The sequence below is a fragment of the Macaca mulatta genome, chromosome 15 (assembly GCF_049350105.2).
Source record: "Macaca mulatta isolate MMU2019108-1 chromosome 15, T2T-MMU8v2.0, whole genome shotgun sequence".
Lineage (NCBI taxonomy): Eukaryota > Metazoa > Chordata > Mammalia > Primates > Cercopithecidae > Macaca > Macaca mulatta.
In genome coordinates, this window is record NC_133420.1 from 102,831,968 (window position 1) to 103,120,325 (window position 288,358).

Here is a 288,358-nt window from a genome sequence, read left to right on the forward strand (position 1 = left end):
AAAAAAAAAAAAAAAAAAAAAAATATATATATATATATATATATATGTAGCTATGTGCGTGCATGTGTGCGTGCGTGTTTGTGTATTTGGTCCTCTGTATTTAGGAGTTCCACAGATCAAAAATATTCCAAAAAAATCAGTAAAAAATAAAAATAATACAAATTTAAAATACAGTATAACAACTATTTACATCCATTTACATTGTACATAGTATTGTAAATAATCTAGAGATGATTGAAAGTGTCAGGGGCCAGGTGCAGTGGCTCATGCCTAGAATCCCAACACTTTGTGAGGCCAAAGTGGGAGGATCACTTGAACCCGGGAATTTGAGACAAGCCTGGACAACACAGGGAGACCCCACATCTGTTTAAAAAGAAAAAAAGAAAGAAGGGACAAAATAAAGTATAAGGGAGGATAGGTATAGATTATATGAAAGTACTACTCTACTTTATATTAGGGACTTGAGCATCCTTGAATTTTGTTATCCGTGGGGAGTCCTGGAACCAATCCCCTGCAGATAGCAAGGGATGATTATATATGAATCTGTTGGCAATAAACCTAATCCCATACATATATGGTTATCTGCTCTACAATATTTTCATCTGCAAACTGAGTGCAGGATCGTATCATGGTTTTTGGTATAATTAACAGGAAAAAAAAAATCAAATGTGCAAAACTAGCTTAAGTGTGATTGTCTTTATCTGGGAACAAAAGAGACTCTCCGTGACTCTTTATAACCTACTTTGGTTTAAATTAAGAACATTTGGCCAGGCGCAGTGGCTCACGCCTGTAATCCCAGCACTTTGGGAGACCCAGGCTGGTGGATCACCTGAGGTCAGGAGTTTGAGACCAGCCTGGCCAACGTGGTGAAACCCCGTCTCTACTAAAAATACAAAAATTACCTGGGTATGGTGGTGCGCGCCTATAATCCCAGCTACTAGCAGGGGCTGATGCAGGAGAATTGCTTGAATTCTCCGGGAGGCAGAGGTTGCAGTGAGCCAGGATCATACCACTATACTCCAGTCAGGGCAACAGAGCGAGACTCCGTCTCAAAAGAAAATAAGATAAAATAAAATAAACTAAGAACATTTGTGATAAATCACCTACATTTAAGTGTAGAGGTTGAATGCTAACATTTTTCACTTATCACTTTGGCAATGATTTTAAAAGCTAACTCCCCACATTAGTGAGGACACTAGCAAATTTGCCCTCTGATATGCCATTGGTAGGAATATAAATTGGCATAATGCTGGAAGGCAATTTGGCAATGGATACCAAGTAGAAAATAGTCACGACTTTTGACTCAACAATTTTGCTGTTAAGAATTTGCATATAGCTGGGCACGGTGGCTCACTCCCAGAATCCCAGTACTTTGGGAGGCTGAGGTGGGAGGATTGCTTGGGGCCAGGAGTTCAAGACCAGCTTGAGCAACATGTTGAAATCCTGTCTCTACAAAAATAAAAATTAAAAAAAGTATCCGGGCATAGTGTCTTATGCATGTAGTCTCAGCTACTTGAGAGGCTGAGGCAGAGGACTGCTTGAGTCCATGAAGTTAAGGAGGCAGTGAGCTATGATCATGCCACTGCACTCCAGCCTGGGCAATATAGCAAGACCCTCTTTGGGGGGAAAAAAAAGAATTTGCTTATGAAAACAATCAGAGTTAGGGGGAAAGGATTTTGATCACAGCATTCTTTATAATTACAAAAAAAAAACTGAAGAAATTTAAGTACCCAACAATAGGGAACTGGTTAACTGCATTATGGTATAAGCATATGATGGAATACTATAGGCTGCTGAAAATATTGTAAAATAAGATTTAATGGTATAAGAAGATGTTTATGATGTATTTTAAGAAAAAAGAATATCTACACACACACATATACAAACACATAGAATTCATACAAATATCTTTTTTTTTTTTTTTTTTTTTTTTTTGAGACAGTTTCACTCTTGCCCAGGCTGGAATTCAATGACGTGATCTCGGCTCACTGCAACCTCTGCCTCCTGGGTTCAAGCAATTCTCCTGCCTCAGCCTCCTGAGTAGCTGGGATTATAGGCACACACCACCATGCTGGGCCAATTTTTTGTATTTTTAGTAGAAACAAGGTTTCACCATGTTGGCCAGGCTGGTCTCGAACTCCTGACCTCAGGTGATCCACCCGCCTCGGCCTACCAAAGTGCTGGGATTACAGGCAAGAGCCACTGCGCCTAGCCACAAATATCATTTTTAAAACTGTAAAGAGTATGTAACAACAATGTCACAGTGATTCTCCCTGAATGGTAATGTGATGAAGAGTGTTTATTTCCTTCTCTGTATTTTTCTGTACTTCTAAATTTTCTACAATAAATATGTAGTATTTTTTTTTTTTTTTTTTTTTTTTGAGACGGAGTCTCGCTCTGTCACCCAGGCTGGAGTGCAGTGGCTGGATCTCGGCTCACTGCAAGCTCTGCCTCCCGGGTTTACACCATTCTCCTGCCTCAGCCTCCTGAGTAGCTGGGACTACAGGCGCCTGCCACCTCGCCTGGCTAGTTTTTTTGTATTTTTTAGTAGAGACGGGGTTTCACCGTGTTAGCCAGGATGGTCTCAATCTCCTGACCTCGTGATCCGCCCGCCTGGGCCTCCCAAAGTGCTGGGATTACAGGCTTGAGCCACCGCGCCCAGCCTGTAGCATTTTTTTAATTAAGAAAAAGTGATTTCTTTTTCTTAAGCCAGACGCTTCTCAGTTGATTGTCCAAATGTGATAGGGCATATAAGAGAAAGTTCGCATCAGAGCTGCAATGTGTTCAGAGCACGCTTGCCGTTGCAGTTGTGTGCAAACCATTTGTCAAGCCTCAAGCACACCCTTGGCTCTGGAGCTCAGCACAGTTTCCTTTCTGTGAATAACATTCTATCCAAAAAGGAGCGCCTCAGCAGGCTGTTCCTGAGCCACTAAACCTTCCAACACCCTGTGAGCATAGCAGAAAGACCAATTCCCCACTGAACCGGCAGATGGTGAAACATCCCCTTGGCTCTTGTACATCTAGACATATTGGTGCAGACACAGCTGCAAAAAGGCAAGCAAGTTCTCCAAGGCCAGGCAAAATTAGTCCTTTCTCAAGGGAGTGCTCTGCCATGCCAGCTGGCATTTCCTGCCATGCCCCCAGCCTGTTTCAAGAGTGGATAATGGACAAAAATGGAGAGGGCTTAAACTGAAGGACTGAGTATCTCAACCAGTGCAGAGCTGGGCTTTGAACACGGTGAATACACGGTCAGGAAGTAACAGTCTTTCAGGAAGCAAAGAATTCCATATGACAGCAAAGTAGAAAGAGGCCTGGACTGTGAATTAGGAGCCCTGGGTGCTTGTTACATCTCACAGTCTCCCCTCTTTTCAGTTCCTTCTTCTATAAAACATTGGGGGTGGCCTAGGGAGTCGATAGATGAAATGAGCTATAAAAGTTGTTTCCAGCCTTCAAGACCTTTATAATGATTAATAATGAAGTCATGCAGTATAGATTTCAGTCAATAAAAATTTACTCAATACCTATTATATCTGGCAAGAAGGAGCCAGATAAATAAAACACTGTGGCCACCCACAGGACTCACTGTCCAAAGCACTGGAAAATTCCTTGGTTTCAATATGTATAATTATTCACTGTACCATTTATTTAAGATAATGTTTTCCTCAAGATTGAATTTTCTCTGTTGCCAATAAAGCTAATTCCATTTTCGATGAACAATGTGTGTACTGTATAATGGGAGACAGTATAGGTTTGGGTTAAAAGCATGAATTATAGATTCAGAAAGTCCCAGTTAAATCTTAACTCCACTGTTTCTTAACTGAGTGATCTTGAAAAAATTACTGAAATTCTCTTAGCTTCAGTTTCCTTATCTATAAAATGGGAATAATAATGGTACCTACTTCTTGGGACTATTGTAGGGAATGAATGACCTGAGTCATTTACATTAAATAAAGTCTCAGTAAATCACTGTTATCTGTTTTTAATATAGGAAGTTTAAAATAATTTTAATGTCAGGGGGTTTTTTGGGGTTTTTTTGTTTTTTTGGTTTTTTTTTTAGACTGAGTCTCGCTCCGTGGCCCAGGCTGGAGTGCAGTGGCCGGATCTCGGCTCACTGCAAGCTCTGCCTCCCGGGTTTACGCCATTCTCCTGCCTCAGCCTCCCCAGCAGCTGGGACTACAGGCGCCCGCCACCTCGCCCGGCTAGTTTTTTTGTAATTTTTTGTAGTTGAGACGGGGTTTCACCGTGTTAGCCAGGATGGTCTCGATCTCCTGACCTCGTGATCCACCCGTCTCGGCCTCCCAAAGTGCTGGGATTACAGGCTTGAGCCACCGCACCCAGCCAATATCAGTTTTTAAAAAGCACAAAATCTTGGAATGTTAGATTAAACAAGGGACCTTAGAAATAATCAATTCCATTTCAATCCTTCGATCCTCCCATCTTACATAAGAAAGCCATGACTGAAAGAGGCTCACTAAGGTCCCAGGGACCCTTTTGAGTTTTTTTTTTTTTTTTTGGTATATTCTGTTAATTAATTAGGAAATATATTGTGCTTTTCTGAAAAACTAAAAACATATATATTTGCAAGTCATACAGAAATTATTTCAACCATTACTATTATTTTGAATTATCTATCTGCTGCTTACTGAGATTTAACTGTCATTTCAAAGTTTTTCCGACAATCTGGCATTTTGGCTAAGCAGCCCAGTTGACTCTTGCCCCAGCTTCCCAAAATCCATAGTGATTGATCCAAATGGGCTCAGAATTTCCCTCCTTGTGCATAGATGCCACTTAATCTGCTTTTCCATCTTGGTTTTTTTTTTTTCTAGCTACTTTTGGCTATCAGAAAAAAATAATTTTTTTTTTTTTTTTTTTTTTTTTTTTGAGACGGAGTCTCGCTCTGTAGCCCAGGCTGGAGTGCAGTGGCCGGATCTCAGCTCACTGCAAGCTCCGCCTCCCGGGTTCACGCCATTCTCCGGCCTCAGCCTCCCGAGTAGCTGGGACTACAGGCGCTGCCACCTCGCCCGGCTATTTTTTGTATTTCTTAGTAGAGACGGGGTTTCACCGTGTTAGCCAGGATGGTCTCGATCTCCTGACCTCGTGATCCGGCCATCTCGGCCTCCCAAAGTGCTGGGATTACAGGCTTGAGCCACCGCGCCCGGCCAGAAAAAAATAATTTAAAGTTTGTACAAACCAAGTTTGTTTCACTGACTCCAATCAGACAAAGATACCTTTTCCAGAAATCAAGACTGTGGATCTACACCAGTGTCTGGAGGACAATGAGAAGACAGAAGAAAATGGAACTCACGGAGATGAGAGAGAAAGAGAGCTGACACTTACCCTGTGCTTCTGTGTTCCCAAGGATTTACTCGGTCCTCAGGACAACCGTGAATTCGTCATGACTCTCCCCGCTTCAGGTGAAAAAGCTGAGGGTCAGAGAGCAACTTGCCTGATGTAGCACAGCCAGGAAATAGAGAGGGAACTTGAACCCAGGCCAGCCTGTTTCCAAACTCTTTCCAGTAAGTGGGCCACACTCCTCCCATGGTCTTAATGTTATTCAATTGACAGAGAACTGCTTGGTGGAAAAAAATTTAAAAATGAAAACAAATGGTTCCTATAAGATGGTGTAGTCACATATTTGGAGAAGAGAGATCCATTATGCAATTCACTAAAACGTGTTGAATGTCTACTAAGTGTTACCAAAGCACTGACTTTCAATCATTAAAGACTCATCCCAAGTATCGTAAGTCACGTTTCAGTCCTCCCTAATACGGTTTTCCTGTATTATGTATTATGACTCTTGAATGGTCAGAAATGAGAGTGAAACTTAACGGATGACAATGAAGACAGGATTATTATATACATGTTGTTTCTATAAAAACTTTTCTCTAAATCTAATGTCTTTGTAATTGATCGATTCATTGTCCATGGCCTTTTTGAGAGTAAAGGTTTTGTGTTCTCTTCCACCTCCCTACCCTGGCTTTTTTTCAAAGCATTTTTCCAGTCCACTTACAGTTTAGAACAGATGTAGATGCTGGCCTGCTCCCAGAATCTTGCTGCGAAATCATAACTTCACCATTCCCCATGGACTGAGTAGTGCCGAGGTAGAAAATGACTTCAATCCACAGCAGAATCTGTGTTGCTGCCAATCCAATTTAAGCCCAAAGGAGTCACTCCTATTTGTGGCAAGTTTTTTCCTTTCCAGTTTATGCCGAGAATACATAACGCATCATATGTTGATGATTTATAGAGTATATCTGAAGGCCTCTTTCTCCTCCACTGCCCCGACATTGTCATTTGTCAATTTTGCAGACTTAACATGCAGCAAAGGAGCAAAGTTTTCAGAAAATCTGAAGCAAACAATAGATCAAGAATATCAGCCGGGCACAGTGGCTCACGCCTGAAATCTCAGGTGGGCGCCTGTAATCCCAGATACTCAGGAGGCTGAGGCAGAGAATTGCTCGAACCCGGGAAGTGGAGGTTGCAAATCATGACACTGCACCCCAGCCTGGGCAACACAGCAAGACTCTGTCTCAAAAAAAAAAAAAAAAAAAAAAAAGAATATCTAGACGGCCGGCGCAGTGGCTCATGCCTGTAATCCCAGCACTTTGGGAGGCCGAGGTGGGTGGATCACTTGAGGCCAGGGGTTTGAGACTTGCCTGCCCAACATGGTGAAACCCCGTCCCTAGTAAAAATACAAAAATTAGCTGGGCTTGGTGGCAGGTGCCTGTAATCCCAGCTACTTGGGAGGCTGAGGCAGAGAGAATTATTTGAACCTGGGGAGTGGAGGTTGCAATGAGCCAAGATCGCACCACTGCACTCCATCCTGCGCAACAGAGTGAGACCCTGTCTCAAAAAAAAAAAAAAAAAGAAAGAAAGAAAGAAAGAAAAGAAGAAAAGAAAATCTAGACATGGCTGCCAAGAAAAAGAACATGAACTGAAAGAGAAAATAAAACGGGTCTTAAAGAAAATAACTGCAAATTATTTAAAACACGAGTAAAATTAGAGCATATGACCTGGAAGATGAACACAAAATAACTTTGGGTTACTCCTGTGTACTAATGTCAGCTGTATCATTTCCCCATCACTGAGAGGTACAGGAAACTGTGCTGTGTTGATAAAAAGCAGATAAGAAAGGGGATGGCTGTCAGTAACTCAGCCCATTATTACAGTAAAACTACTCCGAAAACCTCTGGCTGAAAATGCTGCAACATACAACAGCCGGAACACAAAGTGACCAAAAAATAGTGTTACAACTGTCCATTCCACAAACATTTAGAGATGATCCACCACGAGATGGCCTTGACCAGGCATGGCTGAACATCTTCATTATAGCTAAAGCAGAGGCATCATGTGGTATTCTCATGACAAATTTCAAGGCCCAAAGAAGCTAGTCAGGGTCCTGTTTTCCACTTGCTTCAATATATTTAAGCTCCTTGAACTATGATATCCTCCCAAACAGGCTCGTTGACTTCATTCACTGAGGCACCTACCAAATATTTGTTGAGCTCTTACCATGGGTCAGGAACTGTTCAAGGCACTGGACATAGGGTGTTGAATAAGAAAGAAAGACATGATCCTTGCTGTCGTGAAGCATTCATTTCAGAGTCACACTTCTTCTGTTCACACACAAGTGAAGCGATCGATACTGGTATTTCAGAGTGAATGTGCTTTATAACCAGTATCGATATTTTTCTTCTCTAGAGGCTCCCTTTATTTCTTAGTCACAAAACAAATATTTTTGAAAGCAATGAAAACTTGGAACTTTTAGAAAAGCTGTTTATTGCTAGAAATGGGCTAAGCTTACCTTTTCCTAAAATATCTGTAGAATGAAAACATAATCCAAAAAGACACACATTCACCAAGAGTGTCGCACGCTGGCCTTTGACTTACATAACTCTAAGGAAATAACTAGTTTCTATTAATGTTTGACGAACTTTGACAAACTAGCACAAAGGATTAGATCAAATGAACTGTATGCACTGTCTGAACAAGAGGACTAAGCGAAAAATAAAATAAAATAAAATAAAAACCCTCTCTTACAAGGAATGTTGGACTCAAGTATACCCTCCTAGAGAAGAAAACGGAGACTCCTCGATGTAGAGCAACTGGCTCTAAAACACAGAATTAGGGTAAAGGGAAGGAGGTCACTGGAGCGGCAAGGGCGGGCCTGAGCCCTTGATGATGATCGCTAGATTTCAGCTCTGTGTCGATACAGGCTCACTTCCTTCATATGGGGAAACAAATAACAATAAAAAAATAGGGAGGGTAGCTAGAAGCCAAGACTCAGCTGGGAACAACAGGAAGCAGCCGCAAGCTGAGTGCCACTGTGGCCACTTCAAATGGCAGAAGGTGAGAAACCAGCACAGCCGGCAAGTAAAAATGAACTTGCAAACACGAGCAGGCAGAAATCAGGATTTCAGCCTCTGGGGATGCAACAGTGAAAAAGACCTGGGGGCCTCTGTTCTGAGAACTCTGAGATTAGAAGAGGAAATAGATGAATTACACGATGTGATAAAAGGGGTGAAGAGTCAAAATGAGGAACACAGTGAACCTGGGGATGGAGGGGGCGGAGGCAGATGATTAATTCAGTCCAGTAACACAGGTATCATAGAGAAGGGATTATGCTCTGGGTATTGAAGTATAAATAGGAGTTTTCCAGGGAGACAACTTGGAAAGACCATAGCATTTCAATTTGGAAAACAGCAAGCTTACAGATAATGAACTAAAATCATGTATTACGGCTGAAGCTTAAACATCAAGGGGGAAAAACAGCAGATAAATCTGGAGAAGTAGGTAAGGACTTTGGATATTATTCTGAGGAAAGCCAGTGAAGCATTTTGTTTTGTTTGTTTAACTTTGTTTTGAAAATAAATATAAGCTTACAGAAAAGTTGCCACAATAAAAAAGATTGTACAACATACCTGCATACCATTTATCTACTGTTAACATGTTGCCGCATTTTTCATTCTCCCTCTCTTTCTTTCAATATATATATATCGTTTTTTGAACCCTTTGAGAGTAAATCGCATACAGCCATTGAAGTGATTTCATTAGTGGGAGAACATGATCAGATTTGTGTTTTAGAACAGTCACTCTCATGGGGGTAGGGAGCTCTTCAGGAATATATACCAGAGGCCTGGAACTAAACTAATGAGAAATCAAATGAGGGGTATGTCTGTGGGAATGGAGAGGAGAGAGTACATTCGAGAGAGAAATAAATTTTGCCAATTGCATATGGTATCTGAGGGACAGGGGTGAAAAGAGTGGAATCTGAGTTTTGGGACTGGGTAACTGAGCGGTGGAGACCCTGTCAAGACAGAGAATAATAAATAGAACATAAGAAAAATATGAATAGTTTATATCTATTGAATGCTAATTATATGCTAGGCACAGTTCCTAACACTTTAGGTATGTTAATCCATTTAATCCTCAAAACAGTCCTAACAGGTTTGTTCTTTTATTAACTTCATTTTACAAATAATTTAAACAAACTTGTTTAGAGAAAAAAAAATTAAAATTAAAAAACGTGTTTTGGCTGGGCGCAGTGCTCACGCCTGTAATCACAGCACTTTGAGAGGCCGAGGCAGGCGGATAGCTTGAGGTCAGGAGTTCAAGACAAGCCTGGCCAACATGGTGAAACCCAGTCTCTACTAAAAATAGAAAAATTAATTGGGTGTGGTGGCATGCACCTGTAATCCCAGCTACTGTGGAGACTGAGGCATGAGAATCACTTGAACTCAGGAGGTGGAGGTTGAAGTGAGTGGAGATCATGCCCCTGCACTTCAGCCTCTGTCTCCTAAAATAAATAAATAAATAAATATACATGTTTTGAGGAGAAAAATGATAGAGTCATTTTTGGGGACAAAAAGTATAACCTACTCTTTCTAGAAGCTCCTCCAAAAAGATCAAGGGAAATGTGGGGCCATGGGTCAAGGAATTGTCTAGGAAAACTTGGAACATTTAAGTTTCATTCACATCAAGATATAGCTTGCCATACTCCAAACCTCCAACCTTAGCTTAAATACTGAAGATTACATTCATTTTGTATGTAATTTTATGTCTATAATGCTGGAGATTATGTACACATTATATTAATATAACTTTAGCTCACCCAGCAAATAATTAAACCTAAAATACCAAAGAGATGCTTTCAATCAGAAATTTCTTTCAAATAATACAAAACAAAATTAGATATGGAAATGGAAAATCAATTTTATTTCTATTTTAATTTTCAAAAGGATTTTTAAAATCACTGAGAAGAACAGCAGCATCTTCTGGGCGCCCCCTTGTGGCTTGGATTAATGATTCCCAAATTTGTATAATGGACAGCATTTACTTGGAGAACTTCATGAAAATAGTTTCCAAGGCTGCATCCACAAATAATCAGAACAGGTAGAAAGAGATCCATACTTTTGAAAGCGCTCCAAAGAGATTTTGATGACCAGCCACTGTGAAAACCTGCAGTTTAAAATTTCTTTTTTTTTTTTTTTTCTGAATCAACTTCAGGGCTGGGCGTGGTGGCTCACACCTGTAATCCCAGCACTTTGGGAGGCCAAGGCAGGCGGATCACAAGGTCAGGAGATAGAGACCATCCTGGCTAACACGGTGAAGCCCCATCTCTACTAAAAATACAAAAAATTAGCCGGGTGTGGTGACACACGCCTATAATCCCAGCTACTTGGGAGGCTGAGGCAGGAGAATTGCTTGAACCGGGAGGTGGAGGTTGCAGTGAGCTGGGATAGCGCCACTGCACACCAGCTTGCACTGAAACAACTTCAGAAACAAAGATTGTAGAATCAGGAGGAAACTTAGAACTCATTTTATCCTGTCGTTGCCCTTTACATGTGAAAAAACTACAACCAAACACATGAAATGACCTGCTCAAGATCATAGAGAATGTAAATGTCAAAACCAAGAGCAGAATCTAATGTCTCCTGGCCCTAAATTCAGCATGATTAATTGGAACAATGCTGTCTAATCCAATCTATCTCAACATGTTTATCCCTTAACTCACTGACAGTTCTACAACGCTCCCTACACCCCACATCGCCTCTGACTGAGGAGAGCACAGGTAAAATTGCCAGTGTCTTCTTCGGAGATAATTTTTTCCTTGTTAATATTTGGCATATCGTAGATTGATTTTAAGGCAGCACAGATAAATAAGCTGGAGAAAGTATTTCCTATAGGATGAGCCACTTCAACAAGCTGAGTTTCTTCTCTTCTCCAATATCCATCTAGAACTGATACTGGAGGAGTGCTGAGCAGGGACCCTTCCCTACAAATATTGAAGTATTGCCTGTCATTCCACATTAAACATTTATTTCTTTGGGTCTTGAAATTTGAAAGTGCATCTGAAAATGCAGCTTCCCAGGGAGGGATGGGGAAGATGTAACAGGAAAAACCACCTTTCTGTCTGCCCACAGGCAAGGATTAGTTAACCAGCTGCAGAAAGACGGGCTAAGGCCCAGGCAAGGTGCTGAGCCAGGAAAGGAATTTGGAAAGTAGAAAAATAGGCCTGATAACATTTGTCTGCCTCATCATTTTGCAAGATCTAGTTTTGTTTATCCCCAATATAATTACATTTCTGAAATTCCTTTGGGTCCTGTCTCAGTGCCCATGTGTACTTGGAGAAGTAGTGAGCACATCAAAAACTCTGATTTCTTTTTTTTCGTTTTTTTGGGTTTTGTTTGTTTGTTTGTTTGTTTTTTTGAGAGGGAGTCTCGCTCTGTCACCCAGGCTGGAGTGCAGTGGTGCGATCTCGGCTCACTGCAAGCTCCACCTGCCAGGTTCACGCCATTCCCCTGCCTCAGCCTCCCAAGTAGCTGGACTGCAGGCGCCCGCCACCATGCCCGGCTACTTTTTGTTAGTAGAGACAGGGTTTCACTGTGTTAGCCAGGATGGTCTCAATCTCCTGACCTCATGGTCCGCCTGCCTCACCCTCCCAAAGTGCTGGGATTACAGGCGTGAGCCACTGTAGAACTCTGATTTCTTAAAAGTCAGTCAGCATCATGGGCATCCCCTGGGAGCTTGTTAAAAAATGCAGAAACTTGGGGCCCCACCCCAGACCTATTGAAGCAGAATTGGCATTTTAACAGGATCTCCAGGTGACGCATATTAAGGTGTTTTGTTGTTGTTGTTTGGAGACGGAGTCTTGCTCTGTTCCCCAGGCCAGAGTGCAGTGGCGCAATCTTGTTCTCGGTTCACTGCAATCTCTGCCTCCCAGATTCAAACGATTCTCCTGCCCCAGCCTCCCAAATAGCTGGGATTACAGGCACCCGCCACCATACCTGGCTAATTTTTGTATTTTTAGTAGAGACAGATTTCGCCATGTCGGCCAGGCTGATCTCAAACTCCTGACCTCAGGTGATCCACTGCCTCAGCCTCCCAAAATGCTGGAATTACAGGTGTGCACCGCTGGGCCCAACCTTGCACATTAAGGCTTGAGAAACGCTGCTCTAAAAGATAAGTTTCAGAATCCCGGGGCAGGGTGAGAAACAAAACGTTACTTGGGCAAGTTCAGAGTTTTTCAACTGTATTGAAATAAAAGATTTCATGGGATGTTTCTATGATTCCAAGAAGCATAATGATATTTTGCTGAAACTGCTGAACGTATAAACACTTTGAAAATTAGATCAGGGCCGGGTGCGGTGGCTCAAGCCTGTAATCCCAGCACTTTGGGAGGCCGAGACGGGCGGATCACGAGGTCAGGAGATTGAGACCATCCTGGCTAACACGGTGAAACCCCGTCTCTACTAAAAAAAATACAAAAAACTAGCCGGGCGCCTGTAGTCCCAGCTACTTGGGAGGCTGAGAGGCAGGAGAATGGCGTAAACCCGGGAGGCGGAGCTTGCAGTGAGTTGAGATCCGGCCACTGCACTCCAGCCTGGGCGACAGAGCAAGACTGTGTCTCAAAAAAAAAAAAAGAAAGAAAGAAAAGAAAATTAGATCAGAACCCAGTTTCTTCCTCTCTTTCTTTAAATCACACAGTTAACTTCACCTATGGGGGCGCATTTGTTTCCAAATGCAGTCAAAGGGAACTAACACCAAACAGCTCAAGCATTGTCATTTGAAGTAGCAAACAAGGCAGCGGCTCTCAGAAATAATGAGATGTGTGGACTTCAGCAAATTACCTGATTTTCTTGAATATTAGTCACTACATCAATAAGATGGAGACAACATTGTCTGCCCTGTGTCTCTTCCAAGATCAACAGAGTTCCCAGTCTCCAGAAATGGTGCTGCTGACTAATAAGTGGCTCAAATCAGTAAAGTGGGGGCTGCCCTTGACTTCCCACAAGCCCATCCCCAATTATTATCAAGCTTATCACTTCTCTCAAGATCTGTGTCAACCTAAAGGAAGAAGCTGAGACACACAATATAATTTTGAAGAGTTTACTTAAGCCAAAGTGAGGACAGCTGCCCAGGACACACTTCCAAGTTGCTTTGGCGAATGCTCCGTTCAGCCTTCGCTACAGCAGGTTTTCAAAGGCAAAAGAAAACAAGGAATGGGCGAATACAAAATTGTTTGACAGGAATTCTCATTGGTTTACAGGAATAACATGGATTAATGACTGGGTATACACTGGCGAACCATAGGGTATGAATTATGTGTCCAGCGTATGACGTTGTTAGGATTTCATGACTACTTGGCGTCAGTCAGTATAGAGCCCACAGAGCAAGTGGCTTCCTTATTTAGCTCAGCGAGGGAATGAGACATGGCTGCTGTCACATTTTATTTTAATAATTTTTTTTTTCTTTTTTGCAGAGATGGGATCTTGCTGTGTTGCCTAGGTTGGTCTCAGACTCCTGGGCTTAAGCGATCATCCTGCATTGGCCTTCCAGGTAGCTAGGACTACAGGTGAGTGCCACTATGCCCAGCTAATGTTTATTTTTGTTTTGTTTTGTTTTGAGACAGGGTCTCACTCTGTCACCCAGGCTGGAGTGCAGTGGTGCAATCTCAGCTCACTGCAGCCTCGACTTCCCAGGCTCAAGTGATCCTCCCACCTCAGCCTCCCCAGAGCTGGGACTATAGGTGTGAGCCACTGCCCCCAACCCAACTAATCTTATTACTTTTAGTAGAGATGGGGTCTCACTATGTTGCCCAGGCTGGTCTCAAATTCCAGGGCTCAAGCAATCTTGTCTCAGCTTCCCAAAGTGTTGAGATTATAGATGTGAGCCATCGTACTTGGCCATGCTGTGACATTTCAAATGCCTCTTTGGACCTGATGTTTTAAAGGGGCTTGAATTCCTCAGATTAAAGGGTTATTTTCTTTCTTGCCCTCCATTTCTTTTATCTTCACTGTCACTACTCTGGATCAAACCACCATCATATTTTGCCAAAACCATGTCCTCCTTTTGGTGATTCCTGCCTCTACTGCCCCTCAAATAATCATTTAGCCTGAAACTAGAAGGATTTTTTAAAAAACACAACTTCGGTCACAAAATTCCCCCATCTCAAACTCTTCAACGGCTTTTTTGTTGTTGTTTGTTTGAGATGGGATCTCACTCTGTTGCCCAGGCTGGAGTGCATTGGTTAATCATAGCTCACTCCAGCTCTAACTCCTGAGCTCAAGTTATCCTCCCACCTCAGCCTTCTGATTAGCTAGGACTAAGGTGTGTGCCACCATGCCTGGCTAATTTTGAAAATTTTTTGAGGAGACGGGGTCTCCTTATGTTGCCCAGGCTGGCCTCAAACTCCTAGCCTCAAGTGACCTTCCTGCTTTGGCCCTCCAAAATGATAGGATTATAGGTGTGAGCCACCATGCCTGGTTTCAAAGGCTTTTTTAAAAAGCCTTTAGGGAAAAGTCTCAAACTCTCATATGACTCATTCTTCCTTCAAATCTGGCCCTTGCCACCTTCTCTACCATATCTTCTCTTGCCACCCTCTAGGTTATATCACTGTTGAAAATCAGGACTCATAGAACATAATCAGGAAACAACAGGAGGACACCAAAATATACCACCCCAAAATATATATATATTTTTTGTATCTTGATATGGCTATTCAGAGGGGCTGCAGACCACAGGAATAGCTCTGCAAAGCTGTGCTTTTGTAGGGGAGATTTACATCTGTAGAGGAAATCTACATTAGTGAGAAACAGCAGACACAAAACAGTCTGCTCTGAGGCCTCCCTTATCTGTCTTATCCAGATCTAGGAAAGATTAACCCACAGGAGAAGCAGACTAAAAGTCAGACACTTTTAAAGGTCTGACGAAGAAACTTTTACCACAGGCTCTCCCATCTAATCTTCTCTCTTTCTCTCTCCTTTCCTCTCCTCCCCTCTCCCCTCCCCTCCCCTCGCCTCCTCTCCCCTCCTCTCCTCTCCTTCTTTCCTCCCTCCCTCCCTCCCATCCCTCTCATCCCTCTCATCCCTCCTCCTTCTTTTCTTTTCTGTTCTGTTCTTTTCTGTTCTTTTCTTTCGTCTGTCTCAGTCTGTTGCCCAAGCTGGAGTACAGTGGTATCATCCTGCTGCACTGCAGGCTTGACATTTGAGTTCAAATAATCTTCCCACCTCAGCATCCCTAGTAGCTGGGACCACAGGCTGCACCACCATGCCCTGCTAATTTTTAAATTGTTTTCTGTACAGAGTCCCACTATGTTGCCCAGCTGGTCTCCAACTTCTAGATTCCTGTGATCTTCCTGCCTCAGCCTCCCAAAGTGCTGGGATTATAGGCAAGAGTCACCACCTGGCCCCATCTAATTATTCCGAGTTCTGCTACCTGAGGGACTTTATCTGCCTAACAAGACAGTCTTTGCCCACCCTGGATTTCCTCCCCACTCCCGCCCATAACCTGTCACTGGGCTCCAAGACTCTATTCTTTTCTGTATAGCATAAAAGCTTCAGTCATCTGGCTCTTCTTTGAGTCTCATATTTGCAGGACACTATGTCCATGTGCACATTATTACATTTGTATCCTTTTTTTTTCTTGTTCTTCTGTCTATTGTCAGTCTGTTTTATAGACTCAAATGATCAAACCTTGAGAAGGCGAAAGGAAGCAAATTCCCTCCACCTCTACACAACTTAAATCTCTCTCCTGCTGTTCCTTTACCCCTTTATCTGACTAATTATTTTCTGACACTTGGATGAAAATGTCAGCAATGTGTTTTTTTTTTTTTGAGACGGAGTTTCACTCTTGTTGCCCAGGCTGGAGTGCAATGGTGCATTCTCGGCTCACCGAAACCTCCACCTCCCAGGTTCAAGCGATTCTCCTGCCTCAGCCTCCCAAGTAGCTGGGATTACAGGCATGCGCCACCAAGTCTGGCTTATTTTATACTTTTAGTAGAGACGGGGTTTCTCTGTGTTGGTCAGGCTGGTCTCGAACTCCCAAACTCAGGTGATATACCTGCCTTGGCCTCCCAAAGTGCTGGGAACACAGGCGTGAGCCACTGCGCCTAGCCAATGTCAGCAATTTTAATGACTTTTTGGTTCTTTTTGGGGAAATAGAAAAAAAAAATATATATATATATATATATATATATATTTTTTTTTTTTTTGAGACAGAGTCTGGCTCTGTCGCCCAGGCTGGAGTGCAGTGGCCAGATCTCAGCTCACTGCAAGCTCCGCCTCCCGGGTTTTCGCCATTCTCCTGCTTCAGCCTCCCGAGTAGCTGGGACTACAGGCGCCCGCCACCACGCCCGGCTAGTTTTTTGTATTTTTTAGTAGAGACGGGGTTTCACCGTGTTAGCCAGGATGGTCTTGATCTCCTGACCTCGTGATCCGCCTGCCTCGGCCTCCCAAAGTGCTGGGATTACAGGCTTGAACCACTGCGCCCGGCCTAGAAAATATTATAGTCACTTTAAGTAGCAAGCATATTTTCAGTCTAATATTTTATTTATTTTTGTTTTTTATCTTTTTGTGAGACAGAGTCTTGATCTGTCTCCCAGGCTGGAGTGCCATGGGCGCGATCTCAGCTCACTGCAACCTCTGCCTCCTGGGTTCAAGCCATTCTCCTGTCTCAGCCTCCTAAGTAGCTGGGATTACAGGCACAAGCCACCATACCCAGCTGATTTTTGTATTTTTAGTAGGGACAGGGTTTCACCATATTGACCAGGCTGGTCTTGAACTCCTGACCTCACGATCCACCCACCTCAGCCTCCCAAAGTGCTGGGATTACAGGCATGAGCCACCACACCCGGCCTCAGTCTAATATTTTAAAATACCTAGTCCTATATAACCATGAAAATACCAAATTTGATCTCAAACTGTGGCCATCTCCACGCTAGGACCGAAGCTGGGGTGGCAGTTTGTGGAGGCAAGGGGTGAGTCGTGATCTCTTCTTTTCTTTTGCTCCCACTTGGTATTCCCAACTTCCTCAACCTCCTTTATCATGCACAATCTGGTTTCTGAGTCCACTAGGATGTTGAAGCAGAGGAAGAGAGTGGAGGTGCTGAAAGAACTAAAGTTCTTTTCTGACTGATATTTTGGTAAGATGCCACACCAGATAACACCAGCCATTTTGCCTGTAAATTTTTCATGTGTAGTATTTTCTGAAAACAAGGACATTCTCTTACATAACCCGAGTACAATGACTAATACTATTATCTTACCTAGGGATTGGCAAACTGTGGTCTGAGACTCAGTCAAATCCAAGCCACCATCTATTTTTGCAGGGCTCACCAGCTAAGAATGCTTTTAGATAGCTAAGCACTTTTTTTTTTTTTTTTTTTTGAGACAGAGTCTCGCTCTGTCACCCAGGCTGGAATACAGTGGTGCGATGTCCGCTCACTGCAAGTTCCGCCTTCCAGGTTCATGCCATTCTCCTGCATCAACCTCCCGAGTACCTTGGGCTACGGGTGCCCGCCACCACGCCCAACTACTTTTTTGCATTTTTAGTAGGGACGGGGTTTCACTGTGTTAGCCAGGATGCTCTCGATCTCCTGACCTCGTGAACTGTCTGCCTCAGCATCCCAAAGTGCTGGGATTACAGGCATGAGTCATGGTGCTCGGCCAGCACTTTTTTTTTTTTTTTTTTTTGGAGACAGAGTCTTGCTCTGTCACCCAGGCTGGAATGCAGTGGCACTATCTCAGCTCACTGCAGTGTCCACCTCCCGCATTCAAGCGATTCTCCTGCTTCAGCCTCCTGGGTAGTTGAGACTACAGGCACGTGCCACCACACATGGCTAATTATTTTTATTTTTTAAGTAGAGACAGGGTTTCACCATGTTGGCCAGGCTGGTCTTGAACTCCTGACCTCAAGTGATCCACACACCTCAGCCTCCCAAAGTGCTGGGATTACAGGTGTGAGCCACCGCACCCGGCCATTAGCTGTTTTATTTCTGTGAATGGAAATGTTTGACAGAGAAACAACTTTGGATGCAAATGCTGAATATCAACCATCTAAGCCCCAATTCAGAGGAGCTATTTTGCCCACATACTGGACAATGGGGGAAAAGTAGGAGGATAAGAACTATGTTCCAATTTTGGCTCTGTCATGATATTTACCAGCTGCTCAATCTTAAGAATCTTGGCCTCAGTTTTCTTACCTACAAAGTGGGAGTAACAACTCCAACTTCACAGGATTGTTCTGAGGATAAAATGAGAAAAATAGGTACCAAGTGCTTGGGACATAGTAAGTATTCAGAACATGTTAATTTCCTTCCCCACCATGAAAGAAATAGGTAAGTTTGTCCAGGTCCGGTGGCTCACACCTGTAATCCCAGCACTTTGGGAGGCCGAGGTGGGTGGATCACCTGAGGTCAGGAGTTCAAGACCAGCCTGGCAAACACGATGAAACCCCGTCTCAACTAAAAATACAACATTAGCCGGGCATGGTAGCAGGCCCCTGTAATCCCAGCTACTAGGGAGACTGAGGCAGGAGAATTGCTTGAACCTGGGAGGCGGAGGTTGCAGTGAGCAGAGATTGTGCTGTTGCACTCCAGCCTGGGTGACAACAGCGAGAATCATCTCAGAAAAAACAAAAAAAGAAATAGGTAAGTTTGTGTTCAAAATGCTGTAGAACTGTCACAGTTACTTACAAACCAAATTTAAGCCTGTGCACTATTTTAGTGAACTCATTATTTCATTTGACAGATATTTGTTGAATACTATGTACTAGATATTTTCATGATAGATCTGTAGCTTCAACCTCCCAAATGAAAAATGGTATCTCTTCTAACCTAATGACAAGATTTCTGACTCAGGTCATGCACTACATAAGAATGTAGTTACCACAACTTAGGCTCTGGGCAAATAAAATGTTTAATAAATAATGACAAAATGACCCTTGGCGCCAGTATGGCATTTAAGGCCATTAATACTCCCTGCTGTCTGCTGAGTCATTGCTAAGCTGGGGAAACATGAGTTCCTAAAGGTACCTGGAAGGCTGGTTATGTCACCTCTGGTTGAAATAGATCCCGATATATATGTCATGTCCAGGATGGGGAGGGAAAGGTTTTAACTCCTGGAAAATGAGATATTACTTTGTTCCAGTTTACAAAAAAGATCTATTGGACTTCATTCCCAGAAACTGTCTCCTGAATGACTTAAGGCAGTGCTAAGGAAACAGCATATTTTAAATTGATTCTTTCTTTGAGCTGTGTTCCAAGTTGCCTAATAAATTTTTAAATTTCCAAAGAGATGCATTCAGAGTGACTCCCAAAAAGATGTTCTAATTTGGGATGTCACCAGCATCAGTGACATAAATCATCACAAACAACATTGTCGCTTTGACTAATTGCGGGCTGTGTGAAAGGATGTCCTTTGTCCTCCTTATCTGCTTTCTCCTTCTTCACCTTATTGGGTATCAGTTCTCAAAGTTAGGGATAAGAATTCAATCTATTCTCCTTTTTTTTTTTTTTTTTCCCAGAAGGAGTCTTGCTCTGTCACCCAGGCTGGAGTGCAGTGGCACGATCTCGACTCACTGCAATCTCCACCTCCCTGTTTCATGCGATTCTCTTGCCTCAGCCTCGCGAGTCACTGGGACTACAGGTGTACGCCACCACACCCAGCTAATTTTTGTACTATTAGTAGAGATGGGGTTTCACTATGTTGGCCAGGCTGGTCTGGAACTCCTGACCTCGTGATCCGCCCACCTTGGCCTCCCAAAGTGCTGGGATTACAGGCGTGAGCCACTGTGCCCGGCTACTCTCCTATTAATAATTCAGATGTTAGGTCATAGAAGTACCATAGCATTTTGGAGCTGGCAACTGGAGCTGGGAGTTGTTGCATGCATTGCTCAAGGCCACATAACTTAGCTCAGTGCTTCTCAAACCGTATCACACATCAGAATCACTTGGAGGACTTGTTAAAACACAGATAGCGGGGCCCCATCTCCAGGGTTTCTGATCCAGTAATGGGTAGTCTGAGAATCTGCATTCCTAACAAATTTCTAGGTATTACTGATGCTTCTGGTCCAGGAACTACACTTTGAGAACCACTGTCTTAGTTAATTGTAGGGACAAGGTATAGAAGGCAACTTTCAGACAGTCCCGTACTGTTTCCAAGTACGGGCTCTTTTTTAGGGTACAGATTTTATGCTAAGGTTATAAAAGCCATACTTGTGCCTTTAAAAATAAGAAGGGTTTCTTCTCTTGACATCCTGAAAGGGCAGAATTTCACTGAAGGTAGAGCTGAAAGGATGAGCTTTGGAATCAGGCAGATCTGGATAAAGAATCAGGCAGTCCACAGATTAGCTTTGTGACCTTGAACAAATTACTTAGTTTATTTGAGTCCCAGTTTCTTAATCTGTATATCAGGAGTTATCAGTTCTGAATATTTGAGATTTCGGAGGAATAGTCTAAGAACTATTTGACATAGAGTTATAAGATTGGAAACATTTAACTAATAGAGCATCTAAATTAGCATTTACTAATCTTCATTTTTCAGGGGTGGAAACAAAGGTCTAGGGAAAGTAAATGTCTCAGTCAGGATCTCATGGCATATGGCAGAATGAGGACCAGAACCTGGTCTTTTAATGGGATTTGTTTTGTTTTACTCCTTCACATTGGATGAATATTTCCAAACTAGACACCACTTCGAAACTAAACATTTTGATAGTGGAAGTTTGTTCACGTGGAAAGGTGGAAATTTAGGGCTTATGGCAAGCATTTTAGAGAGCCATATTAGCTAAATTTTATGATTTAATCCACTTTTCATAACACCATTCCTTATATGATGTTGTACATTTTTTTTTTTTTTTTTTTTTGAGACGGAGTCTCGCTCTGTCACCCAGGCTGGAGTGCTGTGGCCGGATCTCAGCTCACTGCAAGCTCCGCCTCCCGGGTTCACGCCATTCTCCTGCCTCAGCCTCCCGAGTAGCTGGGACTACAGGCACCCGCCACCTCACCCGGCTAGTTTTTTGTATTTTTTAGTAGAGACGGGGTTTCACCGTGTTAGCCAGGATGGTCTCAATCTCCTGACCTCGTGATCCGCCCGTCTCGGCCTCCCAAAGTGCTGGGATTACAGGCTTGAGCCACCGCGCCCGGCTATGTTGTACATTATTAATAGTAAGATAATAAAACATGTATTCTGCTCACACCTAACTACTAAAAGAAAATTTATAGGAAGTAAATTGATTTTTTTTTCTTTAGAGTAGATTTTCAAAGTGGTCTCTTTTTTTTTGGCATAATAGCATATTGCAAAAGGGGTATGGCTATTTATAGAATTGTTGTCTACACTATTACAAATGATTACATTTGAGAAAGAAGAGATTAGTAGATGGGAAAACAATTTCTACATGAAGGGGGAAAAGTTTTAAATGTGTTGGTCAAATGAAAGTAAATGTTTGAAAGGAAAAAAATGCAACTTAAAGGATTCACTCAAGCTGTACTTGTACTTGTTTGGGAAGAATAAAAATTAGAGTGTTTTAAGTCCCTGCTATTCAGGAGGCTGAGATGGGAGGATCCCTTGAGCCCAGGAGTTTGCATCCAGCCTGGGCAACATAGGAAGACCTCATCTCTAAAAAAATAAAATAAAATGAGAGTGTTTTAGAGTCAGGTAAATCTCCTCATCTAGCAGACATAGACTCTGGGATGCAGAGATGTCGAGAGTTATGCTGAATTGAGCAAATGATAATGGCAGAGAGGGGGATGAAGCCCAGGACTTCTCAACTCTAGTTTGGTGCTTTTGGCACTGTGACCAGCTTGTCATCAGCATTGTCATTTTTGAGTTTAATATTTTGGAGAAGCCATGAAATAAAGGGTCATTGTTATATACTAAGAGACTGTGTGGTATGCCTTGATGCTCTATTATTATTTATTTTGAAATGAGCCAACTGTTTTACACCCATTAAAGAAAAAAATTACCCAAGTACTTGTTAAGATGGGAAGGCAGACTAAATTCAAGAGGGGGCCATGGTGATAGATAAAGGGACGATTGAAATGAGGTGTTGCAGCAGGGGAGAGAGATTAGACTCAACTCCAACAAGGACCAGTGGAGATTTACAACCAAGGAGTAGGGTGGCAGTCGGCAGATGGAAAATTACTAAGAGAAAGCATCAAACATAAGGGTACGTGGCTAAACCGACTGGATAGGATTATTGCTGAAGGCAGGTCAGAATGGCGAGATATTGAGGGTGGTCAGACACACTAAGGATGGGACAGTTTTGATAAACTGATTTAGAATAATTCTTGTTCAAATTGGATTCTACAAGGACAGAGAGGGAAGCCCAAGACTGGGCCGAGTCAAACAGAGAACTCAGAAGAGACTGACTAAAGTTTTGGCCGAAGGAGAGAGTCTTTGTCATACGTAAGTCAACACTTGGTTTATACTAAGAGTAGGGCCAATGATGTATTTTGTAAGTTACTTTGATCGAAGGAACATTGCCATTAAGTGGCCACTAGCTGGCTACGTAGACAAGAAAGACACCTCTTCTCACAACTGTTTAGTTACCTGTTTGAAGCTTCAGTATCAAGATTTATTCAGTGATACAGATACTCCCACATGGCAAGAATTTTCAACTGCCTTGGAAGGACATACTGACATGTAACAGATCAGCGGGTGAAAAAGGGGGCATGTTCACAGCTATGGGGCAGCGAATTGTGCATATCAGGGAACCTGTGTTATCTACCCAGCACCTGATAATTAACAGTACTCACTGGTAGAATGGTGTCCTCCCAGGGAGAGAATGGAAAATCTTTTTTAAAAGCCAGTTTGATCCTAGTCAAAATTTACAATGTGTTTGTCCTCAGATGATTTGCAGCTCATCTTCATAGGCCTGAAAATCTGAAAATAAATTATTTTGAAGTGATGATATAAATTATGCATGAGTATCAATTGAATATTCAAGTATAATGAGTTTATAGAATACAAGAGAGTGTTTCTTTTGAGATGTTGCAATACTGCTATTGTTAGATTCAGGGCCCAGCTGATTGCTTATAGAGAGCCTTTGTGCAAATTTGAAAAAGGCACCCCCTCTGGGTGATGCAGCCCTGTGGGTACATGATTTGGCTAGTAGAGCTTGAACTGGGTCTTTGCTCCCTTTTGTTCCACTGGCTGGGTGCCTTTCTGCAATGCACAAACTGTGCTTCCCTCAACAGCAGCCCCAGTTGCTACTGGACATGTGTGCCAGCAGAAAAGATGTAAAGGCTTGAAGTGCTTGCGTTAGTTGTTAGAAAGTATTTGAAATTTGTAGGCTAGGCGCGGTGGCTCATGCCTGTAATCCCAGCACTTTGGGAGGCCATGGCAGGTGGATCATTTGAGGTCAGAAGTTCAAGACCCAGCCTGGCCAACATGGTGAAAACCCATCTCTACTAAAAATACAAAAATTATCCGGGTGTGGAGGCACATGCCTTTAGTCCCAGCTACTCGGGAGGCTGGGGTGGGAGAATCACTTGAACCTGGGAGGCAGAGGTTGCAGTGAGCCGAGATCATGCCACTGCACTCCAGCCTGGGCAACAGAACCAGACACTGTCTCAAAAAAAAAAAGAAAAGAAAAGAAAAAGAAAAGAAAAGTAATATGTAAAAGTAAATGGTTCCTTCTCTTACCCCAACATAGAATATTATTTGCAAGAGATAGTTTCAGTTCAGTTCTAAAATACAATGAAAGCAAGTGGTGCCTTCATGATAGAGAGTTGAGATCTGTCTTGGTGTATATATTTCCTGAAAAAAGCACAGCTGGTGAGGGCACACTTCCCTAGCTAGAGGCAAACAACTCAACATCTGGGAAACTTAGATTTTTGGCACCAGAGCCTCATTTGCTACCTGTTGCAGTGACACAACAGGTCAGAGAAAAGCTGTATTGTGTTGGGTGTGGCTTTAAAACTCTTTACACACACCTAGATGGACTGGAACTTAGGAGTGGTGCGTGTTAGCATTAAAAAGCGTATGGGTTTCAATGTCAATTTTTCCTCCTAGAACCATTATAATGCCACGGCAGTGACAGCAGAACCACAGGAATGAATCAAATTCTGAATTTCTGGTTTCAGGACAGAATGGAGTACACACACATCTTCGTATTTCTCCTGCTAAGTGCAGTTAGAGGCCCTGGATATTGTATATAAAACAAGTACAAGAAGTTTCTAAAAGGGAGAGAGAAGATGGGCTCAGCTAGGGATCATGGATTTTCTTCCTGCTTTATATAGCCCAAACTGGGTGCTAGAGAAACAGGCAATTAGAAAATGCTAACAGGTGCAGACAAAAAAAGGCCTAATAACAGTCTGCTCTCTAACTACAGGACAAGAAAAGGGGCAGCATAAGCAATCAACAGAGCAAAGAAACAATCAACAGAATGGAAGAATATATTTGCAAACTAGACACCTAAGAAGGAGTTAATATCCAAAATATATGATACTCAAACAACTCAAAACAAAACGAAAAAACAAAAACCGAATAACCCAATTTAAAAATAGGCAAAAGACCTGAACAGATATTTATTTCTCAAAAAAAAAGCCCATGCAGATGGCCAACTAATATATGAAATAAATGTTCAACATCACTGATCATCAGGGAAATACAAATAAAAACTACAATGAGATGTGACTTTACTCCAGTTAGAATGGCTACTATCAAAAAACCAAAAGACAGCAAGTGTTGGCAAGGATGTGGAAAAAAGGCAGCCCTTACACACTGCTGGTAGAAACAAAAATTAGTGTACAAAAATTAGCCAGGCATGGTGGCACAGGCCTATAGTCCCAGCTAGTTGGGAGGCTGAGGCAGGATAATCGCTTGAACCCAGGAGGCAGAGGCTGCAGTGAGCCAAGATCACGCTACTGCACTCCAACCTGGGTGACAGAGTGAGACTCTGTCTCAGACAAAAATAAATCAATAAATAATAGAGAGGAAAATTAGTACAGTCCCTATGAAAAACAATATGGAGATCTTCAAAATATTAAAAATAGAATTACCATCTAATTAGCAATCTTACTACTGGGTGATACACCCAAAGGAAATAAAATCAGTATGTCGAATACTGCATATTCAGTAAATTTAAAAAGTAATCTAATTCAGTAAATTTAAAAAGTTGTTAAATTCCGGATTTAACAACTTTTTAAATTTCACATATGTGACTTCTCTCATACATGAAATTTAAAAGGTTGTTTTTTAAAACAACTACCCCAGCCAAATACCATAGAAAAAAATGTGACCCATTCGCAACCTGCACCAAAAGCCAAGAAGGAGCCTAGACTTATGTCTTTGCACCGTTACAACAAAACAACTCCCTTCTCCTCCCCGTTCATGGTGTTAGAGAAGACCAAGTAGGAAGCTGGGACTTTTCTCCCGACCTTAAGTGATGGGAACACTCCCCAACTTCTGCTTGAGGTGTCAGTAAAGACCATGTGGGGTAATAAAAAGCTCCCAGTAGGGAAAAGTGCAGGTCCTGATGGCTTCACTGCTGAATTATACCAAACATTTAAAGAACTATTACCAATACTACTCAAACTATTCTGAAAAATAGAGGAAGAGGGAATACTTCTAAACTCATTTTCCGAGGCCGGTGTTACCTTGATACCAAAACCAGACTAAGACACATCAAAAAAAAAAAAAAAAGAAAAAAGAAAGGAAAGAAAACTATAGGCCGCTATCTCTGATGAATATTGACGCAGAAATCCTTAACAAAATGCTAGCAAACCAAATTTAACAACACATTAAAAACATCATTCATCATGACCAAGTGGGATTTATCCTTGGGATGCAAAGAAGTTTCAACATATGCAAATGAATCAATGTGATACATCACATCAACAGAATGAAGGACAAAAACCATATGACATTTCAGTTGATGCAAAAAAAGCATTTGATTAAATTCAACATATCTTCAAGATAAAACCCTAAAAAACAAGGTATAGAAGGAAAATGCCTCAATATAATAAAAGCCATATATAACTGATGACGGATCCACAGCTAATATCATATTGAATGGGGAAAACCTGAAGGCCTTTCCTCTAAGATCTGGAACACAACAAGTATGTCCATTTTCACCACCATTTTTCAACATAGTACTGGAAGCCCTAGCTAGAGCAATCAGACAAGAGAAAGAAATAAAGAGCGTTCAAATTGGAAAGGAAGAATTCAAATTATCCTTGTTGGCAGATGACATGATTTTATATTTCAAAAAACCTGAAGACTGCACCAAAAACTATTGTAACTGATAAATTTAGTAATATTGCAAGATATAAGATCACTCACAAAAATCAGTAGCATTTCTATACGCCAACAGTGAACAATATGGAAAAGAAATTTTAAAAGGAATCCCATTTACAATAACCACAAATGAAATTAAATACTGAAGAATTGTGAACTGGAAGTATCTGAGACAGGTCTCAATAATTTAGAAAGTTTATTTTGCCAAGGTTAAGAACATGCCTGAGACACAACCTCAGAAGGTCCTGATGACATGCACCTAAGGTGGTCAGGGTACAGCCTGCTTTTATACATTTTAGGAAGACATGAGACATCAATCAATATGTGCAAGACGTACCTTGGTTCAGTCCAGAAAGGTTGGACAACTGGAAGTTCAGTCCAGAAAGGTTGGACAACCTGGCTTCCAGGTTATAGGTGGGTAAGAGACAAATAGTTGCATTCTTTTTAGTCTTTGATAAGCCTTTCACTGAACACACAAGTTACATGTGAGAGGTGCGTAGAGGAATAGTCAATTATGCCTTAGTCTGGCTCAGTGAATCTACATTTTTTACATAAATAATACGGCAGAGGAGGCAATCAGATATGCATTTGTCTCAGCTGAGCAGAGGGCTATTACTTCTGTCCTTTATCCCTCATCTGTGAAGATAAGCTATCAATTTATATTACCACGGTAAAATTCAACAGAACTCTTTTAGGGTCAAGATCTTGAAGCCCACAAGGAATTTCCTTTGTAGCTATCTTTGTAGCTATCTTATTTAGGAATAAAATAGGATATAGGTTTGTCTGACACAGTTCCCGGCTTGGCGCTCCCCTTTGGCTTAGTGATTTTAAGGTCCCAAGACTGATTTTCCTTTCACAGAATTAACCAGAAAAGTGAAGAATCTCTACAATGAAAACTATAAAACACTGACAAAATAAATTGAAAGGAACACACAAAAAATGAAAAGATATTCCATGTTCATGGATTGGAAAAAGGAATATTGTTAAAGTGTCCATACTATCTAAAGCAAATTACAAGCTCAATGCAATCCTTATCAAGATGCCAATGACATTCTTCACAGAAATAGAAAAAACAATTCTAAAATTTATATGGAACCACAAAAGACTCAGAATAGCTAACATTATCCTTAGCAAAAAGAATAAATTGGAGGAATCACATTACCTTACTTCAAAATATACTATAGAGCTATAGTAACCAAAACAACATGGTACCAGCATAAAAACAGACACATAGACCAATGGAACACAATAGAGAACCCAGATACAAATCCATGCATATGCAGTGAATTCATTTTCAAGAAAAGTGCCAAGAACATACATTGGAGAAAGGACAGTTTTTTCAAAAAAATGGTAATGGGAAAATTGGATATCCATATGCAGAAAAATGAAACTTTATCTCTATTTTTCATCATATACAAAAATCAAATCAAAATGGATTAAAGACTTAAATCTCAGACCTCAAACTATGGAACTACTACAAGAAAACATTGGAGAAAAAAAAAAAAAAAAGAAAACATTGGAGAAACTCTCTAGGACATTGGTCTGGGCAAAATTTCTCGAGTAATATCCCACAAGCACAAACTGCCAAAGCAGAAATGGACAAATGGTATCACATCAAGTTAAAAAGTGTATTCACTGCAAAGGAAAAAACAAGGTGAAGGAACAACCCACAGAATGGTAGAAAATACTTATAAACTCACAAAGGGTTAATAAGGAGTTTAAACAACTCTATAGGAGAAAAATCTAATAATCTGATTTTAAAAAGGGCAAATGATCTGCATAGACATTTATCAAGGGAAGATGTACAAATGACAAAAAGACATACGAAAAGGTGCTCAACATCACTGATCATCAGAGAAATGCAAATTAAAACTACAATGAGATATCATATCACCCCAGTTAAAATAGCTTTTATTCAAAAGACAGACAATAACAAATGCTGGCAAGGACGTAGAGAAAAGAGAACCTTCATACACTGTTTGAAGGAATGTAAATTAGTACAACCACCTTGCAGAACAGTTGGGAGGTTCCTCAAAAAACTAAAAGTAGACCCATCTAGGTCCATGACTCATGACTCAACCAGTCCTGTGTCCCCCACTCAAAGGTGGACTCAGCACACAAGGACCATTTTCCATACCTCTATGATTTTTCCCCCAACCAATCAGCAACACCCATTCCCTATCCCCCTGCCCACCAAATCACCCATAAAAACCCTAATCTTTGCGTTCTCAAGGAGTTTGATTTGAGAACTATCCTCCTGCTTACCTTGCTTTGCATTAATCTTCCTTCCTTTCTTTCTTTCTTTCTTTCTTCCTTTCTTCCTTTCTCTTTCTTTTCCTTCTTTCTTTCTCTATCTCTTCTTTCTTTTTCTCTTCTTTGTTTCTTTGTTTCTTTCTTTTTTTCTTTCTTTCTTTCTTTCTCCTTCCTTCCTTCCTTCCTTCTTCTTTATTTCTCTTTCTTTCTTCCTTGACAGGGTTTCACTCTGATACCCAAGCTAGAGCGCAGTGACATGATCATGGCTCACTGCAGCCTTGACCTCCCTAGGCTCAGGTGATCCTCCTACCTCAGCCTTCTGAGTAGCTGGGACTACAGGTGTGTGGCACTACACTCAGCTAACTTTTGTATTTTTTGTAGATACGGGGTTTCATCATGTTGCCCAGGCTGGTCTCAAACTCCTGGGCTCAAGCAATCTGCCCACCTCAGCCTCCCAAAGTGCTGGGATTATAGATGTGAGCCGCCATGCCTGGCTACCTCTTTCTTGACAGCAATACTACTGTTTCAGTGAACTGGCTCTATCTTTGCAGAAGGCAAGGGTAATTACAGGAGTAAAAGCAGAAGGTAAAGGTCAAAGGAAAGAATCAAGGACCATAAAGACAAAACAATAGAAATTACCCAATCTAAACAACAGAATGAAAATAGATGGGAAGAAAATAAACAGAACCTCAGAGACCTGTGGGACTAAATAAGAGATAAAATATTTATGTCATCAGAGTCCCAAAAAAAGAAGAAAAAGAAGATGGTGCTCAAAAAGTATCCAAAGAAATAATGAGCTAGGAGCAGTGGTTCAAGCCTGTAATCCCAGTACTTTGGGAGGATGAGGCAGGTGGATCACTTGAGCCCAGGAGTTTGACCGCAGCCTGGGCAACATGGCAAAGCCCTGTCTCTACAAGAAATACAAAAATTAGCCAGGCGTGGTGGTACACACCTGTAGTCTCAGCTACTTGGGAAGCTGAGGCAGGAAGATTGCTTGAGCCCAGAAGGTGGAGGTTGCAGTAAGCCAAGATTGCATCACGTGGGTAACAAAGTGAGACCCAGGCCGGGTGCAGTGGCTCATGCCTGTAATCCCAGCACTTTAGGAGGCTGAGGCGGGCAGATCATGAGGTCAGGAGATTGAGACCTTCCTAGCTAACATGGTGAAACCCCATCTCTACTAAAAATACAAAAATTTTAGCCGGGTGTGGTGGCGGGCACCTGTAGTCCCAGCTACTCAGGAGGCTGAGGCAGGAGAATGGCATGAACCCGGGAGGCGGAGCTTGCAGTGAGCCAAGATCTCGCCACTGCACTCCAGCCTGGGCGACAGAGCGAGACTCTGTCTCAAAAAAAAAAAAAAAAAAAAAGAAAGAATGAAAAGGAAAGAAAGAAAGAAAAACAAAAGAAATAATTGCTAAAAATGTCATGCATTTGGCAACAGATGTAAACATAAATTTAAGAAAGTGAGCCAACTCCAAATAGGAGAATCTAGCACCGAGCCTTCCCTTTGTAAGGAACTGTAAAACAGATGTCAACTGCACAGTCAAGTAAAACAATTTTTTTTTTTAAGTTGGAGTCTCACCCTGTCACCTAGGCTGGAGTACAGTGGCATGCTTTTAGCTCACTGCAACCTCCACCCACTGGGTTCAAGCAATTCTCCTGCCTCAGCCTCCCGAATAGCTGGGATTACAGGCTACCATGCCAGGCTAATTTTTGTATTTTTAGTAGAGACAGGGGTTTTGCCATGTTGGCCAGGCTGGCCTCGAATTCCTGACCTCAAGTGATCAGCCTGCCTTGGACTCTCAAAGTGTTGGGATTACAGGCATGAGCCACCGCCCCCGGCCAAACACATTTTTTTTAAGGTGATAATATTGCTTTAGAGCATCACTGTCGTAGTGTTAAGCATAGTTAAGCTTTTAAGAAAACCCATGACTTGGCTGGTCACGGTGGCTCACACCTGTAATCCTAGCACTTTGGGAAGCCCAGGCAGGCAGATCACCTGAGGTAAGGAGTTCGACCAGCCTGACCAACATGGTGAAACCCCGTCTCTACTAAAAATACAAAAATTATCTGGGCGTGATGGCATCTGCCTGTAATCCCAGCTACTAGTGAGACTGAGGCAGGAGAATCACTTGAACCCGGGAGGTGGGGGTTGCAGTGAGCCGAGATCGCGCCATTATATTCCAGCCTGGGCAACAAGCAAAACTCCGTTTCAAAACAAAACAAAACAAAACAAAACAAAACAAAACGAAACATAGCTTGGGGATTGCTAGCTTAATTTCAGACAAATTTACATCTGCTAAGCAAACAGCTGAGAATATATATAGTCAATTAGTGAAGCACCAAAGTGATTTGGGAGGTGATTTTTTTGTTTGTTTGTTTGTTTGTTGAGACGGAGTCTCGCTCTGTTGCCCAGGCTGGAGTGCAGTGGCCAGATCTCAGCTCACTGCAAGCTCCGCCTCCCGGGTTTACGCCATTCTCCTGCCTCAGCCTCCTGAGTAGCTGGGACTACAGGCGCCCGCCACCTCGCCCGGCTAATTTTTTTGTATTTTTAGTAGAGACGGGTTTTCACCGTGTTAGCCAGGATTGTCTTGATCTCCTGACCACGTGATCCACCCGCCTCGGCCTCCCAGAGGTGATTTTTAAGGAGAGACTTTGGTTTTCATAACCTACCAGTATAACTCTTCACGGTTTTCAAATTTATTTATTTTTTATCCTCTAATTAGTTTGGCAGCAACATTAGAGTGCAGGTGTTTAAAAATGAACTCATTGTTATTTGTTTAATGTATTTAGCATTTAAAATGGTTTAAATTTAACAACCTAGTGAAAATAAAATTCAGAATTTTTAGTTTCAAGCAAATACAATAACCACATATACCATTAATTTCATCTGGAAATACAACCGGCTTTTTTGTCAGCTTCTAGAATCAAATGGCCCAAACAGATGAGACTGCTCTGACAAACTTGAATATTTGTCAATGTGTATAGCAAAGAATGTTGCTTATTTTCAGGCCAGGCACAGTGACTCACGCCTGTAATCCCAGCACTTTGGGAGGCTGAGGCGGGCGGATCACCTGAGGTCAGGAGTCCGAGACCAGCCTGACAATAGGATGAAACCCCGTCTCTACTAAAAATACAAAAATTAGCCGGCTGTGGTGGCACACACCTGTTATCCCAGCTACTCGGGAGCCTGAGACAGAATTGCTTGAACCCGGGAGGTGGAGGTTGCAGCGAGCCCAGATCGTGCCATTGCACTCCAGCCTGGGCAACAAGAGCGAAACTCCGTCCCCTTCGCCTGCCCCCCCACCAAAAAGAATGTCGCTAATTTTCTTATAAACATGACATGTGAAAAGCGGTTGTTAAAAAAAAAAAAAGAATGAAAGGAGAAAAATGATTATTGGGTTATAAGACTGTTTATTCAAACATTATCTCCTTTAGTTCTTATAAGAACCCAGCAAGAAGACATTAACCTCTTTATAGAGAAGAACAAAGAGATTCAGAAAAATTAAGGTTTGTGCTGGGTCCTTCCTAGCTGAAGCAGTCACACAACTGACACAAAAATCTGATATTCTTTCCACTTAGGCATCTCATAAAGCATAGAAACTTCATTTCGAGGTCTTAGTTGCCAATGTGTAGGGGAAAATATCAACTGACTTTATGTCAATCAAACTAAAATCTTTTGTTAAGTGACATAGAGTATAAATGAGAACATGCAGTGTTCCAGAATACGTTTTTTTGGTTGTTGTTGTTGTTTGTTTGTTTGTTTTTTGAGACGGAGTCTCGCTCTGTCGCCCAGGCTGGAGTGCAGTGGCGCGATCTCGGCTCACTGCAAGCTCCGCCCCCCAGGTTCACGCCATTCTCCTGCCTCAGCCTCCCGAGTAGCTGGGACTACAGGCGCCCGCCACCATGCCTGACTAATTTTTTTTTTTTTTTGTATTTTTAGTAGAGGCAGGGTTTCACTGTGTTAGCCAGAATAGTCTCGATCTCCTGACCTCGTGATCCACCTGCCTCGGCCTCCCAAAGTGCTGGGATTACAGGCATGAGCCACCACACCCGGCCAGAATAAGTATTTTTTATCCCAAAGTTATGTCTTTTTTTTCTTCTTCTTCTTCTTTTTTTTTTTTTGAGATGGAGTCTCACTTGGTCGCCTGGGCTGGAGTGCAGTGGCGCTATCTCGGCTCATTGCAACCTCCGCCTCCCGGGTTCAAGTGATTCTCCTGCCTCAGCCTCCGGAGTACCTGGGATTACAGGCTCCAGCCAATATGCCCAACTAATTTTTTATATTTTTAGTAGAGACAGGGTTTCACCATTTTGGCCAGGCTGGTCTTGAACTCCTGACCTCGTGATTCACCCGCCTCAGTCTCCCAAAGTGCTGGGATTACAGATGTGAGCCACCATGCCCAGTTCACAGTTATGTCTTATTCAATATTTAATAGCTTCAAAGATGGCTCTTCTTGATTATTTTCCCTCATTTTAACATATGCACCAGGCACAAGAATGGTCCCTGCTCTTGAGGAGACTGAAAATTTGGGGGGAATATGGATATGCCATTTGTTATATTTCTGGGCACATTGAGTCTGTTACCAGTTTTACTCTAATCTTCTCAGTAACGAGAAAATTGATGAGGTGTTTCCGAGTCTTTAACTGTTATGTTTTTCTTCCCAAGTCACGAAAATCAACCTCTCACTGTGTGATCCTTACTTTATACCCAGAATACTCCCATACACTTTCAATTAAAAACCTGGCGAACAGTTACTCCAAGTAAGTCTTTGTATACAGCGTGTAAGACCTTCCGGGAAGGTATACATTTCTCTTGCCCTTCTTTCCCTAGCCAGTCAAAAAGGCCGATCTGGAAATTGTCTGAGCAAAAATATATCAATCCATTAACTTTCCTTCCCCCAAGAACAAAAAAAATCAGAACAGCATCCTTTCTATGTCTATGTTTATTCTTCTTTTTTCCTTTTGTCTCAACACTCTTCCCTTATCCAAATAAGTTTTGCCACTTAGTATTTTCCTGGTGTTTTCCTCCCTGCCCCACTCCCAAACCCCATTTGATTACAAGAATTTGAGAATAGTTTATAATTCTCAGGGTATGTGCAAAACACTTTCAGCATGGGTTCAGTTAGTTTTTTATCTTGTTCACAAGAGAAAATCTGGGAAAGCCTTTAGTCCCTTCCAAGACAGTGCAACTTGAATCTGATACGGCTGTGGCAAACAGTTTGATTTGAATTTGATTTTATTTTTTTGGCATCTTCTTCAGAATCTCTTTGTTCTCTGAAGTTGTGTTTAACAATGCTATGCCTTAGGCATGGTCAGGTGTGTTTGAATTAAAAATATGATGTAATTCAATGTCACACTGACATGATAGTGAAAAGGTAACGCCCTTGCATGCTCTCTTACTTTATTCATCCACCAAATTGAAGTCTGGCAATAGAAAAAAAATGTCTTATCTTGGCAATGTACCTAATACATGCTTCTTACAATATGTTTTCTGGGGTACTCCAAATTCTGTCAGTTAATTTAAATAAATAAAATCTGACTAGCCCCACCCTGTCCAACACAGCTGTGTTACAGCAAGTTGGACACTCTTTAACTTCTTGATGAATCCCAGTCAGTTATTTCTTGATAGATTTCACTTCTCAACATGTAATAGTAAGCATGACTTATTTAGCGATTGCTGTTTATTTTTATTTTCCAAGTTAGAATGATATAACAGCTTGGTAAAATTATCTATTGTTGACTTACTAGGGAAAAGTTTGAATGGGATTCACAAGGAGAGGGAAGAAGAGGAAGAATGAGAGAGATGAGGGGTAAAAGTGAGAGGTTAACGATGAAACACATGTTTTTTCATATGTGGAAAGCAGATAAAACAGCTATAGAGACTAGTATAGAACATAAGCAAAAGCTTCCTAATACAAATTAAGTTCCTTCAGCAGCAAAAGTGTTTCCTTTTTCATTCTTATCAAAAAGCATCAGCCAGGCATGGTGGCACACACCTGTAATCCCAGCTACTTGGGAGGCTGAGGTGGGAGGATCACGTGAAGCTGGGAGTCCAAGACCAACGTGGACAACATAGCAAGACCTTGTCTCTAAAAAAAAAAAAAAAAAAAAAAAAAAAAAAAAGACAAAAAACAATTTAAAAAGCACCAATCCTTTCTTAACAGGCAATAGAATAGCTGACTAATCCAAACACAAAATAGATCATTATGGTTGCACATGACATCAAGGTGAAAATATTGAAGAGCCTAACTGCAGAGGCTGGGTGCAATGGCTCACATCTGTAATCCCAGCACTTTAGGAGGCCAAGGTAGGAGGATCAGTTGAGCTCAGGAGTTCAAGACCAGCCTGAGCAACATAGCAAGACCCTGTCTCTAAAAAAAAAGAAAAAAAGAAACAAGGTTTATCTGCAACATTTTTGTATAAATCCCATTCCTCCCCACATCCTGTGATATCATAATGTAAGCAAGGTTCTACAGTCTCTAAAATGGAGTGACTCAGGGCCAAAAAATTTTTTTCAGATCTGCGTTTTCTTTTTAATTTTTTAATTTTTTTTTTTTTTGAGACGAGTCTTGCTCTCTTGCCCAGGCTGGAGTGCAGTGGCATGATCTCAGCTCACTGCAAGCTCCGCCTCCCGGGTTCAAGTGATTCTTCCTGCCTCAACCTCCCAAGTAGCTGGTATTACAGGCATGTGCTGCCATGCCCAGATAATTTTGTATTTTTAGTAGAGACAGGGTTTCACCATGTTGGCTAGGCTGGTCTTGAACTCCAGGTGATCCGCCCACCTCGACCTCCCAAAGTGCTTGAATTACAGGCATGAGCCACTGCGCCCAGCCCAGATCTGCATTTTCTTGAATGATTTATACTAGAGAGTTGACTGTTTTCCTGAGAATGCTTAGATTGAACCTTTTTGGAGAAATTCAATATTTTCTGGGTTACCTCACTTTCTCTATAGATATTCCACGGCAAATGATGTATCAGACCATTTTTTCCTGCCCTCACGTGCTGTTAGATTGTATGTGCTCATGGTACACAATATCATACTTAAATGAAGTGGTAAGGTATATTGAAGTGGAAGGTAAATTGCTTGCCCAATTTATGTCTTTACAGTTTAGATTGTCTTCTCATGTTATTTGTTTTCCCTTAAATTCTTGAACATGTTTATAACTGTTTTCTATCCCTTGCTACCTAATTTCATCATTTCTGTCATTTTTAGTTCTGTTCCTATGATTTTCTCCTGGATATGAGTTGCAATTTGCTGTTTTTTTGTATGTCCACTAATTTTTCATTGGGTGCTGGACATTATGTATGTGACACTGTTTTGTGTTGAGATTTTGTTGTCCTCTTTTAAAAATGTTGAAATTAGTTTTGGCAGGCAGTTGCTACCTTCAGATCACCTTGCTTCTTTTGAAGCCTTGTAAGTTTTATTATATTGAGTTTAGTGTTGCCTTTATCCTAGGACCAATATAGCGTACTTGTAAGGTATAAACTCTCTCAGATCCCCTCTGATGGCCATAAATATTCAGAAAAGTCTTTCTGCCCTGGGTGGACAGAATTCAAATGTCCCCAAGCCCTGTGTGAACTCTTCCTTTACATGCTGGTCTTGTGGAGTTTCACCCTATGCATACAGAGTGGCAGTATGCAGCCAAGAAATCAAGGAGGTCCTTGTGAGATTTTCTGAGTTCTTTCCCTGTGTAGTTTGCTCCCCTACAGTTTTCTGCACTGGAAATGTTACCTGCCTCAGCCTCACCAAACTAGAATTTCTATCTCCTCATCCTAATGAAATGATAGTCCATTTGAGTTTTCTCTCCCTGTGTCACAGTCCAAAAATTGCCTCCAGGTAGCATTGCCGGATTTAACAAAGAAGAATACAACATTGTATTGTGTACATACTCATATGAAAAATTATTCATTATAATCTGAAATGTGTTGTGTATGTGAAATTTAACTAGATGTTCCTGTATTATGTCTCACAACCCCACCTCAAGACCGAAAGCCAGTTCAATTGTAGGGCTCATTTTAATTGTATTGCTTCTCTCAGGAATCAAAATGTTGAACATACTGTGATTCCAATGTCTGAAAACAGTTGTTTCATGTATGTTTTACAGTCTTCTAGTTGTTTACAGTGGGAGGGTATTTCTGTACCAGTCATTCCTTCTTGCCTAGAAATTGAAGTCCGTAGTACATCTTTAAATTTAAAGAAAGCAAGTAAACAAATAGGATAGCTGGAATTATTCAGGGAATCATTGAAGAAAATAATAAATAAACGCGTCATTTCCACTCATCCTGGGGTATGCTACATAGAATTGCCTGTTTGAGAAAGAGCTAAATTATAATTCAGAGCATCTGCCTTTAATTCAATATTCTCATTTGAAATCACCATTTCTCTTCCGCTTTATGGTCTCATCAGGCTTTAAATGTACCTTAGTTTCAGCTGCTCTGAAGAATGTCAACCTCTCTGGGAAGCTACAATTTATGCCTGGTGAATTATGTGCAGGTCACAGATCCAACATTGTTAGAAAGTGCATCCCTGGCTGGGGCACTGTGGCTCACCCCTGTAATCCTAGCACTTTGGGAGGCCACGGAAGGTGGATCACCTGAGGTCAGGAGTTCAAGACTAGCCTGGTCAATATAGTGAAACCCTGTCTCTACTAAAAATACAAAAATTATCTGGGCGTGATGGTGCACACTTGTAATCCCAGCTAGCTGGGAGACTGAGGCAGGAGAATTGCTTGAACCCGAGAGGCGGAGGTTGCAGTGAGCTGAGATTGTGCCACTGCACTCCAACCTGGGTGACAGAGCAAGACTCAGTCTCGGGGGGAAAAAAAAAAAGGAAAGTGCATCACAAATATACCTTGAAAATCTGTGAAATGCAGGCATCTTCATATGAGAGACAGAGTTCATTTTATTTATATGAATAAGTACAATTATGACTCTCATATCTTGAGAAATTCAAATAGTGTTCATCTAACAATAGTTATATAGTGTGGCGGAAAGAACTCAGGCCTGGTGAGGATGAGAAGGCAACTATTATTTATTGAGTATCTGCTATATGTCAAGTGTTACACAATCAGTGGTGTGCTGAAGCTGGCCCGTGCTGGCTCATACAGGATTATGAGAAGCAGTGATTAGGAATTTCACCAGCTGGTTGCTAAACCACTGGTAGCTTGGAACTGGCCACTGGATGAATATTTACACCATAGAAATAACCAAATACTACAAATTAGGGCTTTTCCTTCAACCTCAAGAGTCTATTATTAAATATTTACCAGCTGGGCGAAGTAACTCACACCTGTAATCCCAGCACTTTGGGAAGCCAAGGCGGGCAAATCACCTGAGGTCAGGAGTTCGAGACCAGCCTGGCCAAAATAGCAAAACCCCATCTCTACTAAAAATACAAAAATTAGCCGGCCATGTTGGCACACACCTGTAATCCCAGCTACTTGGGAGGTTGAGGCAGGAGAATCACTTGAACCAGGGAGGCAGAGGTTGCAGTGATCCAAGATCATACCACTGCACTTCAGCCTGTATGACAGAGGGAGACTCTGTCGCAAAATAAATATATATATATATATATATATATATATATATATATATTTTTTTTTTTTTTTTTACCACCACACCACCGTCACCTTTTTCATTATAGTTTATTTTCCAAACAAGTCTACAAGACGCATAATAGAATGCAAAGTCTAAACATAGAAAAAAACTCAGATTACATAAATAACAAGTCCACATTTACCCAGAGAGCAAGTAATGAAACTAATTCTATGTATATCCTTGTCTTTTCTACTTACGTTCTTATACCTTTGACTTACGCTAAGTTTTTGCCTTAATATTGTGTGGTCTTGGACCAAAACCTGACCATTCCCACCCTGCATTGTCCTTTCAGCTGTCAAGTTGGGAACGTGAATTACTTAATCCCAAGGTCTCTTTTGGATATAATAATCTCTGCTGTCCACTACCTGGTGCTTAAAAGTATGATACCGCCAAATTTGCTTTCTTCAAATCTCCACCATCAAGGAAATACAATAAAGAAAACGTGTGTAGTGGATTGACTTATTGGTTTTTTGACAGAGAACAGTAACTTACCATAAAATTACCTGTTTTGTTTTTCTCAGCTTTAGACTCGAGAGTTACCATCACTCTTGTCCCAGAAGGGTAACCAAGTCTTTGTCTCATTGATGGTTTTATCCCTGAGGACTATGTAGATCTTTATTTTCAAGTGATTCATTATGGAGATTAAAAGTGGAAATAGTGAAGGACTACTTCAAAGGTAGAAGAGGGAAATATTCCCATTTTATTTTATTTTTAAAAATTTATTTAGAGATAGGATCTCACTCTGTTGCCCAGGCTGGAGTACAGTGGTGTGATAATGGCTCACTGCAGCTTTGACCTCCTGGGCTCAAGTGGTCCTCCCAGCTCAGCCTCCTGTAGCTGTAACTACGGGTGTACACCACCATGCCTAGCTAATTTTATATATGTATGTGTTTTTTTTAGAGATGGGGGTCTTACTTTGGGTTTTTGTTGTCATTGTTGTTTGGGTTTTTTGGTGGTTGTTTGTTTTGTTTTTGGGAAGATTCTCCCTATCGCTCAGGCTGGAGTGCCATGGTGTGATCTTGGCTCAATGCAATCTTTGCCTCCCTTCTTCAAGCAATTCTCAGGCCTCGGCCTCCCAAGTAGCTGAGATTTCAGGCGCACACCAGCATACCTGGCTAATTTTTGTATTTTTAGTAGAGACAAGGTTTCACCATGTTCGCCAGGCTGGTCTCAAACTCCTGACCTCAAGTGATCTGCCCGCCTCAGTCTCCCAAAATGCTGAGATTACAGGCATGAGCCACCATACCCGGCAATAGGGTCTCATTTGGTAATCCCATTTTAGAGGATGAAAATATTTCTGAAATCTAGGAGAAAAGCTGTAGGCTTATAAGTTTAAGAGGACTGAATTTATGGGTTGTTTATGGGGAAAACTGCAGGGATATTACTGAGACCAGGTACTAAGTGTCTTGGCCTTCAGGGCTCAGCAAAGTTCCTCATAATGGGGCACCAGCAGAATAGAGCCACTAGTACAACCATGAGCCTTTGAGTGGACTGAGAAGTGATTTCTGAGTAACCAGAGACTGAGGACTAAGACTTTCCTATTTTCTTTAAGGAGGAAAGAGGAGTGAGTTCTAAAGACTTTTACATTTAGTCCTACATATTCATGAGTTAGGCATCTATGGATTCATAGACAGACAATTCATAGATAGACAATCTGTATGGATTCATATGGATAGACAATACTCAGAAAAAATTCCAGAGTTAGAAAAAGTAAAATTTGAATATGTTGCAGACCAAGTACCATGTTGAATCGCATGAATGAAAGACACATGAATGAATATACAGGCACTGTAATAGGTATTATAAGTAATTTAGACATGATTTAAAGTATACAGGAGGATATGCATAGGTCATGTGCAATACTACCCTATTTTATATAAGGGACTTGAGCATCTGGGAATTCTGGTATCTGAAGGGGCTCCTGAAACCAATCCCCAGGGATACCAATGGATGAATGTATTTGACAATTGGGCTTCAGACCAAAATCTCATTGTCATGGAGAAATGTATACCCATTATATACAAATAATTAATACTTTCCAATATGATAAGCAAAGAGATTCTGTGATATACCTCTGTGGCAGGGTAGGGAAAAATAATTTTAGAAACTGGCATAGTTCTTAGGAAATGTTCTACATCTTGCCCTCTCCCCGGTAAATCTCTCTCCATGAAGCTAGATGAAATTGTATGTACAAGAGATTTACTGGGAGAGGGTAAGGTGTAAAAAGTAAACAGAGAGGGCAGAGTAGGGAAGAAAAGCCTTCAGATTGTGACGAAGGTATGACATCTCTGAAAGGAGAGCAGAGCTAAATTTGTAGGATGGGCCTCCGACTGCAACACAGTTCTGAGAAAGTCTGACCCGGTCAATGGGGAGTCCCTGGGCAAATTCCCCCTGGGACTTCTGTAGAGAAGCTCCCCGTCAGGCAAGAATGGCTCCCTCGGCCCGGCGCGGTGGCTCAAGCCTGTAATCCCAGCACTTTGGGAGGCCGAGATGGGCAGATCACGAGGTCAGGAGATCGAGACCATCCTGGCTAACACGGTGAAACCCCGACTCTACTAAAAAATACAAAAAAACTAGCCAGGCAAGGTGGCGGGCGCCTGTAGTCCCAGCTACTCGGGAGGCTGAGGCAGGAGAATGGCGTGAACCCGGGAGGCGGAGCTTGCAGTGAGCTGAAATCTGGCCACTGCACTCCAGCCTGGGCAACAGAAGGAGACTCCGTCTCAAAAAAAAAAAAAAAAAAGAATGGCTCCCTCTAGTAGCTTCACTATGTGTAGTTACTGGCTGGGAGCATCCCAGGGGAAGCACAATCTCAATGTGAGAGTCACAGCAGAAACAGAAGTTTGGCAGCCGGAAGCTGTCAGTCAGCTCTGCTCCTGAAGCAAGTGCCCTTCAAGGGACATCCGAGGGGTCCACCTCCATGTCTGCCACTTTTCAGGAAAGTATGTTTTTAGAAAAATACCATGAGGCACTGCTTTGGGGTACCAGGTGGGACCATGAGGCATGATCCCACAAGGGAAAAGGAAGTAAAAAAAAAAAGTGTTCACATTTTCACCTTCATAGAATCAGAAATTTGAGAGCACAATTCAAGAATAAAGGAGACAGGCAAAAAACATGGCAGGAAATGACCAACTGACTTTTTACAATCAGTGGTATCTAATATTCAGAGTTACATTTTTTTGTGTCCCAATAAAATCCTTTGTGTCATTGCAAGCCATCAGTAAAATCTTTTGTGTATACAAACACCTCATGGGAACATGTGTGTGCACATATGTGTTTAAGTCAAGAAAAAAGGCTATGTTCTATTCATAGGTCAATAAGATACAAAGCCAGGTGCAGTGGCTCATGGCTATAATTCCAGCACTTTGGGAGAGGCCGAGGTGGGAGGATCATTTGAGGCAAAGACTTTGAGGCCAGCCTGGGCAACATAGCGAGACTCTGCCTTTACAAGAAATTAAAACATTAGCCAGGCGCAGTGGCACATGCATGTAGTCCCAGCTACTCGGGAGGTTGAGGAAGGAGGATTGTTTGAACCTAGGCTTCAGGGAGCTAAGATGGTGCCATTGCACTCTAGCCTGGGCGCAGAGCAAGATCCTGTTTCAGAAAAAAAGATACTAAATAGGGACATTGTTGCAGGAAAAGAAAGAAAATTCATAAATGAATTAATTCTGTAGAAACAGGAGTTCCGAGCCAGAGGTGGTCACTAGAGAGCACAGTTACCCAGGAATTCACAGAAACCTGGGGGAGGGCATTGGAAATTCCAGACTGTGCAATGAGTGCATTGGATCCATTTTGTCTAGCTTTCCTGGGGTTCACACAGATTGACTTCAACCATGAGGTCTTCATGCTTAACCACTGTCAACCCATAGAGTCATGTATGGAGATGTGAACAGTGGTAAGAATAAAGAAGAGATGCCAAGAAATTACATTGCTTTCCAGGGTTTTCCTCTGTCTTCTATGCAATTTTCTGTGCAATTCTGCTAATATATCTTTTCTCCTTCTCTGTAGCTCCTTTATAGGATATAATGGTTTCCATGGTCTATCACATAGAACGCCACTCTTCAGACTGGGCTGAGAAAGCGTTATACATTATTTTTTCCCATTCTGCAAACAAATCCTTGGTTTTAAACCTAACTGATTAGCATGGCTCTCATAAACAACCACCTGTCTCAGACCTAGAATGCCTTCTCTCTTCACTTATTCCAATTTCAACTGGTGTCTTGCAGCTTTCTTCAATTAATAATAACAATAATAATCTTTGTGTGAATATCTACCTAAATTCTTTCACATGTATGATCTTTAAAAAGACCCAGTAATGCAGGCAGGGCAAATATTAATATTGCAACCACTTATAGATGAGGACATTTAAGTTTTGAGTGATGGTATAAAGTCATGCTGTAAATGGTATAGCCAGAATTTAAATGCAGATATTTAATGTTCAAAAGCCTCCCTTTTCCATTATACTGCTTTTCTAAGGTTCCTTCCATGTAGATCTAAATATTCCATGATTTGGTGACTTTGGGAGTCACAAATAGGTTTTAAGCAATGGCAGAATCTTTCTAGGGACCCTCCCCCAATAAGTAGACCCTGAGACAAGCAAGGATTTGGATACAAATACAGACATACCTTAGAGATATTGCAGGTTCAGTCTCAGAGCATTGCAATAAAGCAAGTCACACATTTTTTTTTCATTTTCCAGTACATATAAAAGTTACGTTTATACTATACCAAAAGCAATTGCAACAAAAGCCAAAATTGACAAATGGGATCTAATTAAACTAAAGAAGCTTCTGCACAGCAAAAGAAACTATCATTAGAGTGAACAGGCAACCTACAGAATGGAAGAAAATTTTTGCAATCTATCCATCTGATGAAGGTCTAATATCCAGAAACAAGGAACTTAAACAAATTTATAAGAAAAAAAAAATCAAAAAATGGTCAAAGGATATGACCAGACATTGCTCAAAAGAAGACATTTATGCAGCCAACAAACATATGAAAAAAAGCTCATCATCACTGGTCATTAGAGAAATGCAAATCAAAGAAACAGTGAGATACCATCTCACACCAGTTAGAATGGTGGTTATTAAAAAAGTCAGGAAACAACAGATGCTGTCAAGGCAGTGGAGAAACAGGAACTCTTTTACACTGTTGGTGGGAGTATAAACTAGTTCAATCATTGTGGAAGACAGTGTGGCAATTACTCAAGGATCTAGAACCAGAAATACCATTTGACCCAGCAATCCCATTAGTGGGTATATACCCAAAGGATTATAAATCATTCTACTATAAAGACACATGCACACGTATGTTTACTGCAGCACTACTTATGATAGCAAAGACTTGGAACCAACCCAAATGTCTATCAGTGATAGACTGGATAAAGAAAATGTGGCACATATACACCATGGAATACTATGCAGCCATTAAAAAGGATGAGTTTGTGTCCTTTGCAGGACATGAATGAATCTGCAAGCCACCATTCTCAGCAAACTAACACAGGAACAGAAAACCTAACACCACATGTTCTCACTCATAAGTGGGAGGTGAACAATGAGAACATATGGACACAGGAAGGAGAATATCACACACTGGGGCCTGTCAGGGAGTGGGGCGCAAGGGGAGGGAGAACATTAAGACAAATACCTAACGCATGTGAGGCTTAAAACCTGGATGACAGGTTGATAGTGCAGCAAACCACCATGGCACATGTGTGCCTATGTAACAAACCTGCACGTTCTGCACATGTATCCCAGAACTTAAAGTAAAATAAAATTTAAAAAATAAATATATTTTTGTCCTCACAGCATGCAGTCTACCCTGAAGTACCTCTAGAATTTTTCTATCAGAAGGGATTAGGACAGCAATCTGGATGGAAATAGGGCTCAGGAAACTTAAGAGATATGTTAAGAGATATGTGTGTATAGAAAGCACATTAAAACAAATGAACAAACAAAAAACATTATGTTTATATTACACTGTATTATATTAAGTATGCAATACCACTATGCCTAAAAAAGCAATGTACATACCTTCATTTTAAAATATCTTGTTGCGGCCGGGCGCGGTGGCTCAAGCCTGTAATCCCAGCACTTTGGGAGGCCGAGATGGGTGGATCACGAGGTCAGGAGATCGAGACCATCCTGGCGAACACAGTGAAACCCCGTCTCTACTAAAAAATACAAAAAACTAGCCGGGCGAGATGGCGGGCGCCTGTAGTCCCAGCTACTCGGGAGGCTGAGGCAGGAGAATGGCGTAAACCCCGGAGGCGGAGCTTGCAGTGAGCTGAGATCTGGCCACTGCACTCCAGCCCGGGCGACAGAGCGAGACTCCGTCTCAAAAAAAAAAAAAAAAAAAAAATCTTGTTGCCAAAAAAAAAAAAAGTCTTGTTGCTAAAAAAGGCTACCAATCATCCAAACCTTCAGCAAGTTGTCATCTTTTTGTTGGTAGAAGGTCTTGCATCAGTGTTGATGGCTGCTAACCAGGATGGTGGCTGCTGAAGGTTGGAATGGCTGTGGCAATTTCTTAAAGTAATAGTGAGGTTTGTTGCATCAATTGACTCTTCCATTCAAGAAAGATTTCTCTGTAGCATAAGATGCTGTCTCATAGCATTTTATCCATAGAACTTCTTTCAAAATTAGAGTAAATGCTCTCAAACCCTGTTGCTGCTTTATTAACTAAGGTTATGTTATATTTAAATCCTTTGTTGTGTCATCTCAATAATGTTCACAGTATCCTCAACAGGAGGAGATTCCATCTCAAGAAACCACTTTCTTTGCTCATCCATAAGAAGCAACACCTGAACTGTTCAAGAATTTTTTTTTTTTTTTTTTTTTTTTTTTTTTTTTTTTTTTTTTGAGATAAGGTCTTGCTCTGTTGCCTAGGCTAGAGTGCAGTAGCATGATCATGACTCACTGCAGCCTTCATCTCCTGGGCTCAAGCAATCCTCCTGCCTCAGCCTTCCAAGTAGCTGGGACTACAAGCACGTACTATCATACCCAACTAATTTAAAAAAATTATTTTAGTAGAGACGAGGTCTCACTATGTTGCCTAGGCATGTCTCAAACTCCTGAGCACAAGCGATCCTCCTGCCTCAGCCTCCTAAAGTGCTGAGATTACAGGCATGATTACCAGGATTACAGGGCCACTTCACCTGGCCCTGTTCAAGTTTTATCATGAGGTTGCAGCAATTCGGTCACATTCAGGCTCCACTTCTAATTCTCCTGCTATTTCCGCTACATCAGTAGTTATTGCCTCCACTGAAGTCTTAAACCCCTCAAAGTCATCCATGAGTGTTGAAATCAACTTCTTCCAAACTCCTGCTAATGTTGCTATTTTGACCTCCTCCCATGAATCACAAATGTTTTTTTTGAGACAGTCTCACTCTGTTGGCCAGCCTGGAATGCAGCTCGCGATCTCGGCTCACTGCAACCTCTGCCTCCCAGGTTCAAGCAATTCTCCTGCCTCAGCCTCCCGAGTAGCTGGGGTTACAGGTGCCTGCCACCATACCTGACGAATTTTTGTATTTTTAGTAGAGACGGGGTTTTGCCATGTTGGCCAGGCTGGTCTTGAACTTCTGACCTCAGGTGATCCACCCACCTCAGCCTCTCAAATGTTGGGATTACAGGCGTGAGCCACCGTGTCTAGCCCACAAATGTTCTTAATGGCATCCAGAATGGTGACTCCTTTCCAGAAGGTTTTCAATTTACTTTGCCCAGATTCATCAGAAGATTTACTATCTATGGCAGCTATAGCCTTATAAAATGTATCTCTTAATAAGACCTGAAAGTCAAAATTATTCCTTGATCCATGGACTGCAGCATGGATGTTGTGTTAGCCACTATAAAAACACTAATCTTATACATCTCTACCAGAGCTCTTAGGGTGCATTGATAATGTGCAGTAATATTTTGAAAGAAATCCTTTTTTCTGAGCAGCAGGTCTCAAAAAATGGACTTAAAATATCCAGTTACCAAGCTGTAAACAGATGTGCTATTATCCAGGCTTTGTTGTTCCATTGATAGAACATAGGCAGAGTAGATTTACCTAATTCTTAAGTGCCCTAAGATTTCCAGAATGGTAAATGAATATTGGCTTCAACTGAAAGTAACAAGCTACATTAGCTTTTTTTTTTTTTTTTTCCGAGACAGCATCATGTTCTGTCACCCAGGCTGGAGTACAGTTGTATAACCATAGCTCACTTCAGCCTTGAAATCCTGGACTCACATCATCCTCTGGCCTCAGCCTCCTGAGTAGCTGGGACTATGGGCACACACCATCATCTTCAACTAATTTTTTCTTTTTCTTTCTTTTTTTTTTTTTGAGACAGAGTTTCACTCTGCTGCCCAGGCTGGAGGCAGTGGCGCGATGTCGGCTCACTGCAACTCCACCTTTAGGTTCAAATGATTCTCCTGCCTCAGCCTCCCAAGTAGCTGGGATTCTAGGCGTGTACCACCATGCCCAGCTAATTTTTATATTTTTGGCAGAGACAGGGTTTCACCACGTTGTCCAGGCTGATCTTGAACTCCTGACCTCAGGTGATCCAACCACCTCGGCCTCCCAAAGTGCTGGGATTACAGGCATGAGCCACCGCGCCTGGCTAATTTTTTCTATCTTTGGTAGAAATAGGGTCTCTAACCTGGATTAGGCTTTGGCCTAAGGGAATGTTGTGGCTGGTTTGATCTTTCCAGATCACTGAAACTTTCTTCCTATGACCAATATGGTTGTTTCACTTTCTTATCCATGTATTTGTTGGAGTATCACTTTCAATTATCTTCAAGAACTTTTGCCTTCCATTCTTAACTTGTTAACTGTTAGGTACAAGCCTAGCTTTTGACCTATCTTAGCCTTACACATACCTTCCTCACTAAGCTTAATGATATCCAGTTTTTGATTTAACATGAGAGACTAATGGCTCGTCCTTTCACTTGAACAGTTAGAGACCATTGCAGGGGTTTTTACATATATATATACACACACAAAATATATTTATATATATTTTTATATATATATAAATATATATATATTTTTATATATATATAAATATATATATATTTTTATATATATATAAATATATATATATTTATATATATAAATATATATATATATAAAAATATATTTTGTGTGTGTATATATATACTTTTTTTTTTTTTGGACAGGGTCTTGCTCTGTTGCCCAGGCTGAAGACAAGATCTTGCTCTGTCACCCAGGCTGGTTGTTGCCAACCTCTGCCGCCCAGGCTTAAGTGATCCTCTCACCTCAGCCTCCCAAGGAGCTGGGACTACAGGTGTGTGTCACCACACCTGGCTGATCTTTGGGTTTTGGGTAGAGACAGTGCTTTGCCACATCGCCCAGGCTGGTCTCAAACTCCCAAGCTCATGTGATTTGCCCGCCTCAGCCTCCCAAAGTGATGGGATTACAGGTGTGAGCCACAGCACCTGGTCATCGCAGTTATTAATTGGCCTAATTTCAATATTGTTATGATTCGGGAAATAGGGAGGCCTGAGGAGAGGGAGAGAGACGAGGGAATGGCTGGTTGGTGGAGCAGTCAGGACACACACATTTATCCATGAAGTTTGCCATCTTAGTCATCTTATATAAGCGTGGTTCATGGCACCCCCCTACAATTACCATAATAACATGAAAGATCACTGATTATAGATCACCATAACAGATATAGTAATCATAGAAAGTTTGACATATTGTGAGAATTACCAAAACGTGACACAGAGACAAAGTGAGCACATGCTGTTGGAAAAAATGACACCGATAGACTTGCTTGACTCAGGGTTGCCACAAACCTTCAATTTGTAAAAAGCAAAAGCAGTATCTGCAAAGCAGAATAAAGCAAAGCAAAATAAAATAAGGTGTCTCATTATGGTTTATTTTAGGAGGTCTACAGTTTCTTTTAAAAGGTGAAGAAGATCCAGGAGAATGGGGAAATGTCAAGGGGGGAAAAGGCAACCAATAAAGTCTGAAATTAAGATAGCTAAGATTCTAAGGGACTGAAGCATAATCTTTGTAATCTCTCTGGGGAAACTCTGGGAGCCTGTGAAGGACACAAAGCTCAGTTATCCCACCTGGAAGGCGAGGGAGCTGGGGTGTGCCTAAACTCCAGCCAGTCTTTGGTTAAGGGCTGCTCCCAGTGAGTATAATTCTGCCAATACTTCCAGCAGACTGGACAGCAAAACTGGCTCAGGTAGTGAGAGAAAGCCCTCAGGGAAGAAATACAAGTGCTGGCAGTTGGCAATTGGGCCCATGTGCACTGAAGTGGTACAGATTAGGGAATATGAGTGAGGCACCAAAGCGTTTTCGTGGAAGTTTCAACGGAACAGCTTATACACAGACATCATGCTCATTTTTCTCTAATAATAAATAATTGGAATAGAATATAGCTTTACAATTTTAAGAGCCCTTTCACATATATTATAGGATTATTAAAAATCCTTTGATATAAGCAGCATCATGAATATGGAAAAATCAGGAATAAAAATAAATTGGTCACTTGCATTGAATGCTCTGTAGAAAGTACAAATTGTATCTCCTCCATGAGGATTATCATAAATTTAAAAGTTCTTGTTTTCTTACACCAAATTAATTATTCTAAATTACAGTCTTATTTTGAGAATTTTCTGACCTTTTCTTTGGTGGAGCAAGCAACGCAGTAGGGAAACAGGAGCTGTGGGTGATGAAGACCATTTCTTTCTTTTTTTTTTTTTTGAGACAGAGGCTTGTTCTGTCGCCCAGGCTGGAGTGCAGTGGCGCAATCTTGGCTCATTGCAACCTCCGCCTCTCAGGTTCAAGTGATTCTCATGCCTCAGCCTCCTGAGTAGCTGGGACTACAGGTGTGTGCCATCACACCCGGCTAATTTTTGTATTTTTAGTAGAGACGGGGTTTCCCCATGCTGGTCAGGCTGATCTCAAACTCCTGACCTCGTGACCCACCTGCCTCGGCCTCCCAAAGTGCTGGAATTACAAGTATGAGCCACTGCACCTGTCCTGATGAAGAGCATTTTAAAACCCCAATTTAAAACTCTTTTTCAGAACTATACAAGTTAGTATAGCACTTTATAACCTAAAATTTAAAAAAGACTAACTGCTGGAATCAGAAAACATAAACAATGTATGGATTAAGTCAAATCAATTCAAATCAATAAGTCAATAGCTATTCAATTGTTCACTTATAAATATTTTACATTACATTATACAGTAGAAGAAATATTTTCTTCATAAAGTAGTTTAAATCAAAGTGTTTTTCCTTCCCCTTCTCCAAGGTCTGGTGAGATGAACTCACTTCAACGCAGCCACCACTGAAAAGTAATGGAAAAGCTCCAGGAAAGTCATAAGTAGGAGATTTTCTGTTTATTAGCTTGTTTTTCAGGGCAGCTAAATGAATGGCAACTCTGGACAACCACTTTAAAGGGATTATCCCAAATGGATTGGATTGTTTTAAAAAACCCTCCTATCTAAATCCATTGATTCCTGGTTAATGCAAAGGAGTGACTCTACTGCCACTACATTTGAATGAGAAAACGAATGACACAGATTATAAGAACTTAGTCAAGGTATAGAGTTTTCTGTACATCATATTTCTGTTATCATAAAGATAAATAAAATATTAAGAAGGCCGGGCGTGGTAGCTCATGAGGTCAGGAGTTTGAGATCAGCCTGGCCAGCATGGTGAAACCCCATCTCTACGAAAAATACAAAAATTAGCCAGGCATGGTGGCACAGGCCTGTAGTCCCAGCTACTTGGGAGGCTGAGGCAGGAGAATCACTTGAACCCAGGAGGCAGAGGTTGCGGTGAGCCGAGATCATGCCATTGCACTACAGCCTGGGCAACAAGAGCGAAAGTCCGTCTTAAAAAAAAAAAAAAGAAATTAAAAGTTTTACATTTAAAAATCTTCTTTAAAAGACATTAAATCTTATTAATGTGCTAGTTATTTATTTATTTATTTTTATTTTTATTTTTTTTGAGAAGGAGTTTTGCTCTTGTTGCCGAGGCTGGAGTGCAATGGCACGATCTCGGCTTACTGCAACCTCCGCCTCCCGGGTTCAAGTGATTCTCCTGCCTCAGCCTCCCAAGTAGCTGGGATTACAGGCATGCACCACTAGGCCCGGCTAATTTTGTATTTTTGGTAGAGATGGAGTTTCTCCATGTTGGTCAGGCTAGTCTTGAACTCCCGACCTCAGGTAATCTGCCCATCTCAACCTCCCAAAGAGCTGGGACTACAGGCGTGAGCCACTGTGTCCAGCCATGTGCTAGTAATTTATTAAGTTTCTTAATTTTTTTTGAGATGGAGTCGCACGCTGATGCCAAGGCTGGAGTGCAGTGGCCCAATCTTGGCTCACTGCAACCTCCGCCTCCCAGGTTCAAGCAATTCTTGTACCTCAGTCTCCTGAGTAGCTGGGACTACAGGTGCATGCCACCATGCCCAGCTAACTTTCTGTATTTTTAGTAGAGACGGGGTTTCACCTAAAGTTAAACAGCAAACCTCTAACAAACTAAATTTGAATAATTAATTCTGATGTAAGTGGAGGAGCATTGTGATTAAAAAATGCAATCAGGTGTTTTTTTTTTTTTTTTTTTTTTTAAGGAAAACTGAGCACCAAGGATTTGCCACTACAGATGAAATCTTTGCTGAAACTATGGGATTTTCCTTTCAGCTGTTCCATTGTTGTTTGTCTTGCCTTCATCCTTTCTAGTTTAAACATCAAAATGAAAACACAAAGGCAGCATGTTTGGAGACAATAGAATACATTTGGACCCAAAGTGTCATGAGAATGAAGCGATATTGGACAGGACAAAAGGTGCACTTGCTCTCATTTGCTGTGGTTCACCAGCTGTGCCAGCTTCCTGAAGAACCATCACTTTAAGGTACTACAGGCCAAAGAAAGAAATGGGCCAACTTTAATCAGAGTTCCACAGACTCAAGTGTTCACTGCTAATTCACTTGTAAATTGGCACATTATCAAAAATAAAAACTCCTCAAAAATTATCTACAAGTCCCAGCTACTTGGGAGGCTAAGGCAGCAGGAAGATCACTTGAGTTCAATTCCAGGCTGGGCAACATAGCAAGACCCTGTCTCTAAAAAAGAGAGGAAATAAAAAAAAGTAATTCATGGCCTGACACTTCATTGCTAGGTGTAGATCCAGCTATAACATAAACAATTCCTTATTTTTATTTTTTTAATTTATTTTTTTGAGACGGAGTCTTGCGCTGTCGCCCAGGCTGGAGTGCAGTGGCCGGATCTCAGCTCACTGCAAGCTCCGCCTCCTGGGTTTGCGCCATTCTCCTGCCTCAGCCTCCCGAGTCGCAGGGACTACAGGCGCCGCCACTTTGCCCGGCTATTTTTTGTATTTTTTAGTAGAGACGGGGTTTCACTGTGTTAGCCAGGATGGTCTCGATCTCCTGACCTCGTGATCTACCCGTCTCGGCCTCCCAAAGTGCTGGGATTACAGGCTTGAGCCACCGTGCCCGGCCTACAATTCCTTATTTAAAAAAAAAATTTCTTTAGGGCACTAAGTATTCCCACTTAGGATTATTATTTAATCTTCATAGTAAATCTCTAAGGTCAACAGAAAGGATAATTATCTACCTTTAACTGGTGATGAAACTGTGGCTCAGGGATTAATGTCTAACATTTCAAAAGCTACCCTTAATACCCCCCTTGTACTATTAATTTTACTAGTTTCTTCTCTAATGTAATAAAGATATTTGAGAAAAATATAAAGTCACAGCTTTGAATTATGAGGCTATCCTATTGACTTAAAGCTTTCAAATAAGGCAACAAAAAGGAAAAGTCTTATTTTTTTGGAACATGTTCTTTCTTCATATTAATTCAATTGTTGGGAAGCTTTCAGTTACCAAGGAAGGGAAGGGTGCAAAGATAAAAATGAAAGACGTATTCTCTGCCCTTCAGAGATGCCCAATCTAACAGATAAGATAGCAGATAGCTTCTTGGAAGGCAGATCTGTAATGCAAAGGGCCTTTGTTTCTGGGGATCTTCTTCCTTTACAACACTCTGCATGGCACTTTGTTGAGAGAACTACCTAGAACTGAGAGGATTAAAAGGGACAGAACACAGTAATATCTCTCATGTCTCACTCCAAGTACTGGAGTGAGGCTTCGAGGGGAAACACTGGGAGAGATCCAAATGACTAGTGCAAACGGCTGTTGTTAGGCTTTCCTTACATTCTTTTATATTCTTTTAATCATTATTATTATTTGCCTTTTTCTCTCGGGCAGACCCTGGCTTCTCTAAGGCACAAGAGTGCTAAGTCCAAATGTGACCAAAATAAGGGCTTAAATAGTGCTAAAGACACCCTAGTCATACTCCCACCAATATAGCCTGTTTCCAGCATTTCAAACAACTGTTCCACACTATTTATTCATATTCAAATTAACAATTAACCCAGAATCTTTATTTATTTATTTTTCTAATGTTATGCTCAGAGTATCTCATGACTTGAAATGTTCCTTAACTGGGTGTTTGGGTGACATTTATATCTACCTTGCCTTTCTTCTAATTATGTATTTGTTTGGAAGGATTTATTAGACCTAAACTATTGCATGTTTCCTCCTATTCTGTTTCTGTTGATTAACCCATTCCTTCATTTTCAAAGTCACTCTAAGTTCTACTCTGTATTTCCCCAATGTTTGCAACTGCTCAACTTTTTGTCTTTGTTTTCAAAGGGAATGCTTCCATATTCATCATCTCAGTCAATGATGGTTATCAAACTACACTAAGCTCAAGGCTGACTGATGCATTCTACCACTTCATATATTACCCCTCAGTTTTTCACATTGCTGATGAGTCATTTAGAAACCATTGACTCAACACTGGCAAAACTTGGGGATGATATATTGCTCTGGTTCTTGAAAATTCATGACTTCTTAAAAAGAAATATAAAAGATAATAGCAGTAACATTCACAAGAAGAGCAGACTCCTAGCAAGCAGCCCAGTATCCTTACCCACTGGACAGAACCAAATCAACTGGGCAGCTAGTAACTACTACTTAACATTTATTTATTTATTTTTTTGATATGGAGTCTCGCTCTGTCACCCTAGCTGGAGTGCAGTGACGCAATCTTGCCTCACTGCAATCTACACCTCCTGGGTTCAAGCGATTCTCATACCTCAGCCTCCCAAACAGCTGGGATTACAGAGCCATGCCACCACACCTGATTAGTTTTTGTATTTTTAGTAGAGATGGGGTTTCCCCATGTTAGCCAGGCTGGTCTCAAACTCCTGACCTCAAGTAATCCGCCTGCCTCAGCCTCCCAAAGTGCTAGGATTACAGGTGTGAGCCACCGCACCTTGCATAACTACTTCTTATTCAGGGTAGGGGCAACTTTAGTCTTGACTATCTGGCTATTGCTCACAGCATAGCCTTTCAGAGATTTCAGTGGAGCTATTTTGCTCTTAATTTAGACATAATGTAATAAGTTTAATTATCTAGTTTCCTAGATCATCTGAGTGGAAATACACAAAAAGCAAGTTGGAACAAAAGAAACAAACTCACAGTAGCAAGTAGCAACAGCTGACAGTATGAAAGAACAACAGAGGAAAGCAGAGAACAAATGTGAGAATCTAAAAAAGCAAAGCAGCCCAAGGTCCATTAACATAAGAGCAGCTGTAATCCTGTAGCCCTTGTGCTGAATACCAGGAGAGAAAAAAAAATATTTGGAGAAATAATGGCAGAAAAGTTTCCAATTTTATTAGAAAGCTATAACTTATACATCCAAGAAGCTTAACGAATGCTTTGGGAAAAAAAAGCAAAGATGCCCACAAACAGATACTTTATAGTATAAATGCTGAAAGTCAAAGGAGAAGTTTTAATCAGCAAGAGAAAAACAATGCATCACTTACAAAGGTACTACAATAAGATTTAAGATTAACACCTTACTTCTCATCAGAAACCATGGAAGCCAGAAAGCAATAGGAAAACATATTCCATATACTCAAAGAAAAAAGTAGGCAACCAAGAATCTTATATAGACTAAAGCTATCTTTCAAAAATGAAGATGAAATAAATACTTTCCCAGATAAGCAAAACTGAGAGAATTTGTTAGCAGACTCATTTTACAATACTAAATGAAGTTCTTCAGGCTGAAATCAAGTGACCCTACAGAAATATGAATCTACAGGAACAAACAACATTGATAATTACGTAATGATAAATGCATATTTTTCCTCCTTAATTGATTTTAAAAAGCAATTTCAAATAATATGTATATAATGGATTGTTGGGCCTATAACATATAGAAATGTAATGTATTTTACTCCCTCTATATTTTTGCCAATAGCACATAGGAAGTAAGTAAAAACAAAGCTGTAATGGGCTAAGGAAATGACTACAGATGGTAAAGTAGTAACTATAACAATGCATTATAGAGTTTTTAACGTTAATATATTATGTAGGCATTGCCTAAAAAGTACTTTAGACCTGGCACTCAGTGAGGATTTCAGATATTATTATCCTATTCATTACATTCCCTGCCAAAACAAAACACAAAATTCAATATCGTTCACCCAAATAAAGGAATCCTCTCCTCCTCCAGCTACTTTTATTTGCTGCTCTGGTAACCAGGCTGAAAACACATTTGAGAATTACTTCTCTTGTATCTGTTCTGGGGTCTTATGATTTTGGAAGTCCAGAAGCCAGTTTCTGACAGTGAAAACCAGGAGACAGTGAAGAAGTAGGTTTCCCCCCTTCTTTTTTATCATAAAAAATAACACACCAACATAAAAGATACCTTTTTAAGTAGGTCAAGGAAAAAAACTCACCCATAATCCTATTGCCTCAACACAATCATTTGTTTCACTGTATTTATTTCCTTTGGCTTTTATTCCATAGACACTCACATTTTATTTTACAGAGGTGTAATCATTTATACTCTCTTTTTCATTTAGGATTACACTGAATACTTTAGCAAGTTTAATTATCATTTTTGACAGCACCAGATATATTTAGGGATATATAAACTATTTTCTTTTGTCTCCTTCCCTTCTGCCCATTCTATTTCCCAGGGATGGGCCTTGAAGGCTTGGAGCCCTAGACTTAAAAGAGCTCAAAAAGTAGCCAATTCTCACTTTGGTGAAGTGATATAGATGGCCTCTGACTTTACCAAAGTTATTAGGTGTTCAAATAGAAACACAAGTTTCATCTAAGATTCATGAGAATGCTAATTATAAGTTTTGATTTATAGCCTATGAATTCACAATACATAGTGTACCTATATTCGTAAACCTACCTGCTACCCTCTCTACTTCTTTTCTTCTTCAAAAACCAGAAGACTGAATCTACTTTAATTCAATACACTGCCTTAAGTAGTTGTTTTAGAGGAAAAAGAAGTCCAAATTTTGAATTAATCAAGTAGTACAGTGGCTGAAACTTGCATTTTATTAGGAGATAAACAAAAATTATCTAAAAATAGCATTTCCCCATTTTTCTAATATAACAATGTCATTTTTTAAAACACACTATTAAAACTTTTTTCTAAAAGTGTCATAATTATATTATGCAAATTTAGTACATGGCCTACACAAGGAAATAGAGGGAGTAAAATAGTTTCATGTCCATCTGGCTTCATATGAAAAAGCCAGTTTAACAGCTTTCAGTTCACTGACATTTGCAAAGACCTTTGTACTTTCCCTAGAAAAAAGAAAGAAAGAAAAACACACAACTCTAATGTCAAGTGGGTCATTTCCAGCATAGAGGTGTTTGTTTCCTTCCTTAGCATTACTCATTCAACTATTCAGTCAGAGGCATAATCCATTTAGAGATACGATAGACAAATGTCTTTTCCATTCTGCAAGTTAAAACTGAAAGCCTCGTTCCAAGTATCGTAAGCATAAACTGTTATTTCTGGTTGCTGGGCGTTTGGGGTGCACATTATCAGAATGCAACATGCTATCATGTTTGAATAAATAGCCTATTTTAAAACAAAGCAACAAGATAAAAGTTAATTCGTAATAACTATATTGATACTTTTTTCAATGTAATTGCTTATTCTGCGTGTTACAATTTGTAGTAAATCAGCTCCTGAAGTAAATACTTGTTTATTCATGTGTCTGTGGCTACCATCCTCACTAGGTTTCAACATAACTAAATAACTGTAACTGTGCCTAGTAAAATGAATTAGTATTAAATTCTTTAAATAATCATTAACATGAGAATTAATTGGCACAATCTACCAATTTACTATTCAATGAATAACTAGTTGACAAGGAGGGCTCTACCCATTAAAAAAAAATTGTGACTAACATTGGAGAGCAAATAAGTTTACGCCACATAATTTGAAAGGCTCATTGGTATATTAATCCAGATAAGTTTGGTAAAGAGAAGATAATGGAATACATAGTACCGTCGTTGACAATTGTAGACCTTGAGAAAATCACTTCCCTTCTTTATGTTTCTGCACCTGTAAAATAAAGGGATTAGGCTATATCATCTCTGAAGTTTTTATAATCTATGAGTTTATGTGGCTTTCCATAACTTTATGAAAAATCACTCTTAAAAGTTTTGTCATATATGTCTAAATGCAAGAATACCACTATTTACATGACAATTGCTGTCAGTCTACAATTTCTAAAATTCATTTTATAATTATTTTTGCAGAGACAGGGTCTCATTCCATTGGTCAGGTTGGAGTGCAGTGGCACTATCAGTTCACTGCAGCCTTCTAGTCTTGGACTCAAGTGGTTCTCCCACCTCAACCTCTTAAGTAGCTGGGATTACAGGCTTGAGCTACCTCGCTCTACTTAAAATTCATTTTCACTTATGAAGCTCTCTTAAAATGAACACTACCTATATATTTATAGAAATCACAAAGAAAAAAAATCTATGATATATATTCATGTAGGATATAGAACTGGTAAATTTGTGTAAAGAAACCTGGAAAAGTGTGAAGATGATAAACTAGTTCATGAAAGTTCTTATCTACCATTCTTTTTTGTACCTGGAGGATATGGCAGGAGCTATGTACCAAGGATTTGTGTTATTATCCAAATTGCACTATGTTAGTATGCACAAAAGCCAAATATCAAAACAAGCTAACTGGCACCACTCTAGCTAAGGCTAAAAACGGATATGAGCCATTACGTGTGAGTAGGGCTGAAATTTTCACATTACATTAGAAATGTAAGGGATATTATTATTCAATTAGTTCCATTTCTTTATTTCTAGTGAGAAAACTGAGGTCCAGAAGTAACTTGCCCAATGTTGCAGATCTAATCACTGTTAGCTGACAAGGGGCCCAGATCTGACTGCCAGTTTAATTGTTCTACATCATACTGTCTTCTCAAAACCATAAGGTAAGCTCTGAGGAGTAAGTAGAAATCAAAATGGAATACAAAGTCTCAAACAACCTTACACACAGTACATCTAGTACAACTTTTCATTTAAATCTGGAATTTCTTCTGTGACACCTATGACAGACGTCATTCAGCTTCTGCTCTGTCTCTAGTGATAAGACACTCATTAATGCTTAGGAAGCAATCCCTTTCCTTTACGGACAAATAACCATAAAGTTATTTCTCATACTGAGTTCAAATCTGGTATTTTGTAATTTTCACCCAGTTCTGCTCTGAGAGCCAGATAGAATACATTGTACATGCCTCTCAAATATTTGAAGGCAGCTATTATGCCTTAGTCACATCTTTCAGCTGGTTTGGGAGTTTCAGTTTATGGTACCTTTTCCAACTTGGCAAATACCTCAGGATTTGCTCTAATTTGCAAATATCCTTTCACTGCATCCTGGAATAACATTAGTAATGCAAACGTGGTTTGAACAGCACTTTGTGTATCATTTTCCCATGATGTATTTTTCACCACTCTAAAATTAGATCAGTTTCTACAAAACTGACTTATATGTTATTTCCAGCAAGCAAAAATCTCCAGATTTTTTCATCTATACTCTTGACAAGTGCTGTTTCCTTTTCTATCAATGGCTTCCTGTTTGTTTCTAAGATAAAGACTAGGTAGGGTTCACGATGCCATCTGTAATTGTGTTCCTAATTAGTAGCCTCATTCCTAGGCCAAACTTTTTTTTTTTTTTGAGACGGAGTCTTGCTCTGTTGCCCAGGCTGGAGTGCGGTGGTGCGATCTCGGCTCACTGCAACCTCCACCTCCAGGGTTCAAGTGATTCTCTTGCCTCAGCCTCCCGAGTAGCTGGGACTACAGGCGCATGCCACCACGCCCAGCTAATTTTTTGTGTTTTTAGTAGAGACAGGGTTTCACCGTGTTAGCCAGAATGGTCTCGATTTCCTGACCTCGTGATCCACCTGCCTCAGTCTCCCAAAGTGCTGGGATTACAGGTGTGAGCTACCGAGCCCAGCCCAGTCCTCATATTTAACTGCACCTTCCTTCCTCTAGGCTTCCATATATTATTCATCCCCCTCAGCCAGGAATGCTTCTCCTGGGTCACCCAGGTCTACCCAATTCTTAGTTATCCGTCAAAACTTAGCTGAAATACCACTTCTCTGGGGGACTCTTCCTTGTCCTGCTCCCCATGTTCCCTTCCCAAAAGTACCTTTTACCTGTTACAATACCTTACAAATCTCCTTCAGTCCTTATTAAAATAGTAATATTTGGGCAATGAGGTGCCTGTCTCCTTAGCTATACCATGAAATCTATGAGGACACAGTCTGTCTTTACCTAGCACAGGGTTTTGCATGATTTATACATTCAATAACTATCGTTGAATGAACGAACACTGAATAAATAGAATCAATATTTAGATTTCCCTAGGTAATCAAAGAAAACATTTAGCTAAGCCCTGGGTTGTATGCTGTACAAAGAAGAAACTGTATAGGTTACAAGACAATCTTGAGAAAGAAAGACCTCTCCAAAAGAAGTGATGATATAATTTTAAAAGTTTTCAAACTATGTCCTATAAAAACGAAGGGTAATTTTTTTCTTTTCACGCTTTCTAGTGTGGGCGTGGGGAGCATGGAAAAAGGCAAATAAGCACAGGTCAGTGGTATATTTGTTGTTTTACTGTTAATTTGACACATCTGAACCAAAGCATTCACAATACTTGATATACTTTGAAGAGAATCGTATACTATAGTCTTAGACATAACCACGGAACAAGCAGAACAATTAAAACTACATAAGGCCTTAAAATATATCCACAGTGTGTATTATTTCCATATTCATTCATTTACAAATTAGACTACATACCATTAATTTTTTATTTTTATTTTTATTTTTCTTTCATTGTTTTATTCAGGCAGGGTTCATTCAAGGAAAGGCAACTTAGTTTTTGTATGTGTGAGCTTTATTGTTTTACTATATTGGTTAATATAAAAGTTATGAATTAAATGTATTCTTATCTCCTATACCCAGGAGTGAATCCATGAAATTCTCAGATAGTAATCCAAAACAACAGGTCCTATTTTTAAAAATAGCCAAAGTGGGCCAGGCGCGGTGGCTCATGCCTGTAATTCCAACACTTTGGGAGGCCGAGGAGGGCAGATCATGAGGTCAGGAGTTCGAGACCAGCCTGATCAACATGGCAAAACCCTGACTCTACTAAAAATACAAAAATTAGCCAGGCGTGGTGGCGGGCATCTGTAATCCCAGCTACTCGGGAGGCTGAGGCAGGAGAATCGCTTGAACCTGGGAGGCAGAGGTTGCAGTGAGCCAAGATTGCACCACTGCACTCCAGCCTCAGCGACAGAGCAAGACTCCGTCTCAAAAAATGAAAAAAAAAAAAAAAATAGCCAGTGAAAAGGGATCAGATAGCCACTCTGTTTGTGGTCTTTAAGATCAACTCATGGACTTTCAGGATTTCATACAATGAAGACTACTGCAATTCTATGAGACTATGAGATCAGTCAAAATTTAAAACATTGCATACAAAATCATTCTTGAAATCTCTAAATGCCTTTTAAATAACCAGCATGAAAATTTTAAGTAGTTGCCTCACAGTACCAAACTTAGAAGTCAAAACTAGTTAAAATTCAGTGCTATCATGACTTCTCATTTACAAGGTAACTCATTGGTAAATTAACAGATGGCATAAAAATTAAGATTTACATCTTTTTTAAAGGATAAATGTATGTAATCAGAGTATAGAGAAAATTCAATGTATTTTACAATAAAATATCTTTAAACCTCTATCCCTGTACAACAGGGTTTAGGTTAATTCTAGTGAACTTGCATGGTTTTAAATCTCTTTTACAGTTCATTCTATTATGAGTACTTAAATTGCTTTAGATACATAGCTTTCTTCAAAAGAATATTACAGTTGTATTCCAGGATAAGATTTAGTACATTGAGATGTTTTAAAAATATTTATAAATTTGTTTCTAGTATGCAAAAGCATTTGGCAATACTTTTACAGCATTTGATTTTATAGAATTAAAATCTCATACAGTACTCATCTTGATGTTAAAAAAAAATTCACAGAAAAAATATAAATTACACAGCCTGACTGCATGGTACTGTTATTTCCAGTTCTTAGTTCTGGTAATTAAAACCTTCATTAAGTCTGTTAACAAATCATTACCTGTACATTTATGAAGGCAACTGACATGATTTGCAAACAAAACCTTCAGGTTTTATGTTAGTTACCAAAGAGTGCAGTTCAGCAAGAAAGGAAAACCCAGTAGCAAATTTACAGAATATTTTACAAATTTACCAGTTCCTGTGACACAAACTGTTTCAACCTTTCAAGATACTGTCCATACAGTTCCACATCATTGTGACCTGCTCCTTCAACCCAGAGAGGCTCCACAGGTCTTTGGCAACGTTCAAACAACGCGAGGCCATGTGAAAAGTCAATGACTTCGTCTTCAGTCCCATGAATTATTAATACTGGAGAGGTTATCTTAGAGATTTTGTCAATGCTGCAGGGAAAAAGGAAGGGGAAAAAATGCAATAAATTAACTATGTAAAGGAACATAAATATTCTTGTGCTGTATCAGACAGGTAATTCAAATATGAGAATTGTACGAATCAGTTCAGAAGGTAAGAACGTCTCTTGAATTTCCAGTAAGATTCAAAAATTGCCTTTTACATACTCCCTACCTTAAGATTATCTGAGGAAGTTATTTTCATGCACTTGTTTTGATGGTTTTGCTGGAATCACTCAATGCTCTCGTCACTCTACTGTACCTTTCTACAATGTTGACTTTTGGCACAGAGAAACTTAGGTGTCCAGAAGAGGAGAAAACTTAAGAACCATTTCAAGTATGCGCTAATTTCACTTTTTGCACTCACTATATTCTTTCTCCTAGTCTCCTACTAAAATGATAGCAAAATGTTTTATGTTTTTGTTCTTGTTTGAGGATAAAGATACAAAAACAAAGAGAATGTACTAAAATATAATAAAATGTTGGAGCTGGAAAGATTAATGTGTGAAATAATTTATCAAAAGGAGAGAAGAAAACACAATTTTAGGCAGATAGACCATAAAGTGATGAACGAAACCAATTTATACCACAGAATACCCCAGAAAGTTAAGGAATTACCATGGTGATGAAGGGGGTGACTGAAATATACAGGATTTTTTCAAAGTCTGTGTAAGAAAGTTAGCCTCCCCTTCCCAGTTCCTTTTGCCTATTCATATACCCGGAAACTGTCTGCCCCCAAGACTGGAATGTCTGTGGACTAAAAGACTCCCAGAGTTTAGAACAGAGGTATCATAGAGACAACGGACACATACACATTTACATACTGGCTACTATGAACCCATTTTCCCTATGTGGCTCCCAGAATGCTGGTAGTCAGGCCACTGTCCTCAAGGAGGGACTTTTAGAAAGAGCCTTTTTTGGAGATTATATCAGAGCAGCCCTTTAGTTGATCTGCTAAATCTTGATTGCCGGCTTATATGTAAGAGTAAAAAGTTGATCAGTTCCTTTACTTACATATAAGCAGGCAACCAAAAGTTATCAGACATGAGAGGAGAACACTTCAAATAACACAGGAATCAAAACAAACACTTTTTAAAAAAAAAACACTTGGCAACTTGGAGGAGACAGAAACTACACAGACAAACAATTCTTTTTAAGAATCCTTAGAGAAAGATATTATAAATAACATAAAATGAAAATGGAATTTTGACAAGGAAAAAACCATCAATGAAATAATCTAAGGCTGCATTTGGTAAGAATAAATACTTGGGTTTACTATCTGCTGTCAGAAAGAGGTTCAGAGGTAGAGGAATTAAAACTTGAATAAAAAAAAGAAATATATTATCTTTTTCAAACAGTTTATTTTTATTTTTTGAGACAGGGTCTTGCTCTGTCACCCAGGTTGAAGTGCAGTGGCACCATCTTGGTTCACTGCCATCTCTGTCTCCCAGGTTCAAGGGATTCTCATGCCTCAGCCTCCCGAGTAGCTGGGATTACAGGCGTGCATCACCACGCCTGGCTAATTTTTGTAATTTTAGTGGAGACAGGGTTTCACCATGTTGGCCAGGCTGGTCTCGAACTCCTGGCCTCAAGTGATCCACCCACCACGGCCTCTGAAAGTGCTGGGATTACAGGCGTGAGCCACTGTGCCTGGTCAAACAGTTTATTTTTAGTGTTGCTCTCTGTTGGTGCACCAGAAATGAAAGAGAGAGCTAGACAGAGATATAAGTTGGCAACAACACTGATATAGGGATACTCAGATACATCCCTATCATTTTTACCATTCAGCTAGACAGAGGCAGTGTAATGCCTATACCTACATTACCTGAAACAAAAATAAACCCAAAACAAAATAAAAACCCAAACACGCCCAGTTTGCCCTTGTGATAAGATCATGTGTTCACATACTTTCCCTACTAAAGTGATCCATTACTGGCTAGTGATGAAAATAATGTGTTTTTAAAATAATCTTTGCTATTCTTTATAAAGAACCATGTGATGACTTTGCCTTAGGCCCATCGGCCATTCACAAAAAAATCCTTTGTATTGTTGCCAATTGGAGAAAGGAAAGAAAACTAAAATTTGCCAGCTTATTTCTTGTCTTCTACTTCTTTGAGAAAAATAGTCCATTAATTTTTTCCAACTATGAAGAGTAGGTGGGAACTACCTCCTGTCTTGAAAAGCATGAAGGAAAAGTAGCTACTTTTCTTTCAAATACATCTAAGTATGTTGGCGGGTTTTGTGGCAGCAATACTTACTAATCTAGTTAATTTAAGATTCAACTTTTTTCAATTCACTTTTGTAAATTAGATATCATTAATCAGATATTTACTCATTTTAACCTCTACTTGTTTTTCTCTAACATCAAGTGTTTCACTGGATGGCACCATCCATTAGCACCTCAGGGCAGAAACATGGTAGTCATGTTCAAGTTTTTCTCTTTAGCATCCTACGTCCAAGTCTGACACTCAGTTCTGTCAAATCTTTCTTTCAAACTCATTCCCTTGTCTCCAATACTAGTGCCACCACCTGAGGTGTAAGGCCCTCAGCAATTTTCATCTGGATTACTACTCCTCAAACATTTCAGCCTTCTGACTGGTCACCAGCTAATACCCTCTTTACAAATTAATTTTTCATAATGTATATGTGCTAATATATGTAAAATAGAAACTTATGGTTGAGTGAACTATGTCATGAATACTTTAAATGATGAAAAAATTCCTAAGTTTCTTGGAATTGAACTATTTTGAATACTGCTACTTACTTTGGGAATGCATCAAAACAGTAGGTCTTCTTGGTGTCAGGAAAGGCAACTCGCATTCCCGAGGTCAGAGGAGAATGAAGAATAACAGCAGCACTCTCATATCGAGCAGCAAGATCCACAGACGGTACTGTCCCTATACTTTGGCCATATATAATCACATTTTCAGGGCGAATGCCATATCTACAAAGTTCAGGCGTTAAAAACAAAAAAGTTGGAGTGGTATGAAATGTTCCATCATTCCAAAGGATTTGATCTTAGAATAAGACAATGTCAACTAATCCATTTTTTAAATTTAAATTTCTTGGCTATTACTGTTATTTTTAACATTACAATAAAGTCTGTATCATCAGTTTATTTCATGTGTTTCTATTTCATCTTTTGGAAAAATAATTGCTGAGGTATTTTAAAATTTCAATCTTAAGAAATAAATTTATTAAATAATTTATTACACTGTAGTATTTCAACCTAGCATACTGTTGACTGAGCTTGGGGCATATCACTAATATTTTAATGAACTGATGTTGAATGAATAGGTCATATTTATTTTCTGTTCAATGTAAGAAAAATTATTTATTTCTCCACACATCAGGAGCAGCTCATTTTAATTTCCAAAACTGGTCATATTGATGAACTGTTACATATAGTTACGGTATGAAATGAATAAACTATATGTATGGTTTTAGTCAAGGGCAAATTATGATTTTATGATTTTTCTTAAAGTTTGTCTTTCCTTAGTTGTAGAAATGGACTAATGGTTGAAAAGATAAAAAAGAATTCCAAACACCACATGGTCCAGTTATTTATGAATAGACTTTATGCTAAAATCTCAAGGTACTATTTTAATCCCTTTAAAATGGCTGCAGGTTTAAATAGATGAAAACTCATTGACTCAATAAATATTTATTGGGTACCTAGTATGTTCAAGGAACTGCTTGCTACTTGTCTACAGTATAATCATCCCAAAAGTAAACTACTGCAAGTCCAAGTGCAGTGCTACCTGAGCTAATGAATGTGGGGTTCAAGGTTACAGTGACATTAAATACAGCTTTCCACTTAGAAGGCACACAGCAGTCACTCTGGCAGCTAAGACCACAACAGCTTCTTTTGGAAATCTTTTGCAAAGGTAAAATATCTTTCTGAGAATCTGAATCTTCACCAGGAAAGAGGGAGGCAAACTGTCCCTGTGTTCTCTTCCAGGGGCATAATACTATTTCAACTATACAGGTAGTAACACAGGTCTCCCCACATAGTTTCTTCAAGTCAGGACTACACAAGCATTTGGAAAGGACACAGAAAGTGGGGCTCTGTCTACTCCAAATTGACTCTAAATATTAGCAAACTCAGAAAAGCTTTTTTCTTTACAACAGACCTAGTTGCACATATTTCAAATGAATGAAGAAATTAGGAGAATGAACATTTGCAGCATAACCACAATTCTTGAGGTTGCATTGTTGCTGTCAGTTGAATATCAGCATTGTTGGTGGCAATCATGAAATCTGGGCTATAGCTAGCAATGACAATGCTTGAGGATAGAGTTGCAGAGGTAGCTGACAATTAAGCATTAGGGGACTCACAAGAGTAACAACTGCCTAACAGTATGAGCTAGAAAGGAGTTTAGAGACCATTTAATATAGACTCCAGCTGCCTAATGAGCAGACCTTCAAAGTCACCAGTAGGTGACAGCTCTATAATTAGAACTCAGGTATACTGACTACCAGGTTCAGTGTTTTTTACCTCTGAAGCCCACAGATGAGGAGCTCAAGGACTTTGTGGGAAAGGTGCACAGTGAATGCCAGGCCCTGAGTTTCTTTTGGTCCATCAGAAGGTCAGAAATTGGAGTTATTACGGATATTCAATTTTCCCAAAAAGGACATCATTAAACAAATTTAAGTTTAAGTTTATTTAAGTTCATTATTTATTTTCTCTCTCCTGGTTACTTAAGTCCTAACTTTTAATCAGGTAAATAAAATAAAAGGCATGTCTTCTAATCACACACATTTCATTAGATGACAGAATTCCAGAACTGGAAAAGATCTTGGGGATCATTTAATTCAATCTCTTCATTAAACAGATGAGGAAACACAGGCTCAGAGAAGTTACATTTCCTAAAGTACCTATACTTATGAAACTCTTACAACTATATTTTGGGTTCAACATGAAAGAAAACAGAAGTCTAAAATTCTAAAATGTAAGTGCTAAAATAGTATGTGGGATTATCGGTGAAATCTGCCCATTCCTCATTAACACTGGCTATCAAATATGTTAAAAAAATTAATCAAGACTGAAAATCATTTTTGAAAGTTTTCTTCAAATTGATAAATGCCAAGATAAAAAAAAAAAACCAGTAAGTTGACCACTTAAAAAATGGGATTTTTTTCACAAAGACACAGAACACTGAACCCAATACTAACATGTTTTGTTTGAGTAAAGTGACCCTTTTTTGTTACTGGGAAGCACTAATAATGAAGGCTATCAGTTTTAACTTAGCACCCTTTAAAACTTCATTATTCCACTGAAGTTAAACTTTAAAAGTGTGAACTTTATCGCTCAATAAAGTTATTTTGTTTTAATTATAATACTTTCTTACAGTTATTATACGTTATTCAACTGGCTGGCTCTAAAAAGTGGGCACTCAGGTTTTGTTTTGTTTTAAGGCCTGATGTAACTCATATCAATATACCTAAAAAGATTTTTATTTAAAGCAGTTTTTAAATTTATCAATTAGACAATAATTTTACCAACCCCCATCAACTCTACCTACTACTTGCCATCTTTTTTTCCTTATTCCCCATATTTATGTTTTTATATAATTCCAATTGATTTTAAGAATCCCTTTTATGTAGAACTTTGCTATGAGAGCATAACTTTACTACATTTCTTTGGAGGGAAAAATAATTTTAAAGATTTTTTATATATCTTTAATATTATTAACTACTTCATTATTATTAAAATTGAGGAAATTCTTCCTGACTAAATCAAATCTTTAATATTTAAACATTAAATTAGAAAGAGTAAGTTTTCTTTATATCCTATAGGTTCAGTCAAAAACATTCTGGAAGTCAGATGTTTTATTTTCATATAATATAAAGAACAGCCTATATTAAGGTTATCTGTTTATTGTACACTAACCTGACTAATAATACACTGAAGTCTACCAAATTGTGATTTTTCAAGAAAAACGTTTAGGTATCTTGGCGACTAGAAAAGATTAATGCAATTTCTAGTTCCCCAAAAATGTATGCTGCTATATAATCAAAGAATAACTGAACAGTAAGAAAATTTTATTAAACAATTTATCATAACATTAATTTTTTTTTTTTTTTTTTGAAACAGAGTCTCACTCTGTCACCTGGGCTGGAGTGCAGTGGTGTGATCTCGGCTCACTGCAACCTCCGCCTCCCAGGTTCAAGCGATTCTCCTGCCTCAGCTTCCCAAATAGCTGGGATTACAGGCACATGCCACTGCACCCAGCTAATTTTTGTATTTTTAGTAGAGACGCGGTTTCACCATCTTGGCCAGGCTAGTCTTGAACTCCTGACCTTGTGATCCACCTGCCTCGGCCTCCCAAAGTGCTGGGATTACAGGCATGAGCCACTGCGCCCAGACATTTTTGTATTTTTAGTAGAGATGGGGTTTCACCATGTTGGCCAGGCTGGTCTCAAATTCCTGACCTTGTGATTTGCCTGCCTTGGCTTCCCAAAGTGCTGGGACAACAGGCGTGAGCCACCGCACCCAGCCTAAAAAATTTTTTTAAACTTGATACCATCTCTCTCAATTTTAGCAATGAAGAATATAAAGTAAAATCTCATTTTTATAGAATGAATACTTGAAAGATAGTTCCAATAAGGTATCTTTAAGTTGTACCTCTCAAGAAGTAATCACATAAAATAATGCAAATCTTGGCTTAGGATTTTAATAGAAAGCAATCCAGCCTCATACTGTTGATGATAGATCAAGTGAATAATTAGCTAAGTCAGTATTTTCTCTCATTGCCTTGAAAGGCTGCAGCTTTGAATAAACATTTTTTTATATCACACTCCAATAAGAAAGCTTACAAAACGAAACATTTGTCACTGGATTTATTTATTTTTTTAACTTTTTAAGAGACGAGGTCTCACTCTGTCACTGAGGCTGGAGTGCAGTGGCACGATCATAGCTCACTGCAGCCTCAAACTCCTGGCCTCAAGTGATTCCCCTGCCTTAGCCTCTTAAGTAAAAACGACTACAGGCATGCACCATGGACATCCAGCTAAGGATTTAAGTGAAAAAAAAAAAAATCATACATATATACATGTATTAATGTAGACAAACCTGAAACTGTCTTTAAAAACTCTGCTTTGCTATTATGTGAAATTTAAAATTGCTGTCTAAAATATTAATTATTACAGGAACATAAAAGTAAACATAACCTCTATATAGCAGTTATGTATAATAAAAACAGCTTTTACTCTATTCTTACACATGGTATTTTTAGCTAACCACCACGAGTATGAAAAATAATTTCCAACTACAATTTACCTTGTCCTAAGAGCAAGCCAAGCAGCTTCAATGTCTGCATAGAGGTTCTTCTCTGTGGGTTTCCCGGAACTTGCACCATATCCAGAATAATCATATGAGAATATATTACAATTAATCCGTGATCCTAGTCCTATGTAAAAGCTGCTCATTTGACCAAGATCAACAGCATTTCCATGTGAGAAGAGTAAAGTGTATTTCGCATTGGGTGAGCAACGTACAAACATACAGGCAATTCTGTTGCCTTTACTGGTTCTAGTCATGAAACACTCAATAGCATCTTTTTCTCTAGAAGAATACTGCCAGTCTGCTCGTTCGGATAGATGTAAAGTCCAACGGCTTCCGCTTTCATCACACATCAGTGTGTAAGTTGGATCAGGTGGCAAAAATGCTAATTTTGAAGCAATTTTCCCTGGACAAGGTGGACAGCAGAAGAGGCAACATAGTTCACTAAATGAAAGATTATTCATGCTCTGAAAAACAAAAGGAGATAGTAAATATTTTAATAACTGAATGTAGATTCTACATTCTCGTACAATAAAAAGTTAAAACAAAGACATGGGTAAATTTTATTGGTGGTTAATGACTATTACTATTTTAGGTATGATTCCAAACAGATTTTTGGCTTCTTTCTTTTCTTTTTTTGAGATGGAGTTTCGCTCTTGTTGCCCAGGCTGGAGTGCAATGGCACGATCTCAGCTCACCACAACCTCCGCCTCCCGGTTCAAGAGAATCTCCTGCCTCAGCCTCTGGAGTAGCTGGGATTACAGGCATGCACCACTACACCCGGTTAATTTTGTATTTTTAGTAGAGATGGGGGTTTCTCCATGTTGGTCAGGCTGGTCTTGAACTCCTGACCTCAGGTGATCCACCCATCTCGGCCTCCCAAAGTGCTGGGATTATAGGCGTGAGCCACCGCACCTGGCCTTTGGCTTCTTTCTAGAAGTACTTTAAATCCTGGGGTGAGGCAAATATTCCTGACCAGCAGACAGACTCAAACACTATATGACAGGTTTCAAATAGCAGTGATTATTATCTCATTTAACAAAAATGTCAAAAATGATAAAGGTAATATTTGCCATTTCTTTACAAATAACACTGAAGGTATGACATATCTTTAGTGTAGTCTGTAGTTTCTATGTAACTCAGCAAAACTTCTCAGAACTTCATGGAGAAGCTAGGGATTTAGCATAAAGTGAATACATAATAATAGCATTTATGAAACTATTTGTCAGACATTGTGCCAAATGCTCTATGTGTATTACTTTGTTTAATTCTCAAAACAACTGTGTAAGTTGGCATGAGAAAGGAAACTTGCACAAGATGAGGCAGTGTTGGAGCCAGGATTTGACCCCAGGCTGTCACTACACTATGTTACTGGGCTATACTGACCTCACAGATTCAGAACACGCTCAGAATACTATCACTTTGGTCACAGTGCCAGTGGTCCAAATAACCTATAGAACATTAAAGTGTATGTTAAGTATGCATGCATGCATGTATGTATGTAATTACTGCCCAAACTAAAAAGGCTATAATATAAAGTTTATTGTGGAAAAAAGGTAAAATCTACTAAAGGTAAACTTTTCTAAATGTTTGGAAGAGAAAGAGTACAAAGTTTAAAGTTAGGAAGCTGGGGTAAAATCCTAACTCTACCACTTACCGTTTACCAGCTGTATGTCCTTGGGCAAACTATCTCTTTGACTCTCATTTTCTTCATAAGTAAACAAGGCCAATACCTACACTGAAGGACTTGGTTGTGAATATCAAATGTTGGTGTAGTGAAGGTCTATCATACAATGAGTGATGGGCATATCATCACACTTTAACTGACGGACAAAAAATTAATTAATACTTGTTTGTTCTATCAGTATTTCTTTCCATCTTGTCCTTTTTCAAACTCCTGTCTCTTTTTAGCAGAATTAGGCCATTGCTTAGTTCCAGGGAAAAGGCATTTAAAATCAACACCTTACAGGTTTGGTGGCATCCAATTTTCTCCAAAAAAAAAAAAAAAAAAAATCTAAATATAAGAATAGGAAAAAAAAAAAGTACATTATTATACCAAAAATGGGATGAAAACAACTCAAGAGAGTGACTAAATGGTTGAGAATATCTGGGGGAAAAAATGCCCTTTTCACTCACTAAAAATCGAATATATCCTATAAAGTTCAACATAAATGTGTTTATAAGCAGCAGCAGAAAAAAGCACAGGAAGAGAGAAACAAGGGTAGGTATAATAACATAAAAGGCAAGGGAATAATAAAAGGTGAGGGAAGGGCAGAAAAACATCTTGGATATTAGGAAATGCTTTAATTGCTTTCTACCTTTATTCCTTTTTAGCCTTCAAAATACTGCCTGAATAAGTTAATGGCTTACTCTGGTTGGAATAAGAAATAGGACAGAAATAACAATGAGGTGTCATCTGTCACCTTTAATTGAGGCCTTCCTGAAGTGTTGTGCTGAGAATGATTCTAAGGCATATGCAGGGCTTAGCCGCCCAATGATATGTGATAAATTAGTGACGTTTACTATAGACTTTGGCTACAAATTTACTATCCTGGTCAGGAGGATAAAGTGCCTGTTGAAGAAGATGGAAGTGAAGGGACTCAAAGGGTCTGTTACAGAGGAGGAAATGACCTGCAGAAAGATGATGAGGTACAAGGTATAATATCAATGCTATTTGTTTAGTATCAGTCTATGGTTATTTCTCAACCCCAATGACCTCATATACCATTGACTGCTGAGCCACAATAGCCTTTTTAAAAGCTTAGTAAGTAAATGGTACATATCTAGACTATAATCTTATAATTTATCTCTTAGCCAGAAAAACTTTTGTTGTTGTTTTTTGATTGTTTTTTGAGACGAAGTCTCACTCTATCGCCTAGGCAGGAGTGCAGTGGCGCGATCTTGGCTCACTGCAACCTCTGCCTCCCACGTTCAAGCGATTCTCCTGCCTCAGCCTCCCCAGTAGCTGGGATTACAGGCACACACCATCATGCCCAGCTAATTTTTGTATTTTTAGTAGAGATGGAGTTTCATGATGCTGGCCAGGCTGGTCTCGAACTCCTGACCTCAAATAATCTGCCTGCCTTGGCCGCCCAAACTGTTGGAATTACAGGCGTGAGCCACCGCACCTAGCAGAAAAGCTTTTATAAACTATAATAAACAACTTTTGAAATAAACCTGGCTGGTTGAACACATATAAGGCTGTGAAGAAGCTTCTGGGGATGAACACCAAAGGAAAGAAGCAGAAAGGAGAAAAACTGCAGTGCCAGGGTCTAGTTTAATGACAGCTTCACTTCCTTAATGCTGACAGAATGATTCCCTCTTCCACTGCCCAAAAGTCAGATAACTGGGGCTTATTTAATGACAACAGCTTGCAAATGATCACTTTCCAAAACAGGCCTGGTATAGGGCAGCGACACAGACCTACTCTCAAAATTTAATTGAATAATGTAAGTCTGAAAATTTTCACAAAAAGTATAAACAAAACAAACAAATCTACATTTTAGTATAGTGTGAGCAAGTTACTGAAGAAAAATATTTTATTCTGTAAAAAAAATATATTTTATATATAATATATAATTATTTATTTATAATATATTATATATTATATATTTTATATATTTACATATAAATTATATATATGTAAAACTGAAATAGCTTGTTAAACGTAGATAATTTCAAGTCCAACTTGTTCTTATAAAACTCATGTAGGGCCAGGCACAGTGGATTGCCTGAGCAGTAACAGCTGAAAAGCACATCAGTGAGCTAAAAGATCAGGCTGAGTAATTTACAAATATGGAATTTTTTGTGTGTGGGAATTAAGAGATAGAAAATAAGAAAATTTAATAGATAATAAGAAGTAGAAATATCACTAACTGTACTATAGAAGTTCCAGGAAAAAAATAAAGGAGAAAATAAAGATAAGACTATCCAAGAATTTCTCAGAATTAAAGGGGGAAAAACAGACTGAAACACCTCAAAGTGTACCAAAAAACAACAAACTACTTACAAATGAACAAGATCAGATGAACATATGACTTTCAAATATCAACACTGGAAGCCAAAAGACAAGAAGAGATAATTTTAAGCTAAAGAAGAAATCAAACTTTTAACCTAGTATTGTACACAGAACAAAAATACAGTTTTAATATGAGGATAAAGGTATCTGGGCTGGGTGTGGTGGCTCACTCCTGTAATCCCAGCACTTTGGGAGGCCAAGGTGGGAGGACCACTTAAGCAACATAGGAAAACATTGTTTCTATCAAAAAAAAAAAAAAGAGAGAGAGAGAGAGATCTGCAGGCCCACAAAAACTTGTAAGATTTAACCAAATCAAGTCTCTCTTTGAAAAACCCCAGCAAGGAGGAAAGGAGATAAATCCAAGGGAAGGCCAGGCACGGTGGCTCACACCTATAATCCCAACACTTTGGGAGGCCGAGATAGAAGGATTGCTTGAGCCCAGGGTTCAAAACCAGCCTGAGCAACATGGCAAAACTCCATCTCTATAAAAAATACAAAAATTAGCCGGGCATGGTAGTGTGTGCCTGTAGTCTCAGCTACTGGGGTGGCTGGAGTGGGAGGACTGCTTTGAGTCTGGGAGGTCGAGGCTGCAGTGAGCTGTGATTAAGCCACTACACTCCAGCCTGAGCTACAGAGTGAGAGCCTGTCTCAACAATAACAAGAAACAAAAAACCCCCAAACCCCAAGGGAATTCTATGAGATATCTGAGATATGAGAAATAAAGGAGAATAGTTAATACAATGTTTTTTGTACAAGTGAGCAATGGAAGCAAGGAGGGTGAAGACAACAAAGTATATCCCTAAAAATCCAGAATAAAAACTTTGGTGAATATGCATATGAAGAGGATTGACAAAAGAGGTACTATTTAAGAGGTAAAAATGTGCTGGGGTACCTGACTTGTTGAGAATGCTACTGATACTGATAAGCTTAAGACACAGAAGAAAAGCATGAATATAAGCATGACTCTTAATAAGTCAGACATAATCATCAGAAAAGTGATAGTGCAGGGCACATCTAAAGGAGTTATAATTATCCATTACAAAAATCTAGCTTTAAATATTAGTGTTCGACTTAAGGAGAGAGTAAGCACAAAGAAACAAGAAAAAGAAAATTAAAAACAGATATCAACACAACAAAGAACAAAAAGCAATGGAAAACCAACAGCTGATTTTAAGAAAAGGCTTCCACTACCACTAATAGCAGATAGTATTAACTGAACACTTACAAAGTGTCAGGCACTATTCTAAACACTTGTCACACATTAATCCTTTCAACAATCCTCTGCTGTAGGGACTATTACTACACCCATTTTGAAACAGAGAAAACAGAGGCACAGAAGAGTTATATAAGTTGCCTAATGTCACAAATATGATCAATGGAACTGATATGTGACAGAATGACTATGTAACCCAAACTCATAACTATTGTTTTGTAGAAAGGGTACTCAGACAAGACTGATCACAAGAAAGAGATAAGCAAAATAAACAAAATAATGTACTAAAGGAAAAAGGACTTTGAGCTACAGACATAGTTTCTAGAAATGAAAGAATATCATGTGTCAATAAATAACCTAGACAAAATTCATGCATTTCTTAATATAAAAGTACAAAATTGGCACAAAGGCTAGGATATGCAAATAACCATGAGAACTTCAAATGGAAATTAAAGACCACCTTCATTTAAAATACTTTAAGTGAAGTTATTCCAGAAAATGAATGCTGCTCAACAATTGCTTTCTGAAGATATTATAACTTTACCCCAAAACTTAGAACTGTAAATAAAACTGTAAGTCCATTTCACTTTGAACATGCATGAAAAAAACCTTAAAAACTTTACAAAAAAGAAACATGTAAAGTATATATAAATACAAAATACAAAATCAAACTGAAAGACAAGAATGATAAATCTTCCAATGTTAAACCAAAGTAATTCACATTAATGAACAAAAGAAAAAAAATCACATGGTTTTCTTAACAGATATACAGGGACAAAACAATATGTTTGGTAGATGATGTAATCACCTTGATAGAAAACCAAAAGAATCTGGAAAGTATTAAAACCAATGAGAATTCTCAGCAATTTTGGCAAATGCATGAACTTAGGGAAAGTTGGTACAGTTCAATGTTAGCTAGCATTAAACAACTAAAACTATAGTTAAAAAAATAATAAATAAGATCGTACCCACAACCAAAACAACTATCTAGGAATTAATATAAAATAGAATGTAGAAAACCTTTATGCAGAAAAATTTTAAATAAGAACATTAAAAAATGGAAAGAATGACTTAATAGCATTGAGAATGTCAACTCTCCAAAAATGAAAATTTCAAGGTAATTCCCATCAAAATTCCAGCAGAAATTTGAGTAACTCAAAAGTGATTATAAAATTTACATAAAAGCATAAAGGTCTACAGAAAATAATAATAATTAAGAAAAAAGACTCCTCCACTTATAATCAAGAAAAACAAAATGCAGAGAATTCATACGGGACCTCAAGGAACCCACAATAGCCAAATCAATCTTGAAAAGAAAAACTAAGTTGGAGGATTCACACTTTCCAATTTCAAAACTTATAATAAAAAGCAACAGTAATCAAGAGAGAATGGTATTGGCATAAGGGCAGACAAATATATCTAAGGAATAGAACTGAGAATCCAGAAATAAACCTGACATTTATGGTCAGCTGATTTTTGACAAGAGGGCCAAAACAATTCAACGGTGAAAGAAGTGTTTTCAACAAATGGTGCTAGGGCAACTTAATATCCACATGCAAAAGAATTAAATTTTACTCTTACTTCACACCAAATACAAAAACCAACTCAAAATGAGTCAAAGACTAAATGTAAGATCTAACTATGAAGTTCTCAGAAGAAAATATAGGCATAAATCTTTGTGACCTTGGGTTATAAAATGTTTCCTTAGAAAAGATACTGAAAGCACAAGTAACAAAGAAAAAAAAAATAGATAAATCAGACTCCAAAATTAAAAACTTTCATGTTTCAAAAGACACAAGGATAATGAAAAGACAACCTACTGAATGTAAGAAAATACAAATAACCTTTACAATTCAACAATAAAAGGACAGCCGGGTGCAGTGGCTCAAGCCTGTAATCCCAGCACTTTGGAAAGTTGAGGTGGGCAGATCACGAGGTTAGGAGATCCCTGCTAACATGGTGAAACCCTTCCTCTACTAAAAATACAAAAAATTAGCCGGGCATGGTGGCATGTGCCTGTATTCCCAGCTACTTGGGAGGCTGAGGCAGAAGAATCACTCGAACACGGGAGGCAGAGGTTGTAGTGAGCTGAGATCACGCCACTGTACTCCTGAGGAACGGAGCAAGACTCCGTCTCAAAAAAATAAATAAATAAATAAAAGGATAACCCAATTAATAAATAGGCAAAGGGATTTACAGACATTTCTCCAAAAGATATACAAATCGCCAATGGGCATGTGAAAAGATGCTTAACATCATCAGTTATTAAGGAAATGGAAATCAAAACCACAAAGAGATACAGCTTCATCTCCATTAAGATAGTTATAATCAAAAAGACATAATAATAAAGGTTATCTAGCAGGTGGAGAAATTGGAACCCTCATACACTGCTGATGGGAAGAAAAATGGTACAGTCACATTAGAAAACAGTCTGATACTTCCTCAAAAACTTAAACATAGTTGCCAATTGACAAAGCAATTCTACTCTCAAGAGAAAGGAAAACCCATGTCGACACAAAAACTTGTAAGTGCATGTGCAGCACTATTCACAATAGCTGAAAAATGTAAGCAATCCAAATGTTCACCAACTGATGAATGGATAAACAAAATGTAGGCCGGGCACAGAGGCTCACATCTGTAATTCCAGTACTTTGGGAGGCCAACGTGGGCGAATCACCTGAGTTCAGGAGTTCCAGACTAGCCTGGCCAACGTGGTGAAACCCTGTCTCTATTAAAAATACAAAAATTAGCTGGTGTGGTGGTGCATGCCTATAATCACAGCTACTTGGGAGGCTGAGACGGGAGAATTGCTTGAACTCAGGAGGTGGAGGTTGCAGTGAGCTGAGATCGAGCCACTGCACTCCAGCCTGGGCAAAAGAGTTGAGATTCCATTTCAAAAAAAAGAAAACAAAAACAAAACAAAATGTAGTATATATACCCATAAAAATGGAATACTATTTGGCAATAAAAACAAAATACTGATGCATGCTACAATATGAACTTTCAAAACACTCTGCTACATGAAAGGGGCCAGCCATAAAAGAGCTTTTTTTCCCCCTTTTCTTTTCTTTTGTAAGAAAACAGGCTCTCCTTTTGTCACCCAGGCTGGTGTGCACTAGTGTGACTAAAGCTCACTGTAATCTCCCAAACTCCTGCCCTTAAGTGATCCTCCCACCTTCGCCTTGCAAGTAGCTAGGACTACAGGCATGCATCACCACACACGGGTAATTTTTAAAATTTTTGTAGAGATGGTTCTTAGTAGGTTGTCCAGGCTGATCTCTAACTCCTGACCTTGAGCATCCTCCTCCTCAGCCTCCCAACATGTAGGGATTACAGGCAGCCACCATGCCTGGCCCACAAAAGACCATTTATCGTATGGTTCCATTTATACAAAATGTCCCTAATAGGCAAACCTATGGAGACAGAGGGTAGATTAGTGGTTGCCTGGGGATAAGGAGAACAGGAGGGATGGAGAACAATAGCTAAAGGGTAACAGGTTTCTTTCTGGGGTAATGAAAATGTTCTGAAATTGATTTGGGTGACTGTTGCACAATTCTGTGGATATATATATTAAAAACATTGTCAGGCGTGGTGGTTTACACCAGTAATCCCAGCACTTTGGGAGGCTGATGTGGGCAGATCACGAGGTCAGGATCAGCATGACCAACATGGTGAAACCCCATCTCTATTAAAAATGCAAAAATTAGCCAGGCGTGGTGGTGCATGCCTATAATCCAAGCTACTCAGAGGCTGAGGCAGGAGAATCGTTTGAACCTGGGAGGCAGAGGTTGCCATGAGCTGAGACTGTGCCATTGCACTCCAGTCTGGGTGACAGGGCGAGACTCTGTCTCAAAACAAACAAACAAACAAACAAACAAAAAACATTGACTTATACCTTAAATATTTGAGTGTTATGGTATGTCAATTATATATTAATAAAGAAGTTACCAGAAAATGTCTATAAAGAGCAAAGGTGTACATATAGACACACACACACACACACACATATATATATATATATATATTTATTTGTGGGGTAGCTGGGAATTTTCCATCCCAGATATTAAGACACAATGCACAAAGTCATAGTAATAAAGATAGAGTGGTGCTGGTACAGAAACAAATAGACCTAGTAACATAGCTTATGAATGAACCCCTATGTGAATGGGACTAGGGACTGACACAGTTGGTTTCTCAAAGCAGTAGGAAAGGATGGATTCTTTAGTAGATTGTGCTGGGAAAACTTACCACATGGGGTAAAGTGGTTGGATCCCTACATCATGGAATACAGAAAGCAAATTCCAGGCAGACTACAGACCTAAAGAGCAAAACTAATTTTTACACAATCCACAAAAGACAAACATTGGTAGATTTAACTTCATTCAAACAAAGGATTTCTCTTAAATGAAACATGTCAGGGCAGGCATGGTGGCTCACACCTGTAATCCTAGCCCTTTGGGAGGCCAAGGCAGGTAAATTACATGAGGTCAGGAGTTCAAGACCAGCCTGGCCAACGTGGTGAAACCCCATCTCTACTAAAAATACAGAAATTAGCTGGGTGTGGTGGCGTGTGCCTATAATTCCAGCTACTCCGGAGGCTGATGCAGGAGAATCACTTGAGCCTGGGAGGCAGAGGTTGCAGTGAGCCGAGACTGTGCCATTGCACTCCAGTTTGGGCGACAGAGCAAGACTCCGTCTCAAAAAAAAAAAAAACAAAAAAAAAACAAAAAAAAAAACAGAAGGAAAAAAGAAAAATGTCCTTTTTTGGATGATTTGATCATCCCAAACTGTCAGAATATTTAAAATGTAGGGAACTTCAGCAAAAACAAGAAAAAATTGGGTAACTCAAGAACAATGGGCAAAAGATAGGAACAGGCAATTCACATGGCTAACAAGTATACGAAAAAAGGCTCAACCTCACCAACTATCAGAGAAATCAAGAAATAATATATCAAAACTAAAAGAAAAAATTAGAAAGCTGAGTATTATCAAGTGCTGGTGAGAATAGGGAAAATGGGAATCTCTGTAAACTGCCTGGTAAGCCATTGTGTTTACCAATGACCCAGAATCTCTCTCTTGGGTAAGTGCTACAAAGAAATACTTACACAGGTCCTTAAGGTGTATCTGAGGTATTATTATGTCAGGGCCTGAGATGCAATATAGGTTCCATACCTGGGGAAATGAGTAAGCATGTGTTGGATGCAGATAATGGAAAATTAACACAGTCAGAAGCAATGACTGGTGACTAGGGATTAAATATAACGGTATTGGGTGAGAAAGGTAAGGTACAAACAGATCTATAATACCATTAACATACATGCAAAACAGACATAAACAAAACAGACAAATACATTTCTAAGGGTATGTATGTCAGAGTATATGCTTACAGAAGGGGATGGGGTTGGAGGAAAAAAAATAGAAATTAAGTAAAACAAGAGCAGGGCCTATGCTGATAGAGTGATGGTGATAATGTGCCATGAACTAGATTAGAAATTCCAGAGGGCAACAATCATATCTGCTTGCTTACAACTGGACATCTAGTATCAAGCAGAATACTTGACATATAGTAGGGTTTCTAATATTTTTTAAATGAATGAGTTAGTAAATTATTAAGACGGATTCAACTCTCTACACCCAAGAAGCTCCTACAAAAGAAAGAAATTCACTAAATTTACATGTCAAGAAAGAATGCAAAAATGTTTTGTTACTATTACTTAGGTTTATCATGGGGGCAAAAAGGAAGCTTTTTCATATAGGGGTGAAAGAGAAGCAGTCAAATAAAAATCTGTGAACCTAAGTGGGGGCAGGTGGAAAAAGCCTTCCAAGTTACTCAAATCATTCAATGTGTTATGAAACACAGAAAAGGACCCTACTCTAGGGAGGAGGGACTCTTGCCCCTCTTGAAACAAATACACAAAATGAAAGGTCAGGAGGGGAACGGTGGCTCACGCCTGTAATCCCAGCACTTTGGGAGGCCAAGGCAGGAGGATCAATTGAGGTCAGGAGTTCAAGACCAGCCTGGCCAACACCGTGAAATCCCATCTCTACTAAAAAAAATAATAATAATTAATACAAAAATTAGCTGGGCGTGGTGGCATGCACCTGTCATCCCAGCTACTCGGGAGGCTGAGGCAGGAGAATGGCGTGAACCCAGGAAGCAGAGGTTGCAGTGAGCCGAGATTGCACCACTGCACTCCAGCCTGGGTGACAAGACTCTGTTTAAAAAAAAAAAAAAAAAAAAAAACAGGGTCACCTCAATGTTAAACAGATGGCCCATTGTGAAATTTAAGGTTTTCCTTTTGGCAGGGTATTCAACAGTTTCTTGACTTACAGCAAAAGCAATTTCCTAAAATTGTATGAAATAATAATTTAAGAATCTGCTTCTTCTGGTAACGTTTTCCTCCTCAATGACAAAGAAAAAAGATGAATAACTGATTCTTTCTCAGCAAAACAGGAAGACAAATGTTAAAAAAAAAGTCCCTAAATAGAATGACCTACTGTATCTCCTTCCTCTCTTCTAATGTAAGAAATTACTGACATGACTCCTGTCGATTTTTGATGTAATAACAATTTACTGGGGAAAAAAATCTCCCTTTGATCTCCTTGTAATAGTTTCTTGGTAATGCAGACCAACTCATATTACTACCATCTACAAAGAACTAATTATTATAAGGTTTAAGATTTTTGTTGTACTGAACTAGTACTAAAAGTCTTTAAAAGCAGGTTTAGAGAAAACATCTAAAGGAATGCTTATATCTTTCTTCATTTCATGTGATATGTTGACAGCTATGCTCAGTACACTGTATATGATAAACCATTTAAATTTTGATATATTAGATTTCCTGTTAAGAACTACAGTCTAAAATTCAAGATGAATTACTCCATTTATGGGTAAATCTGGGGGTGCAATATCATTCTATGTAATCTGCAGTAGTATTCAAAGTATAGCTACATGTGAATCCCTGAGTGTTATGGTTTTTAGAAAGTCATACACATTACAGAGTTTAGTACATACAGAGAAGCTGAATATTCACCTTGAAAGAAGATGAAGCATCCAAACCACAGTATCAGAGTTTCCTGGGACTGGCACAGTGGCTCATGCCTGTAATCTGAGCACTTTGGGAGGCCGAGGCAGGAGGATCTCTTGAGGCCAGGAGTTCAAGACCAGCCTGGGCAATATAGGGAGACCCTGTCTTTAAAAAAAAAAAGAAAAGAAAAGAAAAGAAAAAAGTCCACTAACTCACTAACTCACTCACTAACTACAACTTAGAAAGGGGGTACTTAGTTGTAACAATGTTTTAAAACATTTTCTATCTTACCTGGGCATGCCTTATGCAGGACGATAGCTCGTCACACTCTGTTGCCCTGGCTGGAGTGCAGTGGTGTGATCTTGGCTCACTGTACCCTCTGCCTCCCAGGCTCAAGCGATCCTCCTATCTCAGCCTCCCGAGCAGCTGGGACTACAGGTGTGTGCCACCATGCCTGGCTAATTATTCGTACTTTTTGTAGAGACAGGGTTTCACGGATGAAACAGGGATTTCATCTGTGAGATCAAAGGGCTCAAAATTCAGGTGACTTTGCGGGAAAAAGTCTACTCTGCTTGAAGACACAAACTGGATGAACTGCGCTACATGAGAATAGAAGTTTATAAACTCGGAGAAAAAAATTTTTAAATATTAATGTTTTAATATTTTGAATTAAAAGAAGAAATTTTTGCAAAACCTCTTCTTTGAAAAAGAATCATGTCTGGTACTTTTAAGGTAAAGTTGCAATTTTTAAATACCAATAAGATTCTAGATATAGAGTATAACAGTGCCAATGGGTCACTTGAAAACACCCTTAGAAGTATGGGCTTTTTTGGTGGTAAATTGAACAAATGCCTTAATAATTGTGAGTTTAGAAAAATTTAGAGGAGTTTCTCAAATGGAAAAAAAATGTACTGGGCAATGGGCAAATGAGAGTCCTTTCTCACTGGTGGAAAGTACTGGAGTTAGACGAAAAAAGAAAGTTGAGGTGAAGATAGGAGGCATCAACCAGAGACATCAAAATAGTGTCAGTTCTAGTGTACGCTGTGAACTTACTATTCTAGTAAAAAAAGCTAGTAAGGCTCAGAAATGAAGACGTTAGACATTGTGACATTATAGTAAAAGATGCAAATTAAGGGTAAAGAGCCTATAAGCTGTGCCAAGCAAACTAATTTGGGTCAGAAGTCCTATTTAGTTTAATGCAGTGCTTTTTATTGCTTTTGTTTTCCCTCAGTTTCTTTTTTTTTTTTTTTTTTTTTGAGACGGAGTCTCATGCTGTTGCCCAGGCTGGAGTGCAGTGGCGCGATCTCGGCTCACTGCAAGCTCCGCCTCCCGGGTTCCCGCCATTCTCCTGCCTCAGCCTCTTGAGTAGCTGGGACTACAGGCGCCCGCCACCGCGCCCGGCTAATATTTTGTATTTTTAGTAGAGACGGGGTTTCACTGTGGTCTCGATCTCCAGACCTTGTGATCCGCCCGCCTCGGCCTCCCAAAGTGCTGGGATTACAGGCTTGAGCCACCGCGCCCGGCCCCCTCAGTTTCTTGATACTACTAGACACAGCACTATCTAAGCACTCACTCTCTACATATGATTATTTAAATTTAAATTACCTAAAATTAAATATTCACTTCTTTACTCCCATCAGCCACTGTAGCTACAAGTTACACAGCATGTATGAGTATTTCTTTCACTACAGAAAGCCCTACTGGGCAGTGCTGAACTAAAACCTTTGAAACCCAGGCAATCCAGAACAAATAGTTCCATGCTTTAAATTCATACTAGCTTCAAATGCTAAAGAGCACCTTCCTTCCTGGCTTTTCCATCAAAGTACATATAGGTAATTCTCATAGATCTTTCTGTTGAACATTGATAAGACACATAGAACTAAATGAGATTGCCTACACAAGACTATTCTGGAAAATTTTATCTTTACGACACAGACTTATTTCTAACCCAATTCTAACATAAAAGCCATTTTATTAAAAATGAGCAGTGCAACTCAATTAGGCTATCTATATGTTTTAATCCATGGTTTGATGCATCAAAAGGATTCATGTTCTTGAGAGGTACCTTGTAAGCTGAAGTTGCAAAGTAAACCATGAGAAAGTGTAAAAAACATTTGTGACTATTAGCTAATGAATTTCTGAACATAGTCCAAAACAGTATCCTAAACACTTACAATCTTGATGATCCACCGGAGCAATGCCCTAACAAGTGAACTAAGTCTTCCTGATGGAGCAGTAAAACAGGATGTGGGTTTTTGCATATGCTAGTATCACATATTCCTATAAAACTTTTGGTGACTGGAAAGTACAATTAGCTCAGGGCTTTTAAAAGTCACACCTCTACCTGTTGCTGAGTGTAAGCTAGACATGAACAGACACATGTTTTCTCTCCCTAATCATCAGCCTGTCATTTCTATTCTAAGAATCCAAATCATGCTTATCCTCAAAGTTCATAGAAAAGCTGACATATTACATTGTTCCAGAAACATTCCACAAATGCACATTATTCCCTAGTTTATAAGTAAGTCCCTGAGAAACTTTTCAGGTGAGTACCTACTCAGTATTTTTCATACCATAGAACAGCCATATGTACCCCAATATTATCTAGTCAATGTAGTCATAAATCTCACAAAATTTAAGGATTATTGATTATAAATAATGAATACAATCTTTTTTAAAAAGAGGTTCATATTATGGGTACCCCAGTTTGAATTTCTAAGACTTACAAAAAAGATTATTTCTAAGAGTTTATAAAAACAGATTATAAAACCATTTACAGGTCAACACAGCATATGAACATGTACCCAATCGACCCTTATTTACCAAGCAGTAAATAAAATAAGGTGTTTCAACAAAGTTAAAAAAACTTTACCAAACAACAACAAAGCTTTTGTTTTTTAGGCAACTGAAACTGCTGTAAAACATATTAGAGCTACAGTGAAAAGACAAAAATGTAAATGGTGATAAGCATATATTCAAATAAATATTAATCAAGTTCCACAAGAGGGATTTGATATTTTAAGAAATAAGATTGCTATTATGAAAGTATTACAAGACATGGTTTTAAAAAAGTCAAACCAGCTGAGTGCAGTGTCTCACGCCTGTAATCACAGCACTTTGGGAAGCTGAGGCAGGTAGATCACAAGGTCAGGAGTTCAAGATCAGTCTGGCCAACATAGTGAAATTTTAGTCTCTACTAAAAATACAAAAAAGTAGCCGGGGGTGGTGGCAGGCGCCTGTAATCCCAGCTACTCGGGAGGCTGAGGCACATGAATCACTTGAACCTGGGAGGTACAGGATGCAGTGCGCTGAGATCGCACCACTGCACTCCAGCCTGGGCGACAGTGCAAGAATCCATCTAAAGAAAAAAAAAGAAAATCAAACCACATGTTACAACTATTTTTAAAAGTCTCCTTGCCAGGCTAATTGGTTAAAAGTCCACTTCAAAAAATGCAGTTCCCTAGATACTGTCTCCAACTCATAAGAGTAGAGGTTTAATTGGGAAAACCTCCTCTGAGGAATCAGACTAATCTGAAAGACATATCTTAAAAGATACTGATATGGCAAATTACACAGGGAAGTTGGGGGATCTGGAAGCGTATTTGTGCGATATTGGTGGGAGACAGCTATGCTCTCTTCTGTAAGTGGGATGTCAACATGTAAGAGGTAGTAATATAATACTGTTATCTAGAGATATGGAGGTAAACACCAAAAGAATCATTCAAAAATAAGTAAATGCCCCTGGGAATTTGTAGAATTATTTGGCTTCCTGACCACGTACAGGTACAAAACTGATAAAAAACAAAAAACGACAAAAAAAAAAAAAAAAAAAAAAACCACTTAAAACTTCTTTAGTCTCTTCCCTAATTCCAATCCAAACCTCAGACTTATTCTCAGAAATTACAACGTTGGGTCATTTGTTTTTAATTCTTCTAGTGTTTACTACCATACTCATTTTTTAAAAATCCATTATTTCTTATCAGTGTATCCTCATTATAAAAGATTGAGCGGGCTGGGCGTGGTAGCTCATACCTGTAATCCCAGCGCTTTAGGAGGCAGAGGCGGGTGGATCACTCGAGGTCAGGAGTTTCAAGACCAGCCTGGCCAACATGGTGAGACCCTGTCTCTACTAAAAATCCAAAAAAAGAAAAAAAACATAAGCCGGTAGTGACAGTGCATGCCTGCAATCCCAGCTACTCGGGAGGCTGAGATAGGAGAACGGCTTGAGCCTGGGAGACAGAGGTTGCAGTAAGCCGAGTTCGTGCCACAGCACTCCAGCCTGGGTGACAGAGCTGGACTCTGTCACACACACACACACACACACACACACGAAAGAGTGAGAAGATTTACACTAATTCCCGCCTTCTCTGTTCATTCTGATTTAGTTTGTATTAGTTACAACTTTACATATTATAGCTGAACCTGTATTTCTTATTCTATCAACTTTAGGAAGTTTCTTCTGGCTCCCCCATGTAATCATATACCATTACTGCCGAGTATACAATTAAGTTTCACATTAAGTTTTACATCATTTGCAGTTTATTAAGTTTTTATCTATTGGTTGATTTTCATTAATTGGATAATAAAAAGTACTTACAGTGTCATTCACTGCCCATCCAAGGGGCATGGTAAAATTCAGAGAATAAATAGCAATTTTATATTACTAAATTCCAAATGTCAATGTGTTTATGTTCTTGACACTGAATTACACCTCACTGTTCAAAAATAAGGCACATTTTCGTTTGCTTCACATTTGGACTTTCAGAAGAGGCTTTAATTTTCTTAAGTTTTTGCCTTTTTATTACATTTCACATATTCCAATTTATTATTAGAATTTGCTCAACAAAATCCATGTTGTTCTTAAAGACATGTTTAGACCCCAGTGAATTCTGTTTTAATTTGAAATAATTACATTCTGGGTTAGTTCACAGCCCAGTTGTTTGCCTACCTAGTACTTCTTTTCATCACATACTTCTGTTGATTCTTAATCTCAAGTTCCTTTATGTAAGATTTTTTGATTTTGCTTCTCCCAAGCACTACCCCCTACCCCCTCACCCAAAGGTTTGCGGAAGTAAACTACACTTTTATGTATACTTCCACACTTACAGCAAACTAGGTCTGCTTCGGAATTATAGGTTGTGTCTTAAAATTCTCCTCGAAATTTAAATCATTGGTCCACATTTTCTAGCACTCAATATTAATAAAAGTGTCTACCAATCTGATTTTTAAAAAGTGATTCTCATCTCTCCCTGCAAAAATATTTATGAGATTTCCCTATATCCTTAGCTCTGAAATTTCATGAGACTACTATCTAAATGTGTGTTATTGTTTGTTCATTTTGTTTTATAGTTAATGGGTCCATTTGATCTAAAGACCTGAAACTTTATTTAGCTCAGATAATTTTTCTTCTATTTATTTCCTATCTATCTTCTCTGTTCCACGTGGAATTCCTTTTCAGGAATCCTAGGACTACCCACTTAATCTATAAAGTTTTTCTTTTTGTTCTCTTCATTTGTGTTTTTCAGGTAATGCTTGTTCATCTTGGGTTTCATGCTGTTGGAAGGCTTCTTTCTTGACTGTTCATATTTCTAAGCAAAGAACTAAATTGGGTTTCCTTTATATTTGTGTAAGCCTATTGACCCAGAAGGCTTATAGTCTGAATAGGACTGACTGCAGAATTGGAACTTGGAATTCCTGTGCTAGAATAAAGAGGATTTTGGGGATAGAGTAGTCGGTGTCAGTCTGTCTCTCTCGCACACACACATATTCTCTCTCTCTCTCTCTCTCTCTCTCACCCACACCCTGTCTATAGGGCAAACAAATATGTTCTGTTTATCTCTTCAATGGCACCAGAAGATACTTTACAAATATTTGAGAACACAGTACAGCTTTAACTACTTGATCCAATAATGTAACTAAAAATTTTACCCAGTAAATTCTTCTAGTGAGATGCCAAAGAAGCCTTTGGACAGCACAATAGCACAGTGTAGTCCAAAGAGCACTAAGAATCAAAAGAGCCATGGCTTTCAGTTCTAGTTTTACTATTAAAAAGCTGGTGACTTTAGGGAAGTCAATCTCTTTATACCTCATTTTCCTTTTCTACAAAGTGAAAAGCAGAAACCGATAATAAGGTTTCTTCTAGTTCTAAAACTTGATAACTAAGATTTTCTCATAAGCTTCAGATACAATCTTCCACAGTATATAAAAAGAATGAAGAAATTTGTAATGTGAAAAACTTCAGGTTTTCAAAGCTGTTCCTGTTACTAAAAACAAAGCTCCTGGCCAGGTGCGGTGGCTCACGCCTGTAATCCCAGCACTTTGGGAGGTCAAGACAGGTAAATCATGAGGTCAGGAGATCGAGACCATCCTGGCCAACACAGTGAAACCCTGTCTCTACTAAAAATACAAAAAAATTAGCCAGGCGTGTGGTGGTGGGCGTCTGTAGTCCCAGCTACTTGGGAGGCTGAGGCAGGAGAATGGCATGAACCCAGGAGGCGGAGCTTGCAGTGAGTGGAGATAGCGCCACTGAACTCCAGCCTGGGCAACAGAGCAAGACTCCATCTCAGGAAAAAAAAAAAAAAGCTCCCAAACAAGTACACTATATTTACCAAAATTTAGCAAATCAATTTGGAGGGGGCAAGGCACGTGATAAGGTGGGGGAAGCACAGAGGTGAGAAAGTAAGGGAGGCTGTCATTTCCTATGGCTGTTTTCCAAAATGAGTGGTTTTTGTATCTTGGTTACTATAGGGAAATAATGTTGTGTTTTTTTAAATGATGGTAAAATATAGATAAAAGTTACCGTTTTAAGTGTACAGTTCTATGCATTAAATACATTCACATTATTGTGCAATTATCACCAGATACTACGTTTCATCTTCCCCAACTGTAACTCTGTACCTACTAAACAATAATATCATTTTCTTCTCCTGCCAGCCTCTGGCAACCACCATTTTGTCTCTATGAATTTGACTATTCTAAGTACCTTATACAATATTTGTCCTTTTGTGTCAGGCTTATTTCATTGTAGCATGTCTTAGAATTTCCCTTCCTTTTCAAGGCTGAATAATATTCCATTGTACATAAAACAAACTGTTTTGTCCTTTGCATTCACACCACAACAATCAACACAGAATACTTCTGTGACCAGATGTATGAGAGATTTCCCCCAAAACAAGCAATCACTTCTGCTGCAGACACCAGGTGGGTGTCCTCCCACCCAGTTCAATTCCAACATTATCTACCTGGAGACAGTGCCACATCCCACAGTTTGAGGGCTCCCCACTTCCAATCCCAATCTAAAGCCCCAGGTTGTTTTACCTATGCTTCTGACTAACTGGCTATAAACTGGGGTTCCCACAACCTCTTACTCCAGTTCGATTAATGTGTTAGAGTGACTCACAGAACTCAGGCAGACACATTTACTTACCAGTTTATTATAAAGGATATTACAAAGGATACAGTTGAAGAGATGTACAGGGCAAGGCATGTAGGAAGGGGATGTCACCCTCCAGTGCTCAGTCATCTGGAAGCTTTCTGAACCCAGTCCTTCTGGATTGTTAAGTAGGCAATGATTGATTAAATCACTGGCCACTGTATCAACTTAACCTTCACACCCTCTCTTCTCCCCAGAGATTAACAGGCAGGAGTGAAAGTCCCAACCCTCTAATCCTGCCTGGGTGTTTCTGGGTAACTAACACCCATCCAATAGCTACCTAGAGGTGCATGGCTTTCAGTCAACTTATTAGCATACAAAGATACTTCACTGGCCAGGCACAGTGGCTCACGCCTCTAATGCCAGCACTTTGGGAGGCGGAGGCGGCTGGATCACAAGGTCAGGAGATCGAGACCATCCTGGCTAACACAGTGAAACCCCATCTCTACTGAAAATACAAAAAAAATTAGCCGGGCATAGTGGCAGGTACCTGTAGTCCCAGCTACTCGGGAGGCTAAAGCAGAAAAATGGCGTGAACCCGGGAGGTGGTGCTTGCAGTGAGCCAAGATCTCACCATTGCACTCCAGCCTGGGAGACAGAGCGAGACTCCGTCTTAAAAAAAAAGAAAAAAAAAAAAATTTCATTTTGGAGATTCTAAGGATTGTAGGAGAGTTGTATGACACAACAAAAGAATGAAGATCAAATATATATTTCACAATATAGTGTGTATTTTGCTTGTCCTTTCATCTACTGATGTTTGACTTATTTCTTATTTATCAGTTGGTAACAAAATAGATACTATAATCAATTTGTATATACACATAAAACTGGATTAAGGTAATAAATACATTAAATTTCAAATTTTTTAGATTTTTTAAAGACGGTGTCTCAGTCTGTTGCCCAGGCTGGAGTGCAGTGGCACCATTTGGGTTCACTGCAACCTCTGCCTCCCAGGTTCAAGTGGGCTCTGCCTCAGCCTCCCAAGTAGCTGGAATTACAGGTGCCCACCATGACGCCTGGCTATCAAACTTTTTAGATGTTTTATCTTTAGTACTTGGGGCATTATTACTAAAAAATTAAATTGCAGTCTGTACATATTATTAAAAGCTACCTTTTAAAAGCATGGAAATGTATACAAAGGGCCCAGAAAGTCTTATTTCAAAAGGAACTAGACTTCTTGGGCTTAAAAATGTTCATTTTAGCCAGGTGTGGTGGCTCATGCCTATTATAATCCCAGCTACTTGGGTGGCTGAGGTAGGAGAGTACTTGAGCCCAGAAATTTGAAGCTGCAATAAGCTATGATCACACTATGGCACTACTAGTCTAGGTGACAAACTATAAGGTCATGTTTGTCCTTATTAGTTTTGAACCATGTAACACACCCCTCCCCCATTGCACGTACTTAAATTCAAGTATACCTACACCTAGCAATGGCTGTCACACAGAAATCAATCAAAAGCCACTGCTGGCTGAGATGAATTTTGTCAAAACAAATCAAACAGTATTATTATTGACTGACAAATCCAAACTTTCAGGTTTAAAACTTTGCTAGGTTAGAAAAGCCAGACTAGTGTTAATTTACCAAAACATATTTATGCAGCACTTACTAGGTCTTGCTCCAAGTACTTAAACAATCCTATGAGATAGATTTTTTTCCTCCCTCCTCCCACCCCATTTACAGATGAGGAAACAGAAACAGAGATAAGTTTAACTTATGCAAGACCACAGTGTTAGTAAATGGTAATGGTAAAGCCAGGTTTCATATTGAGCAGTTTGAGTGCAGTGTCAATGCTTTATTTTTTAAGATGGGGTCTCAGCTATGTTGACCTGGCTGGTTTTGAATTCCTGGCCTCAAGCAATCCTTACACTTCAGCTTCTCAAAGTGCTGGGATTATAGGCAAGAGCTGCTGTGCCTGGCTTCCATACTTTTAATTACTGAGTTAGATTAATATGCGGGAATGAAATGTTTTGCTACAATGTGAATATGGAAAGAGGGTACAATGAGCCCAGTAGAAAATGAAAAGTAAGGATAAATGGCCCTCCCATTTCATATGCAAAAAAAATTATCAATATTAGATTAAAAAACGAAGGTGGGACAGTTGCTCAGAATATGTGAGATGTATTTGGGAAAAGAGGAAGGAAGTGGCCTTGGCTATTAGATGATAAAAAAGAAGTAAGCAAAACCTGGACTAACATGATAAATTCACAGCTTTTGTTTAATTCTTAAGATTCTGAGGTGTAATTTTAAAGAAAAAACCTGATGTATTACAGTAGTCACAAAATTTGTGAAGATTCCAGGAAGTCTTTGGACATACGCTAATATTGAAGCATCATATATAAAAAATAGTATCTGAAGTGACCACCAAAACTGGTCTCAAAAACGGCATCAGTTTGCGTAACACCTACACAACCAACCCATGGGGATTTATCATTGGATTAACTTTGCTATCTTAATTAATATAGGTGAGACTGTGTTGGGATGCTGATGGCACTGCATCTAGAAACTAATCTGGGAACAACTGAAATCTTGAGTCATCTCTGTCCTGTTGCTTCCTGACTAGATTTTCCCTTCAATTTTGGGGGCTTGGCTACATGGTTCACTTGACTTTCAAATCACCCCCCAGCTCCATTCTCTGAGACACATAAATCACAGACCTCAGCCCCACATTAAATCCAGGCTTCTACTTGCGTAGGGTCGGGGGAAAACAGAATAATGCACTAGACAGAGAGCCAAGTAAACTGGCTGTCTAGTATACCTTGGTTAGAGCAGAGATGAGTCACTAGCCTGGGAACCACTACAGATGCACTGACCCTGTGTGGCTTGTAACTGAAGAGGATCTGAAGTCAATGTACATGCTTACTGAAATGAAGCATAATTACAATTCTGCTTGTATTTCAGGGTAACAGGCCATAAACAAGGATGGGCCACCTAAAATGCCTCCATTCTAACTAGCTGGGTCCAAGTCCATCCCCCTTTTATGTTTCATTTTAGACTTTTCATCTTTCTGAGAAGAGCTTCTCTTGGAATAACTAGGAGCCATGGACATGGTAGACTCCTGAGCACTGGGAAGTTTTATAGACCTTGTGTTCATTCAATGGGCACATTACAGTGAGACCAAAACTCATCATTAATGAGTGGTAGTGAGTGGACAAGTGCATAAATATGTTACATAGGAAATCTGCCCTAGAGGAGGTCTGAGAGAAATCTTGAGAAGCAGCATGTATTTTCTAGTGCCTACTGCGGCTGTTTAATTAGAAATCATCAATCCCTGATAATCTACTACGGGAAGTTCTATCCTCTCTCTCCCTATAATGTCACCAATGTATTTATGGATTTCAGAGCTTGTCATCAGGAAGTGTTCTTAGACCTGGAAGCCAAGAAGTTGTAACTTCTTAAGGAATTTGACTAGACCAGTACTTACTTGCCTAAAGCCTATGTCCTGGCCAAAGAGAGTATATAATTGTGTTTCAGGCTGAATTATGTCTCTGCAACTTACTCTCAAGATTCTTCTGCCTTCTGTAGAATACCAGTATGGAAAACGGAGGCCATCACCCAGTATAGATTTTTCCAGTTGATAAGTACTACATTACCTTACTTTGTAAAGTCTGCAATCTGAAGAATGCATCAAGCTCTTCAACCTCTATAACACCAATCTGTCAATGTCCTAATACTTAATGAACTTTCTTATTAATATCTTCTACCAGAAAATGTCAATGTCTCAGGATAACATTATACTGTATATTGCTCTCAGACCTGACTTTGGACAAACCCTTATTTGGATGGTTTGGAGCTAGGTACTATTTAATCCATTCCATGCAAAATCACTTAATGTGCCAACAGCTTGGGGTCAAACCTAAAAATTACCTTAGAATGCAACAGGACTATTAAGAGTCTGTGGTTCATGGAAAACTCCTGAAACTACATGCAAAATTTTGGGACAAAAGGTCCAAAACATTTCATAACAGACTGACTTGAAAACTACTTTCTCAAAATTCTGGAGGTTAAGGGATATTACATTTTCATTTTAAGCTTCTCAAGCTTTACCACTCACCCAATCTAGAACAGCTATAATATCTTAATTTCTATTTAGAAAGCTAAAAGAATCCTTCCTTTCTGCATCTATCTAATCTGTGGTTAAGATGGATATTTCCAGTGCTGTGTAAGACATTTCTGTTACAAAATAAACCAAGTTGAATCTTAATCTACTCATATCTTGATTCAGTGAATGCTCATTCTGTCCCCAACTTCACTTCTGTATGAATAACATTCTCTGCTGTAGAGAGGAATTTCTGCATTGTACTCCTGACTTCAATTTTTTTTTACCTTTTAGAATTGCATAAAATTGCAGACTACAAATGTAGTAGCAGACTTCTTATTCTTGCCCTGAAAATATGTCTACCTATGGGCATTAAGAAATATCCCTAGTTCTGTCACCTATCCAGTGGGGGTTCAAGAGAACTTGGTCAAGATATCAAACTTCTAAAAAATATCTTGAGTTCTTGGTAACTAAGAGATTCTGATGAAGGAGGAGGGTTAGAATTTCAGCCTGCGAATAAAAAAGATGCCAAATTTGTAGCATAAGGCTTCAGCTTTTCCTAGTGGAAACGCTGTTTAAAAAGTCCTCTGATGGTTATTACAGAGTCAACCAAATAAACAGGGGTCTATACATACATAGTTCTATCTTCTACCAATGCGCGCGCACACACACACACACATACACATACCTTCTTAAAGACATAGGAGTGTCCCTCTCCTCACCTTTTCAAAGACAAATGACAGAATTAAAAGGGAAAATGGGATAAATGGACATGGAGAAAACTGATTAAACCCCTGTATAGGTTTTCATGTTGTTATAAAAAAGATCCTTTTTTCTGAGCTGAAGAAGCTGAACTTGGTTAGGAAATGTCATCTCTCTCTTCTAGCAGCCCTGGGGCTGATTATATGCAAAACCCCTTAGAATAAGGGTTAAGATGTTCAGTGGTGGGTGCCCAAAAGTAAGTACAGAACAATAAGAAAATGTTTAGGTCTCTCATGGGAGACACATGAATTTATAACTAGAAAGAATTTTAGGTGCCAACTAATGGCTAATAAATCGATCTGTCCCCTTTTTACTTAAAGATTAACCCAAGAAAAGTTATAGAAGTGGCAGCTCCAAGAACAACCTATAAAACTAATTAATAACAGTTGGCTTAGAGAGTTTCAACCACTCCATATCGTTAAATTTCTTGTAACCTTGCTCTACATAAGATATAAAGTCTTTCTGCAGGCCACGCTCAGTGGCTCATCCCAGCACTTTGGGAGGCCAAAGTGGGAGGATCACTTGAGCCCAGGAGTTCAAGACCAACTTGGGCAACATCATGTACAAAAAATAAAAATTAGATGGGTGTGGTGGCACACGCCTGTGGTCCCAGCTACTCAGGAGTCTGAGGTGGGAAGATTGCCTGAGCACAGGAGTCGAGACTACGGTGAGCCATGATCATGCCACTGCACTCCAGCCTGGGCAACAGAGGAAGACCCTGTCTCAAAAAATATAAAAAATGAAAATAAAATGAAGCCATCTTGCAAAGAATTTATTTCCCAAAGGAATTTATATTCCTCATTTAACTATCGATCCCTTTTCCATATACTGTATATAATACGTTTTTAGTAGTGATATGGGGGAATTATAACATTTACGTAGTCTCAATATAAATGCAATACTCTTTAACTCTCTTTACCTAGATGTTGTAACATGTCAGTCAATCCTTACTAACGTGGCCTTCAGTTTGTCCGCCCAGTTTGGCTTGCTGCATAAATTGTCATCTCTACCACTTCCTTTTCCTCTGGCTGCAGCTGTTTCCCTTAATCATATGCATCTGTTAAGTAAAGGTTTGAAGAAATAGCACTACTCTTAGATGTGTAACAAACACTTGTTACTTGTGCTTAAAGGTTTTCCAGCCTCAAAAAGTTTACATTTCACCACTTTCTTCAAATATGGAAATTTTGTCTTTTCATACATTTTCTTCAGTAGTGCGTAAGAAGAAATGGAATAAAGATTTCAAAGAATAGTCTGGATGCCTAATATAAGAAAATAAGAACTATATATATATCAGATTGGGAATTAATGTTCTGTAGGGTCTTTTCATCCAATAAAAAATTAAGGGCTACTTAATGTGGAGTAGATTTTAAGCTTTCAGAAATCAGAAGACAGTAGAGATCAAGAATTAGGAAAGCCTTTGTAAGAGAATTAGAACTTCAGTTAGATATGACTTCCCAAAACAGAGGGAAAACCTTCCAGGCTTGGAGGATAATGTGAAAAGTGAGAAAGAACAAAAGCATAGGGTGTATGGTGGAAAGGAATTAAAAACATGGGAGGCCGGGCATGGTGGCTCACGCCTGTAATCCCAACACTTTGGGAGGCCAAGGTGGGTGGATTACCTAAGGTCGGGAGTTCGAGACGAGTCTGACCAATATGGCGAAACTCCATCTCTACTAAAAACAAAACAAAAAATACAAAAATTAGCTGGCCATGGTGGTGCATGCCCGTAATCCCAACTACTCAGGAGGCTGAGTCAGGAGAATCGCTTGATCCCAGGAGGCAGAAGTTGCGGTGAGCTGAGATCGCACCATTGCACTCCAGCCTGGGCAACAAAAGTGAAACTCCATCTCAAAAAAACACATATGGGAAAGGGCGGGTTTAGATATGTGAGAAATTTAAAAACAAATCTCTGGCTGGGAGTGGTGGCTCCCACCTATAATCTCAGCACTTTGGGGGGCCGAGGCAGGTGGATCACTTGAGCTCAGGCATTTGAGACCATCCTGGGCAACATGGCAAAACTCTGTCTCTACCAAAAAAAAAAAAAAAAATTAGTGAGGAGTGGTGGTGCACGCCTGTAGTCCCAGCACTTTGGGGGTCTGAGGTGGGTGGATCACCTGAGGTCAGGAGTTTCAGAGCAAGCCTGGCCAACATGGTGAAACCATATCTCTACTAAAAATACAAAAATTAGCCAGGTGTGGTGGTGCGTGCCTGTAATCCCAGCTACTCAAGAGGCTGAGACATGAGAAAAGCTTGAACCCGGAAGACAGAGGCTGCAGTGAGCCAAGATTGCGCCACTGCACTCCAACCTGGGCAACAGAGCAAGACTCTCCAAAAAAAAAAAAAAAAAAAGAGAGCCACGTAGCAAGAATACAAGCAAATACTGTTTTCGTTTTTTCTTTTAAAGAAATGTCCTAGGGTAGGTCTGAAAAGTTTAGCCAAAGCTGACAGAGAACAACGTTTCCAAAGTTGTATGTCAAGTAATGCAACTGGGGAAGAGTGGGATGGAGGAAAGGAGAAGATGAAGATGTCTGTAAAACATTGAGGCAAATCCTTTATTTGAGATGAATCTCATAGGCTGAGCCTATAGTTTTTATTTGGTAATCTATATGTCTAGGGTATCTCTGGTGTAAATACTTATTTGTAATAAGGAAGAAAGCAGGCATTTAAGACGGGTGGTTTGCTCACCCTTACAAATGTCGCACATTAGGTTACTACTACATGGTCTTGCATACCATTTTAGGCAGGGATCTCATGGACCCTGTTATTAGATGAGTTAAATATATCTTTGATAACATTACTTGGATCTGTAGGAAATATAGGAATTGTGGAAGGAGCACTAGCCCAAGAGTTGGAAAATGAAGGTTCTGGCTATAATTCTATTTAAATGAGCTCTATGCCCCCTACTGCCTCAATTTTAATGTGAAAATAATGCACCATGAGACACAGAGCTTCTCTGGCAAAATTATACTAAATCCTCCCTCTTCTCTGTAAACTACCTATTTTGGGGATATCATATCCTATGTTAACATTATCTTTATGCAACTAAATATGGCTCTCTTCCTGCCTTGTCCTTACAGGAAAAACAAACAAAAAAAACACAAAAAACCTTTAATTCTACATTCCATTAAAAATACTGAGAATATTTTAAAAATTCTCTAAATGACATTTCTAAAAGAAAAGTAAATTCTTTAGGAGCCTTACTAAAAACAAGCCAGAATAGTACGAGATACGCAGGAAATTTTCATTGACTTTAATATCTTAAAAGTCTAGGCTGGGTGCGGTGGCTCAGGCTTGTAATCCCAGCACTTTGGGAGGCCGAGACGGGCGGATCACGAGGTCAGGAGATCGAGACCATCCTGGCTAACATGGTGAAACCCCGTCTCTACTAAAAAATACAAAAAACTAGCCGGGCGAGGTGGCGGGCGCCTGTAGTCCCAGCTACTCGGGAGGCTGAGGCAGGAGAATGGCATGAATCCGGGAGGCGGAGCTTGCAGTGAGCCAAGATATCGTGCCATTGCACTCCAGCCTGGGCGACAGAGCGAGACTCTGTCTCAAAAAAAAAAAAAAAAGTCTAAATCCCAAAAAAGACAGTTCAAATGAAAAGTCAATTTATGTCATCTTTAATTATAATTAAGAACAAATGTAATTCTCTGAATTTATTAAGATTGCCTTTTCTATGTTTTTGTACTAGTCTCTCACTATGAGGAAATGAAAGGACAAACCAGGGTTACATAGAGTAACACAACAGAAAGAACAACTCAAAATGTGAGAGTAAACACAAAGAAATATATTTGAGTAAATGTGAATTTCTTCCATTCATATGTTCTCCTAATCTACAATTTCTTTTCTAGATGGCCTACAAGGTGATTTCCTGCTTAAAAACTCCTTGATGTCTTCTCTCTCTACTTGTAAAAAAATCAAGGTCAGGGATAGTGGCTTATGCCTGTAATCCCAGCACTTCGGGAGGTTGAGGCAGACAAGAGTTCGAGACCAGCCTGGCCAAAAGGGTGAAATCCTGTCTCTACTAAAAATATAAAAATTAGCCAGGTGTAATGGGGTGTGCCTATAAACCCAGGATTACTTGGGAGGCTGATGTGGTAGAATCGCTTGAATTCATGAGGCTGAGGTTGCAGTGAGCCAAGATTGTGCCACTGCACTTCAGTCTGGGCAACAGAGCGAGACTCTATCTCAAAAAAAAGAAAAAAGAAAAAAATCAAACTTTTCCACAGGTCCTTAAACACCTTCTGTCAAGTGGCTTTTTCTTACCCCTCCAACCATATCTTGATACTATCCCCCCTCATCACTATGGTTACAGCCTCTCTCACTCACCATTTTTCAGTATCTTGAAAGCATGAAGCTGTTTCCACATCAGAGTTCACGCACATGCTTCAAATTTTTTTGCATGTATCTGTATCTATATTCTTCTTACCGTACCTGAGTCTTTTTTTCAGAATCAAACCTCTTTACTTATCACTTACCAATATTCCCTGTCAGGCCCAAAATGAATTGTAATATAACCTGTCTCATCAACTTGTAGCATCACTGACAACCTCTTAACAATTTCGAAGTATAACAGGTATTTTTCAATCTTCAACTTATACAGGATCACTTTATAGCATTTAACATTGTTGTCCTTTCCCTCCTTCTTGAAATTAACCTTCAATCTTGGTTTCTCTGATGGTTTCTTCAAACTCTTTTTTAACCTATTTATTTATTTTTATAGATTGGTCTTTTGTCTTCCTCTTTTCATCTCACCCAAACCTACTGCTTTAACTACCCTTTATACTACAATGTTACCTAGATCTAAAAATCTAAATCTCTAAGGTTTCAGGTCTCTCCCCTTAAACTCTAGACTCTGAAATATCTCCATCTGCATTTCACTCTTTCCCCATGCCCCTCTTCATTCCTCTCATTTAATTAAGGTCTACTTCCTATGGACTTCTCTGCAAACCTCTTAGCCACATTTTAGCTCAACCACTTTTCAATGAATGTTATAAAATCACTCACTAATATCTATTTCATACCCCTCTAATCCATGCTCTACACTGCCACCAGTTGATGTCACCTTCCTGTTTAAAATGTTCTAATGGGCCTTTCAAGCCCTCTTAAGTCTAAATTCTCTGGCATGCGATACATGATTCCCCCACCCTCCTTGGTCTCTAGCCTTATTTCTGAGCATTTTCCTATTCAATTTTCTATTTAACATGCTGTTCCTCATTAAGAGAGGTTCTTTTTTGCTTCTGTGCCTTATCACATATTGTTCCTTCTTTGTTGATAAAATTTCCCCAACTCATCACTCCTCCTTCAAATAAATGAAACAACTTTTACTAGTTTTTCAGCCTCTGGCAAAAACAGTCTCCCCTGACCCGTGCACATGCTGATTAATTTAGATAATCTGTTTAGTGATACTTATTTTGGTTTCTGGGTGCATATGTATGAATTAGGTTGTGAAGCAAAATGTATTTTTTTATAGAATCTAACGAAAAATGGAAAGCCATTACCCTAGTGGTTTGTATCAAAACACCCTTTATATATGTAAAGTCCTGCTTCTGGCTATTCTCATTACCCCTACCTTCCACCCCACCCCCACCCTTTCAGGGTTTTTTTTTTTTTTGTTTTTTGTTTTTTTTTTTCAGGCTAGTCAAAAGAAGCAGTAGAACTGGAGAAGGAACAAAGAAGTCTGTAGCAGGTTGTTACCAATAGTTGTAAACGGACTGTGATCAGCCCCTAACTCTTTGATTAATAAAAGCAACAATGAGGTCTGTTAAAAAGCTCTGAACAAAATGTAACTTCTAGTGTTTCAGATGTAGGCTTGCCAATACAAGTTACTAAATGACATTTTCTTTGCTAATAACTGATGTGCAGAGAATAATCATTACTTTTAGGGATTGGGTCCACAGAGCTAGAGTGAAAAATTACCAGCACACTAGGCAGGATAGTAATCAGAAACAAAATATCTAGGTCACAATCTGCAAATGACATTTTTGGGAAAAGTTTATTATATGAATTATTTCCATGGATTTTCATTTTCAAAACAAACTAAAAAAAAAAAAAAAAAAAATCTAAATTCAGAAGCCAAACAAGTTTGACATGATTGACAATGTCTTTTATTTTTGTTCCTGGAGGCACTTGCTTTACTTCAAGTTTCTTGGGATTGGAATGGAGACTCGGCTGCACCAAGTAAATGAAGTTATTTCAACCCCCTTTCTTCACTCTGATCTACATTAGGCATATGCTATGCATTTTCTAAATCCTACCCTTTTAATGTGACTACATCCTCAACATAAATCTTAAATACTCTGATAAGCCATAATTTTAAAAAGTATTTATCAATATACAGTATTTTTAAGTGTAAAGGCCTCTAATTATTGCCATCCTTTTTTTTCACTGATAGATAATATTTTATCTATTTATGGGGTACATGTGTTTGATACATGCATAGAATTCGAACATCTCCTCAGACACTATAAGAAGCTTCTCATGGGGAAAAAAACTGAAAGTAAGGTCATCACTAAAATATTAATTGCTTGTTTGCTAGTGGTTTTCCAATAATCTATGTATTATTGCTTTTATACTTTAGAGAGTCCATTTTTACACTATTGAAAGAAAGAAAGAGAGAGAGAGAGGGAGGGAGGGAGGGAGGGAGGGAATATAATCAAATATAATCAGATTTGATCCAAATTCTCTGATTTCCTAGGTCTCTATGCCATTAGCAACCTCAGTTCCTTCAACTCCAAGATGATACACATCCATTACCTTCATCACAAAGATGACATGTGGTAATTAATGGGCTAATACCTGTAATACAATCTGAAGCTCTAGCATAAAGACATTCTATAAGTACAAAACACTTTCTCAATAAATCTGCATGAGATGATTTTCACATGAAAAAAGGTTTACGGTTTGTCTACAAATGACTGTATGTTAACAAAATAGATCTACTGCAATGACTAGTTCTTTCCATCAATGTTTTAGAATGAGTGAGATAAATATTTATCAAATAATGACACAGATAATTATAGACCGTAATAAATGCTATGAAAATACAGAGTGCTATGAGAACAAGGTGGGGGGCGGGAAGTAGGCACTTTTACTTGTTATATCTTTTAATCTTAATAATACTTTTCTCAGGTTATCATGAAGAAATCAAGAAATCAGGTTAATTAGCATGTCAAGTTCACACAGCTTAAAGGTGGGGAGAGCCAGGAACACAGGTTTCACTTAGAGACCATATTCTGTCCACTCTTCCAGTATTTTGCTAATCTCTGCATTGCTAATACTCTCACTGACTGCATTTCTCTGCTCATTCTCCTCTTCTCAATGAGGCCTACCCTAAACACCCTATTTAACAGGTTCAACTAACTCCTTTGGTCCACCTTACCCCTCTCTATGTTTTCTTTTATTCCAAAGCAGTTATCACTTTCTAATACATTATTTTATTTGTTGTGCATATTATCAGTGGCCTTCTGGTAGGTGATAAGCTCCAGGAAGTTAGGGATCTTTGCTTGTTTTGCTCATAGATGTCATTCCCCTACTCCCATCCCCAGAATAGTGACTGGTACCCAGTGGACACTGGCCCAATTTTCCTTTCCCGTTTTTCAGCTTCAGCTGTATGCAATAACTTGTTTAATCCTTCTCACTTTTAATTACTAGGAAAACAAAGAAGTTTGACCCTATATCTGAGACAAATTTATATTCAAGTAACATTTAAATTTAGCCTGAAATTCTATTCTGTTAAAAAAAAAAAAAAAAAAGTAGGGTCATTAGTATCATTTTAAAAATCCTAGCCATAAGAAAAAGTGATGAAAAGACATGTCAAGCAAACTCTGAAATGTGGAAGATGCAGACGAGGATCAATGATCAGTATTTAAGAGTGTCTACTCGCATTTGATGATGCTGTAGTGACTAAATGTGAGACACAGATGAAACATAAGAATCAGAGTACACTAAAGTAGTAATTGCTAAACCTTAGGGATTTCAAAAAAACAGGTAAAGTAAAAAAGAGAAAAGTTGGAATGAAAGAGATGTCAAATTTTAATTTTGCAACAAAGGGATGTTAAGAACTAAAAACAATTACTATCACTGTAATTTCATCGGAACATCTTATCATAAAAAATTACCTAATTTCAGAATAAAGGGCAGTTATTTTTATTAAGTCAATTTAGATCCATGAGCACCTCATTATATAAAAACAGTTCAACATGAATTTAAGATCTAAATGTGAAAACTCTTAAAAGATGCTCTGAAAGAATTTTTATAACCCCAGTATAGAGAAGGCTTTAAAAAGAGTAATACATTTGATATTAAAATTAAAACAACTTCTAGTCATTAAAAGACAACGTATTTAAGTGAAAATGCATGCTAAACAGTGGAAGAAGATTTTTTTTTTTTTTGAGATGGAATCTGGTTCTGTCCCCCAGGATGGAGTGTGGTGGCACGACCTCGGCTCACCGCAACCTCTGCCTCCCGGGTTCAAGCGATTCTCCTGTCTCAGCCTCCTGAGTAGCTGGGATTACAGGAGCCCACCACTACACCCGGTTAATTTTTGGTATTTTTAGTAGAGATGGGGTTTCACCACGTTGACCAGGCTGGAAGATATTTTTAATGCCTACCAAATATTATTACGAAGAATACATTTTAAAAAGATGCAAATAAAAACTACAATGAGGTACCATTTCATACTCTTCAGAATGGCAAAAATTAATCAAATATTACTACTAATATTTTTGTACCTTCTAAAATATCTGGAATGCAAACAAGAAGACCCTCTCTCATGCATTATGGACTGGAAGGTGTACTTTGTAGAGAAAACTGACAGTTATCTAATAAAGTTGAAGACATTTATACCCTGTGGTCTAGCAATCTACTACCAGATTTATAAATCAGGGCAATCTTTCTCAATGACAGCTTTTGGCTGCTACATTGAATGAGGGGCACTACTAAACACAGGCCAGGAATGCGAGGCACTTTTCTTGCACAAAGAAAGTGCTGCTCAGATTGGGCGCAGTGGCTCACACCTGTAATCCCAGCACTTTTGGGAGGCAGGGGGCGGGGTGCGGTGCCACAGTAGGCAGATCACTTGAGCTCAGTTCAAGACCCGCCTGGCCAACATGGTGAAACCCTCGTCTGTACAAAAAAATTACAAAAATTAGATGGGTGTGGTGGCACATGCCTGTAGTCCCAGCTACTCGAGAGGCCGAGGTGGGAGGATTGTTTGAGTTTGCGGGGGTCGAGGGTTCAGTGGGCAGTGATCATGCCACTACACTCCAGCCTGGGTGACAGAGTGAGAATCTGTCTCAAAATATATATAAATAAATAAATAAATAAATAAATAAATAGTGCTGCTCCATGCCTCATGACTTGAATATTCTGTTGGACATTCATAGAGGGGAACAGAAAGAGGAAAAAAAACCCACTAATGCCAGATAATTCTAAAGAGGATTTAATACCAAGTTTATTTGTATAGTTTTAATGAAGATGAAGATTTGTTATGAGTGCAACCATTGTGTAAAGAGGTAAGATTGCACTTTTATTTCTGTTTAAACTTTTCTGAGGATAGTTTGTCATTTCAGAAAATCATTTTCCACCAATGACAGTTCCAGCATTGGTAGCTGAATGGCTAACTCAACATACCTGTCATAATCTGTAGCTGTTGTATTGATGGAGACACCACCCATTGGTACAAAGCGTCTAATTACTACTATTTCTTTTAGCAGCGCTTCTTATATTTCAGTGGGTACATACATCACCTGGGACTCTTGATAAAATACAGCATCTGGCCAGGCACAGTGGCTGATGTCTGTAATCCCAATGTCCTAGTGCTTTGGGATACTGAGGAGGGAGGATCACTTGAGGCCAGGAGTTCAAGATCAGCCTGGGCAATATAACAAGACCCTGTCTCTGTAAAAAATGTATACCTGTAGTCCCAGATACTCAGGAGGCTGAAGTGGGAGGATCCCTTGAGCCCAGGAGTTTGAGGTTACAGTGAGTTGTATGACTCCAGAGATCCTGTCTCTTACATTATTTAAAAACAAAACAAACAAACAAAAAAAAAAACAGCATTTGCATCAGTAGGTTAAAGTCTGACGCTCTGCATTTTCAACAAGCTCCCAAGTGATTCAGATGTTGCTGGTCCACCATTACACCTGGTAGCTAATCTTGAATGTAGTCTTGAGCTCAAGCATTTACAAAGTGAAACACACATTACTTTATTACAAATTTTTCTTATTTTATTAAAGCTATTGCTTTCTTTAAAGTATGAATATAGATTATTATGAAGTTCATTTTAGGATAGTATTGAAGGAACTATAAAATATTTTCTATGAACATGGGATGTACTTAGGGTCAAGAACCACTGCCCTAGAAGTCTTACACAACAGATACCTAACATACACAGGAATATTCCTTATAGCACTGTTTAATAGCAAACAAGTGGAAACAACAAAAATGACCATCGACAGAAACCTGACATAGTTACATAACACAGCACATACCACCTTACAGTAAAAGTAAATAAACTAGAGCAACCTGAATAAACATAGATAAATCTTGGCCACGTTGTATGAAGAAAGCAAGCTAAAGAAAGATATCTGTATTTAAATAGTCTTAAGACAATCAAAATAAAACTATATAATAATGTTCATAGGATATAGGTAAATAGTTAAGTATAAACATGTGGATATAGGAAGGATGCATGTCAACTTTGGGTCACTGGTTAGATGTGGGGGGAAAAGAGAATAGCATTTAACAGAGATATAGCATACCAAGGACACTTCATTATTTTTGTTTTTTGTTTGTTTGTTTGTTTTCCTCAGAAAGAGTTTTGCTCTTGTTGCCCAGGCTGGAGTGCAATGGTGCGATCTTGGCTCACCACAACTTCTGCCTCCTGGGTTCTAGCAATTCTCCTGCCTCAGCCTCCCGAGTAGCTGGGATTACAGGCATGTGCCACCACACCCAGCTAATTTTGTATTTTTAGTAGAGACGGGGTTTCTTCATGTTGGTCAGGCTGGTCTCGAACTCCTGACCTCAGGTGATCTGCCCGCCTCGGCCTCCCAAAATACTGGGATTACAAGCGTGAGCCACCGAGCCCAGCCGGACACTTCGTTTTAATTGGTAGTTTTGTTTAACTGGGTGATGGGTACATGGATATTCATTATATTGTATGGCACCAACATTTATATTGCTATGTTAGTTCTCATTTCACTAGGACAAAACTCTTAGGCATGAAAAGGTGTTTGGAAAACACTGCTCCAAAGCAAAGGATTCAGGACTAGAGAAGACCCAGGTTCAAGCCTCAATTCTACTTCTGACTAATTGCTTAGCTTTAGGCAATCGAAATAATTAACTTATCTGGGCTTTATTTCATCTGTGAAAATTCCACAAACAGCCAGGTGCGGTGGCTCACACCTGTAAACCCAGCACTTTGGGAGGCCAAGGCGGGTGGATCACCTGAGGTCAGGAGTTCAAGACCAGGCTGGCCAACGTGGTGAAACTCCGTCTCTACTAAAAATACAAAAATTAGCCGGGTGTGGTGGCAGGTGCCTATACTCCCAGCTACTAGGGAGGCTAAGGCAGGAGAATCATTTGAACCCAGGAAGCAGACGTTGCAGAGAGCCAAGATCATGCCATTGCACTCCAGCCTGGGCAACAAGAGCAAAGCTCTGTCTCAAAAAAAAAAAAAAGCCACAAACTCACTTTCTCTCTCCAACTCGACAGGCAAATGGGGCAATGTATGTGAGAAATTTTAAACAGTAGGAAGGGTAGGAGTAATTTTCAGAATTAAGAGCAAAACTTTGGATAAATTAGAAGTAAAATCTACCAGTAAATAAATCAACCAATAAAATATACTCTATTTTGTCATCACTGCTTCTAAAGATCTTAACACCAATCTTAATATGGAAGAAATTTTAATTCTTAAATAATGGCATAGGGACAGTCATTCTCCCTATCTTTATGCTGACTGTTCATCAAAGGACTGAAATTCACAATATCAAAACAAAGTAAGAGCACTGCATTAAAAAGTATTCTCATTTAACATATATCAACGGTCACATAACCAGAGTAACTGTTGCCTATATGGTTCTCACTGCCCTTTTTTATAAAGTGAGCAGGTGGCACATTTTATTAGCCCTATATTACAGACGGAGAAAACTGACTCAGATGTGGGATAGCATGCCCGGAGTTGTAGACCAATTCAGTGAAACTTGGAACAGACACTAATTGCTTAATTCTTCTGTGTTCATTAAGCTACTAAAAACATTATTTTTTCATGATGTTTTTTGGTGATTTTGTTTGTCCCAGGAAACAGAAAATTCTTTGTCAGCAGTCATTTCATAAACATTTCAAAATGGGAAAAGATACTCAAGGAAACAAGCTACTCATCAACTAGAGTACTGCACACTAAGGGACAAAATTAAAACTGCCTAGCCTGCTAAAAATCTAATCCTGTCCTTGCCAATTAACCTTATTAATATAGAGTAGGAGAAAAGAGAGGTCAAAATATAGGTGAAGGTGCCATTCATTTCCTTCTGAATTTCAAATGATATGACAATTACCGCACAACAGAGATTTTTACCTCTGCTGTTCCTTAAGTAACACGACCCCTATTCTCCACATAAAAACTTTCCAACAAGTTGGGCAGTCTCAAATTAGAATACTAGCAATCATGAGAATTTTCAAAATTCTGGCTATCATTAGATGTCACCCAACTGAAATTCATGCTATAAACATATGTAGGGAAACTATGGGAAAAAGTTCATTTTAATGTAAATTTCCCTGTTAATCTAAACAGATTAACGTTATTACAACATGTATCTGACTTTCTACTCCGACTCATGAGGCATTATAGTTTCATATGTTGGCACAAGATCTACAAAGATTTATTAGAGGCATAAAAAAATTCCAATGAATCATCTGTGGATCAAGCACCATATATCACAAAAAGTATTAAGCAAGAACACATTTCATAAACAACGAAATTTAAAGGTCACCCTCTCTGTATTCCGTTATTCATCCTTTTGCTTACCAAATCTACCTCACCCTGAATTAAAGCGTCATTTACAGAAAATTCTCTTCTGGCATTGGCAGAAATCTCACCAAGGATCAAAGATCTGAACTTTTTTTTTTTTTTAAACAAAAACCCCAGGTTAAATACACTCTTTCCTTTACGAAAGACCCCACACAGTACAACCTAACACAGTACAATATAACTTTGTTTCGGGGTTAAAAAAAAAAATCCCAAACAAAACCTTTAGATTTTCCAATTCAAAAACGATTCCTGATAAGCCTACCTTAGAGTTCGAAAACAGGTAAGATTAAAGTTCAACCATCTAAAGAAAAAGAACCCTACGACAGCCCCACCGGAATACACAAATCGCCAAGCCCCGTGCAGATTCAATCTAAAATCGCGCCTGACAGAGCTATAAGGACATTCAGGAGAAAGCTTTTAGGCACCCGCGAATCTCTCAGTGCGCCAGGGAGAGGAATGGGAACCTGACCCCATCTTTTCATCCACTGAGAGAAAAGCAAAGGAAATGAAATGGAACCCTTCTCTTCTGCGAGGAGGACCAAAGACCTTCTTAGAGCGTCGGTCGGTCCTCCCTCCCCCGCTCCCTGACTCCGGCCGCTCCACGGACCGCAGGGACTGTCCTACCGCTCCCCTTCACGCAACTACCAGAGAATCTTCTCAAAATCACAGACCCGATCAGGAGTGGCTTCCCCGCCTTTCCCCTGCGCCGAGAGGGATCCCGGTCGCCAACAACAAAGACGCTTCCCGCTCCCCTCCCCCCGCCGGCCCGGGCTCGTCCCTCCCGCGCTGCGGCTCCCGGCCTAGCGCCCCCTCCCCGGGCCCGGCTGCTGCGTCCCCAAGCCCCGAGGCCGCACGCACCTGCACCTGAGCGGCCCGGGCCGAAGCGCCGGGCAGAAGTGGTAGAGAGAGAACCGCAGCCGACGCGCTGTGCTCCACAAAGCGAGATCCGCGCTCCGGGCGCCGTCGGACTCTCTCCGCCTGCAGACGGGCCAGGCAGACGAGCGGGGACCAGGGCTGCAGCCCCCGGGGCCGGGACGAAGAAGGACGGTGGCGCCCGAGGGGCCCCGCTCGCGCTCCCGAGTGTCGCCTCGCGCCGGCCCTGCTCCTCCACAAGAGCTCGCGTTCTGCTGACTAACGGCCCCGGTGCGGGGCGCTGGAGCGGCCGCAGCTGCCGTCGGCTGCTCTCGGGCCTCACGTCCCGCGCGGCCGTGGTCGCAGCCGCCGCCGCCGCCGCCGCCACCGCCTCCCTTTCTGGCACCGCAGACACCACCCAGACCCGGCCAGGTCTTCCTTCTCTTTAATCCTGCTTTCTTTGCTCCTCCTCAGCGTGCCAGGCGCGGGGCTCGCTCCGGTAGCGGGAGGGAGACTGGAGGGGAACCGAGGGAACGAGCACAATCCTCACTGAGCCAGGAGTTGTCCACTGACTGGAGGAAGGTGCCAAAGCTGACCCCGGCTCCAGCCTGCGAGCGGGCGGGGGGAGAGACGGAGCCCAGCCTCGCCTCATTTCCACCAATCACAGGCCGCCCAGCAGGGTCGGAGACGCTCTGGGCTCCAGGAGAGGCTGAGCTCGCTCGGCAGGAGGCGGGGATTGCGGAAAAGAAGAACCAATAGGAGCAAAGGTTCCCCGCCCCTTTGCCTTGATGGACTACCACATTCGGGCCAATGGGGGAATTCTCATTTCGAAGAAAGCGGGACTTGAGAAAGAAGCTGCGCGGAGCAGGAGGGGTCGGGGCTGCGCCGCGTGGAGTGGCCTGGCCTAACAGCAGGGAGGGCAGAGCTATGCTCTTTGACCTCCCAGAAGAGTCACGTGGGCTGACCCGGAGCCGGGGCGGAAAGGGTGCATTAGTTTCTTCCGGGTCATTGACAGAAGCGTCAATTCCTGGGAGTAGTTCGTTGGTTTTCCCTTCATCCTTTTGCCTGCTCCCGGCGAGGGGTGGCTTTGATTTCGGCGATGAGCTCCCAGAAAGGCAACGTGGCTCGTTCCAGACCTCAGAAGCACCAGAATACGTTTAGCTTCAAAAATGACAAGTTCGATAAGAGTGTGCAGACCAAGGTAGGAACCTGCCTGTTGCACCGTCTCTGACTCCAGGAAGGAATGGTTCACTGGAGAGGGGAGAGAGGAAATGAGAGGAGTCGACTGGGGCGAGTGTGGACCGCAGCCCAGAGTTAGTCTTGGCTGCAGCGCAACTCTTTCTAAAATGTTATTCTCACGCCCTTTCTTTGACCTGGACATGTTGTCTCCTGGTAAATATTTGATGGTCAGCACACTTAACTAATTGCACAGAGTGAACAGGACCCTAATCAAATCTAAGGTGCAAATGGGGCAGTTACATCGTTCAGCGTTTCCATCTGGATCACATTAGCAGAGGGAAACAAGGATTGTGGCATGAGTGTCTCTCTCAAACTTTACACCAAGTTTATTCAGCTACGATTTTTTTTCCCCAAAAACCCCAAGCCCACAGGGGAAATGTGAATGATTAAGTGGTCTTAGGCTGTTCTCACTAGTATAGTGGGAAATTTCTGTTTTTTAACAATTGTTTGAAGATAAAAATATTTGGTTAATGTAAAAATATTTGTTTTGCTGTTTATCTTTAGCAGGACTTCTGTAAACTGGAAAAAATTCAGACTAGATAGCCAGAGGACTTGGGTTGTATATAAGTACTAATGTGCAGGCTGGGCGCCGTGGCTTAAAGTGCTGTAATCCCAGCACTTTGGGAGACCGAGGCGGGTGGATCACCTGAGGTCAGGAGTTTGACACCAACCTGGCCAACATGGCAAAACCCCGTCTCTACTAAAAATACAAAAACTAGCTGGGCGTGGTGGCGGGCGCCTGTAATCTCAGCACTTTGGGAGGCCGAGGTGGTGGGCGGATCACCTGAGATCAGGAGTTCGAGAACAACCTGGCCAACATGGCGAAACCCCGAATCTACTAAAAATAGAAAAATTTGCCGGGCGCCGGTAATCCCAGCTACTTGGGAGTCTGAGGCAGGAGAATCGCTTGAACCCTGGAGGCGGTGGTTGCGGTGAGCTGAGATCACATCACTGTACTCCTGGGCGACAGAGCGAGACTCCGTCTCAAAAAACAAAAACAACTACTAACTTGCTGTTTGCTGTGAATCTCGCTCCCTGTCTCCATAGCTGTATGGAGAGAAAATCAATGACGACAGGGGCATATTAGGGGCCAGCATCACTCAGGTAAACCTAATATTCACATAGGTTATGAAGCTCAAATTTACTAGATGTGTGGCTTGAGTGAGTTATATAATATTTAGTTTATCTGAGCCTTACTTTGGTCTCAAATGACAAAGTTATCAGGATTGTTGGGAGGCTAAACTATGTGATATGCATAAATGGCCCAGGTCATAGTAAGTGTTCAATAAGTGATTAATTTCCCAACATTGATTGGGAAAGCAAAGTAATCTGTTTTTGGTAACCTGTGGTCTCCTTTCTTTTCCTTTCCTCTTTCTTTCTTTGCTTATTCTACAAATATTTAATAAGCACCTTCCATGTGCAAGGCCCTGTGTTCATAGGTATACTATGTTCAAAAGAGCTGACTCTGCGTTCACGGAGCTTATAGTTTCTAAGTGATATGGGCAAAAAGTAAGCAGAAAGATAAATAAATACCAATTATAAATGTTGGTGAAGGACAACACAGGTCAGTAAGGGAGAATAAGGAAGAATATTTTAAATTGAGTGCTCTCCTTTCCCCCACTTGGGTTGAGAGGTTTTTGAGAATGAAAACCTGAAGCAACATTTGAGAAGACTTTCCCAAGTTTGCTCCTATTATCAATAGGTACACCAGAATAAAAATAAAAAGCTGCACTATTCCAAATAGATGTCTGCCTCTTTTGTATTCTTACCGTAAGGCTGTGCACAAACATTTGCTTTTGATTGTTTCTCATGACTGTTTTCGTAAAAAACAGTTTTAACTAAAGTGTAGCTATTCCTAGGCTTCTCCTACTTGTACTTTTCATTGTGCATTTTGTTGGTGTTATCTAATAACTATGCCATTCTCCTTCTAAATGTTTTCCTGGGTCTCAGGTTTAGTCACTAAGTTGCAATTGACCATTTTTCTCTTTTTATCTTTAATTCCTTTCTCTCTTTTAAGTTATGGAAAAGTCTCATTTGTTAATCAGGAGGACCACCAGGCCACTTTGTTATTGAAGGTTCTGACAAAAACAACACAAAATATTTTACTGAGGAAAAATCATTAGGTTGATTGTTCATCTGTGTAATGAATAGCTAATAATTGTCTGTGATCATAACAGATTCTTGCATCTGCTATGAGTAGCCATCTAAAGGCAAGACTTTGTCAGAAGCATCTGACCCCAACTTCGTGCCTATTATTTACACTGCAAAGCTATTTGATTTGGTGACATCTAACAAAGGAGTGATAAAAAATGCCCATTCTCTGTAACTCCCCATAAAGCAAGCTTGTCCAACACATGGCGCAGGGAACATTTGAATGCAACCCAACACAAGTTCGTAAACTTTCTTAAAACATTACGAGTTTGTTATTTTTTGTTTGTTTGTTTGTTTTATAGCTGATCAGTTGTCATTAGTGTTAGTGTATTTTATGTGTGGCCCAAGACAGTTCTTCCAGTGTGGCCCAGAGAAGCCAAAAGATTGGACACCCCTACCTTAAAGGATTGTAGTAACAATTGACTGCTTGTATTAAACACTTTGTGATTTGGTAAGGGTCCTACATGATGGTTTTCCTTTTCCTTCTCTGCCAAGCAGTTTATTAGGACTTCACTGCAATTAGAAGTTGGATAATTAAAGATGTTGTATTGGAAGTTTATATAGGTAAAGCACTCATTCTCAAAAGGACACAAATGATAGCTTTCTTCATATCCTTGAATATACTCTAGAAAAGGAGAGTATATTCAAGTTTTGTGCCATTCCAAATGGCCAAACTTGGACCAGGGAGTCAAAGTAACAAAAATAGGTTTCAGCTCAATATAAGGAATTGTCTAACAGTAAAGGGGCTTGCGCCAGGATTTGTAACCTCCTCTTCCCTGGAGTTATTTAAAAGGGTCCCTATGGCCATTGGTCAGCAGTACCCTCAAATGACTTACGGAGATTGGGAGGGTCAGCAGTGGGAATAGGTTTAAATCTTTTCTAGTCATTTACTACTAAGATGTTGAGCGGATCAAGGCAGCCTTTCCTGTCCTGGAGAGGCAGTGAGGTTCAACAAAAACAGCATTGGACTAAGAGAAAAGAGCCATTCCTTAGCCCCAGTTCTGTCATTTGTTTTGCTTGGTGATGTCAGGCAATTTACCTATAGCTTTTAATCTCTGATACTGGGTTAGTACTATCACTTGTCTTACCTTTCTCTCAGGATTGCTACAGGGATCATTAGAAAAATAATAATTATTATTATTTTTATATATTTATTTTGAAACATAGTCTCGCTCTCTTACCCAGGCTGGAGTGCAGTGGCGCGATCTCGGATCACTGCAACCTCCACCTCCCAGGTTCAAGTGATTCTCCTGCCTCAGTCTCCCGAGTAGCTGGGATTTCAGGGGCGCACCACCATGCCTGGCTAATTTTTGTATTTTTAGTAGAGACGGGGTTTCACTGTGTTGGCCAGGTTGGTCTCAAACTCCTGACCTCAAGCAATCCGCCAGTCTCGGCCTCCCAAAGTGCTGGGATTACAGGCGTGAGCCACTGTACCTGGCTACAAAAATAGTTTTAAGAAATAGGGATAAAAATATGAACTAAGAATAAAGCCTGTAATAATTTATGTGGACCTGCAGTTGATCAAAGCCTTAAAAAATTGATTAGAAAGAAATGCATACTTGTTGAAGAATACTGAAACAATAGAGAAGTATATAAGGTACTGTGTAAAAGTGAAAGTCTGTTCCCAGTTTTAGTCCTGTTCGGATGTAGTCACTGTTAACACTTTGATGTGTACATTTCTAGACATCTGTGTATGATGCAGTGTGTATGTAATAAAATACATGTTTTCCCTTCTCATTCAGTAAAGTGGATGTATCAGAACAGAAAGATTAAGCTCATTTTTAAAATGGCTGTGTAATATTATACAGCACAAATGTGGATTAGCTTATTTAAGCACTTTCCTATTAATAAACATTTGAGTTGTTTTCGGTTTAGCACTATGCCAAAAAGCCTGCAGTGCAATTCTGGTATTCATGTCTTTATTCCACATCTGTTATCTAGTACCAAACATTGTGCTAGATATTGGAGGTATAGGGTTGAGCAAAATATAGAGTCACAGTCTTAATTGAAGCTTGTGATTTGGTGGGAGAAGTGACAGGCATTAATCAAAAGTAATCCTAAGATAGATGCAAAATGATCCCATTTTACATATTGGGAAATTAGGGCTTAGAGGTGAATGACATGCCCAGAGTTACGTAATTAGCACATGCCTCTTCATTGGTTGGATGGGGTCTGTGGGAGGACAATTCAAAGGACAAGTAAATCAAAAGCCCTCCATGTGTATGTGTGATTTTAAAATATACATACTGTATTTTTGGGTGTAATAGAAGCAGTGTGACACCAGATTAGGGTCAGAACAGAAATGAGTGCTGTTTATTGCCACTGATCCTAAACATTGCCTGTTTGAAATATTCTAGGGAGAGTCTCTCCTCGTAGGGTGTGGCCCCTGGAGTATCACATGCCAAAGATGTGGGCTGGTTGGGGTGGATCTCATCTCATCAGCCTGGGCTCTGTAGCAGAGGCTCCTTTTGCTGACTTACTGTGAAAGTAGATAGTAATTTAGTCCGTTTTCTTGGCTCCTGATTTAGGCAGAAAGCTGTCAAGTTTAAGATTAGTTATGATTGCATTTATACAGCGGAACAGGATTCTGTGTTTACATACACCTTTATTCACAGTTGTCAAAAATGGGGAAAACCTCCAAATATCTATCAACAGAATATATATAAGCAGATTGTGGCAGATGCATGTAGTGGAATACTACTCTGCTATTTTAAAAAAAAAGAACCACTGATATAAGCAAAGCAGATGAATCTTGGAAACATTAATGTGGAGAGAAAGAAACCAGATACAAAAGAGCGTATTATGTGATTCCATCTATAGAGACCAGAAAAGCACAAGAAAACTTTCTGGAGTGGCGAGAGCAGTGAAGATTATAAGAGTAAATATATTAAAACTCATTAAATTGTACGTTTAAGGCCTGTGCATGACATTGATGTAAATTTTACCTCAGTCGAAAATAAGCCAAAACAAACAAACAAGAAGGCTGGGTGCAGTGGCTCATGACTGTAATCCCAGCACTTTGGGAGGCCAAGGCAGGCAGATCACTTGAGGTCAGGAGTTTGCAATCAGCCTGGCCAACATGGTAAAACCCCATCTCTACTAAAAATACAAAAATTACGCCACCGGGCATGATGGTGGGCGCCTGTAATCCCAGCTATTTGGGAGGCTGAGGCAGGAGAATCACTTGAACCCAGGAGGCAGAGGTTGCAGTGAGCTGAGATCACGCCACTGCACTCCAGCCTGGGCCACAGTAGGGGGAAAAAAAAGGTATTACAGCCAAAGGACTGATGTACCGCCTAGATGTTTTAAAGTTCTGTTTTTGTTTGCTTGCCTTTTGTTTTGGGAAAGTTGAAGGAACACTAATTATATTAGTCCTATTTTAAAAGACAACTATTTTATTCTCCAGAAATAAAACAAAAACAAGTTAACATTCTAACAGATATTGAGTATCTTAGCTAACCACAAGTCACAATAATTCTAATTGTCTTTTCATCTTTACCTTTTTGTAAGTCTTTATCTGCAAACTCTAGTCATGACGCTTGAGTTTGTCTCTCTGTGGAGCAGGGGTCACTAACCCCCACATCGGTCCATGGCCTGTTAGGAACTGGGCCGCACAGCAGGAGTTGAAGTGCAGGTGAGTGAGTGAAGCTTCATCTGTATTTACAGCCACTCCCCATCACTCACATTACCACCTGAGTTCTGCCTCCTGTCAGATCAGCTCTGGCATTAGATTCTCATAGGAGTGTGAACCCTATTGTGAACCGCACATGGGAGGGATTTAGGCTGTGTGCTCGTTATGAGAATCTAATGCCTGATGATCTGTCACTGTTACCCATCACCCCCAGATGGGACCATCTAGTTGCAGGAAAACAAGCTTAGGGCTCCCGTTGATTCTACATTATGGTTAGTTGCATAATTATTTCGTTATATATTACAATGTAAAAATAATAGAAATAAAGTGTACAATAAATGTAATGCACTTGAATCATCCCAAAGCCACCCTGATCCCCCACCCCCACCCTGGTCCATGAAAAAATTGTCTTCCACGAAATCCGTTTCTGGTGCCAAAAAGGTTGGGGACTGCTGCTGTTGAGTAAAGATGATCATTACAAAGTAGATTTTGTATATAAGGTACTGAGCCTGGATACTGATTTTTTTCTAGTTTCAGTTAAAGTTGTAATCCTCATTTAATGGGTTGTGATGCCTGACACTGTAAAATGAATGAGTAAATTTTGCTGTGGGAAAAACCTTTCCAGGTAGCTTGGTATCAGCTGTTAAGGTCTTTGTCCTGTCTCGCCCTGCCCAGAGATGTTGAGCTTTAGGGAATAGTTCCAGATTGGTTCATGTGATTGGTGTGAGTAATTTTAGTGTGAGTGGTGAAGTGCCAGTCATGGGAATAAATGTTATTTCTCAGCCAATGTGTATCAGCAATTAAGGGTAGCCATGAAGTCGGTAGCCACTGAGCAAAGCACTTGGCCAGACATAGAATCTACCATAGATCTGATTTGACCATCTCTGACATTCTGTAGATGATTCTGGTGTTATAGAGGTCACCCTCTTTTATCTTTCTCCAAATTGGGAAATATTCTTTGGTATGTTTCCCAGTGCTATTCAGTGAGTTTATGTTAAATGTATTCCCTCCTCAGTTGATTTGTTTTAAATTTAACATATTTTTTCAAGTGACAAGACAATTTATGGTGTGCTAGGCATTAAGATATTTATAATATTACACCTAGTAGTGCTAGTGAAGGTCTTTACTTTTCCTTTGTGCCTTTTTCAATGCTTTGAAGAACTGTAATCCGTACTATTGTTTACCTTTTATTTTCTCTTCTCTCTTTCACACAACGTAATTTCCTCTATGCTTGGGGATATTCCATATGCTTAGATTACCAAGTTGCTTCCACTTGAAGCTAATAAAGCATGTTTCCTTTTTTTTTTTTTTTTTTTTTTTTTTTTTTGAGACGGAGTCTCACTCTGTTGCCAGGCTGGAGTGCAGTGGCACAATCTTGGCTCACTGCAATCTCTACCTCCCGGGTTCAAGCACTTCTCCTGCCTCAGCCTCCTGAGTAGCTGGGATTATAGGTGTGCATCACCACACCCAGCTAATTTTTGTAGTTTTAGTAGAGACGGGATTTTACCATGTTGGCCAGGATGGTCTCAGTCTCTTGACCCCATGATCTGCCTGCCTTGGCCTCCCAAAGTGTTGGGATTACAGGCATGAGCCACCACGCCCAGGCTAAAACATGTTTCTTAATGTTGAGGCCTGATACAATATAATTTTTTTGTGTGCATTAATTATGTATTTTAGGTACTTAATTTTATGTCTAATACATGACAGCTGAAATTAATTTGTCTTGATTTGCTCTACTATGGGGAATAGTACTATACTTACTGTTTTTAGGGAATAGTACTATACTTACCGTTGGATTAATTATGAAATTTTATAATTGTATTGCCAATACTTGTTTCTACGTAAATTCACGGTTAGAAACAGAGTATTCTCAGAATTCTTCATTCAGGTAAATTCATTCATCTGAAAGAAAGTTGTAATTAATATGAATTCACCCCCAAATGGGCCGTTTTCCTTTTAGAGAAATACTATAGGAGGGAGGGGCATAGTTAGACACAAACCCTTGGGGTTGAGAGTGTGGCATTTGTTATTTTAAGCCTCAGGACTCTCCACACCTGCAAAAGTGTCACTGTGAGGTCACAGGCAGGTATACAGTGAATCCTGTATGTCCTCAGAACACCCCGGCTGCCAGCTCACTTCTACCTCAATGACTGGTGCTGTTTTTCACATCTTGACTTTTGTGAAGGGAAGAAATGAAATAAGGAGGGGATAAAGGAATAGCTGACATGCCTAAGATTCCTTTCTTAGATTTTTCTTATCATTCCAGACCAAATAGCAGTTAAATATATTGAATGGGTAAAACAACAATAAAATTCTAAGCCCCTCAACCAACTTAATGGACCCCCCCTTTCAACTAAGGGGAACTCAAAGAAACTTGGAAAATTAATTCAGGCCATGATGGGAAGAGGGGAAGGGGTCAAGACATGCTTCATTATACCCTTCTCCATGCAGAGTCTAGATACAACTGACCAGCAGTAACATTAAAATAGAGATCTTAAGACTAACAAAACAGACTCTGTAGTAATAAGATACCAACTTCCAACCTGACTCTAGTATAGTATCACATGACAGATAGCAGGCCCTGAAGGAAATCAAAGTATTTTTCCCCAAAATATATTTCTTTTGACATATTTGAAATAACCCTGCAAAGCTGTGTTTTGTGGGGTGAAATCTGCATTCTGTAGAGAATCTCCTTCCCTTAGGAGAGGCTGACACCTTTTAAGGTCTGTTAAGAGACATTCACTGGCTATTCTCTCTGAAGCCTGCTACTTGGAGGCTTCATCTACATGACAAGAACCTTGACTTCCACAACTCCCTTACCTAAAGGCAAGCATTTATTTATGCTGTATTCAACTGTTGAGGCAGAGCTGAACTCTCAACCAATTGCCAGTCCACCTATGATCTGGAAGCCTCCCCCACCTCCCTTCCCTACAAGATGTCCTCCCTTTTCAGGCTAAATCAATGTATACATTACACACAGTGATTTTTGTGTTAGCCTGTAACTTCTGTCTTTCTAAAATGTACAAAACCAAACTGTATCCCAGCCATCTTGGGTACATGTTCCCAGGACTCCCTGAGACTGTGTCATGGGCCATGGTCTTTAACCTTGGCCAAATAAACCTCTAAATTGATTGAGACCTGTCTCAAATTCTTTTTGGTTTACAAATGCAGTAAATAAGCATTCCTTTTTTGACTTGTCTGATGTGTGTAAGGCACTGTCTATGAAGGTAATTAGCATTAGGATTCTTCAGTTGCTAACTTAAACAGAAAGGGAATTTATTGGAAAGATACTGAGCTACTCTCTTGAAACTTACAAAAGGCATTTATTTGTTTTGGTTGGTTTTTTATTTTAATTTATTAGTAGTAGTAGTAGTATTATTTTGAAACAGAGTCTTGCTCTGTCACCCAGGCTAGAGTGCAGTGGTGCGATCTTGGCTCACTGCAACCTCTGCCTCCCAGGTTCAAGCGATTCTCCTACCCCAGCCTCCCGAGTAGCTGGGATTAGAGGTGCCCGCCACCGCTTCTGGCTAATTTTGGTATTTTTAGTAGAGACAGGGTTTCACCATCTTGGCCAGGCTGGTCTCAAACTCCTGACCTTGTAATCCACCTGCTTTGGCCTCCCAAAGTGCTGGGATTACAGGCATGAGCCACCGTGCCTGGCTGGTTGGTGTTTTAATGTCCTAGATTCCCAGATCATTTATTATTACTTTTCCCTATTTGGTTTTGTACATACCCTAACCTGATGCAATCTTCCAGCCTTTCAGTACTCCCTCCCCTAATGCTTCCACTTTACCTTCTACAATTTATAGTCTGTTGTCATGAAATAGAGACATAGAGTTGAATATAAAATGTCTTTTACTTTCTTGCCCTACCTGACTGTTCCTGGGAACACTGTTTCCCTGTAATCCTCTTAAGTGATGATGTATTTTCACTCCACACCTTTACCACTCCTCTCCCATGTAGAACCCTTTCTCCCATTTGCTCTGTTTGTTTCTCCCTACTCAAAAACTATAGCTCCTCTGAAATAAATGCTGTCAGACTACTATACCCTCCAGATCTGTACTAACCTCCTAGTTACACCTCTTCATTAGTACCTGGGCTTACTACCTTTCCACAGTTCCTATCATCATGCTTAGTAATTGCTACATACACATGGATAATCTGTCCAATATCTGACATCTCAGCTTTTAGACTCCCCACCTCAGAAGTGTACCCTCATGGTCAAACCACAAACTTGCTCACTGGTAACTGCTGTACTTATAAAATTTTTGAAAGACTGGGCCGGGCATCGTGGCTCACACCTGTAATCCCAGCACTTTGGGAGGCCGAGGCGGGCGGATCACGAGGTCAGGAGTTTGAGACCAGCCTGGCCAACATAGTGAAACTCCCGTCTCTACTAAAGATACAAAAAGTTAGCTGGGCGTGGTGGTGCGTGCCTGTAATCCCAGCTACTCGGGAGGCTGAGGTAGGAGAATCGCTTGAACCTGGGAGGTGGAGGTTGTAGTGAGCTGAGATCGTGCCACTGCACTTCAGCCTGGGCAACAGTGCGAGACTCCATCTCAAAAAAAAAAAAAAAAAAGACTGACCGCCATCCATCTGGTTTCCATATCCCTGAGGTAATATTTATTATCGCCATTGGATAGTCCTGTCCATTAACCCTTCTACTTTTCACTGTTCATTCATGTTTTGGTTTCCCTGCTTTTCTATTTTATTTTTATTTTTTTGAGACAGAGTCTCTCCCTGTTGCCAGGCAACTTCCACCTCCTGGGTTCAAGTGATTCTCCTGCCTCAGCCTCCCAAGTAGCTGGGATTACAGGCATGTGCCACCATCCCTGGCTAATTTTATATTTTTAGTAGAGACAGGGTTTCTCCATGTTGGTCAGGCTGGTCTTGAACTCCCGACCTTGTGTGATCCACCCACCTCGGCCTCCCAAAGTGCTGGGATTACAGGTGTGAGCCACAGTGCCCAGCCCTTCCCTGCTTTTCTAGTTTGGGGTCTGTGTTTCATCAGTATAACTGCTTTTTGCATATACCCCTAGTCCATCTTTCCCACTGTGGTACTCACCTGACAAAATCCTAACCCTGCTTAGATTCAGCTTTTTATTAAACCACCACCACATCTATCAAACTATCAATGTCTGTACCCATATATTCTATTTTACTATCACAGTAGATGAAATGCATGTCTGTCCCTGAGGCTAGTCACTCCACAAAACCCTGGAACCCATCTTCTCTTGCCTACCTAGAGATTTAGGGTGTAAATTTCCTTTGTTGTTCATGCTTTCTTGCATCCTCAATCTTTCCATCTCTAATGGGTTACTACAGTTTCTATTAAAACACTCCCTAGATAGAACAAACGTTAACCTTTAAATCATGACCTTTGGGGACAGATACAGGTACCCACATGACCAGGTTCTTTTCAGAAATAGTATTAGTGGATGTGAAAAAGCATTCCAAAAGATCCTCTTAGCTATTTAAATACACAAAGCAACTTCAGATAATCCTTCTTTGGGCTGAAAGAAATCAGTGTGATTTGATTTTCTAACAGTGATTAATTTGGTCCCTGTAGGATTTTTTGGCTTCTAAAAATATCAAGTGAACTTGGACTTTCCCATAGCTTTGGAGTTGATTTTCTCAACCTTAGTTCTAATTCCTTTCCAATTTATCTGCTTATTCATGAGGTAGAATGACATTTTTAGAACTTTATGGCAAACATTTTCTTTGATATTTTCTCAGATATATTTTTAGTTGGAAGAGTTGGAGTTACATTCTAAAAAATTAATAACTCAAATTGTCCTTTTGTAACTAACTTATGTGATGCATTTTCTATTTTGCTTTTGTTTTTGCAGAGTCATATGTCATAAAGAAGTATTTCTTCTTGTAGTTGATGGAGTTACATATATGTAATAATTTTCAAATGATGGTCCATCAGTGGTAGCATTCAATTACAACTTTACACTAATCAGACCCAGTTTTGGAGGTCAGCTGATATTGTAGGCCATTCTCAGCATCATGGATATGAAATGCCAAGCTAAGCTAGGGATTATGTTAAATGCTTTGTTGTCCTGAGAATATTTATATAGGTAGCTTACACCAGGTGTCTGTCTTGTTTATTTTTAAATGACTCATGCCACTGAAGTCATCAATTTGAGTAATATATTTGACATCATGGTATATACTTATATATGTGAATGTTCAGTATACCATCATTAGTCTTTATCATAAGACACTATAGTAATAGGATGTCACATTTCCCATAAACTTAAATGACATAATAATGCTAAATCTGGTTTTCAGTAAAACTAGAATAGTCATGTGCGGTAAGTTGTCATCTATTATTGATATAAAATAATATTGTGGTTACTTTTACATATGTAACACTATTGCTTGAATTTAAACTCACCAATACAGAACAGAGCAGTTCTTTGACCCTCATATGATGATTCAATGTCAGTTAGTCCTTAGTATATTAAAAAAAATTCCTGGCTTACTGTGGTAGTTAATTCTAATTTTAATGTGTCTCTAGGGACACATTTATTAAGGTCTTTTTTTCACTGCCTAGTAAGAAAAGTCAGTCAAATTTAACTAAGGTATTTTTCTAATTCAAAATGGCTGACTGAACAGATACTTAAAATTTTCCTTTACCTGGCTGGGCACAGTGGCTCAAACCTGTAATCCCAGCACTCTGGGAGACCAAAGTGGGTGGATCACTTGAGGTCAGAAGTTCAAGACCAGCCTGATCAACATGGTGAAACCCCGTCGCTACTAAAAATACAAAATTAGCCGTGCATGTTGGTACACGCCTATAATCCCAGCTACTTGGGAGGCTAAGGCAGGAGTTTTCTTTTTCCCCCAATCTCAGTGAAAAGAAAAAGAAAGAAAGAAAAAAAAACGATGATACCAAAAAACTGAAAAAGGTTATGTCGGCAGAAAGCAGCATTAAGGAGAGCAGGACAGAGACAGGTCCCTTCTCTGAAGCTGGAGGAAACAGTGGACTCTCTTGTCCAATGAGACTGTCTTGGGAAAAAATATAAGGAGGCAAAATTCGAAGAAAAGGAACATACGCCTGAAGGAAACTGTTTTAATCAATCCATGGCTTCTGATAAAGGCCAGATTATAAGAAATGAACAAGCTGGTTTTTTATATATCTGAATGTAGCGAACCTTGTAACACATACATTGAGCAGTTAAAACCAAAAGTAAAATAAGTCCTACCTTTATTTTAAAAATTAAGGAAACTAAAGATATAAAGTAGAGAGGATTAGATTTATACAACTACACAGTATATGAATTTGCAATATAATATGGGTGGAAGTTAAGGTTTTTTCAGTAAAACTCTAGAATAATGCCAAGACAGTCAGCAGAATAACTTTCTAAAGTGGAGAAATGCCATGAAAGAGAAAAGCAGAGCAGTATACCTTATCCCTGTTGGTCTTAGAGCTTAACAAAGAAGCCCTTGTGCTTAGAGGCAAAATGCTCCCTGTGTATACTAAAGCAAAGCCATAGCTGTTAATTTTTCATCTATCAACAGAGCCAGGGATTGTATAATTAATATCTGAATTCACTTCCAAAGCAATGGTGATTCCCAATTCTGCTTTAGTAATGCATTCTATGGCTACAACTCTTTAATCACTAGCAGTACTGTCCAACAGACCTTTCTGTGATAGAAATATGCCAGATAATTGCTATCCATTTTGGTAGCCAGTAACCACATGTCCCTATTGAGCACTTGAAATACAACCAACACAACTGGGGAATTTTAATTTTATTTAATGTTAGTTCGCAAATGTGAATACTGGTTACCATATTGGATAATATAGATTTAGGCCCTCATTTATAAATATGAGCTAAGCAGACTAAACTTTTTAGGAAAATAGAAACCATGAAGCACATGCTAGAAACCCTCCCACGCTCAGTTAACAGAGGTTATCTAAGTCACAGAAGAATACTTTTAAAAACTGCAATTGCAACCTCAAGTATCCTAAATTATATCCTTAATGATTCAAATAGCTTTCGAAGTCCAAAAACCAGCAAACACTGCTGTTGGAAAAAAAAAAAACAAGAATCCTATAACATTGCTTAGAAACTACCACTGTGGTTGCAGAAATGTAAACATCTTAATAAGATGGCTGAATAGGACAAGGTTAAAGACTAAATTAGCGATTTGGGAGATCAAGCCAATGGGCTTGTCTAAAACCTAGTCAAAAAGTCAAAGTGATAAAACTTATGAAATAAAATGTGATATTTGGAAGCTCAAGCTAAGAAAGCCACTCTGTCTAAAGGAAATACAGAAGCCAAGGTAGGTAAGAAAGAAATGATAAAAAGAAAAAAAAACCTCCAAAGTTAAGGAAAATCTTAGGCCTTCAAGTAGAAGGGTTCTATCAAGCGCTTTCTAGGAATATTGTGGGAAAAAGATGTTACCTAGGCATATCATGGTGAGGTTGGTAAACTCCAGTGGTACAGAGAAATTGCTACCAGCTTTCAGAGGGACAAAAGAGGTTAACTATAAAGCAACTGAGGGTAGGCATCAGACTTCTCATCTATTATCATAAAAAGTAGGGCAAGTTCTACAAAATACGGTAACAGAGTATTTTGAATTTAGAATTTCTTACAGAGCTAAGCTATGGCTCATTCATATATCAGGACAAAAAATCATCCAGGCTGAAAGTTTGTCAAAAAAAAAAAAAAAAGTATACATTTAGGGATGTACTCCAGAATATAAAAAGATGTGAGAGAAGAAACTAATGAACCAAGAACTTAGTAAAACTGGGTTAACTTTGAAAATGATTGACAATATGGTGGTGAAATTTAATGCTGTTGTTATATAGAATTATACAAATAGAAAGGGTATCTTTCAGAAGAAAAAAAAATGTAAACTCATAGTTCCAGGTTTCACCCAAACCTAGGGATTAAAAATAAATGCGAGCTAACGAGCTTGTCTTGTTTGGGTGGCGGAGAAGCCATAAATGAAAAATCAGTATTGCTATCAAAATTTTAAAGTCTGAGTGCCTATCATCCTGGCCTTTGTAGTGTTAATACTCTAGCTGGGAGATAAGACCAGTGTACAAGAAGCATAGTAAGCAATCTAGTAATGTTACTAAGACCTTCTTATAATAAAAAGCTTAAAATTAAAAATAGCTGATAAGTTCCTGAAGTAGATTTTTAGTTTGTTAGTAAAGTGATATTTGCACTGTAGTAGTATTTATGTAATATAGCATTAAAAACATGGGATTTCTCCTCTTTGTAAAAAACAGTGACCTGGATTACTTTATTGTCTATCCTTTATCAAGTTACATGCATTTCATGGCCAGGCACAGTGGCTCATACCTGTAATCCCAACACTTTGGGTGGCCAAGGTGGGCAGATCACTTGAGGGTAGGAGTTCGAGATCAGCCTGGCCAACATGATGAAACTCCGACTCTAACTAAAAATACAAAAATTAGTAGAGCGTGGTGGTTGTGATCCTGTGATCACAGCTACTTGGGAGGCTGAGGCAGGACACTCGCTTGAACCCAGGAGGCAGAGGTCGCAGTGAATTGAGATTCTGCCACTGTACTCCAGCCTGGGCAACAGAGTGAGGCTCTGTCTCAAAAGAAAAAGCAATGGCTTATGTGACTATCTGCAGGAGCCATCAATTAGCCCTGGCTCAATGCAGATTTTTCTGAAAGCCCACTTTGAGAAATCAGTTAGTTAATTTCTTATTTTAAACACTATTTTAACTCTAAGAATATATTGCTTGCTGTTCAGATTTATAGCATGCACTGTGAGGAAGGGACTATGCATTATGAATCTTCTGAATCTTTGAGATGCTTAGCATAGTGCGGAGTACGTACTAGCTCATATTTTTTTGGATTGTTCCTGTAGACAACAAAGAGATGGTCATGATACAGACTATGCTTAATTCTAACCTGTGACACATTTTACAGTTTAATATGTTGGAAGGTGTCCTAAACCTGGAGTCAGGGCCACACCAGGAGTAGACTCTTCACATGGCTACTGAGTCACTCTTTATATAACCTTGGGTGAGTTATAACAACTCTCTTTAAGTTAGAATATCAATAAATAACAGTACCACTTATTTTCCTTCACCCAAGGATGATTTGAGAATAAAATGAAAAGAATTATAGGACAAATTCAGATAGAGCAAAACTATAGAAATAAAATGTAGTATTTTATTACAAGTAATTTGCCTTCTTCATTGAGAATGTTTATTAATTTTATCCCTTAGATTTTTATATTCTTGTCATCAAAATTCTCTTCCTGCTGTTTCTTTTTTTAAGAGAGTGAGAAAATGCTCTCAACTGAAGTTAGGCAAGTCACATGTGAATACTGAGCATTAAAACAAATGAATCATGGTACAATCTAATTTCTTCCTGATGTGAGTTGACTCCTGAATTCATTATTATCATAAATAGGTTATGCTTGTGACATATTAATATGACCAGAGCAAGGCAACTATCTTTGAGGAAGTTAGTTAGTTTTAAGATGGTAATTGTCCTCTTACACCTGCCCCAAGTAAATGTCTTATGAAGTAGATTTTTTAAAAGATAAAATCATTTGGTTTGTGGACATTACCAATGATTATAATTGAAAGACTTAACTCCATACATCCCTATTAGGAAATGAATCTCATCCTTCCTTTTTGTTTAATATATGTTAAACAATAGTCCATCAGTGGTTTGTCTCTTTTAAGATCACTAACTTGGGGCATACCATACCAGTTGGACAAGATCTCAAATAGTGACTAACTTTTAATGAGTGCTTATAAAAACATGTGTGTTGCCTCATGACACTACACAATTGCTGCTTTAGTGGTGCTTTTTGCATTCCAGTCGAATTGTACATAGGTTGGCCCATGTTGCTCACCATTTAGTTAGATCTTCATTGTTTAGATCTCAGTATATTGAAAATCTGGGAACAGCATCATAGAAAACTATATCCTCCTCTCTTGAAACATTGCTTAGCAAAAATTAGTGCTGTTCTCTAAATGAACTTTTCCAACTTTGAAGTTTTGTGACTTTTACATAATGTATAATACTCTAACGTTACTCTAGGCTAGGAACAAGCCAGCACATTTGGCCCTATTTACAAAGCAGTTAATATACCAGTGTTAGAATAAGTCACAACACTATACCAATAAAAATGTGTGCTCTGCCAAGTAGTATATGTGTTTTATTTTAATATTTAGAAGATCTGAAAAGCTATAGGAACACATGTTCCACTTGTAACTTAATAGCATGCCTTAAATTTAAAGATCTTTTTATGGATTCTGCCTCTGCTGCTTCTGATTAATTTTGTGACCTCAAGCAAATCTCTTAATTCTTTGAGCCTTGGGTTTCTCATCTGCAAAACGAGGATAATTATACCTACTCCTAGCCACAGGAATGTTGTAAAAATAGCAGGGAGAATTTTTATAAAGAATTAGACATGTGGTTTATAGATTTATGGTAGCAGTCTTTTGAATAAAAATTATTTAGTTTGCTAATATTTTTATAATAAAAACCAAAAGACTTATTTTATAGTAAACTTTGTAGATAAATGATTTTTCCTTAAGAATGCTTTTGTCTAGACACCTGACCAAAGTACAGCCATGTTCCATGCACATAAAATCACTCAGACTTGAGTAAGCAAAAGAACATTCACCAGAAACATAAACAACCAAGCAGGGAGCTAAATGGTAAGGATACTAGAAGATCTGAGAAGATAGAAACTCATGCATATAGCTATATTTCCTTTAATTTTCATGTGGATATTCTCTGTTGGAAGATACTGTTCCAGGTTCTCTCTTCCCTGTTTTTCCCCAAAATACTTGTTACTCTCCTATTATTTATGATATACCACTTTCTGTATATGATGATGAAGGTATGGCCATGTGGACAGTAAAGACAGAAACAGGCCAGGTATGTTGGCTCACACCTGTAATCCCAACACTTTGGGAGGCTGAGGCGAGAGGATTGCTTGAGCCCCAGGGGTTGGAGGCCAGCCTGGGCAACATAGTGACATGGTGAGACTCTGTCTGTACCAAAAAAAAAAAAAAAAAAAGCCAGGCATGGTGGCACATGTCTCTGGTCCCAGCTACTAGGGAGACTGAGGTGAGAGGATCACTTGAGCCTGAGAGGTTGAGGCTACAATGAGCCATGATCCCACCACTGCACTCTATCTAGGTGACAGAGCAAGACTCTGTCTCAAAAAAAAAAAAAAAAAAAAAGAAGACACAAACAAAGGTTGACAATCACTGATCTAGAAATTACCTACATTTCCTAGCATGTTCCTAATTTTAGATTCACTGGCAAATTTGGTCTGACCTTTGAACTTATAACTAAGGCAGAGGTAAGACAATGGAAAGAGTGAGAAAGAAGGAATAGTCTCCCAGCCTTCATGGTGTTTAGATTTGGCTTAAATTTCAGGAATAGGAATAAAGGCCAGAAACTATTGATATAAACTTTATTTTTCTGACCATGGAGGAAGTCAATCCAGGAAACAGATTATTTCTATACAGTGCGGTACCCATGTCAACCCCTGTCTGAATTAAGGGACTTTAGTCATACAGAGTGAGAATCTGGAAAAAATTACATCTGGGGGTGATGCCTTTTGATACATGATTTTGGAAAAGCTTCTTAAATGATAGCTCTTCTGGATTCCTGACTTATGCCTCTACCATATCTTTTCCTGTCAGTTCAGAGATTGTTCTGGAGACTATTTCTGCATATGCTAGACTAATGTATCAGATATCTGAAACAATCTCCAGAATATTTAGTCTGTAAACACTGTATGTTTCAAAGCTTTCTTTAAGTCACTTGTTTGGAGCTCAAAATTAATCACCCCAAAGAATCAATGCTTTGAATGGTGAAACTAAAAATCAGTCTAAGATTTAGTTTCCAAAAGAGAGGCAGTATGGAATAGTGGGGCAAATGATTAAATTTAGAGTCAGAGGCATGGTCTTGAGCCCTGGTTGTAATATTTGGTAGATGTGGGATCTTGGACAGATTATTAAACCTGCCTGGATTTGTTTCTTCCTATATAAGATAGGAATAGTACTATTGATCCCTCAAGATAGTTGTAAGGAAATGATTTAATTAATTGTAAAAATTGATTTTTAAGCCGAAGGTACTATACACTTGTCAGTGATTTATTTTTTCTCAGCTACACTAACCAGTGTTGTTTAAACTATAAGAATCATAACTTTCTCAGGAAAAGTACATCATGTCCTTAATAGTATTCCCAGTAGCAGAGGTGAGGTAGGGAACACATTCCTCTAGAAATGTCAGTTTGCTTTAGCTGCCTAGAGCAGTGGTTCTTAGACTTTGGTGTGCTTAAGGATCATCTGGAAAGCTTGTTTAAAATGCAGAATCCCAGGTGCCAGACATTCTTAATATATCTTAGGGTTGAGTCCAGGAATGATCATTCTTAACAAGCCTCATCTGTGATTCTGATAGATGTGCTTGCTCCTCAAATCATACATGAAACTATTCTAGTAATTGCCTTCTCCTGTATTTGTTGCTCAGATCTGATACTCCAGTCTACGTGAGTAGCTTTCCAAGGAGCGCACACACTCAGTTTGTACACGTAGGTCTACCTTACCTTGAGAAGTGGTCGGGGGAGGAAGAGATTATTTTCACAGAAGCTCATTCTGTCTGAACTCTTTCTTGGCATTAATCATACCTTACTTGCTCTAGTGCACTCCCCATCCCTTAACCGTAGGTTGTCAAAGTATTGTCTACACAACAGAAACTCCTGAGTTACAAAACCACAGTCTCAGAATGTAGGGCCTAGAAATCTGATTTTTGATATACTCTTCAGTAGGGCCTTATAGACACTACAGATTGAGAACTGGCTTAATAGTTGCTCTTCTACAGAGTCATGACTTTGCCTCAGCTCTGTACTAGGCATTTTGTGTGTAACCATTTATTGAATCTAGATCATTCCATCTTTATGAGACAGTCTACAATAATAAAAAACAAAACAAACAAAAAAAGCAAACCCTGGGGAAAGGAGAGAATCTAACGTCCAGAGTTACTATGTTATTTGATTCAAATATTCGGTTTTCAAGAAAAAAAATCATAAGGCATAAAAGAAACGGAAAATATGGCTCATTCAAAGGAAAAAAGTAAATCAACAGAAACCGCCCCTGAAAAAGAACTGATGGTGGATCTATTAAAGACTTTGAAACAGCTGTCCAAAAGATACTTAAAGAAGTAAAGAAAGATGTGGAGTCAAGAAAATGATATATGAATAAAATATAAATATCAATAAAGAAAAATCCTAAAAAGAAACCAAAAAGAAATTCCGGAGCTGAAAGTAGAGTAACTAAAGTGAAACATTTACTAGAGGGATTCAGAGGCACTTTTCAGCAGGCAGAAGAAAGTATTCGTATACTTGAAGATAGGACAATGGAAATTGTCAAGTATGAGAAACATAAAAGAGAAGATTGGAAAAAAGTGAACAGAGTCTAAAGAATCTGTGGGATACCGTTAAGTGGAGCAACTTACATATCGTGGGGATTCCAGGAGAAGAAGAGAGAAAGTGGCAGAATATTTGAAGAAATAATGCCTGAAAACTTCCCAAACTTGATGAAAAACGTGAATATAAACATCCAAGAAGCTCAAAGAACTCCAAGTTAGGTGAATTTAGAGACCCACATTGAGATACATTATAATCAAACTGTTAAAAACCAAAGACAAAGAATTTTGAAGGCAGCAAGAGAGAAGTGACTCATCATTTACAATAACCCCCCATTATCTGCAGGAGGAAATGTTCCAGCTTTTTCCTGCTTCACAATTTTACAGATAGATTTATTCTTACCATGGATCTTAGCAACCTCATACAAAATTTGTTTTTTCTAAGTTGAGAACTTTCACCTTTTCACTTAAAGGAACCACTCCACAGCTTCTCTTTGGCATATCTGAATCGCTAGACTGCCCTTGGGCTTTGGGGCCATGTTACGTGTAATAGTAACTTAACACATAGCCAAGGAAGTTATATTCAGGAGATATTTTGTCCCCTGTAGAAACTAACAATAACATCATAACATACGTCTTTGAGTTGCTTTTCAGAAACTTGGACTCACACTAGATGGATGTGCTGGCGCATAGACCTCAGATAAGGGGGAACTGAGAACTAAACTCTAACTGCTATTGGTTGTTCTAATTTTCTTTCTGAGGAACCTTCAGAAGAAGGTCATGCCCATAAGCCAGAGCTGACTTTTTTTTTTCTGATCCCAAATTTTTAGACAAAGTTTCACCTCCTTAACCAATCACCAACCAGAAAATATTTGAATCCACCTATGACCTGTGTGCTCCCACTTCAAGATGTCCCTCCTTTTTAGGTCAAGCCAATGTATAGTCTCCATGTATTGATTTATGACTTTGCTTGTCACCCGCCTTTAAAAACCATTACCTGGACTGGGCACGGTGGCTCATGCCTGTAATCCCAGCACTTTGAGGGGCAAAGGTGGGCAGATCACCTGAGGTCAGGAGTTTGAGAACAGCCTGGCCAACGTGATGAAAGCTTGTCTCTACTAAAAATACAAAAATTAGACGGGTGTTGTGGCAGGCACCTGTAATCCCAGCTGCTTGGGAGGCTGAGGCATGAGAATCACTTGAACTGCACTCTAGCCTGGGCAATAGAGCATGACATTGTCTCAAAACAAATAAACAAAACAAACACTGTCTCAAAACAAACAAAAAAACCCTTACCTGTAAGCCATCTGGGAATTCAGGCACGAGCTGCCCAGTTCTCTTTGATTGGCACCTTGCAATAAATGCCTCACTTTCTCTTTCTGCTGTCAGTATTTGGCTTTGCTGAAAATTTAAACATGTTTTTCCATCAAAAGACACCAACCAAGTAGAAAGGCAACTCATAGAGTGGGAGAAAATGTGTGCAAACCATATATCTGATAAGGGATTAATAGCCAGAATATATGGTCGAGGATGGTGGCTCACATCTGTAATCCCAGCACTTTGGGAGGCCGAGGCAGGTGGATCACTTGAGCCAAGGAGTTTGAGACCAACCTGGGCAATGCAACAAAACCCTGTCTCTACTAAAAAATACAAAAGTTAGCCAAGTGTGGTGCCGTGTGCCTGTAGTCCCAGCTACCCAGGAGACTGAGGTAGGAGGATTGCTTGAGCCTGGGAGGCAGAGTATGCAGTGAGCCAAGATGGTGCCATTGCACTCCAGCCTGGGCAACAGAGCAAGACCCTGTCTCAGGAAAAAAAAAAGAAAAGCCAGAATATATAATGCTATAACTATTACTCAACAACAAAAGAAACAACCCAATTCAAAAATGGGCAGAGGACCTAAGTAGACATTTCTCCAAAGATATACGAATGGTCAATAAGCACACAAAAGCATGCTTGTCACTAATCACTGGGGAACTACAGATGAAAACTACAAGATACCACTGCATACTCATTAGGATGACTATTATTTAAAAACAAACAAACAGAAATTAACATGTTGTGAGGCTGTTGCAAAATTTGAACCTTTGTTTGTTAATCTTCATGGGAATATGAAATGGTACAGCTGCTCTGGATAACAGCATGGTGGCTCCTCAAAAACTTAAAAACAAAATCATTATATGATCCTACAATTTCGCTTCTCGCTATATGCCCAAAAGAATTGAAAGCAGGGTTTTAGAGATATTTGTACATCCATGTTCATAGCAGCATTATTTACAATAACTAAAACCTAGAAACAACTGAAGTATCCATCTAGGGAAGAGTAGATAAGCAAAATATGTTATATAGATACAATGTAATATTAGCCTTAAAAAGAAAGGAAATTCTGACATATTCTACAGCATCAAGGACATTATACTAAGTGAAATAAGCCAGTCGCAAAAAGAAAATGTTAGCCAGGCGCAGTGGCTCACACCTATAATCCTATACTTTGGGATACTGAGACAAGAAGATCACTTGAGGCCAGCAGTTTGAGATCAGCCAGGACAACACAGTGAGACCCTGCCCCCTCCCCCCAAAAAAGACAAATACTCTATAATTCCACTTACATGAGATACTTAAAGTGATAAAATTATAGAGACAGAAAATGACATGATTGTTGCCAGGGGCTAGGAAGAAGGGAAAATGAGAGTTATGACTTTCAGATTTGGAAGATGAAAAGAATTCTAGACATGGATGGTGGTGATGGTTGTACAATATGAATGTTTTTAATACCACTGAACTATACACATAAAAATCGTTCAGTTGGTGAATTTTATGCTATGTGTATTTACCAGTGGAAAAACATGGAAGCAAAATAACTCTTGGCTGTTTGGTCTCACTCGCTCCATCTTTACTCTGTAACCCATCTTCTGTGTGAGAGGCCACTTCAGTAATACAGATTATATAAGGAAGTAAAGAGATACAAAGGTGAAAGGAGAGGAAGAAGTAAAAAAAGTGACCTAAGATTTTTTTTTTTTTATCTAAAGATTTTTAAAGATGAGGTTTGGTACACAAGAGGAACAGATTGTATTGCTAATTGAGTGATTGCCGTTTAGTCTTTGAATTTGAGGTGTCTCAAGGATCTCTGTGAGGAGAAAAATGGGTATCTTGCCTGCAATCTGAGACATCAGAACTTCCAGAGAGACATGAGTTAGCACTAGGGACATAGTTGTGGATGTAGTCTTCGTTGAGCTCATTGCTGAGGCTGTAGTTACGCATTCAGTTGACCTGGAGAAAATAGTGTGAAAAGAAGGGACTGAACAGGGGTGAGAGAGAAAGTTGATGACTAAAAGAAGGAGTTGTATTGGCAAGATCTTGAGGAGCAAATGGGATTGAAAGTACTACTCTACTTGTAGAGAGAGTCTTTTTTTCAGGAAAGACATATTATTTCTGGATAAAACCATTGGCATTCAAAATTTTGAGGAAGGAAAGGTGTGCTTCCCATATTACTGCTGCAACAATATAGCTATTTGTTTCCATTTACATGAGTTTTTCTTGGGTTATTATTTACTACGAGCATCTCATAGTTAATAATGAAGATAGGTCAAAGATAATTTAAAAACATTGCACTGTAGGTCCTTTCTTAAAAATATTTTCTAATGTTCATAACACACCTTCCTGAATTGGAATGGAATGGAGAAAATTAAAAATCTTCATACTGGAGTCTTTGTTCAAGCTTTTTTTTTTTCTTTTTTTTTTTCTTTTTTTGAGACAGTGTCTTACTCTGTCACCAGTGGTATGATCACAGTTTACTGCAGCCTTGACCTCCCTGGCTCAAGCAATCCTCCCACCTCAGCTTCCAGAGTAGCTGGGACCACAGGTGTGCACCACCTTGCCTGGCTAATTTTCATTTTTTTGTAGAAATAGGATCTCCCTGTGTTGCCCAGGCTGGTCTCAAACTCCTGGACTCAAGTGATCCTCCCATCTCAGCTTCCCAAAGTGTTGGGATTATAGCCCTGAGCCACCTTACCCGGCCTGTTGAAACTTTCAAAGTTGTGATAGATTTATCAGTGCAGTGTTTGTTAGAATGCTTCGCAAATATTTATTTGTTAAAATACAATGCCAACCTATTTTAATTTCCTTAAAAGTAAGTGAGAAAAATATACTTGGGAAAATAAAGTTGCTTAAATAGGTTTTCTCAACTGCCAGAAAAAGGTACTGCCACAGCATGTTTCGGCCTGTAGGTAGGTGTGGCTCCACTTTGTGTATGCATTAGGTTTGTCAGTGAAAATCTAGGTAGTTTGCTTGGTTGCTGAAATAAATCAGTGGTTAGTTTGTACACAGACCCTGTCTGCATAATTGCAACTGACAATAGCTTTACCCACTTATTGAAAGAATAGTTCTCTGTTTGGGATGATCAGAACTCATTTTATATTCAGTCTTTGGATAAAAATGTGATTGTTCATTTTTGTAGATGTCATTTGTTAAAGATTCTAGCAGTAACAAGGAAAATGGGACAAGGGAAATAAATATTATTTCTTGACTAGAAAAAGATAATTGTGAGTATATTGAACAAGAGGATCATTTTGAGTATTTCTAGTATATACTTTCACTTCTCAGTTTGTTATTGGTGTTTTAAAAACTTGTGATGATTTTAGAGTGAATGGGAGCAAGATGGACTAAACTTCAGAGAATATTATTTTAGCTCACAGTGCAGATCTATATCACCTATATTTTAGATATCTTTTAATTACATTTTTATAGATAAAAAATCAAATATTAGTTACTGAAATATTGACATATGTATGCATATCAGGATTTTTAGGGTAATAAATTTGCTCAACTTGGACTTAAGTTTTTGTGAAGAATTCTTATAAATGTTGATTACTCTCTAATTAGTTATGTGGAACAAATGTAATTTCCTAAAAAGAAGAAAAAGAAGTAAGCTAGTAATAACTTTGATTTTATATTTTTCCTTAAGTGACAATAAAACCAATTTTACTACCAGAACTCATTTCAAAAGTATTTCTGGGCTATTTGTATGACTAGCTCATTTTGTGAAATAATAAAATACATAAAAATAGTAATGCTCAGTAACTTGTCCAAATAAGGTATTTTTGAGGATAGTACACATTCAAATTATTACTTCATATCACATTTTAAAAGGGCTTATAGGTTTGAAAGTTTTCATATAGTAGGGGTGTTCTGTCTATTGGAAGTGTAGTAAGTTGATTATAGCAAGAATTTTAATTCCTTTTTCAAAAAGGAAACCATCAATGTCTTCTATTCTTTGAAAAAATCTTAACTGCCAGGATAAAAAAGCAAAGCAAGTTTTTACAGAAAGTAGTAGGAAACATTTGCCTCACTATCCAAATAATTATGTGTACTCATTCTAAGTTTGGTCATTTTTTAAAAACACAAGTCAGTTGAGTTGAGTAATACACAAATTTGAGACTTGTTGTATACTTTGTTATAATAGCAACAATGTTTACAAAATAAAATCATTTTGTAATGATTTCTGTATTGGTACATTGGCAATTAAAACAAGAACATGAACTATTTTTTTCTCTTATTCTTATCCGTACATGTAAACTCTTTTTAGAGAAACTTAATAAAGGAGTAGTACGCACTTGACCAAAGAAAGGGACATTTATTTTTTACTATGAGATTTTGCATCTAATAAAATTGCTGTTATTTTCTTACAATGTTGTTGATATGGGACCAGAACTTGTTATGTATAAATATAATGGGATGATAATTTACATGTTTATTAGAAGTTTTCTGATATTTATAGCCCAATATATTTAAAATACATATATTCAGAAATTGGAAACATTTAAACTGTCAAATAATAGATAATAGGTTAAGTAAATTATAGTATTACTCTGAGAGACTATAGTACAGCCAATAAAGACATACTTTGAAAGTATATATATTATGGAAAAATGAATAATAAGTTATAAAACAGCACATGTGGACCAAATGTGAACTTATGTAAATGTATACTTGAAGTGCTGCAAAGTATAGAATCTCTGAGTGATAGGACTTGTCTTTATTCTTTATCTGTATTTTTATAAAATTTCTATATTTTGAATATTTATATGTAAAGATTCATATTGTTTTAACTCTATAAAATTGATCTGTAGAGGTATTTTTCATCTATAAAAGTAATAAAGTCTAGTAAAAAATAATATATATACAATACTATATTATTGTATGATTTTCTTATGTGTGATTTTCTTATTATTGTATGACTTTCTTCTCTTGTGTTTAATTTTGAGAAACAAGCAAACAACCCACGACGGCAAGTAAACACATCAAAAGATGTTCAACATTATTAGTTATTAGAGAAATGGAAATTGAAATCATAATGATAACACTACATACCTATTCGAATGACTAAAGTAAAAAATAAAATTTCAAGTCCAGGAAATAATATAGAAAAACTATTTTCATATATTACTGGTGTAAATGCAAAATGGCACAGCAACATTGAAAAACTAATAGTTTCTCATAAAATTAAGCATTCCATTATACAACCCAACTATATCATTCCAAGTAATTAACCCAAGATAAATAATATGTCCACACAAAACTTCTATGCAAATATTTATTAGCACTCCAAACTAGAAACAACTCCAACTGTCCTTTAATTGGTGAATTGAATAAACATTATGGTAATTTATACAATGGAATACTATTCACCAATAAAAAGGAATGAGCTCCTCGAATGGCTATATACTTAACCATTTCATTTACATGACATGCTGGAAAAGGCAAAACTGTAGGAGCAGATTTGAAATCATTATTACCTGGGAGGTAGGAGAAGGGATTGACAACCAAGGGGAATTAGATAACTTTTTGGAGTGATGGAAGTATTGGAAGTTTGGTTGTCAGATTCATTAGAACTGTATACTTAAAATGGGTGAATTTTTTGGTATGTATGTACTTCTCAAAACTGATTTAAGATGACAATCTTTTTAAAAAAATTAATATAGAAAGAATAGAATTCGAGTTAGCATTCTTCATCGGTTAGTAAAATGGATGATTCAGGCAAAGATCATGAGTGGATGCTAAAACCATGAGGGAAAGTGTTACTGTGGTACAGTACATTAACATGGCCTCCATAGATTATTGTAGTTGTTATAATTTGAAGAGATCTAGGTCACCACCTTAAGCAAGTTATCAAATTCAGCATTGCTGACAAGGCGAGAACTGTACAGTATGTGCCTCCTGACTTGGAGTAATACGAAGTACACAACAGTAGCAGCATCACCTATGAATTATTCTGATCCAAAAAATATTTAAACTGGATGTAATTAAGTCTGTAAACCTAACTTCTACTTTATAGGAAATAAAACAATGAGTTAAATTACAGCATGAGAAAATGGACAAATTCAGAGTGTAGGATATTCTCTAAAATGACTTGCTTGTTACTTTCAAAACTATTCATGTAATAGGGGATAAAACATAAATAGCTGAAAAGAGAGATAACAGATAAACAGTACTTGAATACTGATTGATCCTGATTTGGCGAGGAAAAAACAGCTCTGAAAGCTGTTTTGGAGCAGTTGAAATTTCAATATAGACTGACTACATTCAGTGACATTAAGGAGTTATTTTTCATTTTTCTTAGGTGTGGTAACAGTATTGTGGTTAAGTGCAAGAAAGTCTTTATTGCTAGGATATGATGAGTATTAAGAGTGAAGTGTCTTGATGTCCATAAGTTATTTTACCTGTACCCATACACACAAAAAGCAAAAAGGTAGTATGTTAATAGTTGTCTCTGGAGTGTGTATATGGTATGCATTAGTATTATTGTTTTCACTGTTTTCTGCAAGTTTGATATTTCTCATAATAGAAGGGATTGCTTTTAGAGCTAAGTTGAGAGAAATAGTGTTTATTGAAGATGGCCTTATGATATACAGTGCATTCCTGTAGATCCTATGACTGTCAGGGATCTGTACCTACATTGTCCACCTAAGAATAACTTTATTGCACTCTGTTTCGGCATTATAACACTGGCCTACATTGAGAACCAGGATAGAAAACAGTTCTGTGAAATGCTTTGTGTTGTAAGGACGTTTTTGAGAGCGTCGCTTACTGTATCACATGGTGTAGGAAAGATTAAACTTTGCATTTCAGTAACAAGAATAGTTGTGCTGCTTCTGAGAAACTGGATTTTTGGCATGTTACAGACAATGAGTTATGTTTTACTGGGTGCTAGAAAGCTCAGACTTCATTTGTGGCCCATCTCTAACGAGTGCACTTCCAGCTGCACTCCTGACTGCTTTGTAATTTCCCTTCTACCCTTACTTTTCTCTCATTCTGATTCCCTCATCTATTTTTTGGTTGTGTTTTATAAGATACTTTATATCCAACAATGTTCTAGCCATATTTAAAGGAATTTAAATAATGTAGTTTATGATTTGAAACTCACAGCCTAAAGCCAGGTGCTGTGGCTCACACCTGTAATCCAAGTACTTTGGGAGACCAAGGTGGGAAGGTGGGCAGATCACTTGAGGTCAGAAGTTCAAGACCAGCCTGGCCAACATGGGGAAACCCTGTCTCTACTAAAAATACAAAAATTAGCTGGGCGTGGTGATGTGTGCCTGTTATCCTAGCTACTAGGAGGCTCAGGTAGGAGAATCACTTGAACCCAGGAGACAGAGGTTGCAGTGAGCCAAGATCATGCCACTGCACTCCAACCTGGGCAACAGAGTGAGACTCCAACTCAAAAAAAAGAAAGAAAGAAAGAAACTCACAGCCTAAAAGTCAGATTTTTACGTTATTGTTATTAGTCACGTGAGTTCTTGCCCCCAAATCCAGGGATCTTTTATCCTCTAGCCAAATTTAGAATAAGGAACTGTTTCTAGCAAATTTCAAAGCACATACTTTTAAATATGATTAAATAAGATATAAAAGTTTCTATTTCTGGAGTAACAGTGTAGCAGTAGTAGCATAAAATACCTTATTTTAGGGGAAGAATACTGCAGGGAAAAGAACAAAGCCAGTTTATGGAAATAGATTTTTAGCATTGGATTTGGCATTGGAATTTTTCTTTGAGAATTTCATTTTTTAAATTATGTTTTTGTTTTTTTGTTTTCAATTAAAAGGAATAAATAAGCTTTTGTTTTACCTTTGGAAATTCTGAAAGAATTATGTACAAAAAAAATCCTAAGGAAAAATTATTTTAGTTGCTTTTGAATGGTATTCAAATTTCTTTTCACCTACCATAGTACCTTCCTTCTGTTAAATGATACTTTATATTTTATAAAATATTTTTCAGCATCAGCATATTGGTACAGATATAATATTTACAATTTGCTCCTGCTACCTTCTTAGGAGTTGAAGTCCTTTCTCACCCAGCTTCTTTTTTTTTTCTTCTTTTTTTTTTGAGAGAGAGTTTCGCTCTTATTGCCCAGGCTGAAGTGCAATGGCACGATCTCAGTTCACTGCAACATCCAAATCCCAGGTTCAAAAGATTCTCCTGCCTCAGCCTCCCAAGTAGATGGGATTACAGCCATGCGCCACCACCCCAGCTAATTTTGTATTTTTAGTAGAGACAGGGTTTCTCCGTGTTGGTCAGGCTGCTCTTGAACTCCCGACCTCAGGTGATCTGCCTGCCTTGGCTTCCCAAAGTGCTGGGATTACACGTGTGAGCCAACGCACCCGGCCCTTTCTCACCCAATTTCTGTATGGCATTACTGTGTTAAAGATGTATTGTTTGACAACAAATAGGATGCTTAAAGCAGCAGTAACAATGCTTACTCTAAAATATATGTTGTATGGGGCAGGTGCAGTGGCTCACGCCTATAATCCCAGCACTTTGGGAGGCCAAGGAAAGCGATCAGTTGAGGCCAGAAGTTTGAGACCAGCCTGGCTAAATGGCAAAACCCCATCTCTACTAAAAATACAAAAATTAGCTGGCATGCTGGTGCACGCCTGTAATCCTAGCTGCTCAGGAGGCTGAGACAAGAGGATTGCTTGAACCCAGGAGGCGGAGGTTGCAGTGAGCTGAGATCGCCCCACTGTACACCAGTCTGGGCAACAGAGCAAGACTCTGTCTCAAAAAAAAAAAAAAAAGATGTAGGAATGATGGCTAACACGTTTTTAAGACATTATGTATGTATTAAGTAGGCATGCTTTTTGATGTTCCTTAAGTTTATTCTAACTTTGAAAAGTATTCATTTGATAAGTAAGGGTTTCTTCTTTCACTGTTTCCTAAGTTCAGTGGACTCTTCCACTGAAGATTTTTTTTTTCTTCAAAAATCTGAAAAGTAGCTTGTTGAACGAACTAAATGACCTTTATAAGCTTTTGTATTTATAAAACTTTTGATTTTGCCGGGCGCGGTGGCTCACGCCTGTAATCCCAGCACTTTGGGAGGCCGAGGCGGGCGGATCACAAGGTCAGGAGATCGAGACCACGGTGAAACCCCGTCTCTACTAAAAATACAAAAAATTAGCCGGGCGCGGTGGCGGGCGCCTGTAGTCCCAGCTACTCAGGAGGCTGAGGCAGGAGAATGGCGTAAACCCAGGAGGCGGAGCTTGCAGTGAGCCGAGATCGTGCCACTGCACTCCAGCCTGGGCGACAGAGCGAGACTCTGTCTCAAAAAAAAAAAAAAAAACAAAACAAAAAAAAAAAAAACTTTTGATTTTATATTTGGGCAGACTTCAATTTTAACCTTAATTACCTATGATCTTCTACCACGAGGAATATACTAAAAGTAATTGCCAAAATAGGGTTAATTGTAAATATAAAGGTGAATAAGGTAAGATTGTCATTTCTTTTCCCCCAGGCAGAAGGATTCCTAAAACTAGGATTAACTTTCTTTGCTCACATCTCTGGAATTCACTTCTATTTTGGCAAAGTATGGTAAAACAGGTATACACTTTTCTTTCTTCTGTGCCTATTTTTAAGTGAAAAATACTATTGTTTCTCATTCTTACTCTCATTAATTTCTTAACACATAAAAATCAAGTTTAATTTGATAGTAGTGCCTGTTAGTCATGTGAACCCTGCACAGCATATCTGTTTATACTGCTTCACACATCACTCACAGGACAAGTTCCCACAAAGACTTGTTTTGTTCTACTGTTGATCCACCCTAAAGAAACCAGTTTCCAAACTGTGCACAGCTTTGTAAATCAAGATGAACTGGTCAGAAATTGGATACAGAAACAAACAAGGAACCAAAGAATGCTTCCTAGTTAACAAGCAGAATGTGTTATATGTAATAAAATTGCAGGTAATGAAATGTTCTGTGTTCTAAGGATATTCCAATTAGGAAGTATAATATCACATTCATATTGAAGTCATAGTTCAAAGTCAATCACTTAAGGAAATATAAGTAATGCTTAGTAAGATGTTCTGGACAACAGAGTAGACAAATGATGCATGTAAACTTTGATTCTGTGTTTCTTAGCTAGCTTTGTCCATGATAACTATTAGTAAGTACAAAGGTTGAGAGGATGAAGAGTTTGGTGTGTAGGTACAGATTCCCTTCTTTCTGGCAACAGTTAGGGGCCCAGAGTAAGGAGGGAATATAGTAGCATGCGGAACTGGGACTCTCCATCTATGTCCAGGAGGAAAGAATGCACCTATACACAATTCGTAAGTAACAGAATGTATTTCTCATGACAAAGTTAAATAATATATTCACACTTCCTGATGGTGAAGATTCCTTGAAGAAAGAGAAAAATTAAATAAAATGAAATATATTCACAGCTTAATTTATGGTTTTTCACAATATTCCTGAAATATTTTCTCATTGAAGAAATGTTTTTTCAAATATTTTATCTGCTTGTTTAGAACTTTCAAGAATATCAAGCGCTATTCAAAAATTGTTTCTTTCAGATGATCTGATCTAAACATTGTGCTTTTAACTTAATATCTAATAGCCTCCCAAAGAATCTGCATACTTGTGATGCATTTCTTTCTTCCCCTGAGAAATTTAAAAAGAAAACAAAAGAAGCAAAGAAAATTTTAAATGTCTTCTGTTCATTATTCCAACAATAGGCAAAGACCAAGCTTCCATAGCCAAAGCAAACAAGAGAATTCTCAGAGTACTCAGTGAAAATATATAGTCTGTGTCCTGAATCAAATGAGTATGTTACAAAATATAAAACTATTAGAGAAAATACATGACACATTTAAATTTTTCCTATCTTCCTTCTTTCCCAACACATTTTGAAAAGAAAATTATAATAAAAAAACTTTAACTTATAAAGCCCTTTCTCTACCACAGATATTCACATATGAATAAATATTTTTTAAGTTTGAAGAAACCAAGTTAGTAGGGGGAGCTTTTCTAAAACTTTTCTAACATGAGAATTCAAAAGGATAAAACTGAAAAATGAAATGCCTTTTTGCTTCCAGCCGCTTCTCCCTGGCACCCCTTCCTCAAATCAACAAACTGTCAATTCAGGACAGCCCAATTTCTCAGTTTAATTCCAACTCACTGGGAGGATTTGAATTGTTGAAATGGTAGTCTTCAAATATGAGCAAGCTTTTCTTTTTTATTATTATGTTTTTATTGAATATAACTTACATACTATGTAATACATATATCTTAACTGTGCAGTTTGAGTTTTGACATATGTATACATCAGAATCAATGGGAAGGTTAAAAATTTTCTAGATGAGGGCTGGGCCCAGTGACTCACACCTGTAATATGAGCACTTTGTGAGGCCTAGGCGGGTGTATCATTTGAGCTCAGGAGTTCAAAACCACCCTGGGCAACATAGTGAAAGTCTGTCTCTACCAAAATACAAAAAATTAGCTGGGCATGGTGGCGCGTGCCTGTAATCCTAGCTATTCAGGAGGCTGAGGCAGGAGAATCGCTTGAGCCCCGGGAGGTGGAGGTTGCAGTGAGCCAAAATTGTGCCACTGCATTCCAGCCTGGGCGACAGAGTGAGACTGTCTCAAAAAAAAAAAAAAAAAAAAAAAAAAAAACCATTGCCTTTGTAAAAAAAAATAATAATAACAAATTGAGTAATATACATAAAAATACATAATATATCATAAATTGTTATGCAGATTAAGGTTCAGTTATATTTTAAAACTTAACATCTCATATATTCTTTTGTGGGATTTGCAATGCTGGCTCACGCGTGAAATTCTCAGTTTGTCGTTCTGTTTGTTTTTAAGAAAATTAATGCAAAACTTCATGATGGAGTATGTCAGCGCTGTAAAGAAGTTCTTGAGTGGCGTGTAAAATACAGCAAATACAAACCATTAACAAAACCTAAAAAATGGTGAGTTAAGATTCATTACCTTACTTCGTAGTATATGTATCATAGTTTATTGTTTCATTTCCTGCTTTTCAAAATTGTGTCCAAATGTTAAAGACAGAAAAAATTCCATTCTCCCCTGTAGAATTTCATCTTGTGTGCAGAATCTTGGTTTGTGAAGGCAGACAGATTTAAAAAGTAAATTCATTTCCTGCCCCATTCTTTCATAAATATGCATCATTTTTATAGAACTTTATTCATGAAAGGTGGGTTAGGGCTGAGAAGAGAGTATTTGTTTTCTACAATTCTGTCTCCCACTGATAAGGTAATACTATGCACCGTAGATTATCAGTTCTTAAAACAGATCAGACCTTTAGACCTTTTAATTCAACTCATAAAGATTACAGAAATGGCTGAGGTTAAATATTATAAGTGAATCACTAGATTGATAACTTCTAATATTATTTCTTTGGGAATAGAGGTCTAAATGAAGATAGTAGATTTTGTTTCTGATCCTTCCATCCCTAACTCCTTTTTTTTTTTCCTTCTTTTTCTTTTTGGAGATGGAGTTTTGCTCTTGTCATCCAGGCTGGAGTGCACTGGTGTAATTTCAGCTCACTGCAACCTCCGCCTCCCGGGTTTAAGCGATTCTCCTGCCTCAGCCTCCTGAGTAGCTGGCATTACAGATACCCGCCATCACGCCTGGCTAATTTTTTTGTATTTTTAGTAGAGGCGGGGATTTCGCCATGTTGGCCAGGCTGGCCTCAAACTCCTGACCTCAGGTGATCTGCCTGCCTAGGCCTCCCAAAGTGCTGGGATTATAGGCATGAGCCACCACGCCCAGCCTTAACTCTTGTGTAATTCAGCCTTTTGTGCATCCTCTACAGCTCCCTGACATCCTTCAGGTCAGCTGTGTAAGGAAAATATTGGAGAGTAATTGCTGCATGAAAGAGCAAAGTGATAATCTTAAATAAAAATTAGTATTGTTCCTTTTACATTATAAGATTTAATTTGGTAATCTGCATAGTAGCTATTTGAACAATGTTTGCTCACTGTTGCCTTATTTTTCTGACTATTCAATAGTTTCATCTTCTTTGAATGCATTCTTCCTTCCTTTATGGGAAAAAATTTTGCTTACAATTTAGAAAATCAGTCTAAATAATAGATATAATATGACCTTTGTTTATATCTACTAAAAAATTATGTCAGCCTTTTGCAAATCTAAAACTCAAGATATAAAATAATTTGTTTATTTCAAAATATTTAAACACTGAAAGGCAAAAGTGTCAAGGAAGGATAAACTAACTTAAGCTTTTTAGATTTTTTTTCTGTGCCCCGTTTTGGAGCAGTCTAGTATTTATTACAGGTATAGTTGACCCCTCTTTTATTTTATTTATTTATTTATTTATTTATTTATTTATTTATTTTGAGATAGGGTCTCACTGTTGCCTAGGCTGGAGTGCAGTGACATAATCTTAGATCACTGCAACCTCCGCCTCCCAGGTTCAAGCAATTCTCCTACCTCAGCCTCCTGAGTAGCTGGGACTACAGGTACATGCCACCCTGCCTGGCTAATTTTTGTTTTTTGGTAGAGACAAGATTTCACCGTGCTGGCCAGGCCGGTCTCGAACTCCTGACCTCAAGTGATCCACCCACCTCGGCCTCCAAAAGTGCTGGGATTACAGGCATGAGCCACCCCCCGCTTTTAAATAGTTTTACCAGCTTCTTGCTCCTTTTAGTCTTTTCTTCCTGTTCTCTACATTTCCTCCCAAAAGAAAACACTTTTAAACAAGTCTGATGAGTTTTATGCTTAGTGGCCCAAATTAGCAGTAAGGAAATTTGGCAACTATTTGCATTACCCAATTTTAGACTTCCATGAATGAATTAATTGTGTTCTCTGCTAGAGTAATTAGATGTTGATTGCAAAATAAATCATGTAGTTTTAGTTAATAGTCCTCATACAAGATTTGTAGCTTTCTGAATATTTTCAACAAGTTTTTATTCCTATAAAGGTATTTTAAGATTTCGTCATCCATCTCCATTTTCTCTTTATAGTGTTGTTTCCTAAAAGAATTTGAAGTATAGGCAATAAACAACATATATGTAGTCATAGCATTTTAATAGATTAGCGCTGTGTAACAAAGGAAATGATTTTAAAACATTCCTGCCTTATCCATCATCAGTATTTAAATCTCTTACCTTTAATATGTGCTAAATCCTATATGTTTATCTTCATTTTGAATGTGTCAGTGTGTAAAAGATCACATCAGTTATTGTAAATTTTCCAGATGCTATAGTTTGCTGGAGAACTTCTGAACTTATGTATTTTGTTTTTTTCTCATGACATTAAAACAAGATCTTGTAGAGGAGGAAAAAGGTCCTTTCCTTCTACCAGTCTAAGTTCTCATCCTTGGCTTTGTAACAAAAACCAGATTAACAAGAGAAAAATATACAGATTTATTTAATGTAAGCTTTTTGTGACACCAAAGCCTTCAAAAGAAAACAAAGACCCAAAGAAAGGGTAAACCTGTGTGTTTTTATGCTAAGTTTGATGAGGAGTGGAAAATCATGGGGAAAATGTGATAGGGAACAAAAACAAAGGGATATGAGCTAAGCGTAGTAAACTAAAAGCAGGGCTTGTTCATTCAGATTCCTCTTACTGTTCCTCCGTTTTTAGAGATAAGCATGGTCCTTTCCTCTAGGTATAGGAAGCGCACCTCTCATATTAGGGTCTTATGGCCTACTTCAGGGGTGGATCAGAGAGTCCTTCCTACATTTGCTATTTGTCACATTTCTTCAGCTCAAAATACTAAATATGCCAAGGCACCATATTTTGGGGTAGTGTGTTCTGAATCCCATCAGTCTGAACATATTACTTAGGGCGTTACTTGCCTGGACTAGAACATCATGTATTTCAGATGGTCCTGAACACATGGCACATTAGACATATTGGAAATTCTAGCTTTCAAGCTCCAATCCAGGATTGAGAGTGTTATAGAAAGTAAAACTCACTTATATTCATTCACTTTACTTTCTCTGTGTATTAAGACTTGGCCAACATTGTAAGGGATTTGAATCCATTGCTGATGCTGATGGTAGCATTACTTATCTTAAAATGTTTAATGTTGTGTTCAAGCTAGTCACTTATGAATTAAATTTGTCATTTGTTAGGGTTTGTATATGAATTTTACTGGATATATCTTTTGTCTTTGTTTTTGTTTTTGTTTTTTTGAGACAGAGTCTCACTCTGTTGCCCAGGTTGGAATGCAATGGTGTGGTCTTGGCTTACTGCAGCCTCCGCCTCCTGGGTTCAAGCAATTCTCCTGCCTCAGCCTCCAGAGTAGCTGGGACTACAGGCATGCACATGCCACTGTGCCCGGCTAATTTTTGTATTTTTAGTAGAGACAGTTTCACTATGTTGGCCAGGCTGATCTCAAACTCCTGACCTCGTGATCCTCCCGCCTCAGCTTCCCAAAGTGCTGGAGTTACAGGCATGAGCCACCATGTCTGGCCTTGGATATCTCTTTTGTATAAAGATTTATTTTTCTGGCATGCTGAGTATTTCCATCAGTTAAAATGTTGAATATTGTTTCATGCGTCTGTCTGTTGCCACAAATTATGTAACTAAATGATGTAGATAAAGAAAAGTTCTGCACAACATAAAATATAGGGTATGATGGGGCTTTTTATAAGTGACATTTCTTTTAGAAGTAATAATATCCTGGCTATTGGGAAAATTAAAACTTATTCTCCCATTTGTTTATATTGTGAATCACCAAAAACCACACGTTAATTAGCAAATTTCCATTTGTTCATGGGATCCGATGCCAAAAGTTAAATCAAAGAAAAAGAGTTTGACATCTAAACTCTTCAAACTTACCTGTTTCAACCATGTGAAACAAAAATTATACTGTGTTTGTAGCTGACAGAATATTTCACGTTTCTCTTTTTCTTTTTGCGGTAAGGTGACATGCTGCAGTATTTTTATAAACATGTTCTTTTTTTTTGGTTTTTTTTTTTTTTTGAGACGGAGTCTGGCTCTGTCGCCCAGGCTGGAGTACAGTGGCCGGATCTCAGCTCACTGCAAGCTCCGCCTCCCGGGTTCACGCCATTCTCCTGCCTCAGCCTCCCGCGTAGCTGGGACTACAGGCGCCCGCCACCTCGCCCGGCTAATTTTTTTTTTGTATTTTTTAGTAGAGACGGGGTTTCACTGGGTTATCCAGGATGGTCTCGATCTCCTGACCTCATGATCCGCCCGTCTCGGCCTCCCAAAGTGCTGGGATTACAGGCTTGAGCCACCGCGCCCGGCTAAACATGTTCTTTATGGAATTTTCTCTCAGTTACTGAATACAATCCTGGACCATCTCCAGAGACTTTTTAGAAAAGAATAGATGTCCTAACTTAAGTTGGAAGAGAGATGAATTGAAAATTATGTATGTACTGGAGGAGGATAGGATGATGGCTATGAAAGACGGGGGATAAAAAGCATCTCATTTATCAGCAATATATAAACAGTGTGACACTGGTACTGTCCTTTGACGTAATGAGATAAATATCTCTGACTACTCAACGCTTTAGGTATTTATAGAAATAAAGTGATAAGCTCCTAAAGATACAAGCACCAAGACCAACCGCCACCCTTAATTAGAAGTCAGCACAATCTGTACCAGGATCCCCCCACCCATTTCTTAAGGCCAGTACCTACTGCTCCCTGGGGGAGGGCTGCAATGTGCTGTCAACATCTCCCTTGACACAGAATGGCGTTAGTATTGTTAGACCTGAATAAGAGGATTCAGACTTTAAGATTATTCATATATGTAAGAACTAGGGTTCAGGAAAAGTCTAAATCTTTTTGTATAAAGTTTTATTTTTCAAGTGCCTTGTTTTTTACTTTTGAAAAAGAACCCCAAAATAAATGAAAACTGTTCATTACCATTCCTGGTCAGTCCCAGGTCACTCATGAACACTGTAAATAATCTCAATATGGAGCTGAATTATTGGAGAAACAAGAGATCTTATAAATATAAAACAATCCTAGTCAGTAATACCTATGAAAAAAATAAACGTAAAAATATATTAAATAATTTGTATACATCTTAAGGAAGGAATCTTGATATTTTTATATTTAAAAGTCATTATAGACATTTATCTATTTTTCCAGGTACTAGAAATATAAATGTTTAAAAGATTTTGTCCCTTTCCTCAAGCAGTGCAGGGCCAAATGAAATTATTTCTTTTCTTTATTCTGGGCTCAGAAGGATTATACTTCTTACCCAAGACAAAAGTAAAGCAGATGGAGGTTAAGATTCAAATGCAAATTGATTGGATTCCAAAGCCTTGTTTTCCTTTTCTCTCAGTGATTTCTCAGCATTGTATTATTCAATTCAAAAAGTCCTTTTCTCCTCTTCACCTGGACCTAATGCTTCATTAATTTTTACAAATGTCACCTATCTTGTTTATGGATATTGTCTGCTGTTGAGTATCACATATCCTGCTGAGGACCACCCTGCTTTTATTTTTTTATTTTTTATTTTTTTATTTTTTGAGATGGAATCTTGCTCTGTCGCCCAGGCTGGAGTGCAGTGGCACAATCTCAGCTCGCTGCAAGCTCCGCTTCCTGGGTTCACACTATTCTCCTGCTTCAGCCTCCCGAGTAGCTGGGACTACAGGTGCTTGCCACCACACCCGGCTAAATTTTTTTGTGTTTTTAGTAGAGACAGGGTTTCACCGTGTTAGCCAGGATGGTCTGGATCTCATGACCTCGTGATCCGCCCACCTTAACCTCCCGAAGTGCTGGGATTACAGGCATGAGCCACTGCACCCAGCCCAGCCTGCTTTTAATTTTTAATACATATACCTGTGGAAAGACAAATAGATTTTTGCTTTGAGGCCCTGAAATGCCTATGCTGGTACTTAGAAACCTTTTTTGACTCTTATTTCAGGTAACCAAGCAACCTTTTCTCCTATTAATTTAGAAATGTGGTAGGCAAATACCCCCATTTATGTGAGAATCTCAAGCCTGCTTCTTTTCTTTTCTACCTATTAAAAAAAAAAATCACCAGCATTATAACGTTACCCCATGTTTAACCTTGCCATAGCAGTAGAAAAGAAAGGAGAAGCTGGTATAAAACAGCACAGTCCTCAAACAGATTGGAGTCTGAGTTTGGAACTGAACCTGTGAATTCTTTACATTCAGTGGTTCTCAAATAAGGAGGTGGCTTGAGGATGGAGTTTGTCCCCCAGGAAGGGTGCTACTGACACATAGTGTAAAGAGACCAGGTATGCTGCTAAACATCCCACAGTTGACAGGACAGCCCACCACAATAAAGAAATATCCAGTTCAACATGTCAAGAGTGTCTTGGTTGAGAAGCCTTGCTCTGTACCGAATAGATAGATACCCACAAAACCAAGGCACTAAAACATCCTGTATCTTAGTTCAGTGGTTTTTAAACTTTTCAGCTGTCAAATTCTTTAATAAAACACTTATCCAGGAGTCCCATAAATACAACAGGCTAAAACGGAACTGCCCTAAATGGGGAGAAGGGAGCCCAGACCTTACTTGCTGTGTGATAAATATTCATTGAAAGTAGATTTTATCATAAAAATATTTCAAGTGAAGGAGGAAAGAGCTAATATAACCAGCCTTGGAACCAGCATTACTCTAGAGATGTCTAGCCTGAGAGTTTCATGTCATGAGGATGCTTTATTCCTTAAAAAACTTTCCTTTTCATTGAATATTTTAATTGAACAGAGTCACTCTTCTGGCCCTCACATCCAGGTATTTAACCCCTCCAGATTTATTGCCTCTCAACTTTTATTCCCGCTGATGGCCCAAGTGTACCCCTTACGTATTCATACTCCATTGCATTGAATAAGTGAATTCTCCTCTCTCTTTTGCATCTCATCTCACCTCTACTCAAATACCTCTGTGGGTTCAGAGTTGACTAAACCAGTGGTTTAAAAAAAAGTGGGGGAGGGAGGCAGGCACAGTCGCTCACACCTGTAATCCCAGCACTTTGAGAAGCTAAGGCAGGAGGATCACTTGATTCTAGGAGTTTGAGACTAGGCTGGGCAACATAGCGAGACCTCATCTCTACAAATAATTTTAAAAATTAGCCAGGCATGCTGACGCGCACCTGTGGTCCTAGCTGCTGGAGAGGCTGAGGCAGGACACTGAGGCTGAAAGATCACTTGAGCCTGGGCAGTCAAGGCTGCAGTGAGCTGTGATCACATCACTGCACTCTGGCCTGGGTAACAGAGCAAGACCCCAGCTCAAAAAAAAAAAAGCATATTTTACATAAGTTGAGTCATGAGCTCCAGTGGTGATGGGTGGGACTCCAGCAGCAGGAGGCTGAGAGAGCTTTGTCACCAGAGAAGTTCTGCTTTTACATGTCTACTATAATGTGAGAGTTGGCTGGGGGGATTGGTTGGTCAGGGGGAGGGGGTCCTCTAGACCGTAGGGAAAAAGGTGTTGCTGTTTGGGAGAAAATGAGATGGAGGACTGAAATGTTGCCAAACAGGTTATGTTACAGGACAGGGGTCCCAATCCAGACCCCAAGAAAGGGTTCTTGGATCTAGTGAAAGCAAGTTTATTAAGAAAGTAGAAGAATAAAAGAATGGCTACTCCATAGACAGAGCAGCGCCGAGGGCTGCTGGTTGCCCATTTTTATGGTTATTTCTTGATATGCTAAACAAGGGGTGGATTATTCATGTCTCTCCTTTTTAGACCATGTAGGGTAGCTTCTCGACATTGCCATGGCGTTCGTAAACTGTAATGGTGCTAGTGGGAGTGTAGCAGTGAGGATAACCAGAGGACATTCTAGTGGCCATCTTGGTTTTGGTGGGTTTTAGCCAGCTTCTTTACTGCAGCCTGTTTTATCAGCAAGGTCTTTATGACCTCTACTTTGTGCTAATCTCCTGTCTTATTCTGTGACTTAGAATGCCTTAATAACCATCTGGGAATGCAGCCCAGTAGGTCTCAGCCTCATTCTATCCAGCTCCTATTCAAGATGGAGTTGCTCTGGTTCACACACCTCTGATAGTTATGCCACAGTAAGGCTGCCTTCCTAACCATGTGCTTGCTCCCTAGCTTTCTTATAACTAAATTAGCCAAACCAAGACATTAGAGATAGTATTTTATTAACCAACCCCTTTCCTGTTTTTAGCCTCTATTTTTAAAGGGAAGAATTTCTGTACCCCTAAAATGTTGCTTAATAGAGTATCACTGTCCTCATTTTTCAATGAAAATAAATTAGTGAACAGAGAGATACATTGGCCAGTTTATGGTTAAATTCGTGATAGTTTCTTGCACTCAGTTCTTGGCCTTGTATTATTGTATGTATCTATCAATTGGCATTCATTACTTATATTTGTTCATTGAGCAAGCACTCAAGGAAATCAGAGTCTCCTTAAACTAGTTGTAATCACAATTTAGATAGGTTATGTTTAAAAAAAAAAAAAAAACTTTAGACAAATTAGATTTAACAGAATTTAATTGCACAAAGAATGATTGAAGAATCAGGCAGCCCCCAGAACCAGAGTAGTTTCAGAACAACTCCCAGGGCTTCCCTGTACTTCAATAACGTTTTTGGACAGAAAAAGGAAAATGACCTTACAGAAAACTGAAGTACATAAACAGCTGGATTGGTTACAGCTTGGCATTTGCCTTATTTGAACCTACTTTGAAAAGTTGGCTGACTGGTTGGCCGAGACTTGGTTACTGTTACAGTAGTAGGTTACAGTTTACACATCAAGTTATTTTACAGTTCAGTATATGGAGAGAAACCTTTAGGCCAAACTTAAAATATGTACCCAGGCAGCTTTAGGCCAAATTTAATTTATCAGTAGATTCCATCTGCAACCATCCAAGCTGTACTTGTTCTCAGTGCTTAGAAGCTGAGCATACCACTCACTAGGAGGTACCTGAGGAATAATGTATGCTACATGCAGTGATCAGTACAAACGGAGTCCTTGATCTCCATAATCTGAATTTGTGGCATCTGAATGGAGATCCATGATTTAAATGGCTAATTTTTACAGTCCATATGTTTTAAACACTTTGACTTGCCTCCATTTTGATATGTTTGTAGTCAACGAAAAAGAAAAATAAATGGATACAAATCCATTTATTTTACAAATAAATAAATTTGTAGTCAATGAAAAGTAAATGGATTTTTTTAATGCATTACTATGAAAGGATTTTTGCATGTTTTTTCTTCTTTAAAGAATATGTTTATTTCAGGATATCTAAATATTATATGCCTTATTGTAGAATCTTCTAATAAAACAACTGTTTACATGCTAATAAGCATTGGGTATCACAATTGGTAATAGGAAGGCGAACACAAAAGCTTTTCTTTTTTTCTTTTTTTCTTTTTTTTTGAGACGGAATTTGGCTCTTGTTGCCCAGGCTGGAGTGTAATGGCGCTATCTTGGCTCGCCACAACCTCCACCTCCCAGATTCTCCTGCCTCAGCCTCTGGACTAGGTAGGATTACAGGCATGGGCCACCATGCCCAGCTAATTTTGTATTTTTAGTAGAGACGGAGTTTCTCCATGTTGGTCAGGCTGGTCTCGAACTCCCGACCTTAGGTGATCTGCCCGCCTCGGCCTCCCAAAGTGCTGGAATTACAGGTGTGAGCCACTGCACCCGGCCCACAAAAACTTTATATTTTATAATACAGTTTGAACGTCCCAAATTCCAATCCAAAATGTCCTAAAATCTGAAACTTTTTGAGTGCCAACATAATGCTCGAAGGATATGCTAATAGGAGCATTTCAGACTTCAGATTTTTGGATTTGGGATGCTTAACTATTAGTATTAGCAAATATTCCAAAACCTGGGGGGGAAAAAACACGTCTGAACACTTCTCATCCGAAATATTTTAGATAAGGGATTCTTAGTCTATACTAGGGTCATAGCCAGAGAAGTCTTTGAGTTGGTGATATTTTCTAAAAAGAAATAACTAAAGAGAAATGAACAAAGTTGAGTGCCTTCATGATAGAACATATGACAAGGAGAAACACTATAGAATGTAAAAGGTCTTGGTTAAAATTGAGTGTTTAGTTTGTGTGTTTATTCCCTGAAGACTGACTTTTTTTTTTTTTAAGTAGAGACAGGTTTTCACCATGTTGGCCAGGCTGGTCTCGAACTCCTGACCTTTGCCCACCTTGGCCTCCCAAAGTGCTGGGATTATAGTCATGAGCTACAGCACCGGCCAAGACTGACTTTCTGTAGTTTTATGTTTACCACTTAAACTAACCTAGCAATGTGATTGTTTATCCAGTTGATAGATTATCAAGCCCCTTCACATCCTGCCCCAAATTTCACCCATTATTTTTGTTATTAACTTAGGGTATCAGACTAAGTGGAAATAGAAGATGAAGTTCATATCAGTTGTATTCATTACATTTTAAAGATTTATTGGCTAAGAGAGAAGAATTTGTATTTTTAAGCATTGAGTTAAATTTTGTACCAAACTCCAGGTGAAATCTCAATCAATGTCATTGAAATAAGTAATTATTAAATATCATATTACCCAGTGAAAAACTGATTACTTACTGCTGCAAAGAACATAATAAATTAGGAAGGAAAATTAGTTCTGAAATACAACAGGAGAAAGATATATTAAATGATTAAACCTTCATTGTTAGCCTGTTCCTCTCTTTAGATGTGTGTGTACCTATGTGTAGTTTATTTAAAAAATCAGGTAAGTTTGTGATGGCAGAGGTTATTAAGATGAAGATAGTCAAAAAACAAATGCCATTTTCCAGAATCCAAGCACAATTAAAAGGTAGTAAATACTTCAATAGTAGTTCAGGTCTTTTCTCTCTCCTTCCTCCTCATTCCTCATAAACATGGTAAAGATCTACTATAAATAACTGAGAAAACCCACGCAGTTGTGTATGTTTTTCCCACCATGAGTCATGATACAGCATCACTTCCACAAATAAGGATTAGGAATGGCACTGCAGAGAATATGTCTTAGATCAATAAAATAGTTATTGGTAAGAATTGGAATGTAGAAGTAGCTTCGGTACTATTTAAGGTCTGAATGATGTATCCTTCCAGTGGAATTTTAAGTGTAAAAGGTTGAAACCAGAACCCTTACGAAATCCCTTAAAACTAGAAATCATATTTTATTGGGAATTTTGAGTATTATTGCTGGAATTCTTCAGAGAATGTTCAGGAAGCTGGTGTGGTTTGGGGAAATAGGGTAAAAGGAAAGGAAAAGATCCCAAATACTTCAAGCTGGCCTGTCTAAGGAGGTCATTGAAGGTAATTAAAATATATGTGTGTGTGTGTGTATGTGTGTGTATGTGTGTGTGTGTGTGTGTGTGTATATATATATATTTTTTTTTTTTGAGACAGAGTTTCACTCTTGTTGCCCGGTCTGGAGTGCAATGGCATGATCTCTGCTCACCGCACCCTCTGCCTCCCGGGTTCAAGCCATTCTCCCGCCTCAGCCTCCCAGGTAGCTGGGATTGTAGGCATGTGCCAACACGCCTGGCTAATTTTGTATTTTTAGTAGAGAAGAGGTTTCTACATGTTGGTCAGGCTGGTCTCGAACTCTTGACCTCAGATGATCTGCCCGCCTCGGCCTCCCAAAGTGCTGGGATTACAGGCGTGAGCCACCATGCCTGGCCAGTAATTAAAATATTTTACCCTCAAAATGTATTTATTTGACGTATTTTGAAATGGCTGCCACTTCACCATCCTGAAAGAAGTGGCCTTGCAAATCTGTCTTAAGTGGGGAAAATTTGTATCTGTATAGAATCTCCATTAATACAGTCATGCCCCCTCCCCTTTCTCTTTCTTTCCCCAGATCCAGGAGAGATTGAGAGCAGGACACCTTTAAAAGTCTCTCTGAGGGAGGCTCCTCTACATAACCAGGCCACCTTTGATGGCCAAACCTCTTCCCTGCTCAGTTTTACCAGAATCTAAGCCCCCATTCTTTCTGTAACCTCAAGATGGTATAAAGTTTCTGTAACTATTGAGAAGTTGGATCTTCATTCTGAAAGTTCCTGTGTATGCACATTAAGTAAATTTATAGCCTTTTCTCCTATGAGTCAATCCACCTCTTGTCAATTATTTTTAACAAAAATTTAAGGGGCCAAAAGCCAGTGGCTGCCACTTCATATATATTATATATTTTAACCCCGGAATTTGAGTTCAGAGTGGACAAATAAGATATTTATTTTAAATTTAACATTTTCTTCTTCTTTTTTTTTTTTTTCTTTTTTGGGACAGAGTTTCACTCTTGTTGCCCAGGCTGGAGTGCAATGGCACGATTTCGGCTCACCGCAACCTCTGCCTCCCAGGTTCAAATGATTCTCCTGCCTCAGCCTCCCGAGTAGCTGGGATTACAGGCATGCACCACCATGCCCAGCTAATTTTGTATTTTTAGTAGAGACAGAGATTCTCCTGTTGGTCAAGCTGGTCTCGAACTCCCAACCTCAGATGATCCGCCTGCCTCGGCCTCCCAAAGTGCTGGGATTACAGGCATGAGCCACCTGGCCAAATTTAACATTTTCAAACCTCTCACCTATGTTGGATTCTAATAACAACCCTGTAGAGGTAACAAGAACAGATAAGGAGGTGGCCTTAGAAAACTTAGGTGTCTTACCCTGTACACAGCTAGTATATTCAAAACGAGCATCTAGATTTTTTAAAGTTTCATAATCTTATTGCTGGCTTTTATTTTAATGTCAGTTCCCTAACTAAGTAGAGTTTTCCTTTATAGAATGAAGATAATACCTGTCAGAACACCTTGTCTCGTGTAACCAGGTCTGCTGTAACCCACAAGAACCAAGAATCTGGACTGGATGTGAAAGATAATTTACTATAATTCACTAGTTGTATTAAGAACAAAATTGTCTCTAGGAAGAGTCCATGGTTATATTGGGGAATACTATTCCAAACAGAGCTCTTAATTTCTGAGCAAAAACAAAATTGTTAAAGATGACAGATAGGAAACGGTTCAATTTACAATTATTTTAAATGCCATCCTCAATATACAAGACACTGTGTTGTATGTCAAAAGAAGACAGCAAATGAATCGTGACACCCAGGAATTTACCATCTGTTTAGAGAGAGAGACTCCACAGATAACTCGGCAGGTTGCAAAAAGTGCTAGGTGTGAGTAAAAGGAGAAAGAGATGCAGAGGACACAAGGTAAGACTACAGAAGAATAAAGTGAAACCAAGAGAAACAGGTCTAGAAAAGACTTAAAGGTAGAAGAGTGGAATGAATAATGTTTATAGGAAACCCTGTGAGGAGCGACCAGGGAATGGAGGGAAAATCAACAAGAATCCCTTTGACTTTCATAGACAATACAAATAATCCCGGGCAGTCTTCATATGTCCTGTTTTTTGGTTCCACATAAATTATCATTTCTTCATTCATTTGCTCTTGTTACTTTTTTTTTTTCTCATTGCATAACTTTTGGTGATCCATGAACAGTAATCAAAGTTGCCTATCAAAAGGAGGTTTTGGTCTATTTTGAATATACATGAAATGAAAAGAAAACTAGGAAAGTTGGCTTAGGGTCTGGATTTCTAGGTTTTAAAAACTGGGTTATTATTTTTCTTTTGTCAAACAAAAGTAAACAGTTACATTTTATAGGTCTTTTCTGTTTGTTTTTGTTTTTTGAGACAGAGTCTCTCTCTGTCACCCAGGCTGGAGGGCAGTGGTGTGATCTCGGCTGACTGCAACCTCTGCCTCAGCCTCCCGAGTAGCTGGAATTTCAGGCGCCTGCCACCATGCCTGGCTAATTTTTGTGTTTGTAGTAGAGATGGGGTTTCATCATGTTGGCCAGGCTAGTCTCGAACTCCTGACCTCAAGTGATCTGCCACAAAGTGCTGGGATACAGGCGCAAGCCACCGCACCCGGCCATATTCTACATATCTATCTGTTCCTTCATGTTTACCAGTGTGGCAATACACATCGGCCGTTTTTCAGTTTCAGCATTTTTTTTTTTTCAGACGGAATTTTTCTCTTGTTGCCCAAGCTGGAGTGCGGTGGCGCAATCTCGCCTCACCACAACTTCTGCCTCCCAGGATCCAGTGATTCTCCTGCCTCAGCCTCCCAAGTAGCTGGGATTACAGGCATGTACCACCACGCCCGGCTATTTGTGTATTTTCAGTAGAGATGGAGTTTCTCCATGTTGGTCAGGCTGGTCTCAAACTCCTGACCTCGGGTGATCCGCCCGCCTCGGGCTCCCAAAGTGCTGGGATTACAGGTGTGAGTCACCACGCCTGGCCTCCAGCATTTCTTATAATAGGCTGAGGCTCTGAAGGTTAATTAGTGATTCGAAAATTGTGTCACCACGGCCAGGTGCAGTGGCTCACGCCTGTAATCCCAGCACTTTGGGAGGCCGAGGCGGGCAGATCACGAGGTCAGAAGCTCAAGACCAGTCTGGTCAACATAGTGAAACCCCATCTCTACTAAAAATACAAAAATTAGCCGGGCATGGTGGCATGTGCCTGTAGTCCCAGCTACTCAGGAGGCTGAGGCAGGAGAATCGCTTGAACCTGGGAGGTGGAGGTTATGGTGAGCTGAGATTGTGTCACTGCACTCCAGCCTGGGCAACAAAGCAAGACTCTGCCTCCAGAAAAAAAAAAAATTTGTGTCACCACATTCCAAGAGTATTAAAATGTCCTAGAGTGGGGTTTTAGTCATTGATAGTTCTTTGTATCACATTATAGTATAAAATAACCGTAAACTGTGGCTTTACTGTTGCCCACAACCATGGTCTGACTGTCTTTAAAGGTGAAAGCAGTAGAGAGCTTTTATTAGTTCCATCAATGCCGCTCCATTTCACGAAGACTCCAGTTCATGCTTTGATTTAAAATTGGCTGCCCTAAAGTATTGAATAATTTTTATTTTTTATTTTTCCTAAACTACACTTGGTCAGAGGTAAATATTTTGTACCCATTATGAATTATTGGCTGTAAACCCAGTACTTTGGGAGGCCAAGGCTAGAGGATGCCTTGAGCCCAAAAGTGCTAGACCAACTTGGGCAACATAGTGAGACCCTGTCACTACAAAAAAATAGAAAAAAATAGCTGGACGTGGTGACTGCTCCTATAGTTCCAGCTATTCTGGAGGCCAAGGTGTGAGGTTTGCTCAAGACTGGGAAGTTGAGGCTTCAATGAGCTGTGATTGTACTACTGTACTCCAGCCTGGGCGACAGAGTGAGACCCTGTCTCAAAAAATAAAACTTAGAAGTATTGTAATCTACTTGTCTACTACATTAAGACAAGGCAGTATACTTTGTATACCTCTTCATTTACTTTCAAACTTGTAATCTAGGGACACAAGGAAGTGAATTGTGTAATAACTTCTTATACTCGAGGTACTTAGAATTTGGGGATATTGTTTCCTTAAAAGCATTCTCTAAGTAGCATATCATGTAATCCCATAGTAAAGTTTTATGATCTTGCTATGTTGAGTACAGATTACTTAGAGCCATTGCAGGCAAATAAGACTTTATGTAACTTCAGCAATGTTGTGTTTCTGTTTTGTACACCAAGGGTGGAGTACTGTGGCTCACTGTTTACGAAAGTACCTCGTCATCACATACATGAGAGTACAGCAGGAACTGAATTATGTTAAAGGTTAAAGTGTAATAACCAGGAAATGAAGGCAGTGCCAGAAGAGTTGTAATCACGTAAAGTCTTTTATTTCTAGCAAGTAATAATCTATTTTATGTCAGTCCCAAAGGGAAACCCTAAGAAGGTAGAGGATAAATTTTACTTCCTTCAAACAGATTTTCCAGATGTTGATATGTTTAATCATACAATATAAAAAGTTGTGTTACTGGCCGGGCGCAGTGGCTCAGGCTTGTAATCCTAGCACTTTGGGAGGCCAAGGCAGGCGGATCACTTGAGGTCAGGAGTTCGAGACCAGCCTGGCCAACATGGTGAAACCCTGTCTCTACTACAAATACAAAAATTAGCTGGGTGTAGTGGTGCGTGGCTATAATCCCAGCTGCTCAGGAGGCTGAGGCATGAGAATCGCTTGAACCCGGGAAGTAGAGGTTGCAGTGAGCCGAGATCTCACCATTGCACTCCAGCATGGGGGACAAAAGTGAAACTTCATCTCAAAAAAAAAAAAGTTGTGTTACTATGACAACAGTATCTTAAAAAAATCTTAAGGGTTTTTTGTTTTTTAACTGGGGTTGTGGAAGGGATGATACAGTGATTACTAGTATAATTTGATGCTACTGTTTTGTTCATGCTAAGCTGCCAGGACTTTTAGTACCCATTATAAAAAATGAGACTCAGAGAACTTAAAGTGACTTTCAGAGATTACATTGTTACTGGGGGGATCCTTGCTCCCAGAGCTCCCAAGATGGTGGCGGGCCACTTCCAAGATGGGGTGGCAAGCCTTGTGTTCTCTGACCTGGGGTTCTTGGCCTCACAGATTCCAACGAATGGAATCTTGGGCCATACAGTGAGTGTTATAGCTCTATTAGAAGCTGTGGGTCATGGAAAAGAACCATGGAACCCGGTGACTAGTGTTCAGCTCAATTAGGACAAATCCAGGCACTTAGCCATGCAGGAACAATGGCAAGCCTTTAGCCCAATCGGGAGTGGCAGTGGGCGCCTCCCTGGATCAGGAGCACAGCGGATGCTTTGCCGGATCCAGAGGGATGGAAGTCAGTGGCAGGTCTGCGACAGCGGCAAACAGCAGTGGTGGACAACAAGCAAAAGCTCAGCTCAAGCCCTAAGAAACACAGACCAGAAGAGAGTGCAGTTGCAAGATTTAATAGAGTGAAAACAGAGCTCCCATACAAAGGGAGGGGACCCAAAGAGGGTAGCCCTTGCCGGCTAGAATGCCTGGATTTATATCCTGATCATCGTCCCTCCCACTGTGCTCTCAGGTGATAGATGATTGGCTATTTCTTTACCTCCTGCTTTTGCCTAATTAGCATTTTAGTGAGCTCTCTTTACTACCTGATTGGTTGGATGTGAGCTAAGCTGCAAGCCCCATCCCAGCTAGGCTTAGAGATTCTTAGTTGGCCCAGCTAGGCTTAGAGATTCTTAGTTGGCCTAGGAAATCCAGCTAGTCTTGTCTCTCAGCATGACAAGGACATGTCAAGGGTGGGCTAGAATCAAGGTCTCCAGTTTCCCAAACTGGTGTTTATTGCCAGTGCTAAAGTGATCCTCCCACCTTAGCCTCTGAGTAGCTGGAACTCCTACACTCTGGTAGGTGGTGTGCACGCCCACCCTGGCTAATTTTTGTGTTTTGTATAGATGGGGTCTCTCTATGTTGCCAAGGCTGTTCTCTAATTCCTGGGCTCAAGCAATTCTCCTGCCTGGTCCTCCCAAGGTGCTGGGATTACAGGCATGAACCACTGTGCCCACCCAATAGTAATATTTTTAAGAAGTGTATTGTCTCCTTTATCAAGAAACATGTAAACAATGGTGACCTGTGTTTTTATTTGACCATAGTTTCCACTAAAATGATTAGTTGTGGTATATTTATGGCCAGAATTGTTTGAGTGATTTGTTTGAATGATTGTTTCTGGGAATTGTGTTTGTTAAAGTGAACTAAAGATAGCCTGATAAGGACTCCCTATATCTATATTTGAGTCATTGTGCATGAACTGCAACCTAATTTAATAGGTAGACAAGATTGAAAGCCTAACTTAGGAGTAGACACCTGTAACAATAGCTGAGTCTTGGCCAATCCCAGCAGCCATACTTCAACCATTCATACACTGCTGAATGTTCAAACTGTGTTCAAATAAGGCAAATACTAACCTGTAACCAATCCCAGCTGTTTCTGTACCTCCCTTCCTATTTCTGTACTGCACTTTACTTTTTTTGTCTATAAATTTGTTCTGACCATGAGGCATGCCTGGAGTCTCTCTGAATCTGCTGTGATTCTGGGGGCTGCCTGATTCGTGAATCATATATTGCTCAATTAAACTCCTTTAAATGTAATTCTGCTGAATTTTTTCTTTTAACATGTGTATTGCATAAAGAAATGAAAAGAAGGCAAAACTATCATTATTTTGACCTTTCTGAAGTTTTCTTAGCAATGAACTCATAAAATACAATATAGCCATTTTTGAGGGAAATTTGGAAAAATTTATATTTAGGCGAATTTAAAATTTCTCCTTACCATTGTAGGGAGGTTTGAATTTTTCCCCTGAAGGTTTGGTAATTTAAATCTATAAAACAAACATAATACATAAATTAACAAGGGAAAAGGGCATACAAATTTTATTGTGTACATACATGTGCACAGGAGTCATGAGTATAAAAAAAAAAACGCAGAGGCAAGGTGGTTAACACTTTTGTATCACCTTGAGATTACAGAAAGATTAGGGGGCTCAGATTTTGGCAAAGCAGGATATTGTGGAAAGACAGTTATGAGTGGGGGAGAGGAGAAACCTGGGCAAAGGCAGTCTTGTGCTGCAGATGAAACTTCAGAGGTAGTAGCCTCACAGGGCCTCTGGTAAATGTTTCTGTCAGACCTGTAAAGTTTTAGAGCTGAGTTGATCTTTCCTAGATCCAGACAAGGGCGGGCTTCAGAGGAAGCCTGTTTATATCTGTTGTTTACTTCATTTTATTTCCTCTGCAGATGCAAATCATCCTCACAAAAGACAGCTTTGCTGGCTGTGTTTGCAGGCCCTCTAAACAGCCATCTCAAAATGTGCCAAAGAAGCATATTTTGGGGTGAAATATTTTGATTTTTTTCACCATGAATCTTATAAGAGAAAATACCCAGTAGTGATTGGAGAATTTATAAATGTTTTTTAAGATGTTTCAAAATACTTAATAAGTTGTGCCAACCTCTGGCTTGTTTTTTTCATTCTTTTAAGAGTGTGTTTTGAAGACGAGACATTTTTTATTCTGATGAGGGTCCATCTAACAAATCATTCTTTCTAGATCATGGTTTTGTTGTTCTAGATAAGATATCTTTGCCTAGCTGAGGGTCACAAATAGTTCTTCCTATGTTTTCTTCTAGAAGTTGTATAATTCTTGATTTTATATTTGAATTTATGTTCTATTTCTTGTTAATTTTAGGGATAGTCAGTTTTTCCAGCATCGTTTGTTGAAAAGACTGTCTTTTCTCTATTCAGTTACCTTTCTACTAACTTGAAAATCAGTTGGTCATATATGTATGTGGGTCTATTTCTGGTCTTTATTCCATTGATCTGTGTGTCTCTCCTTTCACCAGTACTATACTGCCTTGATCACCACCTTGTGATAAGTTTTGAAATCACGTAGTGAGAATTCTCCAACCTCATTTTTCATTTTCATAACTCTTTTGGCTGTTATAATTTCTTTGCTTTTTCTTATAAAAAGTAATTAGTGATTGCTAGAAACATAAAAATACAGTTTATGTTTGTTTACTGACCCTATATATTGTGATTTTATTAAACTCACTGTTTATGTCCAGTACCTTTTAAAAAATAGATTCATTGGTGTTTTCTATATAGACAATGATTTTTTCTTCTAAATAAAGACACTTGTTTCTTCTTTCCAATCTCTATGACCTTTCTTTTTTTTTTTTTGGCTGCTATTGCACTGCCTGGGACCTCCAATATGATGCTGAAAAGGAGTGGTGAGAGCAGATATTCTTGCCCTGTTTCTGATCTTATGGGGAAGGTATTCAGTCTTTCATCATTAAGTATGAAATTAGCTGTAGGTTCTTTGTAGTTATCTGTTTTTAGGTTGAGAATGTTTCCTTCAGTTCATAGTTTACTGAGAGTTGTTATTATAAACGGATGTTACATTTTTATAGAGCTTTTTTCACATCTATTAACATCATCTTATGGTTTTTCTTAGAACATTGCTTTAGTGAATTATATTTATTGCCTTTGAATATATTGAATCAGCCTTGTACTCCCAGGATAAATCCACTTGGTGCATATACATATATATATATAAAGAGAGAAAGCATGCGAGAGAGTGAGCAAGTGTGTGGCAAGATTTTTATGTATTGCTGGATTTGATTTGCTAACATTTTGTCATGGATTTTTCCATCTTTGTTCATTAGAAATACTCATCTGTCGTTTTCTTGTTTGCTTTTTTTGTCTTGATGTTAGAGCCTTATCAAATGAGTTGAAAAATATTTATTCCTATTTGTTTTAAGGATTTGTGTATGATCACTATTATTTCTTAAATATTTGATAGAATTTATCAGTAAAGTCTTTTGGGCCTGGAGTTTTCCAAAAAAAAAAATAGAGTTTTTTTAGAGTTATGATTAAATTTTTCTTTAATAAATAGAGGAGTATTTATCTATTTCTTCTTCAGTGAGTTTTGATATTCTTTCTTCGCAAAACTTTGGCCATTTCTACAGAGTTATTGGGTTTATATGCATAGAGTTAATACTAAAATTTTCACATTATTCTTTGTTTTTTGAGACAGAGTCTTGCTTTGTCATTTGTTAGAAATAAGTTTTCAGTGCCACAAAAGAAATAGCACTCGGACATAAATTTTCTCAGCAAGGCAATTTTACTTCTACAAAAGGGTATGTTTCATGGATGAGGCAATGGCAAGAGCACACCTATATACATCTATTATGTCAGTACTGCACAGTCTGGGTTACTGTAGGTTTGTAGTGTGTTTTGAAATCAATACATGTGAATCTTTCCATTTTATTGTTCCTTTTCAAGATTGTTTTGCCTATTCTGGGTCCCTAGAATTTCTGTATGAACTTTAGGATTAGCTTGTCAATTTCTGCAAAAAAGCCAGCTGGAATTTATCTGTAGATCAGTTTGGGGAGTATTGCTATCTTCTCAATATTCTCAATATTAAGTCTCTCTTTTTTTTTTTTTTTTTTGAGATGGAGTCTCACTCTGTTGCCCAGGCTGAAGTGCAGTGGCCCATCTCCCAGGCATGCCACCACACCCACCTAAGTTTTGTATTTTTAGTAGAGATGGGGTTTCACCATGTTGGCCAGGCTGGTCTTGAACTCCTGATCTCAGGTGATCCGCCCACCTCGGCCTCCCAAACTGGTGGGATTACAGGCCTGAGCACTGCTCCTGGCCTACAATATTAAGTCTTTTCATATAAAATATGGGATGTCTTTCCATATAGTTAGGTCTTTAGTTTCTTTCAGTGATGTTTTGTAATTTTCAGTGTATTGGTCTTGCACTTCTTTTATTGAATTTATTCCTTTATTCTTTTATAGATTGTTTATTGGTAGTGTATAGAAATACAGTTGAGTTTTATATATTGATCTTGTTTTACCACATTTTTAATGACACTTAAAAAAAATCCAGCAGTTTTATTCTGCAGCTGTAAACTGTTATCTAGAAATGCGATATAATTAATTTAGAGTGACATAAGATAAACACCTGAAATTGAAATCTAGGAGTTTTGATTGTTAGGCTGCTGTTGTTTTTTTTTTTTTTTTTTCTGAAACAGTGTCTCACTCTGTCACCCAGGTTGGAGTGCAGTGGTGCAAACTCGACTCCTTCAACCTCCACCTCCAGGGTTCAAGCAATTCTCCTGCCTCAGCCTCCTGAGTAGCTGGGATTATAGGCATGAGCCACCACGCCCAGCTAATTTTTTGTATTTTTAGTAGAGATGGGGTTTCGCCATGTTGGCCAGGCTGGTCTCAAACTCCTGACCTCATGATCTGCCTGCCTCGACCTCCCAAAGTGCTGGGATTACAGGCGTGAGCCACCACGCCCAGTCTTGTTAGGCTTTTTAACTATACATTTAGACACATCCTCTTATTTTACCAAATAAGTCTGAAATAAATATAAATAAATTAACATTTTGTTTTTTATTTTAGTGTTAAATGTTTACAAAAGACAGTGAAGGATTCTTATCACATAATGTGTAGACCCTGTGCCTGTGAACTTGAAGTTTGCGCAAAATGTGGAAAGAAAGAAGACATTGTTATTCCGTGAGTGTTTCCTTTTATGTTTGACGTTTACTCTTAGTGATTGATACATGAATGTCTTTTAAGAGATGATCCATAACTCTTAGACTTAAGTTGCATGTCAAACTTACATAGACTTTTAAAATTATTTTTCTATCATTACAATAAAAGTGAAACTTTGTATTTTAAAGAAAGCAAAATATTTATTGGTGAAATTCTTATTCACTACAAAAGAATTACGCGTTATGTAACTTTTCTTTTAATAGATATCATGTATTAATTTTTTTGAGCCTACTTTAGTGACAATAGTGTTATAATTGGTTGGATCTCGAGTTAGTGTTCAAGGAATTTTTTTTTTTTTTTTTTTTTTTTTGAGACAGAGTTTCGCTGTTGTTGTCCAGGCTGGAGTGCAATGGCACGATCTCGGCTCACTGCAACCTCCGCCTCCCAAGTTCAAGTGATTCTCCTGCCTCAGCCTCCCAAGTACTTGGGATTACAGGCTTGTACCACCACGCCCAGCTAATTTTGTATTTTTAGTAGAGATAGGGTTTCGCCACGTTGGCCAGGCGGTTTCGACCCTCTGACCTCGGGTGATCCGCCTGCCTCAGCCTCCCAAAGTGCTGGGATTACAGGCGTGAGCCACCGCTCCTGGTTGGATCTTTTTCTTTATACTTACTTCATTAGGTTCTTGTTAATCAAGAAATGTAGTGGTAAAAGTCTTTTCAATCTACATGGTTAAATAATGAAAGCCTGAGAAATAAATAGAAACTTTTTCTTTCATCTTTAGGTTGAATAAAGAAACAGAAAAAATAGAACATACTGAAAATAATCTAAGTTCCAACCATAGAAGAAGCTGCAGAAGAAATGAAGAAAGTGATGATGATTTAGATTTTGATATTGATTTAGAAGACACAGGAGGAGACCTTCAAATGAATTAATATCACTGTATTAAAAGTTGGCCGGGCACAGTGGCTCACGCCTGTAATCCTAGCACTTTGGGAGGCCAAGACGGGCTACACTCCAGCCTGGGTGACAGAGCGAGACTCTGTCTCAAAAAAAAAAAAAAAAAAGTAAATTTAAGAATGTGAAATTCTGACCACCTTTGGCTTTGATTATTTTCCAAAAGATACTGTGAAATCCTAATGAGGAAATCAGAAAAAGCTATGGAAAAATAGACAAATTTCATACAGGAACAATGTAAATTGTGTATATTACTTAATACCAAACTAAACAAGATTCAGAATTGATGGTTGTATAAGAACTAGCTCATGTAAAAATAAGATGACATTATATTGCCTCAAAAATTGGTCCTCAGTAAGTGCCTTTTGATAAATGATCTCAAATAAATGACTCATAGCAAAAGCCGTCACTTATGTTTAAGTGTTACAAAGCAAAAGCAGTTTTTTCAAAATAATGTTTAACAAGCATATAGCAACTCCTCTTTGTAATTTTTTTTTTTTTTTTTTTTTGAGACGGAGTCTCACTGTTGCCCAGGCTGATGTGTAATGGCGCGATCTCAGTTCACTGCAAGCTCTGCCTCCCGGGCTCACGCCATTCTCCTGCCTCAGCCCCCCGAGTAGCTGGGACTACAGGCGCCCGCCACCACACCCGGCTAATTTTTTATATTTTTAGTAGAGACGGGGTTTCACCGTGTTAGCCAGGATGGTCTCGATCTCCTGACCTTGTGATCCGCCCGCCTCGGCCTCCCAAAGTGCTGGGATTACAGGCGCGAGCCACCACGCCTGGCCCTCTTCTTTGTATTTTTATATATCTCATCACATTTGAATCTTTTTTCTCTGGTGAAATGTATGTATAGAAAAAGTGCATATAATTTATACACTTTATAATAAATTTATGCATTTTTTATAATAAGTAATTATAGAGGAAAGTTCATGCATGTACACACCTGGGTGAGGAAACTGCCAGCATCAGGATACCCCAGCAAGCCTCTCCCTCAGCAAAGGTTCATCTTTCTTCCCAAAGTTGGTACTATTCTTCTGAATTTTGATCATTATTGTCTTAATTTTTTTACTATCCATGTTTGTACTCCTAAACAATATAAATTAGCTTGGTCTGTTTTTTTTTTTAATTCTTTTCTGTCTTTTAATTTTTTATTATATATTTTTTATTTTTAAAAATTTTATTTATTAAGTTTTTTTTTTGAGATAAGAGTTTTGCTCTTGTCGCACAGGCTGAAGTGCAATGGCGTGATCTTGGCTCACTACAACCTCCACCTCCTGGGTTCAAGCGATTCTCCTGCCTCAGCCTCCCAAGTAGCTGGAATTACAGGTCCCCACCACCATGCCCAGCTGATTTTTGTATTCTAGTAGAGACAGAGTTTCACCATGTTGGCCAGGCTGGTCTTGAACTCCTGACCTCAGGTGATCCACCTGCCTTGGCCTCCCAAAGTGCTGGGATTACAGGCGTGAGCCACCACACCAGTCCATATATTTTATTTTTTATTTTACTTTTTTTTTCTTTTTTTTGAGACGGAATCTCGCTCTGTTTCCCAGGTAGAATGCAGTGGCATGATCTCGACTCACTGCAGCCTCCACCTCCCAGGTTCAAGAGATTCTCCTGCCTTAGCCTCCCAAGTAGCAGGGACTGCAGGCCTGCACCACCATGCCTGGCTAATTTTGCACAAGGTTTCACCATGTTGGCCAGGTGGTCTTGAATTCCTGGCCTTAAGTGATCCATCTGCCTTGGCCTCCCAAAGTGCTGGGATTACAAGCATGAGCCTCTGCATCTGGCCCATAGTTTGTTTTTTCTCATGTTGAGAGACATTTGAGTTATCTCAAAATTTTCCTGTTACAACATACTAGCATGAACATTGTTATATGTGTCTCTTGTGCATTTCTGTTAGATATATATCTAGCAGTGGTAGAGGGAATCGGGTCTATGCATCTTCATTTTTACTATGTAAAACAAAACTTCTCCAGAGTTTATCCCCTTGTTCGTAGCAATGGATTAGAATTTCAGTGCTCTGCATCCTTTCTAACACTTGGTATCAGACTTTTTTGTCTTAATAATTTGTATTTCTAATTACAAATAAGCTTGAGCCCCTTTTTGTGTTTATTGGCTATTTCACTTTTGATAATAGATGATATTAGGGAATAATTTAAGTGGAATGTTATTTTAGAAAACCATACTGAAATACTTAAGGATGTAATACTAATTTACTTAAAAATATTTCAGCATAAAAAAAGTGCAGACGTAGATAACGTTTCAGTGACATCAGAAAATATTACCTGGGAATACATCAAAAAATATTCAAGAACTCTGTCAACAAAAATATAAAATCTTATCAAGACATTAAAGAAAGTGGAGGCTGGGTGAGTTGGCTCATGCCTGTAATCCCAGCACTTTGGGAGGCCAATGCAGGCAGATTATCTGAGGTCAGGAGTTTGAGACCAACTTGCCCAACATGGTGAAACCCCATGTCTACTAAAAATACAAAAACTAGTCAGGCGTGGCAGCAGGTGCCTGCAATCCCAGCTACTCGGGAGGCTGAGGCAGGAGAATCGCTTGAACCCAATAAGCAAAGGTTGCAGTGAGCCGAGATCGCACCACTGCACTCCAGCCTGGGCGACAGAGCAAGACTCCGTCTCAAAAAAAAAAAAAAAATATATATATATATATATATATATATAATTTTTATATATATATATATAGGTTGTGAAAACACAAATAGGACCTAAGTGCTCAGAAGTAAGTGGTACAATATTTCATCAAAACTTGGTTTAGACAGTTCTGTAACCTCTAGCAATGTTAATTTGAAGTATACGGATTAAATTTTAATATTAAACATTTATATGTAAATCATTTAAATATTTTAAAGGAACTTTTTTATTTTTTGAGACGGAGTCTCACTCTGTCACCCAGGCTGGAGTGCAGTGGTGTGATCTCGGCTCACTGAAATCTCTGCCTCCCAGGTTCAAGAGATTCTCCGCCCTCAGCCTCCCGAGTAGCTGGGATTACAGGCGCCCGCCACCATGCCCAGCTAATTTTTGTGTTTTTTAGTAGAGACAGGGTTTTGCAATGTTGGCCAGACTGGCCTCAAACTCTTGACCTTAGGTGATCTGCCTGCCTCAGCCTCCCAAAGTGCTGAGATTACAGGTATGAGCCACCACGCCCAGTCACTTTTTTTCTTTTTTTTTTTTTTTTTTTTTTTGAGAGGGAGTCTCGCTCTGTGGCCCAGGCTGGAGTGCAGTGGCCGGATCTCAGCTCACTGCAAGCTCCGCCTCCCGGGTTCACGCCATTCTCCTGCCTCAGCCTCCCGAGTAGCTGGGACTACAGGCGCCCGCCACCTCGCCCGGCTAGTTTTTTTGTATTTTTGTAGTAGAGACGGGGTTTCACCGTGTTAGCCAGGATGGTCTCGATCTCCTGACCTCGTGATCCGCCCGTCTCGGCCTCCCAAAGTGCTGGGATTACAGGCTTGAGCCACCGCGCCCGGCCACTTTTTTTCATTTTTAAAGTAAATCAAATGTCTTTGAATTCAACATAAGTTGTAACTAACATTTTTTAAAATACAGTTTTTTTAAAGATACCTTGAGCAAAAGAATCCAGACACAAGATATTATATACTTTATGGGCCCCTTTATGCAAAGTTCAGAAATCGTTTTAAGTAACTTACGGTGATAGACATCAGAATAGTGGTTGTCTTTGGGGAAGTGATATTGATTGGGAATGCGTATAAGGGGAAACTTCTGGAATGCTGGAATCATCTGTATCTTGATCCAGGTGGTGGCTACACAGGTACAGAAATATAAAATTCAGCACTTAAAATGTGTTTATTTTGGCTGGGCACGGTGACTCAGGCCTGTAATCCCAGCACTTTGGGAGGCCAAGGCGGGCAGATCACGAGGTCAAGAGATCTAGACCTTCCTGGCCAACATGGTGAAACCCCATCTCTATTAAAAATATAAAAATTAGCTGGGCATGGTGGCACGTGCCTGTAGTCCCAGTTACTCAGGAGGCTGAGGCAAGAGGATTGCTTGAACCCAGGAGGCGGAGGTTGCAGGGAGCCACGATCGCACTACTGCACTTCAGCCTGGCGACAGAGCGAGACTCCGTCTCAAGGAAAAAAATAAAAAGTGTTTATTTAGTTGTATGTCAGTTTTACCTCGATTAAAAAGTAGTAACACTTTTAAAAATAAATTAGTAATGTATTGTTGTGAAATCCATGCCTTAAAATGAAACAACATAAATCTTGACTTAAGCAAGAGTAGTAGATAAAACCATTCTGAGGCAGAATGATCTGAATCTCACCGCTGTGACCCTGGGCTCATTTCTTTACCTTCATTAAGTTATGTTGTGTGTGCCTTTCTTTGAAAAATGAGGGCTGTAATTTCTACAGTGTAAAGTTATTGTATTAAATATGTAAAAAACAGAGTAGGTACTCTCTTCATGATGTTTATAAACATTTCTTGATACTTTTTGGTTGAGACATTCCTTTCAAATCATCCTAGGGGGTTTTGTGGGTGTAGGAATCAGGTAAAGTTGAAACTCTTGGATGGAAGTAAAAGAAAGAAACCTGGAGATAGAATTCCTATTGCACTGAAAGAGGAGAAGCAAACCTCTCCAATGAAAACATTTATACAGGAAGGTCAGGCTTGCTATTCACAGTTTTTAATACTTGTTGAGTTATAGACTCTTAAATAATACCACCCATAAGTGTGTGAGTGCAGTAGCAAGCTTTAGAAAAAAATTGACAGTAACAACTTTATAAACTGTCCATTGTTTCTTTGTCAAAACTGTAACTATTGCTAACTGTAATTGATATCACACACACACCAAGGAACTTGAGTAAAACAAGTGATAAAAAAATTGATATTTTAAAATTACAAAATTGAACTAAAAATGGAAAGTGAATTAGAAAAACATATTCCATTACACTGAACTTTTATTCAAATTCTAAATTTGCATTTTAAATTACAAATACATTTTAGCATAATTCAATATCACCTTATGTATTCCACTTTTTATTTTTATGTAATTGTTTAATATAGTTACAAATTTATTTGTGACAAATTCTTTTTCTTTTTCTTTTTTTCTTTTTTTTTTTTTTGAGTTGGAGTCTCACTCTGTCACCCAGGCTGGAGTGCAGTGACACAATCTCAGCTCACTGAAACCTCCGCCTCCCAGGTTCAAGCGATTCTTCTGCCTCAGCCTTCAGAGTAGCTAGGATCACAGGTGTGTGCCACCATGCCCGGCTAATTTTTGTATTTTTAGTAGAGACGGGGTTTCACCATGTTGGCCAGGCTGGTCTCGAACTTCTGACTGCAAGTGATCCGCCCAGCTCAGCCTTCCAAAGTGCTGGGATTACAGGTGTGAGCCATTGCACCTGGCCTATATTTTTTCTTTAATCTGTAAGAGTTATTTATTTATTTTGTCATTATGAAGAAAAATCATAACATGGGAACAATGACCTAAATAACTGAAACAGGAAATGAACTGGCTCTGGGGAAATTGCCGTGACCAGCTGAGGTTAGAAAAGATGGTCTAGAACAGGACAAAACTGACATCTATTAGCAGAGGATATTACAACATGTCCGCAAAGTCAGGAAACAAAATAAAATGATTTTTAAAACTATGTTATTTACACTTCCAAACAGTATACGGTACTCAATATGTTTTCTGGCAAAGTACTCTAAATTTAAAGCAATAGGTCCAATTGTGACTCTGGAAAAACATATAATGAGTAATCTGGAAACACAGGGAGAATAGTATATTATATACTTCTCCCAAAAACATTCTGAGCTTACTATTTAGAAATGCAACTGAACAGTTACACATTGTTTAAAAATAAGTTTCTCCTATGTTTCTCGTCTCTGCAACACTTGTGGCTGCCAGCTGACACAAGGCAGGTGCAGTGTGAGTGGCTGCCAGTGGACAGTGACAAAAACAAGACTTACTGAAACAAACAAGTGTTTCATAAATAATTTGGAAACAACTTTGGAATCCCTTTCTTGGCCATGGAAATAGTATATTTCAGATTCTGTTAATTGATTTATGTGTGGGAAATCCTCAACTGGTAATGCTGGAAATGCTTAATGATGCTATACTACTGTCCGTAAATGTGAGAGGACATCCTACAGTAATTGAAAATCCCAGAGGAAGCAAGCCGCAGTGAGGAGCCAGGCTGTCTCTGCAGGGTCATTAACATTTGATACAAAGTTTACATTGTAGCTGTGTGGTTCCACAAGCAGGTACAACTGAAAGGGGCCCTAAGGGATAGATTAGAGACAAATCAGGAATCCACAAAACAGCTCCATAGTATGTTTGGACCAGCATTTAACCAGTCGACCTTTGTATATTTTTCCAGTCATACAGCATCCTCTTTTTCTATGATCCACTTGTCAAGTAAATTTTGCCCACACATGGGACATGCTTCTAGTCCGAAAAATAAATCATGTTCTTCCCAGCTGTAAACTAATTGCAGAGATGAGTAAAAACATCATGGAATTGAACTTAAAGCAGCAATTTTGCTTTTCTTGGTTCACTGCTGCATTAAGGAGATAGAAACTTTAGAAGGAGTTTCAACTCAGGGATCACTGTCCCTTGAGTGAGACCCCACCTGTATGGAGGAGCTGGTGAACCTATATCTGCACTTAACATTGTTGGTAGACGGATTACTATATCTTGCTATTTATATACTATTTTGTATGTAGTAGATGTGATTAGTTAAGTCCAAATTCAATTAAAATTATCCCAGTATTCCTGAAATTATGTGTTTCTTCAATTTATGCTTAAGGTTCAATTTAACTATCGTGGGGCTGTGATTTTTTTTGCTGTTATAAAGGGATTCTTGGCCTGGAAATGGTTGGGAATTACTGATAAAAATACCAGCCTTCATTGTGCTGTAAAGTCAGTTAAATTGTATGAAAGCTTTTTTCATAGTGATAATTGTCTCTATATTTTTAAAATGCTTTATTGAGGCATAATTTACATGCATGAGACTCACCAACTTGAAGTGTATAATTTAATAGTTTGGTAAATATACAAGCATTGTGCATTTATCATCACAATCCAGTTTTAGAACATTTCCATCATCCCAAAATGATCCCTCATGCTCATTTGTAGCCACTCCCCATTCCCACTCCCCAGCCCCAAGCAACTTAATCTTTGTGTGTCCATAAAATTGCCTCTTATGAACCTTTCATATAAATGAGCTCATAAAATATGTAGTCTTTGAGTCTAGCTCCATTCACCTTACATGACATTTCTGAAGTAGAGCCATGTTAAAACATGCACCGATAGTTCATCATTTTTTTTTCTGAATAGTATTCCATTGTATGGACATATTAATTTTGTTTACCCCTTCAAATTTGGATTGTTTCCACTTTGGGCTATTATGAATGATACTGTTGTGAATATTTGCATGCAAAGCCTTTGTGTGGACATATGTTTTTATTTTTCTTGGATATATATACCTAACGGGGAGATTAGATTGCTGGATTGTGTGGTAAATTCATATTTAGTTTTTAAGGAACTACCAAACTTGTGGTAATGTCTGCACCCTTTTACAGTCCTAGAGCTTTGTGAGGACTCCACACTGAGGCGGCTCCAGATCCTCACCAACACTTGTAATTGTCAGTGCATTTTCATTATTGTCATTCTAGTGTGTGTGAAGTCTCACTGTGGTTTTAATTTGTATATTTCTTTTTTTTTTTTTGAGATGGAGTCTCACTCTGTTGCCCAGGCTGGAGTGCAGTGGCAGGATCTTGGCTCACCACAACCTCTGCCTCCCTGGGTCAAGCGATTCTCCTGCCTCAGACTCTCGAGTAGCTGGGATTACAGGCACACACCACCATGCCCAGCTAATCTTTGTATTTTTAGTAGAGACGGGAGTTCACTATGTTGGCCAGGCTAGTGTCGAACTCCTCGTGATCCGCCCACCTCAACCTACCAAAGTGCTGGAATTACAGGTGTGAGCCATCACGCCTGGCCGAATTTGTATATTTCTAATGACTCATAATGTTGACTAAGCATCTTTTCTTTTTTTTTTTTTTTTTTGAGATGGAGTCTTGCTCTGTCACCCAGGCTGGAGTGCAGTGATGCCATTTCAGCTCAATGCAACCTCTGCCTCCCTGGTTCAAGTGATTCTCCTGCCTCAGCCTCCCAAGTAGCTGGGAGTACAGGCACACACCACCATACCCAGCTAACTTTTGTATTTTTCATAGAAACGGGTTTTCACCATATTGGCCAGGATGGTCTCCATCTACTGACCTGGTGATCCGTCCACCTCAGCCTCCCAAAGTGCTGGGCTTACAGGCGTGAGCCACCATGCCTGGCCGACTGAACATCTTTTCATGTGTTTATCAGCCAATCCTATATCTTCATTGGTGAAATGTCTGTTCAGATGTGTTGCCCATTTTAAGAATTGGGTTGTTTTCTTACCATTGAGTTATGAGTCTTTTATATATATTCTAGATACAAGTCCTTTATCAGATATAATGTGGAAATATTTTCTTGCAGTCTGTAATGTGTTATACATCAATTTTAAGATATCCTTCACATTGGCCGGGCGCGGTGGCTCAAGCCTGTAATCCCAGCACTTTGGGAGGCCGAGACGGGCGGATCACGAGGTCAGGAGATCGAGACCATCCTGACTAACACGGTGAAACCCCATCTCTACTAAAAAATACAAAAAACTAGCCGGGCATGGTGGCGGGCGCCTGTAGTCCCAGCTACTCGGGAGGCTGAGGCAGGAGAATGGCGTGAACCCGGGAGGCGGAGCTTGCAGTGAGCTGAGATCCGGCCACTGCACTCCAGCCTGAACGGCAGAGCGAGACTCCATCTCAAAAAAAATAAATAAAATAAAAAATAAAAAATCCTTCACATTAAGAAACTAACAGTGTGGATAGTAATCCTGGTATTGACAGAGGTTTGGACTCCTGAAGCCTGAAAGACTATCTGCTGCCACGCCTGGGCACGTACTGCATCATTTACAAAAACTGTAGAGCATCCGTTGTGTGTGCAGTTGTGATTGCTTATAGATTTTTAGAATTGGAAGGCATGTAAAGAGCATGTAGTCTGGTACATTGCCTCAGTAGGTAAGTCAGTATGAACTTTTAAGAATTTTTGTTTTCTTCTGTATTGGGTCTATTGTGGGTATGTCCAACGTGACAGGGGAGGTAAGGGAAGTGGCATCCCCTGAGATTGTGATTGAAATGGCTTTCATCATCTTTAAGTGAACGTGAGATGCCAGTAATAGGATATATGTGTATCTGTACTTGTGTCTCTCTGTGTATGTAAATAAATAAACATGCTGGAAGGAGGAGGCGATTCAATCAGGGACTTTGTGAAAGAAACAAAATAATAACTGGACCTTCCTTTAATGATGAAAACTGTTTATACAGCAAACCATCAAAGCCGAAATGTGAATTCTGGTATTAGTCTGATTTTTCCTAAGAAAATGTTGATGTAAGGACTGTAGTTGCAAAGATTGTTTTAGTATATTCTAGACCCTCTTTGTTTTGTTCTGTTTGGGGTTTTCCCTCCTCAAGTTGCTCTTGTCCACCACTAGACTGGCTGCCTTTTATTCCATAGCAGACAGTCCTTAAGTCTTTGCATATGTCCTTATTCAAAAATTAATCTTCATCAGTTTTTTTTTCCTGCAGAAAACCGTTTTTAAATATCTTGCATAACAATGCCCTGCACCTGCAATGTCTGGTTGATGCCGTTTCCTTTCTCTCTTCTCTGTTCCCATTGGTAGAATAAATCAGTTCCTTCTTGAATCCTGCGCCAGAAGTGTACTTTAGAATCACCTGTAACATGTATTTAAAATACAGATTACCCAGCTCCCCGGGCAAAGCTCTTCTGCCATGTGACACCCTGATACAGTTCAGGGAGCCACTAAGGCAGGCCAAAATGGCTCAGCAGGCAAAGGTCCAAGCTGCCAGTTTATTGTGTCATTACAGCATGCTTAGCATAGCTAGGAGGACAGGCTCACACCCAGCCCCACAGCTGTTGCGCTACAGACTCAGGCACAGGGCTGTCTAAATGGCAGATGTGAGCCACAACTGTTGGGGACAAGCCAGCCATATTTGGGAAAATCTTATTGTAAGGGGCAAGTGTGAGTGAGATATAGGAGTCATGGGAAAATACAGCAACACAGTACATCTTGTGTTATGGGAGGGATGTGGAAGAAAGAGATAAACTGCTGGCCAGTGTCTCCTGACTGGGTAACTTGCCACCACATGGGCCAGGCAGATTGCAGCAGCTCTGCCTTCAGGAGGTGACTGGAGGAGGGGAGGAGAGAGAGGCATGATGAAGACAGATGCACCCTTTCCTAAGCAGGGGTTAATGTTCAGGCTGCCGAAAGGAACTCCACAGCCTGTTTCCCATCCCTCTTGTCCTTATCAAGTACTGGTCCTAATGTATGTGCTCTGCTTCCACTTTCTCAGGATGCTTACGTTTTTGCAAATACGTTTATGGCAAAGAGTTACCTCACCCACCTCTCCAAATATCTATTTGTTTTACATTTTTGTTGCAGGTGAGTGATCTCTTTACATAGCTTCAAATGGCATAACATTGAGCAGTATCCAAGCCTGGATATATCTGATGAGAGGAAAGTAATTGTGAGGCCTTTGTTCTAATTACAACTTTGTCACTATCTAACTCCATGACTCTAGCAAATTGCTTCAACTGTCTGGCCTGCAGTTTTTTTCTTGCGTTAAATAACAAACTTAGTCTAGATCAGTGGTTCTTATCATGTGGTTTCTGGACTAACAGCATCAGCATTACCTGGGAAACTTGTTAGAAATGCAAATTCTTGGGCTCTGCCCTAGATCTACAGAAACATACTCTGTGGGCGGGGCCCAGCAATCTGTGTTTGAAACGCGATTCTGATTATTTGACAAAAGTTTGCAAAGCACTGGTCTAGATAAGTAGTTCTTAGCCTTGGCTGCACATTAAAATCATCTGGGCAACTTTTATAACCTACCAATCCTGGCCTCTTCCTCCAAAGATTCTGACTTAAATGATTTCAGATGGGGTCCATTGTTATGTGGTTATAGCGGACGTCTAGATGCTATCTGAGCTCTTCAAAACTAAAAGTCAGTGTTTCCCAGTTGTAAATGCATACCTCTAGACCTGGCCTTCTCAAGCCACTAGGTGTTGCTATAATAGAGAAGAAAAGGCATTTTCAAAACTGTCTTTGGATGTGGATGAGGAGGAGGAAAATGTATTTCTTAACTTCTGATAAGAGATTATTTTGTTATTTTAATCTGAGTGCAATTTGCTAAATACTCATTTTCAACCTGTTACACTTATTCAAAGAAATTAAATGCCCACAAATGACAGAAGGAATAAAGAATTGTGATATATATTTACAATAAAATACTCTTTAGCAATAAAAAGAAATAAACAAGTGATGCACGTTATAACATGGCTGAATCTCACAACATAATGAACCAGAAAGAAGTTCCTTTAAGTGAAAATCAAACACAGGTAAAACTAGTCTATGGTGATTGAGGTCAGGACAGTGATTACCCTTGAGGGTAGGGTGGTGATAATTAAAAGAGAGCATAAGGGAACCTTCCAGAGTGCCACAAATGTTCTACTTCTTGATCTGGTGATAGTTATTTACATATACACACACTGCACATATATATACACTGAGCTATACTCTTAAATTTGCACACTATACTGTATATGTGTTACTCGTTAGTAATAAAGATTTAGTTACTCGTTACTAATAAAGATTTACAAAAAATAAAATGTAATCCTCAGGTGGTACCCCAGCCCATTATCGCTTGGTATATATGCCATGTACCTTGGTATTTGTACCATCTGTGGTCACTAAAAGATGAACATAGCACTTTCATTTCGTGTTGATATTAAGTTAAAATGTATGTATCAATGTCTATGATCCCAAATGGAGAAGGTAATGGCATGGTCTCTATTTATTTAAACATTTAGTTTGTTTTGAATATTTGCATGCTGGCAGGTCCCACATTCTGCAGCAATACCCGTGGGTGATTGAATCTCTTCAAAACCATCTGCTATGTCTTCCTTACTCCTCAAATCTTGTAGTAGGATCTAAGAGATAAAACTGCCTGCTCTTTACTATCTGCAGAAAAAGACCTCACGCCTTCTCCTGTCAGTGACAGGAGGTCAAATGCATCCTAACAAATCAAGGTGACATTTAAAAAAAAAATCATTCTGTAGCAGGCAGAAACAAGTCCCTGCAAAATGCAATAAGCCACTGACTATTTAAACAAGGCATATTAGAAAGGCATTCAGGGAAGAAAAATGTGTTAGGGAAATGAAAACCAGAGCCACTTAGCAGAATGCAGAAAAATCCTTTGGAAAGGGAGTCTTATCATAATAGATGGGAAATTACCATTCATCACTCAGCTATCACTTTAAAGCCACAGGCTGGATGATCTCACTTGAGGGAGCACATCTTAAGCACTGTTCATCAAAAGCACAGGCTGGACTGGCTGATGTCTACCCATGAAATCATTCAAAGAGAGCAGAAATCTTTGTTCAGTTCGGACTGTATTAAATGCTGTCAGTTTTACCTGATACTGTCTTTTGAAATGCTGTGCTCTGTGCCATTACGTTCCAGTTATTTTGATGTCATTCTGTTGGAGTTGGGTAGAACACATAGGGCAGTTTTTGTTGTTGTTGTTGTTGTTGTTGTTTTCAGATTAAAAAAAGTTTTTAAGAGATGGGGTTTTGCTATGTTGCCCAGGCTGGACTCAAACTGCTAATTTGTGGGCTCCAGGGATCCTCCCACCTCAGCCTCCACGAGTAGCTGAGACTACAGGCACATGCCACCTGTTAACTTAAAAAAAAATCACAAATCTACAAGTTTGGAAAGGTGAGGAGACTTTATTTCTTATAAGGAGTTATAGCTTGCAAGGTAGCATCCTGCAGGCTGGGAAGCACAGCCTCCAGGCAAGACCAGAGACAGGCACTTCGAAGGAGGAAGGATTGGGGTAAGAGCTTTATGATGAATGGGTTGGCTAAACATACATGTTCAACAGGCTACAGGAGGATTATAAATATTCATGAAGGTGATCCTGACACATGCATATTGAACAAACACGTAGGGTATGTACAACTCATGTTCACTTTAGGGTGGAGACTTAACATTTAAATGTTAGGCCCTATACGTACATAACATTTAAAAATTAGGTCCTGTACATCAGGTCTTTTCAGGACATGAACGCACACAAATGCACAACCTCTGTAAACCAGCCGGAACCAGTCCAGAATCGGTGTTCTTATCAGGGGAAAGTTGTTGAAACCAGTCTCTTGTCCAATCAAGGCTATAGTTGTGGCTGGTGCAACAGGGGTTCAGTTAGTCAGGGTTGCGTGAGCTGCAACTTTTTTTACTATTGCTTATCTCAAGACTAGCATTTATTTAGCTGCTAGAGAAAAAGAAACCCTTGTGGCAGTTAGAACACAGTTTATCCTTTAAGTGTGGGAGTGCATGACTTAACTCTTGCCTGGCATAGCCTAGGTCCTGTTTGTAATTTGGTGTCTTATTGCCACAAAGAGTCTGTTCTATCAATCTTATGATCTCTATTTTAACATTAATGCTGGGTGGTAATGGTGCCATGCTGTTACTAGCCCCAGGGTAATTATACCACGCTTAGTGAATTCCCTATGCCCTACTCATATCCTTCTAAATAGTGCCTTTATTAAACTCTCTTTAAGCTATCCAATTGGAGTATGTCCTCATTTCTGGAATTTTTTTTTTCTTTTTCTTCTTTTTTTTTTTTTTTTTTTTTTGAGATGGAGTCTCGCCGTGTCACCAGGCTGGAGTGCAGTGGCGTGATCTCAGCTCACTGCAACCTCCGACTCCCTGGTTCAAGCAATTCTCCTGCCTCAGCCTCCCAAGTAGCTGGGATTACAGGCACCTGCCACCATGCCTGGCTAATTTTTGTATTTTTAGTAGAGATGGGGGTTTCACCATCTTAGCCAGGCTGGTCTTGAACTCCTGACCTCATGATCCACCCATCTCGGCCTCCCAAAGTGCTGGGATTATAGGTGTGAGCCACCGCACCCAGCCTCTTTCTGGGATCTTGACTGACACAGAAATTGCTACTACAGGTGCCCCAGGAGAAAGACTCAGATTGGGAATCTTGGTTTGGACAGCCCGTTTACTTACTTGCCAGTGGTAAATGCGACACAGATAACCCCTGCCATAGGGCAGCATCATGGTTATTCACATTATCACTGTGTGGGCATGAAATGAAGAGCAGGAAGAGGACAAGGCATTGGGAGATCAAGTACTGTGGCACTGACATTATGGTGATTAGTAATGATTACATAGACCATGGGACCACCTGGCTTCTTTGAACAGTGCGAGAAAGTATGTGAAGAATAAAGGAAAAACGAAATTGCATGTGTGCAGTTGAGATTGTAAGTGGATAATCAGAAAGCCTGGGTGGCAGCTTTTGAAGGATGAAGTGTCTCCTATCCTCACAGAGCAGATGACACTGTGGGCCACGTCCAGTTCCTAATGCTGAGCACTGTAACAACATTTAATTGGGTTGCACAACAACTTCACTAGGCCTTTTCTGCCAAGGTGAGGGCACTGGTAGAGGAGTGGAGCTTAAAACAGGGGTTGGATCAATGTGGGTAAAACAGAATTTTGAAACTCCTGACTCCCTTGGACTTCCCTAGCTGTGGGAGGGAGCTCTGCCTCCACTGTTTGAGAGAAGCAGTTCTTACCTACACCAGAATTCTTCCAACACCTGCACCTGGGGCAGTTGTCACACAGGCTGAGCTAGTGCCCCTCAGGACCTCCCTCCACCCAATACCTGCCCCTCTTTACTGAAAGGAATTACAAGTCCTGAAGTGAGTAGTGATAGCCTGTACCCAGAAAGAAGTTTAGATCAGGATTGTACCAAACTATATTGTCAGGAGCCTGGGGAGCCCTTACGGGGTAGTGAATCCTAAGGATGTTAGACACAGGAGATAAAATATATGGCTTTACTGAGCCGCACCCACAGAGATGGGTTGGAATTTAATGTACTGCATGGGCCACCCAGGAGTGAACATTAATGGTCTGCTAGCTTGGCTAATTGAGCTTGAACTCATGGCCTCGAGCCTTGATACTCAGTGTGGTCTGTGGATCAGCAGCAGTGGTATCACCTGGGAGATGAATAGAATCCTAGAATCTCAGAATCCACCCCAGACCTACTGAAGCAAAACTCTGTATTTTACAATCCTGCCAGGTGACTTGTGTGCATATTAAAGATTGAGAAAAACTCCTCTAGGCCTCTGATATAATGAGACTGAAATATTGAACAGTGGCTTCCAAACTGTGTTCCCAAACAACAGTGTTGGCACCATCTGGGAACTCAGAAATGCAAATTCTCAAAACCCAGCCAAGATCTCCTGAATCAGAGACTTAACGGGGTAGGGCGCGGGAATCTGTGTTTTGACAAGCTGTCCAGGGGATTCTGATGCACACTCTTGTTTGAGTCGGTTTCATGACCTGCTTATGGCCTATAGTTAATTAGGTCAAAATGCTGGAACTTCCCTGGCATACCAAAGAGCAGTGCTTCTCTATTACAAACAGCTACTCAGCCACCCTCTCGCGGGCTTGTCACCAAAGCAGCAGGAAGTGCCTCAGTGGGAAGATACCAACCTGCTTGGAAAGGTGATGACTGTCCTTGAGAGGCCAGAGATAACCTTGGGGGAAATTGCAAAAGGACTGGTTTTTCTGATCTCATGGGAATATGGGACCCCAGAGGCTTGAAGCCAAATGGCAGCATTTTACTGTCAAAGACAGTTGAGTACACTGGCTACAGTAAGCCACAGAGACAGAGGTTATTAGAGATTTTTGGCCCACAGGCATCTGTGGCAATAACTAAATGATCATAGGATCTCTTGAAATGAAATATGTGGTCACTACTGAAGTTCTTCTTGATATATACAGGTGAAAAAATTGGGGCTATACTGGGAAAACCTCAGATCTATCTAATGGGAAATCCTGGCCTCTTAGGTCCCAGATCTAAGCCAAAGCCCCTCAACAGAGGAAAAGGGTGGATCCTTTGAGGACGGATGCTATAGTAGAGGCATAGTTGTTTATCATGAACGATCCATCTCCTCTTCCCTGGAAGAACCTACTGCCATTTCCTTAAGAAGCTATACATAGAGCAGAGAGAAATAACACATCCTCTCAGGAGCTACTAGATACTTACTCTGAACTGACATTTATCCTAGGAGACCTGAAGAATGCCAGTGGGGTCCACCATTCAGATAACTGGTGGAGTGTGGACCCAGGTTTATCCTACTGTTGGTCCAGTAGGACCTTGGATCCACATTGTGGTTATTTCCCAGCCTTAAAATATACAGTGGGGCTAGATATGCTTAGTAATAGGCAGATGCCCATATTTGTTACCTGATTTATGGAGTGAGAGTTACTATGGTAGAAAGGGCCAAGTCAAGACCCTGGAACCGCACCACCACCCTCCTTCATGATAGTAAGCTGAAAGCAATTCCCCATCTTTAGGGGAATTGCAGAGGTTGGTGCCACCATCGAACACTTAAAAGATGCAGTGCTTCGATCCCTATCACATGCTCATTCAACTTACCTGTTTGGCCAGTGTAAGAGTCAGACAGGTTATGGAAAATGATTGCATATCACTGCAAACTTTAACAGATGGTGATGGCAAACATCAACGATCTGGATGTAGTATCTTTACTGGAACAAATCAATACGGCCCTAGTGTCCACTTACAGTCATTGACCTGGCATATTCCTTTCTCCCCCATTCTCATAATTAACAAAAATCAGAAGACGTTCACATTTTCAAGGCAGGGCAACATTATACCTTTACTTAGTTGCCTCCAGGCCACATGAACTCTCCTGGTCTCTGTTATAAAACAGTCCAAAGGGTCTGTAATCAACTTGATACTGTATATCATGCCACTCTCATCTTTTACAATGATGACATAATGCTAACTGGAACTGGGGAACAGGAAGTAGCAAGTACCCTAGATGTCTTAGTAAGTCACATTCGTGCCAGAGGATAGGAGATAGAGTCCATGAACATTCAGGAGCCTGCTGTATGTCTAATGTTTTGAGGGGTGCAATAGCCTGGGGTACGTCTCTCACTTTCTAAGAGTGACAAGTAACTTGCCCTGCTTTGCACTGGTCACCACAAAGGGGCACAACATTTGTGGAGCTGCTTTAGATTTCGGAGGCAACAAGCCACATTTGGCCGGGCGCGGTGGCTCAAGCCTGTAATCCCAGCACTTTGGGAGGCCGAGACGGGCGGATCACGAGGTCAAGAGATCGAGACCATCCTGGCTAACACGGTGAAACCCCGTCTCTACTAAAAAATACAAAAAACTAGCCGGGCGAGGTGGCAGGCGCCTGTAGTCCCAGCTACTTGGGAGGCTGAGGCAGGAGAATGGCGTAAACCCAGGAGGCGGAGCTTGCAGTGAGCTGAGATCTGGCCACTGCACTCCAGCCTGGGCGACAGAGCGAGACTCCGTCTCAAAAAAAAAAAAAAACAAGCCACATTCGTGCATACTGCTTGAACCCATCACCTAGGAAGCTGCGAAGCTGACAGTTTGGAGTGGGATACAGAGCACGAAAGGGTTCTGAGGCAGATCCAGGCTGTGGTGCCAGCTGTCCTGTCACTTGAGCCTTCTGACCCCACAGACTCAATGATCCTCAAAATACCTTTGACCAACAGAGGTGTCTTATGGAGCCTCTGGCAATCCTCAGTAGGAAACTCATGACCTGCTGGTGATTATTACCATTGGAAGGTGGCTCTGGCTGGTTCCTGCACCCTGGTAGAGCCTGAAAGCCTTATCATGGGCTGCCCTGTGTTTGTGTGACCCAGACCACCCACCAAGCATGGCAATATCCTCTGAACCATAAAGCTGTTTATATGTGCAGCAGCATTCCATTTGTTAAAGCAAACTAAATATGGCCTGAGAAGGACTCCGTACTTCTATATTTGAGTCCTTGTGGATGAACTGTAACCTAGCTTAATAGTCAGACAAAACTGAAAACCTAACTTAAGAGTATGTGCCTGTAACAATAACTGAGTCTTGGCCAATCCCAGCAGCCATACTTCAACCACTCATAGACTGCTAAGTGTTCAAACTGTTCAAATAAGGCAAACGCCAACTTGTAACCAATCCAGCTGTTTCTGTCCCTCACTGCTGATTTCTGTATGTTATTTCCCTTTTTATGTCTATAAATCTTCTTCCACCACGTGGCTGCGCTGGAGTCTCTGTGAATCTGCTGTGATTCTGGGGGTTGCCCGATTCGCCAGTTGTTCATTGCTCAATAAAACTTCTTTAAATTGAATTTGGCTGAAGTTTTTCTTTTATCACATTACACATGCAAGTGGGATACATGCAGTCAACCTGCTTGTGCAGTGTACTTGGCTCCTGAACCTACACGAGTGAAGCAAACTGCACGAGCAAGGGGCCTGGCCGCCTGCATTGCCTGGTCCTCTGCTTCACTGCCCTCCCTCACCTCGTACACATGGCCCCAGGGGAAGATTTCTATGACCACTTGATGGAGGAAAATGGGTCTAGTTTACTGACAGGTCTTCCAGGTATGCTGGCTTCTGTAGCACAGATTCATTCAGGGATGGCCGTGAAAGCCTCCCAATGGGCAGAACTTTGGTACTTCTGATTGTCCACTTGTGTGAAAGAAGAGATGGCTCAGATCTCAAATGATTTATAAACAGTAGGAAGTAGATTTACCAGATTGCTAGGGACTTGGAGAAAACAATTGAGGAAAACTGGTGTCATGAAGGCTTGGGAGAAAAGCATGAGAAGGGATATTTCAGAACAGATGGTGGACAAGATAACCTGTCCTGTGGATGTTGAGATGTCTTTCTCCAGCCACTCCAGTGCTTTCCCAATGAGCCTATGCACAAAGTGGCCACAGTGGCAGGGATAGAGCCAGCCATGAACTCAGCGATATAGACTTCCCCTCATGTTGTTGCCGTCACTGCTGAGTGCCTCACCTGCCCACAGGAAAGGCCAAACCTGAGCCTTGGATACGATACCATTCCCAGGGTCACCAGCCAGCCATCGGGTGATACACCAATTACACTGGGATTCTTTCATTATGGAGGGAACAGTGGTTTGTCCCCCACAAGATCCAACACATACTCTGAATGCTGATTTCTCTTCCTTGCTTCCAGCACTTCTGCCAGAATCACTGTCTTTGGACTTAGAGAATTCCTGATTTGTAGCCACCATATCTTACACAACACTGTCTCTAATCAAGGGACTCATGTTGTGGCAAGGAAAGTAAAGAAATCGGTTTGCACTCATGGAATTCATTGATCTAACATGTGCCCCATTACCTAGAATAACCTGGGTTGATAAAGGGTAGAATGTCTAGACTACTGTAGATTCAATCAATGGAACCAACTCTGTAAGTTTGGGTTACCATCTTTTTTTTTTTTTTCTTTGAGACAGAGTCTCGCTCTGTCACCCAGGTTGGAGTGCAGTGGTGCAATCTTGGCTCACTGCAACCTCTGCCTCTCGGGTTCAAGCGAGTCTCCTGCCTCAGCCTCCCGAGTAGCTGGGACTACAGGCGTGTGCCACCACACCCAGCTAGTTTTTTGTATTTTTAGCAGAGACGGGTTTTTGCCGTGTTAGCCAGGATGAATCTGAATCTGAATCTCCTGACCTCAGGTGATCCACCCGCCTTGGCCTCCCAAAGTGCTGGGATTACAGGCGTGAGCCACCGTGCCCAGCCTGGGTTGCAGTTGCAGTATATGCTTTAAATCATCAGTGAACATAAAAGGCCCTCTTCCCCAGAGCCAGAATGTCTAGTAAACAAGAGGTGGATGTGGGAGTACCCTCTCACAGCTGTACCGAGCAGTCCCTTTAAGATTTCGCTTCCGGCCGGGCGCGGTGGCTCAAGCCTGTAATCCCAGCACTTTGGGAGGCCGAGACGGGCGGATCACGAGGTCAGGAGATCGAGACCATCCTGGCTAACACAGTGAAACTCCGTCTCTACTAAAAATACAAAAACTTAGGGCAGGCGCCTGTAGTCCCAGCTACTCAGGAGGCTGAGGCAGGAGAATGGCGTGAACCTGGGAGGCGGAGCTTGCAGTGAGCTGAGATCTGGCCACTGCACTCCAGCCTGGGTGACAGAGCGAGACTCCGTCTCAAAAAAAAAAAAAAAAAAAAAAAAAAAAGATTTTGCTTCCTTTCCCCACCATCCTGAGTTCAAAGGATTTGAAGGTGCTAGAACTCGTAGAAGTTCCTCCACCAGGAAATACGGTAATGATTCCAATTACTTGGTAGCCCTGACCATTTTAGGCTTCTCATGCCTCTGAGCAAACAGGCAGAGAAGAGAGCTATCCTATTGGCCACGGTGACTGATCTCGATACCAGAAGGAATTAGGTTGTTACTTCACAATCAGGGAAAAGAGAACCACAGCTGGAATGCAGAGGATTCACAGGGGCATCTCTTCAGTCCTCGCTTACCTAAGAGTCTTACTCAGTAGAAAACAGGGCCATCCAACAAAACAAGACCACTAAGATCTCAGACTCACCAGGTATCAATGCTAGAGCTACCCCACAAGATAAAGAATCCCAACCAGCTGAGTCCTGACAGAAAACAAAAAACAGGTGGTAGAGGAAAGCAGCGACTGGGCACGGTGGCTCATGCGTGTAATCCCAGCATTTTGGGAGGCTGAGGCAGGTGGATCACTTGAGCCCAGGAGTTTAAGACCAGTCTGAGCAACATGGTGAAACCCTGTCTCTATGAAAAAGTACCAAAAAATTAGCTGGGTGTGGTGGCGTGCGTCTGTGGTCCCAGCTACTCAGGGGTCTGAGGTGGGAAGATCACTTGAGTCTGGGAGATCAAGGCTGCAGTGAGCTATGTTCACAACTCTATACTGTAGCCTGGGCAGCAGGAGTGAGACCCTGTCTTGAAAAAAAAGAAAAAAAAAAGACTGAATTGACATCGCCAGAAGATGATACAATTACCGGTGAGCCTTTGCATATCTCTTGTGTTGGAGACATGAATTTTTCACTTGGAGGACAGGAGTGGATGCTTAAGGGAAGAGAGAAGAGATTGCACTGAAAGCTTCCTTTTGGCCTTGCAGATACACACTGTCCCCTTCTCCCCCAGTGCTATTCCCAAGGAAGTTGACATTTAGGGGCCACAGCAATGCACCTTCTATGATTTCTGATTTCCTATGGGTTTGGTCTTTGGGAAGCATCCACAGGGAACTGGAGGAAGGAGAGGTTGGAGGATTTATTCCCTTGTCTCCCTGCATTAAAGGTTGCTGCAGGCTGGTAGTGCCCCTCAACTGAAGGCCCTCTCCACACAATTGTCTAAGTTTCTGGCTTCTAGTAATCACTAGAAACCACTCTGTCCCTCCCTCCTTCAGGCCTAGGCAGGACTAGGCTTGGGGTATTGTCCTATCTCTTATGAGTTTTCTGTACCCTATTCTGACCTTCTAAATTGGGTATTTACTTAAATTTTTCAAATTACCCAATTTGAGTGGGCCATCTGCTTGTCAGATTCCTTATGTGGACATTTGTATAAAACATGAAAGTCATTAATTTTTTAAAAGGAAATAAGGGCTGGGTGCAGTAGCTCATGCCTCTAATGCCAGCGTTTTGGGAGAGTGAGGCAGGTGGATCACCTGAGCCCAGGAGTTCCAGACTGGCCTGGGCAATATAGTGAGACCCCTCTCTACAAAAAATAAAAAAAAATTAAAAATTAAAAAAACTATCCAGGTGTGGTGGTGTACCCAGCTACTCAGGAGGCTGAGATGGGAGAATTGCTTGAGCTGAGAGGCAGAGGTTGCAGTGAGCAGTGATTGAGTCACTGCACTCCAGCCTGGGCGACAGAGTGAGACCCCATCTCAAAAAAAAAAAAAAAAAAAGTAATTAATAAGCCTAGCTTTCTCTCCTTATCTTTTCCTCTATCAACCAGACCAGGGCTTAGAGGGAATCAGCTCAGGGCCTGTAGTACTTAGATTCAGAAGTCCTAAAGTTGCAGCTTGGGGCTTAGGAGTCTCAGGCTTAGAAATTCTATTTTAAAATCTGTTAAAATATCAATTAATATGAGCACTAATTCAGCTATGGGTAACCACTTGCCTTTGGCTGGTGTGTCAGTTGCAGGGCAATGTTTCTAGGAGAAATGTATTTTGTGTTCAAAGTAACTGACCCATGAACCTTGCAATATATTAATACATATATGCACACATACATATATTAAATATCCTAGCATGGCTAAAACTAAAAAGACTGACCATGTCAAGTGTTGGCAACAGCGAGTAGTTACTAAATGTTCATACGTTGCTCATGGGGATGTAAAATAGGACAACCACTTTGGAAAACACTTTGAAAACTTAAACATTCATCTACCACATGGCCCAGTCATTCTACTCCCAGTCATTTCCTCAAGATAAATGAAATAGAAATGAGAAATTTAAAAATGAGAAAACTTTAGTTCAGAGAGGAAAAGTAATTAGTTCAAGACAAAGTGGGGATTTAACCTTATTTAAATCTGCTTCATGTGTTGTTCCTGCACCATTCTGTCCCTCTCTGTGTGCGTGTGTGTGTCTCTCTCTGGCCAGAAATTGAACTGGGCCCCATATGACAGATGTAAGAATTTGGGGAAGGAGATTCCAAAAGGAGAGAAGCAACTCTAATAACAGTAGCAGGAACAACTGTGTTGAAGAAACAGGAGTCAGGCCAGCCCAACAGAGGAAAAGCATCCTTTTGGAAAGGAGAGTCAATAAGACTTATAAGGCAAGTGGCAGTCAGGTTTCAAAGGCAATGAATTTTCTGTTTTTCAGGATAGAAAGTTAGGACTTTGTTCCATAGACTGTAGATCCCAGTGAATAGTGAGACTGGTGGAGGAACAGGGGTGACTTATCCATTAGGCAGAGTAGGTTCAGTGTCTAGGACCCAGGATACTTTCAGGAGCCCATAAAAATGTTTAAATTTTAATTTATCTCAAAAGAAGAAAAAATGAGTACAGTAATAATAATGAATATATAAAATGAATACACTCTGGATCAGATCCATCTTTATAACTATGCAGTTGTAAAATACAATTGTGGGCTGGGCGCGGTGGCTCATGCCTGTAATCCCAGCACTTTGGGAGGCTGAGGCAGGCAGATCACCTGAGGTCAGTAGTTCGAGACCAGCCTGGCCAACATGGTGAAACCCCATCTCTACTAAGAATACAAAAATTAGCCAGGTGTGATGGCACACGCCTGTAATCCCAGCTAATTGGGAGGGGGTAAGGCAGGAGAATCGCTTGAACTTCAGTGAGCCGAGAGGATATATAACTGGCAAATAAACACATGAAAAGATGTTCAACATCATTACCCAGTAGGAAACTGCAAATGAAAACCACAATGAGATATCACTATACATCTATTATAACAGCTAAAATAGAAAATAGTGACAATACCAAATGGTGACAACTTAATTTTTCATACATTTCTGGTGGCAATATCAAATGATGCAGCCTCTCCGGAAAATACTTTGACAGTTTCTTAAAGAACAAAACACACCCTTAACATATGACCTATAGTCATACTTCTGGGCATTTACCCCAGAGAAATAAAAATTCATGTCCACACAAAAATCTACACAGGAATGTTCATAGAAGTTTTATTTCTAACAGCCCTAAACTACAAACAACCCAAATGCCTTTTTTTTTTTTTTTTGAGAGAGAGGATCTCACTATGTTGCCCAGGCTGCAGTATAGTGGCACAATCACAGCTCACTGCAGCCTCGACCTCTCATGCTCAAGCAATCCTCTCGCCTCAGCCTTCCAAGTAGCTGGGACTACAGGCATGTGCCAGCATGCCGGGTTTTTGTTGTTGTTGCTGTTGTTGTTGTAGAGACATGGTCTCACTATATTGTCCAGGCTGGTTGGTCTCACACTCTTGAGCTCTAGAGATCCTTCCACCTCAGCCTCCCAAAGTATTGGGATTAGAAGTGTGAGCCACCACTCTCAGCCTTCAAATGCCTCTTGATATGTGAATGGTTAAACCAATTGTTGTATATTGATGCTATGGAATATTACTCAGTAATAAAAAGGAACAGACTGTTGATACTGCAACAACATGGATCTCAAGGGCATTGTGTTATGTGGGAAAAAGCCAATCTCAAAAGGCCACATACTATATAATTCCATTGATATAACATTCTTGAAATGACAAAATCATAGATATGGAAAACAAATTAGGGATTGCCAGGAGTTAAGGATGGTGAGGGTGAGGGGGTGGGTGTGACTGTAAAGGAATAGCACAAGGGAGGTCTTTGTGGTGATGGGATAGTTTTGTATACTAACTTCCGTGGATTTACATGAATCTACACATATCATAAAATGGCATAGGACTATATGCGCACACATCATACATTTTCTTGCATACATAAGATGCACACACATCATACTTTTTCTTTCTTTCTGATTTGGATCTTGTGCTAGAGTTACATAAGATGTAACCATTGAGGAAGACTGAAGGCTACAGGGGACTTGTCTCTACCATTTTTTGCAGTTCCCCATGAATCTGTGATTATTTTCAAAGTGAAAAGTTTATAAGGGCTGGGTGCGGTGGCTGACGCCTATAATCTCAGCACTTTGGGAGGCCAAGGTGGGCAGATCACGAAGTCAGGAGTTCGAGACCAGCCTGGCCAACATGGTGAAACACTGTCTCTACTAAAAATACAAAAAATTAGCTGGGCATGGTGGCGTGTGCCTGTAATCCCAGCTACTTGGGAGGCTGAGGCAGGAGAATAACTTGAACCCAGGAGGTGGAGGTTGCAGTGAGCCAAGATTGCACTACTGCACTCCAGCCTGGGTGACAGAGCAAGAGTCTGCCTCAACAAAAAAGGAAAGAAAAGTTAATAAAAACATATATGTTAAAATTTTAGAGTATGCAATAGATTCACAGGATCAGAAACTAAAAAGTGTAAAGCAGTACGCAATGAAAAAAAATCTCCATTTTATTTCTGCATTCCATCAGTTCAATAGCTGAATCAGTCAAAGACCCAGCAGGAAATAGATGGCAAACTCAAATGGGGCAGCTGAGAAAAATTTTAATAGAGGACTATTTATAACGTTTTGTATATAGTTAAGGAAAAGCAACAAAGATGATTAAGCATATAAGGGCTAGCAAAAGCAGGGCTGTGGGGAAAATGTATGGTTGCTAGGGCTCAAGGGGAAAGAGGAGAGAGCAGTTGTTAGAACTAGACAGTTTTAGGACAGTGTTACCCAACAGTAGCTATGGCTGTGAGTAGAGAAAAAGCTACTGCAGGCTGTGGCTCACACCTGTAATCCCAGCACTTTGGGAGCCCCAGGAGGGCAGATCACCTGAGGTCAGAAGTTTGAGACCAGCCTGGCCAACATGATGAAACTCTATGTCTACTAAAAATACAAAAATTAACCAGGCATGGTGGTGCACACCTGTAGTCCCATGTACTCACTCACCTCTTGATCGTGGGAGGTGGAGGTTGCAGTGACCGAGATTGTAGCACTGCACTCCAGCCTGGGCAACAGAGTGAGACTCTGTCTCAAACAAAATGAAACAAAACAGAAAAACAGTCACTGCCAACTTGCAGCTGACCTATTGAGGTAAAACCTGCCAAATGAATACCACTGATCACACTTTCCCGTGTTCCGCCTCCTACTTTATCTCCCATCTTCCCAATCCAGCCCAGGCTGAGAGGGCATCCCTGAAGCATAGCACTCAGCCTGCTGGGGAAGAGGGAAACGGAAAGTTGAAGATTTGAGCTAAAGGAAAAAACATTAAGAATATCCAGCACGGCCGGGCGCGGTGGCTCAAGCCTGTAATCCCAGCACTTTGGGAGGCCGAGGCGGGCGGATTACAAGGTCAGGAGATCGAGACCATCCTGGCTAACACGGTGAAACCCCGTCTCTACTAAAAAAAAAAAAATACAAAAAATTAGCCGGGCGCGGTTGTGGGCGCCTGTAGTCCCAGCTACTCGGGAGGCTGAGGCAGGAGAATGGCGTGAACCCGGGGGGAGGAGCTTGCAGTGAGCCGAGATCGCGCCACTGCACTCCAGCCTGGGGCACAGAGCAAGACTCCGTCTCAAAAAAAAAAAAAAAAAAAAAAAAAAAAGAATATCCAGCACAGGCCGGGCGCGGTGGCTCACGCCTGTAATCCCATCGCTATGGGAGGCCGAGATGGGCGGATCATGAGGTCAGCGAGACCATCCTGGCTAACACGGTGAAATCCCATCTCTACTAAAAATACAAAAATATTAGCCAGGCGTGGTGGCGGGCGCCTGTAGTCCCAGCTACTTGGAGGTTGAGGCAGGAGAATGGCGTGAACCCGGGAGGCGGAGCTTGCAGTGAGCCGAGATCGCGCCACTGCACTCCAGCCTGGGCGACAGAGCGAGACTCCGTCTCAAAAAAAAAAAAAAAAAGAATATCCAACACAACATCCTTCTAAAACATTTTTTAAAATTGCTTACATAGGCAATAGATTCTTATTATTTTCCTACTGATGTACACAAAGTACGATATTTCACACGCTTTCCTGCAACATGCTTTTGTACCCCACTCACTATGTCACAGACTTTCTTTCTCATTCTTTCTTTCCCTCCCTCCCTTCCTTCCTTCTTTTTTTTTTTTTTTTGAGATGGAGTCTCACTCTGTCACCCAGGCTGGAGTGCAGTGGCATGATCTTGGCTCACTGCAACCTCCGCCTCCTGGGTTCACGCAATTCTTCTGCCTCAGCCTCCCAAGTAGCTGGAGCTACAGGCACGTGCCACGTGCCACCACGCCTGGCTAATTTTTGTATTTTTAGTAGAGACCAGTTTCACCATGTTGGCCAGGCTGGTCTCGAACTCCCAACCTCATGATCTGCCCGCCTCAGCCTTCCAAAGTACTGAGATTACAGGCATGAGCCACCGTGCCCGGCCTGACATTTTCAAATTGCTTCAAGAATAATTCCCCATTTGGCCAGTCATGGTGGCAGACACGTGTAATCCCAGCATTTTGGAAGACCAAGGTGAGTGGATTCCTTGAGCTCAGGAGTTTGAGACTAGCCTGGGCAACATGGAGAAACCCCATCTATACAAAAAAACACAAAAATTAGCTGGGCATAGTGGTTCATGCCTGTAGTCTCAGTGACTCAGGAGGCTGAGGCAGGAGGATCAATTGAGCCCAAGAGGTCAAGGCTGCAGTAAGCCATAATCATGCCACTGCACTCCAGTCTGGGAAACAGAGCAAGACCCTCGTCCATTACTGTTTGTGTCCAATCTTTTGCTGTCAGGTTAATACAATGAATAGTCTTGTATACACATGTCATTTTAAGAGTATACACTTGTGGATGCACAACAAATTCTCAGAAATGGGATTGCTGAGTTAAAGGGATTTGCCTTCATAATTTTGATAGGGACAAGTGGCCCTCCACTGGGGTTGTATTTATTTAAACTCCTACCAGCAATGTGTGAAAAGTGCCTGCCTTCCCACAGCTTTGTCAGCAGAATTTATTATTACTGTTTTGCATTTTTGCCAATCTAATACAAGGGAAAATAGTATCTTAGGTTAGTTTTAATTGCAATTATTTTATAATGAGTAAGGCTAAGCAACTCTTCATAAATTTGCAGTTATTTCTACTTCCTTTTCTGTGAACAGTGTCTTCATATTTGCCCATTTTTCTACAGGTTTGTTGGTATTTCTCTTTTTGATTTTGTAAACAAAAAATAAAATTCTAAGGCCCACCAGCCATCTGAATGGACCCCTTCTCTCAGCCAAGGGCATTCCAAAGTTAATCCAAAAAACTAGTTCAGGCCATGATAAGAAGGGGAAGCCAGACATGCCTGATTAGACCTTTTTGGGTATAATTCCTTTAGGAATTACTGATAGAACAAACTCTTTAAGTCTGATAAGAAACATTTATAAGGCTGGGTGCAGTGGCTCACACCTGTAATCCCAGCACTTTGGGAGGTAGAGGTAGGCAGATTGCTCAGGAGTTCCAGATCAGCCTGGGCAACATGGTGAGATCCCGGCTCTATAAAAAACACAAAAATTAACCAGTCATGGTGGCACATGCCTGTTAGGTCAGCTACTTGGGAGGCTGAGGTGGGAGGATCGCTTGAGTCCTAGGGGGTTGAGACTTCAGTGAGCTGTGACCACACCACTACACTCCAGCCTTGGCAAGGGAGAAAGACCCTGCCTCACAAAAAAGAAAAAAAAAGAAAAAGAAAAAGGAAGAAATATTTATAATCTATTCCCTGTAAAACCTGCTACCTGGATGCTTCATTTACGTGATAAAACACTGGTCTTCACAACCCCTTATGACCCAGACATTCCTTTCTGTTGAAAATAAACCCTTAAAAACAATTGCCAATCAGAAAAGTTTGAATATGCCTATGACTTGGAAGCCCCTGTTCCGGCTGTCTTGCCTTTTCGGGCTGAGCCGATGTATTGATTGGCGTCTCATGTCTCCCTAAAATGCCTAAAAGCAAGTTGTACACCAACCACCTGAGGCACATGCACTCAGGAGCTCCTGAAGGCTGAGTCACGAGCCATTGGTCACCCATATTTGGCTCAGAATAAATCTCCCTGAATATTTTACAAAGTCTGACTTTTTCCATCCACAATTTCTAGGAGCCCTTTAAATATTGGGGGAGATAAACTGTTCTTTTGTGATATTCATTGCCAAGATTTTTCCAGAGGGTCACTGATTTTTTTTGACTTCGCTTACAATGTCTCCCACTCCACCTCATGAGGAAGCTTTCCTTTGTTTGTATTCATGTATTGGAATTTAGCAGTTAGCTATTTTTTTGGTTTTTGTTATTTCTTTTCTTGTTTATTTCAGCAATTAGCCATTTTTAATGGCTATGAAACATAACTAGTAAGGTCTTCACTTTAAAGTTATAAAAGAATTTCTGAATCTCTATAGGTTTTCTTTTTAGAAGTGGTATGCCTTCATATTTTACATTTAAATCATTGATCCACTTGATATTTTCTTGGAGTAAGATGTAAGAAATGGTTCCAACTTAATTTTTCTCCAGACATTAACTAGTTATTCTAACACTGTTTATTGAATAATCATTACTCTGCTCCCGGATTTGAGATGCATCACTTGCTGCCATAAAAATGTGCATGTATTTATATCTATTTATAAACTTTCTAATCACTTCTGCAGGTCTCTCTGTTATACTGTTTTAATTACTGAAGCTTTTTAGTATGCTTCAATATCTCTTACAGTTAGTCCCTGCTTACGGCTCTTCCTTTTTTTTTTTTTCAGACAGAGTCTCATTCTGTCACCCAGGCTGGAGTGCAGTGGCATGATCTTGGCTCTCTGCAACCTCTGCCTCCCAGTTTCAAACAATTCTCCTGCCTCAGCCTCCCGAGTAGCTGGGACTACGGGCACCAGCCACCACGCCCAGCTAATTTTTTGTATTTTTAGTAGAGATAGGGTTTCACCATGTTGGCCAGGCTCGTCTCGAGCTCCTGACCCCAGGTGATCTGCCCGCCTCGGCCTCCCAAAGAGCTGAGATTACAGGCATAAGCCATTGCGCCTGGCCAGCTCTTCTTTTTAAAAAGCTTTTCTGTCATTTTTAAGCTTACACTTAAGGATTTATCTAGTCCTCACCCTCCAGCCGCTGCCCGGAAAAAAACAACCCTCTTTGTTGGACAAGGAGGACATTAAATTTATAAATTCCCTTGGGAGAAAATTAACACTTTTGATGTTATCTTCCAATTTAAGAACGCTGTATATCTTTCACTCGCTCAAGTCTTCCTTTATGCCCTTCAGTAATGTTTTAAGATATTATCTTCCTACAGACCTGGTATTATTACTTATTAGGTTTATTCCTAGGTTTTCTTTTTTTCCTATTAAAATTGAGGAGTTTTCTTCCATTGTGTCTGATTGTTGGTTAAGTGAAAGCTATTTATTTTGTATATTACTTCATACTATATCACCTTGCATAATTTAATTTTTATTTACAGTATTTTTCAGTTGATTGCTTTGTATTTTCTACTGTAGAACCATATCATTTGCACCTAGCAAATATTATGTCTTTTTCTTTCTTTTATGTGTTTTTTTTTACCAAATCTGTTGGATAATATCTCTGATACTATGTTTAATAAAAATAATGATAATAAGCATATTTGTCTTTTTCCTGAGTATAGTGGGAGTGTTTCTAGTGTTTTCTCATTAAACATAACACTGGTTATTTATTGGCTGAGATGGATACATTTTCTTATGTTAAAGATATCAACTAGCTCAAGTTTGTTAATAGTGTTGCTCAAATACTCTTTATTCTTACTGGTTTTTGGCCTGCTTTTCCTAAAAGTTATTGAGAGAGGTATGTGAATGGGGGCAAAGATTTATTAAGTAGGACACAAAAATCACTAATATTAAGGAAAAGTTTCATAAATTGGACTAAAATAAATTTTAAAATTCTGTTAATCCTAAGACAGCACTAAGAGAGTAAAAGCCAAGTCACAAGATATTTGCAATGCCTATATCTGAATATAAAAAGGAACACATAAAAAGCTTGATAAAGATAGCTCACCAACATAAAAATGGGCAAAAGACTTGAACAGTCAATCCACAAAAGAGAATGTTGAAATATCAATAATATATGAAAAGATGCTCATTAGTCTTTAGGGAAATTTATGACTAAAACTACAATGACAATCCACTGGTACAGCTAAAATTAAACAGACATCAATATAAAGTATCAGTGTGGCTGGGCCTGGTGGTTCATGCCTGTAATTCCAGCACTTTGGGAAGCTGAGGCAGGCAGATCCCTTGAGGTTAGGAGTTTTAGAGCTTCCTGGCCAACATGGTGAAATCCCATCTCTCCTAAAAATACAAAAATTAGCTACACATGGTGGCAGGCACCTGTAATCTCAGCTACTCGGGAGGGTGAGGCACGAGAATTGCTTGAACCTGGGAGGTAGAGATTGCAGTGAGCCGAGACCGCACCACTGCACTCCAGTCTGGGCAACAGCAAGACTCTGTCTCAAAAGAAGAAGAAGAAGAAGAGGAAGAACAAGAAGGAGGAGGAGGAGGAGGAGAAGGAGGAGGAGGAGAAGGAGGAGGAGGAGGAGGAGGAGGAGGAGAAGAAGAATTGATGTGAATGTATAGCAGGTAGAACTCTCATCCATTGCCGACAGGAGTATAAACTATATCCACTTTGCAGATATGTATGGCAGTGTCTTCTAAAGCTGAACACCACATTCTGCATAGATGTAGAATTCTACTCCTGAGTATGAAATAGACACAGAAATATACGCCAAAAGAAAAGACAGGTACAAGAATGTTTATACCACAACCATTCACAACATTCCCAAACTGGAAACAATCCAAATATCTGTCAAAATTTTAAAAATCATAAATGTGATATATTCTGTAAACCAAAGGATATCTGACACAGGTCACAATCAATTTAGAAAGTTTATTTTGCCAAGGTTAAGGATGCACCCATGACACTGCCTCGAGGTTCTGATGACACGTGCCCAAGGTGGTTGGGGTACAGCTTGCTTTTATACATTTTAGGGAGACATGAGACATCAGTCAATATGTGTAATGTACATTGGTTCAATTTGGTAAGGTGGGACAACCTGAAGCCAGAGCTTCCAGGTCATAAGTAGATAAGAGACAAAACGTTGCATTCTTTTGAGTCCTTGATCAGCTTTCCACTGAACATGAAATGGGAAAATTTCCCTTATCCCCCTCACAGGACATGCGATGGGGGTGTGGCTTGCTTCTTCAGTGCATGACTGTTCAAACCCCTAAGGGGAGCAGGCAGACAGGCAGGTTGTGGGGCTCCAACCCCACAGCAGTGTCTAGGGGTGAATGTTTACAGCTCCTGAGGCCCCAGAGGGCGTGTTACAGGCTGTTCTTTTAGTTTAGCTGTCTGTAGGTGGGTTGTTAGTCAGCTCAATTAGACCCCCTGCCTTATCACAAGGGCAGAGGGCTTTCTGCTTCTGAGGGTTTCTTTCCTCGATGTACAGGAAGAATTGGATCACACATGGGCTTGGAGAGTGAGTGCAAGGTTTTGGGAGTGGAAGTAGCTCTCAGCAGATGGGGGAGCCAGAAGGTGATAGAGTGGGAAGGTGGTTTTCCCCTGGAGTCAGGCCACTCAGCAGCCCCGGCTCTGCTCTGACCACTCCGGCCAAACTCCGCATCGTTCCACAGGTCGATGGCCTGCCGGCTTGCCAGCATCTGTCCATGTGCTTTTACACTGGTGTGCTCCTCTCGACATGCAGCTGCTTGTGTGCATGCCCGCTAGGGTCTCGGGGGTTTTTATACGTGCAGGATGGGGGCGTGGCAGACCAGGGTGGTCTTGGGAAATACAACATTTGGTCGCAGAGGCAGGGGTGCCTGTCCTCGTCTAGGTCCATGGGCACAGGCCTGGGGGTGGAACCCTCACCAGGGACCTGCCCTTCTCCTCCCAGCACTTCCCTGCCCCCTTCCATGTCAAATACACAATTTGATCTGGCTTAGTGAATCTGCATTTTAACATAAACAATAGGGCAGAGGAAGCAGTCAGATACGCGTTTGTCTTAGGTGAACCTCAGAGGGATGACTGAGTTCTGTCTGTCCTTTGTCCACAAGGAATTTCCATGTGGGAAAATTGTGAGGGAGGTATGTAGCTTTTTATCTTTGTAGCTATCTTATTTAGTAATAAAATTGGAGTCAGGTTTGCCTCACATAGATCCCAGCTTGACTTTTCCTTTGGCTTAGTAATTTGGGGGTCCTGAGATTTATTTTCCTTTCACAATTCATACAGTAGAATATTATATAGCAATGAAAATGTGTATATTACTGTTATTTGAAAACATGGATGAATCTGAAGGAACATGTTGAATGAAAGAAACCAGATACAAACTTATCTGCTGAATAATTATATTTACAAAATCTTCACAAACAGGCACAACTAATCTGTTATCAGAAGTGGGGATAAGGCCAGGTGTGGTGGCTCACACTTGTAATCCCAGCACTTTGGGAGGCTGAGGCGGGTGGATCAAGAGTTTGAGACCAGCCTGACCAACGCGGCGAAACCACGTTTCTACTAAATATACAAAAATTAGCTGGGCGTGGTGGCGGGCGCCTGTAGTCTCAGCTACTCGGGAGATTGAGGCAGGAGAATCGCTTGAACCTGGGAGGCGGAGGTTGCAGTGAGCGTAGATCACGCCACCGCACTCCAGCGTGGGTGACAGAGCGAGACTCTGCCTCAAAAAAAAAAAAAAAAAAAAAAAAAAAAAAAAAAAAAAGAAGAAGAAGAAGAAGAAATGGGGATAGTGATGATCTTTGGAGAAATAGGAAGGACATGGCAGGTGCTTCTGGGATAATGCTTATGTTCTTGATCTCGAGTAATTGTTATATAGGATGTTTATTTTGTGATAATCCATGAACATGTACTCTTATGATTTGTGCACTTTTCTATGTTATACTTAAGTGAAAATGTATTGAAGGGAAGATGATTAACTTTCTTTCAAGGGTGTGTGAAAATAATTCAAATTTGTGAGCCTCTGTCTGTAGAAGCATGGGGTGCTCCACTGTCGTGTTTTATGCTTACCCCCTCCAACAAGACTCACTCCCAAAATCTTCCAGTCAGGATTCATGCACCAGTTCTTGTTGCCCCAAAATTTGAGGCAGGGAGGATTCTGGTTTTCTAAACGCCCATGCTGGAAGGTTGTGGGTTTACTGGAAGGAGGGCAAGGAACACCTGGCCCACCCAGGGCGGAAAACCGCTTAAAGGCATTCTTAAGCCACAAACAATAGCATACAGGATCTGTGCCTTAAGGACATGCTCCTGCCGCAGTTAACTAGCCCAACCTATCCCTTTAATTCGTCCCAACCCTTTATTTCCCATAAGGGCTACTTTTAGTTAATTTAATATCTATAGAAACAATGCTAATTACTGGTTTGCTGTTAGTAAATATGTGGGTAAATCTCTGTTCCGGGCTCTCATCTCTGAAGGCTGTGAGACCCCTGATTTCCCACTTCACACCTCTATATTTCTGTGTGTGTCTTTAATTCCTCTAGCGCCGCTGGGTTAGGGTCTCACCCACCGAGCTGGTCTTGGCAATCATCCCTGACCACTTTATCTGAAGTATCCTTTCCCAGAAACTCTACATTTTGGCATCTTGTTTTTTTCTTTTTATAAAATTTGTAAAAACATGTAATTTTCTTAAGGATCTCACTGACTTTCTCATGAACTAGGCTATAGGCTCCACAAGGGCGGGAAGTGAGTTTGTTCAGGCCCCCACTGCACCCTGAGTGCCTGGCATAGTGTCTGGCATATAATGGGCCCTCAGTAAATGTGAACTGGAAAGAATGGATGAACTCTCAAAGACATACCATGATCTTTTGGAAACTGAATAGCAGGAACTGTGGCAAATATGTAGTAAAGTAATAATGGTGTACATGGCAGAGAACCATTAACCTCAAGTCACTGGGAGAAATGGATCCCTAACCCAGGGTGTCTCATTAAACATGTCAAAGAGAACGCGTAGGAGCTTAAGCCTATTGTTGTCTCATCTCACCAGAGCTGTTTTCTATGCTATGATGTTGATTTACTTTTCATTATCTTTGAAATAGAGTTAAGTGAATTGATCATGCTTTCCTGCCTTAAAAAAAGAGAGAGGGGGCTGGGCGCGGTGGCTCAAGCCTGTAATCCCAGCACTTTGGGGGACCGAGACGGGCGGATCACGAGGTCAGGAGATCGAGACCATCCTGGCGAACACGGTGAAACCCCGTCTCTACTAAAAAAAATACAAAAAACTAGCCGGGCGAGGTGGCGGGCGCCTGTAGTCCCAGCTACTCGGGAGGCTGAGGCAGGAGAATGGCGGGAACCCGGGAGGCGGAGCTTGCAGTGAGCCAAGATGGCGCCACCGCGCTCCAGCCCGGGCAACAGAGCGAGACTCCGTCTCAAAAAAAAAAAAAAAAAAAAAGAGAGAGGGCTGGGTGCGGTGGCACACGCCTGTAATCCCAGCACTTTGGGAAGCTGAGGCGGGTAGATCACAAGGTCAGGAGATCAAGATCATCCTGGCTGACACGGTGAAACCCCATCTCCACTAAAAATACAAAAAATTAGCCGTCCCAGCTACTCGGGAGGCTGAGGCAGGAGAATCGCTTGAACCCGGGAGGTGGAGGTTGCAGTGAGATGAGATTGCACCACTGCACCCCAGCCTGGCGACAGAGCAAGACTCCATCTCAAAAAGAAAAAAAAAAAAAAAAAAAAAAAGAAGAGAGAGAGAATCCAATTTATTCACTTGTTTTTAGTTAGAAGTAGAAGTTTCTGGGCCAGGCATGGTGGCTCATGCCTGTAATCCCAGCGCTTTGAGAGGTTGAAGTGGGCGGATCACCTGAGGTCAGGAGTCTTTCAACCTGGAACCCAGGAATCAGTATTTTTGTGAAGCTCCACAGGTCATTCCTATCAGCGGCCATGTGGGTGTTGGTGTACAAAGTTCCAGACTCAGTGCCAAACTCGCTGTATTTTTTTTTTTTTTTTGAGATGGAGTTTTGCTCTTGTCACCCAGGCTGGAGTGCAATGGTGTGATCTTGGCTCACTGCAACCTCTGCCTCCCAGTTTCAAGCCATTCTCCTGCCTCAGCCTCCCAAGTAGCTGGGATTACAGGCGCACACCACCATGCCCAGCTAATTTTTTGTATTTTTAGTAGAGATGAGGACTCACCATGTTGGCCAGGCTAGTTTCGAACTCCTGATCTCAGGTGATCCACCCGCCTCAGCCTTCCAAAGTGTTGGGATTACAAGCGTGAGCCACCGTGTCTGGCCTTAATTTGTTACTTTGTAACTTTGTAAACATGAAATTTCATCAACTTTTCACCTGTAATGGTTTTAGCATCTTTTGGTAATCCTTGCTGCACTCATTTCTTCATTAGGAGGGAACAAACTGGGGACTTTCTAATTCTTTATTTCTTCTGCATGCATTAGCTGGAATTCTTCGATAAGAAATAGCTTTCCTTTTGGCTACGGTTCTTTGGTTACTTTTCAGTACAGTTCTTATTTCAAATACAGCATGAAGCTTCAGTTATTTCCTTTTAACCCTTAAAAGCTTAATATGTGGCTGGGTGCGGTGGCTCACGCCTGTAACACCGGCACTTTGGGGGGCCGAGGCGGGCAGATCATAAGGTCAGGAGATGGAGACCATCCTGGCTAACATGGTGAAACCCCGTCTCTACTAAAAACACAAAAAAATTAGCTGGGCGTGGTGGTGCCTGTAGTCCCAGCAACTTGGGTGGCCGAGGCAGGAGAATGGCATGAACCCTGGAGGCGGAGCTTGCAGTGAGCCGAGATCGTGCCACTGCACTCCAGCCTGGGTGACAGAGCAAGACTCCGTCTCAAAAAAAAAAAAAAAAACAGCTTATATGTGTACTTAATACTTATCTAAGTTATTCAGTATCTCTACTCTCTTCCACCTAAACTCAAGGACCTTGGAATATCTCCATTTGTCTTGCACTTTATTTATTTATTTATTTATTTATTTATTTATTTTGAGACGGAGTTTCACTCTTGTTGCCCAGGCTAGAGTGCAGTAGCAGGACCTCGGCTCACTGCAACCTCCGCCTCGCGGGTTCCAGTGACTCTCCTACCTCAGCCTCCCAAGTAGCTGGGATTACAGAAGTGTGCCACCACGCCCGGCTAATTTTTTGTACTTTTAGTAGAAATGGGGTTTCACCATATTGGTCAGCTAGTCTCGAACTCCAGACCTCAGGTGATCCACCCGCCTTGGCCTCCCAAATTGCTGGGATTACAGGTGTGAGCCACTGCGCCCGGCCGTCTTGCACATTATTATTGTCAGGGTTTTAGCTCTATCTTCTTCTCTTTTTTCCCCCTAAAGTCAGACTTAATTATTACTGATAGATACAGCCAGTCTCTATATGTTTGCACTTATTTAACACCAGTATGTGAACTCACTCCCCACCACCCTCACTCAGTCTCCTATCTTTTATGATTATTTTCCATCTTCAGGACTGTCTTTTAATGTTTGTTTAGAGAGGTTATTTTGATGACAAAAAATTTTAGTCTTTGTTTCTCTGAAAAGAGAAGAGTTTTACTGAGTATATCGTTCTAGATTAATCATTGTGTTCCATCCTCTTGCTCCATTTGGGGACTGAGTCGGCCTCGAGCGCATTGCTCAATTCTGAGATTTCCCTTTGCTGCTGCCCAATGTAGTTTCTGTTTTCTGTATCTCCTGCTGCCTTGGGTTTTTTCTGTTTTTTTTTTTTTTTTTTGGTGGTGGTGGTTGTTGTTTTTCGTTATAATTCCTTTATTTTGTTGAAGCATATTCTTCAGTGGTTTCTTAAGGGCACATGAGGTAAATTTTTAGAGCCCGTGCGTGTCTATAAATGTCCTTATATAATCTTCACACTTGATTTATAACTTGATAAAGATTTGGCAGGCATGGTTCCTTCAATATTTTGAAGTAATTGTCCTAACACCTCTCAGTGTTGCTGTTGAGCATTAAATGTCCTTTCGATTCTCCCACCCTTTGTGTGTGACCTGTTTTTCCTTTCTGAAAGTGACTTCAGAATCTTTTATTTACTTCGTTTCTCTAAAATTTATTTCATTTGTTTAAACTGGACCGTTGGTGACCTCCTTCCAAGTGGAGACTTACATTCTTGTTTTCTGGATTGCTTTTTGTTGGGGGGTATTAGTTCTTTGATAATTTGATTCCTTTTAACTTATCTGCTTACTTTTTCCAGAATTGCTTTGATTTCTCCTCTAAGTCTCTTGTCCTTTTATTTCTATCTCTTTGTCTTTTATAGTTTTACCTTCTGGAAGGCTTACTCAATTTTCATTGTCCAACTCTTCTATTGAATTTTAAATTTTGTTAGTCATACTTTGTGTTTTTAAGAACTTTTCATTTTTCTCAATGTCTTTTTTTTTTAATAGCATCCTGTTTACTTTTTATGGGTGGAATATCTTGTGTCTTGCTAAAAGTAGTGAGAGTTGCTTACAGAATAACTGAATAAAAGAGAACAGAATAAAATAAAACAGAATAAAATAAGATGTATATTTTATTCTGTTTCTTGCATTATACTGGTTTTCCTCTGAGGGTGTGTGGGTGCGTGCACCTCTATTTTTTCTACTCATAGATTTCCACAAATGTCTAACTCTTCTTGATTCAAAGCCAATAAAACATCCTATAAAGAAAGATTGAGAAGAAGTTATAGTATAAAAAGTATTTGCTTTGGCTAATTGTTTTTGAACTAAACGTCTAGTTATTGAGTATCATCTTTCTTTCACATTCACATGTTATCGTCTTTTCTTGGAGAAAATCCAAGCACTCTTATTATTATTATTATTTTTCCAATAATAAGACTGTTTTCTATAGGTGAATATAAATTTAGATGTAACCTTCTGGGGGGATTTTGGATAGTATGATTATATGTCTTAAGTTTTATGAAGGTCAACAGTTTGTCCATATGTACTTGTAAGCATACTAGGCTGTAAGTTAGGACTGGGCTCTATCTAGTTACAGGTTCTTTTTGTGTGATTATAGGTGTATCATCTACCTCGTCTGAACTTCAGTTTCTTTATGCATAAAATGAAACCCATTTTCTCACTAAAGTATTACAGGGATCCAATGACATTTGTATTTATTTATTTTTATTTTTTATTTTATTCTTTAATTTTAATTTTTTTGATTTTTTTTGTTCTTTTTCTTTTTTTTTTTTGAGACAGAGTCTCGCTCTTGCCCAGGCTGGAGTGCAGTGGTGCTCTCTCTTCCTCCCGCTTTAGCCATGTGAAGATGTGCCTGCTTCCCCTTCACCTTCTGCCATGATTGTAAGTTTCCTGAGGCCTCCCCAGCTATGCTTCCTGCACAGCCTGTGGAACCATGAGTCAATTAAACCTCTTCTCTTTATAAATTATCCAGTTTCATATCTTTAAAGCCTTGCACTGGTTCTTAAGAAGGGGTGCCAGGAAGAACAGGAATCAAAGCAGGCCTGAGAGAGAGAATTAGTTGTTCTAGAAAGTGTGAGAATAAGAGCAAATGTGTGAGAATGAGATGAAGAGAGCGTGAGAGAAAGACGAGAAAAAGACAAAGAGAGATAGAGACAGAGGCTCTTCCAGAAAGATGAATCACTTTTAACCAAGCTACACAAACACACACACACACCCCTCACAAGTTCTTCATCCTAGAAGTCCAAGCCTCTCCAGGCTGACTCACCATCCAAACCCTAAATAAACTGCTTGACCTAGTTCTGAAGAGGATTACTTTTAGCCTCAATCACTCATGGATTATTCCTTTATATATGCAGTGTCTACCTGTCTTATCCACCCCAGGTGACTAATGAACTGAATTTCTCTTTCATGACATCAGATTTGTGACATGAACTTCATGCAGCCATGTTTGTGTTTAAAAGACCATTCAGAGGCTGAGTCTAATAGAATGTGGCCTTGGGATTCTCATCCAGGAATAAAACCATTGAAAATATTTCCTTGTCCCTAGGCCAGGTAAGAGAAACAAAAACAAAGGAATTAGAAAAAAATAAAAATTTAGTAGCTGTTTGCAAACTTTGGGAGGCCAAGGTGGGTGGATTACTTGGGGTCAGGAGTTCAAGACCAGCCTGGCCAACATGTTGAAACCCCGTCTCTACTAAAAATGCAAAAATTAGCCGGGTATAGTGGCGCATGCCTGTAATCCCAGCACTCGGGAGGTGGAGGCAGGAGAATCTCTTGAACCTGAGAGGTGGAGGTTGCAGTGAGCCGAGATTTTGCCATTGCACCCCAGCCTGGGGAACAAGAGCGAAACTTCATCTCAAAAAAAAAAAAAAAATAGAAAAGAAAAGAAATAAGAAAGAATGAATGGGTGTGCTATCTGGGAAGCTGTGGCAATGTTAAAAGTAATAAATGATTCAAAGGTCATCAGATAAATATAGGTAGATGAGAACAAATGAGTAACATCAATAAAGTAGGTCATGTTTCTATGCATGAAGAAATGTTGGGTCTTATAATTCAATTCACTTTAGACATTTATTAGGCACTCATCAGGTACAAACTCTGCTCTAGGAATTGGTGGGTGCTACAAAATAAATGAAACATTGTTGTATTCGGCCCTTCTTGCACTGCTATAAAGAAATTGGGTAATTTATAAGAAAAGAGGTATAATTGACTCACGGTCTGCAGGCTGTACAGGAAGCATAGTGGCATCTGCTTCTGGGGAGGCCTCTAGAAGCTTCCAATCATGGCAGAAGGCAAAGTGGGAGCAGGCACATTGCCTGGTGAGAACAGGAGCGAGAGAGAGAGGTGCCTCACTTTTAAACAGCCAGATCTTGTGAGAAATCACAATGATGAGGATGGCACCAAGAGGATGGTGCTAAATTATTCCTGAGAAATCCACCCCCGTGATCCAGTCACCTCCCACCAGGTTCCGCCTCCGACACCGGAGATTACGTTTCAACGTGAGATGGGGGTGGGGCCAGCATCCAAACGATATCAACTGTTAAGGAAATAAAAGCTTTCTGCTATTTTATATGTACGTTCCTCATTCCCATTACACAGTTCTTGTGTTGTATTCTGTGTAACGCTCTCACTGACTTTGTTCCAGTGAAGGCCAGTGGATAAAACCTCTTATGCTATTCACGAGGGGTATTCATCTGCCCTGAAGCAGGGAGCTGGGGAAGAGAGGCCAATTCTCAACCAGAAAACCAGAGTTCAGGCGATTCATAGAGCTCAGAGGCAAAAAGAATAAGCAATATTATATGATTGGGTCTAGCTCTGTTGTCTGTGTGTTTTTCCAAATATATATATATATATTTGTTTTCAGTAAGTTTTCCTTTCAAAGTTCTGGCCCTGTTTCTGAAGACATAAAGAAGGGCCTTAGATCCTTGGGAGCAGCGTTCTTACAATGTGGTCTCAGGGCCAGCAGCAGCATGTCCCTGGGGACTCAGGAGTAATGCAAGTTCCTACGTGTTACCCACATCTACTGATCGGGAACTCTGGTGTGGGACCCTATGATGAAAGCCATCCAAGGGAATTCCGACGCTGCTCAGGGTTAAAAACCACAGCTTGATCTGAAAAGCTGCGGGGGACAGCGCCCTCTGGAGGCCACATGTTCACAGCAACCATGGAAAAGCAGCCGCATCCAGAGAAAGGAGCAAGAGTCCAGGTTTCCAAGTCCAATTGTCCCTTCTCATGCAAAGAGACTTCTATGGTGGTCAACTTTGGGGATCCTGACTTGATTTAATTAAAGGATATTGCTGGGTTTTTTTTTTCTTTTTCTCTCTCTTTTTTTTTTTTGAGACAGGGCTTCGCTCTGTCACCACGCTGGAGTGCGGTGGTGTGATCTTGGCTCATAGCAACCTACACCTCCCGGGTTCAAGCGATTCTCCTGCCTCAGCCTCCCAGCAAATTTTTGTATTTTTAGTAGAGATGGGGTTTCACCATGTTGGCCAGGCTGGTCTCGAACTCGTGATCTCAAATGATCCACCCAGCTCGGCCTCTCAAATGGCTGGGATTATAGGCGTGAGCCACTGTACCTGGCCTTGTTTTCTTTATAATAGTCCAGGCTCTCAGCATGGGTGAATATGGGTGTGTTCTAAAATAAATACTGTTTACTTTTTCCAGTTCAGGTGTTCATCTCATTCCCCTATTCAAAACCATTTTACTGGTTCTTCATTAAACAGTCATCTCAGCCTAGTCTTTAAGGCTTCTGCAATGGGTCCAGCCCTCATTCTCAGCTCTCTCTCTGTTCCTCCCTACATGGAAAAATGCTGCTTGCTTGCTTTTGTGTTCATGTAGCATAGCTCATGCAACAGCGGCAGCCCACACAGTGTTGACAACTATGTCTCTCCTCTAAACTAAGCTCCTTAAGGGCAGGCACCACATTCTATTCCTGCTTATCCCAGCATTTAGCACAGTGCCTGTTAAGCATAGCTAGTTGGAAAATGTTTTAAAAATGAGTAAGTGGACTGGGCGTGGTGGCTCACGCCTGTAATCCCAGCATTTTGGGAGGCTGAGGTGGATGGATCACGAGGTCAGGAGATCAAGACCATCCTGGCTAACACCTGAAACCCCGTCTCTACCGAAAATACAAAAAATTAGCCAGGCGTGGTGTCGGGCACCTGTAGTCCCAGCTACTCGGGAGGCTGAGGCAGGAGAATGGTGTGAACCCGGGAGGCGGAGCTTGCGGTGAGCCGAGATTGCACCACTGCACTCCAGCCTGGGTGACAGAGCAAGACTCCACCTAAAAAAAAAAAAAAAAAAAAAGAGTAAGTGGGTGAATATTATGCGTGGTCTAGCTATGTTGAACTATTTGCTGTTCTTGGAATTTTCTAACTCTGTCTTCCTTTGTGCAGTTCCTTTCCATGTGAGATGTCCTTACATGTCCTTCTCTAGCCTCTCAAAATCCCACCCATCTTTTAAGATTTACTCATAGTGGCTGCTTAATAAATACGTGGGAGTGAACTGTACAGAACGAGCACTTGGTCGAACAGAGTCATCAGCTGGCAAGTTCATTAAGTCACACTGTTTCTAGGGCAAAGTGCACACATGATAAAAAGTGGCACAAATAATAATGACATTTATCTATAACATCAATCAGTTGTATTGGTTGAGATCTTAGTGCCAAACCTTGCGCTAAACTTTTTACATATTGTATTTTATTTAATTCTTAAATCAGTTTATGGAGAAGGTATTATTTGTAAAAATATAGAATGAGGAAATGGAGGCACAGAGGGGTTAAATAATTTGCCCAAGGTTATTTATTTATTTTATTTTATTTTTGAGACAGAGTCTTGGTCTGTCACCCACGCTGGAGTGCAGTGGCACGATCTTGGCTCACTGCAAGCTCCACCTCCCAGGTTCACTCCATTCTCCTGCCTCAGCCTCCCAAGTAGCTGGGACTACAGGCGCCCACCACCACAGCCAGCTAATTTTTTTGTATTTTTTTTTTTAGTAGGGACGGAGTTTCACCGTGTTAGCCAGGATGGTCTCGATCTCCTGACCTCACGATCCACTCACCTCGGCCTCCCAAAGTGCTGGGATTATAGGTGTAAGCCACCGCGCCCAGCCTGCCCAAGGTTATATAGTTAAAAATGTTAAAGACAAGGTTTCACTAGGTTGCCCAGGCTGGTCTTGAACTCTTAGGATCAAGCAATCCTCCTTCCTCAGCCTCCCAAACAGCTGGGACTATAGTCATGCCACCATACCTGGATAAAGCCAATATTACAATGTAGGTCTAGGCCGGGCATGGTGGCTCACGCCTGTAATACCAGCACTTTGGGAGGCCGAGGCTGGCAGATCACAAGGTCAGGAGATTGAGACCATCCCGGCCAATATGGTGAAATCCTGTATCTACTAAAAATACAAAAATTAGCTGGGCATGGTGGTGTGTGACTGTAATCCCAGCTACTCAGGAGGCGGAGGCAGGAGAATCACTTGAACCTGGGAGTGGAGGTTGCAGTGAGCTGAGATCGCACCACTGCACTCCAACCTGGGTGACACAGTGAGACTCTGTCTCAAAAATAAATAAATAAATAAATAAATAAATAAATAATAAAATATAGGTGTGGTAGACGCCAAAGTCAATGCTCTTAACTTTAAGCTAAATAGATTATTGATAAAGTATATGGATATTAGAGAACTTGACAAAACAGAAATGCAAATCTAAACAGACAAGCAAGAAACCTGAACTCATATGCCAGTCAATGAATAAATTAATATTTATTGAGCAGCTACTATAGGTCAGGCATTGTTCTAGGAGCAGGATGATAGAGCGGATGAATAGGCAAAGTCTCTGCTCTCAGGGAATTTACTTTCCAGTGAGATAATCTGTTTAGGAGATAACATTTGAGCCAAGCCCTGAATGATGAGAAGGAGCAGTCATTTAAAGATTTGAGAAGAGCCTGTCTCAGACAAAAGGAAGGAAGAGGAAGTGCAAAAGTCCCAAGGCTAGGAAGACCAACAGAGGAGCCAATATGCAGAAACCATTGAGTGGAAATGACCCTGGATCAAGCTGTGCTTTCTGGACACAGCTTCCATAAAAGAAGGAAACACAGGTGTGAGTGGCCCAAAACAGGTGAGTCAATTACCGTATCTAGGAAGCAGGATTGAGTTGAAGGCAGGTTCTCTTACCTTTTAAATATTTTCATCTGTGCCACTATTGCAGTATCTGAAAATGGATCAAGTTTGTAGATGACTTTGGGGGTGAAAGCAAGTGTCATCATTAAATAACACCATCAACACCATTCCCCAAAAAGTCAATAAAGTGAGTAACACATTCTAGGAAGGACTTGCTTCTCAAAAGGTTCTGCACACCAAACATCTCCCTATATTGTTGCCTTTTCAGAGTAATTTTTTTTTTTTTTTTTTTTTTTTTTTTTGAGACGGAGTCTCGCTCTGTCGCCCAGGCTGGAGTGCAGTGGCGCAATCTCGGCTCACTGCAAGCTCCGCCTCCCGGGTTCATGCCGTTCTCCTGCCTCAGCCTCCTGAGTAGCTGGGACTACAGGCGCCCGCCACCGCGCCCGGCTAATTTTTTGTATTTTTAGTAGAAACGGGGTTTCACCGTGGTCTCGATCTCCTGACCTTGTGATCCGCCCGCCTCGGCCTCCCAAAGTGCTGGGATTACAGGCGTGAGCCACCGCGCCCGGCTCAGAGTAATTTTGTAAGAACCAAGCCATGGTCTCACTAATGGCACTTCTTACAGTGGCAGGATCCAATACCCAGGGGCTTTATGGACATACCAAGAATCAGGAGTGAGGTCCGGGTGAGAGTGAATCTGTTGATGAAAACATGCCAGGGAATATTTTGTTTCCAATTGAGTGGTCTAAGAAAATGGGGAATGGGGAAGCGGGGTGATCCCTAGATACAGGCAATGGAAGCTGCCTCTCTGCAGAAAATTTAACAATAATAATAAAGCTGATTAAAAGTCAAGTGATAAAAAGCAGACAAACAAACCCTTTTCCTGCAGGGGCAGGGCAGGCCCTTCCCACAGCAAATCCCCTGGTAGGTTAACAATGTTAACAATGTCAAATCCAATTTGCAATACCTTTTTGTTCCTTCTTTGAATCTATACTTGATGTCTTCCACGTGGTCTCCCCTGGGTCTGGTTTCTCTCTCCAGTAATTGCTGTCTCTTCATGGGTGCTATGAGGAGCTCTCTTCCCTGTTTTGAGGTTCACAGCTCTTCTCTTCATGAGAGAACTTTTCCATACCCAGCCATTCACCTGATTTGTCAGAGGTGTTCAAACCAGAGTGACTCCATCTTGAATAGGGGCTGGATAAAATAAGGCTGAGACGGACTGGGCTGAATTCCCAGGAGGTCAGACATTCTTAGTCCAGGATGGGATAGGAAGTGAGCAGGACTGGTATCATAAGATACAGGTCACAAAGACCCTGCTGATAAAACAGGATGCAGTAAAGAAGCCGACCAAAACCCACTAAAATCAAGATGGCAACGAAAGTGACTTTTGGTCATCCTCACTGCTCATTATACACTAATTATAATGCATTAGCATGCTAAAAGACACTCCCACCAGCACCATGACAGTTTACGAATGCCATGGCAATGTCAAAAAGTGACCCTGTATGGTCTAAAAGGTGGAGTAGCCCTTAGTTCTGGGAACTGACTGCCCCTTTCCCAGCAAACTCATGAACAATCCACCCCTTGTTTAGCATATAATCAAGAAAGAACTACAAGTATACTCAGTTAAGTAGCCCATGTCTCTGCTCCGCCTATGGAGTAGCCATTCTTTTATTCCTTTACTTTCTTAATAAAGTTGCTTACACTTCACTCTGTGATCTTACCCCAAGTTCTTTCTTGAGTGACGTCCAAGAACCCTCTTTTGGGGTCTGGATGGGGACTCCTTTCTGGGAACACTTTTATCTAAAGTGATACTTCCTTCCAGGCATCCCTTAAAGGAAGGCCTCTGTAACTTGCAGAGCTGCTCTCCTCTCTTGGCCACAGCCAGTCCCTGTAATACATCCTTCAGGATACTTGCCTCCTTATGTAAGCACATTTATTACCAAAAATTACACTGAAGCGCAAATATTTAGTGAGGCCCATAGGCCAGGCACTGTCTGGACATTGGGAAAAGAGCAGTAAACCAGCAGACAGACATGGTCCCTGCCCTCAGAGTGAATTGTTTTTAAAAAAATAAGTAAACAAAATAATTTCAGATGTTGATAAGTACAGTGAGGAAAATAGAAGAGGACTATGTGATGGAAGCAACTGAGGATGACACCACTTAACCAGGCAGGCAAGGGAAGCTTCTCTGAGGATGGGTATTTGACCAGATACCTGAGTACACAAGGCAAACCCACCATCCACCCACCCAGCCAACCAACCGATCAACCAACCAGCCAATCACTTGCACACCCAGCCAAACACTCACCCACCCACCCACCCAACAGGCCAATCAACCACCCCACACATTCACCCACCCACCCACCCAACCAACCAGCTACCCACCCATCCACCCACCCATCGAGCCAACCAGCCAACCATCTAACCACCCACCGAACCAGCCAACCACTCACCCAACCAACCAATCAGCCAACCACCCACCCACCCACCCACTCAACCAACCAACCACTCACCCACCTGCCCAACCAACCAGCCAATCAACAAACCATCCACCCACCCAACCAGCCATCCACCCACCCACCCAACCAACCAGACAATTTTGAAACCATCCGGAGGAAGACTATTACAGTTAGAAGAAAATGCAAGAGGAAATTCCTGGGCTGTGAGTAAACTCAGTGCGTTTAAGGAATAGAAAGATGCCAATGTACTTACAGTGGAGGGAGTGGGAGGGAATAGGTGGGTGAGGTCCCTCAGGCCAAGGCCATGATAAGGAGCTGAGATTTTATTCCAAGGATAAAGGAGAGCCATTGAACAGGTGAGTGACCCAATATTTATAAAATTTATACAATTTATAAAAATTATATTACTTATTTGATCCTCTAAACTAATAGTGGGATAATTAGTACTTAGAGACAAAGAAAAGAAGATCCTGAACATTTATGTGATGGATTCAAGGGTCACCTAGACTGAGGAGAGTCTGAAAGCTGGATCTTCAAAGTACCAAGGTGTTTTTTTTTTTCCTATGTACCAGCCCATAGCAAAGTAAGATTCATGGTAAGAATGAAAGATGGATGTGTTATTTTGTTTGTAAATATTCTAAGTGCATGATAGAGTTGGAGTGTACATGTGGGCGTGTCCTGGAGAAACAGATTTCTTAGTGGATCTGTATATGCAGCAGGAATTCAGCTAGCTTTGGGGGTTAAGGGATAATAGTAACCGTTGCAATAGCTCAAACTTATGGAGAGCTTACTATGTGCCAGGCACTGTTCTAAATGTTTTACAAACCAGCCAACCAACCCACTAACCACCCAAACCAATAAACAAACAAAGCCATCTTTAAGAGAGCATTATAGGTGGAGAAAAGAATAAAGTTCCTGAGATAGAAATAAGTTTGGTACATTTGATGAATAGAAAGAGGTCAATGTACTTACAGCTGGAAGGTATTGTCATTATTCCAGCTTTACAGAGAAGGAAACTGAGGTGTAGAGAGGTTAATAATTTGCCAAAGATTATACAACCAGTAAGTAGCAAGAACTCTAGAGCACACACTTTCAACCACATAATAGGCTGCTATTTATTGAGTGGATCATGTACAGGAGTGCTATACAAATTATTTATGACCCAGCCGGACAATGTGCCCATCATTAGCCTCCTCATATGGTAGCTAACAGAATTTATACTCTTCAGAGAGTATCAACAACTTCCCCAAGGAGGCCGGGTGCAGTGGCGCATGCCTGTAATCCCAGCACTTTGGGAGGCCGAGGCAGGCAGATCACGAGGTCAGGAGATCGAGACCATCCTGGCTAACACAGTGAAACCCCGTCTCTACTAAAAAATACAAAAAATTAGCCAGGCATGGTGGTGGGTGCCTGTAGTCCTAGCTACTTGGGAGGCTGAGGCAGGAGCAGAGCTTGCAGTGAGAGGAGATTGAGCCACTGCATTCCAGCCTGGGTGACAGAGCAAGACTCCATCTCAAAACAAAAACAAAAACAAAAAACTGCCCCAAGGCTGCTCAGTGACCTGGGAATCCAATCCAGATGTGCCCAGTAGTCAAATTCATGCTCTTTGCTTTACATTCTGCCACCTCTTAGGACCTTCGAAAAGATACTATCTGGGTCGGGTGTGGTGGCTCACACCTGTAATCCCAGCACTTGGGAGGCCGAGGCAGGCAGATCACCTGAGGTCGGGAGTTCAAGACTAGCATGACCAACATGGAGAAATCACGTTTATAGTTGGTACTAAAAATACAAAATTAGCTGGGTGTGGTGGCGCATTCCTGTAATCCCAGCTACTAGGGAGGCTGAGGCAGGAGAATCGCTTGAACCCGGGAGGTGGAGGTTGCCGTGAGCCGAGATTACGCCATTGCACTCCAGTCTGGGCAACAAGAGTGAAACTCCATCTCAACAAATAAATAAATAAATAAATAAATAAATAAATAAATAAATAAAAGAAGACACCGTCTGTTAAATTGGACAAAATAGCAGGCTTTTTACCAACCCGAAGTGAAATGCCCAAACCTGAGGTCAACAGCATCTTAGGTGTTCTTGTTATTAATTCACTAAAATGTTTGAATTGAAAAAAAAAGCAGCCCTGGAGTCTTGCCAAGAGGAGAGTTATAGCATTTAAGGGGCGGGATCCTTCCAGAGGGTCATGGCCAAAGATGCGGTTTCAAAAGTCGAAAGCTACAATTTTCTCGACAAGGAAGAGACGGATATAGTGGCAACCACTAGAGAACTGGGAAGGGGTATGAATTTACCTCACGGGGAACCTGTCCTGTACCCACAGCGTCAAACCTGTTAGCCAGCTAGTCTTGTGTTTTTCGTATTTTCCCAATGATTGGATGCATTTAATACTTCTTGCTTTCATAAAGACCTCAAGGCAGGCATATAGTGACTTTGGTTTCTGACCAAGAGAATTTCAAGATCATATATGTATACAAATGCTTCATCTCTTTCTTCTATGAATAGCATACATTTCTCATTAGTCTTAAATCGTTCTTACGGTTGTTTTCCTTTTATCCTTTTCTTTTCTTTTTTCAAATTTGAGACACCGTCTTGTTCTTGTCGCCCAGGCTGAAGTGCAGTGGCGTGATCTTCGCTCACTGCAACCTCTGCCTCCCTGCCTCAGCCTCCTGAATAGCTGAGATTACAGGCACCCACCACCATGCGTGGCCAATTTTTGCATTTTTAGGAGAGATGGGGTTTCACCATGTTGGCCAGGCTGGTCTCAAACTCCCGACCTCAACTGCTCCACTCACTTCTACCTCCCAAAGTTCTGGGATTACACGTGTGAGCCACCATGCCTGGCCCTTATGACTGTTTTCTGACAGTCAAATCCTTCCAAATATATTATCAGTTGTCATTGTGTGTTGAAGGGAGTGTTTATAGTGACTACTGCATGCTCGTGTTGGATTTTTACTGTAGCGTTTAATAACCATGAAATTCATATAGAAACAGCATTCTGAAATCTCAAGTTCAGTGCCAAGATAATTGACATTTTAGACAATAGGGTTAAAGAATAAAAGACCTATTGAAATCTTAGTTAAATTGTTATGTATCTTTAATCTTGTGAAATATTCACTTAACGTTTCTACTGCTGTTTTTCTGGGGCTTTTCAGTCTCATGAAAAGAACTGAAGAGAAACTTTAAAAAGGTCTATTTTACTGAATCCGTGTAGTTAACAGGTCATGTGGCCATGAGTAGATCTTAGACGACAAAACTTAAAACCTTCATGAATATTATCTATAAGCATACGATTATGTAGGTCTTTTGGGTTAAAGAAAGGACTTGTGTTCAAGGGGCTGAAGATTCATGAGTTTTTACTATTTCTGTAGATTATTAATTAATATTGAAAAGTGACTTTGCCAAATGTAGCTGGCAAGTGAGGGGAGTTAATGGCCCTAAGGGAGAGTCCTCAACCAAATGCTCTGGCCACCCACTCCCTACATGGACAATTCTAGGAGGCATTTTGTACCCTTTTCAAGAGGTGCCAGAGGAATCAAGATAGGAGGTAGGAGCGATCTTGCTGATGCACTTTTTTTTTTTTTTCTTTGAGACAGTCTCCCGCTGTCACCCAGGCTAGAGTGCAGTGGTACAATCTCAGCTCACTGCAACTTCTGCCTCCCAGGCTCAAGCAATTCTCAAGCCTCAGCACTTGTAGCTGGGATTACAAGTGCATGACACCAAGCCCAGCTAATTTTTGTAGTTTTAGTAGAGATGAGGTTTCACCATATTGGTCAGGCTGGTCTCAAACTCCTAACCTCAAGTAATCTGCCTACCTCGGCCTCCCAGGGTGCTGGGATTACAGGTGTGAGCCACTGTGACCGGCCTGACTCACTCCTTTTTTTTTTTTTTTTTTTTAAATTGAGATGGACTCTTGCTCTGTCACCCAGACTGGAGTGCAGTGGTGTGATCTCGGCTCGCTGCAACCTCGGTTCGCTGCAGCCTCAGCCTCCCGGGTTCAAGCGATTCTCTTGCCTCAGCCTCTTGAGTATCTGGGAGTACAGGCACCAGCCACCATGCCTGGCTAATTTTTGCATTTTTAGTAGACATGGGGTTTCACCATGTTGACCAGGCTGGTCTCCAACTCCTGACCTCGAGTGATCTGTCCATCTCGGCCTCCCAAAGTGCTGGGATTACAGGCGTGAGTCACTGTGCCTGGCCAGGTCAGCCAACTATTAACTTAAGGGAATCTATAGAAGCCAGACAGCGTCCCTGGAGGCATATAAAGAGAATCTTGTCTCTTGCAGCTGTGGGACAGCCTGGGCTACGGAGCAGGCCTAGGAATTAATAATAAGGTGGCCAGGCTGCAAGAACAAGTGAATGTGTAGCCCCCACTCGTCTTCTGTATTAGGGTGCCAGCTTGAAAAGATTTGCAAGGATGTGTCTGAGAACCTTGAACTTTTTGCTATATTCCTTTGACCCCTCTTGGTTGGCAGAACCAACAGTTGTTAGTGAAAGGCAATAGCCTCCTTTTGCCTGAAGATCAAGAAAGACCTCACCTGAAGTGGTTGTGTCAAAAGATGATGGTTAAAGGCTGGTGAGGTGGCTCAAGCTTGCAATCGCAGCACTTTGGGAGGCTGAGGCAGGAGGATTGCTTGAGCTCAGGAGTTTGAGACCATCCTGGGCACCATAGCTAGTTCTCATCTGTATTAAAAAAAAAAAAAATCGCTGGGCATGCTGGTGCATGCTTCTAGTCCCAGCTACTTGGGAGGCTGAGGTGGGAGGATCACTTTCCAGGAGGTTGAGGCTGCAGTAAGCCATGATTGCACCACTGTGCTCCAGTCTGGGCAACACAGGGAGACCCTGTCTCAAAAAAAATTGAAAATAAATAAAATGAAAGATAATGGTTGTTCTTCAGATCTGACACCCTCCAGATCATGCCCACCCTCCAGCTCATTGCCTCCAGACCAATAACTAGGGTCAGATCTCAGCATAACTCAAAAAGGAAAGTTTAATATCTGCTATGGTAGAAATAGGTATTCACCAAAATAACTGCAGAACTTGGCATGCAAAATATGTACTGCCTGGAACCAGCGGAGCATGTGCAGGAATGGTGAGAGTACTGACTTGGGGGAGGGTGGAAGAGCCAAATATAAAGCCAGTTAGGGGAGAATGAAATAATACTGGAATGCTCTTTCATGATTCAGGATTAAATTTCTAGCAAGGAAACATGAAGCTGGTTCAATGTGCTGCTGGGATGGCTCCTTGAAGCTTGAACATGATGATGACCTTCAGCAAAGGAGGTGGAGCTGTACAGAGGAGACGGTTAGTAGGCTCAGAGAGGAGGGTGTGATAGAATGGATTTATTGCATAAGACTATTTATTGCCAACTAGGTTTTCAAAGGAGGGCCCAGGGGTACTCTTTTTATCAAAGAGATAAGGAATGTGCTGGTGAGAGGCACCAGAATCATCGAAAGCTCAGGGGTGTCTGTCCTCTGTAGGTTGGGGCTGATAATGTTACGTAGTATTGCAAAACTGATCTCTTTTCTGGTGTCAGTGGGAGCAGTAAGATTTCAGAATGACAGAGACCAGTGGCAGTGCTTTAGCATCAGATGCATGGAGACATAATCATCATAATGAACAGTAAGAGTGGAGTGTCAAGTAGAGCACCTTGACCTGAAAGAGTCTATAATGATGGTTCACAGAGCTTGGTGTTCTTAGAGGTGAGGCAGATGGGTAGCCAACTAGGTGATGCTTGAATTATAGCCAGGAAAAAAAAAAAAAAAAAGAAATGATGAGAGACAGACTGATGTTAGTTACCACTATAAATTCTATCCCCGTTTTCATATTCGAGTAATTCTCAGACCCAGTCTTAGAGCGGACCATGGGTCCTTGGAGGGAGTACTCTGCAGCTCTCCAGCAAGTATATACAATACGTGGTCCTCTAATTCTCCCCCAAATACAACTACATGCTGGGGAAGTTTCTGTATGAACCCTGTCCAGGGCTGTTGGATACAGGATTTCAGCTGCAAAGTTGAAAAGAGAGCCATCATATCCCTGTTCAATTCAATCGCACGACCCCTGTAAAAACCAAATCGGCTGAAGCAATAAAGGTGGACTACCACAGATTTATACAAATGGCCTCAATTATAGCTGTTCCACTATATGTGGCATCTTTACTGTAACAGGTCTGGTACTCGGTATTTGGTTATTCACCTGGAGAATACATCCCTGCCCCCCCGATTCTGTCAGTAAAGGTGATCAAAAGAGTTCACGTTAATGTGGGAAGTATAGTGATGCACCTTCACTGAATTGGATCAAGGTTGTATTAAGCATCCTGATTTCTGAAATAAAATAGTCTTCATGATCTTTGATCATCTTGACATTTTGCAGCACATCATGATGGTCTGTTACCTCATTGATATTACATTAATTGGACCTGAGGAACAGAAAGTAGCAAAGACTGTGGATGCTCTAGTTAGACATATGGGGTCCAAGATAAAATGAAAAAGATTCAGGGGGCTGCCATATTGGTGAAGTTATTAGGGGCCCAATTGTTAGAGATATGCTGGGACACCCACTTTAAGGAGAGAAAGAAATCAAAGCATCGTGTACCCTCCACCACAAAGAGGATTAGTGGTTGTTGAGCATCTTTGGATTTCAGATACAGCCAATTTTGAGTGGAGACCAGTACAAGAAATAACTTTATTAGCAGGTTAGAATTGTGTTGCAGTCTGCCCTGAATCTTGTGCTAGATGACCCAGCAGGCCCAATGGTGCTAGAGGTACCCATGGTGGAAAGGATGCTGCTCAGTCTCCGACAAGCTCCAGTAGGAGAGGCAGAGCAGAGATCCACAGTGTTCTGGATATAGTCGTGCCTTCTGAAGCAGTCTTAGAGCGGACCATGGGTCCTTGGAGGGAGTACTCTGCAGCTCTCCAGCAAGTATATACAATACGTGGTCCTCTAATTCTCCCCCAAATACAACTACATGCTGGGGAAGTTTCTGTATGAACCCTGTCCAGGGCTGTTGGACACGCACTATAGGAAAAGAAGCTCGATGAGGGCTATTGTGCCATTGTAGAGACTGAGTATCTGACTATAGGATGTCAAGTGGCAATGAGAATGAGATGCTCATCATGGATGGGGCATCGTCATAACCACAGAATCATAAGGAACTTTCATAATTTGTTGTATGATGAAAAATGGTTCGTAAGGATCAGGTCCAAGCAGCTCCAGAGGGTATGTCACTTTTGTGGCACTAATGCCTCTTGCCTCAGTTCACACACATGGCCTTACAACAGCTTCTGGATGATCCAGTGGTGGAAGAGGGAAACTCTTGCATCTGGTGCACAGATGGTTTGGCTTAGGATATGAAGGGAAGGAGAAAATGCACAGTTGCCACATTATAGTCTCATTCAGTATTGACCTTAAGGACAGAGTGTAGGGGAAATCCTCTCAGCAGACAGAGCTGCAACCGGTACACTTGGTTGTTCACTTTGTATGGAAGGAGTGGCCCGAGATACAGATATGCATAGAATTCCGGCTAGGGGAGGATGGCATGGTTTGTTGACCAGGGGTGTGAAACTAGCAATATTAGAAGATTGGTGACATGTGGATTGCTATAGTCTAGATGTTTGTGTCTCCTCAAAATTCACATGTTAAAATCTAACCTCCAAGGTCATGGTATGAGAAGGTGGCCTTTGGGAAGTGATTAGGTAATGAAGGGGATTGGTGCCTTTATAAAAGAGACCCCAGAGAACTAGCAAGCTCTTTCTATCATGTGAGATGTGAGGACGCAGTAAGAAGCCAACATCTGTGAACCAGACAGCAAGCCCTCACAAGAAACGAGTTCCTGGGTTAGGTGTTTCCCATAAGGTACTTTTTTTTTTTTTTTTTTTTTTTGAGATAGAGTCTCATAGCGTCTGACTCTGTTGCCCAGGCTGGAGTACAGTGGCATAATCTCGGCTCACTGCAACCTCTACCTCCCAGGTTCAAGCAATCCTCCCAACTCAGCCTCCCAAGTAGCCAGGATTACAAGCATGCACCACCATGCCTGGCTAATTTTTTTATTATTTATTTATTTATTTATTTATTTATTTATTTATTTGAGATGGAGTCTCGCTCTGTTGCCCAGGCTGGAGTGCAGTGGCACGATCTCGGCTCACTGCAAGCTCCGCCTCCTGGGTTCACGCCATTCCCCTGCTTCAGACTCCGGAGTAGCTGGGACTACAGGCGCCTGCCACCACGCCCGGCTAATTTTTTTTGTATTTTAATAGACACGGGGTTTCACTGTGTTAGCCAGGATGGTCTCGATCTCCTGACCTCGTGATCCGCCTGCCTCGGCCTCCCAAAGTGCTGGGATTACAGGTGTGAGCCACCGCACCCGGCTTATTTTATTTTTAGTAGACAGGGGGTTTTACCATGTTGGCCAGGCTGGTCTCCAACTCCTGACCTCAAGTGATCCGCCCGCTTTGTGTTGGGATTACAGGCGTGAGCCAACGCATCTGGCCTTCCATAAGGCATTTTATTTAATTTCAGAACAATTACATGAGTAAATATTACAATCACAACAATGTCAATGAGACAAGTTAGGTAACTTGCCAAGCTAGTCAGCTGGGTGGCTAGGATAGAATCCAGCTGTGGTCCTCAACAGTGCAAACATAATTCCCACTTGTTTTTTGAACTTAAGAGCTATGTAACCTACTGGGTCAGGTGAATTTACTAGGCCTCAGGAATCATCTTCCCTCATCTTCACTCCTTATTTTTTATCCTACATTTTACACTTTGTCCTCGTCAGTCAGACTGCAAACCTCCTTCACAGGCCCTGTTATTGAGTAGCTAGGACTACAGGTGCTCACCACCATGCCCAGCTAAATTACCTTTTTTTTGGTAGAGATGGGATCTCGCTATGTTGCCCAGGCTGGTCTCAAACTCCTGGGCTCAAGCGATCCTCCCGCCTCAGCCTCCCAAAGTGCTGGGATTACAGGGTTTAAAGAGACAGTAAGTAGAACATCTTGGTCTGACAGGTCCAGGAAAAGAGCTTGGACTCTAGAGTGCCGTTACCATGGTTGACCACCAGATGGCAGAGGCACTCAAGGAATCGCGGCGAGAAGACAAAGGACGTGCTGAAGGCCTTAGGGGAAGCCTCAGGCCTTCTCAGCAGGGAGGGCCAGTTGTTCAAGTAAATGTAATTCAGACAGCTGGAATATGGGATGCGCTGGTGAGATCCAAACAGGCCCACTTTGGTTCTACCAGGAGAAATAGAGAGTGTGAGCTGGAGATGGAGATTGGATCATTGCAGCAGAATGTTTCAAAGGCTCAAGATCAAAACACAATATAAATAAGCTGGGGAACAGCTGGATGTGCCTGCAGGCAGGATGAGAACGAGAATGGGTGACTGGCATTCGAAGGCGAGGATGAGCTGTGAGTGAAATTCAGGGTAGGCTGAGCATCCAGAAGGGAGTTAACCTCGGTTATGCCTGGGACCATCTGACCCATAGATGACCCTGTAGTGGACTGTATTTCATAGAAATGGCCCTAAACACATTTTGGGTCCTGTGTTTCCCCAGAAGCTTAGTACCTCCCCGACAAGAGGTAGAGTCTAGGTACTCCCCCTGTGAACCTGGGCAGGACTTCCTGACTGCCTCAGCTAACAGCACAGTGAAAGTCACGTGTATGACTTTCAAGACTCAGTCACAAAGATGGTGCTGTTTCTGTTACAGCTTCCTCTCTCTCAGGACCCTCACTTTAAAACCCGGAGCTACCATGCGAGGAGCCAGGCTACCTTGAAACTGCCCTATTAGAAACCATGTGGAAGGATCACGTGTGTTGGGGCTCAGAAAATAATACCCCAAAATGGAGACCTCGGAAGCGGAAGTTTTTCTCTGACACTCTCCTGCCCTCCTCTCTCTCAGTCACAGTCTCCCCTGAGGCCAGCCACGGAAACCAGCATCCCTCCTCCCCAACATGGGTTACAGCAGCGGTCCCCAATCTTTTGGGCACCAGGGACCGGGACTGGTTTCACGGAAGACAATTTTCCCACGGAGTGAGGTGGGGATGGCTTCAGGATGAAACTGTTCCATCTCAGACCATCAGGCATTATGCAGATTCTCACAAGGAACACGCAACCTAGATCCCTCCCACGTGCAGTTCACAGTAGGGTTCAGGCTCCTGTGACAATCTAATGCCACTGCTGATCTGACAAGAGGCAGAGCTCAGGCACTAATGCCTGCTCACCCACGCTCCCCTCCTGCTGTGCGACCCGGTTCCTAACAGACCACGGACCAGTACCGGTCAGTAGCCCTGGTGTTAGGGACCCCTGGGTTATATGAAACCAGAACTCCTTTTCCCTAAAGCTAGTCATAAAACCTAAAAATATTACTCTAATTTCCCCCTCTGCCTTTCTGTATAAAAACTGGCCATAAATAAATTATTTGGCTTATCTTGTTTGACTCTTGGTCATCAGACCCCCATTTCAGAGACGATCCTGACCCATATCCAGAAGGAAAGAATACTGCACGGAGAAGCCAAGAAGAATCTAGACAGACAGGCCTTACTCAGTGTATCAGCATTAGATCATTCCATTTTTGTCCAATCGTATTTCTGCATAGTCCATACTGTATTGGACCTAAGCAATAAAATGGACAATGTCCCCTGTATTTTTGAATCTTCATTCTAAAGGCTCCCACTGTAATAATAATCCTGTACATAAAATAGTATGTATATGATTACAAAGGAATATAAAATATTTTTAAAAGCTACAATACATGTGCTTCTTTAATAATGTATTAAATAAGATAAAGTGTTGCCTATAATAACTACTGTAGCTTTCAAGTGTTGGTGAGCTTAAATGATATTTGGAGGTATCTGCACGACTGTGATAAAACAAACTTATTGCTATTTTTTTGATAACAAAGTCACAGGTACTTCTAATGTTTTTATGACTTGCTGCTTTTGTTCATTATGGAAGGAAAGCTAAATTTCAGTTACAGATGAGTGAAAATAAAGGAATAGTATTTTTTTTTTTTCCCATCCAAGTTCATGGACAACTTCCCCTACATTCCCCAACTCTCAGTGTTGAGAACCATGGGAAGCGGGTGCTTGCAAGGATCTCAGGGATTATTAACCAAATCTGTCTTTTGCAGATGGTGGAAGGGAAGGGAGTGACATTTGGTCCTTGCCCAAGGTCACATGGCTCTTTGGTGGCAAGGCATTTTCCTAGGTGTTCCTCTGCTCCTTTCCATGGTCTGTCTTTCATTCTCCTTCCAGTACATCTGTCCGCTTCTCTCTTTCTCCATGGCGTTTTCGTCTGTGACTCTTCCTAGTCATAAAATGAAATGAAGATCTTGAAAACCAAAGCCGTGTGTACACTCACTGCTTTCTCATTCTGACCCACAATTCCAGAGTTTTTTTAATTGGGCCTCATTGTTCTCATTTACATCCTGTGATTTTTCACATAAGCCCTCTACTTAGATCATAAATTCATGTACATTCCTACATCTCACCCCAAGAACACGCTGCACTCTTGGTGGTGCACTCTTTTCTTTTTTCCATGTATCTACATTAGCGTCTCTTCCACGTGAGGTCTGAGCACTACTTTTAGCAGAATCACCTGGCCCTCTGCCCAGACTCATGACTACATGGGGGTGGGTGTTGAAAACTTGCATTTTATTAAGCTTCACTGACTGGTCTAATGGCTCTGAATGCTTGTGAGACACAGACCTGAGTCCCGCCCTTCCTGAAGGGCCACACTAGTTCCACAGACACAGTATAGCCTCTTCTTTTTTTTTTTTTTTTTTTTTTTGAGACAGAGTCTCGCTCTGTCTCCCAGGCTGGAGTGCAGTGGCGCAATCTCAGCTCACTGCAAGCTCCGCCTCCCGGGTTCACACCATTCTCCTGCCGCAGCCTCCCGAGTAGCTGGGACTACAGGCGCCCGCCACCACGCCCGGCTAATTTTTTGTATTTTTAGTAGATATGGGGTTTCACCGGGTTAGCCAGGATGGTCTTGATCTCCTGACCTCGTGATCTGCCCGCCTTGGCCTCCCAAAGTGCTGGGATTACAGGCACGAACCGTCATGCCCAGCCAATATAGCCTCTTCTAACTGCAAGAGCCCCATTTTCCCTGGAGACTCCCACTTTTAGTATTGCTGCTTCTCGTATCCTATCCTGTTTGCATGATTCAAACGTTAAAGCCAAGAGGAAGAAGGAAGAGAATGAGGTGATGAATACTGGTCATGTACCGGATACTCTGCAAGGCTCAGTGATGTAGACACTGTTGACCATGTTTTACAAGTAAGAAAATTAAAGTTTAAAAAGTTGGGTAATGTGTTAAGGGTCACACAGTTAATAATTAACGGTGGAATTAAACTGCTAGCCTTGGTGTTTTTTTCTGTTTTTGCTCCAATGCCTCTGTTCTCATGACACAGACTTTATTCAACATAGTCTCAGGGTTGATACATAGTATCTTTGCATTTGCTGCGTCTCAAAATATGTTCCTTTTTTTTTTTTTTTGCAGTCATCTGGAATTGATCCTTCACAGATTCCTTTCTCATTTTCTACCCACTCCCTTTAATGTATGGCCTTCTAAAAGTTCTGCCATGATCTCTTCTCTTTTCTCACTCTTCATACTAACCTCATTTTTTGCACCTATATTACAGATGCCTGAATCTATCTCAAGCCAGGATTTCCCTGTTGAGCTTCAAACCCATATGCCCAAATGCCTAGTGTCAGTTCCACAGGGACTAAAATCCAACCAGCCGGACTTTGTTCCTTGGCCTCACTTCCAGGTATCTTTTCTTATCAAGCACTTCAGCTGCTGTGGCAGATTCTGTGGGAAGCCTCGTTCAACATGTCCTCCAGCCTGTATTTAGTGGACCTTCCCAGTGCAGTGGCTACCACGATCCTTTTCTATTGTACCCGTTAATTTCTCAGGACCCCAGGGCTTAGTCCTAATCCCTCTTTCCTTCTACACTCATTCCTTAGGTGGTCTCATTGAGTTTAAAGGCATTTTCAAGCATAAATTTGCTGATGGATCTCAAATGTTTCTCTCTCCAGCCGGATCTCTCCCCTGGGCTTCAAACTTGGATATATTGTCACACATTAGCCATCTTCATATGAGTGTCTAATCAGTGCTGCACACTCAGGATGTCCAAAGAGAACACTGAGGTCCCTGCTGCCTGCTGTGCTCACCTTGCATGTGGTGCTTGACTGATCCTCCCACCCCTTTCAGGTTTCTACTCAGAGACACCTTGCTGTGCCCACCTGTCTCAAACAGACACCCACCATCACCCTAACCCACTTAATTTTATTTCCATAACATTCGCTTTCTGAAATTAGGCGATTTATGGTTTCTTGTCTCATTCTTCCACTGTAAGGTCTCTGAGAGCAAGGACATGTTCACTGCTATCTCGCTGGTACCTAGCAGGGTTCTTGTACATACGAAGTGCAAGCAGTGTTTCTTACTTTCTGATGCTCACTGACACTTTTCTAGCACAGGCCATTATTTCTCACCTGGCTTGCTGCAAAAGTCTAAATGCTCCCTTTGTCTCCAGTTCCAATTATTTTCCAAGCTGAAGCCCATGTGATCTTTTGAAAACACAGAGCTGTTTGTCTGCTGCCCTTTTCAAACCTTTCAGGGAGGTTCTGTCTTAGTTTGGTTGGACCTTCTGTCTCAAGCAACAGAAACGCAGCTTGCTCAGGCAATATGAATTTTCTTTTTCAGCTCAGCATGGCTTTGGTCTCTCCATCTGGTCACCAGACATGCCACGATTCTCTTGTACCTCAAAGGCCCTGGCGTACGTGGACCTCTCTGTTTAGAAGCTGTATTAATCAGGGTTCTCCAGGGAGGTAGGACCAATAGATGTATGTGCATATATAGAGAGAGGGAGAGATATTTATTCTAAGGACTTGGCTCACATGATTGTGGAGGATGGGAAGTCCAAAGTCTGCAGGGTAGGCAGACGGGTTGGAGATGCAGATAAGCACTGCAGTTTGAGTCTGAAGGCAGTCCGCTGGCAGAATTTCTTCTTCCTCAGGGAGGTCAGTCATTTTTCTCTTAAGGCTTTCAACTGAATGAGGTCTCCCACGTTATGGTGGGTAATTGGCTTTACTCAAAGTCTATTTATTTAAATGTTAATCTCATCTAAAAAATATCTTCATAGAGACATCTAGAATAATGTTTGACCAGATACCTGGATATTGTGGCCTAGTCAAGTTGACACATCAGAAAACCTTTTCCCTCCAACCTCCCAACTCTTCTGGTTAATTTCTTTCAGATATTGGCTTAGATGCCTCCTTTGAGAGCCTTTTATGACAACATGGGGGTAGGTACCTCTCTCTCTCTTTTTTTTTTTTTTTTTTTGAGATGAAGTTTCACTCTTGTTGCCCAGGCTGGAGTGCAGTGGCACCAGCTCAGCTCACTGCAACCCCCACCTCCCGGGTTCAAGCGATTCTCCTGCCTCAACCTCTTGAGTAGTTGGGATTACAGGCATGCACCACCATGCCCGGCTAAGTTTTGTATTTTTAGTAGAGACGAAGTTTTACCATTTGGTCAGACTGGTCTTGAACTCCTGACCTCAAGTGATCCACCTGCCTCGGCCTCCCAAAGTGTTATGATTACAGGTGTGAGCCACCCCCCTTTTAAATAGTTTTACCAGCTTCTTAGTCCTTTTAGTCTTTTCTTCCTGTTCTCTCTTTTGAGCCCCATGGACTCCCTGTACTTATTCATGGCACAGATTTATTTTACCATATTACAAAACGCCGCTTTTTGTGGTCTTGTTGCCCACACCAGAAGCTTACTTTGTGAACATCTAAATTGTTCACTATTGTATCCTCCTCACCTCCATAGTACCTGACATGTAAGAACTGCTGAATAAATATTCATTGAATGAATGACTCCTATGTGCTTCAAATTTTTCCCATCATTGCCTACTTCTTTCTCTCTCTTCTCTCTCCGTAATCAGAGCTGTAACTAGAGCTCTGAAATTTACAGTGTGCCAGTTTTTTATTTCTTTTTCTTTTTCTTTTTTTTTTTTTGAGACAGAGTCTAGCTCTGTCGCCGAGGCTGGAATGCAGAGGCACGATCTCGGCTCACTGCAACCTCCACCTCCCAGGCTCAAGCAATTCTCCTGCCTCAGCCTCCCCAGTTGCTAGGATTACAGGTGCACGCCACCATACCAGCTAATTTTTGTATTTTAGTAGAGATGGGGTTTCACCATGTTGGCCAGGCTGGTCTCAGTGTGGCCAGTTTTTAAAATGATCGTGCAACTAATTCAATAGCACAAACATGTAGTATCACTAAATTTAACAGCTAGTAAGTGAGAATAACTAGTTAAAATAGGAAGCTACCAGATGGAAAGGATTATCAATAGCACCCATATGCAAGCTGAGACACGAATCATAAAGTCAATTTGATGGCCATGTTTTATGCTTGCCCTGGCACTGAAATTGCTAGTTACAGCTGGACACTCCATTGTACACAGTACTTTCTGGTGGCTGATCTATTAACTTCATTCAGTGTGTGGGGGGAAGGAAGGTGGAAAATATACTCACACCAGGAAGTTACATGTAGGACAGAAGATAGATCTGCCTTTTTTTTTTTTTTTTTTTGAGATAAGAGTCTCACTCTGTCACCCAGGCGGGAGTGCAGTGGTGTGATCTTGGCTCACTGCCACCTCCGCCTCCCAGGTTCAAGTGATTCTTCTGCCTCAGCCTCCCAAGTAGCTGGGACTACAGGGGCTCGCCACCATGCTGACTAATTTTTGTATTTTAAATAGAGACGGGGTTTCACCATATTGGCCACCTGGTCTCAAACTCGTGACCTCCTGATCTGCCTGCCTCAACCTCCCAAAGTGTTGGGATTACAGGTGTGAGCTGCCTTGCCCAGCCTAGACCTGCCTTTTTGTATTTGTTCTGCTAATTGGAGAATTAGGATTTGAGGTTCAGCCAAAGGAAGACACAGCATGACTTACAGGTGCTGATCTGCATGGGTCAGTGAAATGTGCGAGATAATATGTGTCCATCAACAGGTACAGCCACCGCCAATGCCTCCACTTCTAGGATTTGCAGCCCCATGGAGCAGCCGCTGGCAGAGAGAGAGGGGAGGACTTTAAACAGTCCGTCCTGGGATGGCCCCACATCTCCTCAAAGATGGGGCTGTTTTGCTATGTTGCCAACATCATACATCAGCTAGCACTTTTAGCCATAAAGATATTAGCATATGAAGTCCTTCACTGCAGAAAATCAAGAAAAGATGGCTCCCTGTTTACTTAGCTTGCAACCTTCAGCTTTTCAGACTTTTTGCCATGATTATCTAACTGAATATTTCTTTCTGTCCAGAGTCCTCACTTAGACACAGAATCATTTGTGGAGTTCTGGGGTCAATCATCAACCATCCTGTTATTACAGTAGGTAGTCAGGCAGACATGAGCAGGGCAGGAAAGGGCTCCCCCACCCCCTACCAGGAATGCCAGGTGACCATCAGGTGATGGTCAGGTGGTTGTTAACTGTTGCGCTAAAGTACTAATTGGTTGCACCTGGCACCAGGGAACGGCATTCTTCCAACAGATAGAAAAACCTGAAACTGGTAAAACCTGAAACTGGTGATTAGCTTCCTGATGAGATCTCAGGAGCTGGGTGAGTGGGCTCTGGCATGTGCACTAAGAGGCAAAATGGTGATCTTTTTGGTATGTGACCTTCCTCTAGGAGCATTAGACTGGTAACGGACGAAGGCCTCAAGTGAGCATGTGCAAACTCCAGTACTGTGCATGTGGCCCCTTGCAAGTGTAGCAGACCCCTGACCACTGCACATGCACACAGCTCACCCCGAGTGAAGAATAACAGGAGAAGTAATGCAAGGCCCTGGAAGTATGCCAACGTATAAAACCCCAAGTTAAAGGTCAAACCGTGCATTTAATCTCTCAAGTTACCCGCTTGGCCCTTTTCCAAGTGTACTTTACTTCTTTTCATTCCTACCCTAAATCTTTCTCTCTCTCTCTCTTTTTTTTTTTTTTTGAGACAGAGTCTCACTCTGTTGCCCAGGCTGGAGTGCAGTGGTGTGATCTGAGCTCATTGCAACCTCTGCCTCCCAGGCTCAAGAAATTCTCATGCCTCAACCTCCCAAGTAGCTGGGACTACAGGTGTATGCCACTGAACCCGGCTAACTTTTTAATTTTTAATAGAGGCAGAGTTTTGCCATGTTGGCCAGGCTGGTCTTGAACTCCTGGCCTCAAGTGATCCACCCACCTCTGCCTCTCAGAGCGCTGGGATTACAGGCGTGAGCTGCTGCACCCAGCCTGCCCTAAAACCTTTTCATAAACTTTCACTCCTGCTCTAAAACTTGTTTCGATCTCTCATTCTGCCTTATGACCCCCAGTCGAATTCTTTCTTCTGAGGAGGCAAGAACTGAGGTTGCTGTAGACCCATACAGATTTGCTGCTGGGAACATACTTTGGTGCCATGTTACTCGGATACGTTCTGCTGCTAACCCTGTTTTCCTCTATTTCTTAGCTCTTGTGCTTCCTTTATTTTTTATTTTTGAGATAGAGTTTCGCTCCTGTTGCCCAGGCTGGAGTGCAGTGGCATGATCTCGGCTCACTGCAACCTCCACCTCCTGGATTCAAGCAATTCTCCTGCCTCAGCCTCTCAAGTAGCTGGGATCACAGGCACGTGCCACCACACGTGGCTAATTTTTGTATTTTTAATGGAGATGGGGTTTCACCATGTTGGTCAGGCTGGTCTAGAACTCCTGACCTCAGGTGATCCACCCACCTTGGCCTCCCAAAGTGCTGGGATTACAGGCGTGAACCACCGAGCCTGGCCTCCTGTGCGTCCTTTAAAAGCCCCCATGTCTCATTTTTCAGAGGCTTGAAACATACACTGAAGAGTCAGAGTTGCAGCATCCCAGACACTGAGTTTCTTGGCCCCACCATGTGGTTCTCTCAAAGGCTGGCATTTGTGGAGGAGTGAGGATGACTGCAAGTTCCTCTCGGCCACCTGTCAGCTCTGGAAGCTTCAGATTCCTTATTAGTACAGTGGGATAGCCGGTAATGGCCATCTCAGTTGTAAAAAGTGTGCTTCTTAGAACTTCAGAAGACGTAACTGAGTGCTCGCAGGCAAATGTTACATCTCTCCTTTGCTAATAGAATCATTTCGGTCTCTTCCCTGCCACATCCTCCAGATGCCCCTAATGTATTGACTGCAGAGACATTTAAATGAATTAGGAGGCATTAACCACTGACATTTCTATTTCAGTTGCAGGAAAAATGTAATCAACAAGGAAGCCAACCTAGTATTCAGAGGATCAAGGGAGGCTCCTGGATCCACAGGCCCTTCGGGCTGATGTCTTATAAATAGATCACATTCAGGCTAATCTCATATCACGTTGTCTTTGGGTGTGAAGGACTTGAAAAAAATAAACTTGTTAGCTAAATAAATCTTGAATGGATAGGGGCTTGAGTGGGAGGTGTCAGCTGAAAAGATGTGATCGCATGTCTGCAGGCCATCTGTGTGTTTCGAGGGAAATTATGACTGAGAGGTTGTGAGAATGAAAGGAAGACCATATGACACCAAGGTGCCTCTCTTGAAATTAGATCCCACAAAAAGCCAGTATGGCCTGTGTTAACTTTGCGGGAGGAGAAATGCCACACCACCCATTGCATGACCAAGCCATTTCCCGAGGCTGCGGTAACAAATGACCACGTCTAAAGAAAGTAAAGTCATTAGCTTACAGTGCTGGAGGTCAGAAATCTGAAATGTGTCAGCAGGGCTGCATTCCCACTGGAAACTCTCAGGAAACTGCGCTTCCTTGCCTTTTCCAGCTTCTAGAGGCCGCCCAAATTCTTCGGCTGTGATACCCGCCCCGCCTCTTCAAAGTCAGCAGCATAGCACCTTCAAATCTGTGACCGCTGCCTCCATAAACACATCTCCTCTTTCTTGGGCTCTCTTCCATCCTTGTGATTATGTTGGGCCTACCCAAATAAGCCAGGATAATTACCTAATCTCAGATCTTTAAGTACATCCACAAACTTCCTTTTGTCAGGCTCCAGGGACTAGAATGTGGACACCTTTGGGGGACCATCATTCAGTCTACCACACCAAAGTTGTCAGTTATTTTTGTTTCCATGGTGACTGCTGGGTCAAACTGGCAGGTGGGTAAACTGCTTCTGTGATCGTCACTGCTCTGGAGGCTGGCATTTCTCCTCTGTTTTTCATCGATTATACAGAGCTGGGTGTGAAATTGACTCCATAGTCACGTGGACTGTTCTTTTTGATAAACACAAAAATGGACCCTTCTGTGTTATTTTAAAAAATTTTATTATTTTTTTTTTATTTTTTTGAGATAGAGTCTCACTCTGTCGCTGAGGCTGGAATGCAGTGGCACGATCTCGGCTCACTGCAAGCTCCACCTCCTGGGTTCAGGCCATTCTCCTGCCTCAGCCTCCTGAGTAGCTGGGACCACAGGCACGTGCCACCACGCCTGGCTATTTTTTTGTGTGTTTTTAGTAGAGACGGGGTTTCACCGTGTTAGCCAGGATGGTCTCGATCTCCTGACCTCGTGATCTGCCTGCCTCGGCCTCCCAAAGTGCTGGGATTACAGGCATGAGCCCCCACGCCCCAGTGACCCTTCTGGCCTTAAAGTTTGAAACATTTGTTTTATCTGAGTTCCTTCCTCAGGAAAGGACCTTCAGACCTCTGAAAAAGGGTATCAAAGAACTGAAACTCAGCAGATCACCAGGGTCCTGACAATGAGATGCCAGACCCCTCATTCATCATGACTGCTTATTTGCCCCTCCCTAGTTCCTGTTTTCTTACACGTCGTTACATTTCTTCCCTGCTATGTAAACCTTTCGTTTTAGTGGGTCAGGGAGATGGGTTTGAGACTGAGCTCTCATCTCCTCAGCTGCAGCACCCTGGTAAAGCCTTCTTCCTTGGCAATACTCGTCTCAGTGATTGGCTTTCTGTGTGTCCAGCAGCAGAACCTGGACCAAACATGGTGTTTTGGTAACAGGTGCACAATGGTCATTTAATCAGGACGTATCTTGGGCTGTGTTCAGCATCAAGTCTTATTTTTAATATAAGAAAACAAGAAGCCGGGCGCGGTGGCTCAAGCCTGTAATCCCAGCACTTTGGGAGGCCGAGACAGGTGGATCACGAGGTCAGGAGATCGAGACCATCCTGGCTAACACGGTGAAACCCCGTCTCTACTAAAAAAAATACAAAAAACTAGCCGGGCGAGGTGGCGGGCGCCTGTAGTCCCAGCTACTCGGGAGGCTGAGGCAGGAGAATGGCGTAAACCCGGGAGGCGGAGCTTGCAGTGAGCTGAGATCCGGCCACTGCACTCCAGCCTGGGCGACAGAGCGAGACTCCGTCTCAAAAAAAAAAAAAAGAAAACAAGAAAAAGGTCTTACTTGATGTTGAGTCATAAAATGTTAGAATTTGAGGAAATGTGAGAGATGGTGTGATCCAACAATGAGGTGTAGAGAGGCCGGCGGGACTTGCCGAGGTTAGCAGCTATAGTACTTAGTGAACCAAAAAGGTAGCACCTGCTCCCTAGTTCTCCTCTCAATACATCACCTGGATTGTGAATTAGGCTTGGGAAGCACTCTGGAGTTCGTGATGGAGTAAGTGATCTTGTCATTCCCCACCACCGTGATATTGAGTAAATAAGGTAACATTAAAAAAAAAAAAAAAAAGCCCAGCACGGTAGCTCATGCCTGTGACCCCAGCACTTTGGGAGGCCAAGGTGGGTGGATTCCCTGAGCCCAGGAGTTTAAGACCAGCCTGAACAACATGATGAAACCCTATCTCTACAAAAAATGCAAAAACTAGTGGGGGCATGGTTGTGCACACCTGTAGTCCCAGCTACTCGGGAGGCTGAGGTGCGAGGATCACTTGAGCCTTGAGAGCTTGAGGCTGCAGTGAGCTGTGATCGCACCACTACACTCCAGCTTGGGTGACAGAGCAAGACCCAATCTCAAAAAATAAAATAAGATTAAATTAAAAACCTAAGAGAAAGAAAAGTTAAATTTTCGTGAAATTCGCTGATCTAAGGTATCCACTCTTCATCAATGTGGCTATGGCAAAATATGACAGAATAAGGGGAACAGGATTTCAGTCTCAGGATGGAGACTTTTCTTCTCTTAGTCTCAGAGATATGGTCTAAGGAATATAGTTGAAACGGGCCTGAAGGGAAAAAATCTAGCTTTCTTGGACTTAAAACAAAATGCTTGTTTTTGATCCAAGTTTACAGAGAAGCATTTGTTGAGGGCTCACTGTGTGAATGTGGTCCTAAGTCCCGAGAAAAAGACAAGATTTTATTGACATTTATTATTTATTTTTTGAATTTTCAAACTTCTGAAAATACAGAGAAAGAGAGTTTTAAATGAAATTGTAAAATGCAGTACTCTTCCTGCTGCCAAAGTAGGGCATTGTAATAGAAGATGTAATGATCACAAAATGTGAAATGTAGTTCAAAGCACGTCCCTACTCCTTTTAAATTCCCTGTGGTTGGGAACTTACTGCTCTGCTGACCTTGAACGGCTTAATCTGCCAAAATTGAACAAGCCAAAGCATTTAGGCATGGTTAGGTGTGGAAAATTCAAAATTTGTATAAACTCTGAGGGAGATGGAAGAAATAAGGGCCAGCCCTACCGTAACCTGCCTCAGCCCTTTCCTGTTTGGGTTCATACTTTCCTCAGAGGCCTGGTTTGCTGATTTATGGCTTATTTTTTTTTTTCCTATAGTATATGTTAAATCAGTTTCTTCTATACCATAAACCACCCCAAAGGAGCAAGGCAGTTTGCTTTGGAAACCAAATGAATATTCTCAGGTCACTTGCCGTGTTGTGAAACATTTGTAACCATATTTTGTAGGATTTTATATGAGGAAATAAAAGTAGTTAGAGGTGACGTGTGCATAGTTTGACTTGGAGAATCATTAACATTTTCACTTCTTTGTAGCCTTGTGGTAGAAAGGTAAATTAAGCAGAAGGAGGAGAGGAGAGAAATGGTGTTGAAAGGGATATTTCTCAGATGAGTTGGAGGTGGTGGGGGAGGCATCGGGAATACTGAAAACCAAAGTCAATTTCAGACCAAAATTCCTTCCATCTACAAGGGTCTGAGGTTTCTGAAGCGGGCTAATTGACAGTAGCCATCATTTTGTGATAGCCAGGTCAGGCTTCGAGACTGATTGATCTGCCAAGCATTTTAGATATGGGCCACTGACTCAGAAATTACACAAAGGACGACGGCAGCAGTGAGTAGATACAAGTTCACGCCGTTTGATAGTTCTCTTGAAGCACTCTGTTATGTTCTTTGTGCAGCCTTTAACTGAATACCATTCAATGCCACCTGACAGAAAGAAAAGAGGTAAGGAAATTTCTTGGGAGGTGCAACCTATGTGGCCTCAGATGCTGCAGATAACTATTAGGTTAAAAAGAATACTAAGCAAAAACTTTAGTTTTATCAAGATACGAATCTAGCATGTCCACCATTAAGAATGGTTCATTTCATTATTTTACCTTTAAGAGCTCCAGACTATTGTAGTTGGGTACATTGCATACACAAGCTTTGAAACCGTAAAACAAAAAAGCTCTCAAATTCAGATTATAAAAGCCATGCAATTGCCATTGACTATGTAGAATTTCTGAAGTGCTAGCTGTTTTGAAGCTTCCTGATGATCATCCCTCAGTTTTACCCAGGTCGTTGAGTTTTTCAAAGGGCTGAATGTACAGAAGCATCCTTTAGATGTGTTAAGTGCCTCTCAGAAATGGAGGCGTATGTATAACCTCACTTAATTCCTTCCCCGATTAAAGAAGTAATGCATGTTCACTGTAGAAAATACAAAAAATGCACACAAGTACAAAATAAGTGACAGTAACATCCTGTAAGTCTACCACCCCAGCTTCAGTTGTAGGTAGGAGGACAAAAGGAGCAATTCCCCAAAGCAAAACGTGATGATTGGAAACTTGGACAAAACAGTGGTTTCTCAGCTGGGGATGATTTTGCTCTCCCTTTCCCAGGACATCAGGTAATACCCAGAGACATTGTTATTATCAGAACTGGTAGGGGCAGCAGGGTGGGGTCGCAGGTGCTCTTGGCATCTAGTGGGTAGAAGCTACGATGCTGCTGTGCATCCTACAGTACCACTGCAAAGAATTCACCTGCCCAAAATGTCAATAGTGCAAAAGTTGAGAAACCCTATTGATAAAACTATCAAAAGCATGAAGTTCAGTTGTTTGTTTTGCATCAGTGTAAATGGCAAAATTCCCAAATGAGGAAACTGCTCTTCCCAACATTGTAGTCATTCCAGGCCTTCGACCCATCAAGAACTATTGTTAGGCCGGGCGCGGTGGCTCACGCCTGTAATCCCAGCACTTTGGGAGGCCGAGGCGGGCGGATCACGAGGTCAGGAGATCGAGACCATCCTGGCTAACACGGTGAAACCCCGTCTCTACTAAAAATACAAAAAACTAGCCGGGCGTGGTGGCAGCGCCTGTAGTCCCAGCTACTCGGGAGGCTGAGGCAGGAGAATGGCGTGAACCCGGGAGGCGGAGCTTGCAGTGAGCTGAGATCGCGCCACTGCACTCCAGCCTGGGCGACAGAGCGAGACTCCGTCTCAAAAAAAAAAAAAAAAAAAAAAAAAAAGAACTATTGTTAATATTTTGTTGAATAAGCTTCCAGGCTCTTTCTTATACATAGAGTATTTTAATCCTAATTCTGGTGTCCGTCTGGCTAGATGACTCTGGCCACATTCAGGAAGAGAAGAGCCAACATCTCATGGGCCCAGGGGGTCTGGATATCTTTCCCATTCCATGAAGAACGGGCTGTGACTAGCAGACAGGAGAACTGACCTTAGAGAGGGGACCTAGACTAGAAAGACTGAACAGAACTCAAGTAACCCTCTTAATACCAAAACACCTTGCGATGTGACCCATGACTCTTATCCTCTCTCCAAACTAACTTTGATCGCCTCTAATTTTTGTTCTTTCCTTCCAATTCCACAGAAAAATTGTTTTGTGGATTTTTATTCATCGGTGGTATACTGACCGTACTTATTGGCAACTGAATTTTTTCCCACTCAATATGTGTTAGAGATTCTTCCATGTTAACAAAGGGATCTAGTTCATTCTGAGTGTTGCATAGCACTCAAAGGCCTGCATATAACACAGTTTAATGAATAGTTCCCTATAGATGAACATTTAGGTCATTTCTTTCTTTTTCTTTTTTTTTTTTTTTTCAGATGGCGTTCTCTTTTGTTGCCCAGGCTGGAGTGCAATGGCACCATCTTGGCTCACCGCAACCTCCGCCTCCCGTGTTCAAGCGATTCTCCTGCCTAAGCTCCCCGGGTAGCTGGGATTACAGCCACCACACCTGGCTAATTTTGTATTTTTAGTAGAGATGGGATTTCTCCATGTTGGTCAGACTGGTCTCAAACTCCCCACTTCAGGTGATGTGCCTGCCTCGGCCTCCCAAAGTGCTGGGATTACAGGCATGAGCCACCGCGCCTACACCGTTTAGGTCATTTATATTACTTTACTATTAAACGTAATGCTGCAATGATAACCTTGATACATGTGTTAAATATAAATATTTTTCTGCAGTAGATACCAAGAAATAGAATTGCTTTATCGAAGGCTGTGTTTATTTAAAATGTTAATGGAAATTCACAAATTGTCTAAAAAGATGCTGAACCAATCTAAGCTGTCATTGAAAATGCATGAGCATTCCCATTTCCCATACTGTCACTAACTCCTGATATAATAAAACTTTCATATCTTTTACCAATCTGATGGGTTAAAAATATTATATTGTTTTCATAATTTGCATTTCCTTGATTTTTACTAACAAGGTTGAGCAGGCTTTTATATTTGTAGGTTACTTATATTTATTCTTATGGGAATTGCCTTCATACTTCCTTTAATAAGGTATTTACTCTTGATTGTTGGGCTTTTTAAAATTGTTTTTGAAGTTTTTTATTCTGGATAAATATTAATTTTTTTCCCTGTTATCTATATTTCTTATATGTTTACCCAGTTAATTCCTTATCTTTTACATTTTGGAATTATCACACATTTTATAAATGTTAAAATCTTCATATATTCAAATGTATTCATTATTTCCTTTACAACTTTGGGGTTTAGGATTTTTTTTTTCTTTTTTTGACAGTGTCTTACTCTGTCACCCAGGCTGGAGTGCAGTGGTTCAATCTTGGCTCACTGTAACCTCTGCCTCCTGGGCTCAAGCAAGTTTCCTGCCTCAGCCTCCATGCTGAGTTACCGGGAAAACAGGTGCGAGCCACCATGCCCGACTAATTTTTTTTTTTTTTTTGTAGAGACAAGGCTTCTCCATGTTGCCCAGGTTGGTCTTGAACTCCTGAGGTCAAGCAGTCCACCCACCTCTGCCTTCTAAAGTGCTAGGATTATAGGCATGAGTCACTGTGCCGGGTCTGGATTTTGGATGTTAAAGAGCCTCCCTCCCTCCCTCCCTCCCCGCTCCCTCCCTCCCTCCCCCCTCCCTCCCTCCCTCCTTCACTCCCCCCTCCCTTCCTTCCTTCCTTCTTTCCTTCCTTCCTTCCTTCCTTCCTTCCTTCCTCTTTCTCTCTTTCTCTTCCTTCCTCTTTCTTTCTTTCTTTCTCTTCCTTTCTTTCTTTCTTTCTCTCTCTCTCTTTTTTTTTTTTTTTTTTTCAGGACATAGTCTCACTCCATTGTTCAGGCTACAGTTCTGTGGCGTGATCACAGCTCACTGTGGCCTCAAAGTCCTGGGCTCAGGTGATCCTCCCACCTAGCCTCCCCGGTAGCTGGGACTGCTACAGGTGTGCGCTACCATTCCTAGCTAACCTCCTTTCTTTCAAACTTAAAATCTTTCCCAGTATTTTCTTCTGATGTTTCATCATTTGGATTTTTATGTTTTAGAGAAGGCCAGCTTCATGGGCATGCAACTGGTGCACAGGGCCCAAGTTTAGAAGGGCTCTGAAAATTGTGTATTACTTTTTTGTGAGGACGTGAGTGGTGTGAATGAGACAGTATGTAGATTATTAGGAATGTGTGCTCTGGAGTCAAAGTACTCACATTTGAATCTTGTCTATAAGACTCATTAGCTGTGTAACCGTGCAAATTACTTAATCGTTCATGTCTGATATTTCTCATCTTTAAAATGGGGATAGTGACAAGATCCATCCAGCTCTTTTCATTGTTTTGTTGGTGTAATGTAGCCCTGGTAAAGACCTTAGTGTAGCATCTGGCATATGAAAGTTTGTTGTGATAAGCATTTTCCCTGTACTTATTTTAATTAAAATTTTTAAAGTGTCAAAACTTACCTTTAATGTGGACCACTTTTTTACAGTACTGAGCAGGTTTTGCCTGGCAGGTTCCCAAGTCTAAAAGACATCCATGGAAGGGGATTGCAAGATTGCATGCTCTGCAAATCACACCTCCAACATCTCCAAGTATAGGGGCAGAAAAATAAGGAGAAAGTAGTGATAGATATGAGAGAGAAAAAGAGGAAGGAAGAGAAATCAAAACAATAAAGTAATGATTTCTGACTTTATATATGTGTGTGTGTATACATATATATATATATATATATTTTTTTTTTTTTTTTTTTTTGAGACAGGGTTGTACTCCTGTTACCCAGGCTGGAGTGCAGTAGCGCAATCTCGGCTCACTGCAACCTCTGCTTCCCGGGCTCAAGTGAGTGATCCTCCCACTTAAGCCTCTCAGGTAACTGAGACTACAGGCACACACCCACCGTGTCCAGCTTTTTGTATGTTTAGTGGGGAGACGGGGTTTTGCTATGTTGCCCAGGCTGGTCCCTCTGCTTCAGCCTTCCAAAGTGCTGGGATTACAGGTGTGGGCCATTGTGCCCCAGGAAGTAAGCAATACTTTAAAAATTCTAAAACCTTACGTAAATTATCATTATTATTATTTTTGAGATGGAATTTCACTCTTGTTGCCCAGGCTAGAGAGCAATGGCGTGATCTCGGCTCACTGCAACCTCCACCTCCCGGGTTCAAGCGATTCTCCTGCCTCAACCTCCCGAGTAGCTGGGATTACAGGCGCGTGCCACCACGCCCAGCTAATTTTTTGTATTTTTAGTAGAGACGGGGTTTCACCATATTGGTCAGGCTGGTCTCAAACTCCTACCTCAGGTGATCTACCCGCCTCGGACTCCCAAAGTGCTGGGGTTACAGGTGTGAGCCACCACACCAGGCTAAAATTATTTTTTATTTTGAGAATTTAATGAGGGAAATTTCGAAGCATATACTATATTTATGAATTGGAAGCACCTTGAACTGTAGTAATCAGACAGGAGCCCATGTGGTCTAAACAACTCAGCTGGTTAAAATTCATTCAGTTCCTCAGTGCTTAATTAAATCACACCAAATTTATTTTACCAGAAAATTTAATTTCAGCTACATATTCACTGTTAGGGCTTAATTTCAGTGCCTAAGGTAGCACATTATATGTAGTCAGTTCTTCATGAATATTTATTGCTTCATTAATGTTTACATATTGGTTATCTTCCACACTCAAACTCAGTGGCTCGAAAATGTTATTCATCTTGTTTATGCAGAAATAGCCCAGAGATTCTTGAACTGGTCAATATTGATAAGGTTGGAAGACATTATCTAGAAGATTGTTTTCCAAATGCTACTGTGCATCAGATTTATTTAAGCAGATTAAATAAACACACAGATTCCCAGAGCCCCCCAAAACCTGAATTAGAATCTATGAAAGGTGGGGCTTGATAATTTGTATTTTAGATATGGAGAAATAGCTGAGGGGCTATGATTTAGCTCTCAACATCTAGACCAATGCTTGTGAATCTATGATTCTTCCAATTCAGGGATCTTTCTTTTTTTTAGAGACAGAGTCTCGCTCTTTTGCCCAGGCTGGAGTGCAGTGGTGCGATCTCGTTCGTCTCACTGCAACCTCTGTTCAAGCAATTCTCCTGCCTCAGCCTCCCAAGTAGCTGGGACTACAGGCACCTGCCACCACACCCAGCTAATTTTTTGTATTTTAGTAGAAATGGGGTCTCACTGTGTTGCCCAGGCTGGTCTCGAACTCCTGAGCTCAGGCAATCCACCCACCTCAGCCTCCTAAAGTGTTAGGATTACAAGCGAGAGCCATTGCGCCTGGCCTTAGGGATCTTTCTTTCAGAAGCAGGGAGCTTTGGCCAGTGATAGAGAACTGATCACCATTAAAAACAGCTCAGATTGTTAAAAGATTCTTTTGAAATTGAGCCAGAATTTCTCTGAGTGCTCACAGTTTCCATCTTCCACTATATAATGACCACTGCCATGTCACTCCTGTTCACTGATGGCCCCAAAGAAGGATTTACCAGATGTTTTCTGCAATGTGTTTTATATCTCCCTCTGCCATGTTGGGAGATAGAGGAGAACATTTTTAATAGAAAACAGTCTGGCTGATGAGGCTAATTAACCTTTGTTGATGATTTTCCCCAGGCTCAACCTTTAGATGTAAAGACATTTGGGAAATTTCACATTGGTTCTGCCACTAAGCATGACAGACTTTCCATTCAAAATCAATGATCAATCAACATTTTTTTTTTTTTTTGAGACGGAGTCTTGCTCTGTCGCCCAGGCTGGAGTGCAGTGGCCGGATCTCAGCTCACTGCAAGCTCCGCCTCCCGAGTTCACGCCATTCTCCTGCCTCAGCCTCCCAAGTAGCTGGGACTACAGGCGCCTGCCACCTCACCTGGCTAGTTTTCTGTATTTTTTTAGTAGAGACGGGGTTTCACTGTGTTATCTAGGATGGTCTCGATCTCCTGACCTTGTGATCCACCCGTCTCGGCCTCCCAAAGTGCTGGGATTACAGGCTTGAGCCACCGCGCCCGGCCTTTTTTTTTGAAACAGAGTTTTGCTCTTGTTGCCCAGGCTGGAGTACAATGGCATGATCTTGGCTCACCGCAACCTGTGCCTCCCGGGTTCAAACAATTCTCCTGCCTCAGCCTCCCGAGTAGCTAGGATTACAGGCATGCACCACCATGCCCAGCTAATTTTGTATTTTTAGTAGAGATGGCGTTTCTCCACGTTGGTCAGGCTGGTCTTGAACTCCCGACCTCAGATCTGATCCACCTGCCTCGGCCTCCCAAAGTGCTGGGATTACAGGCATGAGCCACTGCGCCTGGCCAATCAATAAACATTTTTAAAGAATGGAGCTTATACATAACAAGGACTCTACTAAGCCATTTACATTCATAAGCCCAATTATTTCCCAAAGTATACATTTCAGGTAGGTATTATAGATGTCTGCATTTCACATAAAAGAAAACTTAGGCTTTAATACCTTGGGTAAGTGGGAGAGAGAGTGAAAAATAGTCTGTTGGAATCTAAGTCCCTATTCTCAGCAAGCACACTACCTCCTTGGAGCTCCCTACCTTTTGCATATCCCAAACTTTCTGGTCACCCTCTTCATACTGGAGGTCTTGGCTCTTCTTGGATCAGGATCAATTGCCTGCCTGGAATACTAGGCTTGCTGTTTCTTCAGGTCATCCTGGAGTAAGTTTTCCTCCTGAATTTATGATCACTCAATCTCAAAACTTGCCCTTAGATACTCATCACGTTACTCAGACTTTTGGTGCAAGAGGCCCCCTGAGGCGGAGAGCTCATATGATATCGGATCAGTGTCCTTCTTGCCCAAGGCCCCTGGACTGTTTTCCTTGGTGAGATCTGTTGCAGTTTCTCTCTCCTCCTCTCAGACGGTCTCTCTTTCTGATTCCACACCCAACAACCATAGCCTTCTCCTTCCTGAAACCTTGACCCTGACATGCTTCACTATGGCTGAAGATGATGCCTTAACTTCTAGGCCTTTTTGCTGTCATTGTTCAGTTTTCTGTTTACTTACAAATATGTTCCTGGATCCCATTTTCTTTCTTCCAGTCTCTTTTGGTTTGAACATTTACTGTTGATTTTATTAACATATCTACTACATAATATATTCCAATTTGGCAACTAAGTTTAATGCTTCAGGTTAAATGTAAAATGAATATTTCCTTAAGTGTTTAATTCTGAAGTGTGCTATTCTCTTTATTACTTTATTAGCTGACAAAGATCTATTATATACATAATTATTTAAATGCATACTGTAATTCATATATATGTGTATGTGTGTGTGTATATGTATGTTGAGGGGGTGGTGGGGAGGAGATGGAGCCTCACTCTGTTGCCCAGGCTGGACTACAGTGGCGCAATTTCTGCTCTCTGAAACCTCTGCCTCATGGGTTCAAGAGATTCTCCTGTCCCAGCCTCCTGAGTAGCCAGGATTACAGGCGCATGCCACCATTCCTGGCTAATTTTTGTATTTTTTAGTAGAGATGGGGTTTCACCATGTTGGCCAGGCTGGTCTTGAACTCCTGACCTCAGGTGATCCACTCCCCTTGGCCCTCCCAAAGTGTTGAGATTACAGACATAAGCCACTGCACCCGGCCTATAATTCATATATACATATATTTAAACTTATAAATCATGATGATGTGATCCTTTAAAATAACCACCCCTTACTTCATGGGCAGTCCTGCAAACCAGGTAAGTACCAACAACAAAATTTCTCTTTATGCTGAATTTTCTTCTTTTGCCCATACCTCTTTCTTGTGTCCAGCAAAATTAATGCAACCCCTGAATTATTTTCTCATGACACCCAAGACACAAGATGTTTTCTTATGATTTTTCATCTATACATATGCTTCCTTCCACATTCTTTATAGGAGAACAGTATGAGGACTTCAAATGCAGCAGAGACCTAAGCTGTACAATTTGAATTTCTTGCTGCCCTCTCTGCAAGGGGTAATCAGAACTCTATGGTGCACTGTATTTAGTAATGAGGGTAGTGTGGGAAGCAGAGGCCAGAGACTTGTGTTCCAGATGTGGTGTGTTTAACTTGCATAGAGTTTTCAAAAATTGTGTTAGTTGTCAACATTTAAAAATCGGGAGAGTTCTCCTAAGAATCTGAGATTCTGGCTTCTCCTGAAGAATCAGGAGATTTGGCAATCTTGGGCTCTGCTTTCTCTGTGGCAGCAAACATCTGCAGCTGCATACCAGCTGCCCTTCCTTAGAAGAGCTTTTCCTCTTGTGTAGCTAGCTGGCTTCCCTCATTTATATTAGGTGGCCAGAAACTTTATGAATGTGAGTTGGTGACCCCAGTATTTGATATCAAGTCTCCAAGTCTCAATACACATGCTCCTCCCCTTATGATGGAGTTACGTCCAGATACACTTGAAAATATCTTTTTTTTTTTTTTTTTTTTTTTTTGAGACGGAGTCTCGCACTGTCGCTCAGGCTGGAGTGCAGTGATGTGATCTTGGTTCACTGCAAGCTCCGCCGCCCGGGTTCATGCCATTCTCCTGCCTCAGCCTCCCGAGTAGCTGGGACTACAGGTGCCTGCCACAATGCCGGTTTTTTTTTTTTCTTTTTTTTTCTTTTTTTTTTTTTTGTATTTTTAGTAGAGATGGGGTTTCATTGTGTTAGCCAGGATGGTCTCGATCTCCTGACCTCGTGATCCGCCTGCCTTGGCCTCCCAAAGTGCTGGGATTACAGGCGTGAGCCGCCGTGCCCGGCCTTGAAAATATCTTGTCAAAAATGCATTTAATACACCTAACCTGCCAAATGTCACAGCCCACCTTAAACATGCCACTTAAATTAGTACACACTTGGGCAAAATCATCGAACAAGAAGCCTATTTTATAATAAAGTGTTGAATATCTCATTTAATTTATTGAATACTGTACTGAAAGTGAAAAGCGGAATGATTGTATAGGCACTCGAAGTATGATTTCTATTGAAGGCATATCACTTTTGCACCATCGTAAAGCTGAAAAACTGTAAGTGTGGAACCATCATAAGTCATATTGGAATTGTATTTATTGCTGGGATGCCCTGTAGATTCTTCCTACTGGTGTGGTCTCCAGACAACAGCATCAGCATCACGTGAGAGCTTGTTGGAAATGCAGAAGCTCAGGCCTCACCTCGGACCTACTGCATCAGACTCACTTTAACAAGATCCCAGGTGACTCGTACGCACGTTAAATTTGTAAAGCACTGGTGTAGAAGCCACCTTATCGTCCTCCTTCCTCTGCCACCCTCTCACTCTAAGAGACTGCTCTGTTAACTTCTGGGCGCCATGTAGAGCATCTGTGTTCATTACCATCTCACCACCTCATTGAGGGAGAATTCCCATAATGGCACTTGCACATGTCTGTTACCATTGTGAACATCTACCTAGTTTGAAAGGCCTTAAGAATTCTCTAAAAGGAATTTGAAAACTCCCTGTTATCTCCTTATGTGGTTCCTCTCTCTATGGAGGAATGTGAGAATTGGTGGAAAAAAGCACTTATAAAAGGGAAAGTGCTAGCAGGCCCCTATCTACACTTCTTTTGTTATGATTAATTCACTTACTTTGCCCCACTTATAAGGGCTTCTGGACCAGTTTGGTTAGTTCTAGCTTAGTGATATTAATAGCAATGTGTGGTCCGCCACCTCTCAGCTCAATTTTCTCACCTATAAAATGAGAAATAACAGCACCTAACTTAAAAGAGCATGAGAATTAAATGAATTATTAATAATACTAATGAAATGTTTAGAACAGAACCTGAATTTATAAGTGCTCAATAAATGTGAGCTCTTATTATTAATCGAGGGCTTACTCAGGCCATGTTATAAGCGCCCAGAGATTGAACCCAGAGGTTAGCAGGCAGAGTCTGTTAGAGTCAGAAGGTGGTTACCAAGAGTACGTTTAGAGGAAAGAGCAAGAGAAGGTGGCTTCTACGGCAGTACTTTTCAGATTCCCTTATTTAAGGTCACTCTCCACTTAGTCATATGGCAATTCTACAATTTCTTAATCATTTTCTTTTCTTTTAACTTATGCTTTCCTAACGACTTACCACCTAAGAGGCAGAATAAGATCACACCAGCAAAGACAATCCTTCTCATTCTGATTTCCAAGGCGAAAAGGAGATGAAAGGAAAGACACGTCCCACTGTTAAATCTTTTCTGGGGAAGCAATAAAGTTACACATTTATGTTAGCTATTTTAAAAAGGGAAAGGACTGGTTAAGTTTTATTAATTTCATTAAAACAATATAAATAAGTTTATTTTGTGAAGGAGGAAAAATAAGGTACCTGTCTTTATAAAAAATTCACCATATGGCTGGGCGCAGTGGCTCACGCTTGTAATCCCAACCCTTTGGGAGGCCAAGGTGGGTGGATCGCCTGAGGTAGGGGGTTCAAGACCAGCCTGTCCAACATGGTGAAACCCTGTCTCTACTAAAAATACAAAAATTAGCCAGGTGTGGTGGTGGATGCCTGTAATCCCAGCTACTTGGGAGGTTGAGGCACAAGAATCGCTTGAACCCAGGATGCGAAGGTTGCAGTGAGCTGAGATCAGGCCACTGCGTTCCAGCCTGGGTGACAGAGTGAGACTGTTAGAAAAAAAAAAAAAAAGAAAGTCATAAAACTTCTAGTTCCAGAACATTTTAAGTTATCTTATTACCAAATATCACCTTCTCTCCTCACTTTTTCCTCAGAATTATAATGGTTTTATACAAAAATATGAAGTGAAATAGATGGTGTTTCTAGAATAATATCCTGTTAGAAATCCTTTTAACTATTGGCCAAAAGGAAAATACACATATTCATGCTTCTTTATGAATTATTATTATTATTATTGAGATGTACTCTCACTCTGTTGCCAGACTAGAGTGCAATGGCGTGATCACGGCTCACTGCAACTTTGGCCTCCCAGGTTCAAGCGATTCTCCTGCCTCAGCCTCCCAGTAGCTGGGGATTACAGGAGCGTGCCACAACACCCGGCTTATTTTTGTATTTCTAGTGGAGACGGGGTTTCACCATGTTGGCCAGGATGGTCTTGATCTCCTGACCTCGTGATCTGCCCACCGTGGCCTCCCAAAGTGCTGGGATTACAGGTGTGAGCCACCATGCCCGGACTATGAATTATTAATAATACTTTCACTGCAAAAGACCATATTTATGAGGGAAAAGCATGTGATAGTTAATGATAGTTAATACTTATTAAAATGAAGGGAAGAAATTGTAAGATTGGGTAAAGTATAATATTTCAGTTATTTATGACCTACCTATCTTTTTCATTAAGGTATTATGGAAATTCTCCTGGGTCTGAACTTCCTTAAAAGGATGAAAACGAGTACGAGTACGATTTCTGATGTAATGAAGTCTGTTACAACGGAAAGCAACACTCTGATCCACTAGATTCCAAACGGTTTAAACAGTAAAAATTGACCGAGTAATGCAAGTATTTTTTCACTTGAACACTCTGATCTGTTTGGAACTTAATTTCCTTACTCATGAAATTAATATAATAAGACTAAGTTGGTCAGTAGTTAAACTAACTGTAAATTTGGCTAAAGATTCCTAAGTTCACTATGCAAATATTAGGTAATTCAAAAATAGACAACCTTGTGGGCATACTATCTATTTATTACGTGAAATACTTGGTCTTGATTTTTTAAAAAATACCATATAGTCTTTAAAGCAGAACTTAGTGCATTCAGAAAGCAATTTGAATTTTAAAAAAAGTTTATTTCCAAATTAATATATAGTTCCAAATTAATATACATTATTTTTGAAAAAAAATGAAAGTATTAAGAATGTTAAAATCCCCTTTGACCATGTTCCCGTCAAACCCAGTGTCTCCTCCAAATGTAACCACATCATCAATGTGTTGGGTATCTTTTTTTTTTTTTTTAAGTCATTTCCTAAAGTTTATTCAAGAGCACTTTTTCTTCTGTGCATTTTCATCATAACACTTATAACATAGGATTATGTATAGTAATACTTTCTCTTTTACTTTTGGAAAAATAATATAATACTCTTTGTATTATTCCCCCCTTATATTTCATTCAAAAATGTGTTTAAAATCTTCCTATGTCAGTCTTTCAAACTTTCATTATTTTTTATTGCTATATAATATTTTCTGGTATGGATACATCATATTTATCCACTTCCTGGTTGATGAGCACAGACATTCTCTTTTTAAAAATGACGAACAATGCTGTAATGTGTGTATATGGACGTGGGCACATATGCAAATTGTTTCTCTAAGACGGATCCTGAAAATTGGGATTGCTTGTCCCAAGGCCTATCAAATTGCCCCTGAAAGTAGCTATAGAAATTTTGCCATTCACTGGCCGGGCACGGTGGCTCACGCCTGTAATCCCAGCACTTTGGGAGGCCGGGGCAGGCAGATCACGAGCTCAGGAGTTCAAGACCAGCCTGGCTAACACGGTGATACCCCCTCTCTACTAAAAATACAAAAAAATTAGCCGGCGTGGTGACCGGCGCCTGTAATCCCAGCTACTCGGGAGGCTGAGGCAGGAGAATCACTTGAAACCGGAAGGCAGACGTTGCAGTGAGCCGAGATTGCGTCACTGCCCTCCAGCCGGGGAAGCAAGAGCAAAACCCCGTCTCAAAAAAAGAGAAAATTTTCCACCCACCAGCAGAGTGTGAATACTTCCCCCCCATGTCCTCATTAACATTGAATCAAAGATTTTTAAAATAATGGTTATTAATAGCGAAAAGTCTCAATTAACATTATCTTTTGCCTAGCAAGTTGCAGAGATGAAGAAATAGATGCATTATTGACAAAGGGTGTTCTCAAATACTCACTTTTAGTCGAAGGGTGGAGAAATGTAAATGAGTGTGTGTGTGTATGTGTGTGTATTAATACATGTTAGTACCTATACTCAAATATACGTACATACCTACATAATTTATATCACCCCATAGCTATAGCTTTGTAGCCTGTTCTTTTTAAAACTTAACTTCATATTTTGAGTACTTATTTTGTCATTAAATATTTTTCTTTTCTGAGACGGAGTTTCGCTCTTGTTGCCCAGGCTGGAGTGCAATGGTGCGACCTCGGCTCACCGCAACCTCTGCCTCCTGGGTTAAAGCGATTCTCCTGCCACCGCTCCCGGCCAAGAACATATTTTTAAAGCTCCTGTAATATTCAACCATATAGAGTTACTATAATTTATTTAATCATCCCCTCATGTTTGGGGATCTTTTATTATAATTTTATTTGTGTTTCAAATTTTCTTTAGGGTCAGTTCATAGAAATGAAATTATCAGAACAAAAACATAAACCTTTTCTATAAGTTGGCCGGGTGCAGTGGCTCACGCCTGTAATCCCAGCACTTTGGGAGGCTGAGGCAGGCGGGTCACCTGAGGTCGGGAGTTCGAGACCAGCCTGACCAACATGGAGAAACCCCATCTTTACTAAAAATAAAAAATTAGCTGGGCGTGGTGGTGCATGCCTGTAATCCCAGCTACTCAGGAGGCTGAGGCAGGAGAACTGCTTGAACCCGGGAGGTAGGGGTTGCGGTGAGCTGAGGTCACGCCATTGCACTACAGCCTGGGCAATGAGAGTGAAACTCCATCTCAAAACAAAACAAAACCCTTTTATATAAGCCTTTTGATACACATTGGAAAATAGTTCTCCAGAAAGATAATAGCAATTTAGAGCTACAGTGTGGCATATTCATCTTCAAATTCATGACTAGACCATAATAACCCCTCAATTAATTCTACTTTTGCTTCCATTCCTTCTTGAGATTTTCCTCTTGTTTAAATGTCTTCATTACAAGTTTTTCTTTGGCTCTAATGTCCCACTATTAAAAATTTATTTTCTTGAATGAAGGTGACATTATCTGATTAGTCGATCAGTAAACATAATTAATGTTCATACAAATATAAAGTCGTAGGTATTAATGAGGATGATATTTTTCGTGGTATATATTATCTGTTTTTCCTTTCCTTTAGTGAAAATTGTTTTTCTGACACCTCCTAATTGATATCTGTAGGAAATAGGTTTTGGTAAAAACAAAGAAATCAATATGGAATATGGATCCCTGAAAGTGGCCACTGGTGTCTTGGAGTTGTGGGTGGGCATTTTCATCTGAGATGCTCTAGCAAAGCTACCTGGATACAAAATAGTAATACTCAAGTCAATAGCAGTATTTACTGTATGATTCCATTGAATGTATGAAGTTCAAGAAAGGTGACACTTGTGTGTCGTGATTAAAGATGGAGTAGTGGTTATCTCTGAGCAGGAGGACTGACATGAGAAGGGGCATGAGAAAGCCTTCTAGGCTGATGAAAACGTCTTATATTTGATCTGGGAGGTGAGCATATGTGTTTTTGCAAATATAAAGTGTTATTGAGCTGCATGCACATCTTAGATTTGGACATTTAACAGAGTAATACCTTCAGGGGTGTATTTGTTTTCATTTCCCTCCTCTTTAGTGATAAATCAGTGGAAAAATATTGCAAGCATCTCTGTATGAGTTAGGAATTTACTGAATGGTGTTAAGCACAGGAGTGACATTTATTTAAAAAAAATTTATTCTCTGTCTGCTATGATCCAGACAGGCTGATTTCTTTCTTTCGTTTCTTTCCTTTCCTTTTCTTTCCTTTTCTTTCTCTTTTTCTTTTTCTTTCTTTCTTTCTTTCTTTCTTTCTTTCTTTCTTTCTTTCTTTCTTTCTTTCTTTCTTTTTCTTTCTTTCTTCCTTTCCTTTCCTTTTCTTTCCCTTTCTTTCTTTTCTTTTCTCCTTCCTTCCTTCCCTTCCTCCCTCCCTCCCTTCCTCCTTCCTTCCTTTCTCTCTCTCTTTCTTTCTCTTTCTTTCTTTCTTTCTTTCTTTCTTTCTTTCTTTCTTTCTTTCTTTCTTTCTTTCTTTCTTTCTTCCTTTCTTTCTGTCTCTCTCTCTCTCTCTCTCTCTCTCTCTCTCTCTCTCTTTCTTTCTTAGATGCAGTTTCACTCTTGTTGCCCAGGCTGTAGTGCAGTGGCATGATCTCAGCCCACCGCAACCTCTGCCTCATGGGTTTAAGCGATTCTCCTGCCTCAGCCTCCCAAGTAGCTGGGATTACAGGCATGCGCTACCATGCCTGGCTAATTTTGTATTTTTAGTAGAGACGGGGTTTCACTAGGCTGATCTCAAACTCCTGACCTCAAGTGATCTACTCACTTCAGCCTCCTAAAGTGCTGGGATTACAGGCATGAACCGCCGCGCCCAGCCGGTTTCATTTTTTTTTTTTTTAAGAAAATAGTCCTGCTAGAAGAGTGAATGTTAGGTTGGCAAAGATGAAAAAGGATGCAGGGAAAAAGGTAGGTGATGCATGAAGGGATGGCAAGGAGGAAACAGGTGAGAGGAATGCTGAGGGCTCAATGTTCAACATCTTAACTCTACTGGTCTGTGTTTGAGGGAAAAACTTAGTCTTAATCTTCTCTACCTCTAGTACTCCACTTAACACCCTTTAAAGGAATGATCTTTTTATATTCTCTCTCATCAGACCGTTAGTTCCCTGAGTGAAGACATGCTATCTTGGTATCTCCAGCTTCCAACCGGGTGCTTGGCACAGAATAGGGGTTTGGTAAATGTTTTCCAAATGAATGGGATATGTTTGATGGGAAGAAGATAAGGTGAAGGAATTCCTGGGTAGTATGGAGATGAGAATCTGTGAGAAGGATAAGTGACACTGGGTGACAAGGACGGATGTGAGGTTGGATGGGGTGCCCTTGGGCTGGTGCGGGCTTTGGTTCCAAGTGGTGTTTAAGACCTGAAGGGATGAGCTGGCTTCAGTTTTTTCTAAAGATTGCTGAATTGTTTTGCTGCCTCTTAAGACGCTTCTCTTTTGGCGGTAGGAAGAAAGAATTAGCTGGTGTCTAGGATGTAACCTTCCCAGTGAAATCCTAGAATCCAAGTCAGTGAGGAGTTCAGAGTCAAATTTAAAGTTGGACAGACTGGGGCAACTTGAGAGAGTCTCTCCAGGCAAAGCAGGACACAGCTGTCTGCTTTCCTGGGTGGTCACCTTTGTGGTAACACAAAGAACCCTTGTGATCTTAACTTACTCCATCATCCTGGGCTTCAGTGTACTCATTTCTATAATGAAGGTACTGGAATATAGTATTCTGTGGTTCCACTAACTCATAAGGAAGGCAGCTCTTTCTGTTTTATTCCACCAGTTTTTAGTGAGCAGAATGAGATAGTCTAAAATCACAGTGTAGGTAAGAACTCCTTCGTAGCGAGAAATGTCATTTTTAGTCAACAAACTTTAAGTTCTCATTCACAAGTCAGAGTGTATTTGCAGATACATGTACTGGTGCCTGTCGCAGTGGACACACAGATGCACGCATTGCAGAACACCACCAGTGAGTCACATTTTGGATACTTGCCCCAGTATTCTGGTAGATACTGTGATGACAAAAAACATGAAGAACATAATTTGAATTTTGTGCTGGGGATGGTAAAAGCAGACTTCAAAAGCACTGTAATACTTATTGCAAGAGGAGCGACTTACCTGTGGAGTCATTGTCATCCTAGTCTCTGTTGATTAATCATGAATTATATTGCTTTAAAGCTGGAAAACATTGCCAGCAACCAACTTGCATCTAGACCTGGCAAATTCTTTTATTTTCCAGTTTTGGTGTAAAGGTCTACCATGTCTTATGACTTTAATTTGTCTAGCTTAGATAGAAGTCCCCAATTTATCATTTCTCATTCCGAACCTTCGAGATGTTTTGAATTTAAAAATGTTGCATTGACAGGTAAGTTTGGAAACAAGCTATATATGATATTCTCTAATGAAAAACTTAAATGTGCTTTGGAATATTAAAAAATTCTGAGAATTACTGAGGTAAAGAAACTTTGTTTAAACCTGATCTGCCTTTCCTGAATTTACTTGAACAGCTGGGGTTTTTTTTCCCCTTCAACCTCCCCCTCTCCCTCTTTTTTTTTGAGACGGAGTCTTGCTCTGTGGCCCAGGCTGGAGTGTAGTGACACAGTCTGGGCTCACTGCAGCCTCTGCCTCCCAGGTTCAAGTGATTCTTGTGCCTCAGCCTCCTGAGTAGCTGGGATTACAGGAGTGCACCACCACCCCCGGCTAATTTTTGTATATTTAGTAGAGACAGGGTTTTGCCATGTTGGCCAAGCTGCTCTTGAACTCCGGACCTCAACTGATCCGCCCGCCTCAGTCTCCCAAAGTGCTAGAATTACACACATGAGCCACTGCACCCAACCTCCTTTAATGCTTTTTAATATCCTTAAAAACAAGTCCTGGTTCAAATAGTGTCCCACTAATAACTATAGTCACCACAATGATGATGATAGTATGCAACTGTCTCTCGCTTTACACTTTACAAAGCATGTTTGGCTTCTTAATTACCTTCACAAAGCCTTCTGATATGAGGGATAGAAAGCGGTTTTAGTCCCATTTGAGGAATTCAGGCTGAGAGAGATTACAAGATTTCCTTGATATGACACAATGAGTCAATTGTAGATCTGGGGAAGAAAAACAACCAAATGTCCTCATTTTTCATGATGTTGTCAGAAATAAGGTGTACATCTTCTAAACCATCAAGGGAAAAATTCTGGAATAAGAAAAAATATCTAGTCAGTTTAAAATGTATAAGAAAGGAGGAAAACATGAATAGATCAACAAGGTGAAATTTGGTTCTTAGAAATAGTAATAAAATAATTTATTTTTAATTATTTAAATACATTTAATTATTTAAATAATTTAAAGTACAATTATTAAGAATAAGGATATGAAGGAAAAAACCCTCAAAATGATGATTCAAATGACTATTGGTTTGTTACCAGAAAACCATAAAAAGTAAGAAGACAGTGAAGCAACATAATTGAAGGACACAGAGAAAAGAATGGCCAACCCTGAATTCTACAACCAGCAAAGGAAAATATCCTTTATAAATGCAGGCAACATAATGACATTCTTAGGTGAAGGAAAACTAACAGTTTGTCACCATCAGACCTACTCTAAATGTAGAGTCTAAAAGACATGCTGTAGTTCTAAGTTCTGCAAACAGCAGGGAAATGACACCTGGGAGAGCCTGGGAATTTCAAGAATACAAAAATGGCAATATTTGGTAAACAAAATAGACTACTTTTTTCTTAAGTTCTTTAAAATACATGTGATAGTGGAAAGCAAAAATTATAACATTGTCTGTTGGGGTAGTCAACGCAGTACAAACAACAACTATAACATAAAGAGAGGAGAAAAAAAGGGGCCATTGTGGTTGAAAGGCCTCTATATTTTATGTGAGGTGGCAAAATATTAGCTCTAGGTAGACTGTGAAAGGTATATATATTGTAACCCCCACAGCAACTACTTAAACAACACCACCAAGAAGTACAGTCTCTTAGTGATCAGTAGAACAAGTAGACAGAAAATTGGCAAAGATAGAGAAGACTTGGAATTCTTTTAAGTGTTCATAGAATATTCACTAAGACAGACCATATAATGATTCATATAACAAACCTTAAGTTTTTTAAATAATACAAATCATGTAAATCTGACCATAATGAAAGCAAATAGACTTTCATATCTACTTCATGTGGGTTACAGATTTTTGGCAAAAGTCAAGAAGACACAGTGTGCTCAACAAATAATGCTGAAACAATCACCTGTTCATGCCCTTTCCCTAAAAAATACACCTCAACTCATACCTTACACTTTATACAAAAATTAGTTAGAAATGCATCATAGAGTTAAATATGAAACACAAAACTATAAATTTTCCAGAATAAAACATAGGATAATTTAATTTTTTTTTTGAGACAGAGACTTGCTCTGTCACCCAGGCTGGTGCAATGGTGCAGTCACGGCTCACTGAAGCCTTGGCCTCCCGGCTGAAGCAATCCTCCCACCTAAGCCTCCCGAGTAGGTGGGACCACAGGTGCACACCATCATGCCCAGCTCATTTTTAATGTTTTTTTTTTTTTTAGAGAGACAAGGTCTCACATGTTGCCCAGGCTAGTCTCAAACACCTGGGCTCAAATGATCCTCCCGCCTCAGCCTCTCAAAGTTCTGGGATTATAGGCATGAGCTTATAGGAGAATTTTTGTGAATATGAGTTAAGCAGAGTTCTTAGACACCAAAAGCATGATTCACAAAAGTAAAACAAAAACCAAAAAACAAAAAAAAAACCCTAATAAATTGAACTTCATCAAAACTAAAAATATTTGTTCTCCAAAAGACAAGAATGAAAGGACAAGCCATAGACTGGAAAAAAATATTTGTAAATGATGTGTCTGATAAAGGCCTTGTATTCAGAAAACATTAAAAATTTTTAATAATATGAAAACAAACAGCTCAATTAAAGAAAAATAAGCAAAGGATCTAAACAGACATTTCCCCAGAGAAGATACATGGATGTCAGATAATCATATAACAAGATGCTCAATATCATGAATCATTAGCAAAATGCAAATTGAAATTATAATTAGATACCAATATACATCTATATTGAACAGTTTAAATAATGTAAAAAGAAACCTGAAAATACCAAGTAATGGTGAGGATGCAAAGCATTTGGAAATCTCATTTATTGCTGGTGAGAATGGATCATGGCACAGCCTCTTTGGAAAAGAATTTGGGAGATATCCAATAAAGATAGACATATACTTACCATATAACTTAGGAATCCCATGCCTATATAACTACTCGGAGAAATGAAAGTGTACATTCATGCAAAAACTTGTATGTGAATGTTTACAGCAACTTTATTCATAATTGCCTCACACTGGAAATAGTCCAGATGCCCTTCGATTGATGAATGGATAAACAAACTGTACTTTGTCCATACAATAGAATACTATGCAACAATGAAAAATAATGAAATATCGGTGCACAAACAACATAAATGGATCTCAATTTCATTATACTGAATGACAGAAACCATACCAAAAAAGCTACATATTATTGAATACCAGTTACATGACACTCTTGAAAAGGCAAAACATTTTCCTGGAGAGTGGTTGACACAGGCTAAAGGCGAAATGTTGGGGTCTGTGCCGGGGGTGGTGGAGAATGAAAGAACACACAAAAGACAAAGACACACAGAGAACATGGCGGCCGCGCTCAGAGCCTCCACCTCACTTTATTTATACCCCATAAACCCCACGTCAGCAGAAAGAATGCAATGCAAAACAAACTTTCTTTTCCCAGATGTAACCTTCTACTCAGTTCCTTGTTTCTATGCTCTTCCTTATCTGCCCGCCTTCTTGGCGCCTAAGGGAGTTCATTAAAAGTTCAATTGGAGATACTGTCCTTGAGCCCTATCTATTCTCAGCATACTGTTTTCAAAGGCCCCTGCAGCGAAAGGAAGGATTGACTACAAAAAGACAGCACGGCCAGGTGCAGTGGCTCACACCTGTAATCCCAGCACTTTGGGAGGTCAAGGTGGGCAGATCATGAGGTCAAGGGATTGAGACCATCCTGGCCAACATGGTGAAACTCCATCTCTACTAAAAATACAAAAATTAGCTGGGCATGGTGGCACACACCTATAGTCCCAGTTACTTGGAAGGCTGAGGCAAGAGAATCACTGGAACCCAGGAGGCAGAGGTTGCAGTGAGCCGAGATCGTCCCACTGCACTCCAATCTGACAACAGAGTGAGACTCTGTCAAAAAAACAAAAACAAAAACAAAAACAAAACACCCTAATGACTCATCCAAAAAGGTCCTAGATCTAATAAATGAATTAAGTTTCAGGATACAAAATCAATGTACACAAATCAGTAGCACTGCTATATACCAAGAATGACTAAGCTGAGAATCAAAGTAAGAACCCAATCACCTTTACAACAGCTGCAAAAAAATAAAATAGGAAGAGACCTAACCAAGGAGGTGAAAGATCTCTGCAAAGAAAACTACAAAACACTACTGAAAGAAATCATAGATTACACAAACAAATGGAAACACATCCCATGTTCATACATGGTTAGAATCAATATTGTAAAAATGACCATACTGCCAAAAGCAATCTAGAGATTCAATGCAATTTCTATCAAAGTACCATCATCATTCTTCATGAAACTAGAAAAAACAATCCTAAAATTCATGTGGAACCAAAAAAGTGCTCACATAGCCAAAGCAACACTAACCAAAAAGAACAAATCTGGAGGCAGCACATTACCCAACTTCAAACTATATTACAAGACTATAGTTACCAAAACTGTGTGGTACTGGTATACAAATGGGCAGGTACACCAATGGAACAGAATAGAGAACCCAGAAATAAAGTCAAATACTTATAGCCAACTGGTCTTCAACAAAACAGACAAAAACATAAAATGGAGAAAGGACAATAAATGGTGCTGGGATAACTGGCAAGCCACATGTAGAAGAATGAAACGGGACCCTCATCTCTCACCTTATACAAAAATTAACTCAAAATGATCAAAGACTTAAATCTAAGACCTGAAATCATAAAAATTCTGGAAGATAACATTGGAAAAACTCTTCTAGACATTGGCTTAGGCAAAGAATTTATGACCAAGAACCCAAAAGCAAGTGCAACAAAAACAAAGATAAATAGCTGGGACCTAATTAAACTAAAAAGTTTCTGCTCAGCAAAATAATAATGATAATAATCAGCAGAGTAAACAGACAACTCACAGAGTGGGAAAAAAATCTTTGCAAGTTACACTTCTGCCAAAGGACTAATATCCAGAATCTACAAGAAACTGAAACAAATCAGCAAGAATAAAGCAATCCTATCAAAAAGAGGGCAAAGGACATGAATAGACAATATCTCAGAAGATGTACAAACAGCCAACAAACGTGAACAAATGCTCAACATCACTAATTATCAGAGAAATGCAAATGAAAACCACAATGAGATAACACCTCACTCCTGCAAGAATGGCCATAACTAAAAACTAAAAAATAAATAAATATTGGCATGAATGTGGTGAAAAGGGAACACTTTTACACTGCTGGTGGGAATGTAAACTCATACAACCACTACAGAAAACAGTGTGGAGATTCCTTGAAGAACTAAAAGTAGGCCAGGTGTGGTGGCTCACGCCTGTAATCCCAGCACTTTGGGAGGCCAAGGCGGGCAGATCACGAGGTCAGGAGATTGAGACCATCCTGGCTAACACGGTGAAACCCCATCTCTACTAAAAATACAAAAACAAAAAATTAGCCGGGCAAGGTGGCAGGTGCCTGTAGTCCCAGCTACTCGGGAGACTGAGGCAGGAGAATGGCGTGAACCCAGGAGGCAGAGCTTGCAGTGAGCTAAGATCATGTCACAGCACTCCAGTCTGGGCGACAGAGCAAGACTCTGTTTGGAAAAAAAAGAACTAAAAGTAGAATTACCATTTGATCCAGCAATCCCACTACTGGGTAACTACCCAAAGGAAAAGAAATCATTATATGAAAAAGACACATGCACATACATGACTATAGCTGCATGATTCACAACTGCAAAAATATGAAACCTGCCTAAATGCCCATCATCCAACAAGTCGATAAAGAAAATGTGGTATATACACATGATAGAATACTACTCGGTCATAAAATGAAACAAAATAATGGCCTTTGCAGTAACTTGGATGGAGTTGGAAGCCATTATTTTAAGTAAAGTTAGCTCAGGAGTGGAAAATCAAATATTGTATGCTCTCATTTATAAGTGAGAACTAAGCTGTGAGGATGAAAAGGCATAAAAATTATATAATAGGAGGGGGGCTGGGAAGATGACTGAATAGGAACAACTCTGGTCTGCAGCTCCCAGCAAGACCAATGCAGAAAGGCAGGTGATTGTGCACTTCCTTCTAATAGCCAGGTACCCAGTTCATCTCGTTGGGACTGGTTAGACAGTAGATGCAGCCCATGGAGGGCAAGCAGAAGCTGGGTGGGGCATTGCCTCACCTGGGAAGTGCAAGGGGTTGGGAAACTCCCTCCCCTAGCCAAGGGAAGGCGTGAGGGACTGTTTCATGAGGAACGGTGCACTCCAGCCCAGATACTATGCTTTTCCCATGGTCTTCACAACCCACAGACCAGGAGATTCCCTTGGGTGCCTACACCACCAGGGTCCTGAGTTTCAAGCACAAAAGTGGACGACTATTTGGGCAGACACTGAGCTAGCTGCAGGAGTTCTTTTTCTTACCCCAGTGGCACCTGGAATGCCAGCAAGACAGAACTGTTCATTCACCTGAAAAGAGGGCTGAAGCCAGGGAGCCAAGTGGTCTAGCTCAGTGGATCCCACCCTCATGGAGCCCAACAAGCTAAGATCCACTAGCTTGAAATTCTTGCTGCCAGCACAGCAGTCTGAAGTTGACCTGGGATGCTTGAGCTTGGTGAGGGGAGGGATATCCACCATTAATGAGGCTTGAGTAGATGGTTTTCCCCTCACAGTATAAACAAAGCTGCCAGGAAGTCCAAACTGGGTGAGGAACCCACTACAGCACGGCAAAGTGGCTGTAGCCAGACTGCCTCTCTAGATTCCTCCTCTCTGGGCAAGGCATCTCTGAAAGAAAGGCAGCAGCCCGAGTCAGGGGCTTATAGATGAAACTCCCATTTCCCTGGGACAGAGCACCTGGGGGAAGGGACAGCTGTGGGCACAGCTTCAGCAGACTTAAATGTCCCTGCCTGCCAGCTCTGAAGAGAGCAGTGGATCTCCCAGCACAGTGCTCGAGCTCTGCTAAGGGACAGACTGCTTCCTCTAGTGGGTCCCTGACCCCTGTGCCTCCTGACAGGGAGAAACCTCCCAGGAGGGGTCAACAGACACCTTATACAGGAGAGCTCCAGCTGGCATCTGGCGGGTGCCCCTCTGGGATGAAGCCTCCAAAGGAAGGAGCAGGCAAAGCAATCTTTGCTGTTCTGCAGCCTCCACTGGTGATACCCAGGAAAATAGGGTCTGGAGTGAACCTTCAGCAAACTCCAGCAGGCCTGCAGAAGAGGGGACTGACTGTTAGAAGGAAAACTAACAAAAAGAAGGCAATAGCATCAACATCAACAAAAAGGATACCCACACAAAAACCGCATTTGAAGGTCACCTCTAAGACCAAAGGTAGATAAATCCACGAAGATGAGGAAAAACTGGCACAAAAGCCTGAAAATTCCAAAAACCAGAATGCCTCTTCTCCTCCAAAGGATCACAACTCCTCGCCAGCAAGGGAATAAAACTGGATGGAGAATGAGTTTGACGAATTGACAGAAGTAGGCTTCAGAAGGTGGGTAATAACAAACTCCTCAGAGCTAAAGGAGCATGTTCTAACCCAATGCGAGGAAGCTAAGAACCTTGATAAAAGGTTACAGGAACTGCTAACTAGAATAGCCAGTTTAGAGAAGTACATAAATGACCTGATGGAGCAGAAAAACACAGCACGAGAACTTTGTAAAGCATACACCAGTATCGATAGCTGAGTCAATCCAGTGGAAGAAAGGATATCAGAGACTGAATATCAACTTAATGACATAAAGCATGAAGGCAAAATTAGAGAAAAAAAGAATGAAAAGGAATGAACAGAAACACCAAGAAATATGGGACTATGTGAAAAGACCAAATCTACGTTTGATTGGCGTACCTGAAAGTGACAGAGAGAATGGAACCAAGTTGGAAAACACTCTTCAGGATATTATCTGGGAGAACTTCCCCAACCTAGTAAGGCAGGTCAATGTTCAAATTCAGGAAATACAGAGAACACCACAAAGATATTCCTCAGGAAGAGTAACCCCAAGACATATAATCGTCAAATTCACCAAGGTTGAAATTAAGGAAAAAATGTTAAGAGCAGTCAGAGAGAAAAGTCGGATTACCTACAAAGGGAAGCCCATCAGACTAACAGTGGATCTCTCAGCAGAACCCCTACATGCCAGAAGAGAATGGAGTCCAATATTCAACATTCTTAAAGAAAAGAATGTTCAACCCAGCATTTCATATCCAACCAAACTAAGTTTCATAAGTGAAGGAGAAATAAAATCCTTTACAGACAAGCAAATACTGAGGGATTTTTGTCACCACCAGGCCTGCCTTACAAGAGCTCCTGAAGGAAGCACTAAATATGGAAAGGAAAAACCAGTACCAGCCACTGCAAAAACATATCAAAATGTAAAGATCATTGACACTATGAAGAAACTGCATCAACTAATGGGCAAAAAACCCAGCTAGCATCATATGACAGGATCAAATTCACACATAACAATATTAACCTTAAATGTAAATGAGCGAAATGCCCCAATTAAAAGACACAGACTGGCAAATTGGATAGAGTCAAGACCCATTGGTGTGCTGTGTTTGGGAGACCCCTCTCACATGCAAAGACACACATAGGCTCAAAATAAATGGATGGAGGAATATTTACCAAACAAATGGAAAGAAAACAAAGGCAGAGGTTGCAATCCTAGTCTCTGATAAAACAGACTAAACCAGCAAAGATCAAAAAAGACAAGGGCATTACAAAATGGTAAAGGGATCAATGCAACAAGAAGAGCTAACTATCCTGAATATATATCCACCCAATACAGAAGTACCCAGATTCATACAGCAAGTTCTTGGAGACCTACAAAGAGACTTAGAGGTGCACACAATAATAGTGGGAGACTTTAACACCCCACTGTCAATATTAGACAGAGCAACAAGACAGAAAATTAACAAGGATATTCAGGAATTGAATTCAGCTCTAGACCAAGTGGACCTCATAGACAGCCACAGAACTCTCCATCCCAAATTAACAGAATGTACATTGTTCTCAGCACCACATAGCACTTATTCTAAAATTGACCACATAATTGGAAGTAAAGCACTCCTCAGCAAATGCAATAGAACAGAAATAATAACAAACTGTCTCTCAGACCACAGTGCAATCAAAATAGAACTCAGGATTAAGAAACTCACTCAAAACTGCACAAGTACGTGGAAACTGAACAACCTGCTCCTGAATGACTACTGGGTAAATAATAAAGTTAAGGCAGAAATAAGTTCTTTGAAACCAATGAGAACAAAGACACAGCATACCAGAATTTCTGGGACACAGCTAAAGCAGTGTTTAGAGGGAAACTTACAGCACTAAATGCCCACAGGAGAAAGCAGGAAAGATCTAAAATCAACACCCTAACATCACAATTAAAAGAACTAGAGAAACAAAAGCAAACAAATTCAAAAGCTAGCAGAAGACAAGAAATAACTAAGATCAGAGCAGAACTGAAGGAGATAGAGACAGAAAAAACCCTTCAAAAAATCAATGAATCCAGGAGCTGTTTTTTGAAAAGATTAACAAAATAGATGGCCCACTAGCCAGACTAATAAAGAAGAAAAGAAAGAATCAAACAGACACAATAAAAAATGATAAAGGGGCTGGGTGCGGTGGCTCAAGCCTGTAATCCCAGCACTTTGGGAGGCCGAGACGGGCGGATCACGAGGTCAGGAGATCGAGACCATCCTGGCTAACACAATGAAACCCCGTCTCCACTAAAAATACAAAAAAATTAGCCGGGCGTGGTGGCGGCACCTGTAGTCCCAGCTACTCGGGAGGCTGAGGCAGGAGAATGGCGGGAACCCGGGAGGCGGAGCTTGCAGTGAGCCGAGATCGCGCCACTGCACTCCAGCCTGGGTGACAGAGCGAGACTCCGCCTCAAAAAAAAAAAAAAAAAAAAAAATGATAAAGGGGACATCACCACCGACCCCACAGAAATACACAGTACCATCAGAGAATACTATAAACATCTCTACGCAAACAAACTAGAAAATCTAGAAGAAATGGATAAATTCCTGGACATATACACCCTCTGAAGACTAAACCAGGAAGAAGTCGAATCCCTGAATAGACTAATAACATGTTCTGAGATTGAGGCAGTAATTAATAGTCTACCAACCAAGAAAAGCCCAGGAGTAGAAGGATTCACAGCCGAATTCTACCAGAAGTACAAAGAGGAGCTGGTACATTCCTTCTGAAACTATTCCAAACAACAGAAAAAAGGGACTCCTCCCTAACTCATTTTATGAGGCCAGCATCATCCGGATACCAAAACCTGGCAGAGACACAACATAAAAAGAAAATTTCAGGCCAATATCCCTGATGAACATCAATGTGAAAATCCTCAATAAAATACTGGCAAACCGAATCCAGTAGCACATCAAAAAGCTTATCCACCATGATCAAGTCAGCTTAATCTCTGGAATGTAAGGCTGGTTCAACATATGTAAACCAATAAACATAATCCATCACATAAACAGAACCAATGACAAAAGCCACATGATTATCTCAATAGATGCAGAAAAGGCCTTCGATAAAATTCAACACCTGTTTATGCTAAAAACACTCAATACCTAAGTATTTATTAAACGTATCTCAAAATAATAGGACCTATTTATGACAAACACACAGTCAATATGACACTGAATGGGAAAAAGCTGGAAGCATTCCCTTTGAAAACTGGCACAAGAAAAGTATGCCCTGTCTCACCACTCCTATTCAACATAGTATTGGAAGTTCTGGCCAGGACAATCGGGCAAGAGAAAGAAATAAATGGTATTCAAATAGGAAGAGAGGAAGTCAGATTGTCTCTGTCTGCAGACGACATGATTGGATTTTTAGAAAACCCCATCATCAGCCAGGCATGGTGGCTCATGCCTGTAATATCAGCACTTTGGGAGGTTGAGGAGGGCGGATCACGAGGTCAGGGGTTCGAGACCAGCCTGGCAATATGGTGAAACCCCGTGTCTACTAAAAATACAAAAATTAGCTGGGCATGGTGACGTGTGCCTGTGGTCCCAGCTATTCGGGAGGCTGAGGCAGAAGAATTGCTTGAACCTGGGAGGCAGAGGCTGCAGTGAGTGGATATCATACCACTGCACTTGAGCCTGGGCAACAGAGCGAGATTCCGTCCCCCCCGCTCCCCTGACACACAAAAACATTGACTCAGCTCCGAAACTCCTTAAGCTGATAAGCAGCTTCAGCAAAGTGTCAGGATACAAAATCATTGTGCAATAATTACAAGCATCCTATACATCAATAACAACAAACAGAGAGCTAAATCATGAGTGAACTCCCATTTGCAATTGCTACAAAGAGAATAAAATACCAAGGAATACAACTTACAAGGGATTTGAAGGACCCCTTCAAGGAAAACTACAAACCACTGCTTAAGGAAATAAGAGAGAACACAAATGAATGGAAAAACATTCCATGCTCATGGATAGGAAGAATCAGTACCTTGAAAGTGGCCATACTGCCCAAAGTAATTTATAGATTTCATGCTATTCCCATCAAACTACCATTGACTTTCTTCACAGAATTAAAAAGAACTACTTTAAATTTCATATGGAACCAAAAAAAGAGCCCATATAGCCAAGATAATCCTAAGCAAAAAGAACAAAGCTGGAGGCATCATGCTACCTGACTTCAAACTATACTACCAGGTGATAGTAACCAAAAACAGCATGGTACTGCTACCAAAACAGATATATTGACCAACGGAACAGAACAGAGGCCTCAGAAATAACACCACACATCTACAACCATCTTCGACAACTGATCTTCGACAAACCTGACAAAAACAAGCAATGGGGAAAGGATTCCCTGTTTAATAAATGGTGTTGGGAAAACTGGCTAGCCATATGAAGAAAACTGAAACTGGACCCCTTCCTTACACCTTATACAAAAATTAACTCAAGATGGATTAAAGACTTAAATGTAAGACCTAAAACCATAAAAACCCTAGAAGAAAATCTAAGCAATACCATTCAGGACATAGGCATGGGCAAAGACTTCATGACTAAAACACCAAAAGCAATGGCAACAAAAGCCAAAATTGACAAATGGGATCTCATTAAACTAAAGAGCTTCTGCACAGCAAAAGAAACTGTCATCAGAGTGAACAGGCAACCTACAGAACGGGAGAAAATTTTTGCAATCTATCCATCTGATAAAGGGCTAATATCCAGAATCTACAAGGAACTTAAACAAATTTATAAGGAAAAAACAAACAGCTCCATCAAAAAGTGGACAAAGGATATGAACAGACACTGCTCAAAAGAAGATATTTATGCAGCCAACAAACATATTTTAAAAAGCTCATCATCACTGGTTATCATAGAAATGTAAATCAAAACCACAATGAGATACCATCTCACGCCAGTTAGAATGGCAATCATTAAAAAGTCAGGAAACAACAGGTGCTGGAGAGGATGTGGAGAAATAGGAATGCTTTTACACTGTTGGTGGGACTGTAAATTAGCTCAACCATTGTGGAAGACAGTGTGGTCATTCCTCAAGGATCTAGAACCAGAAATACCATTTGACCCAGCAATCCCATTACTGGGTATATACCCAAAGGACTATAAGTCATTGTACTATAAAGACAGATGTACACATATGTTTATTGCAGCACTATTCACAATATCAAAGACTTGGAACCAACCCAAATGCCTATCAATGATAGACTGGATAAAGAAAATGTGGCACATATACACTATGGAATACTATGCAGCCATAAAAAGGATGAGTTTACGTCCTTTGCAGGGACATGGATGAAGCTGGATGCCATCATTCTCAGCAAACTAACACAGGAACAGAAAACCAAACACCACATGTTCTCACTCATAAGTGGGAGCTGAACAATGAAAACATATGGACACAGGGAGGGGAACAACACACATCAGGGCCTGTCGAGGGGTCGGGGACAAGGGGAGGGATAGCATTAGGAGAAATACCTAATGTAGATGATGGGTTGATGGGTGCAGCAAACCAACATGACACATATATACCTATGTAACAAATCTGCACGTTCTGCACATGTATCCCAGAACTTAAAGTATAATTTAAAAATAAAGAATTATATGATAGACTTTGGGGACTCGGGAGGAAGGGTGGGAGGGAGGTGAGGCATAAAAGACTGCACATTGGGTACAGTGTACCCTGCTTAGGTGACAGGTGCACCGAAATCTCAGAAATCACCACTAAAGAACTTATCCATGTAACCAAAAACCACCTGTTCCTCAAAAACTATTGAAATTAAATAAAAAAAAAAAAAAGAATTGATCGCAAGGAAGACATCTAACCATAGACTGTACTTGATCCGAGGTTTGAAACACACACAAAAAATAACAGTAAAGTAAGACAAGTCAAAGCACAGCAATTGCTCAAATGAATTCAGCAAGCCATGTTGACAACTCAAAATGCTAAAAACAAAACCCAAACCGTTGATTGCTCAAAAATATAGCTTTTCATAATTTTGCATTGTAATTTATGTTTCATATGCATGAATGCACAACGTGTTTTCTTCTTACAGCTAGGCTATTATTAGGTGAGATTTCTGAAGGCATGGTCTAGGTGACTGAAAAGAAGTACACTTAGCAGGGAATTGTCTAGCTATTTACAGCAGCAGCTGCCTTGACCCAAAAGAATATTACCATTCTTGGAAAATGCCACCGTCTGTTTTTCCTCCATCCTTACTGGCCTCTCCTGCTCAGGCTCCTTTGCTTGCAACATCTCCTCTTCTGGGCTACCAAAATTTGGAGCCCCTCCAGAATTCTTTTCTTAGCCTTCTTTTCTTCTTTATTTTTTAAATTTAATTTTGAAAATTTGTAATATTGAGTAAATTCAAAAGAATTCTTATACGAATTTAGCAAGTTATGAAGCATAATTGTAAAACCAGCCCATTCAGGGCCAGGACAAGGGTGAGGCAAGTCAGGTGCTTGTCTCGGGGGCAGAATGTAAGAGGCCACCAAAAACCTCACAATCAAGATAAATCGTAGTTTAATACAATATTTTAAAAATCAGGCCGGGCGCGGTGGCTCAAGCCTGTAATCCCAGCACTTTGGGAGGCCGAGGCGGGCGGATCACAAGGTCAGGAGATCGAGACCACAGTGAAACCCCGTCTCTACTAAAAATACAAAAAATTAGCCGGGCGCGGTGGCGGGCGCCTGTGGTCCCAGCTACTCAGGAGGCTGAGGCAGGAGAATGGCGGGAACCCGGGAGGCGGAGCTTGCAGTGAGCCGAGATCGCGCCACTGCACTCCAGCCTGGGCAACAGCGTGAGACTCCGTCTCAAAAAAAAAAAAAAAAAAAAAAAAAAAAAAAAAAAAAAAAAAAAATCAACATTAATATGAAAAAAATCTGTGATGAACAAAATGTGACAATTTTAAATAAAGACAGAGTCTGACCCTGTAGTTTTATATCCTTGACTTGATTGTCTTACTCTAACTCTAGCCTTGGTTCCTACATAGGAGAGGATATTAATTCTTTTTCTTTTTCTTTTTTCTTTTTCTTTTTTTTTTTTTTTTTAAGACAGAGTCTCCCTGTGTCACCCAGGCTGGAGAGCAGTAGTGTAGTCTCGGCTCACTGCAACTTCCACTTCCCGGGTTCAAGCGATTCTCCTGCCTCAGCCTCCCAAGTAGCTGGGATTACAGATGTGCGCCACCATGCCTGGCTAGTTTTTTCTATTTTTAGTAGAGACAGGGTTTCACCATGTTGGCCAGGCTGGTCTTGCACTCCTGACCTCAGGTGATCCACCCACCTCAGCCTCCCAGAGTGCTGGGATTACAGGTGTGAGCCACCATGCCCAGCCAAGAAATGAATTCTTAATACATCACATGGCAAGCACAATAATTTGGCAAAGCATGTTAGTTTTGTGCCCTGAATTTATAAGCCCCCCAAGGGTAAGAGGTTATAAAGAAACATGATTTATGGTGGGAGAGGATGGGATTAAAATGTGTCCGTTTAATAGTTGCATTACTATAATGCCATTTGTATTCATTCTTTTTTTTTTTTTTTGGTCTTACTGCTTTAGTAAGAATATTGAGAACACTCAATATTCCAAACGTCAATGGAAATATACCTAGGTTTCACTTAACTATGGTCCTGATGGCCTGTTTGAAAAAGAAAGAAAAAATGTCTTCACTGTATTAGGAAAATGTCTTAGAGATTTCATCAGAAAATGATGTTGATTTATATAAAAGGTCTTTCATAGATATATCAAACCTATAGAAATTATAATACATTTTTCTCCTCTTTTGATATATTGATACAATACTGTAGATTTTCTAAGATTGAATGATCCTTGCATTACTGAAATAACTATTGTCATAGTGTATTATCATTTTGTTACAGTAGGCATTTGATTTTTCTGGTGTTTTATTTTTGTCATTTCTGTCTATATGAAGTAAAATTAGTCTACATGGGATATATGTGTGTGCATGTGCCTGTGTGCATGTGTGTGTGTGTATTTGCTATTTTGGTCAGGTTTGCTATTAGCATTATAGAAGGTTTTAAAATAAATTGGACAGCAGTCTGTATTTTTTTTAGATGCTGTAAAATTTCAAATTCATGCTTCCCTTCTTATAAAAGGATGACTTTGTGAAAGGTGCTTTGTTTTTAAATTTCTTTTGTCAAAATTAAATACTTGAGCTTTTCCCACTTTTGAGGTACATTTAAACATTTTAATTAATTTTACACATATATTTATAATTTATATTTTCCTTTAAGAATTTTAAATAGGGCCGGGCGCGGTGGCTCAAGCCTGTAATCCCAGCACTTTGGGAGGCCGAGACGGGTGGATCACGAGGTCAGGAGATCGAGACCATCCTGGTGAACACAGTGAAACCCCGTCTCTACTAAAAAAACTACAAAAAAAAAAAACTAGCCGGGCGAGGTGGCGGGCGCCTGCAGTCCCAGCTACTCGGGAGGCTGAGGCAGGAGAATGGTGTGAACCCGGGAGGCGGAGCTTGCAGTGAGCTGAGATCAGGCCACTGCACTCCAGCCTGGGCGACAGAGCAAGACTCCGTCTCAAAAAAAAAAAAAAAAGAATTTTAAATATATAACCAGGTGCATGTAAAAGATTTTAAAATAAATTATAATATCTGTCAAATCTATGGTTATAGATTGATAATTTTGCATATTTTGCTTTTTAAAAATATTTTCTTATTTAGTCTTTCTAGTAGTTTGTATGATTGGTCTTTTTACAATCTAGCATTTAGGTTAATTTATCTAATATTTTCAGGTTCTCCAATATATTAATATTATATATTTGTTTATTTTCAACTGATTCTGACAGTTCTATTATACTCATATTGGATTGCCTGGATTTATTCTCCGCAGCTCTTTTCCTTTGTCCTTGTTGTTTCTTTGTTTTCTTCCCCTAAATTCTGGGAGGATTGCCTGGAGCTTGAGTTCTAATTCATTGAATTGTTTGAAACTTGACAATCAAGTTTTCTGTTTCCTCAGTATTTTCTCATCTCAGGTTTCCTTGTTTTTAATGACTACTTACTCTGTCATCCAACATGCAAAATCCTGTTCAACTAATCAGAAAGTTTCTAAAATTTCATAAAGGAATATTTTATGTCATTACTTGAATCATCACTCAGATTGGTATCTTTTTTGACCTGCACTATCTTTTCTTATTTTCAGTCTTATACTGAATTAAAGATTGAGATTAGAGTTTGTCCCATATTGGTTTAAGTTCTTTTAGGAATTGTGTGAGTTTGAAGTTCCAGACCACTCAAATAAGGGGAAGGGGGAAATATTTCAATTTATTGTACTTTTACTTATTTGGGTCAGAAATCCATCTGCCTAAGGGTAGAAGAAAGATAACAGGAGTCTGTCCCTTTGGCCAAAGAGTTTCTTTTCAAAGTTCATGGTGGCAGCCCGATGTCAGCTGGGGAAGAAGCTCCATTCTTTTTCTGGCAGAACTGACTTCTTTGTGAGAGAGCTGTGGCAGCCCCTTTGCTTATTCCCAGCATGGAAAGACTACAAGATTCCTGCTCCTTATGGCTCTGGCATGCCATGCACTCCCTAGACAGACCCCTTACAAGGCTACCAATAACTGTCGTTACCTCCAGCTCTTACTACTGCACTGAAGGTTACAGTCAGATTTTGATAATATCTCTTTTCATTAAATTTCCAGACTACATAGAAACCTGGGGTGATAGGCCTTTCTTCATGCTTTTAGCTGTATGGTCTTTAGCAAAAATTCCCTCAATTCTTAATGATCAGCATTGCTATAAGATGTACCTTATTTATGACATCCACAGATTATTTCAATGGAAAACTTGGATGGAATAAAAGGTAGTTAAATGCATCCTCAAGTTGCCATTTTTAACTGAAAGCCATCCCTGCTTTTATGAAATCTGGGACAGTTACCAAATTAACACCCACATGTACTAGCAATGGCTGGCAGAGTAGGGAATCGGGGGCAGAAGATCTATGCTGTGTTCTTATTCCATTTCTCAGTCATCACCTACAAGCAGATGTCTCCTACAAGAACATCAATATAGTGGCCAAGAGTATCTTGGAAAGAGGAAGCCAAGATATTTTTCATAATGTATGGCTTTCCAATATTTTTGATATCTAGAAGTCACCAGATCAATTAAATAAGCAATTATGTTCTGCTTTTTCCATTGTGCAATGCCATTTGTCAGGGCCATTCAGGAACACAGGCGGATACCTTTATGAAACCTCTGTTATCCCACTGTAAACTGTCTCACATTAATAAGATTTACCTTCAGCTGGAAGGAAACTCACATAATTCCTCCCATATGTTAGTTTCTTCTTCTAAGTTTATATGGTCAACATCTCATTGCACATGCCCATCACACTAGACTAAGGAATTTTGACAAACATTCATAGGTTGTAAAAGTTATATCAAGTTTTCTTTTAAAATTCTACAAACACATAAATAGCCTATCATTTTATATTTAGGTTTTATTTCCCAGATAACTTCTTCTTTGGGTTCTGGCTGGATTTCCTCTTACCTCCCACTAACCAGCTAGTGCTCAAATTCAGTAAATTAGGAGCAGAAATTTCAGAGGCTTAGCATTCGGCCAAAGCCTCTGAACTGCAGCAAGAAGAGAAAGTACGCCAAGATTTCAGTTATTTCTGAGAAGCACACGGGAGAAAGGGCACTTGATCAGAAAAGCCTGTTGATGACTGAGGTTTGATACAGCACTGCTAGGAGGACTTAGTGCAGGAATACCTACACGGCATGACTCTGAACGTGGAGTACACAGTCTTACAGGTGAAGACTGTCAGAGGCCATTGTATTGCCAGCACCTATGAACAGAATCAGAAGCATTTTAATTTCATAGGTGACTGAATACATTTGATCACAAAAATAGTGTTTTATAACTGACGTTAAAAGTGGTTATCAGCTGGGTGCCATGGCTTACACCTGTAATCCTAGCATTTTGGAAGGTTAAGGCAGGCAGATGGCTTGAGTCCAGGAGTTCGAGACCAGCCTGGATAATATGGTGAAACCCCATTTCTACAAAAAATACCAAAAAAAGGAAAAAATTAGCCAAGTATGGTAGCATGCATCTGTAGTCCCAACTAGTTGGGAGACTGAGGTGGGAGGATGGTTTGAGCCCAAGAAGTCAAAACAGCAGAGAGCTATGATGGTGCCACTGCACTCTAGCCTCGGCGACAGAGTGAGATCTTATATCAAAAAAAGTGATTATCATTTAACAAACACTTATTGAGTGACTACTATATGGTAGTCACTGTGCTAAGATTAAAGTATACCAAGATGCATAAGACCTCCTCACCAAATAGGTGATAATTTAGGGAAAAGATTATAGTAAAAAGAGAAGCTTAGGCCAGGCATGGTGGCTCACCCCTGTAATCCCAACACTTTGGGAGGCCGAGGTGGTGGGTGGATCACCTGAGATCAGGAGTTTGAGACCAGCCTGGCCAACATGATGAAACCCGGTCTCTAATTAAAAAATACAAAAATTTGCTAGGTGTGGTGGCGTGCACCTGTAATCCTAGCTACTCGGGAGGCTGAGGCACAAGAATCACTTGAACCTGGGATGTGGAGGTTGCAGTGAGCCGAGATCACGCCACTGCACTCCAGCCTGGGCAACAGAGTGAGACTTTGTCTCCCAAAAAAAAAAAAAAAAGAATTGCTTATAGAATTCTGTGATTCTACCGATTGTGTTTTATCTAGTTCCTTAATAAATATTGGTATTTTAAAATACAAACATATATAAAAGTAGAGAAAATAGTGTAATGAAACTCGTGTATTCATTACACAATCATGAGAACTAATAAGTTATTATTTTAAGTAATTATGTTTTGGAGTAATTTGTTAGGTAGTGATTGATACAACAATATATCCTGGCGTTCATGTGGTAACAGTGTATAGAGATAGTGGTATTTATTTATTTTAAAGTCTTAATTTTTTAAAAGAGGTTTTAGGTTCATGGCAAAATTGAGAGGAAGGTATTCCAGATACTTCCTCCCCTTCCATATGAATAGCCTCCCCCATTTTCAATGTACCAGATGTACAGAGTGGTACATTTGTTACAACTGATGAACCTACATTGACACATCAGAATCACCCAAAGTCCATAGTTTACATTAGGGTTCACTCTTGGTATCGTCCTTTGGGGTTGCACAAATGTATACTGACATGTATCCTCCATTATAGTATCATACAGAATAGTTTCACTGCCCTAAATATTTTTTGTGCTCTACCTCTTCAACCCATACTCCCCTTAATTCCTGGCAACCATTGATATTTGTATTGTCTCCATAGTTTTTCCTTTTGCAGAATATTATATAGTTGAAATCACACAGTGTTTTCAGATTAGCTTTAGTAACATGCATTTAAGGTTCCTCCGTGTCTTTCCATGGCTTGACACCTCATTTCTTTTTTAGCACTGAATAATATTCCATTGCTTAGATGTACTACAGTTTATTTATCATCCATTCACCTACTAAAGATGAATTGATTGCTTCCAAGTTTTGGCAATTATGAATAGAGCTGCTTAAACGTTGTGTGCAGGTTTTTGTGTGGACATAGGTTTTCAACTCCTTTAGCAAATATCAAAGAGTATGATCACTGGATTATATGCTAAACGTACATTTAGTTTTGTAAGAAACCATGATTGTGTAAGACAAGGATTTGGGCAGAGGTTAGCTGGGTAGTTTTCTCCATGTGGATCTTTGACTCAATTGTATCCATCTGGAGCTGGGTTGAGCTCAAAGGTCCAAATAAATATATATTGATGGGTCTGGCATGGTGGCTCATGCTTGTAATCCTAACACTTTGGAAGGCTGAGGGAGGATTGCTTGAAACTAGGAGTTTGAGACCAGCCTGGGCAACATAGCAAGACCCCATCTCTAAAAAAAATTTTTTTTTAAATTAAGCAGGCAAGTGGTGACAGTGTCTGGGCAGTTACTCAGGAGGCTAAGATGGGAGAATCAATTGAAGCAGGAGGATTGATTGAGCCCAGGAGGTTGAGGCTGCAGTGAGCTGTGCTCGCACCACTGCACTCCATCCTGGGCAACACAGTGAGACCCTGTATCAAAAAAAGAAAAGAAAAAAAGTCACTCAGGTTGATTCTAATGCTCACCTACCTATGATGGGGAACAGTAGCACATAATGAAAATATAAAAAGAACTTATTCTGAACTACTGGGAAAGCGGAAGGGATCCTATTCCCTACCAACCTGGTTAATGTTTCCAAACTCACTTTCTTCCCTTTGACTCTCTTTAAACAATATCCACAAATCAAAATGGAAAGCCAAGAGATTATTGACGTGGTAGCTGTGTATCATGCCTTCTGTTTAAGAATGTTTCCAGGTTCTCGTCGATGTTTGACAGTCTTGCCAGCACATCCTAAATTAAATAGAATAGCTGTTTCTCCGAGCAGGGCATTGGAATGACTCCAGCTAAGAACTGATCCAGCAACAAACAACTTAATTTATGATGGTATAAAAAACCTCAGCCACAGAATATCTATAATTAGGAAGAATCCAGCAGAGATTGAGGGGTACTAAGAGGAACATTCTCCTCTCCTTTCTTTGCCCATCACACGCATATCTACCTCTTATTTTCATAGATTCTCACAGCTAGAATGCTCAGTAAGAAATCGCCTGGTCTATTGGCTGGGCGCGGTGGCTCAGGCCTGTAATCCCAGCACTTTGGGAGGCCCAGGTGGGCAGATCACAAAGTCAGGAGATCAAGACCATCCTGGCTAACATGGTGAAACCCCATCTCTACTAAAAAAATACAAAAAATTAGCCGGACGTGGTGGCGGGCGCCTGTCGTCCCAGCTACTCAGAGGGAGGCTGAGGCAGGAGAATGACGTGAACCCGGGAGACGGAGCTTGCAGGGAGCCGAGATTGTGCCACTGCACTCCAGCCTGGGCGACAAAGTGAGACCCCGTCTCAAAAAAGAAAAATAAGTAAATAAATAAATAAATAAAAGAAATCACCTGGTCTATCATGTGAGCTTTTAGGGTTTTTGAATGAATAAAATATCCTGAAACTGTATGGAGGGGAGAACATAAATACCTAAATCTCCAGGTGACTTAGTCCAGAGTCTGCTAGCTTAATCTAAAGGACAAGAGAATTGATATGGTTTGGATCTGTGTTCCTGCCCAAATCTCATGTTCAATTGTAATCCTCAGCATTGGAGGTGGGGCCTGGTGGGAGGTGACTGGCTCATCGAGGTTGATCCTTTATGAATAGTTTAGCATTATCCCCTTGTGTTCTGTTCTCCTGAAAGTGAGTTCTTGCAAGATCTTGTTGTGTAAAAGTGTGTAACACCTCCGTCCTCTCTTCCTTCTGCATCATGTGAGACACCTTGCTCCCTCTTTGCCTTGCACCATGATTGAAAGTTTCCTGAGGCCTCCCCAGAGCTAAGCGGATACCAGCTTCATTTTTCCTGTACAGCCTGCAGACCTGTGAGCCAATTAAACTTATGTTCTTTATGAATTACCCAGTTTCAGGTGTTTCTTTATAGCAATGTGAGAACAGACTAATACAAGCACCATCCAGGATCAATAATTTAAGAACCTTTAAAAAATTAACCTCTAAAACTCTATGACTTACTGTAATGGCACAAATTCGTAAGAATGATCAGTCTGTGGTTTGTTTTGGAGTAATCACTTATGTTTGTTTCACAGAAGAGAATAATGCTGTGACTTTGACTTCTTGCGATCATAAAAACTTGAAAAGACTACAAAGTGATACAGCTACGAAAGTTTTAAGAGTAAACGTTTCCTTCTCTCTAATCCTAATTATCAGAGGTGATCACCCTTATAGGTGGGTGTTGTCCTAGCTTGGGTTCCCCAAAAAGTAGAGCCTGAGACAGGGACTTGAGGACTTAGGTGCAGTTAGACCATGTGAAAGTCACAGGGAGCAAGAGAGAGAGGGAGAGAAGCAGGAGGCGGCAACATAGGGGCATATCATCAAAATTCTGAGGTTCAATTCCACCAGGACTTGTGAAAGTTAAACTTACTAAAAAAATAAAATAACATAGGGCTGGGCGCGGTGGCTCATACCCGTAATCCCAGCACTTTGAGAGGCAGAGGCAGGTGGATCACGAGGTCAGGAGATCGAGACCATCCTGGCTAATGTGGGGAAACCCTGTCTCTACTAAAAAATAAAAAAAACTAGCCGGGCATGGTGGCAGGCGCCTGTAGACCCAGCTACTCAGGAGGCTGAGGCAGGAGAATGGTGTGAACCCGGAAGGCGGAGCTTGCAGTGAGCCGAGATCCGGCCACTGCACTCCAGCCTGGGCGACAGAGCGAGACTCTGTCTCAAAAAATAATAATAATAATAAATAAAATAAAATAAAATAAAATAGTTTTTCCATGGAGCATGTTAAAAACAAGCAAACACAATAAACTTAGAATTAGCATATGACCCAGCATTTTCACTCCACAGTATATACCCCAAAGAATTTAAAGTTGGGACTCAGATACTTGTACGCCATGTTCATAGCAGCGTTATTCACAATATTCAAAATGTGGAAAAGCCAAATGCCCCCTCAGCAGATGAATGTATGAACAAAAGTTGATATATACATACAATGGAATATTATTCAGCCTTTGAAAGTAATAGCTGGGTGTGGTGGCTCATGCCTGTAATCCCAGCACTTTGGGAGGTCTAGGTGGGCAGATCCTGAGGTCAGGAGATCAAGACCATCCTGGCCAACATCGTGAAACTCCATCACTACTAAAAATACAAAAATTAGCCGGGCATGGCAGCACGTGCCTACAGTCCCAGCTACTGGGGAGGCTGAGGCAGGAGAATTGCTTGAACCTGGGAGGTGGAGGCTGCAGTGAGCCGAGATGGCACCATGGCACTCCAACCTAGGTGACAGAGGGAGACTCTGTCTAAAAAAAAAAAAAAAAAGATTACAATGGTAAATTTATGTTGTGTATATTTTACTGCAATTTTAAAAAGTATACAGGATGACTCCCAGACTTGTCCACTTGAAGGCTGTGGTGGGGCTGGGGAATTTATACATTAGCTCTCATTCTACATTGGTTGAGTGTTGCTCACTCACTTTTCCTAGGTGGCTCTTGTTTGCAAGGCTAAGTGGGCTTCCTTGAGGAGCCCCCAAGGCAGAGTATGAAAAGACCACCGGCATGCTCTTTCAGTGGGACATCACCACTACAGTCAGAGCATGTGTGGAACCACCTACGCAGCTATGGCTGAAATCAGAGGTGGACTGAGGGTATGCAATCTGGGGCCTCAGAAGGCCTCTGGTACAAATATGTGTCCTTTTAGACAATTCTCTCATGCATTTACAAATATACAAATAAGGCTCCATCTATATCTACATATATTTTTATACACTGATAATTTTACTTTTGCAAATCATGCTATTCATGTTGTTTGGCAAACTTGCTTTCCTCATAGATATATTTCTAGCTTTGCACTTATAGATGCACCTCAATCTGTTTAGCCACTGCAGAGTAATCCATTGTATATGGAGGTGCCCTAATTTTTTTTAACCCACTGCAATTGTACCTTTGCGTTCATCAATAACAAATGCTTCTTGCTAAGGTCACCAGTGATTTTCATATCTTTAAACCCAATCAGTCATTTTTTAGGGACTTCTATGGCCTTCACTTGCTTTCATCTTTTTCGATGTGTTTTCTTTGACATTTGCATCATGATGGTATATTCTTTGCTTCAAGTCACACATTTTCAGATGTAATTTTAAAAGAATTAGTAAATATGGTGACAGATTCAAAGTCAAATCATCATGTAAGATAGAACAGGGATTGTTTTCCTTGTCTTTTTATAAAAAACATTTTTCCAAGCTGTTTGCTCCTGAATTTTCTGTAAGCAAGAAAAAACTCTCAAAAATGTTTGACTTGATGTTTGAAGAAAATATCTGCTAATTATAGTTTTCAGGCATGTGCAACAAAATAACATGCATGTGGATTACAGCATTCTGTATTCTTTGCTGACACTGAGTGAAATAGGCTATTATTAGTTGAGAATTATGTGGGCAGGATATAGATGGGGTGATTTTAACAATTAAGTGAAAAGACACATTTTTTTTCTTTCAATGTCAGTACATTTTAATGTCTCTCAAAAGCCAGTCTTATTTAATTGAAATAATTTCAGGAGATTTAGGAGTATTTATGTTGAGCTTCTATTAACCTTTCAGATTTAGGGTTGACACTTGGGACTTAGATTACAAAGTATAACATTTGTATTAGTTGGCATGCAAAAAACACGGAGGTAAAAAACACAAGTGCGTCCATCCCGGGTGCCTCAGTCTGTTTAGGCTGCCATAACAAAATACCACAGACTGGGTGGCTTAACAACAGACATGTATTTCTCACAGTTCTGGAGGCTGATTATGATCAAGGTGCCAGGCCGGGCATGGTGGCTCACGCCTGTAATCCCAGCACTTTGGGAGGCCAAGGTGGGCGGATCACGAGGTCAAGAGATCAAGACCGTCTTGGCCAACATGGTGAAACCCTGTCCATACTAAAAATACAAAAATCAGCTGGGCGTGGTGGCACATGTCTGTAGTCCCAGCTACTTGGGAGGCTGAACCCGGGAGGTGGAGGGAGGTGGAGGTTGCAGTGAGGTTGCACTGCACTCTAGCCTGGCTACAGAGTGAAACTCCATCTCAAAATAAATAAATAAATAAAAATAAAAATAAATAAATAAATAAAAATCAAGGTGCCAGCAGATTCAGCATCTGGTGAGGACCCTGTCCCTGTTTGTTAACAGCTGCCTTCTCATTACATATTCACATGGCAGAGAAAGGAAGATTTTGGGTCTCCTCCTCTTCTTCTTTTACTTTCTTTTTCTTTTCTTTTCTTTTTTTTCTACACAAAGAACTTTATTAAGCCTTGTTTCAAACTTTATTCCCAGGTTTCTTTGGTTTAATTAGCTGCAAAGAATGAACTGTGTATAAGCAAAAACTGAAAAGAGCTGCAGTGTCCAAGGGGCTTGGGCTTAAAGATATTAGAGATCTAGATTTTATCAGGTCCATAAACAAACATTTCTTATAAAATAGCAGCTCCCAGTAACTTCTTCAAGTTTTATCTTAAGAAGTTGACTCAATTCAGTTTGCCTCATTCCTGGAAGCCTCATCCAAATTGTCCACAAGCTCTGGAACTTCATCATCATCATCCTCTCCAGAGCAAGTGGTGCTTTTCCACCTGCAGATTGTTTGGGCAGAACTTCGGCCAGTCTCCTTAAACCAGTCGGACTGTCTGTACCAAGCTGGTTTAAGACGCTGGATAGCGTTTCTGTCAGCTGCTTTGTCTCAGCATGGCTTATAATGGCGAAACTGTTGGCTGCCAGAGATATCTGAACCTTAGGGTGGTTAAAGTGGATCCCTGTTCCTTGGTTTGTAAACATATTCACCTCTTCAATGCCAGAGATATTGTTTACCCCTCACTTCTTTAAGGAGAACTGAAGTTTTTGATCATCTGCTGTGGCTGCTCTATGAACCACCTTCTTTCTGTGAGCAGTTCCTTTCCCACCAATGCGCATTCGTGCCTGCAGTTTGGGGAGTTTTTCCTGGTTCATGATCATTTCTTTCGTCATGTTGGAACGGATAAGGGGCCGAGCGGGAGACTAGCATTGGTCCTCAGGGGGTCTCGGCTGGACCAGCTGAGATTAAGCGCACACATGCTGGAATGCAAGATGGCAGGTCTTCCTATTCTTAAAAAGGCATTAATCCCATCATGGGGGCTCTACATCTGTCACCTCATCTAAATAGAATGACCTCCCAAAGGCTCACTTTCTAATACCATCACACTATGGGTTTAGGGCTTCAACATATGAATGAGGGGGAGCACATGAGCATTCAGTCCATAAGACAGGGATATGTGTTTTGCCACTTATTATGTGTGTGACCATGGTCATGTCACTTAACCTTAGTTTTCTCACCTACAAAATGAGTCATATTTTATAATCTCATACAGCTCATGTGAAGATGAAATGGGATAACTTTTTTTTTTTTTGAGATGGAGTTTCGCTCTTGTCGCCCAGGCTGGAGTGCGGTGGCATGATCTCTGCTCACTGCAACCTCCACCTCTGAGGTTCAAGCAGTTGTCCTCCTCAGCCTCCAAAGTAGCTGGGATTACAGGGGCGTGCCACCACGCCTAGCTAATTTTTGTATTGCTTTAGTAGAGATGGAGTTTCACTATGTCGGCCAGGCTGGTCTCCAATTCCTGACCTCAAGTGATCCGCCCTCCTCGGCCTCGCAAAGTGTTGGGATTACAGGGCGTGCCACCACACCCAGCCGAAATGGGTAACATTTCTAAAGTGTTTGATGATGCCTTTTGTGTAGACAGCTATTATTAGGATACTTCTCTGAGTACAAAGTGTTAGTCACTCTTTACGGTTCTTCAGTATCATGGTGGTCAGATGGGTTGGAAGAGCATGCTGTCAGTAGGACTCAATGGAACATGAAACTATTAATTGTGTCCACAAGGCACCCTACTTGGAAAGGTGATTTGTCAGCACTGAATCCATCTACACTTGCTAGATTCTGATGAGGATTAGGGATGTAGTCAGGGATTCACACAATGCTAACTGACCAGCAGGTAGGTCAAAGTCGTGGACTTTGTTTCATTTTTATCACATTCTTACCTCCCAAGGATACTAGAGTCCAGAGACCTGATGCAAGAGCTTTAATTCTAGGGTCCTTCTGCTTCCAAGATAGGGAGTAGTGAATGGGCTTCCGATGTACTCTTGCAAATGAACTTTTCCTGTAGAGAAGCTTAGAGTGTCCTCAGAGTCTCAAAGGGGGTCTGTGACCCAGCAGACATTACAAGCCTCTAACCATTAAGAAATGTCTAGTATTTTCCATAGCATCTTCCTCATCTAAATTTCTTTTGACCTGTGCTTTTTAATTAAAATTTTTATTTCTCTTCCCTAGGAAAAGATTAAACTTTTTGGGATACTCACAATCTAAAATTGAACAAATGAATATATGTACTTTTTTTTTGGAGGAGTTGTTAATTAAGAAACAGAGAAGAGCTATCTGTAAGTTAGAAAATAATGAAAGAAAGAGAAGCTGCAGTCATTTTCCACAATTTTAATATTGCAATGTAACCTGAACATCCTTGGCCTTCACAGCCAGTGGGTGTAAACAAGGTCACAGGAACATTAGTAAGACCTGAATTGAGCATCCTCATTATCCCTTCTGGACATATGTAGGACCCCAGCTCATCTCTAATTTCATGAATGTTTCACTTGTGCTCAGGAACAAGTCCATACATGTTCTAATTTTGTATCGCTACTGAAGTTCATTACTAGGAGCCATTGTATTGTGGTTCTTCGACATAGCCACTGTGGCCAGGATCTCCAGTGGGAACGCTACTTCCTGGCACTTCTGCTCCACTGCGGTGCTGAGATTCCTGCCAGATGCCATCCTGTGCTGTGCAGCGACTGGGGACATGTTTGTCTCTTCTCTAAGCAGCAATTTGGCACTTAAGCTCCATAGTGCTATTGTGTAGGCAGTTTGTCTTTTTTTTTTTTTTTTTTTTTTTTGAGACGGAGTCTTGCTCTGTCGCCCGGGCTGGAGTGCATTGGCCGGATCTCAGCTCACTGCAAGCTCCGCCTCCCGGGTTCACGCCATTCTCCTGCCTCAGCCTCCCGAGTAGCAGGGACTACAGGTGCCCGCCACCTCGCCCGGCTAGTTTTTTGTATTTTTTAGTAGAGACGGGGTTTCACCATGTTAGCCAGGATGGTCTAGATCTCCTGACCTCGTGATCCGCCCGTCTCGGCCTCCCAAAGTGCTGGGATTACAGGCTTGAGCCACCGCGCCCAGCCAGTTTGTCTTTATTTATTTATTTATTTTTGAGACAAAATCTCGTTCTGTCACCCAGGCTGAAATGCAATGGTGCAATCTCGGCTCACTGCAACCTCCATCTCACAGGTTTAAGTGATTCTCCTGCCTCAGCCTCCTGAGTAGCTGGGATTACAGGCACCCACCACCATGCCTGGTTAATTTTTTTTTTTTTTTTTTTTTTTGGAGATGGAGTGTCACCCTGTTGCCCAGGCTGGCGTGCAGTGGCTCGATCTCGGCTCACTGCAACCTCCATCTCCTGGGTTCAAGCGATTCTCCTGCCTCAGCCTCCTGATTAGCTGGGATTACAGGCACACGTCACCACTCCTGGCTAATTTTTGTATTTTTAGTAGAGATGGGTTTTCACCATGTTGGTCAGGCTGGTCTGAAACTCCCAACCTCAGGTGATCCGCCCGCCTCGGCCTCTCAAAGTGCTGGGATTACAGGCGTGAACCACCGTGCCTGGCCTATGCAGTTTGTCTTGTAAGCCTCTTGTCATATGCTTTTGGTTTCATTTATTAACCCCTGCTTCTCTACAGGGTGTCCCTGAGGGTTGGATAATGGACACTTTTCTATCCTTCTTTTCCACATCTTTCTTTTCTCTGGTTCAGATTACTATGCAAAACCACCTTGCCTTCCTTTTTTTTTTTTTTTTTTTGAGACGGGGTCTCGCTCTGTCGCCCAGGCTAGAGTGCAGTGGCGTGATCTCCACTCACTGCAAGCTCCGCCCCCTGGGTTCATGCCATTCTCCTGCCTCAGCCTCCTGAGTAGCTGGGACTACAGGCGCCCGCCACCGCGCCCGGCTCATTTTTTGTATTTTTAGTAGAGATGGGGTTTCACTGTGGTCTCGATCTCCTGACCTTGTGATCCGCCTGCCTCGGCCTCCCAAAGTGCTGGGATTACAGGCGTGAGCCACCGCGCCCGGCCTTTTTTTTTTTTTTTTTTTTTTTTGAGACAGAGTCTCGCTCTGTCGCCCAGGCTGGAGTGCTGTGGCGCGATCTCTGCTCACTGCAAGCTCCGCCCCCCGGGTTCAAGCCATTCTCCTGCCTCAGCCTCCCGAGTAGCTGGGACTACAGGTGCCCGCCACCACGCCCAGCTAATTTTTTTGTATTTTTAGTAGAGATGGTGTTTCACCGTGTTTGCCAGGATGGTCTCGATCTCCTGACCTTGGGATCTGCCCGCCTTGGCCTCCCAAAGTGCTGGGATTACAGGCATGAGGCACCGTGCCCGGTGTTTTTTTGTTTGTTTGTTTTGTTTGTTTTGTTTTTTTGTTTTTTTGTTTTTTTTTTTTTTTTTTTGAGACTAAGTCTTGTTTTCTCACCCAGGTTGGAGTGCAGTGGCACGATCTCGGCTCACTGCAACCTCCACCTCCGGGGTTCAAGCTATTCTCCTGCCTCAGCCTCCCCAGTAGCTGGGACTACAGTCACCTGCAACTATACCCGGTTAATTTGTGTACTTTTAGTAGAGATGGGATGTCACCGTGTTAGCCAGGATGGTCTCGATCTCCTGACCTTAGGTGATCCGCCCACCTCGGCCTCCCAAAGTGCTGGGAGTATAGGCTTGAGCCACTGTGCCCGGCCACCATGCCTTCTTTTTTGCAGGGATGGGGTAGGTAAATTCTGCATGTAGAGTAATGAATGCAAATAAATCTGCAAGGCTGGAAATCTGTGGAAGTTACCAAAAGGTTAATGAAGTGCCTAAGCTAAGCATAGGCACTTCATTAAACTTTTAATAATAGTAATAATAAATGTTTTATGTCCATTGAAATTCTTTGGGCTGAAAGTAATAAAATATTTAATTTATAATGTCTTAAGCAATAATGGCATTAATGTCCCTTCTGCTCCAAAATATTAGGGCTCTGGATAAATGTCCAATGTAAGACTTCGTCTGTTTTATTTATTAATGTATTCCCCAAAGTCTAGAAGACCTGGCCATAGTAAATACCTGCTGAATGGACAAATGAATGTCTTTTCCACTCTCCTAACTTTTCACTCACAAGCATGACATGACTGCAGCTGCTCTATTGTGTTATCATAAGGCAATGACCAGAGCAAGAACAAAGGGTGCTCAAGATAAAGTACTCTATCCACACGTATCTTTGTTAGCAGGGAGAAAAATCTTTCTGAGAAGACATCAGCAGACTTCTCCTTTTCATTGCCCAGAAATGGAACGTCAGCTCACCCTGAGACCACTCAACATATGAAGAATATGAGATTGTCATAATTGACTTCAGTCAGTCTTGATTCATTTGAAGTGACTGGGTACTACTCTGCAGCCCAAACCAAATCAGGGCCCTGCTAGCAAGAAAGAAGAGAATAGTGGGGACCAACAGGTGCCTGCTACATCCTTTCCAACATTCCCAGCCCCAGTTTTCATGTTTGTTGCATTTCCTCCCTTGCAGCACACTTTGGTCATTGGAACAAAATAATTGGCCATGTCCTCATTTTTTACCTCATTTTTTAAGAGTCTTTCATAGAAAAGTTAGCAGAATATCTGGCCTGCATATTATTTAAATGAAGGGAAAGCTTAGCAGTTCAGAACATCATCATCTCTGAAACTAAAGTATAGTTAGGCTGGGCGTGGTAGATCACGCCTGTAATCCCAACACTTTGGGAGGCTGAGGCAGGCGGATCACCTGAGGTCAGGAGTTCGAGACCAGCCTGGCCAACATGGGGAAACCCTGTGTCTACTAAAATTACAAAAATTAGCTGGCATGGTGGCGAGCTCCAGTACTTCCAGCTACTCGGGAGACTGAGGCATGAGAATCTCTTGAACCCCGGAGGCGGGAGGTTGCAGTGAGTGGAGATTGTGCCACTGCACTCCAGCCTGGGGGATGGTGCCAGATCCTATCTCTAAATAAAGAAATAGATAAGTAAATAAATAAAGTATATTGAAAGATTCCAAGTTGCCAGTGTTCTTTCTTGAGCATTACACTACAATTCAAATTTTTCGTTAATTCTGGCTGACCTCCCTCATACCTAGCCCACGTTTTTAAGACATATGGATTGAGTAGTCTGTATTCAAAAGTTCTTCCCCTCGCCCCCTGTGGGATGCTTGAGTAGATACCATTGAATTGACATTGTATTAATACTCTAGTAATGGGCCAGCTCATTCCCTCTTTAATCCAAGTTCATAAAGCAACCTGTGTACTTAGAAAAGAAATCCTTACATGATTAAATTAAAATTAATTAGACTTTTAGACACAGTGGGTGGTTTTAGCTGCGTCATGCAACGTTTTGAAGAAGGAGCTTCTGTAGACATAGACAGAGAGACATCAAGGAGGCATTAAAAAAATGCAGGTGCAAAATGAAGAAATAAACTGTACCCTAAGAGCTCTTGTCCATCTAGAACATGCAGCTTTACATTCTAGGGACACAAGGTACTCTTTCTCAACCTAAGGAATAGTCATGTATAATTTCCCCCAGACAGCATGAACATCCAGATGTCTAGTCCTCTTAGGGGTTCAGAATGAAAAATCACTGGTATTAATAAAAGGCCTCCTGTCAGTAAAAGGTTATTAGAGAGTAACTAGGGAGCACTTTCCTCTGGAAGAGTGAATTCAGAGCCATTAGAATCCCCAGAACTAGTTAACTGAGGGCATTTTAACTGTCGTTGAAAAGACAAAATGGCAGTCATGCTGGGCTCCAATCACTGTTGGCCACCATGGAAACCATCTCTGAGAACTGGCTTCCAGCTGCTTACATTTCACATCCTGGTGACCTCAGGACAAACACAGGAGCATTTTTATGTTATTTCAAATCTTCAAATGCAGGCAGCTTCAGATAGAGTCTCAAGATTAATTGGAAATACTTGGACAGTCAGGAAGTGGTAAAGTTGTAGAAATTAGTAGGATTTTGAATTCAGAGGTATATCCTTTTACATCTTAGCTCTCAGTCATCTTGGATAAATTATTATTATTAATTATTATTTGAGGCAGAGTTTCACTGTTGTTGCCCAGGTTGGAGTGCAATGGCGTGATCTTGCCTCACCATAACTTCCGCCTACCGAGTTCAAGCAATTCTCCTGTCTCAGCCTCCTGAGTAGCTGGGATTAGAGGCATGCGCCACCATGCCTGGCTAATTTTGTATTTTTAGTAGAGACGGGATTTCTCCGTGTTGGTCAGGCTGGTCTTGAACTCCTGACCTCAGGTGATCTGCCCTCCTCGGCCTCCCAAGTGCTGGGATTACAGGTGTGAGCCATCGCGCCTAGCCTTGGATAAATTATTTAACAATTCATTGAATCACTGTTTCCTCCCCCATGAAATGTGGATGAGAATGCTTATGTGGTTATTTTCTAGGGATTAAATGCAGTAACAAGAAGGAGCCAAAACATGGTAGGTACTCAGTAATTATTCTTTATCTCCTACCCTTTCCTTTCCTCCAGCATCTTCTCCACTCCTTCCCTCTTCCTTGCATTCCCGCAACTCCTTCTTTCTCAGAAAGCTAACATACCTAGGCCAATTAGCTTTCTTTCTCAGAGAGCTAGCATATGTAGGCCAATAAACCTACTATATGTAGGCCCAATTCATTGATCAATTTTTGGGTACCTACTAAGCACCAGGTACTCTGCTAAATATGTGAGCTACACAGTGAAAAAGGTAAGGTCTTGGCAGGGAGGCTTTTGTGTAAACAAATGTAGCATAATGATTTATTGATATTCTAGTGCTGTGCTATAACTTAACAGGCAAATTTAAATCGTGAAATGTTTTTGTCACAAAATGCTCAAAAAGTCAGACCTGAGCTTACAGGGCTAAACTTCCCCTTCCTTCTTAAGAGGACTTTGCTTTCAAAATCCAGGCTTAGTGGTACAAAAACCTATCTTGTCTGGGACAGGAAGTGCTCCAAAGTTTGAAGAAGAGGGCAGCAGGCCAACTCAGAAGAACTGGACTCCCCAACACTATGAGGAGAGAGGGTGGTGGTTCCACCAGAGGTGAGGACCTGCTTTCTGCTCTCATACACCACCCCAAAGAGGGATGCCTAGAGAATCCATACTGAGTACCACCGCCCTGTCCCAGGGGCTTAATGGGACAGAGAGAGAGTGTGTGCCTTGTACAGAGGCAAGTTTATTTTCGATGGACTTGGGGTATCACAGGAACTACCACTATGGCCTTAACCCACCCTGTGGATTGAGCAAGTAGGAGTTTGTGTATGATCTACAGGGATGAGCAGGGGAGAAAGGCCCTGAAAATTAAGTGGCATTTTATGTCCTCCCAGTGCTGGTTGGGGCAGGCTGTGGAAAAACCAAGCCATAATTAATTGGATTAAAAAAATTAAGAAGTCTGTCTGTGCACTCAAGGGTTATGGAACAGCTCAAGCCATTCTCAAAAAACCACTGTCCAGTGTTGCTTGACCCAGTTAAAACCACCCACTGTGTCTAACAGTTTCTGACTAGTTTCAATCCAATAATGCAAGGATTTCTTTTCTGAGGTGCACAGGTTACATTATGAACCTGGACTGAAAGGGAATGAGTTGAGCCACTCTAGAGTATTAACAGAATGTTAATGCAGTGGCACTTACTCAGGCACCCTCCTAAAAAAAAGAACTTTTTGAATATAGACTTGTCAATCCACATGTCTTAAAAACATGGGCTAGGTATGAAGGAGATCAGCTAAAATTAAGAAAAAATCTGAATTGTACTGTAATGGACAAGAAAGAATACTTGTTATTTAAAATATGCATCAAAGAAACACAATTCATTTGGTCTAAAGTATTTCCAAGTCAAGATTTATCTAAGTCTGCTTTAATTTGTGGAAACTATGCCTTATTGGTTGTTAAGATCCCTAATTTATACTTAAAAAAAAAAACCCACAAAAATTTAAAATAAAGACAATTATCCTAAGTAAATTGATCCTAAGTAAACTGCTGATCTTGAGTATTAATTTAACAAAATCAGAAACTTATACAAATGTAAATCAAAATTCAACAAGGTTGAGCTGCTGAAAAATTGGGGTGGGAGAATGCAAATGATCAGACCTTCCACAGATAACAGCAATAGCTACTATTTTCATATGCCGAGGTTTTACCTACAACATAATGGTAAGAGACAGTAACTATTAGGCCAAGCACGGTGGCTCATGCCTGTAATCCCCAGCACTTTGGGAGGCCGAGGCAGGCAGGTCACAAGGTCAGGAAATCAAGACCATCTTGGCTAACACAGTGAAACCCTGTCTCTACTAAAAATACAAAAAATTATCTGGGCATCGTGGCACGTGCCTGTAGTCCCAGCTACTTGGGAGGCTTAGGCAGGAGAATTGCTTGAACCTGGGAGGCAGAGGTTGCGGTGAACCGAGATTGCACCACTGAACTCCAGCCTGGGTGACAGAGTGAGACTACGTCTCAAAAAAAAAAAAAAAAAAAAAAGAAAAGAAAAAAGAAAAAACACAATAACGTTTACCCTAACTTTTCAGTTAAGTAACAGAGTTTGCAGAGGTGAAGCAACTAGCCCCAAGCCACATAGCTAGTTAGTAACAGAACCGAGGGTCAAGCTGAGATTGGCTTGGTTGTAGAAACTTGGCTCCTCATTCCCAGTTTATACTGCTTTCATTTTAGTGCTTAGAGGGATTTTAGAATTGACCTAGTCCAGTGTTTCTCAGACTCAAGCCCTTTTAAGAAAAACAATCCATGTGGATTCTCAGTGTTGACATAAATTGTTTTTATTATAAGAGGCTTAAAGATTTACAAAATATGGGCTGGGCGTGGTGGCTTATGCGTGTAATCCCAGCACTTCGGGAAGCTGAGGTGAGCTGATCACCTGAGGTCGGGGGTTTGAGACCAGCCTGATCAACATGGAGAAACCCGTCTCTACTAAAAATACAAAAAATTAGCTGGGTATGGTGGTGGGCGCCTGTAATCACAGCTGCTGGGGAGGCTGAGGCAGGAGAATCACTTGAACCTGGGAGGCAGAGGTTGCAGTGAGCTGAGATTGTGCCATTGCACTCCAGCCTTGACAACGAGAATGAAACTCCGTCTCAAAAAAAAAAAAATTTACAAAATATGTTCCTTATTTTATTCTGTGTTTCCCATATAAGGATCAAGTCAAAGTAAATTACAAGTAAATTACGAAGCACCTTACAATGCCTACTGACCACATGCCACATGGCTAAATGACTCTACCTCTATGAAGGTTCCCCAGCCTTTTTTTTCTTTTCTTTTCTTTTCCTTTTTTTTTTTTTTTCTTTTTTGAGATGGAGTCTTGCTCTGTCACCCACTGGAAGGCAGTGGCAAGATCTTGGCTCACTGCAACCTCTGCCTCCCGAGTTCAAGCAATTCTCCTGCCTCAGCCTCCCGAGTAGCTGCACTACAGACGTGCACCACTACGCCCGGTTAATTTTTGTATTTTTAGTAGAGATGGGGTTTCACTACATTGGTTGGCCAGGATGATCTTGATCTCTTGACCTTATGATCCAACCGCTTGGCCTCCCAAAGTGCTGGGATTACAGGCGTGAGCCACGGCACCCGGCCTCCCCAGCTTTTCTATCCTCAATGATCTCTGATTTTTCAGAACCCTTATCTTATATAGAACTAAAAATATATTCACATCATTATTTATTTTATGAGTATATGACTTGTTTAATTAAACGGATTCTTATCCAGAGTCTGTAGGAATTTTTCACTTCACAAAGAAATAAAGAAAATAAAGACAGAATATTAAGGTTTTAAAAAAGGTTTAATTAATTCAACCTTTGATTTTTTTTCCTGAGTGTATGTCTTTTCCATTTTTTAATGTTAAAATGACCTTTATAAAATGATAATTTGAGAAATGCAGAACAATCTCTCTCTCCCCATCTCCCAATGAAGAGACTGAATTCAGAGAGGTGAAGTAACGTTGCCAAGGGTAAGTTCAAACTCAAGTGCATCAGTCAGCCTTATGCAATAGGGTGGCTTTGATTTCAAGGTGGTAGTCATGGTTCTAGACATCACAAGGAGACATGCCAGTGTTTGACAACATGAGAAGGGATGACCTGTTTCTGTGTTCAGCTTTTGTAAAAAGGAGGAAATCTTTCCCAGAGGACATCCAGTGGACTTCTCCCTCATCTCACTGGTTAAAATGTGTCACATGTTGAGAACCAGGCCAATCACTGAGGCAAAATGAGCGGGGCGTCCGCCTCACCAGTTGGCTAGGAGGTACCACTGAGTCGGGTTGAGAGTTACTTTCTTTGAGGGATAGATAATGGAACAAAAGCAGGTTCTGCAAGCACAAAAGAATGGAGGAAATGGTTTTCAATAAACAGTCACTGAGGTCAGCTACTCCGGGATAATTCTACGGGTCTTTGTACTGCACAAAACATTGGTTTAATGAATAAATAGAAGTAAAAAAATATATATAGGAGAAAGATATTAAGAATGTAAATTCAGGCCGGGCGCGGTGGCTCAAGCCTGTAATCCCAGCACTTTGGGAGGCCGAGGCGGGCGGATCACAAGGTCAGGAGGATCGAGACCATCCTTGCTAACACGGTGAAACCCCGCCTCTACTAAAAATACAAAAAATTACCCAGGCGTCATGTTGGGCGCCTGTGGTCCCAGCTACTGGGGAGGCTGAGGCAGGAGAATGGCGTGAACCCGGGAGGTGGAGCTTGCAGTGAGCCGAGATCGCACCACTGCACTCCAGCCTGGGTGACAGAGCGAGACTCCATCTTAATAAAAAAAAAAAAAAAGAGAGAGAGAGAGAGAATGTAAATTCAGGCATTCAAAGAAATAAAATTAATTCCTTATTTCTTTCTTTAGAACCACTAAATACCTGGATAATTTATGATAATGTCCACTCGAATGTACTGTATAAAAATTTCTTCCTCGTTCGTCCTTATAGTGCTATAAAGGCAAGTGAACTCTGTCAACTAACACTATAAATATATTTTTATCACGATATTGATTATTTCAACTCTATCTCTAAAGAGCTGTGGAAATGTAATAGAAAAGAAAAATAAAGCGCTAGGAGACGCATAGAAAAGCTAAACAATTGCGCAGATTTTTAACCAGCATTTTTCCCCAAAATATGTCAGAGCAGTATAAATATATGAAAAAAAGTTCCGTTTCATCAGTAATCACAGAAATGCAAATTACCCTGAGAAACATTTTCATCCATCAAACTGGCAATTTTTTTTCTTAAGCTTAGTATTGAAGTTGATGAGCATGTAAAGAAATAGGCAGTCTCATATACTGATGGTGAGAATGCACTTCCTGTAGTCTTTCTGGTTTCCATTTTAACGTTGTGTGACAAAGGATTACTTTACTTTCTGTCTGCTTTCCTACACCTCGGATCATTTAGTACAGGGACTGTATTTGTCCCACCTGAGTATTCCTAGTGCCAAGACCACTGATAATTCAATAAATATATAATTAACTTTTACGTATTTATTGAATGGTCACTAAATATTTGTGAAATTGATATGCAAATGATTAAAAAAGAAAACATAGTCTTTAACCCAGCATGAAGGTTTCTAGGAATACAAATGAAAAATATAAGAGTTACATGCCAAAAATTATCTATAAAGATATTATCCTATTGTAAGTTGTAATATCAACTAGGAAAAAAATGTCAGTGGAGGAAATAATGTTTAGCAATAAAGGATTAACTTTCTAAATGTTAGCATATTCAGGCCAGGGGCGGTGGCTCACTTTGGGAGGTGGTACTTTGGGAGGCTGAGACTGGCAGATTCCATGAGCTCAGGAATTGGACACTAGCCCGGCCAACATGACAAAACCCCATCTCTACTA

General features: G+C 40.6%; 3 protein-coding genes and 1 pseudogene across 14 annotated transcripts; 1 reads left to right on the top strand and 3 right to left on the bottom strand.

Annotated features, from left to right (window-relative positions):
* Positions 1-22,044: 22,044 nt before the first annotated feature.
* Positions 22,045-107,455, bottom strand: ABHD17B (abhydrolase domain containing 17B, depalmitoylase). Of its 9 annotated transcripts, none has more exons than XM_077966209.1 (7): positions 106,888-107,237; positions 80,778-80,932; positions 78,849-78,915; positions 68,510-68,979; positions 63,992-64,171; positions 61,014-61,221; positions 54,061-56,789 (listed from the first exon to the last, which is right to left on the bottom strand). In XM_077966209.1, the coding sequence occupies exons 4-7, from the start codon at positions 68,974-68,976 to the stop codon at positions 56,763-56,765; spliced, it is 882 nt and encodes a 293-aa protein (XP_077822335.1). In that variant the 5' UTR covers positions 68,977-68,979; positions 78,849-78,915; positions 80,778-80,932; positions 106,888-107,237; the 3' UTR covers positions 54,061-56,762. The 9 variants fall into 9 exon arrangements, with proteins under 9 accessions (XP_077822333.1, XP_077822335.1, XP_028691073.1 ...); XM_028835240.2 differs by lacking the exon at positions 106,888-107,237 and adding an exon at positions 77,992-78,061; XM_077966207.1 differs by lacking the exons at positions 78,849-78,915; positions 80,778-80,932 and adding an exon at positions 22,045-23,159 and having other exon boundaries at positions 56,733-56,789; positions 106,888-107,455.
* Positions 107,456-107,751: 296 nt separating this feature from the next.
* C15H9orf85 (chromosome 15 C9orf85 homolog) lies at positions 107,752-172,393 on the top strand. Of its 4 annotated transcripts, XM_028834263.2 has the most exons (5): positions 107,889-108,082; positions 139,079-139,164; positions 141,431-141,537; positions 163,277-163,390; positions 164,154-164,728. In XM_028834263.2, the coding sequence occupies exons 2-5, from the start codon at positions 139,153-139,155 to the stop codon at positions 164,302-164,304; spliced, it is 384 nt and encodes a 127-aa protein (XP_028690096.1). In that variant the 5' UTR covers positions 107,889-108,082; positions 139,079-139,152; the 3' UTR covers positions 164,305-164,728.
* A 60,378-nt stretch (positions 172,394-232,771) lies between these two features.
* On the bottom strand, positions 232,772-250,150 carry C15H9orf57 (chromosome 15 C9orf57 homolog). Its single transcript, XM_077966421.1, has 5 exons — positions 250,139-250,150; positions 249,933-250,032; positions 244,899-245,027; positions 237,107-237,229; positions 232,772-233,139 (listed from the first exon to the last, which is right to left on the bottom strand). Exons 1-5 carry the CDS (start codon positions 250,148-250,150, stop codon positions 233,015-233,017), a joined length of 489 nt encoding a protein of 162 aa, XP_077822547.1. The 3' UTR covers positions 232,772-233,014.
* A 25,756-nt stretch (positions 250,151-275,906) lies between these two features.
* LOC701664 (transcription factor BTF3 pseudogene) lies at positions 275,907-276,394 on the bottom strand (annotated as a pseudogene).
* Positions 276,395-288,358: the final 11,964 nt, after the last annotated feature.

What these genes read in the sequence shown, in the direction of transcription:
- ABHD17B (XM_077966207.1), bottom strand. Translation starts at nt 68,976, where the DNA reads ATGAATAATCTTTCATTTAGTGAACTATGTTGCCTCTTCTGCTGTCCA. An exon ending in TGTTTTGATGCATTCCCAAA is followed by an intron (nt 61,222 to 63,991) that starts GTAAGTAGCAGT and finishes TTTTCCCTGCAG; the next exon opens with CATTGACAAAATCTCTAAGA. An exon ending in AGTTTGTGTCACAGGAACTG is followed by an intron (nt 56,790 to 61,013) that starts GTAAATTTGTAA and finishes TTTATTTTACAG; the next exon opens with GTGCAGAAACATAAAGAAGG.
- C15H9orf57 (XM_077966421.1), bottom strand. An exon ending in TGCGACAGGCACCAGTACAT is followed by an intron (nt 245,028 to 249,932) that starts GTATCTGCAAAT and finishes TTTGGAATCTAG; the next exon opens with TGGATCAGAGTGTTGCTTTC. An exon ending in TACCTTAATGAAAAAGATAG is followed by an intron (nt 237,230 to 244,898) that starts GTAGGTCATAAA and finishes CTATACTTGGAG; the next exon opens with ATGTTGGAGGTGTGATTTGC.
- C15H9orf85 (XM_077965120.1), top strand. Translation starts at nt 107,981, where the DNA reads ATGAGCTCCCAGAAAGGCAACGTGGCTCGTTCCAGACCTCAGAAGCAC. An exon ending in ATAAGAGTGTGCAGACCAAG is followed by an intron (nt 108,083 to 141,430) that starts GTAGGAACCTGC and finishes TTTGTTTTTAAG; the next exon opens with AAAATTAATGCAAAACTTCA. An exon ending in TTAACAAAACCTAAAAAATG is followed by an intron (nt 141,538 to 163,276) that starts GTGAGTTAAGAT and finishes TTTTTATTTTAG; the next exon opens with TGTTAAATGTTTACAAAAGA.